Source organism: Callionymus lyra, chromosome 9, assembly GCF_982586985.1.
Source record: "Callionymus lyra chromosome 9, fCalLyr1.hap1.1, whole genome shotgun sequence".
Taxonomy (NCBI): Eukaryota; Metazoa; Chordata; class Actinopteri; order Syngnathiformes; family Callionymidae; genus Callionymus; species Callionymus lyra.
The window spans coordinates 15,193,634-15,481,991 of record NC_141826.1 but is presented as its reverse complement, the minus strand read 5'-3'; the positions used below and the strand labels follow the sequence as shown (position 1 = coordinate 15,481,991).

The following is a 288,358-nucleotide window of genomic DNA, read 5'->3' as shown; positions in this document are numbered from 1 at the left end:
CACACACACAAAGACAGACAATATGTTTTATTCAACAGTTATAGTTTATTTCACTCACTGCCAGCCGCCCTCGACTATTGTCAAAGTGTAACCAAATTCCCTGCCTGCCAATCACCCGACGCTCCTGTGTCAGCAGGTGAGAAGTAATCATTCTAATCAGTCACAATTATGCCTCGCACGTCGAGAAAGAGACTGATGCCGTGAGGGGAACGGGGTCAAAGGGCTAAAGGACTCGAGCACGTCCCCACCTCCTCAGAGACGCACCACATAAATAAATCCAATACTCAGCACCTATCGGTATGTTTGTGTATGATGAGTGAGACGACAAAACTCAGCCATGTGTCACTCACTCTGTTGGTCAAGATCAATAAACATCAACGATAGGTCAGAGTATCGATCGGGGCCCCCCCCGGGGAGATTCCAGCAGAGTAGTGGCCTTCAGAGATCTGACTACATTGATCTGAATGTTTTTGTTTACATGTTACAACACGTTTACCGACTCAAGGTCTGCCTTCATTCTGATATTACGGGTTAAAGGGTTCCAGGTTAAAGGGTTAAAGTGACGGACAGGCGGACAGATTCAATCACACAAGGGGCCAAAATCTGTAAGCACTCTTGACCATGGGCCTAAAAATTTGTATATTTATCAATGCATCTTTATAAGTAAGTAAGTAAGTAAGTCATTTTTATTTATATAGCGCTTTTCCAGACCAGGGTCACAAAGCGCTTAAACAATCAAAACAATATTCAATAAAGTATATACTTTAAAGGTCAAAATAAAACTGATAACACAACAGGAGTTGCAGAAAATCAAGGAAAAGCCTGAACAAATAAAAACGTCTTAAGATGTTTCTTGAAAGACTTAGCATCAAATTCCCATCAACCTCAGTTTTACTGTTTTTTAAAGTCTGTGTTATTGTTGAAATCCGTCATTTTTTCCTCCAAATTTGGCCAAATCACTGGCAAATGGGCCACACAAAGTGACTTGGCAGGCTAGATTTTTCTCCCCGGGCCTTGACAGTTTGACAGTTTGATGTAAGAATGTTATAAGAATGAAGGAATGATAATCTGCAATGTGTTAAGAATTCTGTCTTATTTGTATACTTCATGATCTGAAATCTGTTAAGATATTAACCCTTGTGTTATCTCATGGTCAAGCTGACAACACAAGGGATACCACAAATACTTTACCCAGATATAACACAAGGGTAAATCATCCTCACTAAGCAGAAAGATACAAAATGAAGCCAGTTTGTTTCAAACCAGATCAGAGAATTGATTGATTGATTGATTCAATTAAAATCTCACTGTGAATCATTTTTTGTTTCACTGTCAATATTTCTCAGATTCATTTCACTTCTTGCCGATGTGTCTCCGTGTTAAATGACCCCTACACGCTGTTTGGGCTCCTCCACTGACTCGCATCCTCCTACATCTGTGCAAATGGCATCAGATTGCTTTGCTGTGATCTGGATCAAATGGAGCCAGATGGCGTCGTGGTTGAGGGAGCCTGAGAGCTACGATGTGCTGTGAGTCGAAGACCGATGCATTTGAGAGGGTATCGTTTTTGTAAATTGAATATATAAGTAAGTAAGTAAGTAATATTTATTTATATAGCGCTTTTCGAGACCAGGGTCACAAAGCGCTTAAACAATCAAAACAATACTCAAAAAAGTACATACTTTAAAGATCAAGATAATACTGAGAACAACACAGGAGTTCGAGAAATTCAAGGAAAAGCCTTAACAAATAGAAACGTCTTAAGATGTTTCTTAAAGGAGTCAGTAGACTCCATCAAGCGCAAAGAGAGAGGAAGATCGTTCCAAAGCTTAGGAGCAACAGCCTGAAAAGATTTCTCTCCTCTGGTCCTGAGCCGTGTGCGTGGAACCATAAGTAGATTTTGATCCACAGACCTCAGAGCCCGAGCTGGGGTGTAAGGCTGGATCAGATCAGTGATGTAAGGAGGAGCCTGACCATGAATAGCTCTGAAAGTAAGAACCAGAATTTTAAAGTTGATCCTGAAAGAAACTGGAGGCCAGTGAAGAGTTTTAAGGACCGGAGAGATGTGAGTTCTTCTACTTGAGCGGGTCAGAATTCTCGCAGAGTTCTGTATCAACTGCAGGCGAGACAGATCCTTCTTGTTAAGACATGAAAACAAACTGTTGCAATAGTCCAGACGAGAAGAAACAAACGCATGGATTACAAGCTCCAGATCATGTTCCGACAACATTTTCCTAAGTTTAGAGGTTTTTCTCAGTTGAAGGAAACAGTTTCTGGTTAGTTTTCTGCAATGTCGAACAAGAGACATGTCTTTATCAAATACAACACCCAGGTTTCTCAGGCTCAGTTTGACAGACTGACCTAAGTCACCCAAGTACTGACTCAACCCTGGAATCTTATCATCAGCAGCAATCACCATATGTTGAATATATGACAGTTTTAAATTGACTGTCAGAATAATTGAAACATCTGATAAAGCTTGACAAGATTGTGTGCAACAGAGCTCATTTTAAGAAGGTTGTAGGTTTGAATCTAATTTGAGACATCACAATCACACAGGAGTTTGTAAGCGATTTTTTTTTGTCGATATATGTAGACCAGAGATCAGTTCAGGGTCTCCCTATGTTCCAAAACCCTTACTTGGTCAGACATCCAACCTTATGATCCGTCCTCTGATGAATGAAAGAACAGGAAACTTATTTTTTGAAGTGTCAGTGTGAATTTCAGTCATTTGGGATTGGGATTATTTTAGAGTAATCTGTTCTTTTTTGGAGTTCAGAATTGTATGTCCATATGCTAACATTTTTTAGTCCAAAATGAAACTTTTAAAAACATCCAAATACTTCTATACTGCTCATCTCTAATGCCCTTCTTGTATTTAAGCCCCAACACAAGAATTTCTTCAGAAAAAAAAGTAAACTAGGAGCTTGTGCGATTCTTTCCTGTCTGTGTAGCATGTTAGCCTTTTAGCTTCTGCTACAAACAAGCTTGAAATGTCGACTTGTTGAATTTTTTCCTGGACAATTTTTGTTGTTGAGGTGTCACTACAAGAGGGACCTTACAGACGGGCAGTATGGAGGTGTTTGGATGTTTTTAAGTGTCTTTTTCGACAATAATAAAAGTGAGTCTTGTACACAACCGTCATATAGACACTTTTGACTATAACTCCAAAAAAACACGGATTACTCTAAAAATCCTCCCAGCCTTCATTTTCTACTCACCCTCGTGTCGAATGAGTGAAATAAATTCTGGGTGAACTATCACTATAACTCACATATGCTCTTGTAAAATAAAGAAAAAAACCCTCTGGACTCTAAGTTATATATATTTTTTTATCCTTTACAGGAAACTCTCTCTCTTGTGCCATCGAAACTTTTAGCATCCTGGATCAGATTTTGGTTCCATTCGTGTCCTGGTGGCAGGTCTGCTCTTCACATCTGTCCATCCTCATAAAATCCAAAGTGCTGTTGGATCTCTCCTGGTGAGTCATGGAGCTGGTGCTGCAGTTACAATGACATTTATAGTGTTGCAGCCAGACAGAGGAATCTGGTTTGAGAGCGTCTTATCTCTGTATGACGTCCTCACGACGCTGGTAAAAAATATATCTCGAAAGATATTAGGCTCAATGTCGTGTATTTCACCTTTCATAAAAGCTTTTTTTTTTTTTTTACAATCTCTTCTCAACTCTGTTGTTTTGCTCTGTGCGTATGCCACTTTGCTGGCGGTGCAAAACACGTCACGAGCGTCCAGTAAATCAGAGTAATTCAACTGTCCAAGCCACTTAACACATGAGTCAACGGGTTGTGTCGTCATTGAGGGATGATAGAGGGGACGCTCGCAGTGACAGCTCCACATTCCTCTGACTCGGTGACGTTCATCATTACAATAATCACGGACAAACGTAACCATACTTTTATTCTGGGTCACATTTATTGTAGTGTTACGGTGGACAAACAATATCAGAGAACACTCCCTGTTGTATAGTTAATTCAGGTTATCAAAGTATATTGTTATTATTGTTATTATGCTTAATAACCTTAATTCAGGTTTCTAAATATATAAAAAAAGAAAACAGCATGACGTTGGGCATAAGGCATCACATCAGAAGGGTATGTAGGATCACTTCCCTCTTCTTCTATCTTCTTCTCTATACATTAGCTCCATCTTTACTATTAGCGCCTCTAGTGTTTAGGTGGAAACACCACATTCTATTCAAACAAAAGCTTTAACATTTAAAATGAAAAATATGTTCTTTCCTACACTTTCCCTTGTTGATAACATTTCAAACAGGGTATATAAATTATCTTTAATAAATAGCTTAAAGGTCAGCTAAAACCAAACTTTACTGACTCACTCACATGTTTCAAATTTTGAAGTCTTCCTCTCCAAGATGCAGTAAGTCTCTCATCATGACCATGTTTTGAAGCTTTACTTTATGAAGCTCTCCCTTGTCTGAAATCTCGGCGAACGAGAGGTTACGAGAGCGAAGTCCATTATGACGTAATAATGGCTTCACTCATCCACCAGCCAGCTTTAATCACGCCCCGCTTTGTTTATACAACGAGTCCCAAGGAGGTGGAGAATTCCATGATTGACGACACATGGGGACGAACCTTGAAGTTTAACCAATCACAGCAGAGTGGGTGTGGTTATTATAAACAAGATTTATTCTCCAGAAAAACGTTTTTCAGTAGGCGGGGCTTAATAACATTTTCTAATATTTCAATGAATATAGACTTTTGTACAAACAGACACATACTGATGAGTACAAAAGAGTCCAAGATCCATTTAAGACACACTTAAATCAACACATTAGTTGCCCGCTTGACCATCTTCATGTATCTAGGTGAGAACTCTCGTTACCGTCATAATAACAGTGGGAAGCTCTGGGTTGAACAATGAAAATGCTAGGCTGCTCACTATATGTCTTTTAGCATAAAAGCAATACCATGATGTGAACCCTAAAAGGAACCTTGATTTAGGCAGGTCAATAGGTGGAAATGCTTAGGCAAAGCGGTAACATGTGAGGCATCAGACTGCAATCCTTAACCTGACACAAAGAAAAGACAGTCCTGTGGGGCTGAAATTACATTTTTAACTGATCAAGATTAAGCCAGGAAACCTATATACACATATTGCCATGTTGCTCAGCTGTTGCACCTGAGACAATAATGTTATAAAAGTAACATTGGACCCCCGAAAAAAAAAACCCATTGAGGATCTTTGACATCATTCTCTGGAAACAGCTGGGTGCTGATTCAAGTCCAAATGGCTGCTACTTCAAGCGAAACAAACCATCATGTGTAATGAAGGTAGTCTAACGGTGGCTTTGCTCTTGTAGTGGCATCTGATAATAAGCAATCTGGAGGTCTAATGTGGGAAAGAGTCTTGCTCCTCTCAACTCTGTGGACAGAGCTGTCAATTACAACTGAGTTGTGAGGTTCTCTTAGATAGACACAGATTCTTGTTTCGGATCCGTCTTTTCTTTTGGTAAAAACTATGAGTCCACTCTGCATCTCTAATCCATATATTCTTGTTTTAACTTTTTTTTTAGCACCTTAGACACTTCTTCTCTAACTGAGAAAGGTCATCTACGCAGTTTTACTGGCTTGACATCTAGACATACAAATCTAGGGAATCCTAAATTGGACCCTTCAGTACATGCTACACAAGCTCTGGACTGTTGACCATTAACTGCAGTGACTTGACCTTCTCTCACTTGTATCTGTAAGGATATAAATCCATACCTAGGACTGCTGACCTGTTATTTACTATGAAAAACACAGAAGTAATACCTACAATAATCCCTCAGTTTAACTTTTGGTTCCATAAGAGAAGCCTCAGAGAAAAACTCATTGACCATTGTCTATGGACAGATGGATGCGGCTGAACTCGTGTGCAGCGTTAGCTCAATTAGCCTGACTCACTGACCTCTGACTACCGACCCGTTCACTGTACACATTGTACTGCTCGAGCTACCAGTGTTAACATTCAGAGAAGTACCTTCTGGGAAGGCTTCCACCAAGTGGCGGCTGGTAAAAAAAATGGCTAATATTTGTGCTAGTGCATTTATCTGAAATGGAAGAAACAATTGAAACTAGTCATCTAAACTTAGAAAATATATCATATATCATGTAGAAATCAACAGTTGGACAGCTCATTATGAATAATAATAAGTGTTTCTTATGCCTCTTTACATATTAATTATACTATGAAACACATCATACATAATAAAAAAACAACAACCTGTCATTTGTACCAGGACATCAGAGATACTTTGTAACCACTCATCACAAAAAGACCCAAAGACATTTAAAGTCAATAAAAACTCGTAGAACAAGCCTCGAAAAATTTTGCACGCTACCAAGTGAGCTAACTGAACTCTAGTGTGCATGTAATCGTGCACCGAGACGATGCTGATTGGTGCAAATTATGTTCTTTATTACATATAAGTAAATTAAACAGCAGGACGTTACATAACATGTAGCATCACTTCACTTTTCTTATTCTCTATTTCTTTCTTAATTATCTTGGTGCTGCTATGTTTGTCAATGTGTTGTCTTGGCTATTTCAAGTTTTTAAATTTGGATGTATTTTGAACTGTGTTTTTTTTTTTTAACGTACTTACTTGATACATCTGCTCCATCTTCTATACTACTGCCGCCTCCAGAGTTCAGACAAAAAAACACCAGAATAGTCTGGAAACAATTGAACCATTCTCGATATTTAAAAAGTGTTGCGCAATACAAAGTGAGCTAACGTAGATCTAGTCAACATGTGGTCGTGCATCTTCCTGACTTGCAAATATAAGGGGCGCCAGTTCCAGAACCTCCAAATCATAATCAGAGCCAACAATTATTGGGACAAACTATGTTCTTCGTTACATTTACCATTTCGACGATTGGCTAAGTTACAGAAATATGACGCACCGATGGGCTCTGCGAACAAGCGCCAGATTTATCCACTGTCGAATTGACACAAAGGTTATTATCAGAACGTGAATGCATCAATGGCAGTATAGTTTATCAGTGTGAAGAATTCCACGAACAAAATGACCACTGTTGATGATTATTTGCCACCTAAAAATAATAAGAAATATATGACATAAAAGCCTCTACGGGCCGGCCACCACTGCTTCCGACACACTTATAATTAGACTCTTTCTATATCACTTTTTCTTGCAAGCATTACAGTGTTTCTACTTAGCTGGAAATCCTTGGAAGTTATCAGTATGCTGAGTCGAACATCTGTTATGCTCCTTGATGAACAGCGTGTACAGCATTTTCTGTCGAACCTTTGGACAAAACTTTTGCCTCCAACATAGCAGTCTCAACGTATAGTCAAAACTTTAAAGGGGTGTGAGTGCTGACTTCAGCAGAGACGACTCCCTGCTGCCTCCTGAAGAAGTATTCTCAACCATTATTTCTTTAGGATCTCTTCTTCCATATTTGGTCTTTCAAAGCAGCAACAAACTGGTCTGTCAATTTGGACGTTGGCCCTGTTGCCTGATCCGGGTTAGTTCTGTGACCACATTCACCTTCGTGTGAAGAAGTTAGTCAGAGCCTCCAGTTCACAGCTGATGAAGACATTGGAGCGGCTGGTCCTTAAACATCTCAGAATACAAGTCTAGCACAGACAAAACCCTCTGCAGTTTGCCTGGCCTGGTCCCCTGGAATCTCGGACTACCATTATTGACCACTTATTGACCACAGTATGTCAGGCTGAAGGACATCACGTCTGAAACTGTGGTGTGCAGTACAGGAGCACCTCAGCAACACAACTCCGAGCCGAGTCACGTCCAGAAGTATGCTGAAGACACTGCTATTGTTGGATGCATCAGGGACAACAGCGAGGACAAGTACAGGAGTCTGATACGTGACTTTGTGGACTGGAGTGAGAGGAACCACTTGCAGCTGAACACCTCAAAGACTAAGGAGCTGGTCTTGGACTTTGGGAGGTCCAGGACGATGAGGTGGAGATAGTCGACAACTATAAGTACCTTGGTGTGTGACTGGTCCTGTAACACAGACCATGTATATAAGAAAGTTCAGAGTAGACTGTACTTTCTGAGGAGGCTCTCATCATTTAACATCTGCAGGAAACTCCTCTGTATGTTCTACCAGTCTGTGGTGGCCAGTGTCCTGTTTTATGCTGTGGTTTGTTGGGGTGGGAATGTGTCCAAGAGGAGTGTCAACAGGTTGGACAGGTTGATCAGAAGTGCTGGCTCTGTGGTTGGCATGAAGCTGGACTCACTGGTGACAGTTGCTGAGAGGAGATCATTGAACAAACTACTGTCCATCATGGAGGATGACAGTCATACTCTGAACATTGTCATCCGTGAGCAGAGAAGCTGATGGAGCATGAATGCTCCTTCCCAGATGCAGATACATTTCTCTTTTCTCATTTCTTGTTCTTGCTATTATAAATATAATATAAATATAACTGGAAACCTAATTTTCCCGAAGGAGATCTCCAGAAGGATTAATGAAGTCAATCTAAATCTAATTTACGTTATTATACAGTTTATTATTTGACATTATTTAGTTTAGTTTAAGTTGATCAATCAATTAGTTCTCTGTATGTTTTTTCAATAACTCAGCATCGTATTTTGTGAAAAAATGTTATTGGATCATGATTATTTTTTACATGTTATATATAAAGAATGAAATATAAAGAATACATTGATAAATTGTGTATTTTAATTTATGATTTGGTTTAAATAAGCACTTTATTTAGTTAATAAATGCTGTAAAATAAGGCTTGGAAGATCTCGCTTTTTTATCAGCGACCGTCTGTCGACACCAAGTGGAACGTTAACAAAACTGCAGCGTGCTCTATGATTGGCTAAATCTGCGATGTGCTGCTCACTGATTGGCTGTTGGAGCTGGATCCCTCTGAAAATAGGTTCCGTACAGAAACGATATTTCCTTGTTTAATATACTTTAATATTGACTTAAAGGGCACAATTCATCACCACAAAGTATTCTTAGTTTAAACTTAAACAAATATGCAAGTCTATGAAAATAAACGTTCAATTATGATGACGTATTATGACAATTTAAAATCGAAAAGTGCAGTTTCCACCCGGATGGAAGTAGCACAAGGACCTAGTCTATTCATGTAGTTTCGTGTGTCCAAAGAGTTTCTGTCTGGCGCTGTTTATTAATAATAAAATGGGTAATTTTAGATGTAATTTTGTCACGGGGATTTTCTGTTTGGTATTCGGTTTAGTTGTGAGAGGGGACATAACAGACGGAAACCCGGAACATCTCAAAAGAGAGCATTCGTTAATGAAACCATACCAAGGTAAGAATCCTGCAGAAAACTTGCGAAATATGTCAAATATGTCAAATTTACGGCGATTTAAGTCCAGCAGAAGAAACAAAAACGAGTAAAATTGTATAAAAAATGGCTAAACTGGTGTTATTTGTTTTGTTATTTTTGCGTCTGATGTCAGATGTTTGACGGGAGCAGCAGCATATCCTGTTTGTGTTTCCTTGTTCCTTTATGTGACAGAACACGGTGTTTTAAGTTATTTACTGTTTTATATTGCCGGATAATTACAACCAAAATATATTTTAAGTAGAAATATACCATGGAAATAACCGCCGACACATGTTCTTGTATTTGAATTATTTTTCATTAAATGTATTCCATTAATAAAAAGAATAGAATAGAATTACTGTGAAATACTCAATGGATCTTGAATTTCTTCAGCCTATATTAAAGGCAAATGGAGTTAATTTGGTTGATCTTGTTAAAAAGATAGTTAACAAAAGATGGTGGCAAAGTGTAATTGTTGATCTGAAAGTAAGTTTTCATATCCACAAAAACATTGCACAGCATCTTGCTGTCTTATACATGATGTCGAACCACTTTCTCCCCCAACAGGTGTCGGCAACAGCCCCTCCAGTCAATGGGACTTCTCCGGAAGCACGTTGGTGACGAGTTCCTATGTCAGACTGACGCCAGATGAGAGGAGCAAGCAAGGATCCATCTGGAACACCGTGGTGAGGAGGAGAAATTGTCTCAAAATTGTTATCAACATCCTCTTCATTTGGTGTTTATTTTAACCCGTTAAGTAAATGTGTGTTATCCAAAGCCTTGTTACCTGAAAGACTGGGAGATGCATGTGCAGTTCAAAGTTCATGGAGGGGGAAAGAAGAATCTGCATGGAGATGGGATTGCCATCTGGTACACAAAAGAAAGACTTCACCCTGGTAAAGTTGCATCGTTTCTCTCTGTCTGGCTGTTGGTGAACCCTGATAACTATTTTCATCCTCCACATGATTCTTAACAGAGCTGTTGATTGACTCTGAAGCTACGCGAGAACCTTTATTCCAAATTCACAATCAGTACACAGACTGCAACAGCAGCTTAACATAGTTAATGATCCAGTAGGGGGGTGTATTGGCAAGAATCGGGAGATACGATTCGTATCACTGTGCAGGGGCGACAGAACGAGTATTGTCGAGTACTTGACTCTGAATCCCGACAAAGTCGTAACTGCTCTCATTGGTTTTGAAACCAAAATATATTCCTAACATCAGATTTAAAAAGTTGCAGGAGTCGATTGTATCCACTTGTCATCGCCTGGATCCTGCAGAATTTAATCATAACATTGTAGATGGTCCAGTAGGGGGGTGTATGGCAAAAATCCGTTTAGCTACAGAGGAAATGGTCACTAGTGGAAAGTTAAATTGCAACACAAATATAAACAAACCCCTTAAATGCTTCATGTTAATTGTAAAAAAAATTTTTTTTTAATTATCATTTTATTTGATATCACAGTTTATTGAAATATAAACTATAATGAAAATAAAAGTTAGTTAATTCAATTTGAAAAAAACTAAAATTGATACAATGCTACTATTCTCATGCAGTTTTCTGAAAAAAAAAACCCATTGAAACATTTTGGTGGATCAATATGTTAAGTTTTCTCTTTTTATCTTACACTCTCTTCAAACCCCCAAACCTCTCATCTGTCAGTTACAATTCTTCCCTCATTTCTGAAGTCCCCATGATTTTTGACATCATAAAAATCAAAGTGACCATAAAACCAAAGTCTCAAGAAGACGATAAAAGCTATTATTATTAATTTTTTTTATTATTTATTTTAAAACTAAAGTAAAACAATATTTGTCTTGGTCTTTAAATCAAGCCCCAGTGAAGAAGTGAACATTATAAGTTTTGATCGTAGAGTTAAATTGAACAGGTGTTGCCGTTTTCTTATCAGATTTTTCTTTTTTTTTTTACTGACTAAGATTGAGACCCTCCCTCCTGATTGTTTAAGGTCACGTCACAGCTCACACTCACGGCTGCTGCTCCACTGTCTGTGTCTCATGTTCCCTCTGCCTCCACTCTAGGCCCAGTCTTTGGAAACCAGGACAATTTCCTGGGCCTGTCCATGTTTTTGGATACCTTCCGCAATGACCTCCATGGAATGGATGTAAGTTGACACGGAGTGACCGACTGACTTGTTTCCCTGCAGGACCTGTGTTTTCCAACAATGCGATCTTCCATGGCCTGGCAGTTTTTGTAGATACTTACTCTAACGATGATGCGACAGACGTGAGTGGTGGCTCCGGTTTTTCCGCCAGCATGTTTCCATCAAGCATCATTTATTTTAATTTTTTTCTGTTCCTGTAAATCAAAAGGCTTGTTGACGTTGTAAATCTGTTTAAAGTCAACATGCATGTTTATTTCGATGGCGTGATCATGGTCCGTGGAGTGATGTCGGTCTCTGTGCAAGCTTGTTCACGTTGTGGCACATCATCATCAGACCATTGATATACCGAGTCTCCATGACAACGCTGCAACGTGAACTCTCCATTCATCACATGATCATTTCAAGCTTAAACTCATGGGCGTATTTTTTATAATGGATTACACTTTTTCTCTCTCCAGCGCTCCTTCCCGTACATCTCGGCCATGGTCAACAACGGCTCGGTGAGTTACGACCACGGCAAAGATGGCCGCCTGTCAGAGCTGGGAGGCTGCTCCGCCGACATCAGGAACAGGGAACACGACACGTACCTCGCCATCCGCTACTCTAAAGGCAGACTCACGGTATGTCCGTTATACATTTTTCTTATCCAGTGTGAGATGTTACGACCATTTTAATGTGCATGAACGCCTCATGTAGGTTTTTAAAAAGTGAGTTGTAAGTGTGGCCTTCATGAGGTCCACTTTAAACTAAATGAAAAGCTCCTTACTTGTTCAAATTGGAGTATTTAAGAAGTTCAGCCGCTAGTGACTTCATTTACTAATTTTAAGTTTTGTTTCCACACATTTGTTTACTGTTCAAACCAGTTAAAATTAATTTATTTTCCTTCACTTATTTTTAACTTGTATACAATATATATATATATATATATATTGCCGTCCTTCATTTTTATTGATTTATGTGGTGGATTTTCATTCAACATTTTTTCAAAAAGGTATTTTGTTTGCGTTTCCACTTTGTTTGCTTCCTGTTTAAGTTTGTTTTTTTTCAAAATAAAACCGGGTCAAGGTGACCCGAAGGTCCGTAAAGCAAATGTGAAAAGCTTGAACCAGAGATAACAAGAGGGTTAAAAAAGGTTTAGTAGCGTCATATGGTCTGTGTTGTGTTCTGGGAGTTAAACCTGGTCAAAAGTCTGAGCAACTCCTATCTGGTGGATTCACTCAGAAGTTTTAAAATCAATATTCTCTAATACTCCTACTCCAATACTCTTCCTGTCATTAACTTGAAGGTGGCCATTTTGTCAGAGTCGTTCTCCCATAGTGGTGGAGTAGATTAATGAAAGGTTAAAGTGACTCCACACTGTTAAATCTGAATATAACAGTTCATGTAAACGGCAAATGCAATATTCTCAACTGGATCTTCCCTATAACTTTTCTTCCTGCAGGTGATGGTGGACGTGGACGACAAGAATGAGTGGAAGGAGTGCATCGATATCGGTGGCGTGCGTCTCCCAACTGGCTATTTCTTCGGCGCCTCGGCTGCCACAGGAGATCTCTCTGGTCAGTGCAAGTCGAATTAAACTGGATTAATTTTAAAGAAAAACATGCATTTTAAGAAGGAAACTTGTGCAGGTGATGGTGCTGACTACATGGCATAAGTGAAAATTACTTTTGTGTCGACTGCCTTCAGATAACCACGACATCATCTCAATGAAGCTCTACCAGCTGATGGTGGAACACACCGAAGACGAAGACAACCAGGACTGGACCAAGATCGAGCCCAGTGTCAGCCTGCTCAAGTCCCCTAAAGGTCAGACAAGAACCTTCAGACTCCAGCAGATTCTTGGTTCTCGGCATAATGTGTTCAAGTGTGTGTGTGCGCTATTGTCACTCTTGTGTTACAACTCTGAAGAGAAAAATGTGGCTCGTCAACTCGTGAGGAATGACAAAAGTTCCCCACAAGTTTTCACATGTGTGAGTGAGTTTGTTAGTGAGTGAGTGAGCGAGTTTTGCAGGAGGTTCAGTAGGTTTGTGCATGAGTGAGTTAGCATAAGTTAGTGAGTTAGTGCGTGAGTAAGTTAGTTGGTGTGTTAGTAAGTAAGTTAGTGCATGAGTGAGTTGGAACATGATTTGAGTTAGTGCGTGAGTAAGTTAGTTGGTGTGTTAGTAAGTGAGTTAGTGCATGCATGAATGAGTTGGAATATGATTTAAGTTAGTGAGTTAGTGCGTGAGTAAGTTAGTTGGTGTGTTAGTAAGTAAGTTAGTGCATGCATGAATGAGTTGGAACATGATTTAAGTTATTGAGTTAGTGCGTGAGTAAGTTAGTTGGTGTGTTAGTAAGTGAGTTAGTGCATGCATGAATGAGTTGGAACATGATTTAAGTTAGTGAGTTAGTGCGTGAGTAAGTTAGTTGGTGTGTTAGTAAGTGAGTTAGTGCATGCATGAATGAGTTGGAACATGATTTAAGTTAGTGAGTTAGTGCGTGAGTAAGTTAGTTGGTGTGTTAGTAAGTGAGTTAGTGCATGCATGAATGAGTTGGAATATGATTTAAGTTAGTGAGTTAGTGCGTGAGTAAGTTAGTTGGTGTGTTAGTAAGTGAGTTAGTGCATGCATGAATGAGTTGGAATATGATTTAAGTTAGTGAGTTAGTGCGTGAGTAAGTTAGTTGGTGTGTTAGTAAGTAAGTTAGTGCATGCATGAATGAGTTGGAATATGATTTAAGTTAGTGAGTTAGTGCGTGAGTAAGTTAGTTGGTGTATTAGTAAGTGAGTTAGTGCATGCATGAATGAGTTGGAACATGATTTAAGTTAGTGAGTTAGTGTGTGAGTAAGTTAGTTGGTGTGTTAGTGAGTTGGTGCATGCATGAATGAGTTGGAACATGATTTAAGTTAGTGCGTGAGTAAGTTAGTTGGTGTGTTAGTAAGTGAGTTAGTGCATGCATGAATGAGTTGGAACATGATTTAAGTTAGTGCGTGAGTAAGTTAGTTGGTGTGTTAGTAAGTGAGTTAGTGCATGCATGAATGAGTTGGAACATGATTTAAGTTAGTGAGTTAGTGTGTGAGTAAGTTAGTTGGTGTGTTAGTGAGTTAGTGCATGCATGAATGAGTTGGAACATGATTTAAGTTAGTGCGTGAGTAAGTTAGTTGGTGTGTTAGTAAGTGAGTTAGTGCATGCATGAATGAGTTGGAACATGATTTAAGTTAGTGCGTGAGTAAGTTAGTTGGTGTGTTAGTAAGTGAGTTAGTGCATGCATGAATGAGTTGGAACATGATTTAAGTTTGTGAGTTAGTGCGTGAGTAATCTAGTTGGTGTGTGAGTTACTGCATGGATGAGTTAGTTAGAGCGTGAGCTAGTAAGTGAGTTAGTGCATGCATGAGTAATCTAGTGCCTGAGTAATCTAGTTGGTGAATGAGTAAGCTATTAAGTGAGTTAGTGCATGCATGAGTTAGTTAGATTGTGAGCTAGTAAGTGAGTTAGTGTGTGAGTAATCTAGTTGGTGTGTGAGTAAGCTATTAAGTGAGTTAGTGCATGCATGAGCTAGTTAGTGAGTTAGTGTTAGTACGTTTGTAAATAAGTATGTGAGTTAGTGCGTGAGTAATCTAGTTGGTGTGTGAGTACTTGGCTATTAAGTGAGTTACTGCATACATGCATGAGTTAGAGCGTGAGTTAGTGCATGCATGAGTGAGTTAGAGCGTGAGCTAGTAAGTAAGTTAGCGTAAGTGAATTTGTGAGTTAGAGCGTGAGTAATCTAGTTGGTGTGTGAGTACTCAGCTATTAAGTGAGTTACTGGATGCATGAGTTAGTTAGAGCATGAGCTAATTAGTGAGTTAGCGTTAGTAGGTTTGAAAGTATGTGAGTTAGTGCTTGAGTAATGTATTTGGTGTGTGAGTACTCAGCTATTAAGTGAGTTACTGGATGCATGAGTTAGAACGTGAGCCAGTAAGTGAGTTAGTTCATGCATGAGTGAGTTAGTGAGTGAGCTGGTAAGTAATTGCTTACATAGGTGAGTTAGTTATTATGAGTAAGTAAGTGAGCTAGTAATTGGATGATTGATTAAATGTATGCATGAGTGAGTTAGAAGGTGAGTCAGTGATTGAGCTGGTAAGTAAGTATGTGCATAGGTGAGTCAGCTAGTAAGGGAGTGAGCTAGTACTTATGAGTTAGTAAGTGTGCTAGTAAGTGAGCGAGTTTCTTTTGAGTGTCCTAAACAAGACAAACTCACAAGTGGAAACTCAGGAACTTTTGTTGTTTCCAGACAACATCGACGATCCCACAGGAAACTTCCGGGGGACGCCTCTCACCGGCTGGAAGGTCTTCCTTCTGCTGCTGTGCGCTCTCCTGGGCATCGTGGTGTGCGCCGTGGTCGGAGCTGTGGTCTTCCAGAAGAGACAGGAGCGAAACAAGAGGTTCTACTGAGAAGACGCCGGAGCAGAGCCTCAAGTCATCACGGAATGAACTCTTTCCCGATGACCCAACGAGCACATTTAATGTGAATTTTTTTTTTCTTAAGTATTGTACAATGTTTGTATCCTTGAACCACTGGGGGTGACGCTCCCTAACCTTCGCCTTGGTGAGAAGATGCCGTCGATGATTAACGCCGTCTCATTCTTGGTCTATATTTTCTGGAAATCCACTTTATCTTGAATCTTAAAATCTTATCGCTCTTCATGAAATCGTGCTTCCACGTTTCATACGTGTGGATGTGATTATTTATTGCAAGAGGCGGCACAAGAACACTCGGATTCAACATGGTAGCAGCATCACAACCCTAATCGGCTTCCATGTCGTCAAACTCTTTGTTGTTGATTTGCGTGAGGTCAGGTGTGAACAAAAGTGCTTCTCAAGGTTTTTGACTTTATTTTTCTTGATGCCTCATTCAGACATTTGTGGCGTTGGTGGTTTTTCTCATCAGGTAAAATTCTCGGGACTTGTATGTAACGCTATGGTCGGGTCGAATGGACAATTATGTAAAGAAAATCAAAGTTAAAGCATCTCTTATATCTGCTCCTCCTATTATTTGTCATTGAACTTCTGATTCATCAGTACATTTGTTTGAAATACTGGAATCGTTGCCGCTGAATAATGTAGTTCTTCAAATGTATGCCTTGAAAGATGCATTTGTTCTAACTAAACTGTTTGGATTCTGGGTTTTGTTGAGGCCACATTAGGTTTTGTGGTGAGGAGAGAAATAAACTTGGAGTAAATAACTTCTTGAATGACGGTGTCTGTCAATCATTTCTTTAGACTATGTTCATGTAATGGATGAGTTAAAACTATTCATGTTTATCCTGAATGTACTGAATGTAATTTGTTTTTTTTTTGTTATTTCAGGTTACATACAGCTTAAAGATTAATGTAATGAATACGTCAATTAATAGAAAACGTGTAGTATACATATAATCAGTGACGTACGGTGAAGTTCATGGTGAGGAACTGACTCCTTTAGTGTCAGTTTTACAAGTACTGTATATAAACACTAATGGGTAACTTATTTAATTTGTTACACAGACAAGCGCACACACACGCACAAGCATGGTCTTGGGTAAAATAAAAATAAACGCTTTCTATGATTTCATTAGACTGATGTCCTCACCTCAGTTATAGCATAAATCTGACATCTTCGACAATATCATATGACTAGGATGGTTTTGAAAAATATGATTTAATTAATCATTTCTCCAAAAGTCTATATTGTATTGATATATCTTGTGGGATGTTAGTCTACATCCTCTAGATCTATGCCAGTGATCGATTGTGGATAAATATTGATTTATAGCATCATAAACCTGTCATCTTTGACATTGACATAAGAGTCATAGCTGAAATATTATGTTTTGATTATCAACTCATTTAAAATTCTATATTCAAAATCTTTAACCTCCCATATTTAATTATCTGAGACCTTTCAATTAGCTGAGAATCTATATTAGTTTTAAACAATCAATAGATATAGAAAAAATGAAATGATAAATAATAATAAAAAATATGAAAAAAAAGGATGAGCAAACAGTATAGTTTACGACCGTGATATTAAAGGATTACAAGGAAGACTAGTTGATATAATGCTGTTAATTTGAAAGCCGAACGTTTATTTCCTCCTACTGAGGGGAAGTTACCGTAAAGTTTAGAGAGAACTTTCCAGATTTAAATGAGGCTCTAGAGTGAAGAATCCCGAGCGATAGTTAGCTTGACAGCAGATCGATGTTTGTAATCGATTGCTCATTGAGAGGTGAAGTATTTATACATCATTTTGTCCAATATCTACAATATGTTCCTGCTCTCTACCAGCAGATAGCGCTACAGCATTGATAAATTTGTCTGTGTTGGATCTGTTAGAAATTCAACCCACGGAGATTCATTCATTTCCTATAGTTAAACTGGTTTATTTGTTGGCGATTCCATCCAGAAGGTACAGAAGTTTCACAAAAGAAAGAACAAAGTGCACATAAAAAGAACAAAATGCAAAAAAAAAAAAAGAAAGACAATTTTCATCAGTGTGGTATTACTTTGTTTCTGCTCTGGGACAAAAAAAATATGGATAATGGCTAATACAAGATCAATGTATTGTAACATGAAGAGGTTCAGGATCATCACAGTAAGAGAATCAAAATCCATCTATGGAAGTTCATCTTTCTTAAGTCTTTCTTTCTGGACCTCATGGTAGAAGCTGATTGGACGAGCTCAGAATCAGTACAATCGTCTCCAGCTGGTAGAACGACGGGTTAATCTCACCTGCAAACTACAAAAATGACATTTCAATTATTTTCATTTTACTCTTTTAATAATAGTTTGAGATAATATTAGTGATATTAAGGCTATTAGCAGAAATATGATAAATGTATTTTTTTTAATCGTTTTTATTTTTAAACTTAACTTTTTGTTTCTTATAAACTTCTATCAAAAGTAAAATTCACTTCTTTATAAATTATTTTTAACCAGTAGAAACTTGGACACAAGTTTATGGTTTTAATAAAAAAATACATTTTTAATGTTAAGGTGGCAAAGTAGCTTTTGGCAGTTAGACCCCATCACCAGAGTTCAATGAATGATAGAGGGTTACAGATGTGAGAATTTTAAATCTCCCCCTGAAAGTTTTTTCACATTATAACTACAGAAATAAAAATAGCATATCATATCCAACAATGCACATCCTCTTTGAGACATAAGTATTTTACAAAAAACATGACAAACAAACAATAATATTACTAATTAACATCAAATTATAAACGATATAATATATAACCATATTTAAATAAGTTATTTCTCATTAGACTTTTTGACAAAATAATCATTCAAGACAATCTAAAGTTAAAAAGTCCGAGCTGTAAATTAATTACATTTTTAAATCATTTCTCTTAAGTAACTAACTCGCAGGTTATATTGAATTAAATTCAGTTTTTTATTACAGTGGGACAGTTAGTCCCAAAGCCAGACCAGTTCGACCAGATGAACGATTCAGAGCCACTACTGCCATCTACTGGCTAAAATAATTTTAAAATACGATTTTATATATAGAGAAGAAACGTTATCTAAAACATTCTCTTTCACAATAAAACAAACAAATGTAACCTTCTGATCATGTCACTAAAAACTCTCCGGAGGTTAATCTGTGTCAGCACTTTTCAAAACACACTGTGGTGATTGTGTTACTGTTGTTGTTGCCTGTACGGTTGTCAAACTGTTGCCCTTTTGAATGTGTGTTGATGAAACAAAAAATCATGGTGGCCACACTCTCTGAGCTTGTATTTATATTTTCATGCAGATGAATCGGAGATGAATGAAAATCGTGAGAAACAAGAGTCACCTGTTCGTGTCAGGAGATGTTCTTTCGAAAAAGTGACGACAAACATCGGCAAATCTTTGTTTTCCGTTCATCTCCCTCTTGATTTGTTTAAACAGCAGCTGTTTAAAAATTTGTCTCATTGCAGTCATGTTTATTTTGTGAATTAGAAGTGCTGGAATTATTCCGTCCGTGTTGCTAGAAAGCAGCGGGCCAACAGATCCCGACAGCAAATCTGTCTGCGGCGCCGCTCCATCACGTCAGCGACGCCGACGCCGATGTGGCTTCAAATCCTCGGCCCGCTGTGTAATTTCCACGCGCACATGCTGCTCGCAGTCATTAAATCGACACCGTCAGGTGCATTGTCTTTACAGGAGGCTTCGCCGGCTCACGGCTCAGAGTGAGTTCTCCAGAATTCATTTTGTTGATTCATGGTGAGTGCAAAACAAACATTAGGAGTTACTTCTTAGGTGTAACAAAGTTTGTGTCTCGGCTGCTCTGCTTTAACATGTGGATGGAATATCTTTGGTCATTTAAGATGTGCGATTCTAAATGTCATGTCATCACTAGAGGGTTGAATGACCATTTAGTTTAATTTAAACCAACAATTACTAAATAAATCTCCTGGGGGCCACCTTTAATGACCTGGTGGCCCAAATATGGCCCTCAGACCTTGAGTGATTCAAGAGGACACAGGGTCTTGTTCTGATAAACACCTTCTGACTCATTTTATAACTCCATAAATACTTAATACTCCCGCCAAACTAGTTTTCAAACTTTTTGCCTCACTCCCTCTCAGTGAACTCATCAACACAGATGCGTGTGTTTAGCCCATATTTACCTCATAATGTCATTTCAGCTGTTTGTTTTATCTACTCACGTGTGACAATATGTTTTGGGTTGTGTAAGATGTGAAATGTCAAATCCTGTCCACCAAAGGATCATTATAAAAAAAGGGTTGATTGACACATGTCAGTTTATCTTGAAAACAACACATGAATGAAGCCTCTGCGGGCCACTTGAAATAACTTGGAGGGCCACATTTGGCCCACGGGCCTTGAGTGACACGAGGGAGGTGCAGGTTCCATATCGTGTGGCCACAATCGTAGATTCTAGTTAATTAATGTTGACTCACTTCTTTACTTGATAAAGACTTTACAACTCACTCCAAACTATTTGCCTCACTCCCTCTCAGTGAACTCATCAATGCAGCTGTGTTTTTATTTCGTAGCTACACTAGTGGATTTTTTTAGAGATATTGCAGGAATTACTCTGCTTTAAGATGGCGTTTGAGATGCTCGGGTCCCTTAAAGATGTTGAATGTCAAATCCTGCCCAGAGTAAAAGGATCATCAGTAGGGGGTTGAATGACCATTTCAGTTGAAATGCCACTTGAAATGACTTTAAGAGCCAAATTTGGCCCCCAGGTCTCCGATTAACTCGAGAGAATGCAGGTACTAGGGGTAGGTGATGCTGGGGACTTGTGCTGGAGATATTTTAAGAGATTTGTTTGAGAGCACAACATGGATCAGGAGCAAATATTATGATATGTACATCAAATACCTTGTATCGACAGTGTTGTGTCCACGATCAACCGTTAATGTATTGATATTGTTTGGCCACAATAGTAGATCCTAGTAAACCACTTTTCTAAAGACTTTACAACTGACTCCGAAATATATCAATGATCTCTCATCTCACCCCTACTCAGTGAACTCAAAAATGTGTGTTTTAGCAGTTTTTTATTAAACTGGCTTATTCACTGCCACTGTTGCTTAGTTTCCTTGTGTTGACGTTCCCTTAAATACCTTTTTAAATATTTTGTAACTTGCTTACGTTCATTCATTTTTATATCGCTTAATCCCTTATGGGGGTTGTGGAGGGGGCTGGAGCCTATCCCAAGTTCCTTTAGGCGAGAGGCGGGGGACACCCTGGAAAGTACACCAGTCTTTTTTGCAGGGCACACAAAAGACTGTTGTCACACGAAGACACTATTCACAACCAAACCTACAGATCAACTTCTGTAGGTTTGGGAGGACACTGTAAACACCCCATGAAACACTGGGGGAGAACATACAAAATCCAAATAAAAAGGTCACACATTGGATTCCTTCTAACCTGGAAGCAAACCGGCAAAAACACCTCTGAGATGAACACTCATGACCTTGTGACCCGTTCAAAATCCATCCTTATTCTGGCCACAATTGCAGAATAAGCCTGAAAAAAACCCAGATCCTGTTCCGAGTTAGAGATTTAAAAAAAAAAAAAACGTGTCTTCGTCAGACTCGCAGATGTTGGTTCATTATGAACGAGGATAATGCCTCCGTTTGTTCCTCCTGCTCAAGGACGTCCTCAGACAACCGTCTCCCGTTGTGTTGATTCCACCTTGAAGTATGTTTCACTTTTCCCGACAATGGCGCCTTTATCGGCTCTTATCCGACACTCATCGCGGCCTTGAGCTCCTACGCAAGCAGCGAGAAAATTAGAATCCGTTTTCTCCACCTGACGTTCAGATGGAAGGATGTGCCTTCTGAGGTCGGAAGACCGTCCGCCCGTTTCCCTTTTGTGCTCATCTCTATCACTGACTGGTGTCACTTGGCGTTGGTTTTACATACCGTTATCTTGACAAAAAAGATACGTCGTCAGTATGTTCTGCACGCGACACGTGTTTCTACTGCAGGTGTTTGCATCTGATTCGCCTCCCCCTGCATTTACGCCGCGAGACGGCGAAACTTAGCCCGAGGCGTTCCCGGAGCTTCAAGCGAGGACTCGTGGCTGTGTGCGATAATGAATCATCGTCGTTCCGGAACCACACAGCCGGTGCGCGACACGATATCACAATTTTGACATGTTTTCTTTGTGATAAGGGCTGCGCTCTGGAATACGTAACCTTTTTTTTTCCCCCCTCTACTTCTTCAACAATTGTTTTTTTTTTATTCATTTTATAGCAGAAACATGTGATAAAGTTAATCAAATAATTCAATCTTTATTCTCAATATTTCTGTAGCCGTGCACTCACTGGCTGGAGGTTTTTCTCGCAGATACGTGTGCAAACAAATTACGCGCTCAAAAGAAAAAGTATTGAGAGCAAAGGTTTGTTTGTTTTATTACAGTTTTTGTGGAGGGAAAAAGATTCTTATTTTCGCTTTAGTTACTCTGATTTTTAAGGAGCTTGACAAGTTGAACAAGAAATAAACTATCGGCAATTGGATAATCGTTAATGTTTACGCAGTTTTTAAAGTATCCGTAGAGCCCAGGTTACGACAGTTAACCTTGGGTTTATACCTCACTGTGCTCCGTCCGCTTACCTCTAACCTTCAGGTCGGTTAAAGGCAGTGATGTGTCGATGAAGCTTCATGAAGCAGTGTCATATTTTTTGACTGAAGGGGGCGCCCTCAGCTTAAAAAATGAAGGGAGGTGTCAATAGAATAGCTTTTCAAAGCAATAGATTATAGAGCAAAGGGTGACATCTAGTGGACTCAGGAAATAATGACGCTGTTTCATGAAGCTTAGTTAAAGGGCCTCACGCAATTCGTAGAACCTGCGTTTCGACAGGTTACATATTTAAATGTTTACATCAGTGATCGATATTTCATTTAAAGTTACTTCAGTCTTTCACATGACTCTGATTTCTGCTACAGTTACTGTCTGGTGACATCTTTTATGGTCTTAATAACAACATACAAATAAGAACAAATGTTTAATTTAATTCTGTAAATAAAATTTAAAAAAAATAAATCAATACAAAATTAAAGGAAATACTTACAACGATTCAATCAAAGGCAGAAGAAAAAAGAAAAGTAATAGGAATAAAAACAGATTATATTCAGGATCCATTCTCAATACTTACAATATTCCACTATCTTATAAATAGCTATTGAAAGTGAAATAATAGTAAAAATAACTCGATATAAAACATTGTTTTGTCTACTTACGACCAACTTTGGGGTAGTTCCCACCTCCAACTGTCAAAAATGATTTGACAAAATAAGTCAATTGGAGACGATCCAAAAGACTCCAAGGTGATGAATATATATCAACTTCTTTTCCAACATTTTCAGTCGAAGAAGGTCGTACATCTCAATGGAACCATCTATCAGGGCGAGACAATAATTGTTTGTTCTTCTGCTCAGGATTTGTATTTGACATTTTATCATTTAATTCTGATCAACTAAAAGTTTTTTTTTTTCATGTCTAAACTTTGAATGTCATTGTCTCCATATAGGAGACTTAGAAGTTTTTTTTAATATATGTATTAAGCATGTTTAATAAATATATTTTCTACAATCTTCAACAAGATATTGTTCACCTAATGCTATATTTAAATTCAACATAATATCAAAAATAATACTACTATTATACTATTTGAATTAAATGATACTAATGCTTTTTTTTATTGAGTCTATTTAAATAATAATAAATATAAATAAGTTTTAATAAAATCAGGCTATCATTTTAACCTATTTAAATGAAAACTAATTATTTGCGAAATGTTGTCTTGCAATGGAAAAAACTAGTGTTATAATTTAGCTGAATAGTTTGGAAATTCAACAAATAGTTCAGTTTAATCCTAATTAAGTTAAGATTTAAAAATAATTTGAATGGCTTTCAGTCATTTTTAAATATACGCTACTTGTTTGTTTATACAATGTACAACCGATAAAGAAGTTAGAATATTATTTTAGTTTTTTTATTGATTTCAAATGATATCATTTGACTTTGTCGATGAATATATATATGCAAGTTATTTCACTTCATGTGGAATAAAATGGCTTTTTACTGTGTTTCAAGATTTGCGATTTTCATTTCATTAAATGCTTGAATAAATATATTCAGCCTCATTCTCAAATATCTCCTGCTCGATCCTCAAGAACCAGCGAGGAATCTTCATACATCTCGATTCATAAATGGACAATTTTAACTGAACAAAATTTTTTATTTTAGTTTTTCTTGCCTTCATTCCTCTGGACACTTAAATATGCTTCCACAGAAATTGTGATTTGCAATCATCAGTCATGTCGGAGAGTGAAGATTTTTCCATTAAGTCAGTGAAAACGACTTTAATTTAATAAACTCCAGTGGGAAAAGTGTATGGATGAACATCCACTTTCAGTTAATTGTTATTAATCAGAGACAATTTAACTTTATTAACACTAGGTTCCAAAGCAGGGAAGAGTATTAAGATTTCAACTGTCAAAAAGCGTGGCCACCGTGAGCGAGGGAGAGACACGGACACGGGTTTGTCTTGTACACGAGTGAAGCAGAACCAGCGAGGCTGCTGGGAACTGTCGGCCGCTTCCTGGGACCCGCTGTGGCGAACACATGAGCAGGAATTTTGGGAGGTCTTGCACCTCCCGCCTCAACTCCATCTGTCTACATGATGGAAACAAACACACACACACTGTAGATGTCTTCATTCTAGCAGAAGAAACAATCCTTCCAGGTAATCGTGAGCCACAAACACCCGGAGGTGATGAGATTCCTGTGTGACGTCGAAAACATAGGGTGGTAGATGTATCGAAAATGACTCATTCTGTGTTCAATCCAAAAGCCACTTTCGACAACGTTACTTTGACGTAAGCAGTTTCCAGACGACTCTCAGTTAAGAAAGCAGGTCCATCAACTGGGGAACAGTCTTACGGGAGTGGGAAGTCAAGATTGTGCGTCGATGCTTCAGTATTGTGTTGAAATATTAGAAAGCAAAAGTACTTTTGGTGACGGGAACATGAGAGTATTCATCAGCGCTAGGATATTCATTTTAGATCGTCTATGTCTGGACTCTGATTTTGGTTCACATTTCTCAACTTAATCAAACAAAAATGGCCCCATCCAGACCTCCCATATTGTAGTTTAGCACTGCTACATGTAATGCTACAAAAACAAGTAGCTAATAGCTAGTGATGGATGGTGAAGCCTCATGAAACCGCTGATGCAGTATCATGAGACAGTTTGAAAGGAAGAACTCCCAGTGTCAGTTTCATTGATTTAGTAGATCAGATCCAAAGATTATAAAAGCAGAGAGTGACATCTAGTGGCCTTTTAAGACACTGTATCATGAAACAGCCGATGCTGTATCATGATACAGTTTGAAAGGCCACTAGGTGGCACTCCTGGTGGCAGGTTTCATTGATTTAGTAGATAAGATCCAAAGATTTTTGAAAAGCAGAGAGTGACATCTTGTGGCCTTTCAAAATAAAGACACTGTATCATGAAATCACTACTTGTAGTGTTTGATGTAAAAAGCCAGTTTAAAGACTTCCACATACAGTGTGTGATGAAGCTTCATGAAGCCTCAATTTTAGAGACAGTTTAAGTACTGATGGGTTGATGAAGCCTCATGAAACAGCTGATGCTATATCATGATACAGGTGAAAGGCCACTCTCAGGTTTCATTGAACTAGTAGATAAGAGCCAAAGATTTTAAAAGCAGAGAGTGACATCCAGTGGCCTTTTTAAGACACTGTATAATGAAACAGCCGATGCTGTATCATGAGGCCTCATCACTAGGTGTAAGTACCATTTTGGTCCAGGCACTTCCTACGTGATGATGTCACTCGCTGCGTTACATTATGAGGGAACAAAACTTTAAATGATTGGAGAGAACTTTGTACCACAAATAAAATGTATACAAACAAAAACATGCATTTCACTATCATGCCGAGGGAATGTTCCAGGTTATATCTGACACTGAACCATGTCCCATGTCAGCTTTTTAAAATGGTGCCAATGAAATTTGAAAAGCTATTAATTTGTCAACCCCTGTTGGTAGTGTACAGTTACAAGTGCATTCTTTTTTTTTCTGCGAAAGACATTTTTGCAGATCAGCGGCGTCTGTGAATGTAGCCCAAACATTCCGCTGAAAGTACGCCGTCAGAGCAGCAATTCAATCTTTTATATTCAGTAAAAAGTGCTCTTCAATCGTTCAAGTCTGGTTTACTCTTAAAAAGGTTTTGCGTTTGAAGTGTGCGATGTTATTTCGCAGGAATCGCATGGACCTCAATAGTCCTCACACCAGCATTTAACTCTACAATCAATACCTTCTAATACAATTAATTAAAACTTCAAGGACCTATCGAAAATGTAGACACTGTATCAAGAAGTGTATCAAGTACCGTCAGTACTTAAGTCATGTAAAAAAGTTGCTGCCACACATTGACCTCTTACTCAAAACCTCTCACTACTGTATTTTTGTGTTTATAGACTCCACCTGCTGCCGTTAATCTGTAGCAAAACAGACGTAAATGTCAAAAACATGAAGGTCTTGAGTTTTAAAACCCCGAACAAATTTACAGTTTTACACTGCTGACCTCCTCGGGAGGTGTTATTATAGCCAGCAATCAAATGTTACTCCCTGGAAGAGACTCTCAGAAGTGATGTTTGTTAAAGATAATGAAGACGTCGAAGGAAACGATATAAACGATTGTGCGTTTTTTTATGTTTACACTGTTGCAGGTTTGACTCGTTTATCTCAATAATGATGTTGCTGTAGCTTGACCGACCTCGTGAGAGTGAATTAGGTAGAGGTAAATAAAACTGTTCCACTCACTATATACATCAGCACCCAATTGTCTGCTGGCCCAAATTCAAACGCAAACACACACACACACAGACCCCCTTTGGGGACTATATACAACAACTTCTTGACAGTTTTATGGCCAGTCTTGTCTCTTCAGGATGTGGGCTGATGATTAAAACGAGTTTAAAGCTTAAATACCTGACAATGACTGTAAACAGGTCGGGTCTTGCAAACACGTCTAAATCGTGGAGATCGTTTTTTGTCTTGAAAAAGTGCTCTGGCAAATTAAAAGTTTGAATCTCAATGAGCGAGCGAGACAACTCTTCCTAGACTTAATTCTGCTCGGCCTTTAAAAGCTAATCTTTGGGAATCCCAAATTCCCTTTACGTGACAATATTGGGAGGCTCGGGGAACCGCCGATGCTCTCAGGTTTTACAGATATAATTCCTCCTCCTGGCTTGTTAAGTCCTCACACGTATCTTCCAGGCTCGTTTTCAATAAATTCCATTTAACAATGGGAAAACAGAAGTCGTTTTTTTAATACTTACTCCAAGCGGAGTCCAATAAAAGCTATAAATCAACAGGTGAAGATTCACAGAGCACTGCTCCGCAATCTTTGCTTTTTGAAGAACTGGGCACTGAAAATGGTACTGATGTGCTAATGAAGCTTCACGAAACAGATTCATGTTGTTTAGAGGTCAGTAGGTGGCGCCATCAGTTTAAAAATGATGTGATGTTTAATAAGAACAGTTGTTCAAAACAAAGGAAAATAATGCAGAGACCGCCATCAAGTGGACTCTGAAAATAATGAAACTGCTTCAAGAAGCTTCCTCAGACCATCACTAGAAAATGAGGCTTCATGAAGCGTCGCCAGCTTATATCTACAGGACTGAACTTGGATGAGGCGAGACAAGAGGAGGTGGAGTCTCTGATGCAAAAAAATGAGCTGTCGTTAGAGCCAAAGATTTAACCCATGTGTGGTCTCGGCGTCAAAGTGACCCGAAAGGCCCAAAAAACAACTGTGTATGTGATATCCCTTGTGTTGTCTCTGGGTCAAGGTATTCCTGGTTTCCAGAAATACATATGCATTAACGTTGGTCTTTCACCTTGACCCAGAGGGGGTGGATTTGGTCCTGGACTTTATGACTGTCTAGCAATAAATGTCAGAATCGCAGAAAGGGTGCAATGTTTCGCAAAAGGCTACTCATGAAACAAGAAAATAATGTTAACAACAACAAAAACCAGTGTTTCTGGAGCACTGGACTTTGAGTAGGCACGGAATTAAGAAATAACTTGAAAAAATACACCACGATGCCATCCTGCTGCATTGTGTATTTAAGTGGATCATCTACATCAACAGTCTCAGTTGGGCCATGAAAGTACTGCAGTTAGTACCCAGGTTAGGCCTAAAAGCTGGTGGGGCTGAAAACAATACTGATGGTGATTAGATGAGACGCTCTAATTTCTGGCTTTGGACAATTATTTAAGTGAACCATTTGTTAAACGATTCCTACTACTCAAAGAGGTATGTAAAATTGGGCTTCATGAAGCTTTTTCAGTCCAAAAATACCTGGAGTAGTAGTCTTTGAATTGACCCAATGGGTCCACAGTTGTGGCTCCTAACCATGGGCACCCTCATCAAGGGGGTCTACATTAAAATGTAACCGGTTCTGAATCAACTTCTGATGATGTTGACATTGATAAAGCTGCTTTAAAACAAATTAAAACAAATAGAGAAAAGAATAATCAAACACCATAAATACTATTTAAAAGTCACGTTTAGAAGACATTTTCAGTGTGATGCCTTGATAGGCTCTCAGTTTAGAATTTCATTCTGTTCACTTGAGTCTAATCCAGGCCCGACGTTTTGTTTAATTGTTAGATTCTTGTGCTGCGGGGGTTGATTCTTTCGTCCAACCACTGGAAAATGAATTAGCGCCGTCTTATGGAAATCCATATTAATCAAAAAGGATTAGCGCTCACTTGGCAAATCTCAATTAAGTGAATTTGGAAGGCGTTGCAGATAAGCCAATTATATTCTGAATCATTGACGTAGAAGGAAAATTGTTATAAATGAAGCGTTTTATTCATCGAAAGTCTCGACTCCGGACTCCAATTTGTTGGTGTTGGGATCTTGTTTTCCGCAGGAAGGAAGTCTCCTGAACGCCTCCTTAGTAAGAATGGGTATTAATACTACGAGTAATTTAATTTTTTTAATTCAACTTTATAAAGAAGTATCTTAAAAACAACAGTCAACATGATAATGTCTCAAAAATAAAAAAAAATTCAAATTAATGTTAAGGTAAAAGTTAAAGTACATTTTAGTGCTTTTATTTAAAGTAAAAGCATATTCTTTTACCTTTATCAGATAAAAATAAATGATACCCATCCCTAGTGGAGGCCCTGGGACAGACCCAGGACACACTCAAATTAGGAATACCTAGGATTCTCTGAAAAGCTTTGGGCCCCTTTACTCAGAAGATACGCTCATGAATGCAACAGAACTTCAGACTAAAGCTACAACTTCACAGTCCTCTTGTTGAATAATTCCGAGTTATTGATCCTCAGAGTGAAATCATTCTTAACACAGTAAACTCATATTAAACATCAATGAAGTGAAAAGTTTCATCTCATCCCTGTTGTTTTAATGGCTTGATAACACATTTAAAAAAAGGGGAAAAAAAAGAAGCGTAAAATAACTTTTATTCAGTTTGTTTTTTACTCTCCTGAACTTCGCAATACTAGGAATTTAATTTCTCTCAAACATAAACATGTTAAGGTCGATTGTCTTTGCACTCAAAGGGAGCGCTCTGACGGCTGTATTTGAGCAGAACAAGCACTTTTTTTTGTTAGTAAACATAAGTCGCTGATCACAAAACAAAACTTCTCCTGATGAAATGGAAAAAAAGAAAGAAATCATTTCACAAGTGTTTGAGAGCGAGTTTCCAGAGAAGAAATGCAAAGAAGCTCAGCCACAGATTATCGTTTAATCCCTTCAACTTTAATGCTTTAACGGTCTAATCCAAATAAAAACACAACATTCCGATATCCCGGAAAGTCGACTATTCATCATGCTTGTTGAACGCAATAACAACTTTGACAACACAACTGTCTAACGAGTGTGTCGGATTCAAACTTTAAGGATTAAACAGTTTGATCTTTTCGCTAAGTGGCGTTTTGATCCTCATTGCTTTTTCTTAAGAAGATGCGAACTTTAACATTCCATGTTAGGGCTTTCAAACTTGAGGCCTGTGGCCCGGGAGATGATATTATGTGGCCCTTCATTTGATGTCTCCGTTTTTTATAAGTACCAGCCAAGCAAGGGACGTCATTATACCATGTCAGTTGGAATTAGGGAGTTAAAATCCTTATTATTTGATTGTATTATGGAGTTACAATGGAACACAAAAACCAACATACGAGTACAGAAAAATGGCTCAACATAAAAATCAAAAAAACATTTAACGTTAAGTATTCGGTCATTCTATGTGCAATTTATGTCTATAACAACCTATGAGCTTTTAAAATATTAAAACATATAAATCTACATTCATTTATATTATTTAATATCTCCATAGTCCTAAATAAAATCATAACCTAAAATAATAATTGAAAAATGGTCCCTTTTTCAACCAACTTTATTAAAAAAAATACAATTCTTTTGATACTAAACTTTAAAATATATAAAACAGCAAATTATAATTTGTGACACAAAAAGTATAATTAAAATCTGTCCCATTTAATTACGTCTATGGTCATCCTCACATCCTGTAAGGTTTCTGTATACTAACCATTGCAATGGTAATGTTTCTTTATGTGACGCCAGACAGTGTATAGTGTCACTCAAACCCTAGCAGGGGCCAAGGTTGCAAGTCTTTTACAAAAAATTTGGCAGGATTTGTTTGATCTTAACAGTTTAACCAGTACGTAATGCATATTAAATTAAGTTTTTTTTATTTAGCTTTCATAATAACTTTTTAAAGATTTCAAACTATAAACGCTGTTCTTGCTAACTTCGATAGTCGCTAACAGTGCTAGCTTCCGTCATTTAATTGAGTGAAATGTACAGCTCTGTAGAGTAGCAAGGTGGTGAATTTAAGCATCACATTGTTAAATTGGATGATCGGAAAATAATCAAAGGATAAATCAAAAGATTGGTCGTCATCAAACGAAAAATGTAATGTTACCTTTAAACGTTGCCAACGTCTTCTGGTACGTAAACACCGCCACTGGCAGAAATCCACTTCGGAGGGAGTCACTGGAACCTGCCTGTGCAGGTCTTATTAAAATCTTCCTCAATCCCACCTATTTGCATTTTTTTAATAAATGGTTTAAAAATCAACAAAAGCTGGATCAGATCAGATCAACAGATCCCCCACAATTGCACCATGTTGCAGATTAAAAGCGGTAACGTGAGGCGTGGCGGCGAGGGAAGCTGCTAAATAAAATAAGCCGAGTGAAATTGTTTGGCTGAAATCCCAATTTACTGTTTAAACACGTGCAGACGGAGGTGAGTGTTGAAAAAAAATCTTCAAACAAAGTACCCGAGGTCTTCAGTTTTAATCCCAAATATGACATTAATCATGAATGTGTTCTTGTGATAATTATATGGAATGTTAGTGACAGGGTTTCTCAATGTTTTAGGGACTCATTGAAAAGACTGTCATTGTTGAAAGCTTCTGTCTGCAGAATACAAAATAAATAATTAGGCTTTTGTTCCAGCATGTCCTTTAAGGCAGGGGTTCACAACTTTTTTTTGCACCACGGACCAGTTAAATAGATAAGATTAGATATACTTTATAAATCCCTGCGGAGATCTCCTTTTGGGGAATTAGGTTTCCAGTACACAGCAGACGATAGAAGGTACAGCCAGTTTCATAAAAGCAAGAACAAAGTCCAAATAAAAAGAACAAATTGCAAAATGATAGGAGGAAAAACACAGAGATCTTAAACGGATACAAAGATTACTAACTAATAATAACTGCATTTTTTTAACAGACTGACCAACAGATAAAAATAAAATCCGAAACCTGCAAAAAACAAACGTTAAGAGCATACAAACATATCTCACCATAAAGGGCCCCAAGATGGTCCCATAAGAGTTTGTGTTTTACTCGTTTTTACTTCTTAGTTATTTTGCCTACAATTGGCATATCAATAGTCACATTCTTATGAATTAAAATGAGAAAATATGGCCTTTTTACAAATTGATATAAATTTCAGACATTAACAATCGACAGAGGATCAACAAAAATGTAATAATTTATTAGATTTTTCTCTCCGGCCCGGACCTGATGAACTGCATATTGGATTAAATCGGAAGAATTCCTAATGACACGTTTGTTGGACCAGCCCAGACTTTAGAAAAGTATGGTCCCAGGACCATATGTGGCCCTTCTACTGTAATCATCTGGTCAGAGTAAAACTTTTAAACTTTGTATTTAAAATTCATTTTGAAACCTGTTTATTTCAAAGAAAATATTATCATCACTTAATTTAGGCTAATGTTTGAGCAGAAAACTTGCCACCTCACTTTTCCTCGCAAGCACAGACTTCCTGTTCTAGCAAAAGCGGAATTTGGGTAGGCGAGGAATTTATTTGCCGATAACCAATTCCTTGAAGACATGAACTAACCAAACCTTCGTACCATCGTACAAACAGACACGAAGGTGAAACCCCAGATGGCGCAAGAAATTGTTTATCAGTTTTTTCCTGCATCATGGCGCACCTTATTTGCAAGCTTGGCAAGCTGGATTTTACGTAATCCTCCCGACAGACAGACGGATAAACAGGCTCCTATCGAACTCTCTGGCTGTGCCACCAAAACCAAACTTGCCTTCTTCACCTGAGAAGCTGACTTCCCAAAGATTTTTATGAGAAAAAAGCATGTTTAATTCTGTAGCACTGTCCCAGAAAAAAAAGAAGTAATGACACCACAAACATGAAGGAGCAAGAAACACTGGAAGGAGATTAAGGGAGCATGTGCTGAATCACTTTCTTTCATCGCGTCAAACAGACAGCTCCCATAACTTAGCAGGTTCGAACAAACCTGTCACGCCTGAATGAGCGGCGTTGCCAAAATACTTAGCGCCGATATTGTCTGTGAGCTGCGGGGATCAGAACCAACTTGTCAACAAGCTTTTCTCAACAGGCCGTGGACAAAGAACAATGAGGAACCAGTTTATTGGAGCAGCACCGCAGTCATCACGCACTAGAGCACTTTAAAAAAAAGTGACCCTGAATTGAAACGTGTAATAGCATGGAGACTCAAAGAGGTTTTTAATTTGGTGACATGACAGTAAAGGACTTTTCGTTTAAATGAATTCAGAGTAGCATCCAACAAAGATTTTTCATTGAAATTGAAATCCTGGGTGGTGATCGATCCTGTCTCGCATTCTGACTGCTAACTCTGTGCTTGGCATGAGTTTGCTGCAAAGTGGCCCCTGTACCCCCGGTTTCTCATAAGAGACCAGATCTTAGAATCTAATTAGGCTCCTGTGATTATTAGGGTGATCAAACCCCATATTACCCCTGACAAGATTTAAGGAATTCAAGGTACCAAACCGCTGAATTTATTGATTGATGATTTTTAAGAGTATCTTTTTAATTTAGCCTTTATTCCTTTATTCAACACAAACCGGATCCCTTACCGAACCCTCTCCCAAAATGTATTTCAAGTGGCCCCTGTGGCTGCAGTTTTTCATGGAAGACCTGACCTTACAATGTATTAATGTTCCTACAATCACTGAGGCGAACAAAATCCATTCAAGGTTACATGCGATTCAGGGATTTGTGGTAGGAAAAAAAAAACATGTTCAAGTTGATTCATGTAGAATTTCTCTAGGGTTATCATGAGCATTTTTATCTTGTTCTAACTGTTATTCCATCAAGCCTCATCCCCTAACCTTATCCTAACTGGAACATAAACATAACACACTTGACAAATAGCCACTGTGGCAGCAGTTTGTCATAGAAGACCCAACAATTTAATTTGGCTCCTACGACCCACGATCAAACCCCTTCCGACCTTAAAAGGTTTGATGGGATTCAGGAATTCAAGGTTAACAATTTCTCTTTCTTAATTGTATTTATATATTTTAGTCGTAATCAGTAGTTTAATCTTGATCGAACTAATATTAATTCACTCAACCATATTCCTAACCTAACCTGATCTAATCCTAGCGCTAACCTTGCTGGTTGGTTGGTGTAGCCTCATGAAACAGCTGATGCTGTATCATGATACAGCTTGAAAGGCCACTAAGTGGTACTCTTTGAGAAAATGATGCCAGGTTTTATTGAATAGTTAGATCAGAGCCAAATGCTTTACAGCAGAGAGTGCCACATTGTATCATGAAACAGCTGATGCTGTTTTTACATTACAAGCTAACCCTATCCATGACCTTACTTTACCTATAACCCTCAGTCTAATCCCATCATAAAATACCTCACCTTAAAGTGCAATTTGGTACCAACAATAATTTGGTGCTATCAAATCCCTCTATCCTTTTGAGGTACTATGGTACTATGGCTAGCCTGATAGATAGAACACAAACCCTATCACGAACCTAGGCAAACCCAACCCAACCTTACAGAAACTAATCTTTACCCTAACCCTAACTTAACCAAAACCCTAACCCTCACACTTTGAAAGTTGACCCTGTGGCAGCAGTTTGTCATAAAATCCCTCAAGTTGGAACATAATATGGTTCAATAATTTGAGGGCCATCAAACCTCTTCCAAGGTACAATGGGTTCAAGCTACCAAACATTAACCTCAAGTTCATTCATTCAGAATACTTTAGGGTTATTATGAAAGATCCAGTTTTTTTTTCTTCATTCAAAGGTTTTGGTGGTTTTTGCAGAGTTTTTTTTTCCATTGACAAAAATAAGGCATTTATGGCCTAAATTTGACATTTCATGGCATCTCGGCACTAATGTGTTGAATCCAAAAACCGATGCCATCCCACCTCTGTCATCATATTTGGTCACAAAATGTGTTGAATAAGAAAAGAGCGACATCATCCTTTATTTAGCCAGTTTGCAGACTCACTGTTTTGACAGTACTCTGATTTGTACACATTTGTTCCCGGGCAGCAGTGTTGACATTCCCATCAGGGACTCTGAGATTCCTCCATTTATCGACTCTAAAACAATCCAAACCCAAACTGAAAATCCATCCCCGGAGTTTTTACTGGCTCGACTCACTCCTCCGAAGCCGTCGCTCACAAGTGACGGCTCTACTTTGCCCTCTCGTGCCGAGGCGAAACTCATTCACGGCTTCTGTATTCATGGCTTCTGTCTGTGCGGAACCCAGAGTTAACGGCCACACGTGAGTGAGGTGGAGAGCTCTCATTCCATTTCAAAATCACTCAAAGAAATCAAACTTAAAAGGACTCGCGGGAGCCATTTGGAATTTGACAAAAGAGGTTTTGTTGTCTGCGGCTGGACTGTTAATCTGTTGGCCGGTGAAAATCACACGAAAGTTGTTGTTTTTTCGGTTGCGCCAGCACATCACCTTCAATCTCATCCTGGATAAATGGGCCTTTGTACATGCGGCTTCATCTGTCTGAATCCCTCAGTCTTAACATTAATCTTCATCAACATGGCTTTATTTACCTTGGGAGGACTTTCATTGTTAGAGACATTCACTTGATCGCTGCAGTTTAACTTCTCTCCCACTTTTTTCTCACAAACTTCTGTAAAGTCCCAAGAAAAGACGGATACTTTTACAGGCTTTTTTTTTCTCCGTGCTTGCAGCTGGGTTCGAAGAGGAATTTAAGTTTAACCTTTAATTAAAGTGAGAGCAACATGTCTATAAAAGTGACAACACTCAATTCAGCAGATGTTTAACGCCGACAGGGATATTAGGTATCAACGCAAAACATATCACAAACACGTTGAATAAGCTTCGGCAACCTTTGTTTTGACATCAATGTCAAAACAGGCGGAACATTAGCGATGTTCAGATATTGTTGCCAAAAGCTCTGCTTAAATTAGCAAAATTAAATATTATATATTTATAGTTCCCTTTTAAATTTTTTTTTAACCTTATCTCAGTTTTATTCAGGGTTAAACAATGTGAGATTTTTTTCAGAGTGAAACTTTTTGTTTTACGGACACACTTATGTTTGTGTGTAAAATGGTGAGTAACCATGAAAAACACTTGAAAATAGAAATCATTATCTTCTTTTAATTAAAAAACATCATAAAAAGTCATCAAGTCAATAACTAAAGAGACGATGAGTTTTTGTATTGAGTATTTCTTAAGTAGGTAGATAAGTAGTTTAAGGACAGGTCGTAAATAGAGGGAAAATTAAAAAAAATACAAACAAAACAAATGCTTTATTTCATGTGGATACGCTATAAAAAAAAACAACCTTCAAAAGACTTTTTTGAATTTGTGACTTCGTCCACCATCCGGGAACACTTGACCTATGTTGATCGTCCTATGTTCTCATCAGTTATTGGTCCTCTATGTGAGGTTAAAGGGCAACTAATGTGCTGATTTAAGAGTCTCTTAAATTGTTCTAGGATCTCTATTGTACTCATTAGTATGTTTCGTTTTGCACAAAACTCTCATTTAATAAAGATATTTACATTAGAACATACGCTTAAGCCCCGCCCACTTAAAATGCTCTGTTTTGGCTGAGACGAAATCTCGCCCTTGACCAATCAAAGCAGAATGGGTGTGGTTATATTAAACAAGACTTTATCTCCAGAAAAACAGTGTGTTTTCAGTGGGCGGGGCTTAAGATCATTTCCTAATGTTAATATTTCAATGAAGAGAGAGTTTTCTACAAACATATACTGATGGGTACAAAAGAGTCCAAGATCAACTTAAGACACACTCGCACATTTTTTGGCCTAATTTTACCCCATAGCAGCTTGCATGTCTTTTTCAGTCAGTCACGATCGGCAGAAAATGACGCAAACAAACAGATGCAAGCATGGTTAAGGGATAAAATATATAAAACTAAATTATATGTCGCCTTCTTCTTCAGCTAGATTCAAGCGTGGTAAATCAGTTTGACAGATTGTACTTCCTCTCCGCTCCGCGGCCGCTGCCGTTAGCATCTGTCGTCCGTCAATCATAGGATGGCATCCCGAGTCTCAATCTCCGTGAAAAGATGGAAAGAAGAATCATGGAACTTCTGTCGGAACTGTTTGCTGAAACAAAGACCCCGGCGACGTGCAAGTGTTTTGTGAAGAGCACGGTGTCGACGCCTTCATTGTGTTCTCCTGTAGAGTCAACACTCAGGCCTCACCGACCGTGATGACGAGCTGACGAACGCTTCATCTACGCCGTCGACCGTCACTTCAGATCGACCTAGAAGCTTGATTTCGGCTCCTCGGGGCACATTATGAGGCCGTCAAAGCCAATGTAGGATGATTTAAGCAAGATTTAAGGAGCGTAAGCTCTTCATTTCATGGGCAATACTCACCTATCTTCATGAACACTGCATATTGACTGAAAGATGGCAAATACAATCAGGATATATGAGTTTTCTTGAGCTCATGTTGAGGTGATTGCTTTCAGGGTTCCCCCAGGGTGTGTCTTAGAGTCGATTTCTCTCACTTGACCTGGGAACATCTCGGATTTCTCGGGGGGGAGGGAAGTCTAGACCTGTTGCTTTCCTCACGAACCGACCATAGCCATCGGAAAATGGATGTATAGAATATCTGTCTTCCGTCTTCTGCATCTCAAACATTCTTGACTCAACTTTCCATGTACCATCAATCCTCCCCGACTGTGTCACAAAACAACACACAAGGAAACCTAAGAAAACATTTGTATTTTCATCAATGTAAGAAGTAGCTTTGACGTGAGGCTGCAGGAACTCACCTCTGTGTATAGAAACCTGTGGACTTACAGCTTCCTCCTCTCAGTGACTCCTGATCCTTATCCATGCTGAGTGGGCTGAGGGCAACCGCTGTAAATCAAAGCTGCTCAATAGGGGCTCCTAAACAGATGAAGGTATCTGAGGTCGATGGGGGGGATTCCTTAACTACCAATCTTCACAGGGTTTTGTATAACAGCTGTACACACTTCCCGACTGAGGAAAGTGGGCGAAGAGGGTAATGAAAAGGGTCAGACTTGAGGTCATTTACAGCCCATTAAAATTAGATACATTGACCCCTCGTGCTGGTCAAGCACCTGACACTTTTCCTGCCTGTTGAAGCAATATATTTTTTTTTTTATTGTATTAAGATTTAAAAACTCCTTAACAAAATTCAATTGTTTTGTTTATCTCGATAACCACCATCATTTCATTAAATTACCAGACATGGCCATTAAAAAAACATCTGATTCTTAATTTCTAATTAAATGTCACTTATTGCAAATACATTGATGAGTTTAAGTATATATAGATATATGTATATGCATTATTTGTTATCGTTGGACATCTTTGTAAATTGCTATGTTTGTAAGACAAATTGAGTTGTGAATATACAATAAAAATTGACAATGATGTTTTTGGATTTCTAGAATTTTTAGTAGTATTTTTCCGAATATTTCCTCTTGTCATTGGAGTAATACGTCAAAAATCAAACAAGGGACTCTATAATGTTTCTGTTAAAGATAATTATATAAAATGATTCAAATGTTTTCATAGACATGACATTTATGTTCAGCTTTTCAGTAGTTTCAATTTTCATTTTTTCTATATCAAATATATACATATATTTTATTTTTATTTAATGGATTCAAATCTTTACGCTTAAAAACATGCATTTGATTAATCTGATTCATAGAATACCCCCATGGTTTATCTAATAATGGATTTTATTTACACCAGATGGAAATTATTATTTTTTATATTTTATAGTTTTATTTATGTATGGTCTACATGTGAATTCTAAAGAGGAATACAGTGAGTCGTGGTTAACATTTTTTCCAATGTCATTTGATTTTGGCAACAATTAAGAATGGGGAACACATATTAACTATGAATAAGCTACTTATTTATATATGTATTAACACACTTATTAACCATTATAAAGTACTAAGTACACTAATATAAAAATAATAACATGACAATGTTATGTTCACTGGAACTAACACTAATATTAATTACCAATTATTATCAGGAAAAAAGTCGTTTCAGAGAAGTAATTCACTATATATAACACTGTCTCTTTTAAAACAAAAAAAGCTAAACTTTACTAATATTTATAGCATCGAAGGATAGACTTCATGATGATTAATACCTGATATTTTCTACTTAAACAAATATTATTAATAGTTAATATGTTAAGCCCTATACAAAATGTGTAACTGAAATTTAAAACTGAAACGCTTTCATTCGGAGCCCAAACTAGTTCCGGTCTGTAGATTTTCAAACATCGCCATCAGTCCCAAGGCCTTAAAGACTAATTCAACTACCAATTTTAGTCCCACCTTTGACCCCTGGCCCTTGTCACGACCCAACATTTCTAAAATGCCGTTGACGGACGCGGTTACGGGAATGGTAATCGGGGGCCACCTCAGGACAAGCCCCCGGAGGCGTGATACATTACCACAACAGCTGAAGAAGAGGCTCTGCTACAACGTGCTTTCCTTTCACTATCCGTCCATCACCAGGTGACTGAGCTGAAGACTTCAACCAATAAGCTCGAGGCAGATCCTGCCCCCGTACCCCCCCCGACTGGAGGCCCTCGAAATGTGTCTGTCGACGAGCCAGTGCAGTTATAAGGCGATATAACTCATAGTCTCCTGTGAGTGTTGAGTTAACTACACTCGTCGTCAAGTGCCAGAGTTGCCTTTAAAAAGTACCACATATCAAATTAAATATATTAAAAGCCTGTCGCCATCCATTATTAAGAGTGTAGAGGTGGGACCTGTTAAATCATCAGTGACTGAAACATGGCTCGTTCATTCTCCGAGAACACTTTCCCCTCTGAACAGGAATTAAACCTGGATGTGTTAAAATCCATCACTTCTTTGGCACGAGCGCCAAGTTTTTGATGTACCTCCGTCCTCTGTGGATTACCTTGCATTGAGAAGATAAAATATATTTATGACAAAGTTATAAATCTAAGATTCTATATCTATACTTCGTACCTGACTATTTTTTGTAATGGTGCTGAAGTTTTTGGTGGGGCTGGAAAACTTCTAGATCAAGGGTCTCAAACTTGATATGTAGCTCAAAACAATTTAATTCAATTTAACTTTATTGAAAGTTATCTCAAGACACTTTAAAGTTTAAGTAAGACTGTATGGGAGAAAAGAAAAACAGATTCCAGCAACTCAACGATGAGTGAATCGCAGCGTCAAAACTTCCTTTTAGAAGGCAGAAACCTCGAGCAGAACGATCCTGGATCCAGCAGAAGCTCTGAAAGGTGGAGTCCTGGAGCTCCGAACAGGCGACTGCGGTGATGCACAACGTGTCCAAGAAAGCTCTGTCTTTGGTGAAATGTTTTTATGAACATAAAGTTAGCGGATCTAATAACAATCCTGGAGTTACTTCTGGATATTTGCTACTATAAAACCTGCAGCTTTTGCGCAAATTCTGACCTGCTCTAGTAGAAGAACTCACATTTCTCGGATCCTTAAATCTCTTCACTGGCTGCCAGTTTCCTTCAGGATCAATTTTAAAATTCTGGTTCTTACTTCCAGCCAGATCATCCTGTGTTTGTCTCTGTGGTGTCTTGACCTTTTAAGTATATATTTTATTGGGTATTGTCTTTATTGCTTAAACGCTTTGTGGCCCTGGTCTAGAAAAGCGCTCTATAAATATTACTTACTTACTTTTAGTATAGTATAGGTATAGCTGTATAGGTGCGCTTAATAGTATGGGAATTACGGTAGTTAAAAAACTGAACTGAACTATCTGACAACGTATAAAGAGGAATTCCGTTGCTCAGCCCCCATTTTACCAGATTTGGAGGGTCTCAAGAATATTATCAAGAGTCGCAAGTTTGAGACTTTTTCACACCGATATTTTTTCCCTTGAAGAGATTGAGATGGTTCAATGTGAAAAAAAAAAAAGGATCTCAATAAAAGATAAAAGTCTACAATTGCTCACATTGAAGAGACAAATATCATGAATATTAATAAAAGTATTGTAGCAGATTGTCTTTTAAAGATTCTACCCACAATATCAGCGTTCAAATATTTTATATTGATTCACTAAAGCGTAGATAACGTTTGTTATTAAAGCTCTATTTTGAAGATATCTGCGCTCACAGGATTTTAAAGATGCTGATCATGCAACACGTTTAAGTTTTGCTGCTCTTTTGAAAATGTTTTTTCAATGTTTTTTTCGTTGCTAATCTTTCTAAATTAAAACCTAAAACAAGACCGGGAAGAAGACCACACAAGTCAGCTGGATCAAAGATCTGGATCAAGTTGGAAGTAGCTTGAAGAATCTATATCTGGTCAGAGTGGGTCACGTTGACCAATGACCTTGACCCTGGCATCGTTTGGTTCTAGAGAATTAGAATTTTAGGACATATTTTGGATTCCAGAAGATGTTGACCCAGCAGAATGTATCAAAATAAAAACTGTTACATCCATTGACCCTGACGACTGGTGGAAAAAAAAGGATGTTTTGTTAGATATTATTTTATCTTTTCATACATTTATATTTGGAACAAGAACTTATTTTTTAGAAATGCGGAAATATTAATGCAAGTTCAGAGTGTTTTAGTTTGGCTACTTTGACGTCGATACAACTGTCTAAACCAACAACTGTTCCTTCGACTGAAAGGATTGAAGATCTGACACAGAACTTTGACAGACATCAAAACCCATCATCATATGAACCGAGCTTCAAAAGACAGCATCATGTACCTGCCCGTCATTAGACCACTAGACCGTAGGCACAGTGCTGAAAGTCACCATTGTTCTTGTGTGGTATTTTCAACTAGGTTGTGAGTCATAGATAAGTTTGTGTAGGAGTGTATGCACCTTCAGGTAAAGTTGTACTTCATCATTGGAAAGTCTACATGGAAGTACATGTGTGTTCTTGTCTCTCAAGATACCGTAGACTGAAGATAAGAAACATATCCTAAAGAATTTGTTAAGAGCACAGCGTTGTACTTACATTCCCTGTTCTGACAAGAAAAAAAAAGTCAGTGATGGACTGGAGGCAACGATTTATTCCTTCAAAGCTCAACTTTCCTTTTTAAAGCATCCATCAAACCTCAGCCTTGACTGTTTTCTTTGGGCCTCCAGATGCCTGCAGGTCTAGCAAAACACACTTGAACTTCAAACATGCAGATTTCTGAAATAACTAAAGTATGTTTGGACGATAAGCGCTTTCTGCATTTTTGACTCGTTCAAAAGATAAATCCCTGACACATCATCATCAGGAGAATTCACGCATGAAAGTTCTTTAGAAAATGTGTCGGATACAGTAAAGTTAATTCATTTCATTAAAATGGCGTTCAATGGTTATAAGCTAATGCCATGAAGCTACGAACCGCTAGTTAGACACGGACCGAAACCAGTGTTGTGCATGAACTAGTTCATTGAACGAAAGTTCATGAACTAGTTCATATTTTGGACATGAACTGAACGTTGTATATTTTGCCTGTTGAACGTCTCACTCTCTCCGTTCATCTTCGTCCAGTAGGTTGCCAGAACACATGAGACAAAGTATAAAAGATCAACATGTAAGTCGCCTAATTTATCGTATTTTATTTTATTTCTGTGTGAAATGTGAAATAGTTTCTGATACGACAATGAAATGAGATATTTTTAATCTTAAAACAGGTCATTTTGAGGAAGAACAGTTCGTAGCAACATGTAGAAACAAAGAACTATGAACTAGTTCATTCTTGAATCAGTGAACTATTGAACAAGTTGAATGAATGACTTTGAATTGAACTAGTTAAAAACTGGTGAACCGAACTTTTAGTAGTAGAAGTATTTGACATAGAAAGTGAACTTTCCCCCAACACTGCCGACGTCTTCCTCAGATATATTACAGAATCGTATCGTTACTCTGCCGACAGGACGAAGCAGGTTAGTCCGGAGAAGATCCATGAAACTGTCAGATTTTGTTGGAGGAACAATGTGGATCCTGTTCAGGTTGTGCAACAGTGTTACAAATATCCTGGTTTTAGATTATAACCTGTCAGTCTCTTCAACTACTAAAGGCGGTTTATGTGTCACCGTCGCTGGTAAGGATTGTGTAAAAATGATTGAGAGAATATTGATTTTGAAAGGGTTGAGATGTTGAAATGATAGAAAAAAATTTCAATAAAAGATAAAAGTCTGATTGTATGAACTATTCATAACAATTCTTATTTCCAACAGGTCACATCTTTTGCTCACCTTGAGGAGAGGAATATCATGAATATTAATGAAAGAATTAAAGTAAATTGTCTTTTAAAGATTCTACCCACAATATCAGAGCATTAAAATATGTTATATAGATTCACTGAAGCGTATATAATTTTTCTTATTAAAGGTCTACGTTGATGTTAAAACTTTCTGTGCTCACAGGATTTTAAAGATGCTGATCATGCAACACATCATTTAAGTTATGCTGCTTATTCAAAAACTGTTTTTCAATGTTGATTGTTTACCTGAAAACAACTGGATTTGAATTAAATCCACATAAAAACAAAAGCAGCATGTTTTTCTTTTTCCTACCGTCTCCACCGATAAACTCCAAACTTAATTTTAAGATTTAAAGATTGTTGTGTTTTCTGCCGACTTCTCTTTAATCTGATTTATGGACTTTAAGTCAACAAGAGCAGATAGTGTTGTGTTTTAGTAAATCCTTTCCCATCATTCATCTCTGGCTCTGCTTCAAGCTCTAATACCTCTGCCAAGGAGGTATGTGACGGACAGTTTATCTGGATCTATTCAGGAAATGTTGACGTCAAATCTTCACATATTACAAATCACAACCTTCCATTGTTTTAAGTGCGTACTGAGCAGGCAAGCTTTAATAAAGGTCATTTCATTTAGCGATATTTCAAATGAAAAATGAATTAAATCATATATAGTTGAATATAGATGAAGGACAATTTTTTTGGGGGGGAAAAATTCATGGTTTGTTGGAGGTGTGCACTCTCTAGCTAAGGGTCTCAAATCTTTTATCATTATTTTAGAAATAGTTTTAACACAATAAACTCATCAATCCATAAAGTTTGTTCTTTTTGTAAAAACGCAATGATTCTTTTCTGTTTCTGAATTCTTTGATCCAAATTTTATGTTTTTTTAGGATTTTCTAATTTTGTGTCATTGAGTTATTTAGTTCTAAATATTTTGTTCTCAATGTATGCTGTTTTCTTTTTTTCCATTATTATTTTAGTAATCCTTTTAATCCAATACATTTCTTAATATATATAGTTTATTATTTTATTAAAATCTATTATCTCTTCTTCTTATTATTATTATTAATTTCCCCCCCTCATAATTGAAGAGTGGGACACATGTTTGGGATTAATAACTTACAAATTGCAACTACAAATTTGAAGTTCTTTATTTTGATTTGGCGTTATTGTTTTCTTTTGTTTTCAATGTGTGTGTTTTTATATATATATTTTTTAGCAATCATTTTGATGCAATATATATTACTTAATCTGTTTAATATATTATTTTAATAACATTTATTTTTTGTCATCCTGAATTTTCCTTTTTATTCTCTAACTAACAAACTTTTTTTTCTGCATGTCTTTGGTACAAATACAATTAGGTGTTTTTTTTTTTTTTCATGTTATTTGTTTTGTTTTGAATGTATGCATTTGTTTTAAATACAATAGATTTTAGTAAAATCATGCTACGTTTCCCTTGTTTTTTTCTTTATTCCTCTGTTTTTTCAATATTTTTGATGCAATACATTTATCAATCCATATAGTTTCTTCTTTTACTAAAATCATAATTGTTGTTTTTTTGGAAAACACCATAAGTACAAACTGTATTTTTATTTTTATTTTTTTCAATGTCTTTGATACACTTTTTTTTTTTTGTCATTTCGTGTCATTGCATTGTTTTGTTTAAAATTAGTGCGTTGCTTAATCTTTATTTTAGATTATTTTTTATTACAATGCAAAAAAAAATCTAGAGACTCATAGATTTGTTTAAACTTTTTTTTAAATTTGTTTTTATTCTTTCATATTTGGAGACTGGGTCACATGTTGGGGAATCTGTTACTAACAATTCATGTTTTTTATTCTGCAAATATTTAATTAAAGAAAAATAAAATAAAATGATACTTGTTATTGATATTTGTGTCATGTCACTGTTTTGTTTTTGTTCTAATCTGTTGCATCATAACCAAGGGTTCCTGCACTCATATCAACTTTGACATCAAAATAGTCACTTTTCATGCACTTAAAAATCAAAGATATTGCTCAAAATCAAAGAAGTGAGAGCCTGTCAAGTTGTCCTTCCTCCCGAAAGAGTTGTATTGAATTTTTGGGCTGATGTCGACTAAAACCTGCGATATTCCTTTTTGTCTCCCACGCCGGAGCAAAAAATCTCCGCCTGACATTTGCACACTGACGTGGTCTAAAATTGCTGAGACGTTTGGTTCCGGTGGGTTCAGGTCCGCGGCGTGCAAAATGTAAATGTTGAGCAGGACGGAGCAAACAGCTTGAGACAGCAGCAGCGGGTTACATAAGGTGGATTTAGCTTTCATTTCCTCCAGGCGCTCGTGCTCTTTGCTCAGGTTCACCTGCTGCCAGTGGCTCCATGCCAACCTTCTGTTGGTGTTTATTTCCAGACCCGACCTCCTCCATCCCTCCTTCTCCCCCTTTTCTCTCTCCCACTGTATGTGTTCCGTTGCTCTTTTCCCGTTTGACCCTCATCTATCTTTCCGTGTCTTCTGCTCGCCCACTATCTCCGCAGCCCTTAACCTCCTGCGTTTTCCCTTTACTTTGTAACTTCCCCTCTTCTTATCCTTGGATTCCTCAATGTCACTTTGTCTTCCAACTTTTCTCCTCGCTCCAGACACATTTTTATCCCTTTGAATGTTTCGCATCAGGAATTTGTCTTCTGTCCGGATGGTCGATTACGAAAAAACTACTTAATTCTTGTCAGTTCATTGTTTTTTTATTTAGGAAACTGCCTTTCCTTATTTATGGATTAAGGCCTTGTTTACATATAATGTATGAATTAAATGTTTTAAACACATCAATAAGGTTTGGTTTTTACTAAATTTGATTTTTTTTTTTTTATTTCTGGGGGATTTAGACAAGTGCTGGACCAAGGACAGATGTAAAAACAACACAAAAATGGAAAGAATAAAAAGGGTTTAACAACAATAGTTCCGAAAAACAAAAACACAACAATCTTCAAGGTTCCATATCACAGTCCAAAGAAAAAAAAGAAAAAGAAAAATAAACACACATGCTAAATAAAAATGATAAAACGTAGGCTCAGGCACCTGGAGGACAAAAGTACTAAGAACAAGAGAAAATGTAATCCACAAAGAGAGAGTGAAAACAGGGAACGCACACATATCAGGGAGTGATGATTATAATCTGGCGCCTGTTGCTGCAGTTTCAAATGTTCACCCGCATTCCTTTCATTTCACTTACCTTATTCATATTTTAAATCTCTACATTTTGATGACAATTAAAAAAATAAAGTTTACTTTTAAAGTTTAGTTGGTCTGTATATAGCTTTAAACCCATTTTATAATGAGTGCATTTTTCCCAGCTTGTAATATATCCTATATTTTGTCTAATTGTGATAATAATTACTCTGACATTTCATTTAAATTGTGTTTGTTTAATGATGATTACATAGAGTGTTCTCTTCCACTAAATAATTACCCATTACTGCTCCAGAATGACTCTTAGTAAAAAAAACCTTTTAAAAATTATATTTGTCAGTGTGGGAGAAGTTGTTTTTCTCTACCTCCTTTGTCATGATCATAACATGATCATAGAGATTTGCATCTGAACTGAATTGAACCGTATGTAGATGAGACTCGCAATGAGAACCTGACTGAACCTGAATTTTGGCGAACTCTTCAAAACTAGTTTTGTAATCTACATAAATTATTGTTATGGGATAATAATTTATGTCAGGAAGAGACAACACAGTTTTTGAATGAAAAACTAACGTGAAAACCCAACTTTCCTGACTAATTCATATCTTTCAAATGTTGAAGTCTTGAAATATAGAGTGAAATATTGGTCTCAGAGTTAATTAGCATATAAATAAACAGACAAAATGAACATCTTCTCCGCTAAAATAACCAGGCAGCATACCTCGATATATGTGAAAGCTTAAAGCAGAGAAGGTTTGAACAAAATTCCACGTGACATTAAAGTGCAGTTTATGGCGGAGATTATAGCAGAGATTATAGCGGAAATAACAGACCCGTCACACAGACAACTTGAATCATATGATGAGAGATGAACAAATGAAATACATTTAAACATTCTAATATCATAAGTCTCTTAAAAATGATCGTCTACTGGTCATCATTATCCAGTGAAAGAATAAATATTCAGCGTCTCCGTTTCTGCTGGAGATAGAAGCTGACGGACCTTTTCACTTTTGGGGTTTTTGAATCATCTTTATTAACGAATCACAACTTCTCTTGACATCATTTATATAAATGAATATTTCATAATCGTGATGACGTTAAACCGATGTCAGATCCATCAGTGTGAAAACTCCAACGTGTATTTTTAGTTTCTGGAACATCAAAAGTTGATGTTTTCTGGTGCGTTCATGTTGTCACGATCGAGACATTTTGTCGAGCTCGGAGAACGTCTTCAGGAGTTTGCGGACGTTTAGAACAAGTAAAAATTCTACGTTTTACGTTTAAGTATTTATTAAAAGTTGTATTTTACAGTCCATCCGAACTTTAAATTCACTTTGAACATTGTTACAGATTGTTTTGCTGTGGATGCTGCCCCCTCGACCCCGACCTAATATCTGGAAGATGGATGGACTATTTTGAAATGAAACAACTCCAGTCCTAATAAAATGGAACATTTCCTTCCTTCCCTCTCTCCACAGGTCCATGTGTTCTCTCGCTCCCCTCCTGGCATCATTAGGTCAGCCCACCTCGGCCAGGAAACATTGGAGCCCGAGGCAAAGCTTCTGCTCACCTCCTGTTTTAGCTGAAGGAAGAAAAAAAAAAAAAGAGAAAAGGCCGGATTTTTTCTGAGAGGTTTATCTAACCCAGAGTCTGTGACTCAACGTTTAGACAATTACCGAAGGCCACTTTTAAGAAGGCTATGCACATACCTGACACATCCGATCGATACTTGATGATCCAGCAAAATAACTCTTCTCAGTGAAGTGTTTTTGGATATTAACAAAAGAGAGTGATCTCTTGAGCTTCTTTTCAGCAGCAACTCGGCGTCAGCCACTCGACAGCTGGCAGGCAGATAAAAGCTGAATTTAATGAGTTTGATTCGACGCCGTTTGTGTCTCTGATGAACACTTTTGCAGCTCACATGCTGGTTTTATAAAAGCGAGACCCCCGTCAGACTAGAGTCCGGCCCGAGCTGCTCCCCTGTTGTGATGAACATTAGTTAAGTGACGGTGCAGGAACAGGCTGTTGGGCGGAGAAGTTTGAAACTTGTTTTTTACTTTCTGATCTTTATCATCTTCACTTTTCTATTTCCTTAAGACCTTAAAGCAGCTCTGGGAAGTTTTGGGTACTTTAATATTTTTGTACTAAAATAACTTTTGATGACACATCAACTTAAAACTAGTTGAATGACTCATATACCTTGAGGGGGTTTTGTGTGATTCTTATTTTCACTGTAAAAGTTATTGGGGATGGTGTGAACATGCGCTGGTTCGACACTATTTTTATCAACTTAGTTTTCTTTTCTTTCCCCTCATTTCATTTAATATTTACTTTCTAAGAAGGCATTTAATTTAATTTATTTTTTATAATGGTGTTTTATATATATATATATATATATATACAAAGTATATAATAGATTCTAATATTTCTACAACCCAATTTTATTTATTTTTTAAATACAATTATAGTAAATATTTCTTCTTTTTTGGTGGATTATCTTTTGAAAGCATGTTTAGGTTTTTAATATTTTTTCCTCTGTGACTGCTTCACACTATCTGTTATAAACCGTATATATATTCATCTTTTATTATTATAGTACATTATAAAACATGTTTTAGTTTGATTATTTTTTAATGCATACATTTTCTTTGCATAATAAAGTCTTTATTTGAATTATTTATTTTATTTACATTTATTTTATTAAGTCACATCCTATATTTTTGACCTAAGATTTAATACTTAGGTTTTTTTCTCGCTGTAATTCTGGTCCAATCTTGAAAAACACTTGAATATAATTCTTTTTTTTTCACACATTCAAATCTTTTTATTTTTAATATATGCATGTTATTATATATTTTTTCAAGATATACAGAAATAAGGTATTTTTACTGGGTTTTGAGAAGACCTGTACTTGGTTTAATTTCAATCAGTTGTGTTCAAATCGTAATTAAAAAAAAAGAAGTGTAAATAAAGTTAAATGTTATTCGCAGCAGTGTAAGTCAATTGTCGGAAAACACAAAAGCTTTTTTAATGGGCAGTTAAAGTCATCGTTTACTGAGAGATCCTAAAACAATTAGACTCAATATTTATTCCAAAATAAAAACCTAAAGAAAAGTGTGAATGGATCCGAATCTTTTTGCCGTTGTGTCAACCATGTCATTCATCATTGGACCTTTGTTAACTAACTGACTCTCTAATTGTCTCCAACATTATCACGGGTGTGAGGGAGTCGTCCCTCTCCGTCTCTCTTTCAGATCTTGATAAAAACAGACTCACTTAATCCCTCTTTATTCGGCCACAACAGGCCTCATTATGAGCCTGTTCCGCCGCTGCCCGGGGCCAGAAGAGGGAGTCGTTCCAGTTTACACAACAGCCGCATGTTTTAACCACAGCAGCTCATGTCTGGAGTCGGGATGAAGAAGTTGTAGATAACTAAAGTGCTACAACGGGCTGATAAGAACGCTCGCTCCACTCCCTGAGCCTTTACATTTACAAATGAGCCGGACTTCACTCATCTATCTGATCCAGACCTTCAGTGAAAATGTTCTTATCAGACGCATAGTCCTCAAGAACTGGACCAAGATCTCCACCAGGTTACTTTAGCATTTCGTGAGAATTAGAACATGATCATTAAGAGTGACTTCAATTGTTCAAGTTGTAACTTATGTAAAAAAACTAATTACAAATGTAACAGTTATATTCTTTAAAATCTATTTTATATTTTCCAAACATGTTTACAATTTAAATGAATTTTAAATTTTTTTTGTTTTGTTTGTTTTAGTACCAAAAGCAATGGAACATTTTTGTGGTGGGAAATTGAATTGGATTTTATCAGAAAAAAAACCCCAAAATAATATATAAATAATAAAAATAAAAAAAAAACACAAAACTGCAGGGTATTGTTTTTAATTACATTTTTCGATGTATTTTTTTTCCACTTGTGTCCATTGACCTTTTTCTTCCATACTTTCTAAATTATTATTTTATTTTTTAAAGTAACAAAAAAACAATGGGATTTTTTTTGTGGTGGAAAATTGAGTTGGAATTGGCCAGAAACCCCCCCAAAATAATTTACAAATAAAAAGTAATTGACCTCAGGAATGCAATTTTAAATTGTGTTTGGAGATTCATAATCTGGTGATGTTGTTTTTAATTAAATATTTCAATGTATTTTTTCAACTTGTGTCCATTAACCAATTTTTTTTTTCAAATCACTTTTTATAGTTTAGGCATTTTCAGGGCTGAGAATGACAGAGAATCACAGCTAGTGATAGAAAACGAAGTACGAAATGAAAAAGAAAAGCAACAAAAGTAAGATGATGCTCAACAAGACACACAATAACTGAGTAAGGAATGAAACACCAGGCAAGGTTGCGGCTCAGAAAGAAGGTTTCTCAGGGCATGTGTGATGCCAGAGCTTTGAATGGAAGCAAGGCATTCTGGGAAGAAGTGAAAGCTTCTGAGTGGCTCCTCTTATGAAAGCAAGTGATCACTTGATCGTTCTCAGCTGTGATTGATCGGAGTCAAGGAATCTGGAGAATAAGAAAATAAGATAAAACTAAGAAAAAAATAGCAGCTTCAGGTTTTAAAATATAATTATTTTTTTTTAATAAATAACTTTATGTCAACAATACAAATATTCAACATGTATCTAAAAAATCAATTCATGATTAGGGGTATACCTTTTTTTTTATCCAATTGAATATAATAATGTTTATTTATATATTATATACTATTTTAATTTATATATATATATTTTATGGTTATTTTATTATAATGTGTGTAAAATACAATTATTATTATTTTTATTTACAATTTAAATCAAAACATCCACAGCTTTATTTGTTTAATTATTTTTTTTATTTTAGATGGCAGCAGTCATTATGTTCTACGCAGCGAAAGGAGCAATAAAATCCAACAAGATCCCGGCGATGACTGAGGACGAGAGGATACAGTCGACTCCAGCAGCTTTTAGAACTGATGTTTGAAAATATTGTGATACAATTAGAAGCAGTTAAAACTTCCTCAAGAGTCATGTGGTCTGTAATGCTGCAACACCAGAGTCAAGTACTACAAATATATCCTTGTTACTACAGTATCACAATATATCGTATTGTTTCCCCTGTGTCGTGTTACTGACAGAGAGCAACACAGAGTTTGTAGCAATTAACCAACTTTTTTCCTAACTTATAAAAAGTGTAATACAATAGAAACATAAGTTATTTGACACTATTCAACATTTAGAAAAACTTCTTTAATATAAGTATGTGCCACCATTGAAGTAAGAACCACCACAGAGACCTTGCCCTAACACTCCCTTACAAACAACAATGAATACAAATTTAAAAACTTTTCATACAGTTGCTTACAGAAACACGATCACATAAATTCCCCTCTCAGCAAAACACACATAAACTTCCCTCTCCTCCGAGTAAACTCACAGAAATCCCCTGAAATCACCACACATTGTAACGCAGACAATCATTCAGCGCCTGTTGCTCCAGCGAGTGTTTCTGGCAGCTGGCTGGTGTATGAGGGACTTCATCAAAATAAATTCATTAGTGGAAACGCTTATGAAGAGTGTGGCAGCAGTGAGACTCGCTAATGTGTTTTTAATAGAACTCTGCCGCCCAGGGATGATCCTGAAAACACTCGCACAGACATCGGTCAAAATGCAACGAGTCCATCGAGGGCGCTACAGTTTCCCGTCGAATGATAAAGAGTTCGGCTGCGAAATGGGAATATAAAGTAGAATTTGAACACTTTTGTGTCCTGCCGCGAGTTACTCGTCTATATTAAGGTTATAGTTACTTTTATATTTTACACTGCAGAGCTAAAACTCTTTTCTACACGTTTCTAGCCTCCTGAGGCTGGTTCTATGAAGGTTTCTGCCTTAAAGATGTAGCTACTCATCCACAGTTGCCGTAGATAGATACTTCTACTAACTAAATACTTTTATGGAAAATGCTCTTTAAACATCAAATAGATAATCCATGTTAGGACAGGTACAAAAAATAAACATCTGAAGTATCTTTCTACAGCAACTATGGATGAGTAGCTTTATCTATGAGGCAGAAACCTTATGAGAACCAGCCTGAGGAGGCTGAGAACATGAGATAATGTTTATCCGGATGTAGTATCCAACAGTCCTTCTTTGGACTAAGAATGTTAGCTCTGTGGTGTAAAAAATAAAAGTATTATGAATTTAATAAAAATAAGGAATATTGTGATTAATTATTTTCAATAATTAATTCATGCCACAATTTCCTGTTGTAGATAAGTAATATTATTTTATTTTTAAATTATTATTTTGTTTAACATCGTGACTCAAGTTCAAGAAAACCTATGTTATTTTTAAAAACATATAATACTGCCTTTGAAACTCCTATGGTAATACAGGTAGAAAAAAGTACATTCTACGATTTTTCTTTTCCTCAATAATCTCTGCATGCCACAGTTGTCATGGCAACTTGTTTTGAACCCATAGTTTAATTACTGTTTTTGTTTAACATTGTGACAACTCATTTTCAAGAAAATATATCAAAAAAACAAGATGACCACATGCATTTTTTGGTGTTTTTTTTGTTTGCATGTTTTTTGAAGATACATTTATACAACTGCGAGTGCAAATTCATCCACTTCTTTAAATTAAATGAAAGAATAAAAATCTAATTGGGAAATATATGTATATACATTCCCCTAAATACATTAAATACATACGAAAAAAATGGGGAAAGAAATGACTGTAATACAAATTCTGTACTACTGATTATAACCGTCTGAAAGGGTTTTGATTTTGGAGAAAAACATGGTTTTCTCTACATATCCTTACACTCGTTTCAATCAAGTTCAGTCCAAAAAAAGCATGTTAACTATTAATAATTATTTTTATTAAATGCTGACATTAAACTAGTGTTAAGAAAAGGGTTGGGGACCATGTTGTAAAATAATGTCCTTAAAAAGTAACATATGAAACTAAAATTACAGATATATCTTGAGAATCTCTCTGATGTCTCCAAGGTAAGAGGTGGTCAATTAAAAAAAAAGACAAAAAGCTGTGTGTAATTTTCAATGACATCCTACTAAAGCCTCAACTTGGCCAAAAACCCCAAAGGCCTGAACCTGCAGGACAGTTTTAGGAGGGGGGGGAGGTCAGCCCACGACAATCTGGGCACATGGAGTGTGTGAGTGGAGGAGGGACGGTGCGAGGAATGGGTGGAGATGGGACTCCTGAGGGAGTGTTGAGGTGTCTCCGGCTGCTCTTCGGTTCAGAGCCTTGGACGGCGACTGAAGTTGAAGTCTTGCGGCAGCGACAGGGAAAAACTCTGGAAACAAGTCTTTCCTTTTCTTTTTTTTCCCCTGTTCTTCTTTCATGGACCCTACAACGCTATGGGAGTACACCGGCTGTCGCTGAAGTTTCTCAAGCGTGAGAGGGCTGAGGAAACATTCCTGGAAGAGTGACCTGACCGGACCTCAGGTGAGTCTTCACGTCCTGTCAGCCCTGCTTGGCTGCACTTCATGCTGTTGTCAGTTATGGGCAATAACACCACTATTTAGCACCAAACACAGTGTCTGGCATGAAACCTCAGCAAGTCCATCTACTTTTTAAACGCACTCTAAGAATTTCCCTGCTGTAATTTTGACAAGTTTGATTCAAATATTCATCTGGTGACTAAAGAACAGCAACTTCAAGCATCAATCGTGGAATTAATGTCATGTTTTTCTGGAGTTTAAACAGTGTGTTGTTTCATTTTAAAAGGTGTCTTGACAGTTGTTGCTGCTAGCGTTACACAGGTGAGGAGTCACGCTGCAAGTCGCTACATGCAGGAGCTTGTGACGTTCGAAGCTTCTTTAACTTTTCACCCAGAGTCGCAGTTTCACACCGACAGGAGCGGAATTGCACAATCCTGTTTGTCCTCAGCAGTGATGATGCACATTACCGCGGCTCTATATTCACTTATTACATGATGATGACAGCAGAACAAAGCGTCGTGTTGGTCCAGACCTTCTGTTGTTGTTTTTTTTTAAAGTAGCAGAGGTTAAATCTCCACTGAAAATATTGATATACTTAGTTTTTAACATTTTATTTATTAATTATGTTGGCGAATTCCAAATCTTACTTTAATTTCGCACTTGTATTCGGTCCTTGAAGGTATCATTGCTCGAGCAGATCTGAGGTCTGCAGCCCGAGCAGCCTGGGGGGCCACATGTGGCTGTTTGACTGGATATATGCGGCCCTGTGTCATGTGATGAAACTGTCATTTAATTCCTAGAAGAGAACCCATTATAAATTCAACCTAAATTTAAACTGTTCAAGTTTGGGTTGGTTTAAGGACTTTTTCCATATGTTTCATTCTAATTATAATAAATACATTTAAATATACATGTTTATAAACAAAACCTAAATTAAATGCCTGATTTTATTGACCAAAACAGTTGTTCTATCATTGGTTTCAGGATTATTTAAAATAAAATAAAATAAAGCAACAGCTTTAGCTTTGTCTTATATTATTTTTTATACAGTTTTATGTTCATTCCCAAACATATTAAAACTTCTTTTTAAGACTCAAGTCTGTAATATCCCCTCAGACCCAGCCCCTGTGCCCCTTGAAAATCACTTTTTTTACCTTGACAAAAACAATTGATTTTCTTGATGCTCCTCCCATGATGCAACACTAATAGACCCAGGGACTCATTCGTTCCTTGTGCTATTAGACTTTATAACTCTGAGTTTAGGGGCAGGAGTGGAGTGAAAGGATGGTGTTTTCTATTTTTGGTCATCTTTGTATCATTTTCTTTGTGTTATTTCCTGTGATCTATGTTCTTTATCTTTGCACTTTGTCATTCCTTGCACTTTGTTCTTGTTTTTAAGAAACTATGATTTGCTGTGAACTGAAAAAACAGTTTCCAAGATCTCCAGAGGGATTAAAAAAGTCTATCTAATCTAATGTAAAAAAAAAAAAAATCAGCTTTATGTAGTACTCACCCCAAGCCTGTGGGTGGCGCTGTCTCTAAATAAAACAAAAAAAGGTTATCTCATCAAGAGGAGGTTTCTAGAGAATGGAGTCTACTAACTATGCCTTGTCAAAATTGATAATTAGTCAAATAACCATTATTTGCTAATAACTTTTTGCCTAATTCTACAAAGAAAATGTTTTTTCAACAAATTGTTACATTGATTTTTCTGTGGAAAAAAGTCACAAAACATTTTCATCTGAAGTTGTAAAAAAAGGTGACGGCACTTTTTTTTTTTTTGTTACACTTCCAGGTATCAGTGTCTGTTGTGCAACGAAGGGTTTCTGAGAAGTTCCTGTGTGTCTTGTGGTTGTCTGGCTTGGTTTGATTTAAAAAAAATAGTTGAACCAATGATTTTAAGAGCATTTTTTTATCTCTGTTTGAAGGTAAAATCTGAATTTACCGTCTAACCACTTAATGGTTAATTAAAGAAATATGTAAATGATCGTAAAACACTATCTTCACTGAAGAATATGCCTACGGTGAGGCGTGATTGGCTGTAATTAAACTTTTGAAATATGTTCTTCGTCGTCCAGAGAGCTGCTCAAACACCTACTGATGTTTCTTTTATGTTTGAAGTTCACCTCCAGAGCCGCCAGAGAAAGTTTGTGTCAAAGAAAGATCATTTGTCGAGATGAGCAGCTACAAGCCAAACCTTCCATTAGCTGAGAAAACCCTAGTTTTTCTCTCTACTTACGCGTCTTGAAAAGTTAATTCAAGTTTGAACTGGTTTTACAAAAAATACTGTGAACAAATCCATTCTCTAGTGAAATACATGTCGCAACAATTCGGTCACTCCAAATCCCTGGATTTCCTCCACGAACCAAATGAACGCGTACAAGAGTAAAAACCATTAAAGATGAGCCAAAAAGCAGACTCTCACATGAATCCAGACAAACCAGGCGAGTCTTATCTCTCGCCCTCGCCCTCTTCCAAACAAACCCAGAGACATGATGGACTTGCTAGCAGGGGATTCTGCTGAGGCATCTCTTGCCTCCCTGTAATTACGGTATTTAGCGGGAAGCCTTATTGACCCTTGTCAGTGTGTCAGGAGGCAATTTAAGGACGCGTCCCAACCCAATCCCCCGACCCTTCACCTTTCACCCTGACCTGCCTGGTACGACTGTGGGAGCGCTACAGTGTGTGAACACACAGCTATATTTTAAATGTATATAATTTTCATTATTTTACAGGTGCTTATTGGCTGATATAGCAAAGTTTATGTGACAGCACATGAGTCAAACAGGGGTGAATGGGGCCCTCAGAGTTATTTTAAGGAGCCCAAAAACTCAAGACTGACACAGGAAGGAATAGAATTCAATGAAAGATGAATGTTTAGTATTCATTAAAGAAGTGTTTTTTCTTTTTTAATGAGTCAGCACTAAATGACAGAGATGATAAAATTAGCCTTCGTTCCACATCCCCAAGGCTAGGACGGAATTGAAAGTTTTCAGTTTGAGTTTCTGAAAAGAGTCTTTTGTTTCCACCTTTATGTGTCGACCATCTTTTTCAAGTCACACCTGTTCTCTACTTTGTCTTTTACCCAAATCAAAACTCTGTGTCATCTCATGAATTCGTCTTCAAATCTTTAGATATTCGTCTCTTAAAATGATTTGAATACGAGATTGATTGCGTTTGTTACGAGATTAAATCCGTTAAAAAAAACGTATTTATTAAGAAATTAAAGTCGCGCGAAAATGCATTTGTTAACAGATTAAAGTCATACAAAAATGTATTTATTAAGAAATTAAAGACGTACCAAATGCATTAACTGAGAGATTAAAGTCATACAAAAAATAATTTATTAAAAAATTCAACTTGTACAAAATGCATTTATTAAGAAATTAAAGTTGTATAGAAATGCATTTATTAATAAGTAAAGTCGTACAAAATGCATTTATAATGGGATTAAAGTCGTACAAATCGCATTTATTAGAAAGTTAAAGTCGTACAAAAATGCATTTATTACGAGATAAAAGTTGTACAAAAATCAATTTATTCTGAGATTAAAGATGCACAAATATTAATTCATTATGAAGATAAATTAAATAACAATTTAAAAAAAATCTTAAATATCATTATATATGTATATTCAATAAATAAAGCTTCTATTTCTCTGTTGCAAAGAAGAATCTGTGACATAAAAATGATTCTTGTTGTCAATGTTTTTATTGAGAGTTTTATTAACATATTAGAATTTGGACTTTATTTTAATGTCATTGCACAGAAAACACAGCACTGAAACTGGCAACGAAATTTGGAGTATTATAGTATTATAATTATTGAGTTCAATAGTAAATATTTTAAAAGAAAGTCTCTGTCGTGAAGTGATCCATATCAATGACGTGGTTAAGTACCTGTGAAACATCCCAGTATAACCAAAACAGCTCCAGTGTCCTGCTTTATGTGTGCGAGAGGTCAAAGGTCGCAGCCTCTCTAACCCTTTGAGCTCTTCCAAGTGGAGGTCAGACTGCTGACCCGACCAGAAAAAGAAACCTGTCTGCCACGAAGTCGGAGATTTTGTCGGACTGATGATGTTCCACTTTAAATAATGAGACTTTTGCGATTCAGCAGCTGCTATAGACTCTAGATCTGTCCTTTTAATCTTTACATCATACAGTGACTGTTATGAGGGGCAAATTCAAGCTTAATATTTTTAAATTATTATTTTATTGTATTTTATGTAACCTTTGTTTTATTTAAGCCCTTTTTTTTCGTTTTTTTTCAAAAACATTGATTCAAATCTTTTCGAGAAACGATAAATACTATTTGAAAATGACAAAAGCAAAGGATAAAAAATAATACAAATAAATAAACATCTTCATAATGAAAAAATATTGAATTTTCCCTATTTTTTGAGACTTCAGAATATCACCTTTTTAACATTTGGGAAACATTTATATGTAATCACATGGTCCGCCTGATATTAAACTACGGTGTTTTCGACATTATTTCCCTTTTCCAGAGACTTTGATTTTTGGCAATTTTTTTAACTTTTCGTAATGAAAATATGTTAAATGTTTCCGTTTTTATGAGACTTAAGAAAATCACAATTCAAAATTTGTGCAACATTTATTTTTGTTCAGATAAACAGAAACTGTTTCCTTCAACTGAGAAAAATCTCTAAACTTAGGAAAATGTTGTCACAACATGATCTGGAGCTTGTAATCCATGCGTTTGTGTCTTCTCGCCTGGACTACTGCAAAAGCTTGTTTTCATGTCTTAACAAGAAGGATCTGTCTCACCTGCAGTTGATTCAGAACTCTGCAGCGTGGATTCTGACCCGCTCTAGTAGAAGAACTCACATTTCTCCGATCCTTAAAACTCTTCACTGGCTTCCAGTTTCTTTCAGGATCAACTTTAAAATTCTGGTTCTTACTTTCAGATCTATTCATGGTCAGGCTCCTCCTTACATCATTGATCTGATCCAGCCTTACACCCCAGCTCGGGCTCTGAGGTCTGTGGATCAGAATCTACTGATGGTTCCAGGGGTTCAGGACCAGAGGAGAGAAATCTTTCCAGACTGTTGCTCCTAAGCTTTGGAACGATCTTTCTCTCTCTTTACGCTTGATGGATCTACTGACTCCTTCAAGAAACATCTTAAGACATTTTTATTTGTTCAGGCTTTTCCTTGATTTTCTGGAACTCCTGTTGTGTTATCAGTTTTATCTTGACCTTTAAAGTATATACTTTATTGAATATTGTTTTGATTGTTTAAGCGCTTTGTGACCCTGGTCTGGAAAAGCGCTATACAAATAAAAAATACTTACTTACTTACATAATCCACCAGATATTGGAATTAGGTTTTATGGGGAATTTTTCTTATTTTAAAGTCGTGATTTTTAGCCATTATTTAAACTTTTTGTAGAGAAATTAAGTCGAATTTTACCATTTTTTTTTAACTTCACGAAACTTAAACATTGGTAACATTTATTTGTGTTCACATGGTCCGTCACATATTAAACTATGTTTTTAATATATTATTTCCAAATTTCAGAGACTTTTGGCTATTTCTTCTTTTGGTGGAATTTTCCCATTTAAATGAGCCTCAGAAAATCACAATTATTAACATTCTGGCAACATTAATTTCTGATAACGTGGTCCTTCAAATAAAATGAAAGTATTATTTTCTACGTGACCTTTGACCTCATGAGGGCCACATTCAGTCCACACAAGAGCCTCATGTGTCTATCATTAATCAGGTCTATTAAATAAATCACAAAAAAAAAGGAGTGAAAAGATTCTTTCTCAGTTCTCATCAAAAGTCCATAATATGACGAAGCTCAACACAATCTTCACCGTTAACCGGAGGCAGACGGCGAAGAAAGCGGAGGTCGGAGTCATGGAGGGCCGAGAAAAGTGGCACAGGAAAGGTGATAAACGGAGAGCAGGGCCGCGAGAAAGCTTTCATTAGGGGGAGTAAGTCAGCGAGAGGAAAAAGAGGGAGATGACGGTGGCTTGACCAGACTTACCCTTGGATCATAGTAGGCTCAAATCAAAGGAAAACTTGATTTAAAATGATATTCCCGTGCGTGCTCGGGCCACGAAACTCTACTTTCCTGCTGGTTCTACCGTTTTTTTCAAAAGTTGGGCTCAGTTTTCTTTCACTTCCTTCAATATGTCCTTCTTTTCTGGATCAAAACTCGGGCAAAAAAAAAACTTAATAATGGAGTGACACGGAGCAGAGCCGTGCCATCCATCACTGCCTGATGTCGCAGGTGCAGATTCATTACCTTGTTAGGCTTTAGCAAAGGTGCGCACCATAGATGGATAGGTGAGTCGGGGCGCCGTTATTATGCAAATGAGACGTCAGGGAGGAAAGTTTTGGTTTTTCCCGGCGAGACAAATGTGTTGTCGTTCTCTATATAAGATGATGTTTTAGCAGCGGCTCGTTGGCTTCAAAAAGTGTGTCCGGGGAAAGTCATTAGAAGGAGTTATTAACGCTGTGCTTTCTAACATTACGAACGCCTTTGGAATGTCGTGAGAATGGTATGAACATCACAAACGTCTGTGAAACACTGTAGCAGAACATACCTGGTTAAATTGTGGCCTCGGGGCCACATTTGGACATTTGAATATTATCGCAAGGTCTTTTTTTTTACAGTTAAACCACCCGTACAGTGTTATTTGTTTCCAACTATTTAAAAATCAGTTAAAATTGAGTTCATTTAGCATTTAGCTACAAACAGCGATGGCCCAGAAGTTCAAAACACATATTACAAACTAAAAAAAGTTATAAAATCTAAATCAAAATGACAATTTCCTGAAACAAATTTACAAACCCTGAAAACAATTTAAGAAACTTTGAATAATAAAAAAAAAAAAAAATTCCGGAGTTTTAGAAACTCTTAATCAAAATGACTAACTATGAATCAAAATTAATATTTCCTGGAATATATTTACAATTTAAAAGAAATACATTTTTAAGAGCTTTTCAATTTGTTTCAGGGGTTCATACAATTGTTTAAGGGTTTGTACATTTTTTTCAAAGTTTATATATTTGTAAATTTGTTTTTGGAAATTGATTAAAAAAAAAGAAAGAAAAAAAGATATAGTTTTAAATTGCTTTTGCATGGTAGAAAAAAGGATATTTAAACGTTTGTATTGTTCTTTTGTATTTAATTCCTCATCTCGCTTCACAAACCTTAAAAATCGGGGAAAAAATGTAAACATACCCCTTTAGAAAATACATTTTTAATTAGAAACATTTTTAACTCCTATTGACAACCTCAGTATCTTCATCTGTGACTTTTTAAACCTGACTGTCTTCACCCCTTCTACCCAGGCTGCACTCTATTCTTAACCACCTTCACTCTAAACCACGCCATAATTATTTATTTCTATGTTAATATATATATTTATATACTATCATTATCATCATATATATATATATATATATATATATATATATGCCATTAGTTGTTCAACAGGAAAATACAAACCACATCCTGAAGCAGACCAATTGGATTCTAAACAAATCTCCCCAAAGTTCACTCTTTTCTGTGGAAGAAAAGAGCCGTAATCTTGGTACAATAGCCAGGAAGCAAACCAGAGAGATAAATGCAGGCCAAGGGGCGACGGCGAGACGAACACATGTGTCGGGTAGAAAAGAGAGAATTTGTAATCCTTTAATTCTCCTAATAAATCCATCAACCTGTGGCTGTGTGGTGAACGAGGCAGATAAGTACTCGTCTGGATCTGGTACAACTCGGTGATTACCGAACTTAAAAAGTAAAAAAAACAACTTCCAACGGACTGCAAAGAGGAAGAGTAAAGGGAAAACTTGAAACACTTGAAACACTGACAACATTAGTGTCAGTTCAGTGAAAAAAGTTGCAGTTCTTTGCGCGTCCACTTGAGGCTGGTAACATTCAGACACGCCAAGATATTGAAAAACATATTTAAAGCCTAGTTCAAAAACACTAGTTGATCTATCGGCACAAACTTAATGCAGAAACATTTTTTCCCAATGTGTCCCTTTTGATTATTATAAAATTTAAATTGTGGAATAAGGGCAGGGTTGACTCAACTGAAAACTTATAGCGTATTAGCCAAAACTAAATTAACACGGTTTCCTCTGCCATTTGACCACAACCAAAACTGAATAAAAAAACATCCTGTAGTGAAAGTCTGCTATTAAAATATAACAATTAATTAAAGTTAATTATGTCTGTTTTGATATGTTATAAAGTAAAGTTTGTGTTATTACACATTCGCAAACTGAGAGTAATACAAAAGGGCTTTGTCTGTGGTATGCACATTCGCCTCAGAGCAAGAAGGTTGCCGGTTTGATTCCAGATTGGGATCTCCCTGTGTTGCGTGGGTTTACTCCCGGCACTCCAGTTTCCTCCAACAGTCCAAAAACATACAGAGGTTAATAAGGAACTTGGGGAAATTGCCCATAGGTATGAGTGTGTGTGTGTGAATGGTTTGTGTGTCTTTGTGTGGTGCCCTGCGACAGACTGGCGTCCTTTCCAGGGTGTCCCCCGACTCTCACCAAATGAAGCTTGGATAGGTTGAATGAACTTCTCCATATACATTTCCATATCACTGAGGATATCTTACCTGTGTCATAGGGGCGGTAATGGAAAGTAAAATCATAACAAAATGTATACGCGATGCAGGTATTGATTCATATGCCGGGGATTGAGCAATACATACTTCAGGCTGCAAACAAAAAAAAAGCCCAGAGGTGAAACTGCAATTATCATGTGTCTCAACGTGCAAATTGTAAAAATGTTAGAAAAAAAAACCCCTCGTGAATTATTCTCAGAAATTCTAAGAACGCGGCGAAAGTTCGAGCTCCCAGAAGGAACTGCAGGTACTGTTCCGTCTGCGCTGGGAGCTATAGGGGTTGATGGTGAAATGCGATCTGGGGAAGCGGGGGACTCGACTTGTGACAGCAGGTTGTAAACCCACCATGATATGGAGGTGTGTTTGTCGTTGAAGGTTCACGTGCAGGGGAGACCTGTGCGGGAGCGGAAACGACCCGAGGATTCCCCCCCTGTGGCCATCCATGTTTTTATAAAAAAATTTCTTCGGCTAAGTCAGCTGTCAGCAGAATAAAATAGAGGTTGTACATAATGCAATAAACAAGAAACAATTAGTTTAAATCTAATAAAATCTATTACCATAGAGTGAGAACACATTGTGGTGCTGAACACGTGACTTGGCCAGTAACACTGATTTGTAAGCTTCATTATAAATGTGGCAGGACTCATTAGAGTCACGTATTTACGATGGTCAGAGATTCATCCTCGTCTAACTTGTTGCTCAGCAGGGCTTTTTAATGACTTTCTTTTAAATTTTTAATAACGGACGAGCCTTTTAAGAGATACACTGAGTTAGTGGAATACCCAGTTGCTTGTGTTCCCTAGACCAACGATTTATCCATGCTATATATATCCAGAAGGGTTCTATCCATCCATCCATCCATCCATCCATCCATCCATCCATCCATCCATCCAAGACACTGCATCACGATAGATCACGATACAGCATCAAGCAGCTGATGCTGTATCGTGATGCCTCATCAACCGATCACATGGCCTAAAAGTTCTATGCAGGCAATCTCACAAGGTAGCGCTTTTTCAAAAGTCAACAGTCTAGTCTAGAACAGATTTCCCCCTTGTGTCTGATGGTAAAATAAGCTTTGGACTATGGGCATATCTGAAGTACCATTTAATGTTGGACTTTTGTTGGCTACATGGAGATCTGAGGTATTTGACCCATGAGCATTTGAACTACATTAATTAAAATGTTGTGTCCTCACACTCAAAAACACAAAATTGTACCTAGATGTGATGTTCTGACGGGAGATGAAAAGAAGATTTAGGCATGTTTTATCTCTGGGTCTTGGTGACCCGATGGCCCAGAACCAAACCTGAAAGGTGACGTAAACAACCTCTGTGGCTTCCAGAGATAAATATGCAGTCATGGAGGTTGTCACCTTGACCCAGAGACAAAACAAGGGGATACCACAAACACATTTGTTTTTCGGGCCTCCAGGTCACCTTGACCCAGATATGACACAAGGGTTAAACCTGCCTCGTGCTGCTGGTGTTGACTGTGTGGACCATAAACTCTCTCCCTCTGAGGTCCCGTCAACCAAAGTTGTGCCTCTGGGGGAGCTTTCATCCCTCCTATTTGAACCCCCCTCAGGGAGATCAATGAATCTAATCTTCCTCAGACTTTATCCTATGGCTCCTGCACTAGAAACCGGTGTTTGAGCTTCTGCGATGAAACTTTTCGGGGGCACTTTTTAAAACATGTGACTTGGTGATTTGAAAGTGCTAATTGTTGAGGCGATGGCGTTCGAGCTGAAAGTGCTAGCAAACAATGCTAGCATACAATGCAACTTTGAGTTAAGGTGATCCATGTTTTCATTGGTTCATTGATTGATCAATCGATAATGTGTTTCTCCATCGCTCGCACAAAACAATTCGAATCCACCCTCATCGATGGAGCAGAGACTGCGAAACTGGCGCGATTACAAGGTGCCTCAAATCTCCTCCAAAACCCAAACAGTGACCCTGACGGCGATAATCAGATTATCTGTCACCAAGTGGGCTGATGGGAGATAAAGAACCCCACATACCTGTCACCCTTCGCTGAAACCTGCAGCGCCAGTCGACCTGGCATCCTTGAGCGTTCCCTCGATAGTTACTCCCCTAGAAGGGCTGTTTCCTTAAGCCAATGTAAATGGTGACTTTGAATGTGACGCCACGACCGCCTTCAGGAATAATTTAAATCAAACAATTTCTATCACCCTTTAGTATAATTACACTCAAAGAAAAAAAAAACAAAGGATACAGATCCTTCCTTTGTGGAGAAGCGAATCTGCCCTCCGGAGTGTTTGGTGCGGATTGCTTTTAGCTCTGGATCGGTTGTCAGATAGGCAGTGAAGGGCAGAGCGTTCAGCCCTCCGGTTCTCCCTGCTGTCAGTTTTGGGGGTGAAATGTGAGTCGTGACGACGCATCTTCCAGGCATATCTTTTTGCCCATGGATTTCTTTGTCTTTAAGGTAACATTTAATATGGAGCTGGGAGGGCTCCCTATGCATAACTTGAATCGGTGCCACCAGATAAAATATCAATGATTCCTGTGACAAAGAGGCCTTGTTGAATCAATTGGATTTTTCTTTTAAATCGTGGTTCTATTCTGAGACCCTCACAAATGACATGACTTTGACTTTTGTCTGGACTATTGCAAACGTTTTTTTTTTCATGTCTTAACAAGAAGGATCTGTCTCGCCTGCAGTTGATACAGAACTCTACAGCGAGAATTCTGACCCGCTCTAGTAGAAGAACTCACATTTCTCCGATCCTTAAATCTCTTCACTGGCTGCCAGTTTCTTTTAGGATAAATTTTTTATTCTGGTCCTTACTTTCAGATCTACTCATGGTCAGGTTCCTCCTTACATCAGTGATCTGATCCAGCCTTACACCCCAGCTCTGGCTCTGAGGTCTGTGGATCAGAATCTACTGATGGTTCTTAGCACACGGTTCAGGACCAGAGGAGAGAAATCCTTCCAGACTGTTGCTCCTAAGCTTTGGAACGATCTTCCTCTCTCTCTGTGTTTGATGATCTACTGACTCTTTCAAGAAACATCTCAAGACATTTGTATTCATGCAGGCTTTTCCTTGATTTTCTGAGACTCTTGTGTTTGTCTCTGTGTTGTCTTGACCTTTTAACTATATATTTCCGAGTTTTTTTTCGATTGTTTGAGCGCTTTTTGACCCTGGTCTTGAAAAGTGCTCTGGCAAGGGTAGATTAACTGGCAAGAATGAAAGCTTTTGTCTTTTGGCTCAGCTCTTCCCCTCACCAGAGTTGACTACGAGACATACTGTAGCTGACTGTGAAGCCAGTTCATGTTGCTTCCTTATTTCATTCCTTTATTCTGTACTGACGCCACAAAAAAATCCGGTTGTGTTACAACACTGGCAATACAAGTTCCTGATCCTTTCAACAGACAAAATCATCACTGCATGAATCACAGGATTAGTCCACACAATCACACATCTTATCGACTCGGTAAAGATTTGTGCATCAAAGCTTGAGCACTGTATCCACAGAAGCATTAAAAGATATGTTTTCTCAAAAGGTTACAACAAACCCCGGAAGAATGGTAGTTTTATGCTCATTATAATGAAAGAGTGGAGCATGATCTTGTCTTCATGTTTACAATAAGAGCAACAGCTGTTGCAGAAAGACGATGTAGTCCAGGTGATGAGATAAGATCCTACAGCCTTCCCTATAAAGTTTCATCACGTCAAATCATTTATATAGCATTGATTATATCCTTGACCCAGAGAGACAACACAAGGGATACCTCAAACACATTTGTGTACAAGCCACCGGGTCATCTTGACCCAGAGACAACACAAGGGAAACAGCAAACACATTTGTTCACTAGCCACCGGGTCATCTTGACCCAGAGACAACAGGAGGGTTAAGATGGGAAAAGAAAATCATATACGATTCGAGGAACAATTTCACACAAATAACACAAAAAAAAAATCCTAATCCCTGTTATCTCAGGTTCAAGGTGACCTGGAGGCTCGAAAACAAATGTGTTTGAGGTATCCCTGAATGACCGACGGCTGCATATGTATATCTGGAAGACAGGGAAGTCGTTCATCTTGACCTAGATGCCTCACGTCAATGCAGAACATCTCGATCAGTCCAACATTTTGTTCAAAGTTCATTCGAGGACCTGATTTGGATCCATTGAATGGGATCTGATCCACGAGGTGTCCTGCCAGCACCTTTCCTAAGAGATATTTTCCACGGACCTGCATCGAGGTGGAATGAGGAAGGCGCTGCAAGGGAATGCTAAAGCACGAGGGGCACTAGATAGCATCGATGATCCCGCCTTATCCACGATATTGAAGTATGAACAACAACAGATAAGATATAGATGAAGTTCAAAGTCAGGTTGTTTCAGGTGCTGTCGGCCAATATTGTTTCGGTCCTGCGTCTATGACTTAATTAAACAGGATAAAAAGATGTTTTTTTTTCTATTGATGAAACCTGCTGGGTAGCGCAACTATATCAGTGGTGTCATTAAAAACAGATCAAAAGCCATCAAAACAAAGTAAATATGAACGATCCGATGAATAATTCATGAGCTTGTTCATTACACTGCAGAAAATCCCCCCGGTTTATCTCGGACAGCTTTTGAACTCAAAGACTTATTGGAAAAGAAAACTTGCATTTTAGCATCACAGGATGAGTCATCGAGCGTTGACTTTGCTTTGAGGACACGGTGGAGATTTAAGTTAATGTTTCAGTAGAAGAAAAAAGGAGTCTATCTCTGATATTTACTGTTTTCATGTGCTTGCATGGGTTTAAACAAACTGCTATCAGAGGTATAAAAAGAAGGGCAATATATGTGTTTCATGGCCTCAGAGAAGTGTCTCTCGTGACTTTCAGGAAGTTTTAAATATTTGTATAGTGGGAAAAAAAGGGACATCCTGTCCATCCACCTGCGTTTTCTTTTTTTTTTTTAATGTAGAACACTTACCTTTCAGTGAAGCTTTTAGGAGGGAGGGTCACATGATCAGTTTAATGGAAATGGCACACAATGAAAAATTCAAATACATCTAATTTTGATTCCATTTAAATTGATTTAATACTTCTTAAATATACATGATTTCCATAATTCTATCTAAATTTTAAGACCAAATCTAAAGCAGAACCTACACTCTTCTCTCTTTCCTATTTTTTTTCCCTTTTTGGGTTATTTTCAAATGTATTTGTTATATCATTCTTTTTCATATTTCTACCGACTTTTTTGATCCATCAATCGAGTTTGCTCAAAAACCAAACCTGTAAACTAGTGAAAATGAATGAAAATCAAACTCTAAATGTTTGATTTAATTTTAGCCATTTAAATTTGGTCATCTCTATTTAGATCATTTTATTTTATTTTTATTTATTAGAATAAATACTATAACATTGTAAAAAAGTATTTTTTTCCCCCACATCTTATATTGAGTTTAACATGAAATGCTTTAAAGGGAAGTGGTTGAAAAATATGAATACATTTTTAGTCTCTATTTCTTTACATATCTGACTTGTGTCAGGCTAAGTCATGACACAGAATTGTATTAAGTAACTTAAAACTTAATAAAACGTAACAAAATATGATGGTTTAAATAGAAGTCTATGAGCCAGTAGAAACAATAATGTAATTTAAAAAAAAAAGAGAATAAAATGGATATATAGTAGATTTATATTAAAATAGTCAAACGTTCTTAGATTTAAAGTTGTATAATAAATAATTTTAATAAAGTTTATTGAAAAAAATAAACCTGTAAACTAGTGAAAATGAATAATGAAAACAAACTCAAAGTGAATGATTTAATTCAACTTTTTTTGTTATCTCACTGCTATACAAATATATATATATATACATTTTTTTTTCCAAAACAAAGGGAGGGGAAGATGATAATGCAGGGTGGAATGGGTAAAGACATGTTTAATGAAGACAGTAAAGTAAAAATATCAATAAAAAGTCTTACAACAGCATTACATTCTTGATAAATCGTGTTAGTTTCCGTTTCCCAAACCACAATTTACGCAATAATATGATTTAACATTCATGACTTATTTGAAAACGGGTTGAAACACAGCATCACACATAGCATATGATTATCCACAGAGAATTATGATGGAATAATTTGCAACAACAAATTCCGAGTCAGAGATGCTTCGCAGAACGGAGCGTTCTATCATTTGATCAGTGGAATCAAAAGAAAAATTGAACTTCATTCTTTACTTCACGCCAATAGAACAGCAAACTTGCACTGATGAGTGTCAAGCAGCAATTAGTTTTTTACCTCTGGCGGCATCTTCTCTTCGACAAACTGAACCACACACCGTCAATCGCTCAAATTCCTCTGTGATACAAAAATGTAAGTCTTCAAGAGTTATTAAAGGGGGGTGATCATAGGCTGACACCTGCCCGCTTGGAGGCAACCAAGCAGCTCCTGAAACTGTGTTACATTTTTTTTTTGTTCCCTGCGAGTCGGAACAGGAGCGAGCCACTCCGCCACAGGCTGCTGCTTTGTTGTCAGGTCAGCTGCATAATCTCCTTTTTTATGGAGCTTGTGGCCGATGTAATTGGTCTATTTACATGAGAGCGATTGAGAAATTAAGTTTGTGGAAAGGTCATGGCTGTTAACTTCCATTAGAAGTTCTTGCTTTTTCATTTTATTGTTTCATACAAAACTGTATTTAAAAGTTATATATTCAAAACGTCATTCATTTATTCATACATTTGAAATGATTACATTGCATTGGTGGCAGTTATCAATTTAAAATGTTTAATTTTGTTTTTAAGTAACTTAAACTTTAATCCCTAATTGGTTCTCTCTCTTCTCAGGGTCTGAATGTTGCTACTCAAGATGGCAGCTCCACGGAAGATCGTCCTCGGGTTGACAGCTATCCTTCTCTGCGCAATCAGATGTCTCGGAGGACCAGACGACGGAAAAGCCGGCTCACCACTGACATTCACGCACCATCTCTACAACACGACCATCAACGAAAACTCAGCACCGCGGACATACGTCGAGGCCGCAGTGAAGATGGGTATCGAGATCACGGATGTTCTCTGGGAGATTGAATACAAGGTGGTGTCAGGCGACGACGACGGCATTTTCCAGGCGGAAGCGGTGAAAGTCGGTGACTTTGACTTCTTGAGGATAAAAACACGAAGCAGCGACTCGGCTCTCCTCAACAGAGAAGTCAGGGACTCTTATTCTTTAACAGTGGAGGCGACAGAGAGTACTTTCGACTACCAGACAAAGACAAAGGTGTTTGTTCAGGTACTTGACATGAATGATCTTAAACCGCTCTTCTATCCTGCATCCTACGACGTGGTCATCCGGGAGGACACTCCACTCCAGTCAAGTGTAGTCACAGTCAGTGCGACAGACGCCGACGTGGGCAGCAACGCCAAGTTTTATTACTCGTTCACGCTCCGAGCACATCCTTTCGTTGTGGACCCCTTCACGGGCACCGTCAGCCTCTACAGAAAGCTAAATCACACACGGGCGGGGCGCTACGACCTCACCGTTTTAGCGGAGGACAGAACCAAGAAAATATCCGGACATCAGAAATTCGGCAACGTCGCAAGGGTCACGGTGAACGTGCAGAAAACATCCTCCGGTGCTCCAGTTATCACAGCCGCCCCAAAACCCACATTTTCCGCCGATGGAAAAATAACTATCAATGTCCACATGGAGGCAAAAGTTAAGCCGGTGGAATCCCTTCATATTATTAAAGGGGATCCCCACAAGTGTTTTGAGATAATCCCTTTAGGCCCGCAAGGTACTGACTTCCAAGTTGTCTCCACAAAGAGGATTATCTGGCCTCAAACTCCCTTCGGACTGAATCTGTCTTTACAAGCACAAGACAGGAGTTTGCCGAGTTTGCTCTCCCCAGTTACACGGATCCACGTTCCTGCCTATGATTACATTCCTTTGTCCTTTCTGGAAGATACCTACATCGTCTCTCTGAGCGAGTATTCCCCAGTCAAAAGCCACGTTCTGAAGGTGTCCATCTCGTCGTACAAGCACAATGTTACCTTTAGTATCAAAAACAATCCGGACAGTGCTAAATTCATGATTAGTCCCAAAACAGGGATTATCATCACCACTGGGAAATTTGACTATGAGAGAAAGAGACGATATGAGTTTGATGTCGTGGCCAATCAGGCGGAAACTCATGTTGTAGTGGAGATTAAGGATGAAAACGACAATAGCCCACAGTTTGAACAAACCTCCTATGAGGCCTCTCTGGATGAAAACTCCCCTGTGGGCACAAGTGTTTTGAAAGTGATTGCCACCGACAGAGATAAGGGTAAAAATGGTTTTGTAACGTACGCTTTTGCGGACTCAGGTCCTTTACCGTTCACAATAGACCCTTTCAGTGGCATAATCTCCACCTCTGAGCACATGGACTATGAGCTGATGAAGCGCAGGTACCACTTGAGAGTTTGGGCGTCTGATAGCGGCACACCTTTCAGTCGCGTGAGCGAGTGTCCAGTGACTTTAACGATGATCAATATTAATGATAACATTCCCCTTTTTGAGACAGTAGACTGCAATGCCACAATATCTGTAGATACTCCAGCCGGGCACACGGTGGTTGAACTCTCTGCCATAGATTTAGATGAGCTACAGCAGATCAGGTATGTCATCGAATCAGGGAATGAGCTGCAACTGTTCACCATTGACTCCGATTCCGGAAGTGTCACTCTTAAGCATCCTATCCCTAAAACCGTAGGTTCGTTTACATTGAGAGTTGTAGCCAGTGACGGAAGGCACCGTTCGGAAGCTTCGATCGTCAGGATCACTGTTGTCAACAAGAACGATGAGGCCACCCATCGTTGTCATGAAACTGGAATTAATAAGCAGCTAATTGATAAGTTAATCAAGTTTAGCAAACAAGTTTTAAACACTGAAGAAGAAGATGCTTTTTCCGATATTCACATAACCAACAGGCACTCCCCTAAATTTGACAAAAGCAATCCGAAATCCATTAATGTTCCGGAGGATCACCCTATAGGTACCAAAATTCTTTCCATCACTGCAACAGATGAAGACACAGGATTCAATAGTATGCCTGTCTATGCCATCGCCAGTGGGAACGAGGATGGTTGTTTCAGAATTGATACGTTCTCGGGGCTCCTTCAACTAGTTTGTCTTCTAGACAGAGAGCTTAAGGAGTTTTACGTTCTGAATATCACTGTTAGTGACTTGGGAACCCCACAGAGATCTTCACGGGTGTTATTGGTGGTCAATGTGATCGACGTCAACGATAACCCCCCAACATTTGACCAGCCAAGGCATGTCATTCGCATCCCAGAGAACACTGAAATGGATTCTGTCATTTTTACCGCTCGTGCTATTGATGAAGACACGGGTGCGAGTGGAACTTTTCAGTATACACTGTTGACATCAAATGACTTGTTCAGGGTGGATGAGACGACCGGTGAGGTTGTAGTGACGGGACGTTTGGATCGTGAAACGACACCCAGACACGACCTCTTGATTCAGGCGAAAGAGAAACCTCATCAAGGTCCTCAGCTTTTCTCAACCCTTGAGCTCGTGGTGGTTTTACAAGACATTAATGACAACCCTCCGAAATTTGTGCCAAAGGTTTACAAAATAAAAGTCCCTGAAGACATACCTGTGGGAACTTTACTTCTCTGGTTGGAAAGTCTCGATCTAGATCTTGGCAGTGGTGGTCTTGTCACCTACAACTTGAAGAACACAGAGGGTGGTATCTTCCACCTGGACTCCTCCACAGGAGCCTTGATACTGGAGAAGGAGCTGGACTTTGAGAGGCGAGTGTCTTACAACCTCACAGTCCGAGCAGTAGACCATGGACTTCCTCGATCTCTCTCGTCGTCCTGCTTTGTGGAAATTGAGGTTTTAGACGTCAACGAGAACCTTTATCGGCCTGCCTTCTCCGAGTTTGTGTATGAAGCTGGGGTCATGGAGGACTCCGTGGTGGGAACCTCTGTGGTTACTTTAACTGCTTCAGACAAGGACCTGGGCCGAGATGGGGTTGTGAGGTACCACATCCACGAGGGATCTGGCTTGGGAGTGTTCACCATCGATGAGGAGACAGGTAATTACCCTTGTGTAATGTGATGAATCTATGTGGGTGGGCTGAGATATCTAACAGTATACCAGGGCAACAAATGCTCTTTTTGCCACAAATAAATGCTTATTAGTTTGAGGAAACTGAAAGCAAGGGGCTCTTTGTTGCTCCATGTTGATAAATGAATCCCAAAAAAAAGGGCCGAACCTCAATCAATCATGGGGTCACTCTTATCTACACTGAGCAACAGTGAGTCTTCTTCAAGTCCACTTAAACATGCCTGGACAGCATCTGTACTTTCTGTCAAGGACTTTAATACCATATCAATTTGGCTCTTCTGGATACACTGTACATTAGATACTACTCCTAATAAAATACCACATTCCTCTTCAGTGTAATACAAAAGCGTTTGTAGTTGTTGAAGTTGTACAACATGATATTTCCTTTGGGGTTCAAAAGGTGGCTAAGCTTATTTTTCCATTTACACATATAGCCTTTGAGCAGTGAATCCTTGTAACCTCCCCACAAATCACCAAACATTCCATTAGCCCGTTGCTGCACTTAAGCCTCCGATAAAATCAGGGCACAGGGAGTTTGCTGTCACACGCGAAGTCTGTTGAAATATATCTGCTGCTGTTTCATCTTTCCCACAACGCATCCAAACTTGGGGACGGACTGTCAAAAACTGTATTGTAGTGGGGAAGTTTGTCAGTTTGCCTTTTGTCAAATCTAGTCAATTGCACTCCTCTGGGAATCAATCCAGTATCTTTAAAATGCACCTTACTCATGATTAAAATCAGTCAGGATTACATCCTGCAGGGTGGTTCAAGTTATTAAATCTTAAAGTGATTATAGAAGTGATTGATGACGCCGTAGCATCTCAATCAGATACGTGCCTCTAATAAAAATCTCTGCGTCATTTCTCTCAGGTGTTATTCGGACCAAAGAGGCCTTGGATCGCGAGACCCGACCTCACTATTGGCTCTCTGTCTACGTCACTGACCTGGGCACTGAACCTCTGGTCTCCTGGACACATGTGTTCCTGGAAGTCCTGGATGTCAACGATAATGCACCACAACTTTCCCAGCCCATTTACTTCGCAGCGGTCCCCGAGAATGTGCCCCAGGTGAAGTCTGTCCTCCAAGTGTCTGCCACGGATTTGGACACGATATCGGAGAACAAGCTCTCCTTCCAGATGCTTCCCTCCCACCGGATGTACTTCAACATCGAAGCCAAAACAGGTGAATAATGCCTCACTGGAATCCAATCTGTAGATTTTTGTGTAGTATCGGTTAGGCTACGTGTACCAGATAAAACATATAAGCGGTGACGTGCGGTGAGGTTCATGGTTGGTGAGGCAGTGACTCCTTTAGTGTCAGATTTACAATCTTCAAGAAACTTATTAAATTGGCTACTGGTTATTTCATATCTCATAAGCATTCTTCACACAAAAGTTTAAAAAATATATGATTTAATGAATAATTTCTCAAAAAGTCTATATCGAATTGTTGGGATATTTTGTGGGATATTGGTCTACATCCTCTAGATCTTTGCCACTCATCGATTGTGGATAAATATTGATTTATAGCTTCATAAACCTGTCAACGTTGACGAATACATAAGAGTCATAGCTGAAATATGTTTTAATTATCAGTTATGTATTCAAAATCTTTGACCTGGCATATTTAATGATCTGAGACCTTTCAATTGGCTCAAAAAATAAATCAGTTTTAAGCAATCAATGGATATAGAAAAAGATGAATGAACTAATGAATAATTTAAAAAGGATTAGCAAACAGGGATTTAAACAGTATAGAATATGACCGTGATAATAAAGGATTACAAGGAAGATGCAACTGATTCAATACTCTTAATTTGGGGTTTATTTCCTCCTATTAAATGGCGTTTACACTGTATTTCCTTTAGTTTTAAAACACTCTCCACCTCAATTGAGATGTGACGTGGTTTGTGGAGGCTCAGTGGGATGTGCCTCCAACTTTGCCTTTTCACTGCGGTTAGCCAGACTGTGGAAAACCAAGGCAAAGATCAAAACTGTGAGCCCTATATTGGCGACATTCAGAGATACGGCATCCGGCCAGGTCAATTGCATGCATCAGCACAGTTTGTGATGGATTTTGCATTGAGAGGTGAGGCAGGCGACACATAATTGAATCACTAAAACTGGTAATTTTATGAGGCGTTTAGTCATTAAACTAGAAAAGGTTTCACGGTTCCTTGAGATTGATTTACATTTTGATGGTGAGGGCTCCTATTCTGCGTGATGCTGAGAAGTACGGCCACATCTGTAAACCTCTTACAGCATCATTACTCTCAGAGGCAGCGTTGAAGAGCAAGTGGGCATCTCAGGCTAGGAAACTTACAACTTTGTGAAATTAAAATCAAATTCTGCTGGTCGCTCACAAACTCACTCGACTGTGCTGTGAAATGGTTTACGATTGTTCGTCTAACACTCTCACTGGAGGCCCCACGAACGCCTTCAGGTACGAGGGTGTTTGACAGTTGCAGCTGCGTCGCCTGGTGAGACTTTGATGTGCAGCGAAAATGAGCTCTGACTCGGCAAGCCGCTACAAGTCCTGTCCTCTTCTAATCTCCACATAGCTCGGGTGTTTGTCCACACCCCGAGGTCGGTGTACCAGAGGATTATGGAAGGAGAGGGTGAGCTGTGGCAATGGAGGAGCCGGTGTTGAAACAGCTGGACAGTGTCGGACGGAGAACCTCTGACGTTTTGACTCGCGCCGGGTTAACAAAAGAGTCCAATAACGTTTTACTATTACAAACTCTTCTACTGTGCATTTCCGGATATTCTTTCGTAGACAAGTATCAACAATTTGTTCAGAAAACTGGTTTATTCGTCAGCAAATAATCGTTGCTTGTACAGATCGATCAACCAGAACCACTTTTGTCCTTAATTATCCGCCTTCGCAAGAACTCTTGTGTTCTGTAATTTAATCTGCATTATTGTTTCTACTTGCTCCTACACTTATTATTTAAAGCATCGTATTTGGTTACATTTTGATATTTTCAAGCTACTTTACTTGGAAAAATAGATACTACAAAATTATACAGAAATTATTAAGTACTTTTAAATGAAGCAGTTTATTTTTTTTACTCAATATAGGGAAAGGAAATAAATATTTATCGAGAAATTGGTGGAGAAATGTATTCTTAATTAAATAAATTGTAAAAAATGATTATTACATTTATTTAAATATTAGATATCGTTATATAATAATAGTATATTTATAGAACTAGTAACATATATGTAAAAATAAAACGTTTAATTTAATTTGATTTATTATGAATGTGTACATTAAAATTTAAAATCAAATAATTGAAAAATAATACGTCATAAACATTAAGAGAGAATTTGACCTAGTTTTTTTTTTTTTACAATCAATTCACCACAGCTTCTGTTCCAGACGAGCTCTGACTTATTTCAACACTCCAAAGCACCAATATTTCTCTTTAAATCATCACAGGATGCTTTTTATCTTCCATTACTTCCATTACTTTAGAGTCTGGTTCTTGTCACTTCCCCTCCTCCGTGAACTTTATCACACTGCAGACTAATCTGACCCCTAACTGCAGTTTCGGACCTCACCACTGAGGCTAAACAGAAACCAGAAGAGAGGATCCATTCGTGCGATAATGTTTAAAAGCGTTATCCTTCACCTCGGATAAGCACTCAAGAGTCCAAAATCAACTGAGAAAATCCATGTAGATTTGATTGATCCCCTGAAATGATCCAAACATGTTGGTCCAACACGCTGTTCTGATCCGCCTCATGTTTCAAGTCCAAACAGGACGAGAATGAGTCAGATTTAAACACAGGTTTCTTTTCTTCCCCGCATTCAATCTGCATTTTCATTCAGGGAGTTTTATCCGCCTTGATTCAGAAACCAAACAGAGCGGGTGAGCTGTGAAGCAAATCAAAAAAACAAACTGACAGAAATCCTGTCAAATCTTTAACTTTATTTGTAATTGATTCTCGCTGGTTGTCCCGGCACGTAAGTACAGGGAAAACGAGGTGCGCCAACATTTTCTGAAAAAAACCCCAGAATTTAAAGCTGGGGGACTTTTATGATCCATGTCTGGGGATGAATTGCTGACAAGGCCGGGCAGGTCCGGAATGTGGCATGGTTTTTATTTAAGTACGTCCTGACGTCATGAAACTGATACATGCTTATTAAAGATTGGCTTGCCAGTGAATTCAGTGTTGGTCTTTTGGTCATTGCTAAAGGGTACATAGGTTCTAGCACTGCCTTTTGGATCGACTCTTTCTTTGCAATGATGCAAGTGATGAGCAAAGACCTTTTGATTTTCCCCAGAGAGCTCCATTACTCAACCAATAAGGGCCAAAAGTCAAGTCCCTTGCTGTGAAATTAGCAGTGGACAAGTAGGTCTAACTGGACTGGACTTCTTCACTTTAGCACCTCCCTTAGATGATGGAGAAATCATAGGGATAAAGGGATGACAAGGTCATAGGTGTTGTTTGGTCAAAGGTCAAAAAGATGTAGGAAGAGGTAGGAAACCTTTCTTGTTAATCCTTAGATCTGGTACCAGCGCAAATTGCATTTTCTTCCACTAAAACGGGCCGATATAAATCACCTGCATAGCAAGAACCACCGACAGGCCCAATGGTCTGGTTTGTTAAATTGGAATCTAAACAGTTTGCCGGAGCAATTACTGAAGAATGAGGCCATTTATTGCGCTTTTCAGGGACTTGTTTACCCTCCTCACCCCAACCCCCTCATGCTGTAGAGACGACTCCTCTGCGTTGTTAATTCCACCAAGAGCACAAAAGACATTCCCTCTTCAAGTCGAGTGGATTTGGACTTGTGTCCTGCATTTATCACACGTTAGCGACGGAACCCAGACGCGCTGGCGACGATGTCTTTACTCACAATTTAAGTCGCCGCGGTCACCGACAAGAGAAAACACTTAAGCGGGAGAGTGGCAGTCACTTAGAAGTTGCCAAGAAAGCTCGTCTTCGGAGTGAAATCAGGTGAGGAGGGAGACTGATAAATGTGCCCCGCCTGCCCTAATGAAACATCCCAGCGGGGTTTGTTTACACTGCTGTTAAGGGGCTGAAACAAGTCTCAGCAGGGACCCTTCGTCGAACCCCCCACCTTTACTCTTTGGAAGACTTCCCCCCCGACTTCCCCCTAGTTTAGTTTTAGGGTGTCACTGATGGTGCCATGACACACCTTCACGCATTTGGGCAAGTGGACTTTAAGGACTTGATGAGTTGAGGGCTGGAAACAAAGAACCAGCTGGATGAATGAGGTTGATTGGTGCTGGCTTAAGGGTTTGAAGACTCCCAGCTGTGTCGACCTTTTGTTTGCGAAAGACCTCAAAGAGAATCAGTCCTCGGGCAGTAATTAACAGGGTGAGGAAGCCAATTTACCAGGAAAGTAGTATTTTCTCTTCCAGAGTCGAGGGCTTTTTTATGGAATTCCTTTTTTCCCTTTTGGAAACAACATTCTGGGTGTTCAACCTTGGAGCGTTCTCTTGTTTGCATGGGTTTACTCTGGTACTCCTCCTTCTGTCCAAAAAAAAACACTTAGAGGCTGATTGAAACCTTGAAATTCTCCTCAGGGCGCAAGCTTGTTTTTTAATAGTTGGCAAACAGTTGAGGGTGTCCCTCGCCTCTCACTCGAAGTAGCTGAGATAAGTTTTAAACTCTCCACGACCACAAACAAGGGAATCATATGTTGAAAATGAATGATTCATCCTTGAGGTTTGTGTGACTTTAATGCAGACTTCTCTTCAGTAGATATGGTTGGAAAGGGTTTTTATGATTCATGATGTGTTGGGATGAATCTTGATAGTTGATAGTAAGATATTTGGTTTGTTTAGATACATTCTTTTACATTTACCCTTCGTTTTTTCTTCTTCTCTTGAAAAGTACACCCCCTTAGCAACAAGGAATTACGCTTTTTAAACACTGTGGTGTTCATAATCATTGATGGAAGATCTTTTAAACCTTTTTGAATTAGCTTTGCATTTGATTTCAAGCCAACTACAGATATTAAGGCTCTTTCTGGGAAACTCCTCAGTATTTCTTAAGCCAGACTTGCGTTGAGTTTCAAGCATGTGTGTAAGGAGAAAAAAATTTTGATCACCCTAAAGTTAATTGCAAAAAATGTTGAGACAACGCAGTATTAAAAGTCCTAACATTGTTCTCAAAATTTTGAAAGAAATCTCCTAAAACACTAGAATAAAAACTAAAGATGATGGGCAAACCTGGTAAAAGTAAAAAAGTACAATAGTAGTTAATGAATTAACAACATTTAATAGAAATAGAGAAAACAGTGCAGATATTTAGAGTCTAAAGTAAGTTCTGTTGTCGCAATGAAGATAAAACATCTTTAAAGATTATATTTGCTGGAGCTGATTATAAAGTGAAAGCTCACAGTTTTGTTTACTAAAGCAAAGAAAAGCTCAACACCATTAAATGGTAGATAAAAAATGTTTTTGCAGAAAACCGTTAATACATTGTAAACAAGATTTTGAATAAATCTAAACAGCGTTTTAATAAAACATCGGACAAACCCGCCCATTTAAATTCCAACCACCGACCGAGCGAAAACTCCTAATGGTCTAACTTTTCCTCCTCATTTGTTCCCGAGAGGTTTTCAGATGCCGGAGTGTTGCACATCATTATTGGAGCACATTTTACTCTCCCTTATCCCTTCCTCGGTGATACAAGTTTCATTTCATTTGATTATTGCTAATTATCAAAGGTTGTCTCTTAATGTCTTTTTGTAATAGCTGTTGAGCGGAAGCTTCTCTGGAGTAAAACAAATGATGAACACAATCAAATAAAAGCGTTGTTGGAATCCTTGGGGAAGTGAAGTGCAAATTATTAGCATCATTAACAGAAAGAAAAATATACTTTGATGTACTTTATGAACTTATGCATTACTAGTACTATGGTGGAAAGCTACTGGCAACAAGTCCAGACTACAACTTTTGATTATTCATGTCAAAACTATGTTTAAATGTATTTAATTTATATTTGATGCATTTTGTTTTGACAGAATTGTAGTTAATACTATCCAAATATATATTAAAACAATTGAAATGACAATAGAATGTATTAGAAGTCAAGCCATGATAAAGAAAAATGTCCAGAAATGAGAAAAACTTGCACACAAAATAAAAATACAAAAAGAAGAAGTAGAAGGGAAGTTAAACGTATATCAAAAAACATTATGTAGTTTTTGCCCCAATGAAAGGAGGAGGTATGTCATTTTGGAGAGACTCAGTTAAGAACCACTGTCCCTCCGTAGAAAGACGAGGTTGTGGCCCCTCATTTGTTGAACTGGGAGGAGCCCCCAGGTCAAAACCAATAGACCGAGGAATGTCTTGTTTATCCTTCAGGCTGATGGGTAATGAAGAAGCAGGTAGAAACAAGAGCAGAGCTAAATTTATTTTAACTACCGAAATCCTAATGACCACTTTCCCCTCACTTTCAATTTTGGACGGTTCCCTCTCTGGTACTCCCAGAGCTCCCACCCCGAGGAAACCCCTCTTTTTTTTTACAACTACAAAAACAATGTCGTCCTCGGATACCGTCGTTTTAGTTGTCGTTAAACACACTCACAGCTAGGCTCAGAGCGCCGGTGAGCAAACACACACTTCCCCGCTCTCCGCACTCCTCACCTGTTATTACAGCGCCGGCATCATTAGCAGCCGACACACTCCGCCGTCCCCATCGCAGTTAATAGCCGCCTCACACACTTCATTTATCACCGTAAAAAAAGGTCAAAATATGCTGAGATCAGCTCGGCGCCGCCAAGAATACGCAGCCGAGGGAATTAGGCTAAAAGGTTAAGTGCTGTATCAAAAACATAAAAAGTATCAGCGTTCAACACTGTTGTTTCTTCGACGTTTATTGACTGTTTATTTGCTCACATAGACAATAATAAATCCTATTAGTGATTATGAGGTTTATCGAAGCACAGTCCAGAAACAAACATTTAATTAATGATGCATGAATATAAAATGTTTAAATATACTAACGAAAATTTTAAGTCACATTTGCAATTACATTTTTTTTTTTTTTTTTTTATTTGTTTGTTTATTTGTGCGATGAATAAATGAATGATTAAACGTTGCCTCCCATCCTTGGTAGCTGGGATACAAGTTTTAAGGAGGGATGTGTTTACTGGAAGAGAAATATTTTTGATTTGTGTGAAAACTTGTTGTCAAAAGTGTTGTTATTGGGCATGGGAGTACGTTTTGAAAGATTCAATTTATAGTAAACACTATTTTTTTCCCATTACTTTCTACTTCTTTAGTCTTTTTATCGTGGTCTTATAGAACTAGAAGGTTCGTTATTGTATTTGTTAAGCAATTTTCGGATGCAAGTACCAAAGATAATGAGCAAGACATCAAGTTTTTCAAATAAATAAATATATTGCAAGCAGTTTAAGTTCAAAGGGATGTGAACATGAAGCTTTGTGTCGCTCTCTGCTCTAAAGTCTGTTGCTAGGGACAACGATTTAGAGTAAATTGGCACTTTTAAAACGTGAAAGCGCCACCTTTCGAGTTGAAAAAAAAACAAAAAACGAGGCTTCATGAAGCTTCACTATTAGCATGTAGCATATGCTCCAAATTCTAGCCAAAGAAGCTGGTTTATGTTAATATTTAGGTTCCAGAAGCTTTAAAAAGAGGAAGGAAAATGTTTAATTTTGTGCTTTTCTTTATTTGCTCACATAGACAACAACAAATCAAATAAAAATGTTTAATTTTGTTAACAATTAAAAGATTTAAATGTAACAAATTTATGAATGAGCCTTTCCTACGTCACAACTTCTTCATAAATCAATCAGACTTTCTTGATAAAAGAAAAGAAAACACTAGTTCAGGGGGCGACATGTTTTAAAAGAAAGTTCGATTGATAGTAGGTGTGTTTGTTTAGCTGCAGTCGGCTCAGCCCCGTGACACCTGAGATAACAGAGTTCAGGTGTGATTTGCACTCTCACTCATGGTGTGTGTGTCTGTCGCTGTTCTTCTTCTTCTTATATATTATTATTGACCTACAAACAGCTCTCTGGTCAATGGAGTAATTATCGCTCTCACTTTCACGCACAACTGAGGTGTAACACACATTGATGTTCACACGTGGAGCTGAAGAACACACTGACACCCGTTCTCTGTTTGTGAGCAGGTGTTATCTCCACCGTCTCCGTGCTGGACCGGGAGGATAAACCCGAGCACAGCATCGAGGTGAGACCGTCTTTGTGAAGGAATATATTTATGTCAGACTTTATTTGATCTTTCTGAAAGTTGGTAAAGAGGACATTTTGATGTGCCTGATGAGTTTTAAACTTACATTTATCTTAATAAGTAGTATTTATTGTTGAAATACATGTTGCTTAATATATTTATTACCACTACAAATACCCTAAATCTCCAAGATCTAAAAAGAAAAACATGTGAGGAAATGGCAATACACTGAATAGATTTAAAAATGACTTATTTTTACAAATAAATGAAAAGTTTTTGCAAATAATTTCACTAGATTAGTTGAGTTTGATCAAATTAATTAAGGTAGGATTGTAATATTATTTGTAAAACTCAACTAATTTAATACAGAAATTTGCAAAAAATAGTTTTTATAACTTGCTTTTTTTTTTTTTTTACATTATTGGCTTTTCTGAGAGAAAAAAGGGTTGTTTTAATGAAGATGGAAAATACATCAAATAAATGCTTAAATATACAACAATAAATAAAATTAATTGGCCAAAAAAGTTTAATTCAGGGACACTAATAACATATGTTAACGTTCCAGGTAATAGTGTCTGACAACGGGTCTCCACCGCTCCGCTCGACCGCCACAGTGGTGATCAAAGTCCTGGACGCCAACGACAACGCTCCCAAGTTCACTGACAAACGCTTCCACGTTATGATGCCGGCGCCAAACCTCCAGCCGGGCCAACAAGAAGTCTGCAGGATGATAGCCGGGGATGCGGACGAGGGACCCAACGCCGCCGTGACCTACAAGATACACCAAGACCAGGACAGCATGTTCGAAATTGACCCGGTGACCGGTGTGGTGACATCTCAAGGCCGTTTCTTTCCCGGGAACTACAGCATTGTTACGGTAGGAATCTGCCTTGTCGTGTCAAGGCAGCCTCTCTTTTTCAAAGGTGTGCCCTGAAGACCCCTATACATGCTAAATTAGCTGTGCTTACATCCCAGAATGCTTGTTGTCATCGCTCACATTAACAAGCTTATCCGATTTTGAAAGGCTTTTTGTACGATTTCTTGAGAACATTTTTGAAAAGAAGACCCATTAGCACCGAGTCTATGTTTGGTGGTGACATTCTTTTAAAGGTGGATCATTCTTCAGAACCAGAGTCTTTGAAAAAATTCTTTTTCATGACCTTTTGTCGATAAAAAACGAAACTTTTAGGTCCAATGTTGAATAATTAGTAAACCTATTCACGAGGGGTGTGTATTAGCAAGAATCTGGCAATGATTTACAACGATAAAATAAATATTGTGATACTGTAGTAAGAAGGGTATATTTGTAGTATTGTCGAGTACTTGACTTGGTAATTTACAGACCACATAACTGCTTTCATTTGTTTTGAAACCACAATAAGTCCAAACATTAATTTTAAAGGCTGCTGGAGTCGACTGTATCCTCTTGTCCCCAGTCATCGCTCGGATTTCAATGTTCCTTTAGCTGCGGAGGCTGAAATGACTACTGCTATCTAGTGGCTATAAGTTTAATTGAACTTTATTGAAGTATAAAAGCATCGCACTGAAAATACTACGACCAGTTCAGAGATAACACAGTAATCTAATATCGGTACTTTCACGTTCAGATCAAGGCCACGGATCAAGGGAAACCACCGAAGTCGTCCACGGCCAGACTTGACATCGAGTGGATCGCCATCCCGCCGCCCTCCCACGAGCCAATCACCTTCGAGGAGCCACAGTTCACCTTAACCGTCATTGAAACGGAGGCTATCACCTACATGGTGGGCATCATAAGGACCGAGACTCATCGGCAGCAGTGGTTCGATATCGAGGGTGAGCGACACACACATCCCCCATTAGCTCGCAGAGTATTGATAGCAAAAGTGTTTGCTCTTCAGGTGTAGTGGGAAAAAAAAAACACAAACTTGTAGCTCTGATGAAAAACAAGAGTCGTACAAATGAGGGTAATGATCTCTAAAGGAAGAAAAACGACTGATAAAAAAAAAGCCATTAACATTTAATTCCAGGAGACACTTAGTTTTCGGAGAAATGAACAGAAGGAAACAGAAAACCGATTCCTGCAATCTCGCTTTAATGACTCCTCATATATCACAGCCGCTGGCTCAAATGTACAAAATATTTGGAGATGATAACTGACACTAGCCACGGCGCCACTTACAGCAAAAGTGCTGAGTTGTCGCACGCCGTCTGGAAGTGAAATGAAAAAAGTGTGCCATCTATCCTGATGCTGCGCTCATAATCAACTATAGTCGGGAAAAGGTCAGCAACAGTGAAGGATACAGTGTTAGCGAGACATGACGAAGCAAAGCGAACACATCATCAGTCTGGGCGACTTACGGGCTGGAGTGTCTCAGAGTCATTTTTTTTTCCAATCCTGCGAGTTGTAGTTTCACTTTGCGGCAAAACTTTGGTCATTTAAAGACGACAACTCAAAGCAATGCAATGTTTTACCTTGTTGCTGATATCAAGGGTAACAACTTTTGTCGATTTCTTGATTGTCCTGTATATTTTCACTTTGATTTGAGATTTTTCGTTTTGGACGAAGATGAAAACGATGATCAGATGCCTCCATACTGCTGGTATGTGACGACTTGTATCTTGTACACTTGGAGCTGGAACTAAAAACAAGCTTAGTATACAGACTTTAAAAAGTTATTTTCTAAACAATTCCTCAGGTCGAGCCTTCAATTTAACATGTACGTTATCGGAGTAGCTCTATGGAATTATTTGGATGTTTTTAAGTGTCTTTTTGGACAAAGACAACAAAGCTCCAGTCACTACTTTAAAATGGACATACATTTTGTTGCCTATAACTCACTTAACTGAATTTTTGGTTGAACGATCTCTTTAAGGGGCGTTTACATGTTGACCCTTTTTTAAAGATTTGTGAGATGGCAGGAAGGCAGTGGAAACCAAAAACCATTCAATTTGAAAAATCTCAACCAATGTCACCAAACTTTTCTGCTTGTTAGGAACCTGTGCTACAAATGGTGTTGGACATGGGATGTCCCGTCACTAGTGTAGCTTGGTCAGATGACACCGTAGGGTTAAAACTGTACATTAACAGCTCCTGCTTACTTAACCGAAGTGATGCGGTCCGAGTTTTTTTTTCTAATTTTTAAGAATATGTAGGATAATGCATCTATGAGGAAAGGGAACTCCGTTCTTCTCTTCCAACACTAATAAAAAAGTAAGAACTTCAAGTTGCCATGAATATTTATGGAAATAAAGACTTCTTATCCACAGTCAACCTGTCACTTTTAGAACTCAACTATTTTAACTGTATCTCAATTATCATGTCATGTATTTCGAAAAAATAACAATCAAACAAAATTGAAACAGGATACAATGAACAGTGTATAGCTTTACATTTAAATAAAACGGAAGCTCTACGGGTAGTCCGTCTATGCCAGCCACAGTCACGACTTTTATAAACAATCCTGACAAGTACCGACCACAAGTAATAGATCCGAATAAGCAGTTTTTCTCATCTTTAAAGACTCTGGAAACCTTGAAATCACTGGCCATAATGTTTTCCCCACTTAAATTAAAAGCATAAATAAAACTAACGCTTAAATTATAGTCTTTGACATTTGTTCCGGCGTCCTGTGGATTTTTCTCGCCGCGTGTCGGAGATTAAATTTGTCGTTCCGTGCTGCTTCTCTGTGGACTTGTGCTTTTTGAAATACATTTGCGGTTCTGTGATCGGGGACGTAAGAAACACAAATAAAAGATCAGTTCGGCAATAAGACTCTCGCAGAGACGGCAAGCTCCTGCCACGACGGATGAATAGATTAGAAGTAAACAGGGAGGATAATAAGAAGCAAAGTCTGTCCGAGCTGTCGTCGGGGGCTGTTTTTTGATAAATCCGCATCTCTTCCTCTCATCAGCAGCCAGATCACAACAGGGTGTTTATCTCCTCTGTTTCCACTCCAACTTTCCCGTGCCTGATAATTACTTCATGTAAAAGTTTCAAGTGGGAGTTCTTCGACATATTGCTCCTAAGATTTCCCCCCTTATGTTGGCGAGCGCCACGAAAGCAGTCGCCAATGTTTCCGTTCGATGATCCATTTTCCTTCTGTTCGGCGGTTCGTGCCAAATCTGGCCGAGCCAGAACACAGTGGAGACTCTCAGCGTGGAAGAGGAACACAGTCCACCGGTCTGGAGGGGACACTCCATCCTTCAGATGAAAACTCATCATCATATGTTTCTATTATCAAGTTCCTTATTATTATTACTTTTGTTGTTGTGACTCATCCGCCTACATGAACATCATACTTTTACATTATGTCGAATATTTTACGTTATGTTACATTACTAATTATAGTAGTAGTAAAGTAGTCATTTTAATCATTTTATTTTTAGTAATTCTTTTTTAGTAATTGTTGTATTAATTTCTTGTTACTTTTACGAAACTTCATACTTTTACGTCATGTTTTTAAGTAAAAAACATTTTTTTTGTAATTTGACGAGTGGATTTCAGATCTTTTCCTTTTTTATTTCAGTTTGTAATCTAAAATGGCCGCAGAGTAACGTCTGTGTCACATGGCTATAGTCAATACCACATTGATTGGCTACTAAGTGTATTGTTGTATGAATTTTATTTTGTAAGGAAACCAGTTGCTTATATTTAGCTCTACTTACTCTCCCGCTTGTGCGGGGCTGGCATGAATTTATGCGTTCAGGAATATTGCGTTTTAAACCTTTTATGAAGCAAATGAGTTACAATTCTGATCGGGAAATCATGATGGTAGATAAAGCCGAACTTATGAGTGAAAAAGTGGCCCGGTTTTCAACACATGACAGCAGGAATGGAATTAATAAAAGTTCAGCTCTTTGTTTTTTTCTTTGCTGGTTGGCTGAGAGATAAAGTTATAAAGGAGTCTCTACAAATGAACATGTTTGCCGATGAGATAGTAGTGTAATTGTGTGGTAAGTAGACAAGGAAGAAAAACAATCAGTTGACATGATAAGTATAACTAAGAGGAAGATGATTAATACATTTATAAAGAGGATGAACCAAAGGTTCATGAATTGGTCATCATTTACAACCACATCTTTTTCATGTTTGAGTGAGAACTGTAAATCTTGACGGGCAAAAAATGCTTTCGCTAGCGTTCATCACCTGCTCACACAGATCGGGGAATGTTGAGCCCTTTCCAAGATTTCCTGCGCCTTGAAGATTTAATCAAGAATTTATGGTCTCGCTTTAACCCCCCCTCCTCCTCCTGTGTACAACTACAGATAGCTATCAGTCCAGGAGATAAGACAGCCAGACAAAAGACAAATTCTCATCCTGACGGAGAAGCACCTTTTCTGACATCCACAGCGTGATATTGATAGAGTTCTTCTCCTTAAAGTGCACTCTGGTTTGGAGCAGGTGGGCGAGGTGTAGTTGAAATGAGGGTCAGCAAGTGCAGGTCCACGGTTGCGGCCTTGACGGGATTTAGAGGAGCTTTTCTTTCTTTTTTTTTTGGTCGCATGTGGCGGGAAGGTTAGCAGCAGCGCAACGTGCTGAAGTTCAGGTGCTGGAATGTGAACGAGGTACTTTGAAACCTTCTTCTTGTGAAGAAGTTTGAAGAAACTTGTCAAAAAACGTTCGGTGCACTTTGCTTTTGATTGACTGAACTGAGTCATAGACGTTCCCCCCAGGGATCAATAAATGCTCTGACGCACACGTTATCTTCCAAGAACTGACTTTGAAAAGTTCGGTCCAAACAGAGAGATAAAGTCGTACGAGTCATTTCGACAAAACGTTTGCTCAATTCTATGAGTCATAAACATAAAAATAAATGTGTTTCGATATATTTTAAATTGTTAAAGTATCTAAAATATTATTGAAAATTAAGAGAAAAAAACAAAATCTTTGAATATGAAATAATTATTCATACCCGTTATGCACTTTTATGTAAAACCCTATAACAAAATGAAGACATCAGGACTGAACCAGAAAACTCTATCAGGTCAAGGACTGCCCATTAGCAGAGCACTAAACAATCTTGGTCAGCAGGACTTGGACCACCCATGGCCGACTGTCTCGAGGGCAACAATTAAAGCTCAACTCAAGTGTTTGCGTCTAAAACCCAAATTATCGACCGCATTCTTGTTAAAACTTTACAAGTTCGGTCGATCCCCAAGGCACAACACAGCGTGTTGCTCCTTGAATTTGTTGACTTTCGTTGAGCTTTTCCCAGGTTCATTTATTGAAGACCTTCTGCCCAAGTTTGCTCCCACCCGAGTTGCTACTAAATGTTTCATGTGATCCATTGAATTCTCGATCAAAGAACGTAGATTCAGGAGCACCACGGATAGCTTGTGTGAGGCTGTTGTGGAGTCTTCAGCCGCTGAAACCTTGAGCCATTTGATGGTGCGTTCGGCTGCCAATGCTAATACCTGGGAATCCTGTAGGCGAGTGCGCGATCGTCTGTAGACTCTCCTTGAACTTGAAAAAAATCACTGTATTTTCATTTACTATCAAGCTGCCGGGCTTATTATTAGTAGCTAGTTTACAAACAGGTCATCTTTTACATTCAAAACAATATTAAGATGAATAGTTTATTTGCAAAAAATCTTAATGATAATCCTAAGCAACCAAGGGCCAATCAAAAAGGTGGGTTAATACCTCTGCCAAGGAGGCCATTTTGTGTTGTAGGGACTTGAATAGAAGGTTGAAGGTTCACTTCCAGCTTGAGGCAACTTGTGTGGAGTAAGTATCCACTCCCTGTGTCTGCATGGGTTAACTCATGGCACTCTGGTTTCTCCCTATAGTCCAAAGTAAAAACAGAAGTAGTTTGGGAACTAAAGGAAAAAAGTCTGCGTTAAGATGGTTGTGTGTCTATATGTGCCTTGAGACAGATGTACAGGGAGTCCCCTGCCTCATGCCCCGAAGAAGCTGGGATAGGCCCCACCCACCGCGACCACCACTAAGGGGAATCAGCAGCAGAAAATCAATGAGTGTTTGATTGGATTTTGGTGTCTTGCCGAGGAATTGATGACGTTCGATATACTTTTACGCTACTGAGTGTTACACTGCGCGTTTCATTTTATTTTCAGAGTTGATGGATTTGTGAAAGAGACAAAACTTCAAACCACAAATAGGAAAGACACAAAAGAAAATTCCGGAAACAAAACTATTGTAGTTCCAAAGAAAATGGTGAATATGTGGAAGAGATGAAGAGAGAAGTGTGAACTACCAGCACCTCGACATTATATTTGTCTGCAGCAGAAGCGCTGTGATAACGAGAGCCAGCGACTATTCCACGAGCACATGAACCTCTCAAGGCAACAGCGTACAGATTCTTTGTTGCTGTACTTCGCAACAGGGAACAGGTTCGGGAGGGGGGGCGGGGGTGTGTGTCGAAGGGAAACATTCGTCAATATTCAATTCCAGAGCTCAGCTTCACACTCGTCACCCCAGCAGAGAGGAGTTGGACCCGACGCAGCAGCTGTTTGTTCTCGGACTGACCTCCCTCCTGCGCTGCCGGGTCAGGGGACGCTGCCTCTGCTTGTGTGGCGGAGGCTACCTCGGGACACGTATTTAAAGTTATGGCGTTTTGTTAGAGGATCCGGGAAGGAAAGACCAACATCTGTTTAAGAAAATGACTGTTGAAGGAATGGCTTCGGGGGTTTCTGACCTGTGAGAGCTTAATTCGAGTCGTCTTCCTCTCCAAAAGTAAATAACTTGCAAACTGCATTACTTTGCAAATTACTGCTGATCTGCATAATTAAGGCCCTAAATTGAGTATTTATGGTTAAACTCGTTTACAACGAGTGGCGGATGATGGATGTACCAGCCTGTGATTGTAATGTATAAACCTGAGGGTGAGATTAGGGGGCAAACTAATGACAAATTGTTTGTCACAAGTTCTGTTGTGCTGCATTGCATTGCCCACTGTGATTCACTTGGTTTTGCACTCAGTGTTACACTCTGTGTTACACTCTGCGATGCACTGCGTTGTGTTGGACTGCTTTGTGTTAGTGCTATGCTGTACTGTGCTACGTCGCATTTGTGCTTCATTGCGTAGCTCTGTGTTTATTGAGTTGTGTTGCGCTGTGTTGCATTGAGCTGTGTGGCATGTGTTGTGTTGCATTCTGTGACGTTGCGCGTTCTTATCCTGCCTTGCATTGCACCGTGTTGCATGTGTTGTGTTGCATTCTGTGGCGTTGCGCTTTCTTATCCTGCCTTGCATTGCACCGTGTTGCATGTGTTGTGTTGCATTCTGTGGCGTTGCACGGTTTTATCCTGTGTTGCATTGCACCGTGTTGCATCTGTTGTGTTGCGCTGTGTTGTGTTGCACTGCATGGCATTGCGCGTTCTTATCCTGTGTTGCATTGCACTGTGTTGCAATAAACTGTGTTAAGATGTGTTGCGTTGCACTGTGTGGCGTTGCGCGTTCTTATCCTGTGTTGCGATGCACTGTGTTAAGATGTGTTGTGTTGCGCTGTGTGGCGTTGCTCGGTGTTATCCTGCGTTGCATTGTACTGTGTTGCATGTTGCATTGTGCTGTGTGGCATTGCGCTGTGTTGCGTTGCCCTGTGTTGTGTTGCGCTTTGTTGCGTTGCACTGTGTTGTGTTGCTCTGTGTTGTATTGCACTGCGTTGTGTTGTCTACGTTGTGTTGCATTGTGCTGCACTGTGTTTAGTTGCGTAGATTGTTTGCTAAATCCATATTTGATTAGTATAATGTGTAGTGATGTGGTTGCTTTGTGTTTGTGTTGTATGGTTTTGTGTTGCAGTAATTTCAAGATTCCATTAGTTTTTCTTTTGCTTTGCTTGGCATTTGTGTCATTATGTTTGCGTTTTTGTCTCTGCCTTACGATCGCCCGTTCAACTTACCATGATTCGAACATTGTTGTGGACAGTTGCGGTGAGTCCAGGATTGTGACACAAGAGAATGTGCGATCATGTGTCACCAACTGTCTGTTCTGAGAGCTGAAAAAAAATAAATAAAAAATATCTTCACTCTCAGGTGAGGAAAGATAATATTTTTGGAGATGAGAAGATAAGTTTCCCAAACACCTTTTCTGATATTCCTCCCATTCATGGAGTGTCAGGTACGACACGTTAAATGAGCGATGATGCAATGCGGAACCCTGACCTAGATAAACATCTGAGAGACGGATGAAGAGATGAACGGATAGAGAAAGTGGAAATTCCTGTGGATCATTTTTTTAACAACGTGACATCGCTGGGCTACTTTCCATGACAGTATGAATAAATAATAAATTGGCTTTCCTTTTTTTTTGTGCTTGGCCAGCTCCTTTGAGATTTCAACCTCTAACCTCGGCGGAGGTATTTTTTACTCTTTCAAGTAGAAGATCAGCAAAGAGAAGAATTGCTTGAACAGTAAGTGTTAGTGCTGACGGTTCTCCTCCTTCGATGGGCAGCATGGACTCCAGTGTCATCGAATCGTGCAGGGATCGTCTGATAGAGAAATATTTTTGGAAGCTTATTCCTGCCGTTACGCTTTTACTGAGGTGGCAACTAAAAGTAGAGCTCATGTGTCTTCACAGAACGATCCAGAGGGCAACATTAAGAAGCTTTAAATTGTAGATAAATAATCAAATCTTTGCTAAAACTGGACTTTTGCGGGTGAAAGACCATCTGTCGGAGCATGGAATTTTGCGTCTCTCTTGCGTCTCTCTCCCTCAGTCACGGTGCAGCAGCGACACAAAGAGCTGAATAAATAAATTTAAGAATCACAACAAAATAAATTATTGAGTGTTGCAGAAGCATCTTTTATTTTTCAATGACTTCAGTCGTCGAGCAAACAGAAAGTTGGAAACAATTGATCGATACGTACGTTAAATATACATCACTGTGGAAAGAAAACATTCGGAGACGTCTTGTTGTACACAAAACAAAAATAAGTTTTATACATATACATGTGGTTTGAGGGGAGTGTGGCTTATCTATTTTTTAAAGGTAACCCTATGGCTAATGGCTACATTAAAGAAAGGATCATAATTTATAGTTTCAGTGTTTCTCCAATGGCCTTAGCGAGGACCTCTGTCATCCGGGAGAGACTCAAATTAGACCCAGTTGACCAGGTGGCTGAGGCGTCCCTAGTAAGTTTTCCACCTAAGGAGATCTCGGGACAGACCCAAACACGTCCACATTCCTCCAAGACTAAAAGGTTTCTGGGGGATTCTGGACACTTGTCTCCTTTAGACCTCCATTTAAATGCAAATGTGACAACATAGCGGGTCTCTCAGGTCGTCTGAAAAGCAGATTCCTGAAGATCTGTGACAAGAAGGATCTCCACGCTCACAAAAGGAGAGAGTTTGACATTAGACTCTAGACATTGCATCTGACAGCCGGACGCGGCGGTTCCGCTTGTCCACCTCCGTGCAACATCTTCTTTATCTTCCCTCTCAGGTGGCGACGAGGACAAAGACTTTGACATTCATCGGAACACCGGAGCCATCTCCGTCGCCCGGCGGCTCGACGCGGCCCGACGTTCCAACTACAATCTGACAGTCCGAGTCACCGACGGACATCAGGCGGCCACGACACAGGTGACCTCTCCGATGGTCACGTGACATCAGCGTTTCTGATTCCTACTTCATTGATTCTTGAGTCTCTATCCTCTTTTACAAAACAGATTGACAAAAATGACTTAATCAAATATCTGAATTATAACATGTAAAGGTGCACATAACAACCACAACATTATGACCACAATATAAAAATTTGAGCTCCTATAATGAAAAAAGTATTGGGTTACAAAATCTCATGTTAAAATATTCTGAATATCCATTTTAAATGTTCTTTTAAAATTAATTAATATGTTATTTGTTAAAAAAAATGTGTATCCATTTCAAATCCATTAAGTAAGGTGCAGTTTATTTATTTTTGATTTTCCATTTATATCCTTTTTTTTTATAAACCTGAGATGTTTAAAATCAAATATATATAAAATAATTCATGTAATTATGAAGAAAAAAAAATTAACATTAATTTGAACAAACAAAATGTGTATTTAAACGGAACAAACATTTAAAACATAAAAGAATATATGTATTTTTTGTAAACATTTGATCTTTTTATTTTAAAACGAATATATATTTAAAAAAATAAATGAAAAGCTGTTTTTTGTTTGATCAAGTTTTGTATTTTTATGTAGTTAAAAAAAAATAATCAAGGTATGTTAAATAAATAAAAAATATATACTAAAAGAAAATGAATATTTCAAATTAAAATGAAAATGAACAAAAGCTGTTTAATACAATCTCGACAATAGATTATATCACCTCACATCTTCACATTTATTTTCATTATTTCTCATCAATTGCCTGAATCCTTGTTCGCAGGCCTACATAAGAGTGGTGGACATGAACGAGCATCGTCCGGTCTTCCTGAAGCAACAATACAAGGTGAGAGTTCATGGAGCATCTTCAGAGATATTGATGTGTGAAAACTCCTCAGTCTCGTGTCATTTGAAAAACCTCCATCCACTCCTTACTTTAAAATCCTCGATTTAGAAATAATCCACTTTTTTTTTTAATGGCCAATTAAATCAATCATCCTTATCATTTCTACAATCTGTTGACATTTACACTCATTAAGTTCATGTAAATTCACAGCAATCAGTCCATCAAACTTTTCTCATTACGACTGATTCAATCACTAAAAGGTCAACTTTAGTATCACTTAAAAAATCTTAATCAGGATTTGAAACCTGAGGTTTGTATATTTCCGTTGTAAGAAATGTCTCTGAACGTGTCTCAGGTGAGGGTTCCGGAGGACACGGCCCCGTGGAAGGACATTCTCCAGGTGGGCGCTCAGGACCAGGACGGCAGCGAGCCGCTGGTGTTCTCCATCCAGAGCAGCGTTCACCCCAACAGCACCAAGCTGTTCCATCTCGACCCGAAAAGCGGTGTTCTGGTGATGACGGAGGCGCTGGACTACGAGGCGATATCAGTGCACACCCTCATCGTCATGGTAACGAGTCAAACTTTTGTTTGTTGTGCACGGCTCACTGGAGATGAACAAGTTCAATATTATATATCTTTTATTTATTTATTTCTGTCAAATGTATCCCTTTATTAAATATTTTTAAACACAGTTGAATGACCAAGAAGAAGAATCTTTTTTATTATATTTTTTAACTCAACATGAGTTAATAAATTATTTAAATCTTGTGTAGTTTATTAATGCACATTAATTAAATACGATATTGGTACTCAGTGTTACGTTTTCTTTGTTCTTTAAAATCAAATAAAAACAATCCCACATTTTATTTTCAAAAATTTGAACGACCAGTATGTACAAATAAAGTATAATTACACTAATTTAATATTATAAATGTCGTTTTTTAAAATGAAATAAAAACAAGTGAGACACAATTATTTATTTTCAAGTTGTTATGTGAGGTATATTAACTACATTATTATTATTTATTATATATATACGTATATATATATATATTTTTTGTTATTTGTTTATTTGTTATTTGTTTTGTTTTTTTACATGTATTTATTGTTTTGATTGTTTAAGAGCTTTGTGACCCTGGTCTAGAAAAGCGCTCTATAAATTTAAACTTACTTACTTACTATTGCGAGAGTAAAGGGACACCCTGGAAAGGTATTCACAGACAACGACTCACACTCAAAACGTGTGTTTTTCCTCTCTGAGGCTGGATAGATCACTTCCTGTTTCTCTTCAGGTTCGTGAAGAGAATCTGCTCCCTGTGAAGAGGAACTTTGTGAAGGTGGTGATCCACGTGGAGGACTGCAACGACCACTCGCCCGCTTTCCTGCGTCCGAGGTACGAGGCCAACTTCTCCAACTTGGTCCCCGTGGGCGCCGAGGTCATCCGGGTCAAGGCCCTGGACATGGATACAGGAAGCAACGCCGACATCCGTTACTCGCTGCATTCCGGTGAGAACCCCTTTTTTTTACATTCCTTCCCATTTGGAAAACTAGGGACTGTCGACCACACCCCTAAAATTTAATTCACTTAATGGCTCCACCGGAGGGTTCAGGAACCCGGCGGCGACACCTGAGTGGAGCCTCCGTGTTTGCCGATCCTCCCATCGGACCTTCCCCGTCCAAGTAATTATCCTGTCTCCATTGTTCCTGTGTTTGTATTCCTGTGTACAAACGCACAACCTGCACCGTCGCCGATCATGTTTGCTGAAAGCCGTCTGGGGAACCTATATCAGGACACGGTATCTGACCTCGACGGCAGCGAGAGGAAACATTATGCCGACTCTGTCTATTTGATTCTGCGAAGACCATCCATCTTTAGGAGGATAATTGTTCCCACAGCTCTCTTCCTGTTTCCTAAATGAATTCCTTGCCTCACTAGGGGAGCGCCGGAGTGAAGCAGGGGGAAGAAGATGTCGTTTTATATTTGAGACATCTGTCTCTGCGATGGTTATGGATTTCAATATCTTCAAATTACAACCGTAATAATGTCATGAGCACAGTGGAGTATATCATAGGTATGATTACTGTCTTCCCAGTGGTCCAGCATCATGAGGGAAATTTCTCAGAAGAATCGACCTGTTGGACAAACTTTCTGTCCACAAGTAAAAGGCGCCTTCCTGTCGACCACTCTGAATTTCACTCATAAATCTATCAATCAGTCTCTACATGAGGCCACGGATCTTTTCTAAAGAAGTCTGTGGATTTTCGACTAAAACCGGTTGAACGCTAAAAACCAGAAAATGGTGCACGTACAAAAAATATAGATGTATAAATCTGCGCGTGCACACTTTTCCTTCGTACATCCCAATAAACATGGAATTAAGGCTTGTTTTTTCCCTTTTGCATGCCCTAATTTACATATATAGCAAATGAAAACATGAATTTTAACTGGATTAACAGTTTATATTCGTTAATTTAAACATTTCTGACATGGATCACATACTTTAATTTAAATTAGTGCAGACGAGCTCCTGTGTTAATGTTTATATTTTACATACAGTTATTAAGGCAAATGCCTTTTTTACAGAGACGATCAGGGGCTTATTTGAAACATCTTAAAATGGAGTTTAGCAAGAATAAAACTGTAAATCAGTAGCTTTAAGCGCTGAGTAGTGATGATGATGTGAAGATGGTCTGATCGTCTGAGCTGCATACGAATGGGTGGCAAGGCCGCGCAACAAACATATTGGGAAGTCCGAACTTTCTAACGCTCTTTTCCTTATTAATACATATGAACTTTGATGTGGAAAAGTATGTCCATGTGTTTTTTCTGTTAGACGACCCGTTTGTACATGAGGCCCCTGGTGAGTCTAGGTGACAATTAAGTGTCGGCAACAAAGCCCTAGACTGATCTAATGTGTCAGCCTGTGTTGCCTTGTGTGAACCTGAAGTATTTTGTGAAGTGCCTCAGAGGGTCGTAACATAGCTTTCTTGTTTTCTCTGCAGGCAACATTGACAACATGTTTTCCATCGATCCCCTGCTGGGCTCCATCAGTCCCTCCAAACCGTTGGATCTCCAGCCTCAGCAGCAGTTCCACTTAACTGTGAAAGCGACTGACCAGGGTTTCCCTCAGCGCAGCGACATCTGCTCCGTCCACCTGCTTATCCACACATCAGAACAAATGCCGCCCGCCTTTCCATCAGAGGACTATTTAACCGAAGTCAGCGAATCAAGTGTCATCGGTACATCCGTAGTCACCATCTCAGCTTCCAGCCCTGCTGCGGTGCATTATGGCATCGAGAATGGAAATCAGGGCGACATGTTTCACATCAACCCATTTACAGGCTTGATATCGGTTCAAAAACCCCTCGATTTTGAGAAGCAGGTTTCTTATGTGCTGAAAGTTACAGCATCCACGACAGCTGGGGCTCGCTCGAGGACCTCGGTGTACGTCTACGTGATTGATGAGAATGACAACGCTCCGCTGTTCGAGCAACAGGAATACCTGGGGGAGATCAGCGAGTCGTCTACCGTGAATACAATGGTCATGCGGGAGAAAAACATTCCTCTTGTCGTGAAGGCTTCGGATGTCGACAAAGATATTAACTCTCTGTTGGTGTACGAGATTCTCGATCCGGAGGCCTCAAAGATCTTCAAGATAGACCCAAGCATGGGGACCATCGCTTTGATTTCGCGGGTTGACTTCGAGACCAAGGCTGAGTATGAGTTCCTAGTGCAGGCGAAGGACTCAGGGCAGCCGCCACTGTACACAGCTGAGCCAGCCAAGGTCACCATTCGCGTCCTGGATCTCAATGACTGTCCGCCACATTTCACCAACTCCATTTATGATGCATCCATCATCTTTCCACCCGTCACCGACGCCGAGGTGGTGCACGTCACGGCCCATGACCCTGACTCGACAGTCACATACAGCATCGCCGAGGGGAATCTTCACGGGGCTTTTTCGATCCAGCCCGATAGTGGCGTTGTAACCGTGAGCAATACATCTGATTTCAGGCACGTCTACCAACTGGTTGTCAGAGCTTCTGACGGACTTTACAACACTTTGGCTATCGTCAATGTGAATGTGACTAACGTCACGACCAGCAGCCTTAGATTTGAGCACAAAGTCTACTCAGTGAGTGTGATGGAAAACAAGAAAAAAGTCAAAGTTCTGGCGGCACTTAAGCCAATCGGTTGTTTTTTAAATGAGCCCCTTTTGTTTTCCTTGGTCAATCCCATGGGAAGATTTTCTATTTCCGCGACGTCTGGTATTCTTGAGACCACGGGAATTCCTTTTGACAGGGAGGAGAGAGATGTGTACGACGTGATGGTAAAACTTCAAGACATGAGGACACCAGCAAGGACCGACATGGCTCTTGTCAAGGTTTCCATCGAAGATGCTAACGACAACCCGCCTCAGTTTCAAAACCTGCCTTTTTCAGTGATGATATCTGAAGACTTGGAACCAGGAGACGTGCTGTATCAAGCAACTGCGGTTGACAGAGATTTTGGAGAAAATGGTGCCGTTGTGTATTCACTTGAAGAAGACTATGAGCTGTTCCGAATCCATCCAGATGAAGGAGACATATCCCTTCAAAGACCAATAGATTTCGAAGCACTTAATAAGTACGTGTTAACCGTTTGGGCCGAAGATGAAGGAAACCCGAGTCATAAAACAAAGTCGGAGCTGAGCATTCAAGTGAGGAATCGAACCAATCCTGTTTTCCAGACGCTTGTGTATCCATTAAAAGTTAGTGAAAACGTTCCACCATTCACCACAATACTACATGTGCAGGCGAGAAATCCAGAAGGCTATCGACTCGTTTATAATCTGGAGGATGAAAATGCGACAAAACACTTTCATATGGATTTCAAGACCGGCGTACTCACAGTCACAAACCCTCTCGATTATGAAAGCCAGAGGAAGCACGTGCTGACAGTCCGAGCGTCTGATTCGGTTACCGGGGCATTTTCAGAAGCTTCTATTGAGATAGAAGTAGACGATGTTAATGACAATGCACCGGTGTTCTCAAAGCCAAGCTACTCTGTGAACATTGCTGAAGGGCTTCCAATCGACACTTCAGTCATACAGGTTTCGGCATCAGACTTGGACTCGGGCAGAAATAAAGACCTGACGTTCAAGTTAGTGGGAATGACAGATGTAGAAGCACAGTTATTCAAGATGGAACCTAAGAGTGGGCTTATCGTGACCAAGGGTGCGTTAGATCACGAGAGCAGGAAAACTTTTATTCTGAAGGTCAGGGTGACTGACAACGGGACAGTTTCTCTAAGCAGCGAAGTTACAGTCTTTGTTAATGTCACCGACGTCAACGATAATCCACCAGACTTCATCAGCTCACTTTACGAAGCCAATCTGGACGAAATGGCCAACTGTGGCCACATTGTCGTGAAAGTACAAGCCTCGGATCCTGACATCGCCGACGTGAACCACCTTAAATACAAAATCCTGTCTGGGAATGAAGACCGGTACTTTAACATCAACGAATCATCAGGAATTATATCATTTTCCAATGTGTGTAAGAGGAATCTGGATCCTTACTACAACCTTACGGTGGCAGTTTCCGATGGTGTGTTCCAGAAGAAAGCCCCTGTAAACATAGACATGATAAACACCAACAGACACAGTCCCTACTTTAAACAAAGCATCTATGAGGCAGAGTTGGCTGAAAACGCAGAGGCTGGAACTCGGGTCATCCGCTTGGCTGCCATAGATCCGGATGACGGGCAATACGGCAGCGTGGATTACACCATCATAAACAAACTCGCTGATGATAAATTTGACATTGATGATGACGGCCATATTATCACCAGACAACAATTAGACAGAGAAAATCCTGCTCAGAGAGTCATCGCCATTAAAGTGATGGCAAAAGATGGCGGCGGGAAAGTGGCCTTTTGCACGGTCAAGATCATTCTCACTGATGAAAATGACAACGAACCACAGTTCAAGGCGTCCGAGTATCAGGTGTCTATTCAGTCCACTGTCAATAAAGGCTCCCCTGTCATTCAAATCATGGCGTATGATGCAGATGATGGCAAAAATGCCGATGTCACCTACACCGTTGATGAAGCTGAAGAGGTAACGGAAGACATCATAGAGATAAACCCATTCTCTGGTGTCGTCAGTGTCAAAGAAAGTCTTGTTGGAATGGAAAATAAAATCTTTCACTTTAAAGTGAAAGCAAGGGATGGTAGCTTTCCTTTCCACAACTCCACCGTACCTGTTAAAGTTAAGGTGGTTCCTCCGGAGGTGCCTCTTCCGAAGTTCTCAGAGCCGCTATACTCATTCTCAGCCGCAGAGGATGTTCCTGTGGGAACAGAGATCGGGTCAATTAAAGCCAACTCCGACATGCCTCTCATCTACAGCCTGGTTGACGGCAACACAGTCGAAAGCAATCAAGGCCAGGTGTTTAGCATGGATCAAGAAAGTGGGACATTGGTGCTCCAGAAGACCATCGATCATGAGAAGACAAAATGGTACCAGATTGATGTGATTGCTCAGGGCAACCACAATGGGACAGATGTGGCCTCTCTGGTGTCGGTCAGCATTCAAGTTCAGGATGTGAATGACAACCAACCAATGTTTGACGCAAACCCATACAGAGCCTTCCTGGCTGAGAACATGCCGGCAGGAACTACAGTCATCCAGGTGAGACCCTTCTGGTGCTCAATGGAATCTCCTTAAAATCCAGCATATAGGTCTAATTATGTTTCTACTCCAGGTGACCGCCAACGACCCAGATACAGAAACCAACGGACTCGTGACGTATAGCCTGGAGCCGCTGCCCGGCGGCAGCGACGACATCATGGAAGTGTTCTCCATCGACGGCGACAGTGGCTGGATCACGACGATGCGCGAGACGGACTGCGAGCTCAACCGGGTCTACAAGTTTAATGTGCAGGCGACGGATCACGGCAGCGATGTCAAGTTGTCGTCCAGCGTCCTGGTGGAGGTCACCGTGACGGACGAAAACGACAACCCGCCAAAGTTCTCCAGCAAAGCCTACCAGGGGTCGGTGATGGAGAACAGCGGCCCAGGGGAAGTTATCATCTCCATGGCGACCACGGATGCGGACGTGTCACTGGAGAACCGCCTGGTGACGTGTTACATAACAGGTTGGTATGTTGTGATGGATTAAGAAAGAACTTTGGTAATTGCTAGTCATCAAATATCGGCACTTTACTTTGAGTGTCATATTTCCCAGACTGTGGTCTGTTTTCGAGGCATCAATGAGGTGAAATGCTAATCGCCCTCGACTGAGTCATGATATTGTGTTATTCAGCCTCAGATTAATCACAAAGCGGTGCAGGTTGACAAGCAGATGAGACGTGAATGCCAACCGCATCCCCTGCAGCTAACAACAACAACAAAGCGCTGAATTAATGCAAATCCCCCTTTTTTTCCTCCAGACAGCAGAACCCAGATCATTTAAACCGAGCTCTCTGTCACAACAGTGTTCTGGAGAAAGTGTGTGACTGGGGAATATTTGCATTGGAATTATTTATAAGAGTTTGGCTGATGCCTACACGGGCCTGTCAACAGCGCAGACGATGGTTTGATACGTAGTCAGCGTAAGCAGTCAAAGGACATGATTTGAATTATCTTTCTCATACGTGCGAAACATTTTACTTCTTCAACGAAGTTCTCGACTTGTTACCAAGTTATCGTGCGACGGGTTGCCGTTGTCTGGTGAGCAACAGTTGCGCTAGAGTATCCCAAGTGTTGCATAATTCATCAGAATGAAAATGAATTGAAAACAACGCTACTGAAGAATAAAATATTCTGAACTATTCTTGTTCTTTATCAGTACAAAACAAGGGGCTTACACATTAAAGTTTCACGGAGGGTAGTAAGGGCATACAAAAAAGGCAGGTGTGTGAAGGCAAATCAAAATTACTTTAGACAATCTCTAGCATTATAGACGAATAAGAACTGGATAATCGCCCGGGCTCTTTAACTTTGAGCAGGTCCTGGTTGGTCAAATGGTGGCCAATCAGGATTGTAGGGAACTGTTATATAAACCCATTTCAGGACAAGATTGTTTAAATTTGAGTCAGTATGTAATTGAGAGGCAAAGGTCAAGACATGGTAGAAATCTTCCAAAGCATATGAGTCCCCTATTGGTTGACCTACGCAGCAATGGAAATATATGTTACCAGAATAAATGCGACCCAGATAAGATAAAAAGAAAAACAATTATGTTCTATTTATTATTAATTCCTTAAATGTCTTTCATTTTGAGAAAGAAAACTTTTGCAACCTAATTCCATATTAATAATGCTTAATTAAATAATAATAATTCTTTATTTGATGGCGCCTTTTAAGACACCCAAGGACGTCTTACAAAGGATAAAAGCAGCACAATATAAACATTGAAAAAACAAAGTAAAATACATTATAAGTATTACAGAGAATAAGCTTAAACACAAACTAACACAGACTAACACATACAGAACACCATCATCGGCATAAAATCACAATACACAGATATTTTTCAATGCAGTTTTTTTTGCAGTCATATTATTGTATTTTTCTTTTTTTTCTATCTGAATGTCAGTCCGTACATATAATCCTGAAATTTAACCGGTCCAGTTTACAAAAAAAAGGTTGAGGTCCCCTGGTTGAGAAAACTTTAAATCCCACTTAAGAAGGCCAGCAATACCCAGCTGTAGCTGTTGTGTATCATAACGCACTCGCTACTTTCAGACGGAGACCCGCTCGGGCAGTTCGCCATCGTGCAGGAGGACGAGGGAAAGTGGGGTCTGATCGTCAAGGAGCCGCTGGATCGAGAGAATAAAGAAAAGTATTCCCTGAAGATCACGGCCACGGATGGGAAATTCGAGACGCCCGTCAGAGTGGAGGTCCGTGTGCGGGACGTCAACGACAACAGCCCGGTGTGCGACCAGGTACACCAGTTCATATCTTGTGTTTGGGGGTGAACACGGGAAGAGGTGTCACAGAGTCTTGACCTTGGTTAATGACAATTTCACGTTTCATGGTTTTAGCTCGACATGACCATTTTTCCATTGTCTTTTTCCAGCTGCTGTACAGAGACTCGGTGATGGAAAACTCTCCCCCCAACACGTTTGTGTCGAGGATCTCGGCCTCCGATGCAGACTTGGAGACTAACAGCCAGATCTCCTACAGTCTCCACGGGGCCCATTCCAACAAGTTCCGTCTTGACCGCAGCACAGGTATGATCAGTTAAGGGTACATATGTGGAACCTATAGACGTAAAGGCTTTCATGCCATAATATAGTTTGATTTATTATAGATGTTTTTTCTGGAATTTTTTTCAATGTTTCTCTTGAAGTTTTCTGTAACTACTTACCTTAATCAAGTAGTTACTACCATAATGGTAGTCATACAATTTCATAAATTCATCACTTCATGACTTAAGAAGTTTGTTAATTAAAAAAAACAAAAATCAATACATGTATCTATAAAACTTTCTGGGGTTTTAAAGTTCAATGGAATAGATTTAAAAATACATAAAGGTGAAAACAATAGGAAAAAAACATATGTTCAATAACTTAAAAGAAACAAAGAAACTGATAAAAAACACTATAAATATACAAAGATCATACATTTTGACCATAAAAATAGTATGCATTTTCTCTGGGTCAAGAAAATGTGTTTGAGGTATCCCTTGTGTTGTCTCTGGGTCAAGGTGAACGATTGTATTGTATTTTTCATGTATTTCTGTAAGCCATGGAGGTTGTTCGTCTCGACCCAGAGATAACACAAGAGATACTTAAAATATGCTTGTTTTCGGACCTACGGGTCACCTTGACCTAAAAAAAGGGTTAATAAACAAAAAAAAACAACTATTACTACTCTGGAATAAGGGAAAATATGAGCTTTAATAATGGATTTACTTTGAAATAAATAATATAAAATAAATAATTATTTAACTCGTGTTTCGTATATTTCTCTATTTTAAAATGAGGACAATGAGGTTTGCTGATGATATAGGGATTTGCAATGGCAGTCGGGACATTATGTCTAGAAAGGAATAGATCAAAAATGTCCGATATTCTCTCTCATTTAGGTAAACTGTCCACTGTGGTTATGTTGGACCGGGAGGACATCCTGGAATACAAGATGGTGGCCAAAGCCACGGACGGCGGCGGCCTATTCTGTCAGGTCAACATCCATCTGTTGGTCCAGGACGCCAACGACAACCCGCCGCACTTCTCGTCCAGCCGGTACCCGGTCACCATGTTCGACAACACCACAATTCGGACCCCCATCGCCGTCCTGTACGCCAAAGACCCCGACTCCGGTAAGCAACCGGTGTTTTATCCCTCGGTCTCCGCTTTCATTGCCTCAAACGTGAAACGCTTTGTTCTGAGATCTGGAGTCAATAAACACTGAATCTATTACTCCAGCAGTAACTTCAGCCGCTGTGTGAGGCAAGCAGGGCTCGGTCTCAGACTCTTTTCTTTTTTTTGTGACAAATCTATTCAGTCGTTCTCCTGTAATAGCTTTTCTGGCTGCTGAGAAAAGGTCACTCAGACTCTAAATCTCAACTTATGTGTGTTTCCTGTCATGTTTGAATATTTCATGTAATATTTTCAAAGCAGCGCCAGTGAAAGGTTGAGAGTAGCCCAAGGTTGTCACATACTTCTCTGACTCGTATAATGGCTTGTTTTTATTGGTCTTCAAGATTTAAACTGTGATCGTACGCAGCCTTTGCTGTAAATCTAAAGGGTGGAATTTATTGAATGTAAGTGTTTTTTAATAAACACAGTTATTTATTTTAGGAAGGCAGAAATTCCAAGTTGATAATTATCTTAATAAAAACAACTTTATTTATAAAATTAAAATAATTAAACATATTTATCAAGATATTATATTTAAACACAATATACATACTATGCATTTGAAACTTTATTAAAAACAAAAAGTTTTCTGACCAGAATTGAAATATTTATATAATTTAATGAAGGAAAAATTAAGGAAAAAGCACGTCAGTTTCATGTTCAAAATAATAAATATTAGACTCTAGCTTAACTGCTGCTCTTGTTAGCCCAGTAATATAATTCATCCAATTATCAAGAAGATTTTCAGGATTTACCTGAATGCCTCACAATTTAATTGTATTTTTCATGCATGATATTTTCTTTAAATTTATAACTGAATGTAGCTACCAGCTAACCAACGCTAACTACTTGTCTAAGCTGTTTTTTTGTTTTCAGTCACTAACCCAATATATTTAAAAAAAATGCTGAAATAGCATTTTTCTTACTCCTGTATCAATTAACACAAGAAAAAAATCGCTCTCATTGATTTGATGAGGACGCTTGAGCAACAACGACACCAATTAAATAGCATTTTAAGCTCTGCCGGTGAAAAAAAACAAGAATAAACCAGAGTTCTTAGGCTTCTGTGAGCAACTATTTAATGGTTACATACAAGAAAGAAATCCCAGGTTTGATATCTAATGACGACAGCATGTTCAACTCTTTTGGTCGCGAGAGAACCGCGGAAGCTAGAGCCTCAAGTCAACGTGCAAAACCAAACTGCCAAGGCTGCAAAATAATTGCTGACGAAGCAAATCAAAACGGAGCCAAACCCCCCTCTAGGGCAACCTATTACAAGACCACCTGGACACGGTTTATAAAGTGGGGGATTAGACATCCCTAGATGGAGTACGCCGACCTCAGCAGTTACCTCAGATTTACACTTTTTCCAATGGAGAACGTAAAAAAAAAAATAATCTTGTTAATTTATGATCCGGTGAATTGGTTACGCGACGGTGCCAAAAATGCCGTTTAAAATAAACCAGTAACAATGTAAAGCAAGAGGTTACAGTTGGACCTAGTTGGGGTTTTTTTCAGATTATTTTGAGAATAAAATATATCTTTTGAGAAATTGCAACATTTCCAAAAAAATTCTAATATTTGATAAAATATACTGTACATTCAAATAAATGTAGAAAAACATCTACATTTTGAATATAAATTTCACGAAAAAGATAATATTGAGAATTATGTGTCATTAAAGAAACAAAATATAATTGAACTACAGTGATGTAAAACCTTTTTTTATGTATTTATTGATTATAATAAAATAACTTTGATAATAGAACTAAATGAAAACATTGTATACTTAGAATATACTCAAGAAGTAATAAAACTGAGCCATATTCTGGTATATTGTATGAGGTAAAATACATTATAAATCTAAGTAAGTAACTAATTTGAATTTATACAGCGCTTTTCCAGACCAGGGTCACAAAGAACTTAAACAATAAAACAATACTCAATAAAAATATATACTTTAAAGACTTAAATGCATCCATAAGGGTAAAAAAAAGAATATATATATAATACTATTTAATCCCTTAGATGGTTTTCAACCCCCAGGCCTTATAGACGAGATAACAATTTATTCATTTAAATATTTAATTTAAAGCATGAACAGTTCGTCGCTTTCAAGATCTTACCTTATGTATTTATATTTCTGTTTAAAGATGTGTATTTATATTATGGATTTATGACTAGTTTAAAGTTTGATAGAAACTACTTGAAGTCATCACGTCCAGTACGTCTAAATACGTTATTAAAACTAAGCTAAATCAGTTTTAACATTGGATGTTTTTCCTTAAATTCGACAGTGAATCTTTCATTCTCGCTCAGTTCTTCGCTGAATTCTATTGTCGTTGTACAAAGAGCATCAGCGTGTCTGGAGGATTGTCCGCACAACAGGAGGTTGTGTTGTGTCATGCAGGATCCGCACTTTGTCACACAGTCTCGCCGCCAACGGTCATGGTTCCCACAACCACACAGGGGGGCGAAAGCAACGGTCCGCTGACTCACGGGGAAGCGAAGGAACAGACAAAACAGCAGCCACTCCTTCAGATGTGCAGCAGCTTGTTCCTCCTCTGACAGTGACTCATGGTCTCTTTATGCTGAAACCAAACTCATCGACGAGCTTTGAAGTCCTGGATAGTGATGCTTAAACACTTGCCTGGGGATGAGGATCAGCACCTCAGAGTTTAAGGTTTGACATTTGAGACGCCAGGCGAACAGAAAAGTGCATTTAAGGTGAAAATCAAAACACAAAATACACACAATTAATCTGAAAAAACACATTTAGCGTTTGAAACTTTATTAAGACAAATGAAGGTGCAAATTAGAAAGGAAGAGCTGAGCTAAAGGGCAGTAAAAAGTCTGATTTAAATTACTATAACCAAGTCTAAATTACCTGATGAAATGTCATATTCTTGTCGACACAGAAATTCAATCAATGTTACCATGACAACCCCAAACTTTCAAACTGAAAGTATACATGTGACTAAATATCGATTAAAAACTCCTGTAATTGAAAAATATAGATATATTTCAAAAATATTAACATAAATTTGTTTTGTTTTTTCATTATCCTCCCCTTTGCTTTCTTAATATGTTTACTTTTGTTCAGAAAATGTGAATAAAATGAGATAGTATTAAGTTTTCCTTTAATTAAATAAATATTTTTCCTGAGATTAACTAGTTATTTCTGTTGATAGATTGGAAATAAAATAAATAAATCATTAAATTAAATTAAAAAAGGTCTCTCAGAGTTTGTAGCCTCTATGTCTTGGGGGGACACCCTGGAAAGGTCTCCGATTAATCACAGAAAGTTATAGACAGACAAACTCAAGCTGGATCCTGAGACTCTCTGAAGCCAATTGTGACATTCCCCGTATATTGTTGTGATCCTGACCCCCTACTCCAGCGCCACCAACAGGCCAGAAATCAACACGTCGTTTTACATCGAAGTTTCCAGACCATCTGTGTCTGGAGACGCTTGAATCGTTCACCTTGCTGATTAAATTAGCATCAGAAGAGAAATAAATAAAATAAAAAGGATGTCACCACCAGCCAGAAATCAGCCGATCAGTTCCTGGCACCAGTTTAAAGCGTTGATGGATTTGATTGCAGACTCTTTTTCTTTCTTTTTTTTTTAAGCTTTTGTGGCTTCACTCGTGATTATTCATCCACCTAAGCAGGTGTGATTTCAAATAAGTGGCTTGTTTTTCCTGATCCAAGCTTCCAGGTGTGTGACAGCAGGACATCTGCCGCCCTGACGTTTAAGTGGAGCTGGCTCGCTGCTTTTATTGTGTCGTTACGCTTTTAACAGGAAGCACTGAGTGTGTGTTGTGTGTTTAAGTGTTTGTCAGTGTCTGATCTTTGAGTGGAGACAAATTAAAAAAAAGTGTTACTTCCACACAAAGTGTATGATGATAACTACAATCGATACATCTATAAAAATACAAATAAAAACGGGAATTCAATTGTAATAACTTTAAAATTGAAGACAATATAAAAATAACAATAAAAAGGAAATAAGAATTCAAAAATACAACATTTTTGAAAATGTGTTTGTATAGTGAAATAAAAAAATAAGTGTAGATTAAAAAACTTAATTTGCCGTGTCCTTATCACTGTCCAATGGAAACTAAAAGCTTAACACCGGTCGGGCGGAGAAATTAAAACACGAGGAGACTGAAAAAAACGAACTCAGCGTTGAGTAGAAAAATAAAAACAGGGTAAAATGACAAAAAGTAGTCTCATGCACAAGGACAAAAACACCAAAAACGAGAAAGAACAGTAACCCAAGAGGAGAGTGTAGAGAACAAACATACAAGGGAGTTAGAAGACAATTAGAATCTGGCGCCTGTTGCTGCCGAGGTGGTGATTGCATAACGATCTGCAGCTGCTGTCAGAGCAACAGGTGCCGTGGAACTCAGGAACATGACACTAATTCTATCATTTTTTAATTGTAATAACTTTCATTTCTTCAAAATTTTAGATATAAAATTACCAACGATGCATAGAGGAAAAAAAAAAAAAAACCCTACTCCCCTTTTTCTTCAAAAGTTACTCGTTCAGTTTTGAATTTTTTAAATATGCAGAATGATTTTAAGATTGGTAATTCATCTAAAATTAGGACGAATAAATAGTTTAGATGAAAATATAGGATTAGATAAACTTCTTCTTCCTACTAAAATGTAACAGTCTAATCAAAAAAGGGTTCAAGGGGAATCCTAGTGGCAGGAATTTTTTTATGGATTCTTTTTTTCTCTTTTGGAAAAGGCTATTCAAAAGTTGACCTTTTCCTCCTCAAATGTTTTTCACAATTGGAAAATGAAGAAGAGTTTATGAACGATGATGTGTTGTTGCATATAAACCTTTTAAGATATAAATTTAAAAATATTTTTTGTGTCTCCTGCAGGTATAAACTCCGAGGTTAAGTATTCAATCCTCACCGGCGATGGCGGCTACTTTTCCGTGGATGAGTTTTCCGGCGTGGTGCGTCTGGAGCGTCCGATCACCTCCGATACGCCGCCGACCTTTGAACTGAAGGTCAAAGCCACCGACCGGGGCTTTCCTCGGAACCTGTTTTCCATTGCCACGGTGACGGTGGACGTGGTGTCCTTGGACGACTACCAGCCCGTCTTCCTGAACTCGGAGCACACGGTGCAACTTCTGGAATCCCTGGAGGTCGGATCGGAGGTTTTGAGCGTTTCTGCGCTGACCAGGGATGGAGGAGGTCCGGAGCCGGTCAGGTACCGCATCATCGCGGGCAACGAGGATCAACGCTTCCACCTACACCAACGGACAGGTCAGTGCATCTCACAGTACTTGCTGCCTCTGACTTGTAACACAACTTAGGTCATCTTCTTTTACCTCATAGTATATTTGTTGATAACTCCTTACGCTTCTGACAAGGAATAGATCAAGGTGGTGTTCTTAAATACCATCTGGATCCACACATTTTCTTAAGAATTCTTAGATGGAGAAAAAAAACTTAAGGGCAAGCTACGTTTAATAGCCACAGATGGGTTCTGTATTACTTGTTTTTCCTGGCTGTCAAATTGTAATATTTTAAAGTATATAAAAGTTTTCAACTTCATTTTTTTTTTTTTTTTTATATTAAGAAGGGTTTAAATGGGGATATTTTATTATATTTTTAAATAACTAATTCATATTATAAAATTATTTCCTAGTCACTATTTCTATTTTCCCTTCCCACTTTTAGTTATCGTTTTTGGGTTTTTTTTACGGTCTAATTTACTTTAATTGAAATTTAAAAAGTATTTAAAAATAAAAGTTAACCCATTGAGAATATTTTAACTTGTATATAACATTCAAATAACTTGATTCCAGCTTGACGGTCCCTTATTTTCTTTATTTATTTGTTCTTCTTACATCCTTTTTACTTAATAATTCAGTTTTCTTTATAATCCAACTGTTTTTTCGCCCCCAACCTTCTATCTTTTAGTCCCTAAACAGTCACATTTTACGTTTTTTTTCTTCTTTTCTGTTTTTTTCCTTTCACCTCGTTGCCTCTGTATACTTGCCGCCTTTTACTGCCACCTGCTGGCCTATAAATCCTATTGTTACTGGGGATATTTCATGTGCTAAAAAAGGTCAAAACTAGTTAAAAAAGAACAAAAATCAAGGGGAATATCTCAATAAGGAGCGCCTATCATCACATAAGTGGCTCATACTTCCTTCTAGTATCTTGTTCTTTCAGTCACTATAATGCCCTTAAAAGCTTGAAGGTAAACACAGGGATTTATCTTATGGCTCAGCTCTTTCTTTCCCATGAAAGACAGACACAACAGAAGTTCCATCCTTTTCTCTTCATTCCTCTGATTAAGTACTATAATCCCCGGAGTAGATCCTCATCTCGGCTGCGTTGTTACCTTAAAAATCAAAGTCGAGATATGATCTTTGAAATCATGAACATTTTTACCTGTTTTCTGTGTTTTTATTTTTCATTTTTGCTTCACTTTAAGAGTAAAGTTTTAAGACACAAAATAAAAAATGCAGATTAAATAAAAGTTTTTGTTAATACAGTCAAAAAGTCAGTAAAAACAATGTATTAATAATAATTTCAGAGGAATCTTTTATAATTCAAAGGAAATACTTTATATTCCGAGGGCTTAAACATACCCTTGAAAGAGAAATCTGAATCAATTCTCCCCTGCTGTTCTATAACATGCAGCTATTGATAGCCTCCTGACACACAGAACACTCCGTCCCTTCCTTTCTTTCCGTCAGTAAATACTTAGTTACAAAGGATGTGCTCACACGTTTAAACATGCTTCCATTAGAGTTACATTTTCGAGCTCGGCTGCCAGATTTCCTTGAAGAAAAACAAGATGTTGAAGTGGAATTCATGTTTGTACTTGACGTGCATGAAATAACTTTGAATAAACTGATTCTCTAAAAAAAAAAGAAAAGGAAACTGTTTATGAAATATATCTTAAATATCTGCCCTAAATTATTATCTGAATTCAAACTCCTCATTAAAATGGCAGTGTTCTTATTTAAAAAAATATATATATTATTATTATTTTACGTTTATCACTAGTTAAGTTTGTATTTTCTTCATTCATTCATTTCGCTTAATCCCTTATGTGGGCCAAAGGGGGGCTGTAGCCTATCCCAGTGTTTTGGGTGAGGCGGGGGACACCCTGGACAGGACGCTAGAATGTTCCAGGACACACAGACAGACAAACATTTACACACAAACTCAAACCTATGGACAATTTCCCAAGTCTTGTCCGTCAAATTTACTAAAATTTTAAATTTTAAAAAAGTATTTTAAAATAATTAACAACTACCTTTTTTCATATTAATTTGACTTTGTTTCTTTGTAGTAATAAAGGTTGGAATGGTGGTGTTAAATTATATTTTTAAAGAACTACTGCAGATTTTATGTTTTTGTTATTTACTAGTTAAACTCCTAATTTCTGTTTTTTTCTCACATTTTTATTGATCCTTTTAGTTTTTCTTGTCAGTCAAATTTACTAAGACTTATAGTAACAATTATTAAACACCTATATTAGGAATATTTTAACTTGTATATACAATAAAATGATAATAATTTCCTTTAATTTCTAAAGCCCTATTTTGTACTAATTTGTGTTTGTTTACATTAAGGACGTCTTTTTAAATTTAGCTTGATGGTTCCCTAAAATTAAATCTTTTTTTATCCTTTTCATATGGCATTTTCTAATGTGACCTTGTTAACTTAGTTTTTTATTTACTTTAAATCCTTTTTATATGAACAAATATGAAATAAACGTATTCCCACCATTTTGTTTCCAACCTTCTATCCTTTGGCTCGACAGTCCCTTAGCAGCGACATTTTATCTTTCATTTTCTTTCAGTGAGCAACATTTATATTTATTTTTTTTCTCTTCAGTATTTTTCAGGGACTTTCATCCATTCAGACGAGAAGCATATACAAGTAAATAAAGTATATTATATAAGTGTATATAAAGTACAAATACAAGACTCCTGAAACATCTTTGAAGTAGTTTATCGAGTGACATTGAATGAGATGATTTATTATCAATAATTCAGGTCAAAGATCGCGTCTCGATCACGACCTTCAATGACCACACGTCATCGCTGAAGTGGTTCAAGAGACGGTAAAAAAAACAAAAAACTCCTTCAGCCCGTGGGATAATTTTTATGAATTCTCTTCCGAGAGCGAGAAGAAAGCAGGGTTTTGAAGGAGAATCTTTGACAAGAGAGTGATTCTGATTTACAGCTGAAAGTTAATCATCTTTTGAACACATCAACTCTCGCACGTCCACATTTCTTTCTGGTGATTGAAAAAAGTTCTTGCTGGTGGTTTTGAGGATCTTGACGGATAAACTAGAGGCGAAGAGAACATTTTGCTGAACTTCGAAAATGGATTCACAACCAGATTTCTCCAGTTTCTGCCCAATTTATATTGTTGAAAATGAAAATACTCAAAGAAAATTATGAATATTGTTTAAAAAACGGCTTCAAAAACTACTTTCCCAATATCTTTGAAAAGTATTTTATACAAATGATTTGAAAACATTTTATTAAAAAGAAAATATTTGTATAAAGCGGTTGTTTAGTCTTCAAATGTATGAATTAATCTATAATGTATTTGCTCAGAAACACACAACCACTCATCTTAAGATTCCCTTTAACTATTGTTGCCACATTAAAAAAAAAAACTTAATATTCAGCACAGATTGACTTTTCCTCTCAAGTGAATACAAATAGCAGGAACACAAACAGTTGTGAAAAGCCTCTCCTGGCTGGCTCCGTCTGAGACGCACAATTGAATCCTGCGATTGGTCGCACACGTGCATAATTACTCGCACAAACGCGTCCTGCTGCCGAGGCGCGACCAGCCTCTGGTGGTTTCTTCGCCGGCGTCGACGAGAAAAACCTGCTTCGCTGTGAGAATTAAAAACGCGGCGAGAGCATGCAGCTCTGGGAGTTGGAAGCCGATACTTCCCCCGTGCGTTTTATCCAGAAACGCAGAATATTTCCACTTCAAATTGATTACACGCCTCCCAAGGATTACGACGGAGCGTTCATTAGACACAACTGCGTGTTCGAAGCCGAGTGAGAAAAGTATTTGTTCAGCACGTTGAATTTTAAAGTGACTCCACGAGAGCAGCTTTTCTCATCGACCAAATTCTTTGATGATTTTAGCTTTTGATTATAATTCATAAGATGTTGGTTTAATTCCTCCTCTCTTATTGGTTGGTCACATTTTTTGCTCTGCAGTGGTCAGTACCCGGTTGTTACAAGACTCAAGTCCCATATTGCACCAACTCAGTTAAGAATGAAGGAGTATAATTATTAAATTATGTTTTCTTGTTTAGCCACCACTAAGATACCTCGGATTTAAAGATGTTTGATCAGCCTGCAAAATTTCCAAATGACAGTCAAGTATATAGAAGATAATTAATATATGTATACAAGTGATTCACAAAAATAATATTTGTCCTAGGCCGAAAACAACATAATTCTATTCATGTTTATTACTATAACATTTAAATGAATTGGCTATAATTATCTATAAATCAAGGCATTGCAATTGATTGAATTGCTTCAAAGAATAATAAAAAACAATATATATATTTTTTCATTAATTCACACTATATAAGGACATTCAAAACAAAATATTTGGTAGTGAAACTAAACTACACTTTTGACTAATGGACTGCATTTGTTAATTTGTGAATTGCTAAGCGTATTTTTCCAGTGTATTTTAACATTATTACAACGAAAAAGTGTTATAAGAAGGAATCAATCAGCTTCTTAACTGGAGGGTGTGTGAGGTTTAGACTAGGGCTGGACCTGAGTGCTGATAAAAACAACCAAACAGTAAAAAACGGAGAGAATCAAAAGGGTTTAATCACAATTGTTCATTAAAAAAAAAAAAAAGTTTCAATATTACAGTCCAAAAAATCAAGGGTACTAGAAAAAACAGAGAGCGGTGATTAGAAAGAAAAAAAACACACTAGCTGGGTAAACTGACAAAAAGTAGGCTCAGGCTCAATGCTTAGAACAAGATAAAATATAATCCACAGGGAGAGAATCGAAGACGTACATACCAGGGAGTGACGATTATAATCTGGCGCCTGTTGCTGCACGAGAGGTGGCTTTAAGCTCTGCTGCCGAGTTGGTGATTGCATGACGAGCTGCAGCTGCAGTCAGAGCAACAGGCGTCGTGGTACTCGGGGTGGACAAACAAAACAAGTTTCAAAATTAAAAAATCAGACATGACACCGTGTTCATTAACAAGAATACCATTTCTTGTTTTGCGTCGTCACAAAATTCTGTTTCGGCCTGTAACAGGGATAAAAGTGTTTTTGAGGAAATCCAAAAATTCCCTTTTGAACCAAATTTGCTGCATCTCTTATATGCTCATTTTAATTCTTTGTCAAGAACCTACATGCATTTTTCAATATGATGTGACGTTCTTCTTACGAACTCAATAATTACCGATAATATTGGCATCCCGAGGTTCGTGAAAATAGCCTCGAGCGTAGAAGAAAATAACTTACTCAAGTCATTTGCAAACCAACTACAAACATAGCAACAAATGTCAACAAAAATGTTGTTGTCCGTTGTCGGGCCATCAAGAATTCCTGAGAACTCCATTGAAACCAATTCATCCATGGATTGTCATTGTTACAACCAACATGGATAGATAGTATCTGAAAACATGCAAAAACTTGTTTCCTAACTTTCCTTAAGGAGTGCTTGGATGATCACATTTTTCCTCTTTTCTCTCTACTTCTTTGTTGTTTTTATTTAGTGGTTAGAAAAACCTTTGTATTTTAAATTTGATTTTAATTTGGGTTTGAGCAAAATACCTTCCTTTAAATAGTCCATAATGAAATGTACATAATTCTTTGTAAATCCATTTATTAAAACACAAAGACTTAACTCAAATCTTTAACTACTTCAACCTAAACCCTGTTTTAAAATCAACAGAGAACGCTGAAAGTGAAACATCAAGATAAAAACCAATGTCATCATGACCTGTTGGAACCTGCTCCTTTCATAAAGTCATAAAGCTTTTTTTGGCTTTCAGCCGCGGAGTTTATAAAGTTATTGACAGATTCTCATAAACCGTTTCAAGAACTTTTCCGACAGTCGCTGTTAGAGGGAGAAAACCTGTCTGATGTAAACTGTTCAAGCGAGTTGAGAGATTGATCGATGATGCCAAAGAACCATCACAAATAAACAGTAATAAAAAACTGTTTCTACATTATTAGACTTAGAAAAATAAACAATTAGCTGTTAAAAGGACTGTGTATAAACAGGTGGGAAAGAACGGGATGTTCAAACTGAAGATCAGCGACTCTTCAAAACAAAACAGGAAGTAACGAAAAACTTCTGCAAAATGCAACCAAAAAAATGACATCATAGAAAAGCCCGAAAATGGATGGAGCAGCCCTGGACAGGCCCGACTAATACATAACACACAATAAAGTGCTGTCCTGTGCAGAATTATGGGTATGAAACCTGGATAGTCGTCGCCGCAAACCAAATGAATAAACCAACATGCAGACCGCGGCTAGCTTCAAAAATCCTATTGAGCTCCGACAAATCAATAAACCCACGTCTTTGTTGTGCGTGCAAGGTGAAAGATAATTTACCCTGCTGGTGGTTTGTTTTTATATTTCTCGAACTATGTTTTTCTTAAAAGAGCCATCATTTTTATTTGACAATTTTGACTGAATTTAGTGAAACAAGATCAAGCTTAGATGGATCACACTCGATCAATCCCTGGGAAGTTTCTTTTTTAAATTTCCATTTCGCTTATTTCAAGTCAAATCATCCCCAAATATTATTTTTTGTGCTTTAGTTGCGTCAGGTAGGGAAAATCGCAGCCACCTGACTTGACTATTTTGGAACAACACAAAAAAAACGTATTTTTTCATTTTTTTAAGGACAAATCCTCTCCTTAAACCCCGATCTCCGAAGGCCAGTATTGGCCCTTACCTCTGGGCGAGAATTGAGCAGCACAAGAAAAGAGCATATTCTTCATTTTTCAGTCCTTTCCATCTTTTCTGTCAGCAAAGCCCCCTTGGGGGAAGACGCCCTATTAATTACTGCCTATGCACAACGGGCTTTTTTTGAAGGTGTAAGGAAAATGTAAGGAGGGATGTTGTTTAGGGACCATTGGAGGGTCGGCCATAGATACTAATCAAAGTCAACTATTACAAAAATAGAAACCAGACCTGTTTTTATTTATGTATGTTATATGGGTCACCTTGACCCAGAGATGACACAACGGTTAAAAAAAAACTAAAATAAATCTTCAGCATTTACCAATATATTCATGACGTTGATTTGCTGCACTGGAATCTAACATTGAAAATCGTCTGGCTAAATGCCTCATACATGTCGTATTACGTACACTAAATTTAGCCCCAAACGTATGCTGGCAGAGTTAAAGTCGGTCTGTTACATTTAGATAAATGTTGCATAAAAATACACACAGAAATCTATTTAATTGGTTATAAATTGTGCAAAAATCGCTGTGATTTAAGTTTTTGGCCTTGGAACAAGGTGTTTGCCTATAAATAAGAGGCTTTGTGTATGAGAAGAGTTCTTTAAATAGCTTGAGGTATTATTGTGGTTCATTATCTTGTCAGAATGTCACCACATGTTGGATAAATATATAGGGTTTTTTTCCCCAATAACACAGAAAACAAGAATAAACTTGTCTACTCGAAAAGTTTCAAAGTGCCTGATCAGACCTACATTGGAGAAAAATACCCATTTCATCTGATTGCTGATCACCTTTGATTGCTCTTTCTTAATTACACTAATTCCAAAAAATTGAAAATGAGAAAGTTTGAAAAAAAAAAAATTATAAATGGGAGTGAAAATGATTCAAGTCAGGTGATTGTAATTGAATACTTTGAACAAACTGCTCCTGAAATGTTAAAAAATAAGGTTGTTTACTCTCATCATTTCCATGAAGACACTGCGACTGATTCTTGGATGAGAGTCAGGAAGCGTTTGATTCATGAATGCCTGAGAGATTGGCGGCGTTTCAGACTCTTCAGAGTCAGCTTTTATTCCACCCACTGTAAGACAGAAAATAAGTTTCTTGATCCCTTTTTTTTTCCCCAAAAAAAACCCTCACCCTTTTCAACAAGGTTTTATTCCTGAAAAAAAAAAAAAACCTTTGACTTAGAAAGGCGGAGCCAGTGATGGGAAAAATAAATCTACAGATGTCAGTCAGGTTCACAACCGGCAGAGCAACTCTATTACAGCGAGGTGGCGAAAAAAAAAGAGAAAGTGAAACAGTTTATCTCTGGACAGACTTGGTTTTAATGGCGACAATAAATCGAAATTGCGCTACAAACGCGGGTGATAGATAACGGCGGAGGCAACGACAGCAGCCAGCTGTGGAGAAATTTATAGTTTGTGAAAGGTTAAAGTCAAAGCTTCAGCTAGCTGTCAGAAGTGGGAATCCACCATATATGTCACGCGATAAAACACATGGGAGTCTGTGTGTGGTTCGCTCATGGCGGCCATCATCGTCCACGGCGCCGCAATTGAACATTCATTTTCAAACAGAACATTACGTCCGTCACCCGTAATATATGTTCAGGATTTCCGATGTGCATCGGAGCGCGGCCGTTTACGTGAAAAGTGCGGAACACATATGCAATTACTGCCTGGTGGTAAATATGTTTGGAATCTCAAGTCGTCCGTCTGTCTGAGAGACGTCACCGTCAGAAGAGTCAACTTTCTTTTCACCTTTAAATAATGAATTTTCTAAATCGAAGGTTGTTATATTTCGACGCCCATTTCTTATTTATCTTTTTTTCAGCCCGAGGCAGCTATTAATTATCAAGTATTGATTCAGGAGAATCACCTTTTTCTTCTGTATCATCAAAAATGTGCATCTCATTGGGGGTCTCCGGTTTGTTAACCATAAATAAAAGATGTTTCTTTTTTATATCTAGAAGTAAAAAAGGTCATATATATAATAAATACATAACATTACAAATGAAAATACATGCTAAATAGTTTAACTCAATTCTTCTAGTCAACCTAACGTATTTTCCGGACTATAAGGCGCAATTAAAGCATTTAATTTGAAAAAAACTAACAATTTTAGTCACACGCCAATATATTAGCTTTGACTCTTGACTAGTGAAAATTAGTAAAACACAAACTTCAGAAAAGCTAAATTCTGTTTCAGAGCCCTCAATCCATATAAATACTGCTTAAACACAAACTCACACATTAGCACAAAGACTCTAAAATCTACGAGACACACACATACAGAACACCATCGTTGGCATAAAGTAGAAGTAGTAGTAGTAGCAGCAAATACACAAACATCTTGTTGAAACCAGTCCAGAACTCTTGCCGATTCAGCAAACGGTGAGATATTTTTATCATGGACTTAGTCGTAGTTTTTTTGCAGGTCATGCTATTGTACTTTTACTTTTTTCCTGACATTTAACTGGTCCGTGGTACAAAAGTATAATCAATAGGTTTTGGTGCGACTTTGGTAAACCAAACAGTTGCACAGCTCGCACCATCACGGCTACAATAGTCAGAAGCGTTGCAAAGTAATATATACTGTAATGTCGTTGAGTGAAGGACTCAAGGAGTAGACAAAGTTATTGGGGGGGGGACTGGCTTTAATTATCAACTCAGAGTTCATTCCTTCCGTGCTGATCAGCATCAAACTGGATCAGAAAGCTCAACTTTGACCCCGCTATCCTCGCGATATGAACTGTAACCATAAGAATGTGAACACAAATATGCTCGGCATCATCCCGGTTGGATTAACTAAAGTACTTCAGCCGCTAGATATTCGCATCAACAGGGTTAAACTTTTAAACTGGGACACTCAAGATGAAAAATTTGAGGGATTTTTGGACGAGTAAAGAACTAAAAAAAAGTGTATATTGTTGTATTTTACATGTTATAACTGGACAATTTTGAGATTCGTTTTGAATACACTAACGTTTAATTTAGCGGAATCAGCGTTTTCTTTAAGTGTTAAAGGTTGACATCTATTGTGAACGCGTTTAATTCGGTTTGACTGACCGACTTATCCGACTTATTCGTTTCGCTTAATTGCGCCCCATTATCTGGTGCACTTTATATATGAAAAGTTTAAAAATAGACCATTCATTGACAGCACGAAGATACTGCATTTGATTTGTCATTCAAAGTCAATTCTTTCTTCATGGTCCTCAGGCCTCCTGACTCTCAACGCTCCGCTGGACTTCGAAAATTCTCGGGAGTTCTACCTCTCCGTGGAGGGGAGTCGGGGCAAGTCCACCTCCAGCGACATCACCACGATCATCATCAACGTGAGGGACGTCAACGACAACACTCCCGTTTTCCAACGCGGCGACTACAGCGCTGAGATTTCAGAAGACATGGCCTCAGGAAGTCTGGTCATGAAGGTAGGAAACACAAAGAGCGTCTGCCAGTGCATGAATGACTCATTTTTAATTGATAAATTAAAGCTTCTTCTCAAGGGCACACATCGGCGTAGAGTTAAGAACATAGAATTCGCTGCTAATCTCTAATTAAATCCACTGCTAGATTGATGTTTTAAATTAAAAATGTATTTTCATTTAGCTGACGAAAAGATCACCAATTATCAGTTCCTCGAATTTCACTCACGTTAAAAAACAGCGGCCGAACACCTGCCATGATTGACTGACGCCTTTGGAGTATAATTAGTATAAACTAGACATTCTTTTAAATTAACAATTATCAAACCGTGTAAGGGAATGAGCATCAGGCGAATGAATACACGTAATAACTGATGGCGTTGAAACGCTTTTCTTCATTATTTGAATAAAAAAGGAAGACGAAGTTTTGCTTCTTAACACTTTTTTTCTTCTTAATTTACTCATTATATTATGTTGTTAACTTTTCCTATATTGGCGAAAGTATTTCGACAGGTACATTCTGGAGAAAGAATTGGAGGCAATCTAGCTTTAAAATATATATAAAAGTAAATCATACCCACTGAACTTAAGGGTTTTATGACACCCAGCAATTTCCATCGGACGCGTCTTTGTTGCAGAACCACTAATACGCGATTGCTCGAATTAAAGCGTCACACTCAGATCCGTCTCCCAGCGACCCCCTACTGAGGATACATAATGCTTCTGCTGGACTGCAAAAATTCAGCTCAGCGCCGCTCAAACTGGAGAGGAAGTAGAATTTGTTTAAAAGAATACAATAGCTTCCGATTTTCAGAAAGAAAAAAAAAAAAAAAAAAGGAATCAATGAAATTGGGTCAATTCAACGTATGGTATGTACTGTACATGGTGAGGTTTGTAAAAGCACAACTTGTTACAATGATTTGTTACATCCTTTAAAGCAGGGGTCACCAACCTTTTTGCACCTTGGACTGGTTAAATTTGGGCATTTTATTCACTGACTGATCAACATATAAAAACCCTTTACCACTAGTTTACAGGCGTCACACGCTCATGTTTTTTCAGAAAAAAATATAACCAGTAAGACAGTAATAATCAATAGAACAGAAATGATATACATTTTACAGTAACTAATGCCTCACGGAACAGTACCGTGGTTCGGTACCAGTACTTTAAAGGGCAACCAATGTGAAAACCTAAACTAACTCACTAACATGTTTCAAATGTTGAAGTCTTCCTCTCCAAGATGAAGTAAGTCCCTCATCATCAAAGTTATTTAATTAAAACCATGATTTAAAGAGTTCTTCCCCCGTCTGAAATCTCGGCGAATGAGAGGTTACAAGAGCGGAGTTCATTATGGCGTAATAATGGGATACACTTCCTTAAGCCAGCTGTAATCACGCCCCCGCTTTGTTTATAGAACAAGTCCCTTGGAGGTGGAGGCTTTCTGGGATGGATGACATTTGGTCATGGTTCCCAGAGAGACATAAACCAACCAATGACGCATTCCAGAGAGAGTCACGACACCACTGCTTTCTAGTCTTATTTCCTGTACTGTTAGCAACAATACATTAAAGAAAAATCTGGAATCTTTTAACGTATACCAACCCGTAACGATTCCAAAGGCAAACATTCATCCCATGAATAAACGAAACACTTTTCTGTAAGAACCGAATTCCTATATTATCTGTGTAAGATACAAATTCCTGTTCCTCTATACAGTCGCTGAGGAAACATGCCGACCTACATTCATGTCCACATGTACACAAAGGAATAGAAAACAATTCGCACAAAGAAAATCAATGAGCACAAAGGAGCTAGGGAATGATGATTTTCGAAAAAAAAAAGAAAAGAAAAAAAGTATCTCTCCCACCGTCAACATGTCAGCCGTCATCTGTCAGGCCTGCAGGAGAGATAACACAGCAATAACACAGCTCAGTGGCTCGCTGATGCTTCCACGCTGGATGGATGATGAGTCCCTAATCATATGGTTTCAGAGTTGATATTTTCTCCCCCACCCTTCTCTTCTTTTCCTAAAAACCCCCCCTTGCTCCCCTTTCTCAATTTTCACCATTACCATGCGTCCCGTCGCTGATTTGGCACAAATGGAATCAAGTGTCCTTCCGTCAGACGCGAAGATTACAGGATTCATTGTTGAACGTCCGTGACGTGGTGGAGGAGAAAAAAAAAACAAACATGAGAACAGACTCTTGTTCTCTGATGAGGAATCTCCATTAGTGTCCAAGTCCGTAATTGAGGAGCCACATTTGCTCTGACGTGATATGAATTACTTTTTTTTTTCTTCATCCATTGAAAAAGATAATAGGCTGCCACGTGTATGGAAGCGAGTCAAAGTCTAGGGCCTTGACAAAAGTTCACTTCTGTTTAGCAACCACTGTAGTTTTACTGAACAGTAGCTTCAAGAGCAACCAGTGTGTTGATTTAAGTTTGTCTTAAATATATCTATGACCTCTATTGTACTATATGTCTGTTGGTATAAAACTTTTTTTTCATTGAAATATTGACATTACAAAATGTGACGCCCCCTGTTGGCAGGGCGTAGCGAGTTTGGTTAGCAAGGGTGAAAGCAGGAGATAGTTTTGAAGATCAATTATTCAACAAAAATGTGCAACACAGGAAACAGAGAGGAATCGTTAGTGGCACCAAATAAAAGGCATAAGTCAAAACAAAAATTCTCCCCCAAATAACAGGTGCAAGAGCACCCCGAAATGGTGGTGCACACCACTAACCAAAGCTGTGTATCAAATCACATTATTCTCTTAGAATACTGGCGGTAAGTATGCATCACGCTAGTGTATGCACTAACTAGTACGCAAATTCAACAGATAGTATGTCTCAAATCAAACACTGCCGCTACGCACTAACCGGAAATGTCGCGACAGCTTCTTCTTCTACTACTAGTTAACAAAGTTTGGATCAAGATATGAGAAACAAAATATTAGATATATTTTACGCCGGTATCAGCACCAAAGAAGTGACATTCTCATACTGCTGGCTGAAAAAGCACCCCATTTGAGTGGTAGTGTAGTAACTTCTGTTTATATCGTCAACGTCAATAAGATGGCGGCCGTTAAGGGTAGAAAGTGTCCATCGATCCATTTTTAGTTTTGTAAGCGTTTTAGTACGCCAATTTAGTGTGCATGGCGCACTACATTTTCACATATAAGAATTGAGACGCACTTATGCACTAAAAATACTAAGTTTAAGTACGCAAGTATGCGATTCCAGACACAGCTCTAGTGTTTCTAGAAAGCAGGCTATGCGAGTGAAGTTGTAGACAAATGGGTGTCAAGTTGGTGTCTCCAACGTTGATATTGCAAGGTAAACAAACAGAAACGACAAAGAATCAATTCATCGGACTTTAACCAAGTACCAGCAGTTGGGCCAAACAAAACACTGAGCTCCAGCACTGAAGACCAGTCGTCTTTATGGAGGTGACCAGGTGACTTGATTGTGGGGGGCAAGGGGGTGAGATGATTAACTTCAGGTGTGCCACTGTGAACCTGTGGAGAAGACAGAGGCGAAAAACACCCCTTACAAAACAAAGGAGGGCCCAACCCCCTAGCAAGGACTTTAACAACTAAATAAACCCGTAATAACATGTAATAATGTGCTTAAGCTCAACCCACTGAAAACAAGGGAATCATTAAATAAACAATGCAGGGCGTGATTACAGTCCACTGGAGGGCGAGTGAAACAATTATTACGTCATAATGGTCTTCGCTCTTGAAACCTCTCGTCCGCTGAGATTTCAGACGGAGGAGAACTTTATAAAGTAATAAGTTCCAAACATGGTCATGATGCATCTTGGAGAGGAAGACGTCAACATTTGAAACATGTGAGCGAGTCACATAAAAACATGGTGAATCGAGACAAACCATTGCACACTAATTGTGAGCAGTTTAGCTAAAGCTATATTCGAAACAACCTTTTTCTCTTTTTAAAATAATTCACGTTCTTAAAGCTAGGTTAAGATGCTACACAGTCAATATTTTTGATGAAAAAAAGCCACATGAAGTGTGCTTTCAATTCCAGTTTCTCCTCCTCCCCTTTTCTTGTGATTCTCATGTTGACATTGAATGAGGAAAAACATCTTCTTTCAACACAAATGGGTCGCGTAGGTCAATGCCGTCGCTGCCTCCACGTCTGAAGATCCTCGCGACAAAACACTTTTTCCGTTTCCTGTGACTGACCCAGTTTCATGTTAATGTCAACAGCGATTCTTTTCATCCAAAGCCACCATTCAGATTGTTTCTCTGACCAACAGATGCATCTTCAAAGTGCCCCCGACTTTTGACTCTGCAGACATTTCTTCTTGAGCAAAGGCTTTTATCGATCTTTAATTATTTTTCAAACCTTCTCCTTCATTATCCGTAGGTCATAGCCACTGATAAAGACGGTCCGGTCAACAACTTGCTGCGATACTCCATCGTGAGTGGAGACCCTCTTCAGCAGTTCACCATCCACCCACGCAGCGGAGAAATCACCGTCTGTGCCCCACTGGACCGAGAAGAGGTCAGTATAAACCAAATATCTGGTCTCGGATAAGAATTTATAATGCTTTGAGAACCACTTTCCCTGGTCAGGCGAGGTAGTTTCCATTTTAAAACTACATAATGCAATACTGAAGAAGTCCAGGACGAGATCAATTTTATTCATCCGTTCCTTTTTGCTAGGATGATTTTAAAAAAAAGTCTGCTGGACAATGATGTTTGCGGATTATATAGGAATTTATATTTAGAGTATTGACCAATAAAGAGAGAAAAAGATCATTTAATACCAGACAATTTGTGTCTGTGTCTTGTGAATGCTGAATCTGTAAACTGTAATGCTTGAAAGTATTAGTACTCAAAGTAAAAATGTGTTTTTACAATTGTTTAAAAACCATTGAAAAGATGGCGTAAAGGAAAAAGACTGAAAATGTTGAAATAAAGTGAAAAAGGTTGAGAAGTAGAACTTGTAGTATAAATAGTAGTAGTGGGAGTAGTAGAATTTGTTGTAAAAGTAATAGTAGAAGTAGAAGTGGTAGTAGAAGAATTAGTACTAGAAGAAGTAGTGTTATAAATAGTATTAGAAGTAGAATAAGTAGACATAGTATATTTTTAAATAGTAGTAGAAGAAGTAATACAATTTGTAGTAGAAATAGTAGAGTTATAAGTAGTAGTAGAAGTAGAAGAAGTAGACATAGTATAAGAATAATTAGTAGTAAAAGTATTAGTAGAAGAAGTAATAGAATTCATAGTAAGAATAGGAGAGTGATAATTAGTTATAGAAGTAGAATATTTTGTGGTAGTAGAAGTAGTATTAGAAGTAAAAGTAATAGTAGAAGTGGTAGTAGAAGAAGAAGTAGTTAATGTAGTAGTAGTAGAAGTATAAGTCGTAGTAGTGGGAGTAAAAAAAGTAGTAGAATTAGTAGTAGAAGTAGAAGTAGAATTAGTAAACGCAGTAGTAGGAATAGTAGTAGAATTATTAGTTAAAGTATAAGTGGAATGAATAGTCAAATTAGAAGTGGTAGTGTTAGTAGTAGTAAATAGAAAAAAGTGTTTTTAAAGTTGAATGAAGTTTCTAGGTGTGAGTAGATGAATGTACCTGCAGGTCAAAGTGGTAGGAGTTGAAACATGAGTTAAAGATTTTGTAATTTATAAATTAAAGAACTTGTTGAAAAAATGTAAATGTAATTTTTTTAAATGCAACTTTTTAAAATTAGAAGAGAGAAAGAGATTTTTTCATTTGGTTATTTTAGTTTTGCTGTAACATGAACGGGTTTAAAAAATGTTCCTCTTTGCAGATCCCTCATTACTCTCTGACGGTGCAGGCAGCAGACGAAGGTGAACCTCCTCTGTCATCGGCCGTTCTCATCTCCATCACGGTGACCGACGCCAACGATAATCCCCCGGTCTTCTCTCAAGTCAACCACAGTCTTCTACTCCAGGTACTAAAAAAAAAAAAATGAAATGCGATGAGGAAAAATCAATAGTCTATGACTCGACCTCAGGAAAGTCAACATTCATACGATAAGATAACGTTGATATTCGCTCCACGATTCCAGACTGATTTCATTTCCCCCCCAAAGTCTCTCTGATTGGCAGGAGTGACAGAAAAAGAAAGCTGATCCCTCGACTGCTACTTTTATCGCGAGACATGTACAATATAAGCCGCAGGCATCAAATGATAAAACCCCGGTGTGGTCTGTGAACAGATTTACCATTTCAATATTTGCTGATCTCCTGCTTGTGCAGCTAAAAACACCTAAAATAATAAGCTAGTCATGCATGTACTGAATCGGAATCTGGAGGTCAAAACTGTGTTTGTCACTTTAGTTTGTCATTTGAAAAGTGTTTTTACTAAGATGTCTCCTTAAATGATCTATTTTTGAATAGTGAAAGGAAATTGAAGTTTCCGTAGAGAATCACCTTTCCAGGGGTTGAACCTTCTACAAGTTTGCATTAAGCCAAGTCAAAGAATACATGTTTCTGCATATTCTTTTTTCAAAATAAGTTATGCCTGAAGATTTTTCATATAGTTCCAAGTGGACAGTTTTTAGAAATTAACCTACACTGTCCAGGCGCTGTTTTTAGCGTTTTCGTTGAGTTAAACATGGTCAACAATCTGAGTGATTCATCCCTACTTTTCACCTTAAAGGGTAGACTTTAGGATGAATGCGCTCTAGAAGTGCCTACCCAGAGTACTTCCTGTCTGTATTACTTGTTATTCTTTAAACTTCTGGCTAAAAACAAGCAACCGGAACAATTTTTCATGTCACGGCTTCAATACAAAATGGAGGTTACAGAACGGAGGTATTTGGATGTTTTTAAGTGTCTTTTTGGATGAAGATGAAGACGAAGACAACTGAGCTTCAGTCGCTACGTTTAAAAGAACATACGTTTTTGTCTATAACACTATAAAGAAACAGATTACTCTGAAAATAATCCCAACCCTTAGTCAACATTAGCATGAGTAAGAAAGTGAGCGAAGTTAAAATGTTATCGCTATAATGTGCTCTCAACTGTGGATCACAAGCCAGGAAACACCAATGATTAAAAGACTCAAAAACAATTTTCTACTCTGCTAACGACACTCTACCGCAACTTTGAGTACGTCCTTGACACTGTCGAGTCCTGAGATTATATTTATGTCTTTATCTCGCTGTTCAGGTTGAAGGTAATGAGTCGTTGATGGTGTCAAACCGGGGTTCACTGAACACATCATGAATCTCTACTTAAATGTTTAGACCTTTTGGCGCCTTCACAAAGATTCTTGATGACCAGCAGACGTGCTTCTTCATAACGCCACGACCGGTGGTCATAACGGCGCGTCCGAACGATGTGTCATTTGAACTCCAGCGGCATCTCAACCTACGCTCGAAATGAATCACATCTTGCTGTAATTAAAACCTCCGAGAATCGTTTTGTTCCTGACAAACAACATTCATCGATGGAGATGTCGTACAAGAACTTGACCCCCCCACACCGAGAAGTGTCTCCAGGTCACTCTTTGTATAAGTGCGTTTTAAAAGCGATCCTCCCGCCCCCGGAAAAAAACAAACCTGGTGTAAAGCCGGACATGCGCCGGCGGCTCCCTAACTAGCTGATAATGAAGACAGATGAACCGGTGGCTGCAGATAATTAGAGAAGAATCACAAAAGATCACTCATCCTACACCAGTCTGTCTACCCGGCAGAGATATTCTGACCGCTAAGTGCGCCTCCGTCATAACGGCGACACCGCCAGCTCATTAAAAGTGAGAGTTCAGGAGTAGAACTCTTGGGGGAGATAAAGCAGAGCGATTAGAGAGACGGAGAGATCAGCAGTCGTGATCCGTTGTGGATCTGGGTCAGGTCCAACCTTTAACTTAAAGCCTCTAATGAGTTGAGCCACGGCTGTTAAATACACACATCAGGCTGCTTCTTTAGAAAAAAAATAACTTAAAGTTGGAATTTTAGAGTTAATCCAGGACTTGTGTGTTTTACAACTTAAGATGTATAGACAACAGGCAAGTGCTACATGCTTATCGACACTATCCATTTCTCCTACTTCTTCATGGTATGGTTAGCAAAGTCCATCACAGCTGTGTCTCAAATCGCATACTTGCGTACTAAAACTTAGTATTTTTAGTGCATAAGTAAGTCTCAACTCTTCTAAATCTAGTGCGCCATGCACACTAAATTGGTGTACTAAATGCCCACAAAACTGAGTAAGGAGCGATGGACACTTTCCAGTGACGTCACTACCACTCTAATTGAGTGCTTTTTCAGGTGCATTTTCAGCAGCAGGAGGATGACACGTCTTCATTGCTGATACCAGCATAAATATCTTGCGAATATTTAGTTTCTCATATTTCTTGATCCAAACTTGCAAAACTTGCTGCCAGCAGCTGTCTGCGATAGTGTTCCTACAGCTGGTTGAAATCATTGTTAAATAGCAGTAGCTGTCGCGTCATTTCCAGTTAGTGCGTAGCGGCAGTGTTTGATTTGAGACATACTATCTGTCGAGAATTTGCGTACTAGTTAGTATGTACACTATCCTGATGCATAATAAAAGAGAAGTATGCGATTTGAGACACAGCAGCAGGCTTTTCTCTACCCAATGAATAAGACACGACAGTCAGAGCTAGCCGTTTAGCATTCTTGCGGCGTGTCCCAAGTGCACTTGTGCACTTAGACTTAATATTTTAAGTACACAAGTGCTTCCCAATTGAGCATTGCGCACTTAATTGTCCAGAAAATTGAGTGTGGATCGATGGACACTTTCAACAGCAGCCATTTTAGTGACGAAGTTGACACTAAACAGAAGCTACTTCACTGATGACGCGTCTCTGGAGCAAATATCGACATAAATATCTTGAGAAAATACTGATTTTACCACAAAACAACACAACAACAATAATAATAACAAGATGAAACACACCTTAAAAACTTGTTTCAATTGGCGAAAATCGCTGCCAAGTTTCGGGCCATTTGTTTCTTATAGCTGGATGCAATCAGTGTTGGTCTGGGATGACACAAGAGTAAAATACCAAATATTTGAGACTTCAAAAGGAATAAAGTAAGTCCAGTAGATGTTGACCCAACAGTGTTTCTCAGGATCCATTAAGGTTAGTTTGTAGTTTTCGGAACAGTGAATTTCCTGGATACACAAATGCCACATGTTTCGTGACTCTTCTAAATACTAGTTATGCTTAGTTTTCTGTGTCCTTACAGGAAAACCTAAATATGTGCAGGAGACTCAAGCACTTTTTGTACAAGGTCTAAGAAAAAGGCGCTAATTTATGTTTTTTATTGTGGTATGCAGTCCTACAATATTAATGACATTTCATTTGAGTTCAATGGTTTAAATTAATTGCATATACAAGGGAGATACGACCACAGTTATGGAAGAAATTAAAGTCATTAGTCATGGTACCGCTGTAAACCAAAAAGAGACTAAAGGACCTCAACAAAATATTTATCCTCAAAATAGCTTGTTGACTAAATAAAGTTAAAAATTAAGGTGGAAAGTACCAACATCTCATAATGGTTCTTAAAGAGCTTGTGACACACAACAAGAAAAAACTTTTCAACAAAAACACACAAATACAAAGTAGATTGTTTCATGTCGGAGCCAAGTACTTGGCACTTTCTTTCTAAGTCGCTGCCAGGATTGTTAATACAAAGTTGTTTAATGTGCGGTTTATAGACGTCTTTAAACGCCAAAGCTTAAGGCTACAGCCACCCAATTCAAAACAACATGTCCTTGTTTGTGTGTTTTCCATTTTGTGTCAGTTGCGCAACTTCCAGCAGCTGTCACATCCTAGCTAACACTGTTGTTATTAGCTATTAACGGTATGGTGAAATGAAAGTAAGTCAGAATTGACTGATGATTAGAAATTCAGGTCACTTTTCTGAGCTCTGGCAACCATTTTATTGCCATTATTGTACAACATTAAACATGACATAACCTCTTACATACAGTATAATATTAACACAGTGCAGAATGAGAAATGAAAGTGTGTGTTACTATAATATAATATACTGTATAGACATAGGTGGTAAAGAAATTGTCAAAAAAGAAGTCCATGTTTGTTGTTGTTTTTTTCTTCTACAAACATTTAAAAAAAAACAGAAATACAAATATAGACGTTACAACTAAAAAAAATTATATATCAAATTATTAAAATTATTATTAATAATTGCTGTTGATATGTAATTTTATCTCGACTTAAAACATAACTTCTGGGACTCTTGTGCAGCCCTATGACATATTTCAGACCAGTGGTGGGCAAATGCATTTCCTCAGGGGCCACATTTTCTACAGTGGCTGTTTTGAGGGGCCAACAAGCCAAGATAAAGGAGCAGAACGTTTAGAAGTCAAGCAGAATATGCTAAGATAATATATATATGTATATATTATTTCATTGGGTTTTTTTAATAACTTTTTCACACTCACTTAAATCTTTGTGAAGGTCAGTAAATACTCAAGCAATTGCAAAAAGTCACTAAACTGTATAGTCATGTTTAGAGACTATTAATGTATAATAGAAATAAATACTAAATATTTAGTTTCACATGATCTTTGAATTCATGTGGCCAAGCTTAGACTGTACGAAAACAAACTTAACATAGTCATACTTTTGATTGGTTATATCTAAAAAGATATAAGTAAGTTATTTTGCAGATGCTTTGAGCCACCCCCCCCCCCACAAAAAAATAAATAAATGTATGCTGACAATACACACACATCTTTGGTGTAGTTGTTTGTAACAGTTTGCCTTAAATACAGCGGGAAGAAAAGTTAGTTGGAACAGAGTAAGTGGCATCCCTGGTTACACGGACCGCCCTAAGAAGCATTTCTTAACAGGGTCAGGTTGGACTTGACGTCTGTGTGGCATCGACTGCCCATCCAGGCACTTACGACTCCACTCCTGTGCCAACCTGCCGTCACCCCACCTGCTGCGTCGCTGCCAATTCGGAAATCTCCGCCCCGGCCCGGTATATAGTATAGCGGATTCACGAGCCAAACACTCCGTGTGGCTGATGAATCCACCTTCTTCCATATCAGCCCCATCTGTTAATGTCCCAACAGCCTGATGAAGATAATCTGATCGCATTACGCAGATGGATCAGAAGAAAGCATAGAACAAATGACCTCTCCTCCCTGTACACCATGATTCTCTCCCTTCCTTGATTCATTATTTTATCACCGCGGGATCAAGTGGAGTTCCGGTATTCCAGCAGGTGATTCAAACCACTGCCCTCCCGTGGAGCATCAGGGGTGATAAATCTTCCTGAATGAACACTATATCCACCAAATCCTGACTGAAACTTCTGCAGCTGAATGTTAAGCAGCATCACATGAATAATCCATGAGAATGACTCATATTTAATTGCATTAAAATGAGGCATTTGCATGTTTACCGGACCGGCTGACTGTGAAATGTGCAGCCAGGATTTATGGGATGAATGGAATGTGTGAACTGTGTTTATTTAATTCCTGCGTCTTACCGTCAATATTCAAACACTTTGACTATACATAGAATTCTCATGTCGCTAGTGTGAAGGTCGGTTCTGAGTCACAAAGATTATTTAGTCCATCTCTATTGTCCAGTAACATCTCATTGTTCCAGACCATACCAAGTAAAAATACCTTACTACTACTACTACTCCTAAAAAATATATATATTTTTAATGAATTGCTGTGATTGACAAAATTAATTTGTAAATGTCATTGTAAAAATAATTTTAATATACAAACAAATAATGATAAACATACATTTAATTAATACCAATTTATAAAATTAATTAATAAAATGTATCATTTTGATAATATATAAATATAAAACTAAAATATAAAAAGAGCATAATTAAAAGTGGCAAAAGAGGAAAAAGCTGCAGTTTATCAAGCGGCCACACGAGGCTGGCAAACAATTCTGACCACCTGCAGTGGTGCATTGAACAACTTAATATTGGTTCTAAACTGTTATAATTCGAACCATCGAGGCTTTTAAATAAGAATCTAAAACAGACAGCATAGGTATTTTAGTATGTAAATTATTTAAACTCTCATTCATTTCTTTAGCAAGAAATGTCTTCAGCAATCCTCCATCCATGGATTCAGTGAAAAGATCGATGTTGATTGAGATCTAATGGGTTAACTTTACGGGGGAAATGCGGGACCTTTCTTCCCGAGAAATACTATTAGATTTTGAATAATTGAATAATAACAGTTGTGACCAACCTTCCCCATTCTATAGGCTATACATATCTAACTGACAGGCTGTCTCTAAATGTGGGTGAGAACTCTTCATTTAATCTCACCTGGAGATATATGTGTGACTGAGAGAGGCAACAAAGATAGAGATTGGAATGGCCTCGTTGGGATCTACTTTTGATTTCCCTAGTCAGGGTTGAATGACCGAAGACAAACTTGGTCAAAGTTTTCAATAACGATTCTCCCTCACAAAGCTGAGCATAAATCAGTGACTTTAACCCTTTCTTTCTTCCTTCTTTGGTGACTCATGCTGTGATTTAATTGTAAAAGATGACTCCATAGTCGTCGCGTTTTACTTCATTAACTTCACATACTGTCACCGGCTCCCAAAAGTGTGTCGTGTTTTTTTTTTACTCTCAAGATTGATGAACCATTTTCAGGAGGCTGAGGGATCCTATTAAAGTCACTACAGTGTGAAAATAAACTTGTTTGTATCTTGTCAAACATGATTTATCGCAAAGAACCTATTCAAATAAATTTACTATGATTATTTATGTCGGTGTAATGTGAGTCTTTGCAAACGTTTTTTTCTGTAAACTTCTGCAGAGGGTTTAATTAAGTTTTTGAAGTATTTTAAGTGAGGAATAGTTTGTAATAATTCAACCTAATAAGGGAACATTATGTTGTAACAATGTGTCTCTCGCAGGAGGGCGAGTCAGTGGGCAGCAGCTTCCTCCAGTTGGTGGTCACGGACAAGGATACGCCCAAAAACGGAGCGCCCTTTTCGTTCCACATCATCAGCGGCAACGAGGACCGGCGTTTCCAGGTGGACCAGGGCGGCCTGCTGTCACTGTACGCTCCACTCAAGAAGAAGGTCAAGCCTCACCATCAGCTCAAGGTTCAGGTGAGATGCGGCTCTCATCCCGGATATCTCAATTTTTGTGTTGGTTTTTACTTTCCAGTATCTTCTATAATCATATCAAACATTCCCGGTATGACACAGTCTCTCTTCTCCAGATGTTCAAACAATCTGCTTCCTCTAAATTGTCTCATTATTTCCCTAAATGTACATTTGATGGAATCATTTCTGATATTGTTGTTTCTCCCAATGGACGAGAGTATCTTCATCTCAACCTATAAAGCTTTTCTTTGTTGTTGCAACTTGATATAGACATATCATCCGCCCTGCCTGCAATCTCTTCTTCGCCTACCATCAAATCAAACCATTACTTTGGACGACTGATGCCAAAAATATTAACCTTTTTAAAAATGTGTCAATCATTTAAAACTCATTAAAAGGTCAGAAATCATCCTAAAAAGATTTACCGATCCATATGGTAATCCACAAATTGCTTGAATATTTATTTTATATTTACTGATCATATGTTTTTTAGGTAAATAATTCACCTAATTCTGTTAAAATACACTTAAATGTTGTGGACACAAAGATTTCAGTTCCGTCCTCATTGGCATAACAGAATTCTGTTAGCATCTGAGGAAAAAAAAAAAAAAAAATAGCTTTATCTCATTACAAGGAAATCATGGACACACAGAGCCAACATATGGATTTTTGGTCCTGACAAAAATAATACATTCGATTTGCTGGCCTGAATTCCGGCCGAAAATAAACTCTAAATGCCCCCGATATGCCTGTCCACAACAGTCTTACAGAAGTAGCTTTTTAATAATGTTAGAGTGGGATGTTTTCCAAACTGATGAAAGAGTTGCTTTGTTTCAATTTCTTTCTTTCCGGCCAACTCGATACCCCTTTTATTGCTGATGAACAAGGTTTCCTGCCAACTCTGAGTCTTTTAATTCATCAACCTCTTCGGAGCTCCTGCACAGATCAGCCGTTTTCAACACCGTGTTAGAAAGTTTGAAAGAGAGATATTTCGTGTGTCGCCAGGTGACTGACAGCGGCCACCCTCCACTCTCGTCCATCTGCGTGATCGACATCGACGTCGTCGAGCAGAGTAAATATCCTCCCACCGTCGTTCCCCTGGAGGTCTTCATCACCACCGTGGGAGGGATGTTTGCGAACCGAGTCATTGGCAGACTCCACGCCTCCGACCAGGACCGGCAGGATATCCTGACCTACAAGCTGATGTCAGAAAACCCGGCGGGGGGTCACTTCTCCGTCGATCAGGCGGATGGCAAAATCTGGGCGGATGACAACCTGGAGGAGGGATCCTACTCGCTAAATGTCAGCGTGACAGACGGAAAGTTCATCGTGTGGACCGGGGTCAAGGTTCATGTGTGGGCAGCCACGCAGAAGGTGCTGGACTCCGGTGTGACGCTGCAGCTGGGGGGTATGACGCCAGAGGAGTTCCTGGGGGATCACTGGCGTGGGTTTCAGCGCAGCCTAGGACAAGACTTGGGTCTACCCAAGCAGGAGCTCCACCTGGCAAGTCTGCAGACGACTCCAAACACCAAAGTCCTTGAGGTCCTGCTGGTCTGGAGGCCACTAGATGGACCCCTCTTGGCTCTGCCAACTAGCAAACTTGCAGGTGATTCATCTATCGACATCTCGAGACTCAAACCTGAGATATTTCTAGGCAGTTCTTTGATTTTTTAACTCTCTTTGAAACAGGCAAAATCTCAGACATCGGTGAGTCCCTGGACCTGAACATCCTCAGGGTCTACCACAACGGCTGTCCAGGCTCCTGGTGTCCTCGGCGAGGATGCAGGAATGCCGTCCATCTGCACGGAGAGAGGCTGAGCCATTTCACCACGGCCAGGGCGGGCTACATCACGCCGCCACACACCTGGGAGAGCGTCTGTCCTTGCAATGGTACGTCTGTAAACATCACAATTGATAAAGATCGCTCAAAGCGAGGGCCGCCTTTTATCACCTTTAAGTGCAAATGCAAGTTGGACCTTCACGGTCACAGAGCAGAAACATTCTCTCTGGCCAACTCTCCGGAGTCCTTCATCATCAACATTTTGCTCACGTTCATCCTCCGCTGACATCCCATCCATCTGGGGTACGCTGCTGTACATCAGGAACCCTCTAGAAGGGTCCACCTTCTGCCGCTCTGCCATCAGATTGTTTTGGTCGATTATAAAGCTCATCCGATTTCATAAATCTCCCCCTGCTGTCTAAGAAAAAAAAAAAAGGATGAATACATTATCTTTATTTCGGCAGATGAAATTGTGTTAACTGATGGGAAGACGACAGCAGCTGTAAGAGGCGTGGCCGGTTCTACGTTTAATTGACAGCAACTTAAGGGTGTGACAGACGGAACATCTGTTTGTTTTTTTCTTTCCCCCTCTTCGTGAAACACTGATTTACTTTCAACATGAGCTTCTTGAAGTGGGATACCCTTTTTATTTTCCACGGTAATGTTACTGCACCATGAATAGCAATAATACATCATCCCAGAATGCATGAAACCTTTGCATTAACTACTTCTAATCTTGAAACCTTACTCTGTGATACAAAGGGGAAACAAATTTGAGTAAAGTCTGAGTCGAATCCGTAGAATTTAAGCATAAAGCACATCATTTGTTTACCACTTCCTGAAAATACATCTTTCATTGAAATCCATTCACACTTTTCCCGATTATTGTTTAATATTTTGGGTTGAAATGGTAAATGGCTCTTACTTATATAGTGCTTTTCTCTGCTTATTCAGCAGCCAAAGCACTTAACACTAAGTTACAAATTCACACACTCACACACTGACGGGAGTAGGCTGCGACGCAGCGTGCCAGCTCAACCATCAGCACTAATCAGGGTAAAGTGTCTTGCTCAGGGAACACAACGCTACAATCTCGTTCCGAAACTGGGATTGAACCCGCAACCTCTCAGACCACAAGCTAACCATTACACCATCTGAGCTATGACGCCCCTTGGTTTGTTTCAGGGTCAAGGTGACATAGTGAACCTCACTCGCTTCTATAAATACATATTCAGTGGCGGAGGTCGTTCAACACAACACAAGGGGTACCTCAAACTAATTTATTTTGGGGGGCTCCGGGTCACATTGACCCAGGGATAAGACAGGGGTTTTGAACATGCATTGAAATTTGAAATGGACCAAAAACTGGATCGGCTCCAAATAAACCTCATTGAGTGTAAATGTATTTAAGCCTTATCATTACGTTCAGACAGGTATGAATTTTAAACCTTTGTCAGTCCTTTGATCAAAGATAACTGGTATCAGAACATCTTGAACACCACCTTCTCTCCTGAGGAGTTGTCCTATCAGTATGCTACCGGGGATTTGCAATTTGCAGACAGATTAGGATGCGCATGTACGCTTAACTTGTTAAGCTCTTTTGTTTTTGGTCTTTCCAAGATCTTAACTCTGTTAACAAAATATTTAGACTTTTCCACACACTGCTTTGATTTTGAGTGACTGGATTTATGCTCAAAGGTGGAGACAATGCGGGTGTTGGTTTTTTTTTAAAGGCGTTTAAGGCGACAACAGGTTAATCTGTCTGTGAAATTTATCCTTTATCCTTCTTCTGCCTTATCTCGCATGCGAATCTTAAGAAGTCTTCATAAGGTTCTTAAAAGGGAGTTTAAGAGATGGTGTAAAGGTAAGACATTTTTAACAGATGTTTATCAATGAATCAGGGTCAGAAAATGTGGGATTTCTGTTGTCCAAGCTTCAGAATGTCTTGTAGAGATAGCATAGTATCAATGTTTAAGCCAGTAAAGACTCAATATATCACATTAGTGTTGCGGAATGAATCGCCAAAGATCCTAAAAAAATCAGAGTATGACGCACCCACAAAACTACACCTGGAGCGGTTCATGAGGTGCACAGCAGCGGGGAAGAAACTGTTCTTGAAGCAAGAGGTTTTGCTTTCCCTATTATGCTTTAGAGGATCAAAGACATCTTGAAAGTGGCAGCCTGTAGCAACGCTTCTCATTTTTGTTGTACCACAAACGCTATGAAATTAAAGAACGCACTTGTTGCGTCTTATTTAAAAAAAAAAAAAAAAAGCCTTCATCAACTCCCCGATAATGAATTTTATCTTTAACACTGGTTTTTGGTTAATAAAATACGAAATAGCCGAAGGGCCTTGTTCAATTTTTCATGGAATATGAGACCAAAGACGGACGAGTTTGTGAATGAACTCATGGTTCATTCAACGCTCTCCGACTGCTGACGCATTTCACTGACTCACTGACCAATTACTTTCAACTTCTTTTTTTTTTAATACTCCTTCAGAATTTGGTATCAAACACATCGAGAAAAGAAGCGCTCCTCTCTTCCTCACAGTAGTCTCTGTCAGATCTCAGATCACACATTACTTTCAGTTTGCAGGCCGTTTCATCTGCAGCCGTCATGTTTGGCAAAACCTGAGAAAAAGTCCACTGCGTCCGTCTGTGTTGATACAGCAGATATTTGTTTACTTCATACGTGTTATATTTGTCTCGTTCAGAGTCGGCAGTGGCGTTCGATGACACTTCATACCTGCGATACCTCCATCAAATGGACGAAGACAACCATCGTTTTACACTTTCACTTCGATTCAAGACTTTCCACGAAGATGGTCTCATCATGTTGGCCAACGGCACCGACTGGGGAATATTGCAGGTATTTATCTCTGACAGCGCCGTTCAAAACCCTAAGTGTCTTTCTCTGGCTGAGGGTGTCGTTCATGATTTGTTAACCATCTTGTTTTTGTGAAACAAACTTTTATATCAAGTTTCTTTCTTCTCAAGTTTGACTGATGGACCGGTTTCTTTAATCTAGTTAAAAGTATGATTAATATCAGAATCAGAAACTTTTATTGCCAGTGTTTTAAACACTAATATTTGGGGTTAAACACAGTAAAATAAATCAAAAACACAACACACAAAAAGAGGGGTAGAAAAACATGGCCTATTGTGTAGATTTTTACCCAACTTTGCTTAAAAGTTTGTGTTTTAGACCAAAGCCTTAGACAAATATATTGTTGGTTATGAGGTAAATGTTTTGTTCTTACCGTATTAGTTAAAGATATTTTAAGATTAACATATTATTTATTTAAGACAATTTGAAATAGTGTGAATGGATTTTATTTCCAAAAATGGTGTATATAAGTCGTCCATAAGAACCTCAGACTCCTGTGTGCTGATAAAAATGCAATTTTCCAGTTTATTGAGTGAGTTCTATAATCACATGTTGGCAGCAATCATCCTGTCGTTTGACGAACAAAACACACGTTTGCCACAGAAAAATCATGTTTTTGTCCACCATGTGAAAGCTGCTTGGCCTGAGCATGAACACAGGTGGCTTCTTCTATCACGTTGAGATAAAAAAAACGTCCTAATTTTGAGCTTATGTGGAAGTGTAATTTGTTTGATTCACAGGATAAAGATAAGTGAGTATTTTCCTCAGGAAAAGGCTGAATAGAGATCTACTATCTGAGACAAATGTTACTGTGTGTGTATCCATTGTACAGAGTCGTCGTAAATGTCAATACTGTGTGTAACTGACTGATTCCTTGTTATTTGGTGTCGATCCTGTGAGTAGACAATTCACACAATAGCCATTGAATCACAGCCCAGATAATGACTCTAATAATCATTAGACGTTACACATCTTCAGTTTTTGAGACAATACATGTTTGGATTGATGTTGGCATTATCTGATGAAATCAATTATGGGTTTTAGGCACCAAGTAGGGGGTAAGAGGGTAAAGAGATTCTGAATGGCGTCACTAGCAACTCTTTGAGTGAATGCGGTTCAATTTAAGAACTTCCAAGTCAAGATGTACAACAGAGAATACCTAAAATTAATTGGTACTGAAGAAGCGGTTTAATCATGATAAAAATGTAAGAAAACACCTCTTTCAGTTCTAATGGGTTTAGTGGCTTAAAAACAATCTTAAATGGTTTAGTTGTACAGAAGATGGTATTTGTTTGTACAGCAATAGAAGGCTCATAGAAAAATCCCATACTCAAGTATACTCGCGCCTGTGATTTGTGACTTGTTTGTTGTCATGCCAACGTCAAGTCTTTGACAGGATAATGGCTGTAGATGACAATCAATAATTGAAGCTTTCGTATACACGTTGAACAAAAGCAGCTCATCCTCTAGTGACTTCATTATGAAAGCTAACAAGGACTCACTGTGTTTAAGCCTTACCTTCCTTCATCCACAAGCGAAGCAATAGTTTCTTTAGCCCCTGAGTTTCCATAAGGGAGGTAAATAGTGCTTAAATTTGGGTGCTTCTGATTCCCCCTGAAAAGACCCAGTTTCTTATTAAACCTTAATCTCAATATTTTGATTTACTTTTTTTCAACAAGAAAATACTCTGGTCCTTGCTCCACATTCCTTAAGCACTTCTAGAGCATCGTTGTCTTGTCTGATGAATTATTTAAAATGGTGATTCAGATTTTCGCCATTTACGCTTTGCATGGAATCACATTGTCTGAAGCGGACCAGGAAAAAGTGATCCAATTGAGAGGCAAACTTGTGAATCATGGATTAGACAGGACACCAAAATCCCTTTTTGTGGTGTATTGTTTGAAACACTGCAAGTAAGAGGAATAGGCGGGAAATGAAGCAGTAACTGTTCCCTCAACTAGGACCTAAAAAGGTGGCGAAAGTGAGCAAAAACCCAGTGACTCACTCATTAAACCCCTCAATAATCAATCAGCATTGACCTTTTCCAGTATTACTTCTCTGCTACCGGCCTTTTTGAGTTCACTTTTCGAATGTTTCCAAATGACAAGACCTCAGTAACACAAGTCAAACACAGGAAGCGTTAAATTCTACCATTAATTAATTTTGAGGGCAAACACATCATCACCGAAGGTCAAAATTAGCAACTTTGCAGCCTGTACTCGAGCCGCTGGCAGTTATTAGCGAAGGTTGTCCGTTCCTGGACCACTTTCATAACCTCTATTGACATGAAACTCGCCGGGGATTTAAGAATTTTTTTTGGCATCGTATCATTTATTTCTACACAAATCCTGCCAACTATCACATGTTTAATCATATCAAGCGTGGCGCCTCTTTATCTCCGTAAAGCAGATTGCTCTCATGCTATGTATGCTAAACGGCTGATTGAATATCTGAGGCGGCGGTAAAGGCATGCCCTGCACACAATTTAAGGCTGCAGATTACCGAGCAGGTCTGTTTTTTGTATAGAATCTTTTTTTGAAGTATAATCACCTCATCCTTACCCTTTATGCTAGAATTTTGATAAGCCAATGTTGGCTGGCCAGAAACCTCCACGGAATAATTCAAAGAATTTTTTTTTTTGGAATTGAAGATGACACAGAAGAGGCATGTCAAGAATGGATGGAATAATGAATCATCGCGTTCTTAGAAGCGCATGAATAATTCCGATAGGTTCAAAATGTATGCCTTGGCCCCCTTGTGGGCTAGTCCCATTCATGCTACACGTAGGGTGCAGCCAAGAAGTATTTTCAAACACTTTAATTGTGAGAAACCTCATAGAGAGACTATCCCCTGGCTCTTCCTTGTGGGTTTAAGTTCTTGCAAGGATGTGTCCTGGCTCGTTAAAATGGCTTCAAAAGGAATGTGGTCATCCAAGCCCCCCCCTCCCCACCTCTATTGACTTCACAATCAAACACCTTCATTACCTCCATAACCGCAAGGGGTGCTTACCACCGAATCTCATCAGTACGCTCCAGCAAATTTCTTGACGGAAGAAAATACACATTGAATCGTATTCCCCGCCGTAGCAACTCGAGTCCTCCCATTTGAAATGGAAATGCCCGAATGAAAATGAGACATGACAAGCGAAGCAAGAGATGTAAAAGTGGCTTTTTTTTCACACAGTAGCTCCCACCTGACAGCCGACTCTGACAAAGATGTATCAACTGGACCGTGCGCACGTCTTGTAAGGCAAGCTGATTGACTTTCTAGATAATTCCCGCTTTTATCTTGTGACAAGTGAGAGCAGGAGGAGTTCAGGGACTTGTTCAAGGACTCTTGGAAAACAGATAGAGAATGAAAATAAGTTGTAGTCGCTGGAGCATTGCAGTTATTGAAGTCAATGTAATGACTATTTAATCATCTTTTTTAAGCTTGTGTACTTCTTACGAATGATTCTGTTTGAGTCAAACAAAGAATGACACCATTACAGCGTCAAAAGCTTTCCACCTTTTCAAGTATTTGAGTTAAATAATGTTCCTATTCTGCCTTAATGTATCACCCGGTTGCAAGTGCTGGCTGTAGATTTCAGAAGTTAATAGTTTATTCCATCTTGGCAGACAACCATGCAGGAGGCAGCGATGCCTTGTGCATTCATTGCTCGCCCGCGTTTGTGTACATATAAGCAGAATTCATGCAGTAGCGCTGTTGCATGCTGCACACAGCAGCATTATAGATCCCAGCAGAAAGCGAGGCATCCCAGTCAGCACGGCTGCTGATTTACGGTAGCCATGAAACGGCGATGCCGTCGAGCCTCCGTCCCTGCGGTGCGCGAGCTGGCACCGAGCCTGAGCTACATGGCCGGTGCTGATCCTGTAAATCCCCCCGAGCATCAACAGCACAATCCCGACAACTATCGGCCATAAATCACAGATAACACAGGAAGTCATGTAAAATGGATTTTAAAAAACAATTCTATGGAACCTTTGCAAAAACATGAACACAATTCTTAGGATCAGAACTATCTTTCCTTGTGAATGACACAAAGTTCATGCTTCAAGGTCATCGTTGTTTTCCACCGCTTATATGAAGTCAGGTCGCTGGGGCAGCAGCTTTAGCAAGAGCTCCCAGACTTTCCTCTCATTGACAAATTCGGTCCAGGTCTTCCGGGGGCTCTTTGGCGTGTCCTGGGTCTTTCCTTCGATCTCCAATCGTAGGGACATGCACTGAACACCTCAAAAGCGAGGCATCAGATGCCCAGCTCATCTAACACCTTTCAACACAGAATCAGTAGCAATTTCAAGCCTCTTAGAAATGGCAACCCTTCTCAGCTCTAAGCAAGAGCCTAGACACCCAGTTACAGTATATGTGGTAACCTTGAATCGTTAAGCCATCCCCTTCTTATCATGTGTACATGCATGTACGCAAGTTATGTCTACGATCCTCCATTAGCACTTTTAAGACTCACTTTTCTGTCCTGACCCACAAGTTGCCATTGCCGATTTTTAACTTCAAATCCAATGTGGAAAAAGTTTCGCTTTTCGTAGAAAGATCTTGCAGAGTTTGCCACATAAGTCACTGAACTCCCAAGCCTTTTGCTAGCAATACAAATTATCAATGATGCTTTTCTTTTCCCGTAGGAATCTGAGAAAAGCCAACAAACATTTCCCCCAAATGTGGCTGACAAACCAAACCCTTCTTTGGTGTAAGAAAAAGTGCAAAATATCCCAACGCTGACTGTCCTGCGGCAATTAACGAGTGCGGTCGAGCGCATCAATAATGCATTGCGCCCGCAACCGTCCGAGGGGGTGTTGCTTAGCAATTTGCAAGACACAGTCTCCATCTGTATTTTTAATGGGGAGACCATGAAGATCCTTTGGTACATGAGTAGATAAAAGGTGCGTGAGGAAAAAAAGCTGCTGGCTTGTTAGTTTGCAGTAGTGCTGAGTCCGCAGGAATGATAAGAGGCCCACGCTGATGTTGATGAATAAATGCGCCTGCCTCTATGAAGTGTCTTACAGGGGTAACATCAGCAACGAGGAGGGCTGACAGGCAACACACATTCTATTTGTTACTCTAAAGACTTGTCAACACAAACACAGGCATTAAGGTCATCTACCTGAGGCTTTGAATGCCACGCTGGAAAAATCCTTGAAAGCACCTTCTTCTTTTAAGAATTCATCGACTCTCTGTCTCAATATCGCTGTTAATGAATACTTATGTTGTTTTTTTTTATACTCAGCACTTCCACCGCACTGACCCAAACTTCCTTTCACACATTTATCGGCTAAGTGTTTCATCAGAGAGCAACTCAGAGGATCGGGACCTTGACATTTTAGCACAAAGAAAACAGAGTGGTGGATTCTTGTTATGCTATGATTCCTGAAAAGATGGTGAGCACGCCTTGTCTGGTAGTCTGTACACATGGACCCAGTTCCATTTGGATTTTGTTCAATAAGAAGCCCCAAAACAACAATGATACCCCGTAACCCTGATCTCGTAACAATTGGACGGAAAGTCTGGCGTTTTTCATCTCAACTTTTCTCTCATTTATTTCACACTAAACACAAATGGTCACCAAAACCACTTACCATCATGCTCCCATTTAAAAAAAGTAGGTCGATATACTGTAAATGTATTTGAAAGTCGGAATGACGAGTCATATTGTTAGTAGTTTAGCCATGGAACACATTAAAGATCCCAAAATGCGCTCCAAGTTTGTTGCAAAACCTCTACCTTAAACTAGTCGCTTCCTTATGACGGAGGCGAGTAGACAGACCACTGAGACAAAGATTGTCTGTGACGATGTGTTACTATTCTTTCATGAAATTGAAATTATTGGATTTTCTATCAAGCATTAAACAATTAGGTGAACTCTAAAAAAAGCATCTTGGTTTAGATAAGTCTAGGAAATCTTATCATCAAACTGGACTTCGATACGCAGCACTTTAATGACTCTGAGTCTTTTAAATATTTAAAGTCTGCTCTTCTTTCCACAGCTGCTTCGTGGAGCGCTGCACTTCAGCTACAAATGTGAAGGTGTCGCTTCAGGCGAGATCGCGGTCAGGTCCGCTTCTGTATCGGATGGTGGTTGGCACACCGTCCTTCTGGAAGTCAATTCCACCTCCGTAAGACTGACCCTGGACCAGCATCACCCGGCCTCCAGCGCTCTGTCCCAGCCGTGCAGGATGATGCGCTCCCACAGTGCCCTGCTCTTCGCCTCGGTCCCTCAGGAGGCCCCGGAAAAGGCCAAAAGTCATCCCCGTGGTTTTATTGGCTGCCTGGAGAAGCTGGAGCTCAACAGGGAGCCAATTAGAGTTGGAGATGTTGCGGAGTGGAGCGAGGCCGGATACAGAAGGACGTTTGGGGTCTACCAGTGCTGCAGCAGGGCGGGGGCTTGCGTCAGTAATCCCTGTCAGCATGGAGGCGTCTGTGAGGAGGACACCAGTGGAGGTATGTTCAAAACATGCCCCCGTTTCTTTGTATATTCAAGTTTTATTTCTGAATCCAAGCTCATGAAAGTGAAAACTCCACTGGTCATTCTCTTAACAAGATGCCCACAAGTGCGTACACATGTTCGTAACGCTCTGTCCCAACAAAGACAAAAAAGAAAGCAATAGGATTGAGATGTGTTCAAATTGAGTGAGTAAGAAAAAGACCTTCGTTGTTGTTGGTCCATTTCATAATTCAGGAATAGAATCCCCAAACGTTCTAATTGATTCTCCCTAAAGAAGATTTAGAAGGTGAAAGCCTGCTTGGTATTCTGAAAGCCCTCCTAATGGACGTTAAAACAGTACAAATGTTTTGCTATGGCAGTCTTTAAGGGGGTTGAATCCTTCAGGACGGATACAATTAAAGCTGAGGAATCACGGAATGACCTCGGAGCCGATTGATGGTAACTTTATGGTGAAAACAAAGATTAAATCATCTTTAGCTCATGAACAGTTTTGCTTGTTTTATTCCAGATGCTGATCTACAGATAATACCCTGTAATTCCACACACACTGACATGTGCATGTGTATAAAACCAAACATAAGCCTGTGTTTGATTCTGATCTTCATGGACAAACAAAACCTCAAGCTACAAAACCCTGTTTGTATTTCTGTATCAGTTGTTTACCTGTGAGGTCAACGCACCCGATGGTTTCTCCTTCGGTGTGGGAGGAATACAGGGCTTAAGGGGATGAATAGTTTACAACAACAAAAAAAAGTGAGAAACTAGAAGATCTTTTGAGGTCAAGAAATCAGAAATGCAGGGAGATTTTCTGCTTTCAGTTCAACAAGGAGGAGCAGTTATTCTTTTCCTGCCACTCGCGAGGTGAACATAAACAAATGTTTGATTTCTTGAGAGATCTATAATAGTTCCAGATGTATAAAAGATGAGCCGTTCTAAGAAAGATGTATAATCATCATTTTAAAGTAATTTCACCCATCTATCCATTTGCTTCACAAGCAAGGAGCTGAATCACCCTTTAAATAAATCCTTATTTTCTTCAGGTCAACCAAGTCCAGTGGGACCATAATTCACAGTAGGACTGTTGTGTTGTGTAAAGGAAATTAACAACAGGGTTATGGTGGGCAGCCATAAACATTTAAAGGGCAACTAATGTGTTGATTTAAGAGTCTCCCTCTGCTGTGATTGGTTAACCACCAAGATTTTTCACTGTGTGTCATCTATCCTGGAATTCTCCACCTCCAAGGGACTCATTGTATAAACAAAGCCGGGCACGATTACAGCTGTCTGGAGGAGGATTGAAGCCCATGATTACGTCACAATGGACTCTGCTCTTGTGACCTCTTGTTCATTCAGATGGGCTAGAACTTAATAAAATAATAACTTTAAAACATGGTCATAATGATGGACTTACTGCATCTTGGAGAGGAATATTTCAAGGTTTCAGTTTGACTTCATAAGGGGCGCATTCAAGTGTACACATAAATTAGAACCTTTACCTTGAATTTTAAATATAAATCAGTATATATAGTTATAATCTTTGCAAAAAGAGTTGCCACAATCAAAGGAACAAATTACTACCTTATTACAAGTCAAGACTCTCAGGGATGACTCATTCTCCCGCCAATATCTTTAACAGCATTTGTCCATAATTCAATAAGCCACGGATTCACTGAACGTCATTCATGCTACATTTTTTTTCTCACTTCAAAATGGCTGTGCAAGCATTAGAATGTGAGTCGTGTCTTACGGGGGAGGTGAAGAAATTCATTCAGCATTACTGCACATGTATTCAAGACCATTTCCTGCACATGCGGTTCTTTGTCTGCGCGTTTGTTCGCACCACTGCACTGTGAGAGATGACGCTCCAGGTATTAGCTCGGCGGGTGAGCAACGGATGTTAACCGCGGATGTAGTGGGAATCAGAATCCCAGTCACGTCCGTCATGGAGTTCGACAGCAGAGGAAAACAGTCGATATGCTGCATGTTGGAGACCTACCACACGGCTGAATTCAACATCCGTTTTTTCGTTGCAGAGCCGCGCTGCAGGTGTGCAGGACTCTTCCATGGCGCCCGCTGTGAGCTCCCCGAAAATCCATGCGCCTCCCATCCTTGCACCAATGGGAGGGTGTGTGTGCCCAAAGGTCAAGGTTACATATGCAACTGTGCGCCCGGCGACCCCGATGCTCGGTGAGAAGATGTGACAAGTTCTTCATTTTGTTCTTTCCAGGTCAAGTAATGCCGTAAATAGATAAACAGAAAATATACAAACAGATTCCCTGGAGAGAGCTGTTGCTAAAATAAAAAAAACTAACTTTTCTTCACCAGATATTTAAAGAAACTTTGCTCAAATTCTCACTTTATTTGTCGCCCATGTTCACAACGATGAGCTGTTAGCTGTTGCTACACCTCAAGAATGTTGTGCCTGAACAGGTTAATTGAACGATTGTTGACAGCTATAACACATATATACATATGAACATCAGGACCAAGAACGCGTAGCTGCTACTTTAGACTGAATAGACAGAACACCCCATTGTAAATCTTTTTTTTGGGGGGGGTTCGAAATCGGATGTCCAGATCTTAAATAACTCTTAAGTTATTTAAATGTTATATTCCCACTTTACTGTAGAAGCAACTTATGCTATTGTATTTTATTAATATTCCTATTATTATATATTGTAATGAAATGCCTGTAATGTTCAAAGAGATATAATAATTTCTGGTTTTGGTAATATATGGGCATTGGCAGTAATTTGAAAAAAAAAAAAATAGCTCGTAGAAACATATAGAAAGAAAGAACTATGAACTAGTTCATTTAGCCGTGCGCCCTGAGAAGTTTAAATTAAAACTTTTAAAAAACGTTTAAAACTGGTGAACTGAACTTCAAGTTCACAAGCAAATTGAACTTTCCCAACACTGCACCTCAACAATATAGTAGCCATATATTAGACCACTTCCCAGCCAGTACATTGTAGCAATTGCCTTCTTTTAAATGTGACAAAATTCCAGTATTACATTTGCAATATACATGTAAGACCCATTTTTCCTTGGACGGATTAAAAGACAGAAGAGGATTTCCCCTTTACTTTAACCCCCAAAAATAGAAATTACAAAACTTTTTCTGAAGGTTTAAAAGGCAATTGTTCAGAAACAAAAAAGGTGTAAAAATGACACGTAGCCTCCATATAACATATTAGCTCCATTGCTTTGCTTCAAGCTAACGTCACGGATCGAGTGTTGATATGCAGGGAGTAGAGAAGCGAACATAATTAGACACCGTGGGTGATGTAGAAACAAACATGACTCATTATGTGCTAAATTAAATGAACCTGCAAGGACTCACTTGTGTTTCAAAACATGTATGTGCTGGAATTAGCATATTTATTTGATCAGGAAGGGATAATTAAAGACAAACACCATTGAATCCTGGGGGTAGCGGGCCAGCAACAACTCTTCGCCCCATTTGCATGTTCTTGCTCTGTATAAGCTACCAAAGGAATTTTAGTCTTTTACCAGCAGCTCTCCTGGTCGATACCTGTTGAAGGACAGTATAAAGAGTGCCCCCTTTTGCGTATGACTCTTGGTGTGTCCCAAATCGCGCACTTCTGCACTCACGCTTTGAGTACACGAGTGTGCAGCAGTGTGTGAAAGTTAAGTGCGCACTCGAATGGGCAAAAATTGGTGTGGATCGATTGACACCTTCCACCCTTAATGGCCGTCATCTTAGTAAAGTGGATGACGGTATACTAAAGATACATCACTGAGTAAATATCTCAAACACAATTTTTACCTCAAAACAACAGTATCAACAAAATTAACAACTTAATAATCGGCGATAGTGTTCCAACGGCCGGTTGCAATCAGCGTTAAAAAGTAGTAAAAGAAAAAGCTGTCGAGTGATTTCCGGTAAGTGTGTAGCGATAGAGTTTCATAGTGCACAATTTCAGACAACATTTGACACTGCTTCCTGAAGCTTCGTCTGTGTTTATGTTGCAAATAAGCCACATAATTTGAGAATGCAAATCTACAATCACGAAACCAGACGCTTGCCCCAAAACCAATACTTTCCCAGATGTAGTTTTACGAGCTAAAATAAACCTTATGCCACAAAAATATCCCATTGAAACTCCGGTATCCGTTATCTGGCAAAACAGCCAAAGTTCTCGGCATCATCTCCAAACCAACGCGCTCAGGAAGGATATAATCAACAGCGCATTTTCCTGTGAGAGCGCCAGAATGTAGCTCAGCTGGGAAAGCTTGCGTGACAATGAGCAGCAGGCAGTTTTATGTAAATCAAAATGATAGGCCTTTTGTCAGCGACGAGCAATCAGTTATTCGCCAGCACGTCTTTCGGGAGCCGTCTTTCGAGGCCTGGTCCGGAAAGATGGGGTGAGTCGCTTCGGTATCACCAGCCAAAATTAACGCTCTCGGCCCGAGCTTTTGTCGATCTTTAATTGACGCTCGTCATTGGCAGTTGCTTTGAAAACACAATCACACAAATTGGTTTTGGACCAAGCTTGATGATTTCGCAGGGCAACGATGTCCACTGTCCGAGATGAGAGATAGTTTCAATTCCAGGCTTTTTTTTCTAATGTCTTAATTTTCTCCAGGTGCCACAATCAGTTGGTCTGCTTGCCCAATTCATGTCCCAGAGGATTCGAATGCCAAGCGACTCACGGATCCTTTTACTGCGACCCGTTGCCTCAGGTCAGTCACAAGTATTTTACCGAGGAGAAAAGCGTTTTATTCATGTATTTAACGTGCCATCAGGTGTCTCCCGGCTTTGGATACACGGAGATCCTGGGGATCGGGGGCAGTATACTTGGACTGCTGTTCATCGTCGCCATCTTTGTTTGCATCAGGAAACGATACGTTCAGCAGAGACACAAGAAACCAATTCGTGCTGAGGACACAAACGGGTGAGTGCGTTAGAAATTCAATTGGTTGTAAAAGACAAAAATGGTCCACAGGCTGATATCATACATTTAAATTAGAATTTTAGGCCATTAACAATGTTGAAACAAACATATAACCCAAAAGTCAAAATTGTTTTTTAATAAATGACATTTGGAAAGATAGACGATGGAAAGAGAATGCAATCTTTCATTTCGAACATGCCGAAATAATGCACTTTTGAGATTACATTAATAGGCCTGGTGGTTTTAGGCTTTTCTTCTGGTGGTCCCTACGTCGATGGAATTTATTTAAGACACGCAAACTGTACAATCTTATTCAGTTTTTGGTCCTTCAAATAGAGCTGTGTTTTCACATGGCACTCTACTAGCATCAAGATAACAGTTTTGTCAAACAATTTAAAACTGGTCAAGCATTTCATTGACTCTTATCTATTAAGAGGATTTATTCTTTTGTCAAATCAATTCCCTTAAAGCTTTTTTTCGGATCCTGTTAAAAGGCTAGTCTTAAAGTTCTACACTAGAGGCAGAAAAGGGTCCTAGCAAGGGGCTCTGTGGTTTAGCGGTTAGCAACCACAGAGCTAGAAAGTTACAAGTCCAGCTTGAGATATACTTTCTGTATGAAGAGTTTTGTACTTTCCCCTCCTAGTCCAAAAATACACAAAGACAAAATAGTTTATTTTGCCCCAATTAGCTTAAATAAGCTTTAGCATTCTGCAATTTTTCAAAAGGATAAAACAAAATCCAATAAATCAATATATTGCTATAAGAAAACTGATAAAACTGTACATTTCCCCAGTTGTTGTCATCAGTCTGAGACTTGGAGCAGAGCCGTCACTTCCTGCCTCAGATGTATAGGGTTTTTAGTGGCTCGAGATAGTCGTAGTAGCATATTGTATCACAATATAAACAACCAAAGAAAAAACTTTTATAAAGAAGCAGGGGATCAATGGAAAGAAAATACGCTTGTTTGGCCTCACCTAAGATCAACGTCAGCAGGAGAAAACAACGTCAGAAGGTTGATGTGCGTCACAATGACCTCAGTAGGACGTCATGTAAAGCACCTTCCGACGGCCCACATCACACTTGTCCATCCGGCTCAGTGTCCGGGTGTGAAAGTCCGGAACTTTCGCAAACTCTCTCTACGCAGGGATGGCGTGGGTGGGGACAAAAGAGCGAGTTGGTGGTAAAGAGAGATGGTGTCATGGGGTTTGGATAATGCAGGAAAGAGAGTAATGAAGCTACACTGATCTGTAAGATATGCTGGAAAGTGATTCAATTTTTTAAATATAAACACCATGAGCCATAAAACAAAAAAAAGGCAGCTCTGACGCTCGTTGAATATAAATGTGATAAAATGCAGATAGATTATTTTTAGCTTTTAGGAGACACAGGAAAACCCAGTCTATTGTCAATTTACCAGATATTGCAACACAAATAAACGGGCGAGGTTTTATCACAAATATTTAACAGATTGTTGCCTCATGTGATGTTTGCAGGTAGAATCTATGAAAGAATGTCAATTTGAATTCTTTAAACTAAACAAAAGGTTTCACTTTGTTTCCATATTTCCAAATCTAAAGAATCAAGTGTCAAGTGAGAGACCAAGAAGCCGAAATAGACAAAGTCAGTGTCATATCTGTGAAAACAGCCCGAAGAACATATTGTAAAATAAAGAAAATTACTTTTAATGAAATACCAGTCGACAAACTAAGACGGGCGTCGTCCAAAGTTCTATTGAAAGGGCAACTAAGGCCACACAACCGAGGCATTTTGTCGAAATCCTTTCGGGATTCACTTCACCCAAAGGTGTCTAAACCAGTAGAAGAAAACTTGCCGACCGGTCAAATGTCATTTCTCAAATGAGATGACCAGAGATCAGGCTCAGGAGTCTCAGGCTCAGTAGCTAACCACTAAAAACTGTTAAAGTTAATCAAATAAAAAGGGACTGAAACTGACATGTTTGCTGTCCATTCTTGAAAAATCAAATGCATTTTTAACGTGCGACAGGGAAAAGCCCCTTGTTCGTCCACTGGAAAGATTCAGCTGATCAGGAAGATGAAACAGGCTGAAAAGGAAAGCACTGTATTTGGGAAGTTCTTCAATTATACAAGTTGGAAGTTGAGCAGGGACTTCAGGAGGGTAACTCGAGTGAAAACTTCAGTCTGGAAACTTTCTTTCCGTCTTTTATGGACTCCTTTGAATCCCGGGTTTCCTCGTTATAGCGGCGCTCGTGGAATTCTGCCCACGAGAGGGTTCAACTTTTCTTCACAATGACGCTATATTAAATCCGACCACCATTCTTCACAGATATTTCCATTCCACCAAGAAAATGAAACCCGGCCAGCAGGAGGTCCATCCCATCGAGTTGACCTCCCTGATGGGGCCGGTAAACGACCTCGACCACACGCCCTTCAGGTCCCTGCGGCCCAGAAGCCAGATCGTGTCGTCCGGAGGGATGGTTTCGTCTCAGAAAAATGCGTGTCCCGTCGTTTGCAGCGTAGCTCCGAATCTCCCCAACAGGCCGCCGTCCAGCTCCGACAACGACTCCATCAGGAAGGGCCACTGGGACCAGGACTACGAAGGTGAGCGGGCTCATCAGATTTTTATGCTACAGTTTTATGAGGACACAGTAAAGCGTAGGTGTTTTTTCATCTTTTGCCGATGCAGAATTGTACTTTTTTCTGGAAACAAAAAATATTTTGAAGCTGCCGCCTCTGGGTCCATCACATACTCCATAATCCATCTGCTCCACGAGTTTCATTCTTCTTACTGGATACGCATCGTAGCTTTGTCCCCACCGACGAAAAGGTGTTGGATCCCCAAATCCCATATTGTATCACAAAATCGGACCTTGAATTTACATATAAACCAGTCGCGTTTTCCATGAATGCACCAATAGAATGAGCCAAAAGTAAAAGGTTCGTAGAGACTAAAAGTAGAGCCACAGGTCCTTCGTGAGAAGTTGAGGCGTCTCTGGAATTTTGGCCAGATTTTTCTGAAGGACTCCTTGCTTGTCATACGTTTTGAGTAACTGGGACCCAGGATACCCTGGAGGCACCTCTGGTAGTTCCAGCGAAGTGCTGACGGAGGTTTTAACGCTCGTTGATTAAGTCTGGACGTGACTTCTCAAGGTCAACTGTAGTCAACAGGTCGGAAGAAATCGATGCTAACTGAGTCAACACGCGACACAGATTTAACTAGATTGGATGAAATATTTTGAAGGTAGATCAAAAGGCAATAACATGTTGGCTGGATTTACTTTTTGAGTCCTTTGTTTGAATCTAGTCAATCGTAGATCTAAAATCAGTGAGACGTCACCAAAAACTCTCGACATCACATTTCTCATTCCGACATCTCCCTGCGACTTTAACAACCCTTTTCTTTTCTTTTGTCTGCGGCTTCTTTTCAATTTTTTTTTTCCCCCTCCTCGCCGGATCAATAGCAGCGAGCCGTGACTCATACATCTTTAGCTATGTTCTGGAGACGGATGAAGAGAGGCACATCAGGCGTCCGTCTTGCCATCATATCCCGGGCAACGGCGGTATGGCAGGTCATTCATCTGCTTGACCTTTTCCCCGAGCAGAGGACATTCATGCAGCCCCAGTTTGAGGGTCGAAGGGACGACTGCATGTTATAGTGCAAGCGTATCACTGGTATTGATCAGGTTTGGAATATAGACTGAAAATGCTTTTTTTTTCATTTGTATAATTTTTTAACCTCTTTTAAATTACTTTTTACTATAGAATATATTTTTGCATGTTTTCTTTAACTAGTCCTCTCTTTTGCAAAATATTTCCAAAAATGTTAAGCTTAAAAAAAATTATATTTTTCTTATTTAATGTACTTTAAAATATCCCATTTCAATCAAAAGATGATTCAAAAAAGCTTTTGATCCTCTTAAAGACATTTTACTATACAAAATATTCAAATGTTTTACCAAGTAGTCTTTTCTTTTGCAATATATAAAGGTCTTTAGCATTAAATTAAGAATTTATTTTTATATTATACAACATAAAATACTATTTTTTAATCGATAGATCACAAAAATGTGCTGTTTAAGTACTAAGTACTGATGGCCTGATGAGGCAGTGTCTAGTTGTTTAGTGGTCAGTTGGTTGCAGTGGTCAGTGGTCAGTTAAAAAAAAAAAAAAAACAGTAGTTCAAAACAAAGGTAAATAGTGCAGAGAACACCATCTAGTGAAAATAATGACACCGTTTCACGAAGCTTCATCAGTACTATGTGATTGGTTTGTCTCTTCAATGTAGCCATTAGCGCAAAGACATGGGAATGTTTCTCTAATTTACATTGAGGCTGAATAATGTGTTGATGATTCACCAACTTCGCCCGAGTCACATAGTTGAGTCAAAAACTCTCGAATCCCCCCAGATACAGATACACGTTATTAGATATCATAGCCCAAGTCCAGAACATTCCACGAGTCAACGATCTTCATCAAATCTCCAGTTTGAATTTTTCTCTTGTTGGGCAGCTTTAATAATCCACGAAAAGGTTGACCCGAGGCTCGCGGAAAGAGGCCGGGTAATTTAAATTCTGTCCGCCTGTAATATTCGGAGTTACCGAAGTCATACTTTTGACCTTGAGGTGCAGACACTCACCCAAGTCTGACGCTCGTAATTATCTTTTATTTCGTGCAACGTTGATTGTTTTAATGAGAGGCCGGCAGCCACAATATTCATGATCACAGACTAAATCTGTTTACTGTTAACATGTCTAGATGAATATGTTTGTTAAAATGCCTGGTCGGACACGAATGACCTCTGTTTCACCTCTGTGAAATATAGGCTACAGTTGAGATGAGACAGCAGTGACGCCAACTGCAAAGAAAGACGAGAAATATAAAAAAAATATGGGGAATATAATATCAGGTACTAGTGATTCCTATTATATATATATATATTTTTTTTTTTGTTCTAGAATAATATATTTGTCAATTTATTGTCTTGCACTGCAAAAATACTGTAATGTTCTTTTACAGCACATGATGTATTTAAATTTGAAAATGTTATACAATAATTATCCACATACTGAATAAGTCCCTTTAAAGTGTATTTCATCTTCTCAGTGTATTTGTTACAACAAAAATGAATCTATAAAAGTGTGTTAGGTTAAAAAACAGAAATCAACCATTGATGAAAAAAAGCTTTTGACCTATTCTTTTAAAATATATTTACTATAGAAAATGTATACTAATGTAGTATTTTCTTTTGCTTTTCCCAACATTTTTCTTCATGAAAATATTCATTTTCTTTCTACGTACTACAACTTAAAACATACAGAAATTATTGGACAATGGATACCTCACCACAGGATGAACACAATTCAATTATACCCTGTGATTAAAAAAAAATAAGAAAAAAAAGAATAAATAATCACTTCTTTTTTTTTAATCAAAAGCTATATTTATTATATTCAACATGAGAAAGGAAAAAGTTTCATTTCTCAATAACATGTGTTTTTGTCCGACTGTGAGAGGACAAAACCCGTTTGAGGAACATCTCCTGATCTTGTCAGGAACAGTCGGTAACGTGTTGCTAGAACGGACAAAGGTTTCGATTCCGCTCGCCGTTCCCTTCCGTGATCTCACGATCTTCCCGTCGTTCCGTCCTCAATCTCTCCGTCCTCGTCTCGCTGCCGGTCGGGAGTCTGCTTAGTATTCGTGGTAACTCTGGCGACAGCGGGAGTCTTTTATCATCGTCGTTTGGTTCGAACAAACTGTATAAAGCTTCTGTCGTGTCAGATTTCTGGAGGATGAAGGTGGAAATCCTCCGAAAATCCTCGTTCTCGCCGCGGGAGACGTTCAAGTCGGTTTATCAACTGCATTTCATCGTGGAGGCTTTAAGAGATACGCGTCTTTGTTTGGGGCCGGATTCTAAAAAAAAAGTTGATGGCTCCTCTCGCAGTGGACAGGGGTCATGAAACTGCGTGACTCCTCCCACATTCTAACCATTCAAAACCTGGTGACACAATAACCGTCGAGAGAATATAAGGCTGCATCGGTGGAAAAGATTCCGTGAAACAACGTTAACGGTGAATGACTTCAAGGCCGTCGCGAACATCTGAAGTGATTAAGTGTTAAAAGCTGGACCTTCAGCGCCGACCTTGAGCTGCTGGCAACACGTTGTTGTTATAGCTGTTGTTGTGTTTCATAAGAGCGACACGAGTTGAATTTCCTGCATCAGTGACAGCAGCAGCTACGAGAACGTGCTGCTACAGTTGTCGGAGATCAACGGGTTCATGTTGTCGCATATTTTTATACACACAAGAAATATAGTAAAGGAAAGCAACTTTATTCAACTTTGCTTCTTAATATAAAAAGTTCTAAAGTGCAACAAATGTGTTGATTTAAGTGTGTCTTAAGTAGATCTTGGACTCACATGACACTATTGTGTCATCCATGTGTACAAAACTCCTTTTTCATCAGAAAATACGCTTAAGCTCCGCCCACTGAAAATGCTTTTCTGGAGATGAAATCTTGTGATCGGTCTAGCGTAAAGTTTTGTGCATCATCAATCCAGGAAGTCTCCACCTCCAAGGGACTTGTTGTATAAACAAAGCGGGCGTAAGCCGGCTGGGGCAGGAGTGAAGCCATTATTATGTCATAATGGGCTTTGCTCTTGTAACCTCTCGTTCAAGAGATTTCAGACAAGGGAGAACTTTATAAAGTATTAATTTCATTTGAGGAACTTACTGCATCTTGGAGAGAAAAACTTCAAACATGTGAGTGAGTCAGGAGAGTTGGGTTTAACGTTAGAAATGTATTGACAAAATAATAAATCAAATAAATAAAAAAACATGTGCATAAGGGGGCACCATGGCTTCATGGCTCACTTCTTAGCAGCATTCATTTGAATTAAACGTTAATTAAAGCCCTCTTTAAAAGCTACGCTTACGCTATTTACATCAAGGCCAATACATTTTGTTTCCCACGTCTCAAGTGTATTAGTCTAGAATCCCGAGACAATGCGTTTTCTCTTTGAATATTTGTGCATCACAGATGTGCTTTGCAAAGATTGGGTGTAATAATTTTAGGGTTAAATGATCCCGAAGTTTAGGTTTTGGAGCAAATTACAACTGCAAGTAGCGCCGCCATATTTCCATACCGTACCACTAGACAGAGACACTATTATTTTAATTGTTTTTGTTGACTAAACGTTGCAGCGCCAGTCATACATTAGGTGTCCACCAGGGGGGTTCTGCATCACGATTTTTACTCAGTGGAAATTAAACATTGTACTAAAAGAATTAGACGAGTTATGACGAGCGAACTAACCGAAAACATCCCCTCTCTCTGCTTCCTCAGTTTACCCCGCTGACCCAGACTACTACGGCCGGCCGAGCGTCCAGGAGTTCCCTCAGTTCGACATCGTGGAAGACACCTACGCGTCCTCCACCACCGACTCCCGGAGAAACTCCCGCTTCGGCGGCTTCCCGTTCCCCCTGGACCGCTGCGACCGCCGCGCCCCGCTTCCGCCGTGCTACAGCAACCAGAACCTGGACGACTTCCTGGGACCCGACGGGCTCCCGCTCCCCAAAACCAAGTGTCCCAACGAGTACACGGCCATCAGCTACTACCCCACGCAGCATACGCGGAGCCTGGACAACGTCTCCGTGGGCCACAAGAGACTCAGCATGCGCCTGAGCGTCGCCATGCCGTCGTACGCCGAGCACCCGGACCCCCCTCCTCCGCCGCCGCCGCAGACGCAACAGAACACTGCTCAGCCTCAAACACGGCCGCCGTTGCAGAACCTGCGTAGCTACGACGGGTCCAGTATGGTGGAGAGCGACTACGGCAGCTGTGAGGAGGTGATGTTCTGATGCGCTCCTTGAAGATTTAGTGAATTATTAGACAAGTTTTGGTGTAAAAATATTTTCCACTACACAAGCTGAGAGTTTGTTTTTTTTCTTTCATTTCAAAGTATTAAAATACATTTAAAAAAAAATATTTATGTTAAAATGAAACATTTTATGCTAAATATTAAAATCGAATCCATTTATATCAAAATTTTATTTTTGAAAACTTTATTGATATTCACGTGTCTTTCACTTTCACTATTTTCAAAAAAAACACAATTTCAATGTATTTTTTGCACACGTTAAAGCAGAAAACATTTCCAAAAGAGCCTTACGACAAACACTTAAAAGATTGGTGGAATTGTTTGTCAAAAACACAAAAATTACAATAAAGTATTATATATTTTTTTTAAAGACGCAACAGGGGAAATAAAATATGAAGATTATAGTCAAGAAAAACTGTTCTTGTTCTAAAACAGCATGAAATCAAGGTGTAAACTGAACTTTAAACTCTAAAAGATCCTTTTAAATATGTCCATAAAAAGTGCTAGATCAAAATAATCTTAAAGTAACCCTGAAAGCAGCACTTTGCCCCATTTTGCAATAGTTATCTTTGCATGTCTTTTGCCTACATTCTATTTTATATTTTGGTCAAAAAAAAAAAAAAAGTTTGCAACTCAGAAATATTCCTGTCACACATTTGACTTCCCCACACCGCCGAGGTTATTTTAGATAGAACTTTATCGATCCCTTGGGAATGTATGAAATGTCATGAACCGAAATGAACAAAAAAGGTTTTTCCTTCATCCAAGAAGACGGGTCGAAGTCTTGCTGTGCGAGACTCACCCCGAAATCCACGTGGTTGAGATGTTCAGTATTATTACCGCCCCGGACCGGAATGTGTCGAATCAAAGTGGTGAAATATTAAATCAGCTTCTGAAAACCGCATTTCAGCGGATGACTGTAAACGTGACCGGACTGTCGGGGGGGGCGAACGTGCCCGTCGCCGTTGACGTGACATTCAGAAAATGCGACCGATTCGCAAAATGTCTCGCTGATGTAGGCCTGATAATAAAAAAAAAAGCTTCTGAGGAATGTGAATTGTGAAAGGTAAATCACCTGCGGGCTCTGTTGGCATCATGTCATGTCTGTGTGTCGCGTCACTCAAGGAGGCTGGATCCTCATCCGAAAATGTGATGTGTTTTCTTCTTTTTTTTTTAAATGCATCTTTGTGTTGTTGTACATTTGTAAATGTTAATTCTGTGGATATGAAATATTGTGACGACATTGTTTGTGGGTCAAGTGTTGTCACCGATATGAATCAAGATGTTGTAAAGTTTTATTTCGAGAACATTTATTTCCATATTTCGTGGTCAATAAAACATTTATGTCAACCGTAGACCTTTCAGTACTTTTACATTCATCGTCCAATCATTTTGCTTGTTGACGTGTTTTAAGAATCTTTAATTTGGGGATATTAACACTGAAATTCTTCTTTCATTTCAAGCCAACACACTTTATTCAGACTGATACACTTACATCCAAGCTGAGTGTTCATGAACTTGTTTCTAAAACCATTTGGTTCCGGCAGAAACATTTTATTCTCATACTAGTGCAAACTAAAAGGGGAATTATCAAATCCATGGATGGATAAACTCTGTGATAGTTGGGGAAACTATTGATTTTTTGTATTTTTACTGACCGTATACAACAACAAAGTACAGGATCTGAGACCACCATAGCAAAAAGTACAAATCAACAGCTTGACAGACGAGAACAGAACTAAAAGGTTGATGTGATTTTAGGTTGTGTAGAAGGATCAACATCATGGAGAGCAGCTGTGTTCATCATGAGATTCGATGCAGCTGTGTTCCGCCAAAATAAGACCACGCCCAATCTCCGCCAAGTAGAAGCAAAGCGGCACATTAGGAACCTTCAAAATAAAAGTTGCTGTAAAGTTTATCAGTGAAAATGCTGTGAGAGTGTGAGACACTGCTGAGGAGATACCAAATATTTTAATTTTCATGTCATAAGACAAGCGTATATCATCTTTGTTTGACAGGTACTAAATGCCAGATCCATATTAAGGACTTATGGCTCAGCTCAACTGTCCTTTGACAAATTGCAGAGCCCTTTACAAACTTTAGATAAGAACACAACAGCAGGAAGGAACTTATATTAAATGTGGGAAACGTTACATTAGATTGTAGAGATGTACGTTTTCCTAAATGGTGTCATTTTACAAGGAAGAACAAGAGTACCTACACCTCAATGTTCCGTCTAAGGTTAAGTTTATTTTGCCAATACAGGTTCAGCATTTTGATATTCACGGACCAACCTATAGATAATATTTATATATATATATATATATATATATATATATATATATATATAAAGTAAAATAAAATAGCATCTGGACTGGTTACAACAAGATGTGTTTGCATGTATATTTGACTATATGCCGACGATGGTGTTCTGTATGTGTGTGTCTCCCAACTTTTTAGAGACTTTATACCAACGTGTGAGTTTGTGTGTAAGCATTATTAACATGAAATGAATCAGTTTTGTCTCTAAAGAATTTCAATTTTAGTCAAGAGTAACATGCTAGTGTTTTTAAGAGAAAAATATGGTATTTTTGTTCTTAATTAAACACCTTTTATGCAGTAATAATCAATAGAAAGGTTATTTTTTCTCTTCTTTTCGGCACAGTAACAAAGGTCTCACGGACTGGTACCGGACTGGAGGTTGGGGACTACTTCTTCACTTTGAATATACGAAAATATTGTAGTTTTTTGACGTTTTTTAAATTACCATCAATGAAGGTCCAGGAACTATATTTCTAATGGCGAGCAAGTTTTTCAGGGATAAGTTTTAGACCATTTTATTTTGTGACTCAGACTTCGATCCTTTTATTGTTCAAAATGTCTCAGTGCTCAGTCAACAAATTGATCTCCTGGGCTCTAATGAACTTATAACTGAGTGTGTTTGTCGTCTTTTAGCCGACATGAAGGTCATTTGAGACACGCCAAGACGAGTGTGTGTATTTTGTATGTCATCATGCGTCGCCACATGCATTATGTATAAAGTGCTCAGTAAGCACGGTTCAAAAAACGACGCTTCAGCAGTCCCTGCCGCGGCACTCGGGCAGCAAATGTCAAATCTGATTTGTTCTCATCTTTCGTCGCTATAACAACAAACGCCGGCGATTGATTAGTCTGTCCAAACAATACACAACACGGTCATGTCATCTCTGGATTCCACAACAGCAGTCGGCTCATAGATCAAATATGAAAGACGCATCTGGTTTATCCGGCTATTTAGACAGTTTGTGAATCGGCAAACATGACTGAGTGTGTGTGTTGGGGTTGTGTGTTGGCAGCCACCTGCCAGTGAGTCAGATGATGGTAAAATTATTCAACTTTATTCAAACTAAAAGGTATTTCTAGGTATAAACAACAACATTTTTGACCTAAATTTGAGAGTCTTTTTGGCTCACGCACCTAACATATTTGTGGTTGGTTTACTAAAAAAAGAACAGATTGCACCATTGAAACTTTAGATAATTTTGGTACAGAAACTAAAATTGATCCACAAAAAGTTATTTTAAAAAGGCTATACTACTCTTTATAGCAGTGTTCAGCTCTAAAAATAAGGTTATGTCTAACAATAAAATCTCATTTTAATGTAGCGACTGGAGCTCAGTTGTTTTTGTCTTCATCTTTGTCCAAAATTGACACAACCGAAGACATCCAAATACCTCTTGTATTGAAGTCTAACAGGAAGTAGTCAGAGTAAATCATACTCTCCCACCTGCGTCACCTCGTGGACAACGTGATGGACCTTCTGCAGTTCGCGTACCTGCCTGGAATGGGAACCTGCCACCTCCAGATGTTCTCTGATGCCACAGCCATCGTTGGCTGTGTGTCCAAAGGGGAACGACCTGGAATACAGGGAGGTCATCGCCAACTTCGTCTGGGTTATTATATTGAAAAGGTGGAGTTGTACTTCACTGGTCCCACAACACCGATGCCCTGTACAAGAGGGGCTAAATTGTCTCCATCTATTGAGAAGATTGAGGTACTTCAGTGTGTGGAGGAAACTTTTAAAGACCTTTCATGACTCTGTTGTGGTTTCTGAAATCTTTTATGCTGCTGTCTGTTGGGGCTGTGGCTGCTCGGAGTGGGACAGGCAGGGACTAAATTAACTGGTCAGGAGAGCTGGCTCAGTCCTGGACTGTTCTCTGGACTTCATTGAGGTGGTGGGTGAGAGGAGGACGTTATCCAAGCTAACATCTATCATGAACATCTCCTCTCACCCCCTCCATACTACTGTGGGAGCATTGAGTCTTTCAGTCACAGACTCTTGAAAAGGAACACTTCTGCAGGTCATTCATTCCAACCGCAGTCAGAATTTACAATAACCCAGCTTAAACTCAAGTACTTCCTTTTCTTCTGGTTTAGCTATTCTGGGCAATAGTCCATTCCTGTGCACTTTTTCACTGTGAGCTTCGTACCACTTTAATTATCGTATTGTTGCTCAGTGTTTCAGTGATGTATGTACTTGATGGTATTCTTACTTTCACTCTTCTCTCATGTCTGTTTTTCTTTAGTGTTCTGTCTCCATTTCTGTCCCTGTTAAATGTTTTTTTCTACTGCACAAGTGAATTTCCCCGCTGTGGGATCAATAAAGACTAATCTAAATATCACAAGCTACCAGTAGACAGTAGTGTAGACAATGGAAGTGCTTTCGATATTACCCGGAGTACTTTTAGTTTGTGTAGCATAATATTGTTTAAACTTCTGCTTGTTTAAGTTTTTTTTTTCTGGAACAATTCCTCTTTTCGAGGCAAGATGGAAGTTACAGACGACTAGTAAGGAGGTATTTGGATGTTTTTTTTGTCTTTTTGGACGTGGAAGAAGACAACTGAGTTTCAGTCGCTACATTAAAATGAATATACATTTTTGCCTAACTTTAAAAATCAACAGATTACTCTGAAAATAATCCCAACCCTCAGTCAACGTTAGGGTGAGTGGAAAATGAGTGAGTTAAAGTAACTCAAGAAGAATTGCACCACTTTTGAGCAAAAAAAATAAGTCATTAAGCTGGTTCGAAGCATAGATGATAAGGAGAGTTAAACATGGTTAGCCGTCTGAGCAACTCATGTCTGCTCTGCATAGTTGATGACCAACCTCTTCCGGAAAAAAACGTTCTACTTGCACACAAACATACATTGAAACATTCAAAGCTATGATTTTGAATAACAAAAGTTGATTGATTCTTCAACGTTTTGGGGTAAAAGTTAACTGATTTATCAAAGATCTTGCAGGAATAACTTGTTCCAGTTTAATTCATTCATGAACCTTGTTTCCTCCGTCAATGAGAAGCACTGCGGGGGTAAGAGAAGGTCACCAGTCTGCTACAAACACAAATAAACACATTAGCCGAGGCGATTAAACCCACAGCGATCGTGCCGTTTTATCTTCCGTCCGTAGTTGAAAGCTTAATGACATTTGTGTTTTGTTGCCGCCTGAAAAGAGGCGGAAAAAAAGCAGAAAGCCTTCAGCAGGCAAGATTTGCCTTATCAGAGGAAATCATGTGTAATTTAAATTTGCTCATGCACGGCTCTGATTTAAGACGCCCGACAGTAATACGAGGTGGAGGATTAGTCAGCAGCTCTTTCATCCAGTCACGCGCCGCCACGACCGAACACGACGACTTGTTTAAAGTTCAGATTGTTATCTTGATTATTTGAAGGAAACATGACGAATCGGGAGTTTCGACAAAAGCAACGGGTTTTTTTTTTTTTTTTTCATCAGAGGCAGGAAACAAGACGGTCGGATTTGTAAATAAGATAAGATTGAACCGTCGTCAGGAAAACTGGAAGAGTCGATCAAACTGGATTTTCCGTCTTCACCTATGAGTCACTCGTCTGCAGTAACTTTGAGATACTTACAGTTTCCTCGACTCTTTTCTGTTTTTTTTTACTTTATATTCGGGAAGACAAGGGTGTCCACTAGAGGGCTCTCTTTAGCATTATCATGAATGTTAAAACATTGTTTGACTTACACTCTTGAGTCAAACACGACAAGAAACTAGTTGTTTCCTTCCGATATGTGTCAATAACTTAAAGGATAATAATTAAAAAACAAACACAAGAGAATGTCCAAAAGTCGCTGGGTCTCATTCATGAAGCCTGAGCAGAAGAAATATGTTTAAAACGTGAAGAGCGGTATATTTACAGCATTTTGGCATTCATCAATATTGGAGTAGCTCAGATCTTTCCAAAGCTAGACAAAAATAGTAGTTACAATTGGAAATTAAAAAATTATATTGGGCTTATTTATGTGAGCAATACGTGGATGCCTTTGAAAGACATGATCTGAACATTAAAAATAAATAAATAAGTCAAATTCAGTTGGGTTTCAAATCCAGACTATGTTCATAATTGTGATTTATCGATGTAAATCAACTCAATAGATACACATTATTTCTACATAGATAGATAGATAGATAGATACATGAATGTTTATAAAAATGATAAAACCAATAAGAATGTATGCTCAAATAATAATAAGTAATGTTAACAATCCTCAGGTATATTTCCTGACAATAATCTCCTCAATAATACGAGCGATGTTCTCGTCAGCAGGTGATATTTCCGACTGTGAGGTCACTCCTCCTGTGACCAAATGGTTTCTTTTGTGTGTTTATTTGCCTCTAATTTCATCTCAAATCATTTAAGTCGCATGTGTAATATGTTCCATGTTCTCCAGAGGCAGGATTAAGAGACCGCACTTAAGTTAGTTTGATATTGATTATTCCTTCCGGAACCAGCAGAAGTCTTCGTCCACTACTTTCTAAATTAGAATCACAGATCACAGACAGTCGGGCGAACTTCCAAAAGTCCCTTAAGCTACAGCGGTTCATCTGTTAGGGATTGGACTGGATCGTCTATATATTTATCGTCTGATAGGATAGTTATGTGAGAATTATTAACAACATCTGTCACATCTCTGTGGTATGACTGTCCTGGCACAAATCCACAACTAATAGTAATAAAAGAAAACGTTTTTCTGAACTCAACTGTTTCAATCTCTACTTAAAAGTTTGTTTCTCTCCGTCCTTATATGGTCATCATTGTCTATTCATTGGCTAAGATTTGTGCCAATTACTCATTACCAAGAGCTGTTCTCACTTTTGGGATTCATCAAATACTCACATCGGATCTGAGTGTTCCACGTCCTCCATGAATCGTTCTTTCATAGAGGATCCCTTTATGTACAAATGTAAGTTTCATGAATGAGAACCACTGTCTTTAATAAATAATATACAAAAACGTAAATCCAAAAAAGGTTCCAACTTGGACAAAACCAGAAAAAAAAATCTATGAACAAGGACACAGGAGACAGGGGCACGACTGTAATGGAACTCAGGGCGGAAAACTATTAAAAAAAAGAGTCTTAGGAATATACAAAAATTCAAGTTCAAGGAGCAATCAGAGTAGAGCCAAACCTGGCCGGGACATGCAATGCACTTGTAGTGTCTTCCTGCTTTAGAGCTCCTTTAGAAGGGGGCGAGACCACCACTTATCATCACTGTTGTGTGCACCTGCCTCCTGCTGACCTGGTAGGAAAAATAATAGGACGCAATCTAGAAAAATAAGAAAAAGATATACAAGAATCATGACAATTTAGTGCCAATATTAAAGACAATACACATGCTAACATTAGCACATACTGTATGCTCCTTTAACACTTGAATTCCAAGTTAAAACCTCCGACATGGCAAAATAACAAACTGATGTACAAATACATGCACAAACATTTGTAATATGACAAGCACAATTAAATAAAACATTTATAAAATATAGAGACCTACAAACAAATGTTGATACGTCTAAATCGCACACCTACAAGTACACAAAAGAACACTATAAATGGGTTGTCAATATGAAAACCTTTAGTCAGATTGAAGTGTATAGAGTGAGTCGCTCTGACTTTTAAGCAGGTTAGACTATCCCTCCAGGACTGATTTCAAATTATCTTAAAGTCATGAAGACATTCTTACTTGATTGACCAAATTAGATTAAAATCGTTCAAGACAAAAAAGTTTATCACAGTCGTCACGAACACACAGTCGTGCAGCAGCTGGAAACACCTGCAGAGAAATATAAAGAAACCAACAGATAAAAAAAAATCAAACATTTTCTCATTACAACAGTTTCAGACCTTGGTCTGACCAGGCAGCAACCTCCACGATAACAGTGTGTTCGTCGAGCAGCCATGACGAATATTAAACACAGCCTGTTGTCTAGACGCGTGCGATACATTAGTTTGCGACATTCTTCTGTTTGTTTCGGGTCAGAGCGCCCCTGCTACTATTGTCACGTCAGCTAAAAGTTTAATTTCCTGAGTCCCACAAACATTCCTTCTACACCTGCCCCAGCAGACGGGACCACGATCAGGAGGTTTCTGTCGACCAAACTCAGTCTCAGAGGAAGGTTTAAGACACTGAAATACTTGTTTAATTGATTTATGAAGATGATAAATTAGTATGTGGTTAAATTGTATTTAATATAACTTGTTAATATAATGTTTTTTGATGCTAATTTTTAAATAATTCTTCATCAGCATCTCTACTGTTAAAACATAAAATATGAAAATAAAACTTATCAAACAACAAAAGACACAAATTGTAAAACATACACAAATTGAACATATGCATGACTGGATAATACAACAAATACTTTGGATACATCAGAACCAACACTAATACACAAATACTCGTTTAAAGACACCATTTACCATTTTCCTTTCAAAACGGATTTTAAAGCACACGTTCATGGACATACACATGCAAACTAAAATACACAAACTCTAGAACCCCAGAAACCCTAGATCAACTTACTAAAATACCACACAAAATATTTTTGATGAACGCAAAAGTGTTCACTCACTTTTTGCATATACACAGAGACACAGAGACAATTTTTACTATAAACACAAAGACGGGCAAAGATGCGAGCCTTAAAGCAAACACTCCAATCATGCACACACAAACACAAGCACATGTTCACACATTTATAAACACACAAACTTGAACAAAAAGCAACTACGATATTATTTAATACTTATAAAGGAAAACACATGTCTGAAAACACTTAAATATAGATGCACTCACAGTACACAAAAAAAAACTGCCACACACTAGCAACACACATCTACGAATGCACATTTATATATACACATTAAAATAACATTGTTGAAAAACACATATGAACAAGTAAAATACACTTTTACTCACTTGAATATACACACTTTTGCACACAATAGCGTAACCAAATGCACTCAAAACATGAACAAACGCTTGATTTAAGTGATGGTTTGGTGATGCTGTATCATGATACAGTTTGAAAGGCCACTAGATGGCACTCTCAGTGTAAATAATGCCATCTACTGGCCTTTCAAAACAAAGACACTGTATCATGAAAGAGCTGATGCCTCATCAACCCATCACAGGTTCAGAACATATAAACATATGCACCGCAGAAAACAAACTACAACAACAAGAATAAAAATAAACAATTTCATCTAAAACACAAAATAAGACGAAAGCAAATAAGAAAACACTTGAAAATTGAAAAGAATACGACACTCAACAAATCCATCCACACAACCACACTCTCCAAACAACTCCACCGCTTAACAAAAAAAAGCACAAACACAAAAGAAACAAGTTAAAGAGAGTGAAGACTTTCACTCCTCTGCGCTTTCATCCCTCCGTCAATGACAGATGCCAAGGACCTCCACATCCTGTGACTCACCCGATGACATCACAGTTAATGCGTCTCATTCACAGATTAGACAGAGCAGGGTTAAATGCTGTGATTAACAAAGCAACCATGCGTTTCCAGGGCAGTTGTGGGCTGATAATTACCGCAAACAAACAAAGCGATGGATCAATTACCTGCTGAGCGACTTGGCCGCGAACTGCTGCGTCTCGTTAGTGACTCGCGGCGCAGATAAATCCACTTATTTCATAAATACAGGCGTTAGGTGGTGAAGTCACGCGTCCATTCTAAGCGGGAGCGATCAGGTTTTTTTTTTTTTAAGTTATAGTAAGAGCTAGTTGTCATTTGTTCTCAGGTGAAAGTCGGTCACCCATCCATCTATCTATAACGTAATCTCCAGCATTCCTTCACACTACCAATGACCAATTGTCGAAAAAAATATATATATACACACTGAAAACATAACAATTCTACATAAACACGTCAAAACATATGAAAAATAACACATTAAAAAACAAACAATCTATTGAAAGCCGACAACAACAGTCCAGTTGACTCGCTTTTGAACCTCTGGAAGTTGGCGGGATTTCAGAACCACCTCCGCTTCAGCCTAAGATTCAGAAAACAACAACTTGTTCCAAAAAGCCATCGGAAAGTCTCCACAGTAAAGGACACAGGGCAAACCTAATACTCTAAAAGGTACATAACCAATTCCTCAATGAAAGGATTAGACAGATCAACTTCACCAACGACGTTTAGAAGCAAAGTTGGACAACACTAAGGAGGCTCTGTCAGCTGTACTTCCGCCAAACAGGTCAACAACTTTGTGGAAAAGGCACAATTGTCTCAGCAGACCCAAGGCAAGGTAAGAAAAACTAACAAATTTGGTAGACTACTGGCCCAGCAGGCACCAAAACCTAAAACACTAGCATGGAGGAACAAGGATAGCCACCCAGAAAAAAACAAAAAAAGTAGGTGAAGAAACTTTCAGACGGGACTCCGAAACAATAAGTTGGCTGGACCTGAGGCTGAAAGACTTAGATTTAAGGTAACAACTTCCCTCTCCAATGCCAAAGCTCTTCCTTTCAACCGCACAAGTCAGGAAAGAAGGGCATTGCAGAAGGATAATGCCTGCAGACAAAGGAAGATGCACTGTGATGCTCAAGACAATGGACTACCAGGAAAAAGTAACAAGCCTCCTCAGCGACACTGCCACTTAAAAATGGGATCCCACCAACATCTACAAGAAGAAGGTCATAAACCAACTTCAACTGCTGGAGTGATTGACAGAACACAGTACTATAGGTTATACCCAGGAGAAGCAGTACCGTGTATCTAGGGGTAACCAAAAATACACAAGGAAGGCGCTCACCTGAGACCCATAGTTAGCAGCATAAACTCTGTCACATACAATGTGGCTAAACCTTTGGCTACCATCCTAGCCCCCCTCGTCGATAACTCCACCCACCATATTAGGGATTCCCAGGACTTCACCTAGAAAATCAAGGACATCACGCTGGACTCAGAAGAAACAATGGTCACTTCACTTTTTACTAGCATTCCCAGGACGGAAGCCGTCAAAGCAGTATGCAAATGATTAGTAAAGGAAAGCACTCCGCAGGATCGAACCAAGCTCTCCCCAGAGCACATCTGCACGTTACTGCATTTGTACCTTATTGCTACTTACTTCCAATTCAGAGAGCACCATTACAAACAGAAGCATGGATGTACCATGGGTTCGCCTGTCTCTACCATAATGGCTGACTTGTACATGGAGGAGGTAGAGAAATGCCTTAGCTTCCTTCAAGGGAACAGCACCCAGCCACTAAAACACGGTGGACCACAACATCAAGTTCACTCGTGAAGATGACAAGGACCACCTCTTAGCCTTGCTGGATTGCGCAGAACATGTGGAGACACATAAAGATCAATACTTATTCTTTGACCCGCACCACCCCTTACAGCACAAGATGGGTGTCATCATAACTCTCAACCACCTGGCTGAGAATGTCCCCACGAGAAGGGAAAGTAAGAAGGTAAGCCCTAACTACCTGTGGATACCCTTAGGGGGGCTTTTTAAAAAAAACAAGGAGGAAGGACACTGAACTTAAAAAAGAAGAGAAACGGAAAGACATTGTTATTCCTTACGTTGCTAAAAAAACTAAAGAGGATTTTCGGAAAACACCAGATCCCCGTTCACTTCAAGCATATGAACACCATAAGGCAGAAGCTAGTCCATCCTAAGGACAAAACACCCAAGCACAAACAGAGCAATGTGGTATATGCTGTACAGTGCAATAAGGAATGCCAGGTGCTGTACATTGGGGAAACAAAACAACCACTTTACAAGCATATGGCTCCTCAGGCTAGGACTCGGCTGTCCATCTGCACCTAAAGGACACAGGAGACTCCTTTGATGACAGCAACGTTCAGGTGCTGGCCAGAGAGGAGAGATGGTTTGAGAGACTAGTGAAAGAAGCCATCTTTACTAGGCTAGAAAACATTTCCCTCAACAGAAGTGGGGGCTTAAGGCATGACCTTTCAGCAACTTACAATGCAGGTCTTAGCGCTCTCCCTAGAAATGTTTCCAAATAACGATGATGATGGTCACACCATGCGGGACACTGAGGGTCAGGGACCCTCCGCAGTTAACTGTCACGTGTTTTGTATTGACGCAATGACGTGTGTGTTGAAGGATGTGTGCTAGACGGATGCAGGCTGACAGGGCTCACCTATGAATAAATAAATGTCTAAGCTAAAGATCCTCTTCGTGATTTTTATCCTGCACATACATGGTTTCAGAAGAAAGAATGTGCAGAAAGAATGGCGCAGTTTCAACTCCCACCGCATCTGAGTTTGCAGGGCAATCCTGCCGAAAACTAAAAGGAATTGGATCCAGCGCTTTGATGTGCAACGTTCCTTTATGTTGCGGGAGAAGAAGCCATAAAGGTATGGAACACCTTTGAGTTTGCGGAGGATGAGGCGGACAAAATTGACGCGCTGAATAGGAAGTTTCAACACTACTGCGAGCCAAGAAAAAACTGTAAGATACTTTTTTTTTTCCAAGAGAGCACAGAATCCATCAGAGACAATTGATGCTTACGTCACGGATTTAAACATTTTTTGATGTGAATCAACAGGCTACTTTGTCAGTGGACGCCAGCTCTGAAGGGATTGGAGCAGTGTTGCTGCAGGAAGGACAACCTATATCATCTGTTTCCAGATGGAAAAAGAGCTACTTGCGATTGTGTATGGATGTGAGAAGTTCCACCAGTGTGTGTATAGCAAATAAATTGTGGTTCACAGCAATCACAAGCCCTTGGAGAGCATTTTTTAGAAACCCCTACTCCAGGCTCCATTGAGACTACAACGAATGCTACTGAGGCTACAGAGGTACGATCTCAAGGTGACCTATAGGCCGGGAAAAGAGCTGCGTATACCCGACACCATAATCAGAGCGTTTATTAAAGAGCATGCGGAGGAAATGCTGGAGAAGGAACTAGAGGTGAGCAACATCACTTGTCAACTTCCTGTCTTAGAAGTAAAAAAGGAAATATTCAGAAGAAGACCCTGAACTAAGGGAACTGAAAGAGATTACCTGAAGTGGTTGACCCTCACCAGGCCTCAGCACACTAATGGGTTTTTACCAACCTACCAGGCTATTAACCCTAATGGGTTTCAGTCCATGCATTGTTCCAAACCCCCCCTTCTTGTTCTCCTACCAAGGAAAACAAAGTGTATTTTGTTTTTTTATTTGTAGTCATACTGTATGTAGCACTGCATATAAGTCATATAGTGGTTTTTGTGTAGTACTTCAGATTTAAGTTTTACTGATCTTTTAAATATGTTACAAACTATATGCATTTTAACTTTGCAACAATATTGAAAACAACACACACCAAGAACCAAAATATAAACAAAGACACAAACTGAAACACAAATACATATTAACACAAACTAAAACTTTAACTAAATAACAATTTCACACTCACTGTAAAACTTATAAACACCAAAGAAATTGCAATCACAATCAGCTCAATAAACACTAACATTAAATGAGACACTTTTCGAAATATGATCATTAATATACACACATTTAAAAACTACAATCATACTATAACACTCTTCTGTAAAAACAAAAATGACACAGCACACACATCATTCACACATTCACTCAAGAGCAAAACCACAATTATTTGTTAGTCATTAAAACATACACACTGAAACACACATAAACTCTGTTATTCTAACATACAGGTGATATATATACACACACACACACACTGAACATTCACACACTCTTTAATTATACACACAGATCAAACTGCGAAAACAACAATAATGTTTCAAAAGTTGTGAGTCTGTTGACTATGTACTTCTGAACTGCATGTCGACACAGTTACAGATGAGTCATGTTGTTGACTCATATCAGCGGAGCATGAATTTCGCTGCTGTGCCAGACGTGGAGACCAAAAAAAAACCCTCGGGCAGAAACACAACTGCTCGCGTCACTGACACAGAAAAAGAAGTCGCACAACTTTTAAGGCCAGAGATTCTTACGTAGCTTGTTGGACACAAACAGTTGAAATGAAAATGAAAAAACATGTTTAAACACATATGACCTTATATCCACATGAATGTGAGACACACTAAGTTACAACTGACACAATAACACTAAATAAACTTCCTCACAACACTAAACATACACAAGTGTGAACTCAGACACATGCCGACTCACCAACATACACTTGCTTATGGACAAAAACACACTGAGACACCCTCACTTATTGACACACATACACAACAGCACTAATTGATTTAATAAAAACCACAAGAACCATCAAGCACACTAAACACTGTCTCTTAGTGTACAAGTGGATTTATATAGTGTGAGTATTTGACTAACTCTTTCAAATACATACAACAAAATACACAACATGCACACTAAAAACTCAAATTCATTAGGATAGACAAAATGAAAAAAAAAATATATATATGTACACTAAGATACCCACTTCACAACAGAAACAAAGACATACTATTCAAAATACACACAATAAAACCCCATATGAACACTTATAAATACTAATGAATTAAAATATCTCCAAAAAAGCACATGCACAATAATGGACACCACAACATGAAATAAAAACAACAAAACCCCACATGCACACTAAAAGACACTATACCTATAAAATACACACATCTAAAACCTACTAACACACTAAAAACGGCAACACATTGAGATATGCACAATAAACTAACTATACGCACACTAAGAAACCACCTACACACAACTAAACACAATAAAGACCCACTTGTACACTTAAAGACAACAATCTAGAAAATTACTCCAAAATGAAACACACATACACACTGATGGACACTTATTCATTAAATAAAAACATCAAGAACCCAGTCACACTGATGGACACCTGAAACATCAAATACACACAATAAAAACACACTCTTTAGGATCGGCACACTAAATTACCCACTACCAACAAAAAACTATTAAAGAAAACGTACTAATTTAAATACACATTTGTGAACACGCAGAGATACTAAAGAAATAAACATATGTTAAAAGAAATTAACTTGTTTTATTTTACACACATTAACTCCCAAACACCATCAACACCATTAACACACACACAAGCATGAATGCACATAGAAACACACTCACTTCTGGGCAACAAGACACAATCCATTCCGTGAACATAAAACCAAACAAACGTACACACTAAAATAATCATCTATGATTCTCAAAAATGGACACTCAGGAACACACAAACACACTAAAATGTGCCACTGACCCACACTGAACAGCATGATGGAATAAACACAGTATGATGATGTGGGTCTGCAAGTGTGATTGTGTTACTGTTGCGGAGTGTGCGAATGCAATTTGAACATCAAACAGTCTCAATTATTTCGACACCCCAGGTGTTGTCGTCATTATCCATTTTCCGAAAAACCAGAGGGATTGTGTGCGGAAGATGAATGAGCAGTCGCGTCGTTGTGCGACTGAGTTCCACGAACCCACACAAGTGAGTTGTGATCGAGCGTCATTTCTTACGTTAAGCAGCGGAGGCCGAGCTTCCACACGGAGCAGGAAGTATCGGCGTGATGCCATTTACCAAAGGAAATTAGTCGCACTAATAACCTCAATCAGCCGGTTCTGTTTGAATGCCAGCCTTGTTTCGCTTTGTTTATTTTTTAATAGCAAACCAACTGGTGAAAATACCAATAGAGCGATATATCGCAATATTTTCATTGTTATTTATTTTTTATTTGTCATAGTTATTTTAGTTATTTCGTTTTATTTACAATTAATATGCAGATATTCACCGTATTTGTTACATTTTAAAGTTGTAATTCAATTTCAGCAGTCATTATGTCCTCCACAACTAAATCTTGGTGATGACTGAGGACGAGAGGATACAGTCGACTCCAGCAGCTGATGTTTGGACATGTTTTGGTTTCAAAACCATTGAAATCAGTTACAACTTCATCAAGAGACATGTGGTCTGTAAAATTGAATACTAAAAATATATCCTTGTTACTACAGTATTGCAATATATCACAATATGATGCAGTAAGTCCCTCATCATGACCATGGTTTGAACGTCTTGCTTTATAACGTTCTCCCCCATCTAAAATCTAGGCGAACGAGAGCTTACGAGAGCAGAGTCCATTATGATCTAATTATGCCTTCACTCCTCCTCCAGCCAGCTGTAATCACGCCCGCTTTGTTTATATATACAAAGTTAATAAAATGTTCTAATGTCACCGACACATACTGATGAGTATGATGGTCCAAACTTCAATTAAGATTTGTTTACGTTCTACATCTGAAGCTTCATGAAACAGTGTCGTCATTTTCAGAGCTCACTAGGTGGCACTGTTCACTCTCCAACCTTCGGTTTGGATTATACTCTGAACACTGTCATCAGTGAGCAGAGAAGTAGAATGAGTGCACGAATGCTCCTACCCAGGTGCAAAACAAATAGAATTGTACAATCTAATAGCCCGAGGAATGAATGAATCCTTGAGTCTGAGTTCGGGGGCAGGAGTGGAGTAAAAGTATAATGATTGTTCTGTTCTATGTTAGTCTTTGTATCCTTTGTTGTTTTTCTTTGATCTATGTTCTTTATCTTTATCTTTAGACTTAGATTGTATAATTGTGTTCTTTCTCTTTATTTCTCTTGTTATTTTATTTTTTTTATTTATTTTTTTTATAGAAAATTGCTGTATGTATTGGCTACTGGAAAAAAACAATTTATCAATAAAGTTTTACCTTACCTTACCTTACCTTACTGAAACCTCATTGAATTAATAAACTCTATCAACAATGAACCTCTAAAATATGGGGCTTGCTGATGCATCATCTGAACTTCTGCAGTTACTAAGATGTTGGAAGAACATTAGAATTCTAAGCACAGTTTCAAACAGACGTCCTTCCACATCCTCAGTTATTTTCCATCAGTCTGTGAATTTGGTGTCTGAAAACACACTTAATGTAAACCGGGGACCTCGACTCAGTGGCCTCTGGCTCCGGCATTTATCCGTCCCCAAACAAGTGTGCCAGTGTGTGTCCGCCGCACACGTGAGTCCGGAAATGAATCCGTTTTGAGGGAAAGCGGAGACTCATAATTCTGTTGTGACTGTGGGCAGTAATGAGCCGGGAGGACAGAGGGAAAGCTCAAGGGTCATGAAAAAGCTATTTTGTGTCCCCGCTACCACGGCACAGATTCCCCAGATATAAATCCGGAAGAAAACTACTCTTGTTGTTCTGGTTGTGTAGCGAAAGATTTATCTTTGTGAAATGACTCTAGCTCAGGACTTGGTTCTTGGTTAACATGGTTCCTGAAAGTGTCGTACATTATTTGCGACAAGAACATGTGTGTTGCGAGGTAGAAGGATTTATCGACGCGTCTTGATATTAATATTGACTGGAAATGTGTCCTCGTAACATCATGAGTGACTATGAATCCGTTTAATGACTCCATCACAGGACAGAAGCTTTTATCGCCATTAACGGAGTCGTGGAGGAGGAAACAAACATCCAGCGATAAATAAAAGGCTGAGAACATAAATAATTCAGCGGCGATAGTAGAAAAACCGTCCCTCGAGGCTGTTTCTGATCAAATTAAAATGTGATTTATTGATTTTTTCAAAATGTTGGAAATAACATGGAGAATAAATAAAGAAAGAAAACAATACAACTAAATGAAATAAAAACGCATACAAAAGAAAAAGTATTTTATGAAATATGTTGAGCTTGTTCTGTGTAGAAAAAAATAATCTTACAAGGTCTGTGTAAAAAGTCAATGCCGTGATCTACAATGTGATTTATTTTGAACGTGAAGTTTAAAAAATGCCTCTTTTTTGTTTGTTTTTAATTCTTAAATATTTTCTTTGCATGCATATTTTTCATCTCAATTTTCTACTTAATAAAAAAATATATATATTATTATTATTTTCTTGATTGTATAAACTTCAAAGAAATATTCATGATAATTTCTTCTTTTTTTTTTTTATAAATTAGGCTAAAATATTTGAACATATTAACCCATTAATGGAGTTAGCTTCAACTACTAAAAAGCTTTGTGATTTTAACATTTTGTTTCGATTTATGAAATAGTTTTTATATATATTAATGTTAGGCTTTTTATTTATTTTTAAACTATTTTACATAAATATTTTTGACCTCAATTGCTTTTTTGCTCCTTGGATTTATTTTATATTTTTATTTTTTATACCAAATTTATTCCTGCATTTTATCATATATTCAGTTTTTATGTTTGCAGATTTTACTAAACAAATAAGGAGAAAGAAAAAGTCAATAAAACAATCTTTGTTTACTTTTATTTATTATAAATATTTTATTGTAATCATTTTTAAATTTATTTTAATTCTCCTAAAAGCAAATGTTGACTCTGTTAAACCCGGTCAAACTTCTGAGCGTCTCCCATCTGTATTTGTTATTATTCTGTGAGTTAAACAGGATTTAAACGATTCATTCAGATATGATCGCAATTAACTTCCTGTTTAGCTTTCAACGAGTGGGACCCACTTCCTGTCGTCTCGAAACACGAGCAAGCTTAAGCGAGACTGTTGAAAAAACCAAATGTTCTCCACACAAAACCCTCCAAGCCGTAAACACAGCATTTTCCAATCCATTATTTACTCCCAGTGATGACAGAAGACCCAGAATTTCCTTCACGCTCGGCAGTCTTTGAAGCGTGCTGGCTGAGTTGTGAACGCTCCAGCTGAGGAACACGCCCACAGACGCACAGACACATTAACATACAGCGAGAGTGATCGTGCGGCAGAGATTTAAGGATTTCCAACGCCGACAAAGTGCATGTCAGATGAAGCGAGCTGGAGAGTGTTCTCCCCCCGTTTGGACCAGAGACTCGCAAACATTTCTTTTGATGTGGAAATGAATGGTTTCTCCGGGTCTTTCTTTCACGACGCACCAGCTCTCCAGCGCCTCGTTTCACCGAGTCTGACGCTCACACCAGCCGAGGGAAGAAATATTATTCACTTCTATTTGTGTGAAGTGAGAAGTTTTCACAGATAACGGATCACTGGTAACAACAGGTTATAATGGCTGAGATGTTCAAAACTAACCCACACTGAACAGCGCAAATCATTTAAACAAATTAAAATAATTATTTATCATATATCTTTCTTTTCCAGAAAATGTTTCTTTGGATTGATGGAAAAAAAAGGTGGCGTTTTTTTTCAAATGCAATGTAGAGCGAAGAGCATTAATAGCTTAGCTCGCGGCTAACAGGGCTACCTTTTGTCACTTTACGGTAAAATTTACAAGCAAAATGATGACTTGGATCAAAAGAAAAAAAGGTTTATATTTACTGTTGTGATATTCCAGTATCTTTTAAACATATACCGAAGGAAATATACAAACTAAATGAAATACATTTAAAAAAAAATGTTAAAAGGAATAAAAATATTGATAAAAAATAGTGAAGATATACCGAAAATAACATAGCGGTCAACACTATTACAACAGGGAAGATTACAACTGGGGGTTAAAAACAGTAGTTATAGTAGTAGTTGGACTCTCAGGAACACCCTGAGAAGAATTTAAAATATTTTAATATACCAAGCTGAAGGTCTAGACCAGTGGTTCTTAACCTGGGTTCGATTGAACCCTAGGGGTTCGGTGAGTCGGTCTCAGGGGTTCGGCAGAGCCTCCGCCGCTGAGGTCCGGACACACCCAAATGATCGCGTTAATTCATGATGACACGCCTCGATTGGCCATGACTGGCTTCATCATGCTACACTGTTTGGCCAATCAGTGCTGCGGGGAATTTAGTTCGCCCAGTAGTTAACGTGCGACTGTCGTAGTAGTACGTTGTGTGATTTCTTCGTTCATATATTTATCCATACTAACTATGTCGGTCAAGAGAAGAAAGTTGTTGGACGAATATGTACAACATGGATTCACATGTATCACGGAACGTTATGGGAGTGAGCGTCATATCTGCACGATTTGCAACGCCAAGTTAAGCACTGGCAAAACTGAAGGAACACTTCTTGTAGCTTCGTGGAGATGGTGAATACAAGAAATCATATTTTATTTTTCATTAAAGAGGGGTTTGGTGAATGCGCATATGAAACTGGTGGGGTTCGGTAATTCCAACAAGGTTAGGAACCACTGGTCTAGACACCACGTACTGGAACAAGGAAGCTGGAACATAGAGAGGGAGGGGCATGGAAGTAGGGCATAAAAAAATAACACAAACTAGACGTGACTTTTTTTGTGTTATAAAGTCTTTGGATTCCATTGAAAATATATACTCAGGTAAGATTCAAACATTTGAATGTTTGGACCTCGAAGTGGCGCCTGATCCGATGGAGTGAGTTCTGAGAATGGATTCCTCAGTGAGGAGTAAAAATGTTGAAAGGAGGAGAGAGTGAAGGGTGATTGGTTGAGCCGTTAAATGGAGAAAGGGGGCGTTTGAGAGAAGGTGGGAGAGAGGCAGAGGAGGATGAGGAGGAGGAGGATGGGAGGAGGAGGAGGAGGGATGCGAACGATGGTTGGACGCTATAAGGCGCGTAAAGCTGCTGCTGGAGACTCACACTTCTGCTCAGATGTTCTGAATGAAGCTGGAATAACGACGCGGATTTGTGAATGAATTATTCCTCCCATTCTTACTTTTCCTCTCACTGACATACTTTCCGCCTCCACTCACGGGCTTTTCCAAACATGTGCCACTGTTCCCCGCTCGAACGCCCGCTGGTGGCGGACCCCCGCGCCGGTGCCAAGCGCGCCCCCCGGTGCGCCTGACCCCCGTCTTGCGCGATGCTGCATGGACCGAACCACCTCCGCGACCACGACTCGATGCGACTCGTCGACCCCAGGCACCTCCCGCAACTGATGTCCCTGGAGGACCACGAGCCCACCCTGCTGGAGGGGACCCTGACGCCGCGCAACTCCTCGCCCGCAGGAGAGGAAGGGGCCCCGGGTCAGCAGCACCAGAGCTTCCCGTGGGCGGCCACCCTGCTGGCCGGCGTGCTGATCACGACCATCGTGGTGGATGTAATCGGGAACCTGCTGGTCATCGTGTCCGTGTTCAGGAACAGGAAACTCAGGAAAACAGGTATTTATTATTGTTATTGGAAAATAAACTTTTATTTAAACCCACTTAACATGTATTAGAAAATCCCAGGATGGTGAGAAAATAGTATTTTTGCCAGTTCAATTGACATTATTTGAAACGATATAAGCAGGGAAAAAAAATGAAATTGACTTTTATGTATTACATCCCAAATGTTACCAAAGCTCAAGTTTTATTCTTAATATTTGTGACGGTTGTTTTGGTCCAACTACAACTACTATTTTTTTATTTTTATTAAAATGGTTTGGTTTTTCCATAAAACACCCAAACAAGCCTTCAAGTTTTTTAGCAGCTGATCTTTTTCACAAAAGTTTAAAGATCAACTTTTTGTGATGCGAACAAATAGCAACATTTACGGTGAAACAATATCATATTTAAAAGTCATTTCTATACTTTTTTTTAGCAATAGATAGATAGAGATATGAGAAACCTTTTCTTTATAAGTGAATAACCTGGATGTCCCCATAAAAAGCATTATTATAGTTTAATGTTTCACTTGTTATAGACCATAAAACTCATAATAAAGAGATAAAAAAAACGTTTCCTTGCTGGTTATACTCACTTAAATTCACCTGTGAGAACCTCTCAACATCCTCTTCAAACCATTTAAACATCCTTTCAATACAGTAACCGTGTCGATTATCTCTCAATGCATGAATGAATGACGCAAACAGGAGTTGGAAAAAATCTCTAAAACAAAACAACCTTGAACATCTTCACGGGTAGTTTAAGAAGCTCTTTCTCGAGTCGTGTAAACGTGCAGTTAATAGTCTTGTATGGGTGTGTTCTTATACAGAGTCCAGGACATCCTGGTGCACATGGAGCATAAAGTCAACACAATAAATGTAGATACAATTATGTTTTACTACAGACGGAGGCAAAAACATCAGAAGGACTTTAGTAAAAGATTGGAGACAAAGTTCAGTGTTAGACTTCTAGTGATTTAGAGAATAAGAGATAACTATACGTTGATGCCTCTACTGATAGAGGGTAATAAAGACAAGTGAAGGTGAATTTTTCAACCATTTATTTTTTACATGGTATTCATGTAATGTTCAGAAATAACTGTGGGACTTTTGTTGTGTTAAACCATAAGGACTCAACTTACTTTGAAGTAAAACAAAAATGTAACTGGTTATCAGTAACTTCATGGTTGATGTGAGGGTGAATACTTAGTACTTAATACTTAGTTACATAGTTGCTATGTTTATAGCGACATCATTAAAACAGGAAAGATTATTCTTATTATAACTATTTATTTCTATACCTTGTTGAACAATAATGGAAAAGGGAAAACGTCTCTTTATAAGTGGATGTCCCCATAAGAAAAAACATTATTGTTTCACTTGTTATAGACCCTCCTTATCAAGAGAAAAAAAAACATATTAGTGGGTTTTAATCATTTAAATTCACCTGTGAGAAATTCTCATCATCCTGTTCAAACCATTTATACATCGTTTTAGTACAGTAACCGTTTCGATTATCTCTTAATGAATGAATCAAACTAGAGTGAGAATCATCAGCAAAAGACTTTTATAGCAGTTCCCAAATGAAAAGTTAAAACAATTCACAGCGATTCAATGTGCAAGGAACTCTGGAGTTTAACTATGCGTTACATTTTGACCAGTGGCTATAGCTGTAATTAAGATCATATTTAGGTTGTAATAAGACTTCTGTCTTTTCGCGAAAAACAACTTACAACGTAAAGAAAACATTTACCTATTAAGTATTTAGTTTCTGAAAACTCCAGAAAGAAAAGAGTTTTAAATACATTCATAAGTGAGAGCGTACGCTGATGATGTGTTTGTTTACACTGAAGTATCTTGAGCTTCAATTTAACTTTGTGTAAACTTTACAAGCTTGCACAGCGATTTATGTTCTCCGAGAAACAACGACTTCAAAAATAAAAAAGATTGATTGAAGTCCACCAGCTGATCATCCGTCTTTCACAAACCTCATCAGATGCTTGCTAAGGTGGGACAGGCTCTAGGTCTTGGTGAAGGACTTCCAGAACTTCAAGTAGTCGATGTAATTGATGTGTAAATCTGATAGCGGCCCCCTGACTGAGCTCCGATCCCTCAAGAGCATCGTCGTGCATTAATAACCAAAGTACTTTCAAACATACAGAGGGAGAGAGGGAAAGGAGGAAAATCAATCCTGGCTTATAATTGTTATCTCTGGCTCAGCGGCACGCTCCGCTGAAGACATCTGACCGAGTAAAGACCACATTAAAAGCAGTCAGAGGGCACGTATGACTTTCATCTGATCAAACGACAATATGTGAATCCTGGTCAGGTTTTTGATTGGCGAGAAGGGTGGACAGAAACTTCTTTTTGGAGGATAGAATGCATCGGCAAGAAAGGAAGGTTGCCAGTTTGACTCCTTGTCTCAGATCGAAACCTATGTGTGGAGTTTTTGTGTTCACCTGTTGTGGGTGTCTAACCAAGACATGGTAGACCTGTACAGGATGTCACTCAACTTTTCATCAAGTTGTTTGGTTCATATTTACCCCTTTGTAGAGAGATGGTATTAGGTTAAATTGATGGACTTGATAAAGGATTGTCCTATTACTTTATAGTTTGAACGGTTGGCGTGTTTCTAACTTGATTTAAAATAGCACACACATTAGAGGAAGCTCTAACGTCTTAAAAATATGACAAAAAATATGACTAAATACACCCAAGAGAAGAGCAACAAGAAATCTAATGATTACAACTGGCAATCTCTGTTATTTTTGCACTTAAAGTTCAACTAATGTGTTGATTTAAGTGTCTTAAATTGATCTTGGACTGTATTGTTTCATCAGTATGTGTCTGTTTGTACAAAACTCTTTTCATTGAAATATTTACATTAGAAAATGGATATAAGACACACCCACTGAAAACACCTAGTTTTTCTGGAGATTAAACCTTGTTTACCATAACCACACCCACTCTGTTGTGATTGGTCAAGCATTGAGGTTTGTAACGGCACGTCATCAATTCTGGGAGTCTCCACCTCCAAGGGACTCGTTGTATTAACAAAGGGGGTGTGATTGAAGAGTGAAGCCAGTATTACGTCATAATGGTCTCTGCTCTCATAACCTTTCGTTGATCGAGATTTCAGACGGGGGAGAACTTTATATAGTAATAACTTCAAAACATACTCATGATTAAACTTCAACATTTAAAACATGTGAGTTTGTCAGGAGAGTTCGAGTTTTACATTAGTTGCCTTTTAACGATGGATATTTGAACAGTTACCAGGCAAAAGTCTTCCCCTCAACATAAGCTTTTCCAATGGATTTAACACTTGACTTCTTCAGTAGATGAAAAATATATATTCAGTGCTATATATTAAATATATATTCTCAAAGTGTGAGTGAATGTTTCAACAGATAAGACAAACACAGGAGTCCCAGAAAATCAGGGGAAAGTCTGCACAAATGAGAATGTCTTAAGATGTTTCTTGAAGGAGTCAGTAGACTCATCAAACACAGAGGGAGATCATTCCAAAGCTTAGGAGCAACAGCCTGGAAGGATTTCTCTCCTCTGTTCCGGAATCGTGTTCAGGAACCATCTCGCTGCAGAATTTTGTATTAACTGCAGGCGAGACAGCTCCTTCTTGTTAAGACATGTAAACAAACTGTTGCAATAGTCCAGACGAGAAGACACAAACAACATATTCCTAAGTTTAGAGATTTTTCTCAGTTGAAGGAAACAGTTTCTGGTCAGTTTTCTACGGTGTTGAACAAGAGACATGTCTTTTTAAAATACAACACCCAGGTTTCTCAGGCTCAGTTTGACAGACTGACCTAAGTCACCCAAGAAATGACTCAACGCTGGAACCTTATCATCAGGAGCAATAACCAGAGTTTCAGTTTTGTCTACATTTAACTGCAAAGGGTTTTCACTCAGCCATTGTTTGATTTCTAGCAAACAATTGATTAAGCTGTTCAACCTCTGGGACTCAGTTGGATCAAAAGAGCAGTAGAGCTGGATGTCATCAGCAAAAATGTGGTAAGAAACATCAGGAAATCTCTGAATGATTTTACTGAGGGGAATCAAGTACAGCAAAAACAATGAAAGGACCCAGAACAGAACCTTGAGGGACTCCAACACAACAGATCCGCCTATTCAGACCTCACTTGATTGGCAGATACACTAAAACTGCGCCCAGAAAGGTGTCATGAGAACCATTGTTACACAGACAATTATTGTATTAACTGCAGGTGAGAGAGCTCCTTCTTGTTTCTCAAGGTCCCAAATTTCGTAAAATCTTGAGTTTTCTCAAGACACTTAAGAGTTTAAGTTCCAAATTTTTAGAATCCCTTATTAGTCCCGCGAGGGGAAATTCAACCATTCACACATACTGATGGTAGTAGGCTGCACACTTGCGCCAAGTTCACCATCAGGAGCAATCAGGGTGAAGTGTCTTGCTCAGGGACACAACGACACAAGCTTGTCTGGAGCTGGGATTGAACCTGCAACCTTTTGGACTGCAGGCAACCACTCTACCATCTGAGCTATGTCGCCCCCTAGAACTATAATGGAGAAAATAAAAGAAAGAAAATAAAAAACAGATCTCATCGAATGACAAAACAGGGGGCGCTTTGAAAAACACTGGGTCAAAGGACAATAGAAAAAGACAAAGATTTTTGGGCATTGTTTATGTTCAGTCGTCTTGCTCCGAAACTCACTCAGTTCTAATCTGTGAAGTAACACCACTGGGATCTGATCAATTCGCCCTCGTGGCGCCCTGTCCAACAGACAAGCCTCTGAGTTTTGGAGCTGTCACGCTGACGAATTAGCGTCGTCGGTAATCGATAGGTAAACATCCATACTCTGTCATGCCCCCTGCAGCCCCGTCAGAGAGGATCTGAGCGCTCTCTAAAAAGACGAGTCATTTATTTCCTGCTTCTCCATCAATCTCGGGGCTCGTGGAATCCCCGAGCCGGAATGTAATCATCAGCGGTGGAAGAGTGGATGAATTGTTCACCCATGTCATTTATTTAACACATCTGACTCGCAGCTTCTTCTTGGGTCCCATCTTCTCCCAGAGTTTCCACTTGTCTTCTCTCATGATGCCGTTTCTGATTCATCGCCCACTCGCCTCATGATCTGCTCTTGACTTCCATCAAATCATATTCTAACACTCCGAGAATCTTCTGTCAGGTTCCTCATCTCTCCGCGGTAGGACCTCTTCGCCTCCACCACCTTTATCTTCTTTTTGTCTTGTCCACTTTGTCTCTTTTTGGCCTTCCGATTGAATTCATGGGAATTTCCTGGGTGTGTCCCAGGGCCTCCTCAGAACTGGATTATGCACTTGACGAAGACACCTTAAGAGAAAACTCTTGTATTTTTGATCTAGAACTTCAGTAAGATCTTGGATTGGAGAAGAAAGAATTGGATAAAAAAACAAAAAACACTGTCACATACAAACAAAACATAAGGGTCTAAACCCTGGCTTCTTACACCAAACATCTCAAAGCTTGGCTATTGGAAGAACAACACTGTTGCCACAACCCTGACTTAAACCTGTTTATCTGTTTATACATTTGACTAATTTCTCTTTCAGTAATTGTCTAACTTGTCATGTTCTGTCTTACCTGTTAACCTGCCAAAAGGACTAAAGATGGACAGCAGCCGTTGGCTATAATCTTGCACATTTACATTCATGTCCATTAATACAATATTGTCCCTGTTCTATATAAATAAACCCTAAACTATAGAAACCTCCAGCTCAATGAAGATTTTGTCTTTTGGCTCAGCTCGTTTCTTTACTTTAAGTCCCTTTAACTCACTATACTGCACTTATACATTGGTTGGTCTCACCGTCCATCCTTTCCTGACTTGTTAAGGATGAACTTGGACAAGCTATTCCACCTTTTACCAAATGAGTTCTTTGTGGACAAATCTAAAAACTAAAAAAATCGAATCATCTTGGGGAAAATTACCCAATGGCTTTTTTTGTATATTATATAAAGAGTCCAAACTCTAACTGGAAATAAATCTAACATACGCCAAAGTTAAAACCTTTTTTCTTAGCACTTTTATGACACAGAACACTGTAGATAGGAAGCTCCTTCTGCACCATAGAGAGTGACGGATCTTCAAAAAGAAGTATCGGGTCCAGATTGTTATTCTTTACCTGTTCTTTGCGATCGATAGTCAAGCTTTCCAAACCTCATCCTCAAATCTGCGCTTTACTCCTCAAATTGATTTTTTTTTTTACTCATCAAACTAACGATAATTAGCCACTAAGGAGTTGTAACCGCTATCGGTTGATTGTACCTTCATGACCCCGGACTCGTTGTTCATTTAAGGATCTATATAGTTCAAACCAAGTGAATTGACACAAATCATTACAGCTTTCCTTACACTGGCTCGACATGCCTTCGTAACCTTCCTGCTCACGAGTGTCCTCCTCTGTTCCTACTTCAATCACTCTCATCTGAGTTTCTCTGTTTCCAATTTCCTCCTCTTCATCCCGACATGGTTTTTTATTCCCCCGGTGTTCCCCCGGAGTGGTCACCCCGTCCTCTTCCCACTTTATTCATCTCTCCGGCTGACCTGTGGGTGACACGTCACCTGATCACGACTGAGGTTCTATCTGCGGTTTATCGGCGAAAGCCCAAGAATTTACGTCAATCATTCGTAAGCGAGGGGTGGGATTCGGGGGGGCTCACAACCATCAGATCGATGCTCATCAGGAGAGTAAATCATCATAGGTGTGATTTATAGGAACTGTCAGAATTATTATCTGGGTTATTTTTGTGTTGGTGGCTGATTCACAAAACTCTGCCAAATTGATCGTTTGATTCCTACGGGAGGTGAAATCACGACATCAATATAATGAACGAACGAGGCTGAAGGTGTTCGTCGACCTCAGGGCAGTAAATCTACTTCCCAAAATGTCAAGTTGTGGAAGCCCATAATAATGACGCTGCTTTCATTAGCAACGGGAGGATTCTCAGTCCAGAGGGAGGGATTCAGGATTGAACTGGTTGAACAACATCAGAAGCTTTTGTGAATTGTGCAGAAAAAAAGATGGTCTGACTATAAAGTTGTTGTTTTTTACTTCTATCAGGTGCATTTTTCTTGCCTTTGAAATATAAAGTAGGGACAAAAGTACATTTTCCATAACGTTAGTGGCGCCACAGAATAGCTGCCTCGGTGCTTGGTTCTTAATGTTATTTCATTTTTTATTCTGTATTACAACCTCGGAAAATTGGCAATAAAAGTTTCTGATTCTCAATATATAATGCTTTACACCTCAATTTCAGACAGTTGACACAAAAATGAAACTTTTTTTATTTACCAAAAATTGTCAAAATTGGCGGAAAAAAGTATTTTGACTAACCTTTGTCGATATTCTTTCAAAATAAATAAGAATAAAACAACAACAACCTAACATTGGTGACATTTAAAACATTAAAAAAATGATATATCCGTATACAAGATAATTCACTTTGGGAAAAAGTATATAAAATGAAAAAAAAAAGTAGGAGCTTTTTCTTTTGCTTGTTTATAAAGGTGGATAATTATGAACTAGTTTTCTCTAGTAATTAAAAAAAATAAAAACAAAATGGACGATTTTAGAACGTCTTCAAGAGTGACAGATAAGTTGTGTGCATACGTTCCCGTAAATTTAGTTCGCACAGATTTAAGATCAATTTCTGAAGCTTCAGGGAACATTCAGAGGAAGTCAGACTTTTGAATAAGCTCACAACGTTTTTAAGTACATCTACCCCACATTCCCTGAAAAAGTTGGTTTCCATGTTAACTCTCTTCAAGCACTGACACGTCGCTGATGTCGCTTTGTTCTGAAATAATAATAAAAAAAACAACAGCAGGCAGATGGCTGGATCTCAACTCGATCGGTCTGCCAGCTGGAAATAAGCTGTGAACATTTCTTTGCTCCGAAAACATCAACCACTGACGGGATTTGCGAGTCTAATAAGCTTCTCTCCTGACCTTCACGTCTCCCGATCCATTCATGCCGAACCTGAGGGAGCGCCACATAATCAGAGCTATAATGATAATTGGTGAATTCAAATCTAATCATGAATTTGTCGTCGGGTTGTTGGTTGAAGCACGCGACCAAAAGACTAGATAGACGGACGGACGGACAGACGGATAAACTTTATTGATGGAGAAATTGACAAAATAAAAAGTGATTTAACACACTATTTCTTTCCTTTTTTACAGGTGACCATGTGAACAAAATGTGGGATTTGTACAATTGGAATTGTTGGACCCTCATTTTAGCATTAAGCACATCTGTGGTTCACCACTGACCTTGCCTCATAACACAAGAAAAACCTTTCTTTTAAAGATGAACGTTGCTTTATTTATTTTTATAAGCCTCATTTTTGTTGTTGGTTTATTCGTTTTTTTGTGTGTGTTTTTTTTTTAACAATTTGACTCACTTTATTGAAGAGAAAACGACCAGGTAAATGGTTGTAAATTGTTTTGGAGATATTAAGGTCTCAAATAGACTCAAACCTGAAAAGGCAGCAGACCTCTGCCAAGCAGCTCATTTCCACTTATATTGTGATTTAATGATACAAGTTGTTAGCAATATGCTAAATTAAACGACAAAATGCAGTAGCTGCCGGCAAGAAAGGGCGCCAGCTTCTTTCCTTTATCACCATTTTCTTTATAAAATGTCATTGATTTTTGCTAAAAGACAGTTAAACTCTTATGATACCATGTGACAGTCACACAATTTGACCCATTCTAACGCCACACTTGACATTTCTCACGCTTATATTTAGGTTTATGATGCATGATGATGACATCGATCTTATGAATCATTTTAAAAAACGCAAATTTCTTTGTTTCGCCAAATGCATCATGACACCCATATCTCACTCTTGTCATTTTCTGAAGCGTGGCAACCTTGTTACCTCCTTGGCAGCTTTAATAATGAGCTAAACCCTCTACCGGTCAGACAACTAATATCTGATCCCTGAAATCAACTCTCCGATGGGAACAGAAGCTTCATAAATCTTTAAAACTGGTCAGTATTGTGAGACTTGTGACCCTCTGTAGTTAACATCCTCCGACGCCTGACATCATGTCTGAACAGCGTGACCCCATGACTGACCTCGTCCAGCCGCCAGCAGCTAACATGGTGGACGATACAGAGTCACCTGATTTATTTAGTCTAATTTCCTTTTCAACTGCTGCTACTCTATCACTGGCTATTATTCAGTTGCTGCTCCTGGTCACTGGGGGCCCTCAAATTAGCTCAACTTTAACCTCATGCCCCAGATCCTGACACAGAGAATGTGATTTCATCTGCAGCCATCGTCTGATGGAGAAAATGTAGTTTTATTGCACACGTGACAGTTTACAAGTGGTTCATTCATTCAATTTCAAGGGTGAGAACTCGACATTGATTGGTGGATTTTAACTCTCAAGCATGACCTTGGTTTTGCAAAAAATTTTTTTTTTCTTTGTTTTGATTGATTCAACAGTCATCAGAAAATCACATTTTGGAAATTGGAGTAACATTTTGTTGTGATTGTCATGGACATGAACCTTGGTTTTAAAACATTTAAAAAAACAAATAAAATAAATATTATTGACTTGGAGTTTTAAAAATCTTCTAAACCTGAGACACAAAATCACACAACATTGTAACATTTCTTAATATTGCCATGGTCAGAAGAAGGAAGTTTTTCCATTTTTAGACACTTTTATATTTTGAAGTTGTTTATTTTCCCCAATTCAAATAAAGTCGTTTTTTCTGATTTCTAAGACTTCCAAAGATATTTGTGTAAACATGGTTGACTTTTGCATTGAAAGAAGTTTTTTTTTCTTTGGGGGTTTTTCTCGAAAGTCATATTTCTTGAAATTTGTGTTCATATGGTCCGCGAGGATATGAAGTTTGGTTTGGTCGTCCACACCTTAGGACCGCGGACTGGTTCTCAGCATGAAAATCAGGGATCGATAAGAACAGTAAAAAATGAATCACATACAATCTTTTTCAAAAGTAAACACCTTTCAAACTGTAATAATCAACACAGGAGAATTTATATAAAAGGTTTATTTCTTTTTGTCTCTTTTACAAATGCCACACGGATCGGTACCGGTCCCCGGAATGTCACTGGTCTAGATTACCGAGGATCTCAAAGCCAGACCGGGCAGCAAAGAGAAACGTGTATTCTGCTGCTGTCCGTCCATACAGATCTCCTGTGTGTTCGGATCAACAGCCGAAGAGCGAGTGGCCTTTTTCATCGAGTTATCCTCCATTGATCGGATGATTAAGGAAACTGCGTAACGGTTCGAATGTCAGACGGACACACCAGGTGTGGATAAAGTTATCCTCACTTCAATATTCACCTAAACGCTCTTGTCGGGTCCATCAATCAGGTGTAGAGAGATATCGACGAGAGCGCCCCCTCCTGTTAGGAGAAAATGCCTGTCATCGACTGTGTAGTTGTGCCACAGGGTTGGGTTTTAAAAAGTCCTGGCAGGAAACCTCCACCTCATCAGACCCTCCACGGTGTGCTTCGCCGGTTGTATTGTTTCCAATCGATGCTTCCGCCTGTGTGGAGGTTTTAATCAGAGCTCTTTGAGTTTCTCTCCCACACAAGTCACTGGAACTCCATGACAAAGACAGCAGTCGTTCACCGTGATAATTGTGAAGCCTTCAAGCCGCCGAAAACCCGACAGAGAAGCATGTCAGGCTTGAAAACGGTTCTCTGCGTGGTGCTTATTTTCGCACCTGACAGGACGTCCACCGCAGGTGCGTGTCGGACGGATTAGGATTTCGAGATTTAAGACCTTTGTGGACCACCAAAGGGGATCAATGAGAGTAAAAGATCCACAATTTTCAACTTGTTCTTTAGTCCGACTCAAAGAAAGTCAATGAGATTGGACTGATTTAAGAGCTTCCCCTGGTACTTATTTGAAGAGTGTTTTTGAAGGTGTTTTTTTTCTGCACTTAAAGTCATCGGTCAGCACAAATCTCTGAAAGTTCTTTTTTTTTCGATAGATAAGACCATTGCAATGTAAATTGAATCTCTCAGATCCACACATCTAATTGACTTTTTTGTTTCTGGTAGAAAAGAAGCAAGTCTGACTCATCGGTCTGAAGGTCTTTCAAGTGTTTTGAGTCTTTTTTTTAATATGCTGCTAGAAAAAAAACACTTATTAGAGTCCCACACACCCAAGTAATTTATCTTTTCTCAAGTTACTTGTGACCATGTGAGTCCTACACACCCAAGGGAGTGTTAGTTTCATTTAGCTACATGAAAAAAGATTTGTATACATGATGTCGGACAAGAATTGTATGACTCACAGAATCAAAAGGTCACAAAGATCTGAGTCTTTTCTTAGCCATTTAATAACTGAGTCCAACACATCCAAGCGAGTACAGTTTTCATACATTGCTTGGACATTATGACCCATGGTTTCTAAGAGTCATACAGATCTTGGAAGTAAGGTAAGGTAAAACTTTATTGATCCCTCAGGAGGTCTCCTTTGGGAAATTGTTTGGGAAAGTCCATGTGTTTCATGTAACAACATAAAAAGTTATTAAATAAACCTGAGTCCCACGGATGGATGGATGGATGGATGGATGGATGGATGGATGGATGGATGGATGGATGGATGGATGGATGGATGGATGGATGGATGGATGGATGGATGGATGGATGGATGGATGGATGGATGGATGGATGGATGGATGGATGGATGGATGGATGGATGGATGGATGGATGGATGGATGGATGGATGGATGGATGGATGGATGGATGGATGGATGGATGGATGGATGGATGGATGGATGGATGGATGGATGGATGGATGGATGGATGGATGGATGGATGGATGGATGGATGGATGGATGGATGGATGGATGGATGGATGGATGGATCAAAATGATACCGAGGTAAAGTCATGAAGCCCACATGCTTCACCTCTGGGTCTCATGAATAATATACTTAATTTGTTTCATTTGATTCTACAACAAAGTCCAGCGCTTCTCTTATAAGAGACACTTATACTTAAACTCTAAGAGATTAATTCATTAGCTTGCGGATTGGTGATCCTTGACCCCTCCTCGGATTCAGTAAATGAGTAAAACATCCCTTAAACTCAAGAGTCTGTAAACTCGCCGCCGTCGCGCCGTGACTCCCCACTTCCTGACGGAGCACCTTGTGACCACAACCCCCGATTCTGCTCGCGAGCGATAGTCTCGCTCCGACAGTTTTTTGTCTTGCATCCGAGCTCGTGCCTCCACCGCCGCCTCTGCCTCTTGATCATGTTGGCAGCTCGCCGCCACGTGAACCTCGTAACGGCAAACACAGCTGTCACACACAGACGGGTCGGCGTGGGATTTTTGGAGGGAACGGTTAATTCAGACACGAGACAGCTTTTCTAGCTAGACTTAACCTTTAGCTGTCTCGTCTGGATTAGAATCAGCAGATGACGGTCGGTATTAATAGTTTTTATTCCCACTGACAGGTTTTTATAAATCCCTAAATTCTAGTTAATTTAAAGTTGGCTTAACATGTCACTGGAAACAAAGTCTTGGATATCAGGCATTAAAACGTTCACCCAAATGGAGATAAAGTTATGAGATGTCCTTTATATGAGAGATCCATTGTCCCATTTTCAAACTGAGATTAAGGCGAAATAAAGATGTTTTTTTTGCCTTTAAGCAAGTTTGAATGACACAGATTTTCCAATGTAACCCAATCCCTTGGACATTTGTTCCTAAATCTAATATACGATCTTTTGACGCAACTTCAGTCTGAACGACAAGGTTTCTTAACTCAATGAACATACTGGGTTTTTCTCGTCTTGCAGAAATTACTTATAAACTCTCTGCAACAGACGTTTACGCAGTATGGACGTTTCTGCCGCTGCAAAAAACACAAAAGTGCATGAAACCACGGTCAAAAAACTTTCCTGAATGTGCCGATTCTGGCTGGACAGCAACTTCAATTATTTCCCGACACGCTCTACTACTAGCATCCATGTTCACTACCAAGAAAACTTAGCAACACTTACTAAATGTGAGGTCATCAAGACCTCCATTGCACATGCAGGACCCTTTTTGGGGAGTCTCAAGTTCCCAAAAGTCGCATTTGACAAACAAAATAAACTAATTTCTTTCAAGACTCCAACTTGTCAAGACACTGCTTTGTAAAATTAAGACACATAAACTGTAAGCTAAGATAAATCTATCTTAAGTGACTATATGGAGACTTTGTATATATATTTTTTAAATGTAGCCATAAGATCATTCTACAAAACCGAATGTTATGTTAGTGGTTGCAATTTGGGATTTGGGTATGGGTGGAACAAAGTCAGTCTAGATGGGAAAATCTGAATTTTATCTATTCAAATCGGAGTTAAAATCTAGAAATGAGGACGTATAAATATTCTGACATATATTTTCAATTGTATTTTGTGTTTTTTGTACATAAATAATAATAATAAATGGTTTGTTTTATTTTATTTGAAACTAAACTAATGAAATCATCCATATTCATTGGAATCATTTAGAAAACAATATCTAGATATTCACAGAATTCTTCTGGCTAGTGTGTCCCTCACATCACTCTCAGGGGTCTTCAGGGAAATATAAAATCCGGCTTCTGGTCTAGACCGCCTTGGCTCGGATGTGAAAGCTCATGTTTTTTTTTGAAGTTGGTGACCATTTAAAATATCACATATCGGACCGAGCGTCCCTAAAGTCGCTTAAGGCGCGTCACGTGATCCGTCCGTCTCCAGTTTCGCTGATCTCCGGGTGATGATGTTTAGAAATGTCACGCTGGGAAAAAAGATTTGTTAATATTAATAATTCATTGCTCAAAGGAACTACAGCCACCGCAGCACTTTCATTACAAAAAAAAAAACAGCTAACATGCGATATATTTTCTATGGCTCTTTGCTTCCTCTGCATGTCACTGAGGGACTCGCACGTCTGCGATCATCCCTCGCTGACTTCCAGTCGATAAGCATTAGTCTGAGGTTTCATCTTTATTACCGACCCTGCCCTTCGCCTGCAGTCCTGCAGGCAGTCGTCTTTCATGCAAAGTGAAGCTTCGCTTAACGGGATGTCTGGGTTTGATGAGAACGATTGGGTTGAGACGCCCGTTAGCATTTGTGCTCTTCCATCACCGTTTGATCTGAAGTTACCAAGTCACTCTTGAGGAAGCACGAGAAGTAACTTCAACAACTTGACAGCGTCACATTGAATTTGTCACAAAACCAGACACAACGAGGAACATGGAAACTCAACACAATTAATTAAAACAAGTAGAAAAACAAAACACCAGTCAAAACAAAGAACCAAGGAAATTACCAAGACGTTCTTAAACAGACTCCAAGGTTAAACCAGAACTCAAAGTAATGAAATAAATGATGAGAACTGCAAAATACGCAGCAGTCAACACACACCTACGACACAAAGAAAGATAAATTGATTCAAGCAACGTAACAAGGAACAGATTACTCTTAGTCGACATGAGAGTGAGTAGTAGTGGCAGCTGGTATCGATTGCTGATTGCCGGTTCCAGCTGCGTAACATTAACCTGTCGCACGATAGACAACAAAATACAAAATAAAAGCACAATACAACACATCACAGGACAGCGTTGACACTCTCTTTGGGTCAAAATCCCCCAAATTTAGATTAAAAAAATGGTCAAACCTTCCGCCTTGACTTGACCGCTAAGTTATCGAACATTATTTTGAGGAGTTTTGTAACATTGGGATGAAGTCTTGTTTAAAATTGTGCACCAGATGGACTGTAACCAATTTTTTGGGAGGGGTAACTTTAAGGAGAAAATTTGCTTGCTGTTATTTGAGTTACAAAAAATGTCCTGTTCATCATGGAGATAGAAAGGGATATTAGGGCAGTCGGGGAGACTTTAATTTCCCATAAAAATTCATGGGAAATATCCAGTCAAAATTTTGCATCTGATGCAATTAAAAATGTTGCTCTCTGCAGGATTCAAAAGACCGCCCGCTACAAAACAGAAACAGAACAAAAACAATTTGGGAAGTAACCGTGTGACCTTGACATATCTCTTCATTGTGATTTTCTTCTTATCACAAAACTTTTTGTTTTGTTTTGGGGATCATCATTAAAAAATCACCAACCTTGTGCCTTTTGACGACAAACGTTGACGTTTTGAAAACCACCACAACAAGATTTATTGTTCAGGAAAAATCAAATCAATAGCTCAAATGGTTTTGAATAATTTTTTCAATTTGAGGTCAGTTTTTAAGCCCAGATTTAAATTGTAAAATATCTGTTTTGTTTCTATGAGATTGAAGCTCTCCTCGGAAATAAGTGCGATCTGAAAGAAAACTATAAACACTTCCCTCACTTTAGCACAAGAAAGAAAAGAGAAATAGTGTAGAAAACACCCCAATAATAATGGCGACCATCAAGCAAATGACAAAGATTTCAGTGTCGGCTCATTCTCTGCAACTTTAGCAGCATCTGCTCCATTTAGCCTTCAAAGCATCATTTCTAGCAGTCGCCTGTTTCAGCTGCTCCCGTTCTCCTCCGCGGGAAAAAAAATTATCAGCGGAAGTCAAAGTGTCCGAATGCTGAAGACAGCATAACGCACACACTAAAAGTTTTAAATGGTGGAGCCACTGTTGTTCCCAAGAGTCAAGTAAACACTCGTTTGTATGCCGGACACATTGACAGCAGGATTATAGATGGTGTATTCCTGCTTTTCAGCTCAAACTTAGACGCCCGTTGAAAGTTCTTTGGCAGCCAATGCACTGTAAAGGTCTTGCCGAAGTTTGAAGTCCATTTAGCATTTACCTGAAGGAGCCGTTTAGCATCTTAAAGGCGTCTTTGAATCTGATTCATTTTTATTCCTGGTGCCGAGGAAAAAGTTCCTGCAAACTGACTTTTGTGTGTGGTCTCTCGCAGGAAATGCCTTCGTGGTGAGTCTCGCCTTCGCGGACCTGGTCGTCGCCATCTACCCCTACCCGCTGGTGCTGACGGCCATCTTCCACGATGGCTGGATCGCCGGGTACATCCACTGTCAGATCAGCGGCTTCCTCATGGGCCTCAGCGTCATCGGCTCCATCTTCAACATCACCGGCATCGCCATCAACCGCTACTGCTACATCTGCCACAGCCTCAAATACGACAAACTCTTCTCCACCAGCAACACCATGTGCTACGTGGTCCTGGTTTGGGCGCTCACGATCCTCGCCATCGTTCCCAACTGGTTCGTGGAGTCCCTTCAGTACGACCCCCGGGTGTACTCCTGTACTTTCGCCCAGTCGGTCAGCTCGCTGTACACCATCACGGTGGTGGTGGTCCACTTCATCCTGCCCATCGGCATCGTGACCTACTGCTACCTGCGTATCTGGATCCTGGTCATCCAGGTGAGGCGGAGGGTCAAACCGGACACGAGGCCGAAGATCAAGCCGCACGACCTCCGCAACTTCCTCACCATGTTCGTGGTGTTCGTGCTCTTCGCCGTCTGCTGGGCGCCGCTCAACCTGATCGGCCTGGCGGTGGCGCTGGACTCCAGGCTGACCCGGGCCATTCCCGAGTGGCTGTTCACGGCCAGCTACTTCATGGCGTACTTCAACAGTTGCCTCAACGCCGTCGTCTACGGCGTCCTGAACCACAACTTCCGAAAGGAGTACAAGAGGATCGTCCTGATCATCTTCAAATTTCATTGCTGAGACAAAAAACGCTCAAAAAAGGTACCGGGACCGCCTTTAGGTCGAGCTAATGTGAAGATAAATTTAAACTGAGGAAAAGAAGACAAATTAAAAAAGAGAATGGAGAACTCTTGTAGCTGAAGGGGGGGGAGAGGAAATAAATGATGCCACACTTGGACTCATCAGTGGTGCCTTCAGGGAAAAGTGGAAAATAACAAACATTTAAAAAGGCTTAAAAGTTTGGGAGCAATTCCTTCCTTAGTAAAGACCCATCGTCATGACGATGGGTCACAACTGCTGTTCAACAGACAGTAAAAAACATATTGTGCATCTACCGTCATCGCCTTCATACCTCATGCTGATGTTTGAATATATATATCGACCCATAGTGTCTGTTCTTTTACGAAGAAATTAAAAGTGACAAAAACTTGCTGTGACTGACGTTTACAAAAAACTGCATTTACTGAACTCAAAGTCGTGGTGCTTTTAAAGTTAAGGTGCGTTCATGCTTATCGAGGGGCTCTTAAGTTACTACAGCACATCTTCCAAAATCACTGCACAACTATTTTCTCATCCAAGATCAAGAAATAGAATTTTGACATCTAGATGTTCGCAAAAAGGTCCTTTAGAACATTTGGGAATAAGACCTTACCAGTTCAGGTGTGACTTTAATACTTAGTATATTTTGACTACCTACTCAAAATTTCATGTAAAATAATACAAAGTGTTAAAAAAAACATTTTCTAAACTTTGACAGAAAAACAGTCTAACTCGAGCCATCAAGTATCTGCTAAGATGTTGGCAGATGGTCATGTATGTTGAGTTTGTTCTTTAGAAACAAGAACCTCATGTGTTTGAAATTTCTTTGTCTTCCAGTTGTTTTATTTTGAAACATGTTCAGAGGATTATTTCTTTCATTATGGTTCTTCCATTCTTTTTTTTCAATATGTGGAAGGATATTGTTAACTTATTAATTTTTTTCATGCACCAAAGGAAGTTCATTGCCGGGACGAAAACATTGCAGGAATGTAAAGAAAAAAAAAAGTATTTTTGAGAGTTATTTTTGCAGAAGATTGACACACGGACTTGTCGCTGTATAGTTCAAGCTTGCCATCGTGTTCCAATGCTTTTTATCTTTTCAGTCATCGCTTCAACTGTGAAAAGGTTCTTCGTTTTCATTGATATTGATAAGAACTTTTGGAATTATGAGCCACTTATCATTGGCCAAATCAAGATGATGTAGTAGTTTCACCGCAGACTTCTGGACTTTCCTTTCCTCTCGTGACCGACCTTAGATGCTAATATTGTTAGCATTGTTGCAAGATGCCTACACCACCTCACTTGGAGTCAACCATCTTTACCGAGTATCCCTCAAAAGACTAAGATCCAATAATCATTTTAGCTTCTACAATAACTTGATGAGTTATAATGGTACTTCAGTTTTCAAGATAGTTGGGTAGGACTAGGTAGCCATTGGTTTCCTGGCTCGTTACTCGTAAACCAACCTGTTTTATTATCTTTCTTAAAATAGTTGGTTCGACTTCAGCCACCCTTTCAAGGCATACCCCACAAAAAGTAGTATTTTGACCCCTTTCCTTTCTTCAAATCCAGGGCACCCCACTCTGACAGTGCTATTGGGGTTCCCTCTATAGGTGGAGGTAAGGGATGACCAGGGATGGACTATACATTTCATTGTCAGGACAAATCATTTCCTTTAGAGGAAATGGCTCAATTATCCTTGTGAACTAAGGAAATATTGTACTTCCCTTAGCAATGTTTAGGGTTAAAGGTGCTAATCCCTTTTTTTTTACTCAAAGTATGGCTGGGTACAAATACCCTCTCAGGAGCGGTTCTAACGATAGTAAGCGTACCAAAAGGAAACACATCCTTAGGCTTTATTTCAGTTTCCTAAATGAAAAACATACAGACATATTCTAAATACAATATTCACAGTGGCCTGGTGATACAACCTTACACAGTGTATATTGCAAAATGACATGTTGGACAGACTTTGATAGATCAAGTTGTCTTGACGTGTTCTAGAAGCAGGAGACCCGACGTCATCATTTCTAGTTGAAGGACACATTCCTTTTTAATTTTTAACAACCATTTTACGCACAGATTTAAAAGCACCAGTTTGTTAGTATTATCATGTTTAAACTTAACATTAGAAGTGGGGCAGGGGCTTGAGCCTATCCCAGCTTTTTCGTGCAAGAGGCAGGGGACACCCTGGAGAGGACGGCAGTCTGTCGCTCAAAGACACAAAACCATTCACACTATGGACGATTTGAGTTCCCAATCCACCACCGTATGTTTTTGGACTGGGGTAGGAAACTGGAGGTTCACTTCCAGATTGGTAGGGAAGGAAGGTGTGACCCAAATCAACTATGTTCCACAAAAAAAGGGCGATGGGCAAAACCATTTTTTAGGATCTACTTGGTCATCTGGTCGGTTCTTGGAGTAGAACAAAAAGCTCCCGCGAAGTGGTGAAGGCATCTTGTTCGAGGCGAATGAGGGACGGGGTGGTCCGGGGGCGTCTGACCTCAGACCGCTACACTTTCAGCACAACGGATTCTTACGACAACTCAGATGGTTTTATTTCGATGTTGACCAACTATCTGTGAAATCACACACGAGGAAAAAAAAGGCCAAAGACTCTCTGTGCATTCATAAGGGGAAAAAAGAAGGGATGTAAACACATGAGGTGACTTTAGAAAAAAGGTCAAGGATGGAGACAGAATCGACAAAAGGACGGAGAAACCTTTTGTGTGCTACCTTAAGATTTCCGTCTCCGTACAACGAGAGACATCTACGTCAATCCCTGGAGGAACCGCCGCCGCCGCCTCCTCGCATCGCAAGCCCCGTCACAAGTTGAGCTCTCTGCCTGCTTCAGGATACAAGACGGACGAGCAATACCGCCTTCATTCACATCTCAAACTTCTGTCGGCACACCAAGACTGTGGGACTCCCAACAGTCGCATCAGGGTTCACTGACGAGTCTCGGCTCCCTCCCGTATTTGAACGTCAAAAAAAAAAGAGAAAAAGATGAAAATGGAAGTCGTTTTTTTCCGAAGCGTGTTCTGACCACATCACTGTGTTTCTCCTGGGATGATATGATATGTTGCATATGTATGAGGCAGTGGTCAGTGTCTGTGCTGCGGTTGCGCGTATTTTGTCCGTTGTTTTTTTCCCCATTTGTGGAATTATGAGCATTTGTTTTGAGTTTTTTTTAAGTCCTCTTAAAAGGTTCTGATGAGGATTCTGCTAAATGTAATGTCAGGTATAAGCGAAATTCAAAGACATATTTTTGAAGAGAAATAAGTTCAAATCTTAAATATATAATTACTGAAATGAATCAATTAAATTACATTTATTGTCTTTTTTGTTGTGGAATTCATTTTTAAAGTCTCATCGATCACTTGTGATACTTAATATTCAACTGTGGCCATTATTTCTAAAGACTTAAGGAAGTAGGACCTACGAGGAGAAAGATCGAGACGTGAGTCAACGAACTAACGTTTGTGTTACTCAGAAGTAAAAAGAAAAAAAGAAGAGATTTGAGAATGTATTTGTTTGACTTTCACTTGCCGTTTTGCACATCGCCGTGGAGAATGTTTACTGAATGTCTGTAACGCCAACGAGACTCGAAAACACACCCTGAAGACTAATAAAACAAAGGTTTCACTGTGTTAATGCCTACGTGTGTTTTTTTCCTCAAGCAAGGCGTCCAACAAAGATGTCGTGTTTCTCGCGCTTCTACAAAGAAAGAACAGTTGTTGTTCGAAGGACAAACCCAGAACAAACTAGACTTAAGTGCGTGTTGTGACTGGAGAAAAAGTGAACAAGGTTAAATTATGTAAAAACACCCAAGGAGGACCAAAAGGCGTCACAGGATCAGAATAAATGGACAATCTGACACCACGGACTGGAACCAGGAGGGTTAAGTAGTTGCAGCTGGTGTTAATTACTGATTGGTTCCACCAGGGGTTTTAGATTCATTTCACAATTTTCTTATATAATCAAGCATGTTTTCTTGAGCGCGACGGTTTGGAGAAGAACAATTAGGTTTATTAATGTGGTCTACGTGTGGTTTAATCTCAATTAAGAACGTAATTTGACATGTTTCTTTTTTTTTTTCAACAAAGAAAAAAGATTGGTTGTTCGAAGTAGGTTGAATGTCCCAAAATGAATTAAGTCTATTAATATTTTTCATTTTATTTTCTTTCAACGGAGAAAAACAAAAAAGTGTCAACGTATGGTGATAAATAAATTGGAAACAGATCCAGATCTGAGCCGTCAGCAGAACGAAACACCAGGAAATAGTATGTGGAAAAGATAAATGAAAAAAAAACAAAAAACCTAAGCGTCAACACATTCGTACGGCAGTAAAGAAACCAATAGAGCCAGAGGTTCGAAAAAATCACGCTCGCAATCTAGAGTCTAGCAAAGCTCAACGCCCCGGGGGGTTAAGAGCAGAACAGCTCGGACGATCTGACACCAAGGACTTGAATCTGGAGACATAGGTAGTTGCAGCTGCTGTCAATCATTGATTGGCTGCAGCCGAGTTTCATGATCTGTCAGGAGAAAAAACACGAATAAAATAAACAGAAATATAACATTTATAAATATAAATCACTAACAAGACATTAAAATTTACTTTTATTTTGATTTGAAATGACTTCAACTTATGACAAACGTATTTAAATATAATGAAGAAAAATGATATATTTGTCAAGATCTAAAGTTGTTAAAACTTGAAATCTTGTTGTTAAAAGCAGTTTAAAAAGAAATAAATCAAAAAATATATTTTCAATGCATTAACAAGAAAATAATCTTTTTTTTTAGATTTAAATGTCCAAAAAGTGTTTACCATTAAAATAAGTGCTGTTCAAATGAAACCACAAAAAACCTGAACATTTATTTAGTTTTTAAGATTTTACATTTGACATATATTAGTTTTTCTAAGATTTGATGATGTCATAAGTAATACTTACTTCCTGTCTGGCAACGTAAGTAACGTAACAGCAATTTTTAAACTCTACAAAAAATGCGTAGTCGTCAATCAAAGGGAGGAAATGTCTCTGGGTCAAGTTGACCCGGAGGCCCAATAAAAAATGTGTTTTTGGTATCCCTTGTGTTGTCTCTGGATCAAGGTGACCCGGACAGGTCTTGAGAACCTTCCTTATAAAATGGAAGTTTAAACCCTAGTGTTGTCTCAGGGTCAAAGGGCCCTGGAGACCAGGAAACAAATGTGTTTGTGGTATCCCTTGTGTTGTCTCTGGGTCAAGGTGCCCCTGAGGCTCAATAACAAATGTGTTGGTGGTATCCCTTGTGTGGTCTCTGGGTCAAGTTGAATGACTTCCACCACTGCATATGTATTTATGGAAGTCAGGGAGGTCGTTCATCTTGACCCAGAGAAAACACAAGGGATACCACAAACACATTTGTTTCCCAGCCACCGGGTCACCCTGACCCAGAGACAACACAAGTGACCTTTCCATGGTAGCGTTAGTTTGCTTTAGGCACTCTAGGTTTTGAGGTTGTCCTTCTTGCCCGTCTTTCCAGGGTGTCCCATGCCCTTTATAACCCGAGTCGCTTGGATCGACTTCCATGAACCTGAATGAACTTTCTAGATCATCGCCTCCAACTTTCACTTCTCTCTTTTCCCGGAGAGCAGGAACGAAAACCCTCGGAGCGGCACTTTAGAAAACGACCCTTGGCGAGCTCGCCGTGAACCGCGCTCTGCATTAAACATATCGCGGGTAATATTCCGCGCGTGACGCCGGCGGGCGTGAGCCTGAATCTCAATGCGGTCAAAGGTGAAGAACGGAGGGAGCGACGGGGCGACGAACTCCGGATGCATCGGGCGGCACGAGGTCCGCCGGGTCACGTCATTAATGGACCTGTTGGAGTCTGGAGACCCTCATCAATCAATTATTCCCCGCCATCGTGCCGGTAAGGAGTCTCCAAAGTCAGAGGGATTAAATGCGTCCCGATCTCGGGAGCTGGGCCTTGAATCATAAGCAAGCGCTCGGTGACGCCGCTGTAAATACCGGGCTCGGAGTGAAGGGGGTTTGTCGGGGGCCGACGAGGAGCTCATTAGACGCCATTGTGGAGGAGATTTAAAATACATTATTTGATGGGATAAACACGGCACTTGTCACATGTGATTACAAGCTGCCTGGTTATTCTCAGCGGCTACAGGGGCTCGAGTCTGAGGACACGCTTGACATGGTGGATACTTTCACAATATATCTTTATATCTGTCATTGTCTTGGAAACTTTAACGTGTCACTCTAGAGGTGATGAAACGCTTAATTTACTTGTCAGAGAAAAACTATAAAAAATCAACACGACTGATACATTCTCCATCTTTTATTCTCAGAGAAGAACTGAAGCAAAGATATCACAGAATGATAAAAAAAACTATTTTGTATATTTTATTTAATTTAGATAAGTTTATGAATCATAAACTAATTATGAACAAAAAAAAAGCATTTTTATCAATGTATTATAAGTGAGAATAAATATTTATTAAAGAAAAGAAAAAAAAAGATCTGGTACAAGTTCAATTTTGTATTGAACCAGAAAAAAATTAATAAATAATAAAATAATGTTGTACAGTTTGCCCCGATATCAGTATATGAGTAAAAAGTAATATTTATGTTGACCAAACAAACAATTAATAAATACAATAACAATAATAAATAAATGAAAAATAATAAATACATTCAAATAAGCACAATAATAAATAAAGTAACATTGAATAAATCAACGTCAATAAATAGTATGTATAATGTATCATCAGTACATATACTCAGAGTGGGAAAGTGTATAGTTGGTCATAATGTTATGTGTTTTAACTACTCAGAGTATTTTTTAATATTAGAAAGATAGTACTTTGATTCTAATTCTAATAACTCAAACCAGTTGCTGAGACCAATAAATAAATAAGGACTTTTTTTTTCTCCCTCTGATGAATTGCTGACCAGGCGGAATAATTAACTATTTTTTTTACTCGACCAACCGAGTCTAACCAACGCTTTAGGGCGTTCTACTTCATTTCATTTCCAAAAAACTCGTCATCCTCAGATCCCAGTGGGTGGTGGTGGGAATTAAAAAAAAAAAACAGCACGCAACAAAGTGATACACTTTTTAAAAACGTAATTGTCGCAAAAAAAAAGTCGCCTCAAACAAGCCTGGAGTAAAATGTTTTCTTGTTGTTCAATTACAGAGAGTGGTCAAAGTGCTGACAGCGGTCCGACGACAATTTTGCACACACACACACACACTCACACTCACACACACAAAAATCGTCTTCCCTTAACAGGAAATTCTTCCTGTCTCCGTCGGGCTCAGCTCCAGCGCTCCGAAAATGAGAAACAGAGATGAGGAATGAAGGTCCACGGGGGAAGACGGGCTTATCTCTGTGTTCAGGGAAAGAAGGTACAGCTGCATATTCCTGACAGATCCTGACGGCCAAAATAACTCGGCTCGGGCCGGAAATAACGGGCTGTTCGGTCTCGTGGCGACTGCAGGAGACACTTTTGAGACTTCTGAAGATTTGGTACGAGTTTCTTTTTCTTCAGATTCATTCATTCAAGAGTGTATCCCAGCTACATAGGGTGAGAGGGTAAAGAGAACTCAAGAACTTCTTCCTGTCTAATGAGTTCCGCGCATTCATTTGATCCAAGGAAGAGTAACATTTAAAATTAAAACAGTTAATTTATTAAACGTAAAGAATGATTACAAAAGTAGGCCTTACAAGACCTTAAATACGACAGTTAACAAAGAATGCAAATTATTCAGAAATACCAGAAGTTTGAGCGCTCGGTCCAGTCTCTGTCCGAAATCCTGGTTCACCCACCAGATCCTTCCAGAGAGTGGCTCAAAACCTCTTGGCATGTCCCTTCTTTTAAAGACCTTGAGTTTTGCAAAATCTGACTCCTTCATGAACAAAAGATGTTGTATTCATGCCTTGACCTAAACACTGACCTAAACAATGAATCTTCAGTCTTCCTTCACACTTGACCCAGAGACAACACAAGGGATACCAGAAACACATTTGTTTTTCGGCCCCGGGTCACCCTGACCCAGAGACAACACAAGTGATACCACAAACATATTGGTTACTGCCCTACGGGTCACCTTGACCCAGAGACAACACAAGTGATACCACAAACATATTGGTTACTGCCCTACAGGTCACCTTGACCCAGAGACAACCCAAGGGATACCACAAACATATTTGTTACTGCTCTAGGGGTCACCTTGACCCAGAGACAACACAAGGGATACCACAAACATATTGGTTACTGCTCTACGTGTCACCTTGACCCAGAGACAACACAAGTGATACCACACACATATTGGTTACTGCCCTACGGGTCACCTTGACCCAGAGACAACACAAGTGATACCACAAACATATTGGTTACTGCCCTACGGGTCACCTTGACCCAGAGACAACACAAGTGATACCACAAACATATTGGTTACTGCCCTACGGGTCACCTTGACCCAGAGACAACCCAAGGGATACCACAAACATATTGGTTACTGCCCTACAGGTCACCTTGACCCAGAGACAACCCAAGGGATACCACAAACATGTTTGTTCTTGGGTCTATGGGTCACTTTGACCCAGAGACAACACAAGGGATACCTTAAACATATTTGTTATTTTCCTCAAAGTGACGTACTGCACTGTTATTTTTGATCGTAATATTTTTTCTACAATCAGAGTCATAACATGGACAGTTTTGTGTTGCGCCCCAAAGAAACTTCTATGACCTATGCCGTATAATTTAGCTAATTATTTAAAATATTATGTTTCATACACAATAATTATCTGTTTACTTAAATGGATAGTTCACCCAAAATTCAAACCCATTTTCTATTCACCCTCATGGCGATTAAAGGTTGGGATTATTTTCAAAGTAATCTGTTTCTTTATAGCCAAAAATGTTTGTACATTTTAATGTAGCCACTGATGCTCAATTGTCTTCATCTTCGTCCAAAAAGACACATAAAAACATCCAAATACCTTCATACTGCTCGTCTGTAACGTCCATCATGAAACTAGAAAGATTGCATTTCCAGAAGAAAATGTAGTGTGAATGCTGACCCTGCTGTGCTGTGGAAGTAGTTGTGGAATTAGTACTAAAAGTAGAACATGTGGAATTAGTAAGTAAAGTAGAAGTAGTAGAAAAATAAAAGTAGTAGTAGAATTAGTAGTAGAAAAGTAAAAGTAGTAGTAGAATTAGTAGTAAAAGTAGAAGTAGTAGGTCAAAGTGGAAGGAGTTGAAAACATGAGTTGAAGACTTTCCCTGTTGAAATGAATGGGCTAGAAAAAGAGGAATAAAAGAAAGAGTGGAAGAGATAAAAGAAAGCTAGAACAGAGCCCGCATTTTGGAAACGAGCTGAATTGGTAAAAGTTTGAACAGTTCAAATCCCAGATAGAATTTGTGGGAGGAGAAGCGGCACAAAGTTTAGGTCAGAAGAAAACAGGATCTCAATGGTGTGAATGCTGGGAAGCAGTGTGTAGAGAGTAGACTGCAAGTGCTCGTGAGTACTTCTGGTCTGTGTAGCATGTTAGCCTTTTAGCTTTGTCTAAAAAAAGCTTAAAATCTAGACTAAACAATTCCTCTTGAAAAAGCTTCAATACAAGATGTACGTTACAGACGAGCAGTACGGAGGTATTTGGATGTTCTTAAGTTTGTATTTTCGGACAAAGACACCTGAGCATCTGTCGCTACTTAAAAATGCACATACATTTTTGTCTATAACTCTAAAATAATCTCAACCCCTTAGTCGACACAAGGGTGAGCAGAAAAATGAGCGAATTTTGGGTGAACTACCACTTTAATAAACATACTGCACAACGAATCCTGAACCGTATCTTTTGTTCGGGAGGACGAAGGGTTAAGGGACGACGAGCGGTCAACAAGCTAATCAATACATTCTCAGATTGAATTCTGTAATGAATAATTCTCCTCGGCTGGAGTTAATGTGCTCTGGAATGGAAACACTTACTCCTTGCGTTCTGCACCTTTTACACAAGAGAAACTCTTTCGCTCGAGTAAATGATGAACAAGGGGAAAATGGAAGAGGTGATCTAGGGGTGTGTGTGCGGAAAAACAAAACATGGATCCATGGAAAGACTCAAACGTGTCCCTCTAATAAGGTGTGTCGATCAAATTGAACCTGATCCAAACATCACACCACAGATGCAACCTCGACCGACAATTTCCCCCCCCGACACGCTAGGGGTCGACGCACGGATCTACATGGCTCGTCTGGCATATGTGCTCTAGCCTGGACGCATCCGTCTACATTAGAGACTCCCGTGCTGCCACTGGGGTTAATTAAATTCCATCTCCGGCTGACCGCGAGTGCAGCGCCGGAGCCTGGCGGAGGAAAAATAACCCCGGCAGACCAGCCTTTTTTTCTTTTCTTTTTTTTCTCCCCCTGCTCCCCAATCCAATCGGCCTCCTCCTCATTTGTATCAATTAGGCGGAGAAAAGGGATTACTCAGGCGGCTGTTGAGGGGAATGTTGAGAAGCGAAGAAGTGGCGAATATGAGGCGCTCAGAGATGACTGCACTGATCCAAAAGTTTAATTTTTTAGACTTTGGCGAAGTTAGACGTCCATGGGGCAACGAAGGTGAACAGCGAAGAAGGAGGGCCGGCAGCTTATGGGATCGGGGTCACTTCAAAGACAACTTCCAGGTCATTGAAAACCTCTGATCCTGAAAATCCTTTCCTTAAAATGAACTGTTGGCACCTCTGGCTTCCAGAACCTCAATCCCTTTAGGCTTCTACAAAAGTGATGGGCTGTGTCCCAAATTGCGCACTTCTCAGAGTGCACTGCTTTACAGTACACATTTTCGACAGGGTAGTACTGTCTCAAATACAACACTGCCGCTACACACTTACCGGAAATGACACGACAGCTTCTTCTTCTACTACTTTTTAACACTAATTGCAACCAACTGTAGGAACACTATCGCCGACACTTGACAGAGCTTTTCGACAATTGAAACAAGTTATAAAGTTGTGTTTCATTTTGTTATTATTGTTGTTGTGTTGTGGTAAAATGAGTTTCCTCGAGACATTAATGCCGGTGTCTGATCGGAAGACTCGTGTGGTCAGTGACTTGGCTTCCGTTGAGCGGCTGTTAAGAGTGGAAAGCGTCCATCGATCCACACTCAATTTTCTGGTCAATTGAGTGCTCATTGCACATTACTTTTTTCACACACTGCTCATTGGGACGCACTTGTGCACTCAAAATATTAAGTGTAAGTGCAGAAGTGTGCGATGTGGGACACATGCCCATATGCATTCACTATGATGACGGTTCTGAAGGACCCGGAGCAGAACCCCGACTTAATTTCTGATGTTTCCTACTACAATTGCGCCTCAGTGTTTTGACTCTCTGCTAACCTAAGACCGTTATTCTACCACCTGTAACAAGGTATCTTCTAAATGACCCAACTACTCCCATCCACCCTTGTCTTGTCACTGGGTCACCCAGAGACCTGAAAACAAATGTGTTTGAGGTATCCCTTGTGTTGTCTCAGGGTCAAGGTGAACAACCTCCATGGGTTCAAGATACACATGCAATAAGAAGACAATAAGAAGGTTGTTCAACTTCAACCAGAGGCAACACAAGGGATACCACACACACATTTGTAATTGTCTTTGTTTTCGGTCAAGGGTTAAGAACTGACCAGTTTTCTCAATTTTATAGAGTTGCATTTTAATCTTGAATCAGTGGAAGTTTTTTTTTTTTTCTCCATACTGTAGGTCTTTTATTATATAAAGTAAACTCAAACTGACAAATCTAAAGCACCACAAATGAGAAAAGTATAACCAGACCTCTAGCTCTATCATATTTCTTTAACCGTTTAATTATGGGTTTTTTTAATATATATATTTCAAATTAAAATGCAAATATTCACAGCGTTCGTTAATTTTTGTGTTGCAATTGAACCTCCACTAGATGGCAGCAGTCATTATTTGCTCCGTCGCTGAAGGAACAATGAAAACGATGACCGAGGACGAGAGGATACAGTCGACATTAGTGATGGGTTGATGAGGCCTCATGAGGCAGATGATGTTGTATCATGATACAGTTTAAAGGGCCACTAGATGGCACTCTGTAGTGAAACTGATGCCAAGTTTTATTGAATTAGTAGATTAAAGCCAATGATTTTAAAGCAGACAGCGCCATCTAGTGGCCTTTCAAAACTGTATGAGCCCTCAGCAACCCATCAATAGTGACCACTGACCCTGGAACCAAGAGAATGTATTCATGTTATCAAACATCATTTAAAAAAATATAGACTAAAAGAATGCAGACCTCCCCCAAGCAGCTCATTTGTTTCTCCCACATAAAAGTATTTTGCTACATTTATTTTCCTGAGTTTGAAAATCAATTGAAAGGTCGTTGCTGGCAATAACAAGAACAGGAGCTCGCTCAACCGCGAGTGTTTGCATCTTCAACTGATTCGTGGGTCCAGATGGTAATTTAGAACGTTAGAAAAATGTAATCATCCGTCTCTTGTCGCCAATGTTTCCTGGAATATTCAATAAAATCTCTTCTCCAATTTTTTTTTTTTTTAGTCGCTTTGCTAACCGAGTGAGAAGTCGGAAGCGCCATTCACACCAGAGAGTGAAACACAAACCTCCAGACTCCTGATTTGACTGGGAGCGATTTTCGACAGCGAGTTCCCGAATCTTGACGCTCCGCAACTCTCTGGCCGCAAATCAATTACTGGGGGGATGTGTCTCGTGCACAATAATTGAAAGTGGATTCCAGCTCATCTCTGACGACTCAGTCGGTTAACCCCCGAGACTGAAATCACTCCATGAGCCATTTTGGTAGAATTTCTTTCGACTTAAAGATGACGATCCGAGGTCGGGTCGCGGGGGTCAGCAGTCGAGGGTAAAGTAAGAGTCACAAAATAATGAGAAAAAGTGTTGCTTCATTTATTTTTTAAAAACTCTGTTAAGTACATACAAGGGTGATTGATTTGTCATGAAGTTATTGATCTACTTCCTTCTGGAAAAAACGTCTTCTTTGGATGGATACACATCATCATCATCATCATCATCATCATCACCGTGAGTCCAGTTTGAAGCCTGTGGCTCTATTGATTATAGGATGTTTGGACGTCGACAACAAACGCAGGACAATATACACGTGTTAGAGGAACAAAAAAAAACTCCCGACAGCACCGACGTGGAAGAGGATTTCTCGGCAACAGTAGCAGAAATTCTATTTTTATTTGCGGAAGCACGGCCGTCGGGAGGATGAATGATCGCAGCAAGACATGCAATGTCATTAAAAATGTAAACCTAAAAAAAAAAAAAAAAATTTATTAAAAAACTAATTATCAACAGTTTTTACATACGTTAAAACCAAGAAATAAAACAGAATACAAAAGAGCTAGAACACGGTATTTGTGCAAAATTTGATCAGGAGTTTGAATTAATTTTTTTGACATTCATAAAGTATTTTATTTATGTTTGAATTTTTGTCCGTCCTTAAAAAGGGACATGGCAGTAACTTAAAATAATAATTTCTTAATGCTTTTAAAATGTCCAAATAATAGCATAAATACAATATTTTTTATCTTGGTGTATTTTCCCCTGAAATGAAAATAAAAGGAGTGATTTTTTTTTTTTAACATGTACTTGCAACTGACTCACTGCTAGCATAAGCTAGAGGTCATCAGTCTTCTTTACTGCGTTTATTCTCTAGTGGAGAACGTGCTCGGTCACTGGGAATGAAAGGCGCCCTCTAGTGGCGTGGACGATGAACCGTAAACTACCCGAGAAAGAAATCACAAATATGCTCATTCATTGTTTTACAAACAACAACTGACGCAAATAAAAACGAGTTTAGTATTTCGCAAAAACACCATGATAGTGTCCTGGTACGGGTACTTTCGCGATCCAAATAGAAATGGTCCCAAAATACTTGGACCGCACCAATATAACATCTGCTACAAACATCCATTTTGGCAACGACTTAAATAACATCAGGCTTAACCGAAATAGGTTTTTCCTTTGATTCTTGTTAATAGCTTTATGTTTGTCGGAATAGACCGAAATGTCGTTTTTTCGTAATCTACCGTCACACAACCGTTTTTTTTAGTCCCGACGCTTCATCGAAAAAACTCCCAAAATGAATGAATCGGTCTATCAAAGTGACCGACTGCTCGATAAGGCATGGATTGAAGTGCGACAGCGTTCCTGGGAAGATAAAAGAAATAAAACAGTTCAAAGAATGAACACCACATCGTGAGGTAGTTTGATTCTTTGACTAGAATCACTGGGCGTATAAATAAAACTTCCAGATGTGTTGCACGTATTCAAAACACCAGAAGCGACAGGATGTTTTCTACCGAGACACATGAAGGAAAATCCTGATTCTCATCCAGTTTGTTTTTCTTCTTCACTGCACCATGAAGGCGCTGGGTTTCTCGTCGTGCTCCAGGGCGTTGCGGGCGACGATCTCCACGATGGCCATGTAGGTGCCGGTGAGGAAGCCGATCAGACCCACCAGGCTGATGACGCCGTTCTTGACGTAGACCAGCGGCGACAGGTGCTCGGTGTGGAACGTCATGAGCTGCAGGAGCGGCGGGAAGATGAGCGCCAGGAAGCTGCTGCTGACCGAGCCCACCAGGGAGATGACCAGGTCCAGCTCCGGGATCAGGATGGCGAGGGCGCCTGGGAGGAGAGCGGAGGGGAAAGGAGTGAGTCGGTGTTACCATACAAGGGTCACACCAGTTAACGGTTCGTTTGTTGGTTCATTTCATGAGCACTCGGAATATGAGTCAAACTATATCTAGTTAAGATAAATACTGTGCATTAAAGTGTCATTAATTGGGTCATTACGAACACAGAGATACACTTTTAAGTCATGTCCAGAAACTAAAAAAAAGAACCAAACAAGGCTCAAATATTTCATCTTTACTGACATTTTCACAATTTAAATGAAAGAGACTATCCGTCCTGCAGTTTTAAACACCCTGTAACACTTTTTTCTAGCTATAACAAAGACACTCAAAGGAGCCAAGGTTTCAAGCAAGCAAGTATGCACAGCTAGTTTGGGTCCATTAGGCTCAACTTTAATACCGATCAAAAAATGACAACGTCATGTTAAATGATTAAAAAATTATGGTTATCATTCGAGTGTACAGTAAAAGACATGGTTTGCCCCAAATACCTGTTTTTGTCAGTGCAATGGCACCGTTTTTTATGTAAGAACTCTTGAATAAAGACAAGAATCAGGGGGTGGGTTACCTCAGATATCCTATTTTCTAGCACAAACTTTCAGTTTTATATTTATTTCATTATATCTTCTGTTTGAAAACTGTGTATTAAAGTGTAATTGACTGTGTCATTATGAACATAAAGCTACACTTTTATAGTCATTTTTTACCAATTTCACCATGTCCAGATATTTAGATAAAAACCTATCAAAGGTCAAATATTTTACATTTTTAATGACATTTTCACAATTAAAATGATTAAATATTTTATTAAAAATGTCTTCGTCAAAAATGGCTAATGTTAATCCTGCAATTTTGCCAATTACCACCCTGTACCTTTTCTAGCAATTACAAAGAAGTAAGTAAGTAAAGGTTATTTCTAGACCAGGGTCACAAAGCGCTTTTACAATCATAAACAATACAGTTAAAACTATATACTACAGAAGGTGAAGACACATAAGACCAACACAGGAGTCCCAGAAAAATAGGAAAAACCTGCTCAAATAAGAATGTCTTAAGATGTTTCTTGAAGGAGTCAGTAGATCATCAAACACAGAGCAAGACTGTTCCAAAAATTAGGAGCAACAGCCTGGAAGGATTTCTCTCCTCTGGTCCTGAACGGTGATCCGGAACCATCAGTAGATTCTGATCCACAGACCTAAGAGCCCGAGCTGGGGTGTAAGGCTAAGCCATGAATAGTTCTGAAAGTAAGAACCATCCTTTTAAAATGTATCCTGAAAGAAACTGGCAACCATTGAAGCCTTTTAAGGATCGGGGAAATGTGAGTTCTTCTACTAGAGCAGCTCAGAATTCTCAGAAGAATGGCATCACTCAAATCATATCAGGAGCCAAGGTCCAAAGCAGGCAAGTATCCACAGTTAGTTGGGGTCCAATAAGCTCAACTTCAATACCCATTAAACATGAAAAAAGTCATGTCATTATAATTGGAAAACTATGGTCAGCATTCACGTATGTATGTAATGTGACTAACAGACAGAAAAACAGTAACATGGAATAAAATCCCAGTTTTTGTCAGTAAAGTGGCATCGTTTTTAATGTCAGAACTCTTGAATTAAAGACAGGGAGCAGGTGGGGTTACCCTCACTTTCATCTCGAGAGAAAGATGGCTACTTTGAAGAAACGAGAAGAAAAGTTTCCACTTATTTCACCCTTTTCTTTGTGAAGTACATGTGTTCTTCCATAGTTTTGATAATCTATTACGTAAATAAATCCAGATTCTTGGCCTGTACAGTATTTTTATTTAATTATATCTTCTGTTTGAACAAAAAGCTAATTCCCTGAGGAGTTACTTGGCGAATAAAGCTGTTTCTGACTCTGTACCACTTCTTAAAACTACATATACATACATACATACATACATATACATACACTTGTTCGGGGGCAGGAGTGGAGTGAGAGTATCTGGATGTTCTGTTATATGTTAGTCTTTGTATCCTGTCTTTGTTATTTTTCTTTGACCTATGTTCTTTGTCTTTATCTTTAGACTTAGATTTTCTCATCTTTTTCTTTTTCTCTTTATGTTCTTCTTATTATTTTATTTTTATTTATTATTTTGTATTCTTTATGGAAAATTGCTGGCTGTTGGAAAAAACAATTTCAATAATCAATAAAGTTTTACCTTACCTTACCTTACCTTATATAAATGAGAAAGATGATGTAAAAAAAAAAGAGACTTAGAGACGACTCATGAGTTTGAGGTTTGTTTAAATCAGAGGATTTGTTGTTTAGAAGTGGCCCAGTAGGACGGACGAGGGTAGGAAAAAGTTTTAAAAAAAACAACCTCGCCATCGTTGTCACAACAGCGGGTCTATTTCTGTCCCCCGTCTGAGCCAAGACCTGGCAGCTCTGCTCCACACATGGCCACGTCAGGTCTGCCGTTCCCCCTCTCCTCGGTCATCCATTACCAGCAGCTGATAAAAGAGTCTTTTGAACCGTAATCAATTGCGTGCTGCTGCATGTTCACAAAGTCTGTCAAATTAACCTACCGGGGCGTTTTCGGCAAGGTCGATCTTTCATGTGACAAGCGACGGTGCGAAGCCCGAGCTCTCGGGGAGCCAAACTGTCACTTCACACAAAAGCCCCCCTTTCGCCGCCGAGGAGAGCTCTTCAAACCACTTTTATCCAAAAAATGTCTGCCGCATCGAAACAAGGCGGGCGACGAAAAAAAGGAGAAGACGGCGAGGTGTTCAGGAGAGAGAGGGTTGGGATGTTTCGGGGCGAGCCCGAGGAGAGCGCTGAGCTTTGGCAGAGAATCCACCGCTAAAAAGACTCGCTGGCGTCTCTCTGAGGAGAAGCCGCTCGCGGATCATCAGGCGGCTTCAAAAGGCTCGAGGAGGCAACACGGCTCGCACATTAATTTGGACGTACAACCTTCGATCTCGGAGAAACAAAGAGAAAAAAAAACACTTCTCGTAAAAGCCTGAAGGGGCCTCGGCGCTACACCTCGGCGTCTCCCTTCAGAGGACGACGGGCGAACGAGATGACGGCTATTTGAAGTATCGTCGACGCCCCTCTGATGGTTTGACCTGATCGATGTGCGTTCGACTCGCAGACGTAATCAAATGAGCTAGCGTATATCTGAGCGCTATGCTAATAAGTGCTTTTCAAGTTTGATTAGGGGCTCGTCTGCGAATGAAGGCGCACGAATTCATTATCTGTGCAACTATCTTCGTCCGCCTTATAGAACCCTTCTTGCAAAGTTGATCCAAGACGTCACATAGATGTACGTCCCGATGGTTATCAATAGAAACACGATCCAAAAAGTGGAAAAACTTGAGAACGAAAAAAAAAGTGAAGATGAAGATATTAACCACTGGGGTGCTAGGATATAGCGATATATCGCAAAATACTTTTTCCATGATACTGTATCAATATTCGACAACTCATTCATTTTTGTGATGCAATTGAACTTCCACCTCTAGATGGCAGCAGTCATTACGTCCTCTTCAGCTAAATGAACATTGAAAGTCCGGCAGGAACACGACAATGACTGAGGACGAGAGGATACAGTAGACTCCATCCACTTTTAAAAGCTGATGTTTGGACATATTTTTGTTTAAAAGCAAATGAAAGCAGTTACGACTTCGTCAAGAGTCATGTGGTCTGTAAGTTCTGCAACACCAGAGTCAAGTACTCGACAATACTACAAATATATCCTTGTTCCTTCTATATCGTATTGTTGCTTCAACAGATTATTGCCAATACACACTCCTATTAACCATAGACTTGAAAGTATTTCAAAAAACTGAAACTGCTCTTTGGTTTATCATATCTAGAAAATTCAACCAACATGAAATAAAAGAGAATCAAGCACTTGTGTTCATGTACAGTAATTAAAACTAAGTTCAAGATGGAGTGAGACTAAAAGAGAGCTGTTATTATTGACTTGGAAAGTGAATTTCGAAAGTGTTTTTATGTTAGACGAGTTGTTCAATTGTTTGAGTGTCACTCAAAACCAACATGAAGGAACTTTTTGTTTAGTCTTAATGTTCCGAATCCCACTAAACCAGCTCAAACTGCCTCAAAGCACAAATAAATCAAATAATATGCCCACAACAAGACCAATGACACTGTTTGAATGTTATTTGTGAAACTTTAGGACAAGAAAAAGAAAGAGCGACTCCTCGGAGACACCAGCGTTGTGTCCAGCGTTTGTCCTCAAAGTGTCTCCGCTGAAATAACTAATGATACGCCACCACAGCGTGGCACCTTTGGGCATTTGAACAATAGAATCATAGACCTGCAGCGATACAGCAATATCCTGAGTCACCTTCGAGGAGTTAAAAAAAAGTCTCAAACTCTGGCAAATGAGGTCACGGTCATTAGCTGGAGAGTTAGTTAGCCACTCAGACAACAAATGAAACACGAGTCGGACGATGACGAAAACTTCTTTATCTTCACTCTGGGCCACTTATTTGTGAAGATAAAAGGATTGAGTCAGATGAAAGGATTAGACTAATCCACTGACAGAGATGATCCGATGTATCATCAGAGTAGTAACTTGTTTGCTTTTTGAAAATTCGTCCTCCTGCCTCAGCGTTTTAACCTTCCCACCAGCACCAGCAGAACTTCCATCACCGTCTCAGGCCCAGAGATACTCCATCCTCTTGTTAAAAAGAAGTGGGAAAAAGGTCGACATTCCCTATAGACCCCGAGGTTCATTTCCGACAGGAATCTTTCTTCCCAGAGTCCAGACCTTCCCTCTTTTACAAGTTCAACTGGCAGTTTGATTGAAAGAAGATCTCCTCCGGCGGAATAGGCCACTGCTGTGACGCTGTGGCATCATCTTGAATGACAGACTGTTGTATATCGCAGTAGCTTCTTCTCTTTCTTCAGTCGCACTTTTGTCCTCAACAATGGGCTGAATGTAAATGGAGGTAAGAATAGATGAATAGAAAGATGTGACTAAAGAGTGAATTAAATATGGTCGTTTCACTAAATTGGTTTCAGACCTGCAGCGAGTAAGTTGTGTTTAAGAAGGGAAAAATGACATAAAAAAGGCATTAAAAAAGGGTATGAATAGTGGCTAGGAAGTGCAAAAATCAGGAAATACATTTACAAAAATAGGGAAATACATTTACAAACTTTCTTTCACTACTTTTTACATTCGTTCTAAAGGTCTGTACATTTTCTCATCAATTCTGTAGATACGTTGAGTCTTTATTTGTTTCAAAGTTTGTTCATTTGCCTCATGAGTTTGTACATTTGTCTCGATAATGCTACATCTCTTTTGGCCATTCCCAGCCACCGTAGTAGCCCTTTTTTCGGACTCAGTGGACAAAATTACAAAAAACTAAGTGGAGACCGGAGAGATTTCGAAATCTTGAGATGAAGGAAACCTTTGTGATGTCTCTGGGTCAAGTTGACCCTGAGGCCGGAATTGGTATCCCTTGTGTTTTCTCTGGGTCAAGGTGAACCAGAGAAAACACAAGGGTTAAACTGTGAGAACATTATCTGGATATTGTTTGATTAAAAAAAACAAATCAGAGATAATATATGTGCATCGAAATTATTTTCTTGGCAACAACATCGGGGTCTGCAACATCAAGAGTAACATTGATCATCTTCCCTCATAACCACGTCGGCGTCATTAGCCGAAAACAATATTCCATTGATCCCAATTACACTCCAGAAACCTCAGAACTGTGGAGACCAACCCGTCAAAACACTTTGGGGGGGGAACCAGTCCGTCAATCATCGGCATGGAAATAAAAGAGGCTTAAGTACGACTGACATTGGAGTTGAAAGGAATGTTGGAAGGGTTATCCTGAAACGTGCTAGGAGTCGAGGTCAAAGTAGAGGTCAACATCTGAACTGTTTCTGAACTGATATAATACATTAATTATTCCTTTTCCGTGTTCGGTGCCGACATCGACATAGCCTTAAAGATCGAAATATTTAACATAAAATCTACATGTCTAAAGGATTTTACAAAGCTGGGTAGAAATAAAGACATGGTAAAAATAAATTGAATTAGAAAGCCACAAATAACTTAAAATTATTGTTTGGTTACTAGCGTGGATATCTAAATTGTTAGTGTACATCACCCCTTGCATTCGGCATTTTAACTTTTACAATTCTATTATATTTATGGACATTTATGCTGGTTACAAGATGTAATGTCGCTTGTTGTGTTTTGTTTCATTAATATGATTCAGATTTTATGGCTTTGTATCGTGCCTTGTGCATCCTAACATGGTTTTAATAGCCACTGTGAGCCCATCGGAACACGTTTATTGCCAGTGTTTGAAAGCAACACAGGATATTTTTTATATGCTACAGTGCAGGATAAATAGGATGAATGAAATGAGATTCATGAAATACAATTAAATTAAATAAGAGATATGCCTTTACGAAATAAATAAATAAGCTTGGAGAGCGCTGGTGCAAAAATAGTAGAAATAACATCGTCGAGGGCTGGGTGAGAACCAGCAAACTTCTAGGACTAAGAATAATGTACCAACGACTACCAACTGAGCTACCCAGGTTTTTGACAATAAAGTAGATTGTAATGAATAAATTAAATAAATTAAAGTATTTCATGGCCAAACAATAGTATGTTGTGGCCAAGATTATGTATTGGTTTTTTACCATTTCAAGTCCTGCTGCCACAACAGATCTCTCTCATGCTTGACATTCACTTTTTACTTTTTGTTGGAAACTTTTGAATTATTTATTCATGTCTATTTATATATTTCGTATGTATTTATTGTATTTATGTATTTATTTGATTTTATACATGTATTTATGGATGCATTATTGCTGCAGGACAAAAGATTTCTCCTCGGGGACCAATAATCTATCTATCCATCCAGCCATCCATCAATCTCACTGTCCATCCATCCATCTAACTATGCATCTATCCATCCATCCATCCATCCATCCCACTATCCACCCATTCATCCATCCATCTATCCAACTATCCATCAATTAATCCATCTCACTATCCATCCATCCATCGTCCAACTATCTATAGTCCATTTATCCATCATCCATCTATCCATCCATCTATCCATAGTCCATCTATCATCCATCTTTTTATCAATTGTCATATCCACCTATCATCCATTAATCAACCAATCCATCATCCATCCATCCACCAATTCATCTATCCATCTACCCATCCATTTATCAATCCATCTATCCATCTATCCATCCATCCATCCATCCATTTATCAATCCATCTATCCATCTATCCATCCATCCATCCATCATCCATCCATCCATCTATCCGTCTAGCTCCGTAGGATTCAATTTTATTTTGTCCTGGATATAACCATCAGTGTTCATTCTTGGGTTGATACATGTAACTAAATATAAGTTCACTTATTTATGAAGTCTGTGGAAGTTCTATAATAATTAAAACAATACAATTACAAAGTCTAAATCATTCCTAAAATCTACGAGCCACAATCATTTTATTTCAAGTGTGTACTTTAATTACATTTTTTTTTTAGAGACTCTTCCATTGTTTGATCCCTATTATTTTTCTTAAAAAAACAACTTGTGTTTTCACCACTGAAGACCAAAATAAACCATGTTGGTCCACCACGGAATCGTCGTTCTCCGACGCATCTGCTCTTAACCCCCGTAACCCTCGCGGAACTCAACGTATCACTGCGTTAAGACACGTTTGACACCTTTCAACCTGATTATGCACGAGTGGAGCCAATCACTCAAGACACAAATAGCCTTAGAAATGAACAGTTGTTGCAAATTCATTCCGGGGAGATACATCAACAACAAGTTGACACTCAAGGTCTGAATATGCTAATAGCATTTACTCAAAGCAAGGCGGCGAGATTAAACTCGGCTTTTGAATATTCAACAGAGGCCTTGGAGATGGTTTAATCAAAAGACAGTACACTCAAGAGTTCACCTTGTCAAGCTGCTGACAAATGCAACGCAAAGGTGGACGTCCACAATCAACCGGTTTAGATATTTGATCTTGGAAAAAAAAAAAAAAAAGTACTTTCCATGAACCCAGATGTCGCTACGGCGCATGAAGCCTTTGACGCGTGAAGGCTTTGATGCGCCAATATCGACGTCCTCTGAAACTTCGCTCGTTTTCCGACAATTATATTCCTATAAGCCTTGGGCGGGATTTCCACGCTCGTGTAATCAGAAGCTTTTTTTTACGTGATCGAGGCGAACGTACAAATCTGTGGATGTTTGAAATGAAAACACGTTACTTGATGTGCATCTCGAAGTCCAACACACCAGGAGTACCAATATTACTCATCGGTTTAGAAACAAAGGGCGAAGGGATTACAGAATATATGTATATTTTTGTTGCCGTTTTCTCTCAACAAGCCGTTAAGTAGGTTAACCCTGGGTCAAACCACAACGTTGTCCAACCATCGTATGCACGTCATACATGAGAGCGTTGCTTTTAACTCCACCTACATGTGCTTCAAGGATTCAGTGCTTGTGTTTGAGCCTCATGTATTAATTTGACACATGCCGACGGCTTTTATCCCGCACAGAAAAGACAAGCTTATTCACGCTCCGAATTCCCGCCTCTTCCTTCATGAATTTGATTTATTCGGGTTTCTTTTTAGCTGACGTGGCGCAGACTTGAAACCGTGAACTGAAACTAATATTGCTTTATGTATGGTTTTGAGCAGGAATCACTCTCAAATATGTGTGGTTGCCAAAAAAACGCAGGAATGTGAGAAGGAATGATGAGACTCGCCAGATTAGGGTGAGATGCTTTTTTGTCGAAAATACTTCAAAACATGGTCGCCTTAGCGACTCAGCGAAAATATTTGGAGAACATCCATCATCTTCTGCTGCTTAACCCGAGTTTGGGACGCTGGGGTAGGAGATGGAACAAAGAGATCTTGACTTTCCTCTCCCGGGAGACCTCTTGGAGCTCATGGGAGAAAAGTCCTGTCTCCAACTTGTTCTGGGGAGGCTTTCGGGATTCAGCCCAAAAAAATCCAGAATCACTTCAACTGGCTTCTCTCGATCTGCCCTACACTTCGAGTCTATCAAGGAATGACTCCCCTCATCGTGACACCTTGTAGATCACTTCTGCTGCTTTGATTTGCGATCTTATTCTTTCAGGGACAATGTTTTTTGAGAGAAGAAACATTGATATAGTTAATATCCCTCTTAGAGCTTTGATGAGAAAAAAGATAATTCCGGAAAAAAAAAAATCAAACGTCTATATTTCAAACTTGTTTTTAGCAGAAGTTTAAAGAATAACACCAGATGTTCTCCGGGTAAATTTTTCGAGCGCCAGTCTAGACAGCTTCGTTTTTTTACTCCCCGGAACAATTCCTCTCTTTGAGGCTTCAATACAAGATGGATGTTACAGACGAGCAATATGGAGGTATTTGGATGTTTTTAAGGAAAATAATCCCAACCCTTAGTCGACATGAGGGCGAGCGAAAAGTGAGTACATTTTGGGCGAAGTATCGCTTAAAAGATACATTATAAGGTGAGAAATTAAAAGGCAAAAAACGACATTGAAAATAAACATCTAGGAGAACCAATAGCATTTCACTCGAAAATTTAAATTGCTCGATCAATTTAATAAAAACAGTAAAAACCATCTGTGTTCAATTAATTGTCACGAAGAGAAAAACAGTCTGTGATTCTGTCAGTAAGTAATTTATATTTGTAAAGCGCATTTCGCAGACCATGGTCACAAAGCACTTAAACAACAGAACAATACACGGTGAACAGTAACATGAATAATAAAAAAAACAAAAAAAACAATTGCAAGTGTTGATCTAAAATAACATAAATTCAGCCTTCGACTCTGCCGCGGTTTTAACAACAAGGAACATAATTAAGTGTCAGAAAGTGAGAGCGTGGTGTGTTAGGTGAATGTGAAAGTGAAAAAAAGCACATTAAGTCTCGGTGGTGAATTCACAATGAACGCTGAACACTGTTTACCTTATGTTGCAACGTCCGGAAATTGCAGAAAATGATTGCTCCAAATTGTATGGTTGAAGGGAAACCGTATGATAAACAAGGATGTGCAGCGCTTGTTTAGAGTTCTGTTTCATGAATAAATCCATACCAATTTTTCCTGAAAGTATGAATTTGAAATAATTGACGTACAAGCTGGATAAAATGGAAAGCAGGACGCGATGCAAGTCATCATGATTTCAGGATAAGATGGAGGGAAAAGTTCATGGTAGCTCAGGAGGACGAGCTGGTCGTGGAGGATTAAATGTACATTTTCACTTTACATCGGGGGACAGAAAATCTAAGCAAGGTTAACCTATGCAAAACTGCTTTTTTTCATCCAGGAATAATCTCTCGGTGGACCATTGACCTTCAATTAGATTCGATGAAACTGGCCGTTGATGACCCACGGACAGATAAAGATGGGAAGCACAATGTGCCTGGTGTGCCTCTGTTGTGCGTCTGACAGACGTGATGGATGGAGAGGAAGGCTAGAAAGGGCACGTGCAGTCAAATGAGTCAGGGGCCCCAAAAAGAAAAAACCCAACTCACAACTGATAGGTTGGCGGCAAATGTTGTGAAACACAAATCTCCAATTGATTCTGGGGAATAATGAGCTGCCAAGTCTTCCATTGTGTCGTATTGTACAACAACAAAATGTCATCAAGAAAACTGTCTGGGCTGCCAAGCCGTTTGTTGGAAACGTAACATTTCGGTGTGTCAGAGACGAAGTCACACAAAGGTGAACGGAAGAAGTCGCCCGCAATCTTCACTGGAAAAGAAAAGGCCTTTTTTACAAAACCTTGAGGAAGTACTTTTAGAGTTCAATCCCTTCCCTTTTTTTTTAACCACTTTGTCCGTTACAATGGCTTTTCAGAAGTACAAAATGGCACGCTAGTGAAAATACTGTAGGACCTTGATCAACAAACTTTTTTTCTATTACAATCCGTGTTAACCTTGACTGACATCAATCTCAGCGACAATTCCAGTTCACCAGGGGTAAATATTTTACACAAGCCACTTGCATGTCTTATGTCAACACTCCCAGCATGACTTTGATACTTAGGGAATTATTAAAATTACAATCTAATCCTTCAATGCAAAATCTCCTCTTTGGTTGACCAGTGAAATCATGAAACATATTCCACAACAAAACAACTCGTCACCAAATACTGCCGTTATACATTCATGGAGTGACTGCAAAACATGTCGTCCATTTCTATAGACCGGTCGGCCCTACCATCGAAATCCATTCTGCTTATGCAACTTTTAACCAAGGGAGAAGCCAAGTTCTTGACAAATGATCGCTTGCTGAAAGTATCTTAATAAAAAACAAATTGATTCACCGTCAAATTATGGTCCGGGGGTTATTGGAGAGTGATGACAGAGGTGTGCTTTAGAAAAGAAAGGATAATGGCCTACTGGTCCATATGAATGGTTGACTAGTATAACGAAAACGGAGCAATTTAGTGGACTCATAACGGCCCCATCAGCTGTCAAAACAATCTTAAAATGAATTAATTTCATACTGTCGATTAAGGGTAGGGGAATTATCGAGTTATCGGATACTTTTTAGAGTCATAGGCAAAAATTCATATTTATTTTAATGTTTTTTTGTCGTCTTCATCTTCGTCCAAAATGACCAACTTTAAAATATCCAGATACCTCCCTACTGTTCAACTGTAACGTCCATCTTGTAGTGAAGCCTTGACATGAGAATTGTAACTTTAAATATTAACTTTTTTTTTTAATGTTTAAAAAACAAATGCATTAGGCTGAAAATAATCCCGACCCTTGGTCGACATAAGGGTGAGAAAGAAAAAATGGATAAACCTTATTATAATGGATTACGTTACTTGTTTATTTTGCGAAACAAACAAACTTGTCATCATTGATTTGGCCTCTGGAACAAATGAGATTGCTGTATATCACTGCGGAATGTGGAGTTGTGTTTGTGTCGGTATCTAATTACATTTCTTGCCATTGTTCTAAAGAGAGGACAGTTAAGATTTGTGCAACAATGTTATCTCTCTGGGCTCGTCCAGTTTTGGTAGTGAAGACGAAGATGTTTTTAAAAACGTAAGAGCGTACAGTGTGTCAGACCACTGACCTTTTAATCGAGTCTTCGTGTTATTTTAAAGTTCATAGGCTGCGTTTCAAGAGACCCCTTTCTGTGAATGAGCCAGGGCAGACACGTGATACAGTTGATAAAAATGATTTCTTACTTAAAATATAAGCTTAGCCAGCATTCCAGTTCTTAAATTATTCATGTGTGAAATCAGGGAGATTGGAAATTGTTGGAAGGAGAGGAAGTTCTTTCAACACCTTCAGATTAATCCGTTAAGCAGTGTTTGTTGTGAATGATGAAGAAGTCCGGAATCTTGCTTAACAAACACAACCCAGAGTCTAATGCACTCAAGGTTGACTTTCATTTACCCAAAAATCGAAACAAAGCCCTAAGGGATCCATTAGAATTTCATCGATCCTGCCACAGATCAACGACAAAAAGAATGTTTCACTACAGGTCAGTCAACTTTTGAAAGTGCAATAAACCAAAAAAAACATTGCAATAACATCCCCTCATTTAATTATTTGCGATCATCCTTTCAAAAAGAATATATAAAAAATGAGGCTCATTAAAATCAATTGAGTGCTGCTACTTGAGTTGAAAAATGTTTTCAAATTCTTCTACTAGAAAAACGAATGCCAGACAACGATGATGGAGGTAGATATTCTCAATTGATGACCATTAACTTTCAAAAGTATTTTTGAACCCATGGGGTGAAATTAACCACATTTCCAGTGTTGCTTTCTTATTCAAGTTCAACCAATACTATCTTTTCTCATTAGAAAGAAATACAATGTGATCATAAGATCATAAGGGGACCTCATCAATTTCAGGCCAGGAAATGGAGACATGGGTTGGCAATAAATTAAAAAATGAGTCACATTACATACTGTAACTAGACTAAAGAAGGCTGAAGGAGAAACATCAATAAGATACAGTCAATTTATAAAAACCTGAAAATAAAACACATTACACGAAAAGGACATAAACTCCGGATTCATGAGGGCCACATAAATACACCTTTCTAGAACCTACAAGAAAATGGAGCAAAAGAGAAATGTGTTGTCGGATCCGTCTATTGACTGATTGGAATCAGAAAATATGGATTATAGATTAACATAATAATGGATTAAATCATGAGATTCCGTCTGTGCGTTTTTGCCGGATGCTAATGCTGTTACGGTCCTTATAGTCGACCACCTAATATCCCTCCCACACTTTTTTCAACATAGATCTGTGGTTTTCCAGTATATCCAGGAAACCATCTGCTTAGACCTACTACGTATTCCCAGGACCTTAGAGGTGACGGTATGATAACCTCACGATTCTGAAAAAGGATAAAAAACACGACAGCAGTTGAGGAAAACAATGTGTGGACAACCCCCGCTCGACCCACCACTACCTTTGCACCGCGTAAAAAAAAAAAGAAATAATAATATAAAGTGAAGAGGAGACCCACGCATCATCTTCACGTCCTCTCTGGTTTCCATCAACAGCTTAACAACAAACGCTCACTGCTCAGATGAGCCTCTGGCAAAGTGACTCAGACAACAAAGACCTCTCAATGCAAAAAAAAGAAAAGAAAAGAAAAACAAGAAATGAAAAAGAGATGGCTAGTGCTGGTAATTTAGCTGTAGTACAAGCGGGAACAAAAGAGTGAAGCTAAATTCACATTTGGAAGGCTGTTAGAGTGTCTGAATGTGCAGTTAAAAAAACAACAACATGTTGTCGTTTGAAATTTTACACAACGTCTAAGAAGGGATCATAAAAGAAAATGCCAAAATCTCCAGACAAGTTCTGGGATCAGACAAAGTCCTCTGCAGAGAAGCCACTTTCTTTTACTTCCAAACACTTTGTTTACTTAACTTAGTAGTTTTACAGTAAGTAAATAAGTCAGTCATTATTATTTGTAAAGCGCTTTTCTCAGACCACATTCACAAAGCGCTTAAACAATCAAAAACAATACACAGTTAAAATACATACTTTAAAAGGCCAAGAAAATATAGAGACAAACACAGCAGCCCCAAGAAATCTAAGAGTAGCAGAGTAACGTGTCATATTGTAAATTAGGAATTATTTCAAAACTACACATTATAATTTCAGTATCCCATTCTATCTCTTAGCCATTTTTATTTCCCTAGTTATATAAGGGAGGTCCTCATCTTCCAGATGGACTTCCACCATCTGTTTAAAGAGAACACGGATCTCTAACTTAATCCTTATCATTACCGTTTCAAATCAAACGGACTAGAAGCTAAGAAGTTCTGTCCATAAAACTCATGGGTGAAGAAAAGGTGATCCAGGGATTGCTCAAGAGTCATTAGCTTTGGAAAATACATTTTCTCTACGTCTAGACTTGCCACCGAACTCAAAGTTGTACCAAAGACACCTTGTCTCAGTGCTTCCCATGTGAGATTTTTTAATGAGGGGGAAGGCAGACGAGACTTTAACTCTCTGGTGACATGGAAAAAAAAACTCCAGAAGAGCTGAAGGAAGTTTCTGTGTGAAGAATTACCCTCTGATAAAGGGACAGAAACTAATGAAAGATCTGCTCGAAAGTGATCAAACGGAATTTCTTTTGTTATGTTTTTCCATGATATTGTCAAATATTATTCATAAAAATCCCCAATGGTTTTGACCACGTGCAGAAATTGTAAGCAGGCTGAAAAATCTGACCAGATCTAACAGCAACGGGATAAAATGGAGCAGACCTATCAATCAGAAAGCAAGACAAGTTGTACAAGAAGCTCAAGAAAAAGTGGCAATTCCAGTGTCAAGTCAGGTAAAAGGACATTATGAAGACATTTTTTTTTACCATTTAAAGCAGCATAAATCAGTGTCCTTGCATGAAAAAGCCAGTATATTCTTTTGAGTCTGAGCACAGGAAGTGTCGTCCAGCAAGACGCACATTGAATTGTACCCATTAACTCAGTAATTGACCCAATTACACAACATTTCTTCCGAATAAATGCAACTACGTATGGGTCCTTGTGTTGTCTGTGACCTGAAATGAAACACAATATGTGTCTCAACCTCTGGACAATGAAGGCTGTCTGGATCATTACGCCCACAGAGGAACGAGGCAGGAAGCAGCAAACATTTACCATTTCAATACAAATGTTGCACTGATGGCTATGCATACAATATTGTGTGTCACAATAAGCCATTATGAGTTCCTGGGTAACAGGAACAGCTTTACTCTTACTTTTAAAATGTTCATTTTTAGAATATAATCAAACGTGATGTCAAACATAAACAACGGAACAAAAGTAGATCCAACTTCTGGACCATTTGCTATGTTGCCATTGTTTTGTTTTATCCAGTCATCCATGAGACCAAAAACGATCAGAGAAGCAACGCTTCTGTCTGTTTCTTGTGTCATTTAGGGTTTGTTTTCAAAATAGAGCGCGTCGTTCTCTTCACACTTGAATAAACCGGCCACATCACGCAAGAGATTCAAACTTCATTTGCGTGGCGGCAGAGGCGAAACTAAAAGACAGACACGTCTTCCTGCCGAGCCTGGAACCCGCAGTCGAATCGCAACAAAGAAATTCCCAGCAGTGCCTTTCCCTTAAAACATATGTATGCAGAAGACAACGAAGCTTTTTCGTTTCATCTTGTATTCTGATTCTACACGCAGCGTCCATGTGCAGATACGCCTGTAGAAAAGTGCATCCCACTGGAAGTCGCTCCTTTCTTGTCGCTCCATCACGCATTCAATACGATGCCTGCTAATGAAACCACGGGGCTGCCTCGCAGATGACCCGCCGACGTGAAATGGCGCCGTGCACATGTCTGCATTTATTCCCTTTTATTAGCCTATCAACATGCATGTGCTGAAACCTGTACAGCGAGGCCAATAGCATCTGCATAACTCTCCACGGGCACCAATCACGGCTAATAAAGGAGATGAAGATCCTGGGAGCGGCAGGAAGGTTCTGTAACTCAATATCGCTGCCGTGACTTGAGGTTTCATCCAGTGTGAAGTGCGGCGAGGAAAGAATTGCAATTAACCGAGGGTGGACTTTTCTTGGTTCAAGTGTTTCTGATCACAGCCATCTATCAGCTCAAGTCGACTTGTCTTCGTCCTTTCGCCGTGCATCGGAGGATCGAATGGAAATCGCGAAATCCTTTTCTCATGTGCAGATGAGATTCACTCATGCTTGGAATATACTCTCCTTTTTTCCGCAGGATTCTGTTCCGTGAAACAGGGAGTTAGAACGCTCTGATGTGGAATTAGAACCTGCATCTCACTTATCTTCAATGTGAACTCAATGGCAGCCTTCATCATCAAACACTTTGAAGTACAACTAGCTCAAGTAAAGAGTACACGATCACAAGATGACACGTTCTCGAGACTCTATTAAGGATAAGAAAAAGGTCGACCATCCGTGAGAGGCTCAAAGAAGATCCCTCATTTAACTGGAAGGACACCCCAAAAACACACTAGAAAGACAAGGTCTCGCTGTTGACCAGGAAACTCGGGAGGAAAATGAAAGGATGTTCCTTGTATTACAAGGAAATTTATTCATGAATCTGAACACATTCAAGCAAAAGCAAAAAAATATATATATATTCACATTCTTATGCTCAAAAATGAAGACTATCACCTCAGGGATTTTCCGACCGCTGTAATAATGTGTCACTACATCATTCATGAATGTAGGACTTTGAGCAAAGACACGTTTAATGCATTCAAGGCAGGTTAATCAAAATTCTCTCTATGACTCGACCAATAGTTTGGACTCGATGCTCTGGAAAACTTTTTTCATGCATTTTCGATGAAGCCAAGTTATGCATTTGTCAAGAGCGATAGACCGTGATGGTGTCCGATCGACTTTCAGGAAGTAATAATGAGGAGACGGATATCATAGGTTTTATGAAAAAGGGTTGTTGCAACCGCATTATAAAATAAGATCATTAGCATTTTCCATTTTATAAACTAGTCTAAAGGTCTTAAGGGTAGCTATGATTAACTCAAATGAGGTGTTCTCTTCATTTCTACCAAGTATCATTATTGGGAGTGACTAGAGTACTTCCGGACTATAAGTCGCAGTTTTTTTTCATAGTTTGGCCGGGGGTGCGACTTATTCTCTGGAGCGACTTATGTGTGAAATTATTAACACATTATTACCGGTATATCATTTCACATGTTATTTTCCCATAAAACGGAAGAGGGCGCTCTAGGCCTGTGTTGATAATTTCGACGTAGAAGAGGAAGCGCCGCATCTTCTACCTCCGGAGTAAGCAGAGTTGTTTAAAAGTGACACCGAAGGATGAAGATTTCATTGGATTTTAGCTATTTGGATTTACACGGATGGTTTGGTAAACTTCTTAGCATGTTATTTATGCTATAGTTATCTGAATAACTCTTAATGTTATGTTAACATACCAGGCACGTTCTCAGTTGTGTCGTGTAACGTAAGCATACCGTACAATTATTCAGCCTGTTGTTGCCTCTATTTTTATTTTAAATTGCCTTTCAAGATGACATGTCTGTTCTTGGTGTTGGATTTTATCAAATCAATTTCCCCCAAAAATGCGACTTAAACTTTAGTGCGACTTATATATGTTTTTTCCTTCTTTATTACGCATTGTATGGCTGGTGCGACTTGTACTCCGGAGCGACTTATAGTCCGGAAAATACGGTAAGTAAGTAAAGGGACAAGTTTAGGTCAAAGTCAAATACATCAGAGGGCCAAAAAAACAAAGGGTCAGACTGGTTCAATATTTATTAAAACATATTTAAATGATTGCACATAACCTATAGAACCTCAGATAAAACACAGTGTACCGTATATTATTTAATGATTAAATTAATAATCCAATATTTTCTATGAATAATGAAGCCGAGGCCCGCTTGCCGCTCTAGAGTTGTGTTGTATGGCAAATTGGTGCGTGCAAATACTTGCAAATATCATCCCGGGGGCCATAAATAATTCAGATCTTTTCAACGTGAAGCATTAAGACAGTGTATTTCACGGTGTGTCGTAAGTAAGTAAGTAAGCTTTGTTTGTAAATCAGTGGGTATAGGAGAACTTGCGTACAAGTAACGACAAATATAGAAGAGAACAATTGTCATGAAGTCGCCCATGGAGTTCTCTTCAAGGTTAATTATACCAAGGCAGGTTCGTTCTTCTGAATCAGGGAGCAGTGGATCAACCCCTCAAACACCCGATCCACGTGCCGGATGACGCGAGACAAAGACGAGCTCCCGACTGTCATAAGTACACGGAGTACAGCAAAGCAGTGTCTAACCAGCATCTCACGTGCACCTGCGGAGAAAGATTATATTATGACGTTGAGAGCTTCCGACTCACTCGCTCGCTCGACATCCTTGTTTTGTTTTTTTTTGTTCTAAATCCATTTGTGTTCTGACGTCTTTCTCAGCGGCTCTGAATCAGTATCTCTCTGCACAGGACATCAACCTAATCAGAAATCCATCGTCAATAACTTCTTTCAGCACTCATTTCAAATAGCAAAAGTCTTAACAAAGTCAAAATTAGTAGATTTTTCCTCCATATTCATCCTTGTCTAATGTCTCGACTCAAAGCCATTTACTGGTTCACCTCATCCACCCATCCATTTAATTCCACTAATCTAAGGTCGGATCCCGGGAGCAGCAGTTGAGGCAAGGAGTTCATTCATTGATTAATTTTCTACCGCTTTCCTTATCTAGGTCGCAGGGGGGCTGGAGACTATACCGGCCTGCATGGGGCGTCAAGGGGCAAACTGAGAAAAACAACCATTCACATATCACACCTATGTACAATTGAGAGTACTCAATCGACCTACTTTGCAGTGAGACGGTAGCGGTAACCACTACCAAAACTCGCACTCGCCGAGAAAACATAAAAAAAAGGGTCCTCCTAGTGACTCAACTGGAATCAGCCTTAGATATGGGAATTTGACCAACAATGAAATTTAGTTAAACATGGATTTTCGCAGATATAGTGTCAGTATTGTACTGGACAGCAAACATACAATTTATCTGATATAAGTTACATGATTTATGCTACAAATATGAGACCGTTTGGACAATTTTGTACATAAAAGTGTGTCGTAGGAAATGCCACGGTGAAAAAAGGACTTAAGAAAAGGGTAATCCTCGCCTTGTTACGTCACTGGACGTCAAGGATCCCGGTCTGGTTCACAGGGATTTTCGTTTGACCATAACTACATAATGCAGACGGCTTCTTCCCTCTGGAATCGCGTAGGTGGATATCCGGCCTTTATCTACCTTTAAATGTCACGGTGGACGCGAGAAGAAAAAGTTTGCAAGAGAGCAGAGGAAAGCCAAGCGTCTTCTGGAACTTCAACCCAGCTTCGGTCGTGAATTACAATGTCCAAACCTGACCAGGTATCAACCAAGATTGTTGCATGTGTCGAGATTGATCATTCGACTATAATTACAATCACGGCGGTGGTTCCTGAGGTGATTTTTATTAAGATCTTCAGAGGCTTATTTAGGCGATACCAGACAAAAATCCTTCCCAGGGTGAGACTGATGTTGGCACATACTGATGTAGACTTTTAACCAAAGTTCATATGACCTCTACGAAGATCAGTTTCAACAATTCTTTTTCATAAGAAAAAAAAAAAGCTAAGGTCAGAGCTGCTCAAAGGATAACACTGCTGTGGAACATTAATACTTTTCTTCACCACCTTCTCAGGAAGACAAATCTCTATTATCCCCCGAGCTGGTTGGAGACATTTTCCGGGGAAAGTCAGATAACTGAACTTTCTGAAGGTCTAAACTCTTTTCCCCCCTTTTTTTTTGACTTCATTTGAAATCTCAGAGAGAAAGTTTTTACTGTAAATAAAATATTTAAAAGTTCTCCACTCTGAAAAATGTATGCTTCCTCCTCATTAAATATTGAGAATGAAAAAAAAAAAAAGAATACCTTAAAAGAGTGAGGAAAGAAAAGTCTGAGGCGAAGTTGAATATGGGCCCTATGGATTCATTACACCTCGAGACGAGACACTTTGATGAGACGGGTCACGCTGCAATCGCAGGATGGATTACGGATGACAAAGAGGATGATTTTGTGGACTGAATCGGGACAAAAAAAACCTTAAGCTCAATACCAAGATGCTGGTCTTGGACTATGGGGCGGTCCAAACCAGGCCCTGATTGTCCACTGAAAACACTTTTATCTGGAAATGAATTCTTGTTTACCACACTGCTGTGAAACATATATGCTCGTCAAACAGCATTATCAATCCAGGAAGCCTCCAGCTCCAAGGGGCTTGTTGTATAAACAAAGCGGGGAGTGATTACAGCTGGCTGGACGAGGAGTGAAGCCATTATTACGTCATAACGGACTACGCCCTCGTAACCTCTCGTTTGCCAAGACATTGGCAGACAGGAGAGTTGGGTTTTCACATTAATTGCCCTTTTGTGACACTATGTCCCTATAAATAATATGAATCTACTTTGTATTTGAGTCAACCATCCTGCGCCACATACAGTTGCTCGACTTGAATTTTGATTCATCTTGCTTTATAGGGTCAGGATTTACTTTAATTTGTGTCGTCTAATGTTTCAATAATGTTTTAAAAGCTATGAAGCTACGCAACAAGAACACTGAAAAAAAGAAAAAATTCAATTAAATGTATTATGGTAAAACTTTGCAAATAATTATAACAGGTAAGTGCAATTAATATAGATAGTTTGCAATAGTTATTTTATACATTAACTGACCTTAAACAACAACTTGCAAAAATGTAATGAATTCAATTATAATATTGTTTCAGTGTAGAGACAGCATTGTCATTGATGGTGAAACACTAGGATAAAGAGAAGGTTGGACAGCGGCACGTGACGACGAAAACAAACCTCAAGGATCAGCGAGATTTTCTCAATGGAATTCATATCAATTGCTAAATGGCTCTTACTTGAAAATCTCTTCTCGTTCACATTCACACACACACACACACCATTCAGCTCACTCATGGATACAAACAGGTCTGGAGCAGGAATCGAACCTCGGACCTTCCAGTCACAGCTCTGCCCCTTCTTTGAGGCATTTTGCTGCTATTAATAGCAGAGCTTTTACAAAGAAGTGTGTGATGCTGCTTGAAAACAAGGGAGGACGTGCGTAAGAGCTGACAGGACACGTGGCTGTTCAGTTACTGGTATTCACGTGAGGCCATAATACAAACGTACTAGAAGGAAGAAGCAGAAAAACACACCAAAGGAAGGAGATGGTAACACGTTCATGGACACTAAAATACTAGGGCTGTGTCTTAGCAAGAATCTGGCGATATGATACGTATCCTGATACATGTGTGACATTACGATATATTTCTATACTGTAGTAACAACAATATGTTGTTTCTTTTAAAGATACAACACTTTTTCTGGCTTTTACAGCAAATAAATGAGCAAATACTCTCTCTAATCAAACGTGAAAGAACTTGTAGGAAAGTGTTTCTCATAAAATTTACAAAAAATGAACAACAGTCTCAAACAACCTGGAGCAACATGCAATATCCAGGATTTAAACTGTTTTAAAGGCGAAATGAGTCCAAACTTCAGTTTTAAAAGCTGATGTTAAATATATATTTAACCTTTGAAATAACATTTTACTTTATTTCAGTTATTTTTTGTAAAGAAATTAATGATAATTTGATTTGACACGATTTAAAAGTAAGTTAGTAAAGCTTTGAACGGTGTTATGACTAAACTAAACTTGTTAAATGTATTTTTGTGTCATCATTGTTCGTCCTTAAGTTTGTGGAATTTAAATGTAGCGCTCACATCACAAACACCAAACTAAGTGCTTAGTTAGCCTTTTTTTTTTCCAACCGGTTATAAAACACAAACACTCTATTTATTGGATCGAGGCATATTCCAATGATGAAGTCAACATTAAAACTAACAAGAGCATTTGTTATCGTTGACGTTCATGCGTCTACAGAAAGTTTATCATGTCTCTAAAGAACAGCAAAGCTAACTGCTTTGTTTTGTTTTGTCTTTATCGTTTCTTCCATCTGCTCATATTCTTTTGTCGTGATGCGTCCTTAGATGTTTAATAATTTTAGTGCCGTTGAATCTTGTAGCGTGATTTCTCCTCCTACACACTTCCGCTCACTGCTGTGAGCCACTGCTTCACAGATGCCGGCATGTGACGTCAACGCAAAAATATATATATTTTTTTAAATATCGATACAGTGTGATCTAATATTAATACAGTAATGGAATAAAAACATTGTGATACATCGTTGTATCGATATATTCTTGCATATACTACTTAAATGTTACAAGGTGAGCCAACTAACCCGAGTATCTCCAAATAAAAGCCTCAAGGCTTTAATTCAAAGAGCGGCTCATGACTCTGAGGTTTCCAGGAAAGAGGTGTGAAGAAAGTGCTCTTCCTGGATTATGAGCCCTAAACAGGATATGCATTGATCTCAGGGATGTTGGCGAACTCGGTCAGATCGAAACACCGGCCTCAGGCCTGTCAGATTCAGATGCAGCTTATTAGAGGCGAGTTGTATGGGAATCATGTCTCTTTCATCCGAACGATACCGTTAGAAAATAAACAACGACGACTGTTAGAAGCCGAAGATGATTCATGTGTCCTTTGAGCTTTGCGTCGCTCACTTCTCCGTCATTGTAAGTAAGTAAGTAAGTAATTAATATTTATTTATATAGCGCTTTTCGAGACCAGGGTCACAAAGCGCTTAAACAATCAAAACAATACTCAAAAAAGTACATACTTTAAAGATCAAGAGAATACTGAGAACAACACAGGAGTTCGAGAAATTCAAGGAAAAGCCTGAACAAATAGAAACGTCTTAAGATGTTTCTTAAAGGAGTCAGTAGACTCCATCAAGCGCAAAGAGAGAGGAAGATTGTTCCAAAGCTTAGGAGCAACAGCCTGAAAAGATTTCTCTCCTCTGGTCCTGAACCGTGAGACCTCAGAGCCCGAGCTGGGGTGTAAGGCTGGATCAGATCAGTGATGTAAGGAGGAGCCTGACCATGAATAGCTCTGAAAGTAAGAACCAGAATTTTAAAGTTGATCCTGAAAGAAACTGGAAGCCAGTGAAGAGTTTTAAAGACCGGAGAGATGTGAGTTCTTCTACTTGAGCGGGTCAGAATTCTCGCTGCAGAGTTCTGAATCAACTGCAGACGAGACAGCTCCTTCTTGTTCAGACATGAAAACAAACTGTTACAATAGTCCAGACGAGAAGAAACAAACGCATGGATTACAAGCTCCAGATCATGTTCCGACAACATTTTCCTAAGTTTGTACCAAACGTTGTCAGCTTCCTCCGACTTGTTTTTTTTATAACGGTGACCCAGTTTAAGTTCTGCAACGGCAAACAAGAAGTTCTCCGACTTACAGGTGAAGATGACCAGCAAGGTGCGCATCAACAGGTCCACGGGAGTCTTCCACCTGTCCGACACGCGAGCCACGACCGATGGGATGAGGATCTGTGCTGGTACGTAGAACTGCAGCGCGAACGTGATGAAGACTCCGAAGCAGTAGAGCAGCATCACGGATTGGTAGGTCCTGGGAGGGGAAAAATCCCGAATGAAAACTTTGCTATAATTAACTCAACAATGTAAAATGTACCAGCAGTTGGGGAGATTAAGCGTGATGCTGCGCGCGATGCTGGCCCCGAAACACATGTATCCGATGGTGCCCAGGCTGATGTACAGGAGGGTGACGATGCCCATACCCATGTATAACACAGTGGGGAAACTCTGGGGCTTCTGCATCTTGTTTTCCAATGGAAGAATCTGTCAAAAGCGAGAAAAGGATTCTTAAAATGTATGTTCTGTTCGGGCATTTGTTCGAGAATATGATATTTTGAATGATCTTCACTCCTGTCACTGAACCAGATATTATTATTTATTTATGCAACTACCTGAAATAACCAGCATTTCTAAGGCACGTAATTAGGGGGGGTTCGAAAATATTGACACAGCTATATTTATCAATTTTCTTTTTACACAATACTGTATTGATACACGACAGCAGTGTATCTTTTTTTCATATTCCCTATTACCATGTCTTGCATGGTTTAAAGTTTAATACAGTGCATCTTAAATTAAATAACTTGATTTTTAAATTCACAATTAACATGCAGATAATCACAGCGTTTGTTCACTGTTGGGTTGCAACTAAACTTCTGGCCACTAGATAGCAGGAGTCGTTACATCATTTGCAGCTAAAGGAATAATGTAATCCTGGGAGATCCCGGCGATGACTGAGGACAGGAGGATACAGTCGTCTCCAGCCACTTTTAGAGCAGATGTTTGTACATATTTTGGTTTAAAAAAAAATGTGGTCTGTAAATTCTGAAACACCAGAATCAAGTACTCGACAATAATACAAATATATATACAGTATATTCTGTATATATTCAGTTTCACTATATATTGTATCGTTGCCCCTGTGTTGTGATTGTATCATAAGATTATTGCCAATACACACCTCTAGTCCGAATAAAAAATAGTATACATTACCTGGATAGAAATTTCAAAATGTATTCTTGTAAATGAAAAAGACTTTATGAAAATAAAACACTTGAATGGGGAACTTATGTTAAATATTAATAAGCTACTTATTTACATCTGTATTCACTGGAAATTAGCCACTTATAAACCATTATAAAGTACTTACTAACACCTTGTCTTAATATCAACATAATAAGGAGTTGAAGCTGAACAAAACCTTAATTACTGGATATTAACAGTAAATAAATACTTTATTAAAGATTAATTTTGGTGAAAACTCACTTCTCCCTATTTACCCTTTATTATGTGTGAGAACAATGGAAGTTGTAACTCACTATTGATAATCTTTTTAAAGTAAAAAGTAAATAAAATAAAAAATAGTATCAGTAGAATCCATAAAAAATGTACTAAAAATATTTTAAACTGTGAATATTTATCCTGTAAATACTTGTAAATGAGTGTTTTTCCCCCAGTAGAAAAAAGACTGTTAAGTGTAACGTTTTTGATTCGAATACTTGTGAATTAAGTATGAATTTTCTGCCAATTTAGAATAGGGCACATATTCACAATTACTAATACTTTACTTTGAGTAATTAGGATGCTATTAATACTTTTATAGTTATAATTCTTTTTACTTTAAAAGTCATTAGTATTACAAGTAAAGAGTATATACATACGGTTTTGAAGTCTTCTAAATGAGATATTTCTTTTTTTATTTCCAGCAGGTCCTCTGACTCCTTGTTACTTATATTCCCATAAACAATTACTGCAAGGTTATATATAATACCACAGCTTCAGGAACATCTGTATAAGCACCCAAATCCAAAAAGAAATAACCTCAATTGCGGCTTAGTACGTCATTAAGTTGAAAAATATTTCCTCTCTTTAAACTGTTGTTACTCAGACAAAAGCTCCTAGTAATGCGGAGACACAAGAGCCCAAAAAAACAGCAAAAGAAAATGCTCCGTTTAGTTCCTTCCCTTTTAAAATGTCATTTTCTATCAGGCTGTCAAGCTTGATTTGTGCTTATGGATGTAATAATGAGCGCTAAATTTGTGATGACCTTTTTGTGGAGCAGAGTAACGAGACTCGCTGACACGAAACATGCCATGTTGGAGACAGAATTGTTTTACCCCGGTACGGCGAGCACTTCCGTGAATACAAATGAGTGGATTTTTGAGTTGGCGAAAGATGTGTGGCGTGCGTCACGAGGAAGCGACTTCAAAAAGGAAAATATGGCAGCGGCGGGGTCAGACAATTTGTGCTTGAAAAGAAAGCAATTCCCTTCTGGAATTGCAAAGAAAGAGATAATGAAAAGATGTGATAATGAAGCAGACGAGCAGATTGTGCGAGTCATATTTCGGAGTAAATTAAAGATTTTTCATTTGTTTAGCGACTGTTAAAATGCAAAATGGAGTGGCAAAGAAATTAAGTGTTTAATTTTTCAACAAGAAGCATAGAAATGATGCACACTCTCATAAAGAGAACAGCAAGAACATTAGATCTTTAGTGAATGTGGAAAAGCAGCGAAATACACGACCACTTTTACAACGTGTGTCTTGTTTAATTGCTTTTTTTTTTTTTTAAGAGTTGGGGAAAGTTAATATAGTTTGGGAAAAATATCTTTACACTGTCAAACTGATAAAGCTTTTCATTTGACTCGCAGACTAGTATTGAAAAATCAATGATGAAATTGAGGTTCTTACGAGCATCACGTTTCTAGGGATACAGACTTAAAAGTTGTGTTTCCAGCTTCTTCTCAACAAGTTCAGTTCAAACTATAGCTTCATTGCGTTGTATTGATTTTGTATTCTGTTGGGCAGCTTTTGTTCATTTTTGGGATAGAAAACTATATTATTTAGATCTTGAAAGTGAAGTACCTTTGCAGTCCTTGGTCTCAACTACTCTTCTCATGCCATTTAGAAACATATATTTTTTGTTTCTGACATGTAAACTACATTATCAGAAAATTCCAACATGCTTTTAAATAAGAATCTGTGATCGAAAAAAGGGTTTCTGTCAGAACAAAGGCCCAGAATGCATAGAATTATATGCATTTCCCACTTGTGTAAAAGAAGGCTGGAGCTCTTACAGTTTATTTTCTGCAGCAATAGTTGCTTCCAAGTAACACGTATTACTTCCCAGGGGGTCAAACTCTTTTTTAAAGTAAAACATATACAAGCACAGAGGGAGCAAAACTGAGCGTATGCGTGCGAGTAAGATTGTAGGTGTTTAGAAAATCAAGCCTGCACAAGCTTATATACAAGTCAAAACAACATTGCATTTCCTTGTAATGCTTCGGTTATTTGCTGCGTTCAAAGACACCTCCTCAAGTGGGAGGATCGTTGTTGATCTCATTTCTTTTATGTGACAATTTTGTATTTCAAGGAACAGTTTTTGGGACATTTTAATTTTATCAAACTCACAACCACTGCCTTAAACACTGTTCCTACATATTAACCCTTGCGTTATCTCAGGGTCAAGGTGACCCAGAGGCCCAAAAAACTAATTTTGTTGTCAAAGTGAATGACCTCCACCACTGCATATGTATATCTGAAGTCAGGGAGGTCATTAACCTTGACCTAGAGACAACACAAGGGTTATGGCAAGTTAAATTAAACTAAGAAAAAACAACACATCAGTAACATTAATAAATAATTCGACTTTTTAGTCCATTAAAAAATGTCCTCGACTCCTACGATTAGGAAACATTTTCTGCACAAAATTCCCTTTACCTAAAACTTGTTTTATAGTAATTATTTTATGGATTCTATTAATACTAGAACATCTTTTTTCTTTAAGAGACAATATTATCAATAGTGAGTTACAACTTTCATTGTTATTACACATAATAAGGGGTAAATAGGGAGAAGTGAGTTTTCACTAAAATGTATCTTTAATAACGTATTTATTTCCTGTTAATAACCAGTGAATAATGGTTTATAAGTGGCTAATTTCAAGTGAATACAGAGAATTCGTAACAGTTGTATTTGTTTTAAAACAAAATATGTCCAGACATTTGCTCTAAAAGTTGCTGGAGTTGACTGTATCCTCTCGTCCTCAGTCATCGCTGGGATCTCACTTGATTACATTATTCCTTCAGCTGCAGAGGACGTAACGACTGCTGCCATCTAGTGGCCAGAAATTGAGTTGCAAACCAAGAGTGAACACAATTCCCTTTATCTCTTACACATTCTCCAGTAGGACTTACAGCTATAAATAATAATGTTGTATGGAACAGCTAATTCTTATGTATACCCATTTATTCTGATATATATTCTGATCTTTTGAAACTTAATTTAAGACATTTAAATGCCAATTAGGGCCTCATATTTAGATTCATGAATTTTCATTTTCAACTTTTTTTTATCCACAATTAAGATACAGATATTCAGGAAAGTTACCTACTCTGCTGCTAAATGTACAATGACTATGAATAACGGATGACTGAGGATGAGAGGATACAGTGGAATCCAGCAGCTTTTAAAGCTGATGTTTGGACATATTTTCTTTTCTAAACAAATTAAAGTAGTTATAACTTCGTCAAGAGTCATGTGGTCTGTAAATTCTGCAACACCAGAGTCAAGTACTCGGACAATACTACATGTATACCTTTGTTCCTACAGTATCACTATATATCATATCGTTGCCCCTGTATTGCGATACAAGTCTATACAAGTCATATACAGTCATATACAAGTAATTTAAATTTGATTTGAAGACATTTTAATGCTAATCAATGCCTTATTTTAAGAGTTCATGTATTTACTGCCTTATAAGACATTTTATGGATCGGCAGGAACCATGTTTAAAGAACACTGGAATGTTTCCAAGTCAGATCTGAAATTTAATTTACCTACAAATAATTTGTACGTTGCATATGATCAAGTCCATTTTTGAGGTTTGTAACATACCACGCCAATTCCTTCAAAGGCAAAGATGGCCATCCCGAAGAAGACGGGGTAATCTTGTAGTCTTCCCACAGCTGGCAGATCGATTGGTAAATGGATGTGCTGAAGGAAAAAAGAGAAAAAGAAAATAAAATAAAACACACTTCTCACCGACTCCATCACCAACAGTGTCTCCGCTCTGTGATATTTTGCATCTCTTGAAATGAATTAATAAGAGCTGGAGCCATCTCTCCTCTGTGCTTTTGAGCTCACAGGTTGGCCTGACCTTGCAAATAAACTCCTTCTTTAATTAGTAGGTCCTTCATTATGAAGAGCAAGAATAGGGCGAGTAATGGAAAAGGTGCCGTCATGCATCTCAATTCATTTATTAGATAAAAGCATGTCTGCCTTGGATCCTTTTTAGATAATTAAACAAAAGGTTTTTTTGTTCAGGTTGAGTTGAGGTTGGAGTTAAGAAACTGAAGGCACACATCTGTTACCCTATGAGAATCATGCGACTTGAGGGATTATCCATCTCGTCACGGTAATAGTCTGCGGTAGTAAATCGTAAAACTCGAGTCTCGGATCAGAAGTGCAGAAGTCGACTCCGCTCAGAAGCGGGTTCTCCACAAACTAAGTTGCACCTTCAATCCCTTGCCTGGGTGATTCATCAGCACCTGACGGGCTACTTTCACTACAACTCTTGTTGAGAATCCCTGCACGGTTTCCTGGTGCAAGAAATTGCTTTGCTGGCTGGCGAGGCCGTTTTTTTTTTTTTTTCCTCGCACCCAAAGTGGCTTGGCGCGTCTCGAGAACACGCCGTGATGAAATACTCCGCCGGTAGAAAAGCATGTAATCTGCAGACTCTGTCACTAGCAGTCGTTCCGTTATCCATAACGGCGGCGGCGGTCGCTCGGACGCAGCGGAGACGGATTGCTACGGAAACTTGAGTTACAGTTCGCAACCTTAATGAGGAGCAAATATAAGGGGAGTGATTACACATGTTAAGAAACTCAGATTTGTTACCGCTAGAACTTTTATTAAATCAAAACTATTAAAGTAATTTAAGATTCTGGTGGATAAATCGTATCGTAGGGGGAATAGGAATATTTCCTTCATCTCATTTCAAGACCTTTAAACCAGATTAAAGCTCTGTAGCTCAAATATTTAGCAAGTTACAGCATTTTAAAAGTCGTAAGTCCTTCAAGGTTTTTTGACCTTCTTTTAGCCCTTAGCGGCTTCCTGGTGATTTTTTTCGAAATCTGTCGCGATCGATTGAAAATTTACGCTAGTACCAGTTTAAAATAATGCAATAAAGTTGCAAAGGTGCGTTTAAATGTATTATATTTTTAAAAACCTTACGTGAGAAACCTGAGCATTGTTTCACTTCAACGTTAAAGTAACATACTGAAAACACACTTTGAATATTTCACTGTTGTCTGCAGTCATTTATTTGTTATTATACTAATAATATTGTATTTTTAAGTATTTTCCTAGTGTTGTTAAATTGTATTGTTTTTACTTAATATGTTTTTGTGGTCAATATTAAAAAAAAAAAATTATGTTTTGTATGCGTATTGGCCACACATTTTTACATCTGTGAACCCCTAATATATTTTTTATTTTATTTCATTTATTGTTCTAATCTTTTGTCTGAATTCATTTATTAGAGCATCCAAACTTGACCCAAACACTCTTGCCTTTATCCCTCCCATACATAAAAGTTGAGAGTAACTAGTTACTTTTAAAGTAACGAGTAACTTGAAGTAACTCAGTGTTTTTTTTTAAAAGAAGTAACTAGTAATGTAGTTACTATTTTAAATGTCCTTACCAAACACTGATCAGGGCATATATATATATATATATATATATATATATATATATATATATATATATATCTAAAAAACACAATCAAATTAATTACATTCCCAAAATGTATTTTGTTGGTTTGTTTGGTTTTACGTATATAAATTAGTATATAAATGCTTATATATTAATTACTTTTTTGCACTGCCTTAGCTTGAAATGTTGTCAAAAATAGAACTTTTTTTTATACTTAATGGTCCAGATTTACAGGATAAACATTGACCTGGAATTTTATTTTAAAATAAATCAATTTAAAGAAGTCAAACATTCAAGATTCCTGTGTTTACCGCGAAGCAGTAGAAGTAGATGAGGATGAGAGAGGCGGTCATGACCAGGTTGGCGATCAGGGACAGCGGGGCCAGGTACTTCAGGTTGGGCGTGAAGACCAGGAGGATGAAGGCGGGCAGGAAGAAGAGCATGTAGATCCTAGAGTCGAAGCTCGGCACCAAAATGTCCGTCTGGTTCGTGTGGTTGATGTGGCAGTTGAAGGTGGTGGAGTTGGCTTTTTCGACGACCTGGAGAAGGAAGGACAAATGTATCAACTCGTCATCACTTCCTTGATGAATTTTAGACATTTTTAAACCACTTTTTCTGGAGGATTTTGTTTAATTGTTCATTCCTTTTGACTAGGAATGGAGTAAATTCGAAGATGTTGATATAACAGTATAACAAACAAAATATTCCAAAAATATATATAAACAATGATAAAGAATCCAATTGAAGGCGATACAATATATTTGACAAATTTATTTAAAAAAAAATAAAACGTCTTCTGTCCAGATTAAACACGCGTTTATCCACAAACATTAGCAAACAGACACCGCCATCTACTGGTGAATACCTGTATTACTTATTAATTGGTTACAATTGAAAAAACATGTTTCGTTAATAAATACAAAGACATAAATAGTTTGATGCCTTTACAGTGATTTTATTTTTTAATTACTACTTTTTTTTATTTGTGATGTAAAGTTGTACATTTAAAATTCTAAATAAAGGTAAGAATATCAAACAATTTATTCTCTATTCTCCTTTTAAATCCCCTAAACATATTATTTAATCATCTGAAAACTGGTGATTTTATCCGCAAATTGTAGAATAAGTGTAAAAAATGGTTTTAAAACAAATGCTAACTGTTGTTGCTAAGTTGTACTTTAGTAAATCAGACTTGAAAATGTTTTATAGTAGTTGAAAACTATACGACTGTATGTATCTGATGAATATCAATCAAATTTTAAGTAATACAATTAACTACAGATAAAAATTATTGTATGTTCGATTGTAGTTGAAAGTTGTATGATGTACAAAAAACAAAAATATTGTGTAAAACTGTGAAAACATACAACTTAAAACTGATGTAAAGGACAAGACGAGATGAGTAATGTAAATCCTGTTTAACATGTAGTGCTGCCAGATAATATTTACATAATGTTTGTTCATGACTCTGAGTTCAACTTTGCACCCGTAAGTACACAATCGCTGTGGTTGTGAATCTAAAGTCGAGGTTTACAAGCACCTGGCGCTCTTTTCAAAACTGTTTTCACGTGAGTGGCAGCTCCGACGGTTTAGTCATAAACAGGTTTTGCCTTAAATTGACAGAAACTGAAAAAAACGATTCTAGAACATAATGGGTTCAACTTTTAGTTTAGTTTATTTACATTAAAATCATAAATTACCTGCTTGATGTTGTCACTGAGAAACACGATGTAGACGCAGCAGAATCCCAACTGAGTGATGATGAGAAACAGATTGACTGTACGTCTGGAAGATACACAAAAGTGTGTCGTCAACAGCCTCACAGAGTGACAGAATAAAACAAAAACACAGCAACTGTTTATTGTTCTTACTTTCCCCAATGAGAGTGCCGCCTCAGCCATGACACGTTTTCCATCCCATACTGGACCGCCTCGCCGTATGTCAGCGACGGTCTGCTGATCCTGCAGAGGGTAGATATTTAAGAGTCTTAAAACTAGATGAATTAACTAAAACTACTCATTTCACTCTATTGTTATGGGACAAAAAGTCACTTAATAGCAGCATGTTAACAATTAACTTCCTTAATCTTTATTGTGATTTTTAAAAAATGTCAATAACAATAGTCAGTAAGTAAGTAAAGGTTATTTGTAAATAACTTTAACAATCAAAAACAATATACCGCTAAAATACATGCTTTAAAAGGTGAAGACCCACAAGACAAACAGTTAAAGACAAAGTCGAGTGTCAGCAACAGTGATAAAACTCCATGAAGACCAGTGAAGGTTAAAGTACACACGGTTGTCAAAACAACTTTTGTAAAAAAAAAAAGGACAGCTTTGAACGAGCAAACAAACCTCGATGACGTACTTAAGTGAAATCCTGGAACCTCCACCGACTGATCATGTTACAGATAAAGCTCCACTTTAAATACGGTAAAACTCACTTTACACTCAGGTGGTGTGAGCATTCCACAAGAATCCTCATACAGTGGACGGCGATGATTCCCATACAGAATAGACTGACAGGTCCGACCTGGAGAGAAAAATGGAAAATATAATTAGTCTGTTACTTGAAATCTTACGTGGAATAATATAATTTAACTTTTGCTAGTTTTAATACAATTAGTTTAATTACAACACAAATTTTGCGATTTTGTAATTATCATTAATAATCAATATATTTATTACTATATTATTATTATTATTACTATATATACTTAATACATTTGAGATATATGAATCTAGAATTATTATTATTATTATCTATTGTATTATTTTATTGGATCATTTTATTCTATTAATGTAATCTACTAAAGTACATCTTAAAAACAAACAGTTTTAATTTGTGTTCAAACATTTCTTACTTTATTTAATTAATTTTCAGCTAATTAGTTTACAGTCGATCTCGAAAGAAGATTATAGGCGTATGCTCACCGCCAAACAGACACTTAAATTCAGGTGTTTCAGATACAACACAACGCAGCAAAGCAACACACATGAAAATATCTGTTACACACACGTAACCCGATTGTTTATATGCCGCCTTCGAAGCTCCGTAGAATACATTTCTGGTTTAGAAACGCAACTCTCTTAGATATTATGACAACTTTTTTGCCCTCAAACAGTTATAATTTTATCTAAAATAGAATAAGCTTCAGGAAATTGCCCTGTCATTTAGTACGGTTTTATTAATCGAATACAAAATTACATTATTATAACGACAACGTTAAAAAATGGATACAAAACATTTAACAGGATAATTATATACAGTAAATATCAACCAAAAAAAAACTAGATCATGACTTTCTTGTTTCAGAAAAAGCATCATTTGTACAAGAAGTCAACGTTAAATCATGAGCAGAGCAGTTTAATTCAATTTGAATTTAACAGCCGTGCAACAGACAGATATGATCTCCTGTTACTCACCACCAGGCCTGCATTCTTCACAGCCAGAGGGAGAACCAGAAGCCCGGAGCCGATGTTTCCCTTCAACAAGTGGATCAAGGTCTGAAAGAAACTGTTGACATATTCCAAGTTATTTATAAATAAAAATCAACACTGGAAAAAAAAAAGATGTCTCAGATAACTTTAACCAAGAGATACAGAAAGTTTAACTTTTTGTATAAAATATTATAATATTAAATATATACATTTTTTACACGTTTAAAGAAGCTAAAATTGCATCCTTCATTTCATTTTGATTTGTTATACGTACGAGGTCCCCGTCCGTCCTCCTTCTAGCCGCTCATAGTCACGCTGTTGTCTGGTCGGTCCTGGTGATGGGCACAGGGCGTCCATCTCTGAAGGATTGTTATCCGAGAAAAGAGACGCTGCAGGCACAAGAAAAAGTCATTAATTCTACGATCCTGCTTAGCAAACTTTCTTTAATTGCAGCCCTTCTATAACCCTTCAATCCCTTCATGCCACAAAGTCAACTAAGGGCTTTATGTACTTGACATCAACTCCATGTTAGCATAAGACAATAAGCTCACTTCTTAAAAGTGATACAGTACATTTAATCTTGAACCTCCTTAACCCTTTCATGTTCATATTAATGGCTCTTGTTTTTCCTTTAGTTTAGATCTTATTCAAGTCAAATATAGTTAGATACCGATATATGCCAGTCAATGTAATAATAATAATAAATAAATCGACATTTTACAAGTGTTTAACATTTAAATCTCTTCCTGATTCAACTTCTATGTCAGAAACTTCACTGTTGGCTCTTAATGATTCTGCCTTGGTGCTTGGTTCTTGCTTTATTTTGTGTATTATCTCATTTCCTTCTTTTATTATGTACCGACACCACAAACTAAGTCCTATGTTGTATTCACAACAATGTAAAAAAGTTTCTGATTCTAATTCTGAAAGTTAAGCGAGGTTTAATAAGTTAAAAACCTTTTTTTAAAACTACAAAGCGTAAAAAAAGCCACTTTAAAAAGGTTTTAATCACATTCAGTGTGTACATTTTACGGTCAATTAACAATGACTCCAACAGATTGAGAGATAAAATCAAATATGACAAGATGTTAATCTTGTTAATTCAAAATGTCAATTCAAAACAATACTTTTTTAGAACAGGCCTGCTGGCTTTTTCAACAGTCAGAGAACATGTTATGGGGAAATATGTACTTCAGGCAATCGGCTGCAGGTGTTAAACAATGGAATGTGTTAGAAGAGGTATCCAAACAATCTGCAACACTAAGTGTCTTCAAAAAGATAAAAGGAAACTCAACCATAGACCGGTACAAAATGGGACATGATTTATGATAAAGGTCAGACATGGTGTTGAGACGACATGGGAGTATAACAGAAGACATTCTGAACTCAAACAATGAGTTAAACTAGAGAAACCTGTGTCAGTTTGCACGCGGCAGGATGTTACATAATGTGCTTCAACAAGGTTAAGATAAACTGGAGGACTATAAACTGAAACTATTGTGAGAAATGCAAATAATTCAGCCAAGCTGTTAATCGACACACTACGGGTAAACTATTGGTCCACGATAGAGTTACTAAGTTGGTCACTTGGGTTTTGCTGAACCTACATGCCCGGACTGGACCTTCATGTCCGGCTACAACCACTGGATGTTGTATTCTCGATCATGAGGATCGGAATGATCGCCCTGGGATTTGGGATCTTCATGCAATATTGGGAAAAAAACTAAGAAAGTCGCCACTGAGCTGCCCGGCGCGATGGAGGACAACGCAACTACGCTGTGGTCGGGATGCAAGATGACCTAACCCAAGCCTTGGAGCGTAAGGCAAAGTTAAGCGCGAAGGAAGCTGCAGAAGATTTGGATTCAGATGAATAATAGAATACGGGATAAAAGGGCTCTCACAACCATCCCAACAGATAATAAAAGTACACTGGACTTTTTTTGCTCGCTGCCAATTGGATCACCTGGTGACATGTCAGGCTACACGATGAGACTGATGTCGCCTACGGTTGTAACATGTTATGTCAAATAAATCATATTTTGTATGACAAAATGTAACAAGCGAAAGAAAAGATTTCATTCCGTGAGAAATGGGGGCGGGACTAGATACGCTTTTCGCTTCTCCATTTATCCCTTTCGGACATGTATTATGTGAACAAAGATGAAATGATGTTTTTAACTGACTTGCCCAAAATTAACAAATAAATAAATCCACTGCATTATCTAGACACCATTATAGAGCTATTGGCTACATTGCAGAATCCCCCTCAAATGAACATGAGAACTAAAATTAAAGTTCATTAGCAGCCGCACTAAGGATCCTGAGGTTAATGTGACGCCACAGATGCAGCGTCTGAACTTACACTTCTGCCTTTTATATTTCACGTTTGCTGATAAACCTTCAGCTTAAAAACGGAAGATGTTCCTGCTGGACTTCCTCATTTGATACTTTGGTTGGCTGACGTGGACACTTTTTTTTTTTTTTAAATATGTTTAATAGCCAACATGACGTTTGTCTTAGGTGTGGGTTTACAACCAGCGACACTAAAATAATGTTTGGTGTCAGCATGTTTAAATATGCTACGCTTAAACACGCACACGAGACCGTTCGAGCGGTACGATGCAAGTCGAGCTCAAATAAAACCTACATTATTGGATGTTGGTTTAAAAACCGCAGATGGCACACAGGGTTGAAAGAAACTCCACAGAATAAATGTTGGCTCGCTGATGTCGCACGAAACACGGTTGCTTCACTGAGCGATAGGTTACTTGCACTACCTCTTTCTACGAACTACTGGGGTTATCACACGGTTACCCAAGGTTTTTCGTCACTGGATGGAATCTGTCGTCAAGGCGTGAAATACAAACCGACCGATCGCAGAGAAAATCTTTGTATATATTAAAATAATCTTGAAGAAAATTCTTCAAGTTATAAAAACTGATGTTGAAGAGAGTCTGTGGAACCGAATAGAAACAAATACGTTTTGACTCACATGTAAACAAGGATCATCAATCCAATTCCAAACAGATGAAAAAGCAACTTCTGGCTTCTTTTAATCCTTGGCAAACCCTCCAGACAATCGTCTGACGAATATGAGCTGCTCGATAGAACCAACGTCTTATGACCACTGTTATGGCAAGCAAACACTGGGAGCTTTTTATTGACCCACAAGATTAGCAAGTTTGAATTTGTCTTTCTTGTTCCGTAGATAGCATGGCTTGAATATTGGAAGGAACGTTGATACATGGGTTTTTACAGAGAAAGGGTTTTTATCTTGACAAAGTCTCCAGACACGTCCATGCATGTCGAAATGTTGCCGATAATAAAGTCTTCTTATTCATCTATTATTGTCTTGTTATATTAATCCACCGCTAAAGCTAATTCAATTCATACTTGTTCTAAGACTTTTTTTTCCACATACTTTTTAATATTATCAATAATTTCGTTATTTATTCTTCCTAATATTCATCTTTATTAAAGAACATATTTTTTGTTAATTGTATGCAACATGTTCCAGGATGTATCACCAAGAAAAAACAAACATATATATATATATATATATAGTAAACACAAACATCAGTTATATTAAAGAAGATGTTTTTTTAGTTAGATCCAAAGTTTCCTGGTAAAGAAGAAACATTAATAAAGAATTAATAAAGATATAGTTATGTTCGCCAGAAAAGAGTACAAACATATTTTTAAAGATGAAATGTCAATAACTTTTCCATGACTTGTTGCCGAGAGAAACCCAATTATTAAACTTCAAACTCAACTTAGTGAATACAAGGTATTTATAGTAAATTACATCTATCTTTACTTAGATAAAAATGATCTTGTTTGTTTTAGAATTAAAACAAAACATGCTCGTTTTCTGCTTTAAACCGTACATCGAGAGAGTAAAGTCACCCTTCCTGCACTCTCTTCTTCACCTCATGAAAAACCACCCACAATTTTAAGGTGGATCTTGGAAGAAGACTGACATTTTCAGGGGAAAGCAAAACAAATATAGTATGTTTTTGTGAAAGGTATTCTTGACCGTGTATGAAACAACTTCAAGTACACAGTTCTGACCTTTACATCTTCAAAATGTAAAATATTGACCCAACTCCTCTTCATCAATACACCTTCCGCAAAGTCCCATTTAAGTAGTTAGTACATTTGTTACGCAACGATTTAAGGTGACCTCCCATCAAACAAACATCCATGCAAGCTGCTTTGACAGTGTCTACAGTGGGATTATATCAATCCGTGTCTTTGACCTGGTTTCACGATATAATCAAACAAAGACGGTCTGTACCTTCGCCGCGAACATCGACGTCTTGACTTGAACTCATCATCTTGGTGGTTTTGTGGAAAAGTCGTCTTCCAGGGCAGCAGTAACTAGTGACGAGTGGAGAAGTCCAACATCGAACGTTTCCTGGTGAGGAAGAAGAAACATTCATTGAGATTAAATAAAGACCTCTAATGTTTGGCAGAAAATAAATACATATTTTCAAAGATAAAATGTCAATAACTTTTCCTGGAAAAACACAACTATTCAACTTTCTGTTTGAGTGACGTGGAAAATGTTTGTTTTTTTAATCACTTTATTTTTATTTACTTATTATTCATGTAATGTACGACAATATCATTTTCTTGACAGACAAATTATATTTCTATTCATTAATTTAAATCGATTTTTATTTTGCTACTGCTTTGAAAAGTCTTGAAAAACAAAATTAAAATCAATCAATCTCTACTTTTTTAATTATGTTTTGATCGTTTGGAAAGAGGCCCCTGGAAGAAATCTGTCTAATTCCTAATTAAAATTATTTTAAATCAAAATAATTTTTCCAACTAAACATGACTCACATAATAAACAAGTCTATGACTTCACTTATTCTAGGAGTCCATTTTCAAATTGTTCTGGTTACATAAGACTCTAAGGATATTTTCCACAAAATAATACATGTACAACAATATTTAAGTACTTACTTTAATGCAGTATAAACACGTCATTAATGCCTGTTATTTAGTAGTAGCTGAACCAAAGGGCAAATAAAAGCGAAGGCATTAAGTGAACAAAAACAAATATTTATTCAATTTGGAGGACTAAAGATAAGATAATATCATCCAAGAAACATCTCATTTGACAAGACAATAGTTGAATTGTTCAATAAAATAATAGATAAGATAAAGAAAGGAATCCTGTAGCAGATTGTCTGCTCACAAGGCAACAACACTGACTGTGGAGTAGGAAGTTGTGGGTTCAATTTCTCAGTGCCACATGCTGATCTATTGTAAATTGTGATAGAAGAGTCAACGAAATGTTGAACAGACCTGGAAGGAAAAGCCTTGATCAGCATTTGGTTTAGTGAACAAGCAAAAACTGAATGTGGACTTGACACGTCTTACTTTAAAGGTATGTGGAGGCCAAAGTGTCGTAATTCTGAGCGACTCAGCAAGTTTCACAGTGCAGTGTTGAACTCAAGCAGAGTCGCATGGAACACACTACCCAGTGTGGTTTCTATTTCATCCATGTACAGTATCTATGTATTTGCACCTTTGTACTGCAGACTGATTGCATGTCGGGATTATACTCACAGATTGACCTTCAGAGTGAAAGAAAGTAAAATTGAAGTTGTATGAACTAAAAAAACAACAAACTAAGTGCATTAAAAAAGCAGAATCAACAAGAGCTCTGGACTGGTTCCAACAAGACGTTTGTGTGTTTGCATCTACGTATATTTTCCTGTATGCAGATGATGACGTCCTTTATGTGTGCGACGCCTACTTTAAAAGAACATTTTTTAATTAATCATGTTGGTTTTTTATGTAAATACAATTATTATTATTATTATTATAGTTGCTGTTGTTGTTGTGATCATTAACCTTCACTTTTTATGATTATAAATTGACGTTTTTATCAACCAAACACTTTGGTTTGTATATCATTTATGTACTGTAAGTATCATTGTACCGAGGACCGGTTTAATGTCAGCATTATATAGACAGACCCATTTTCAGAGTTGAAAAAAAAAGGAAAATTTTAATGGCGAGACCAGTAAAAAAAAAAACGGAATCAAGTGTACAAAAAAAAAACCTGCTGAATCAGCGACTGGTTACAACACTGGTCTAGAAAGGCGCTTTACAAATAACCGTTACTTACTGACTCACTTACAACAAGATCTTTGCGTATTTGCATCCATGTTTATTTGACTCTATGCCGACAATTATGCGTGTGTCCTTGCTGTTACAGACTATATGCCAATGTAAATAAGTAAGTAATTTGTATTTACGTAGCGCTTTTCCAGACCTGGCTCACAAAGCGCTTAAACAATCAAAACCATACTTAATGAAATATAAACTTAAAAGGTCAAGATAACATCGAGAAACAACACAGTAGTTCCAGAAAAATCAAGGAAAAGCCTGCACAAATAAAAATGTCTTAAGATGTTTCTTGAAGGAGTGAGAACGTTTGTGTGAAAACAGGGGATATTTTGAAACAAAAAGACTATTTGTTTTACTAGTTAACAGGTTTATTCTTTGGGGTCAACTTGATAAAAAAAAACAAGCGTGTTGGACTAGTTCTTTGAATATACTGTATATGTTTGAGTGTGTGTGCATATAAATGTATACTTTCATTTTTACAGCGGCAAAAACGTTATTTCCCTTCTTCTGATGGACATTTTCTTCTTTCATAATTATGCCATTTTATATCATGTTTTTCAATGTAAAACAATGTATGACTCCTAATGTCAAAGGTGCTATATCAATACAATAGTAAGTATCATCATTTGCCTTCACTTATTGATCATAAAACGAGGTTTTTTGTCAAGCAACTCATGAGGAAGATGAACAGTATTTCTCAGGTGTCATCATCATCATCATCATCATCATCCAGGAGTTGGACTTTGACAGTGAAGCTCATGACGCACATATATATATTTATATATACAGACTCTGAGATAACACATAATCCAATTATTTTTAAACCAATGTTTACTCAGTCTGGGGTGTGTGTGTGTGTGTGTTTCTCACACACTTCAATGTCAGGGATGAGACGAGCAGAACCGATGTGATCGGAACCATGGAGTAATAAGGTTGTTTAGCGGTTAGCTTTCTAGAAACACACACGTCTGCGACTGAAATAGCACGAAAAAGGCCAGCGCTCAAAATAACAGTTAGGGGATTAAAAACCGGTCGAAAAGATAAACACACACGAGTTTAAACCACCTGCGTGTGTGACGTTAACACATTTTAAATCGAGTTAAAAAGTGTGAAATCTACGAATCGTGTTAGCAAGTGTTAGCCGCCAATGACCGGATGCGGATCGGAACGTACCTCCGGGACGACAAGGGGAAAATAGAAAACCTGCGGATCCGTTCCAGGGTTTTTAAGGGCTTCTGAGAAGGACTAACATCGCCGTAGACGTCGTGTTTTCCATGGCGTCCTCGTCGTCGTTGCAGTGGGATGACAACAACAGCACCGCCCGAGCGCCGGAGCAGGATCGGTTCGGCTGGCTTCGTGTCTCTGCCGAGCTCGCCAGCGGTGAGGTCACGTGACACTTGACGGAGGGAGCGAGTCCGGAACGTCGTTTGATTTGTTGTCATAGTGACAGATGATAGTCGTAAAATATGTGGGATATTACTTACGATATTTATTATTTATTTTTAAACGCGTTGATGGTATTTCTTTACTCGCAATTTAGTTTGAATTAAATCATGTATAGAGGGTTCAATATAATAATAAATAAAACTCTTTCCACATGTTAAACTAGATTACAATGCGCATTTTAATTCATCACCATTCAGTATTTATTCTATTTATTTATTTTTGTTATTTTTCATTTCCGTGTTGTTGTCGTTTTTGTAAACTTTATTTTGAAATGAAACGGAAACTTGTCCATGTGCGGAGCTTATTTTTTCTTGTCACAGGTCATAAAGATCTCTAAATACATTTCTTAAAACGTGTAATTGTATTTAAAATTCATTTAATTTACCTATTTTACCATAAAATCCATTCAATATGAAGATTGTTGACTTGATTTTAAATAACAATAATACTATTTATGACGCTTTTATTGTTTTTAAACTATTTAATGTGTTTATTTTACCATATAACTGCAGTCTGTGTTTTTTTATTCTATAAATTCAATTGTTTATCCATTAAAACATATTTTGTATCGCTTGCTCTAACCGGAAATTATCTAACTCCTGGTATCTTTACATCCGTGGCCAACCGGTTCGGCTAGTCCCTTTTTTACGCCATTTGCATCATTTTAATTGAATTGCAGTTCAGAGTCCATTGCTTGTGATTTATTATTCGCACAAAACCTTCTGGAACATGGCGGTGAGTTGCAAAAACCTGCGCTTTCTATATGTATTTGTGTGTTTCCTGAGCACGCAGTTTAGTTTAGCTAATGTTATCGTCAAGTTGCTAGCCTGTTAAAAAGAGTTAGCATTGTTTATAGGTTGTTGGTTCAAATCCTCTTTAGTTTTGAGTACGTCGTGCTTTTGGGGCGTTTATTTTGAGCTTTGATTTGTTGGTAGATCGATATTGTTTAAAAAAATATTTAAAAAAAAAGAGTGTAAAAATCAAAGCAATACATTTAATCGTGATTTAAAAAGTTTGATGTATTTTTAAAGTGTTGTTTTTCCTGTTAAAAGAAACACGAATTTTGGGTCGCGATGACGTGTGAAGGCTGTTCAGGAGCAGTCACGAGAGTCCTGAACAAACTGGGAGGTGAGTAGGTTCTTGTAACATACTTGAAACTCAGACCTGTTCACGTATGTATCTGGTGTGTTGTGTGACGTCACCTCGGGGTTTAGGGTCTGCCATGCAACGTGGTCACTTCCTCATCCAAAGATCCATCTTGAGAACATTCCTCTCAGCTCGGAAATCTTTAAACCTAAATCCAAGATGTATTAACTAAAATATCTAATGCTTTAATTCCTCAAACAAATCCATATGATGTTGTTAAGCTAGTTTAATATTACAGGGTTTAGAAATGACCTTTTGCTCAAGCTTCCATATGACCTGGAACATTCCTACCCTCTGAACATTCCATTGTTCTTCCTTGCTAGTCTAGCTCTAGCTGTTTCTTAACTCAATAGTTCGTCTGGCCACAAAGAAAGTGAAGATAGTGTGATCACATGACGGATAAATCACAGTCGTCCACTTGCTCACCTGATAAAGTTAATCCTCTCCACGAGATTTCACTGGTTAAATAGTCACAATTGTCTCAGTAGAAGAAAGTGCATCTGCATCTGAAGGTGAAACTGCATCAGTTCATCAGATTGTATACAAACGTTCGCTTTAGAATTTAACTGCAGCCACAAACAAACTGTGAGGGAATTTCCTGAGTAAAGTTCTCGTACTCAGATGTGAAGTTCGAGATCGACCTTCCCAATAAACTGGTGTGGATCGAGTCCGACAGAAGTTCGGACGAGCTCATGGAGACGCTCAAGAAGTGTGGAAAGGAGGTCAAGTACAACGGAACCAAGTGAAGGGAGAGAAGAAGCGAAAGCTGATGTGTAGGTTTGTATCTTATTATGTTTTAAATAACAGTTTGTGATGACATTTGGACGTCAGAATCTGAAACTTTTATTGCCAACTAAATACTTTTCATGGTGATGACTTAGGCGGTATAAGATACAGGGCTAACGATAAATTATATTGCAATACTACAGGAACAAGAATATATTTGTTCTTTTGTCTGAGTACTTGACTATAGTCTTGAATAATTTACAGACCACATGACTCTTAAGTTGTAACTGCTTTAATTTGTTTTGAAACCAAAATTTGTCCAAACATCGGCTTTAAAAGCTGCTGGAGTCGACTGTATCCTCTCGTCCTTAGTCATGGCCGGGATTAGTTGCATAGGACAGGCCGAAAGTTACATTAGAACAATGAACAGCGTTAATATTTGCATCTATATCTATATCATAAAAAAAAAGAAAAAAAGTCAAATATAAATGCAGTATGATTGAAAATTATATTGTGATATATCTATATTTTCCAACCCTCCTAGTGATTATGGTTTGGAATAAAAATAATGAATGAAATAAATATCACAATTTGCAATAAAATGTTGGAATACTGACATTCAAGCAAAAAATATTGTAAAACGACACTTTTACTGGGACGTTAAAAAGGGGTTGACAGTTTTATCTCTTTCTTTATCATCTAATTAAATGTGTCTCATAGTGGGCGATTGAGTATATTTGAATGTTTGTTATTTTTCTTCCAGAATAACCACCACCTGCTGCTGTGTCAAATGAAGAATCATTGTAGGAAATTAAAAACCACACCTGCCTGGAACAGACTCGACCGCTGATAAACGCTCACACGCACATGTTAAAATCGACAATTATCTGGGCACCATGTCTATCCTGAGTCATTGCTCACGTTCTTCTGCCATTGCTCTTCTCCTATACCTAATGCAAGTAATCTCAAGTTTCTTATTCAATCTATTGATTGTTGCCATACATTCCCCTTTAATCAGGTGAAAAGATGTTCAGTAACTATCTACTGATTATTAACTATCTAAACCCCCGTCCCTCGTCCCCCTCTTCTCTGGGACCATCAGCCATACTTCTTAATTGGTATGTCCATAGCTGTCTTTGACTAATCATAAAATGTATGGATAGATATGGAGTTTACTGTCAGTGTTGCCACTTAATAAACACTTCTTCCATTGAAATTTGTTGTTTTTTTTCTTCTACAAAACGTAATTGAAAGTAGGAACGATGAAGAAACCTGACCTGGATGTGAAATGGAAAAGGATCATGTCATTTGTTGCTCATTAACAATATATATATATATATATATATATATATAACTCTGTACTTTGTTCTTATTTTTATTTTTTATTAATTATCGTCTGGATTGCTGTGTATTGCTATTGGATAAACAATTTCCTGAAGGAGACCTCCTGACAGATCAATAAAGTTCTATCCATCTATATATTTATATATATATATTTTTTTATGTTATTCTGGTCATTATTCGTTTTTTATTTCAAATGGTTCTTACTGATAAATACGTGTTTAACGCAGCTACAAAGGCATTACTTCATCAATTATCTTTTTTTTATTTAAATAATGCAACTGCCGCTAGAGGTCGCTCTTTGATTCGTTTTTGTTTTTTGTACCCTGTCCAGGGAAGAACCTTCTAGAATCTATAATACAAATAATTGAAGGCTTCAAAACATCCGAATTAGTCAACTTTTTCATACTTTTTACTCAAATGATGGTTGACTAGTTACCAAATAAATACATTATATCATATTAATGCAACTTGAAATTCCACTTGGGAGTTTTATTTGTATAACTGAATTATATTTGAGGTCATAGAGAATAACAAAAAGGCTAATGGCTACATTCTTAAAAGAGATTTCTTTAAACAATCGACTCAGGAAAAGCAGTGGTTCTAATCCCAGACGACTGAGCTTCTATCTATGAGAAGCCAGATTCAATACACAAAACCATATTTCTTGGATGATGTGATTGTCCTTTAGCTCAGCTCTTTCTTCCCTGTGTCCTGATGAGTCAAGGATGCCTCACATACTTCCCTCACTTTTGAGCAAGATCTAAAAGTCTGGAACATTTTACTGAGGACTTCTGGTAAAATGGAAATGTTGTACAGTAGGGTTGTGTATTGGCAAAAATCTGGAAACACGATATATCTCACGATACAGGGGCAAAGATGCAATATATTGGCATTTATTTTGATACTGTAGGAACAAGTATACATTTGTAGTATTGTCGAGTACTTGACTCTGGTGTTGCAGAATCTACAGACCACATGACTCATGAAGTTGTAACTGCTTTCATTTGTTTTAAAACCAAAATGTGTCAAAACATCAGTTTTAAAAGCTCCACTGTATCCTCTCGTCCTTAGTCATGTGCCAAAATCTTACAGGATTTAATAAGTTCCTTTAGCTGCCAAGGAATTGGCAACTATTTAACAAAAAACCAAACACGTATAACAAGATGTTTAACAATAAAATAGGATTTCAAGCCAAAAAAATAAACCATTTTTTCCCCAAATTTTCTTTTAGAAAAGAACATGTTCTGATATCGATACCGTATCTTAAATATCATAATATATCACCGTATCAATGTTATCTAACATCTAGGATATAGTTTTTTCTGAAAAAAAAAATACTTGTGATTGTTAAGCACGCATTTCCCTATATGATGTGTTAATACTAATAAACAATATACATTTCTAACAGTTGATGTGTAAATGTTTGAAGCAGGACGTGCCAGACGGAGAAGATTCAACTGACCCTCGCTTCGGCCCCTTCAGGCCTCACTAGCGTCTGAGTCGAACAGAGGCTCTTTGTGCTGAACCTGCAGCGATAACACAGAAAACTGGACTGGACCTCTTTTCCCTTACCGTGATCCAAACGTTGTCAGTATATATATATATATATATATATATATATCTAACGTCTTCGAGAATCAGATCAGCATTTCCGTCTCTCAGTGCCGACGAACAGCTGCTGTCAAACACAGTCTCGTGCTCCAAAACAAATACTTCAAGGAGGAAAAAGCAAGTGGTTAAAAGAGTGAAAATTACACTTCACTGGTGTATTGTGTTTGTCTGATCTGTCATTTAGTTCTGGCTTTTATATTCAACAAAGCCATAATTCTTATTGTTAAAGTGTTCCGGCAGCAGTCGGGTCAACCACAAGGATTGTTTTAGGTTTTTTTTTTCGTTGTTGTTGGTTGGTGATCATCAAGTCTTTTTCTTCCGCTACATGAGATTTCATGTTATAATCTTGACCAGATTAGGCAGGAATGAGAGAAACTTCCCAGAGATAATAGGAATAAACAGTGCGTGGATGCCTGAGATGTTTCTACGGCTTTTCTTCTGCGGTTTACGCACTAGTGCCAGACCAGGCTTCTGAAGATCATCAGAAACATTATTTTATTTGTCTTTTAAAGCGGCAATATTTTGACATTTTCATGTTATCTCTCATGATTGTTTGGGCAGTCAAGACTGTGAAGTTGGTTTCTCTATTTAAGGAAGCTCTTAACTATTCAACTATTCTTTGGCATCCACGTTACCACCGAACTGCTTTAAAGCAGTGGGTCAGATACCATTGTTATGTATTGCTGAGGGTACTTTTTGGGGTTACCAGGAAAGTAAATCGACCCTACAAGAACCCTTTTCTCGATATACAAGAATACAAGATGGTATGTGGCAACGGCACAACAGAGATTCCAAGACATAAAAGACTATCAAAAACTCTATATACTTCCTGCAACCATTAAATGTACTTATAAAGTCACCTTTTTAACCGAAAACAAAGATTATCTATTGAAGTTTGAATCCGGCCCAGAGTCCACCCGACAACAACCTAATGTGAACCCTTTTTTTTTTCTTTTTTTTTCTTGGAAGTTCATGTCTGGACTGTAGATCGTGACATTTAACAGTTGGCTGACATTTTGGAGCATTGCTCAAGACGAGTCAAGAATCCAGGTTTGCCTCCGAGCGGCTTCAGGGAGAAGAATTGTTGACACGGCAGCATCAGAGCGTGTGGAGACAGGTCTCAACCCTGAGCAGAAATGTCTCCTTGGAACGCTCTTTTACCAAACCCCATTTAAAAAAAAGATTTAAGAAATAGTTTGATTTGAATGAAATATTTATAATCCTGGGCCCCCTTTTCATATGTCTTTATGAAGGAAACATCAAGGGTTATTAACACATCCTCACTTTCTGATGATATCATATGTCCCTATAAATACAGTATTTAATTGAAAATAATTTTAGGTTACTCTGTTTTAAGTCTCTTTACACCTTCAAATTATAATGATCGTGCTGTGTAGCTGCCACTGAACCGCCTCTGGTCGTCCTTCTGAAGTTCCTCACGTTTGCGTGCAGCCAAAAATAATCAAAAACAGCGTGTGTGAGAGTTTATTGACAGTACAGTATGTACACTCCGCTTCCACTGCTGACCTCTGCAGCTTCATTTTCCTTTCATCTCCTTCATCCGTTTTCGTTCTAACTTTTATTGGAAGGGAAAATGCGATATTAAAGTCTGCCGGCCAGGAACACAGGAAAGAAAGATATGTTCTCAATTCCTGTGATATTACAAGGTAATACCTGATAAAACATTCTTAAGGTTTTTTTTACACAAAGAGTAAAACTCATATTTTGTTGGAAAAGTCTTTCGTATCAGGGAGTAGCATGACTTTATGTACACATGGATGGATGGATGGATGGATGGATGGATGGATGGATGGATGGATAGGATGGATGGATGGATGGATGGAATGGAATGGAATGGAATGGAATGGAATGGATGGATGGATGGATGGATGGAAAGGATGGATGGATGCATGGATGCATGGATGGAATGGAATGGAATGGAATGGAATGGAATGGAATGGATGGATGGATGGATGGAAGGGATGGATGGATGGATGGATGGATGCAGAGATGGATGGATGGATGGATGGATGGATGGATGGATGGATGGATGGATGGATGGATGGATGGATGGATGGATGGATGGATGGATGGATGGATGGATGGATGGATGGATGGATGGATGGATGGATGGATGGATGGATGGATGGATGGATGTGTTTGGGTTTATAAACATTTAAATGCTGGTTAAACCAGGTCAAAAACCTGAGCGACTCGGGTCTACTTTATGCAACAGTGAGGTCACATTCCATGAGTCCAACTCACTTCCTGTTTTTTGAGTTGGCTTATCCCTTGTGTTAGCTCTGGGTCAAGGTGACCCAGAGGCCTGAAAACAAATGTATTTTAAGGGTATCCCTTGTGTTGTCTTTGGTTCAAGGAGAACGACCTCAACCACTGCATATGTATTTCTGGAAGCCAGGGAGGTCGCTCATCTTGACCCAGATACAACACAAGGGATACCTCAAACACATTTGTTTTCGGGTGTTTTCCCTGAGATAATAAAAGGGTTAAAAAGGGTTCGACAACCGCCTCAATCCAGATTGTTTTGCTAGTATTCTAGAAGCTAAACCACTAAAGCCAAGTGTCCAGACTCTCTTGACGTCCAAGTAAAGGAAATCTCGCCAGCGTGGAGACAGATTCTGGACTGGATTCCCAGCGGTGGGTTTCTCTTCGGTACGTTTCGGCGTAATTACAGCATCTACCCCGTCATTACGCTTGTGTGGCGGCTCAGAGCACCACGTTAAATAATAGACTCGACTCACACAAGGATCTTCATTGTGCTCTGGCAGAGGATTTGGACTCTGAGATGACGTGTTGAAATTGGAAGAGTTTATTTTCGCGTTTTAGTAAATTGTATTATAATAGTTGGTTTGGTTCTGCGTCAAGGTCAGTTTAGCTTATTTTATATATCTATTTTATTAATATTTAAAGCTACTTTTTGTGCTTCTTTCTATTACAATTGTTTGTCAAATGACACTAAAGATAAAACAGGTTTCTCTTGGATGGCTTTTGCAATATATTATTTATATTTATCACTTAATATTAATTGAATTAATGTCATTTTTGTTTATAGGTTATTCTGTATTTTTAACTTTTAATACAATACAATTTAAATGTATTGGGCTACCAAATGTTTTTCCTGATTTTTAAAATATTTTTCTTTTATTATTTATTTTATCCACAGAGTTGAATTTCACCTCTGTTTTTCTCCTCTAAATATAATTTTTCAACTGAGTTATGTAATTTCCTATCAACCCTTATTTAGACGTTTTTCCCTTCGTCAGTATTTTCGGAGAGTTTGTTTGTCCAGGAGAGAAGGGAGAAGACGAGAAGGAGGCGTGCGACCGAAGGCTCAACATCTCCGGCATAAAGGGTTCAGTGTGTCTCGTGGTCGGCAGCAATAATTCGGGAGCTGTGGCGACTTTACAGAGGAAACGGTGGTTAAAAAGAAGCTTTTGATGTTCCGACACCGAGGGTCGACCTCCGTCTGGCTCAGTTCTGCTGAGGTGGACTTGCTCTACAGGTGGGACTGAAGTGACTGCAGTGAAACATTATGACCACCAGTGCTTGTAAACAATCTATGAAGCCTTCAGTTACCATTGGGTCTTTGTTTCTTACTTACATTTTTACATTGTTTGTTTTCCTTTCTATCCTTCTTCTCTCCTTAACCTCTCTTATTTCTTTAAATCCTTCTGCCAATTCATTAATGTGTTCCTTCCATATTCCCTTTCTCCTTTGCAACAATTGCATTCCTTCTTTCTTACTTAACCTTCTCACTCGTAAATCCATCAATCCTTTCTGGCTCTCTCACCTTCTACCCTTTCTTTTTTAATATGCATTTGTGTCTTCTCGCCTGGACGATTGCAACAGTTTGTTTTCTTGTCTTCACAAGAAGGAGCTGTCTTGCCTGCAGATACAGAACTCTGCAGCGGGAATTCTGACCTGCTCTAGTAGAAGAACTCACATTTCTCCGATCCTTAAATCTCTTCACTGGCTGCCAGTTTCTTTCAGGATCAACTTTAAAATTCTGGTTCTTACTTTCAGATCTATTCATGGTCAGGCTCCTCCTTACATCACTGATCTGATCCAGCCTTACACCCCAGCTTGGGCTCTGAGGTCTGTGGATCAGAATCTGCTGATGGTTCCTCGCACACGGTTCAGGACCAGAGGAGAGAAATTCCAGGCTGTTGCTCCTAAGCTTTGGAACGACCTTCTCTGTGTTTGATGGATCTACTGACTCCTTCGGTGTTGCCTTGACCTTTAAAGTATATATTTTATTGAGTATTGTTTTGATTGTTTAAGCGCTTTGTGACCTTGTTCTGGAAAAGCGCTCTATAAATCTAAATTACTTACTTACTTACTTACTATTCTTCCCAATTTCCTTATTGTACCTTTCCAACATTCTGATACTTGTCTTCGTTATCCTGCTTCCCCGATAGCAGTCTGCTGTATCACTTTTCTTGTATCTTTGCTTCATTCCACGATTCTTCCTTTCTTCTTAGCGTTTATGTTTTCTGCCTTCTTTTGTCCTTCACTTTGCTTCCTACTTTTTTGAATCCATTTCCTTTTCACCCTTATCTAGAAAAAGTACACATTCTTGCCTTGATAAAAACTTGGTAATGGTGGATAAAAAGACTGAATTGGCAAACGAAAAATGGATAGAAGTAAGGAGTGAGTCTGTGAAAGGAAGATCCAGCGAGAAGAAGAAGAAAATACCAAAAAACAAATGAAAAGAACAGAAGAGCAACTGAATGAATGGGAAAAAAAACGAAGGAATCAAGAACCAGAGGAAGAAATCAATGAACGAAGCAAATTATCAAGAAGGAAGGAAGATGTGAAGGGAAAAAAAATAGTATAGTATGGAAGAAGAATAGAATGAAGAAACAAACAATGGAGGACAAAAATAAAAGATGACCAAAAGGAATAAGTGAAAGAAAGAAATAACACATAAAGGAAGGAGATAACAAAGGAATAAAATACTTTCAGAAAACAGAAGATAAACAGAATAAACCAAAAAATAAAAGACATATTTATTTTTCATATTTTATTTGATAGAATAAAGGGATAGAGAGGAAGGAGTGGATAATAATACAAATGAACAAAGATAACAAGCCAACAAAGGAAGCCCATTTTTTTACACCAGAATATAAATGATCTCCCCAAAACTACAGTATTCTATGTCATCCATCTTGGATCCTTGTAGAACGTGAAGAACATTTTAACCTTCCAAATCATCATCCTCATCATCATCTTTCCCATTATATCAAAGCGAGCTCAAACCTGCAGAACCCAAGACAATCATTTAGAACCACCTGGGCTATAATCCCTGATGTGGGTGAGGTCCTGTTGCCACGTCTGCATGGAGAGAGAAGCGTGAGGAGCAGAAGGTGTGGCAGGAGAGATGGTGACGACAGGTGAGGTGGTGAAACAGAAGTAAGGTTGAAGAGAAGACGAGAAAAAAGGAAGTTAAAGTTGAATGTTTGATGACACATGGCAGGAGAAAAAGCTGGCGAGAAAAAATACATTTAGGAGATAAATTATAGGAAGGAGGTGAAAAAATAATCATAGTCATCATCTGTGGGAGTCCAAAGTGGGAAAATGCCACGTGTCGTTTTCATCCCTCTTTCCTCCCCTGCGATGATCCAGCTGCTCCTCACATCAGCCTCCACTGACGGACAATCGTTTTTTCCCAGAAAGATGCTGTGAAATGTTTGTGACTAAGTGGATGATAATGCAGCTGAATCTCCACAGGGAGTCAGTTTCCACACGAGTCACTTTTACCGATCCATCCTTTATTTCTACTCCTCCATCACCCTCTTTCCCTTCTTATTACCTTTATTTTTCCACCATTCTACAACTTTTAAACATCCTCCTTCCCTTCCTTGTCTGAACTCTTGTTTCAGCTACAGAAAATCCCCCCCATTTTTAATCTTTATTTTTGTTCAACTTTTTTTTTTCGTTTACTCACATTTTTCATATTTAAAAAACATCTTCCTCCCAAACTGATGTGGTGGGACACAGCAGAGCCACAGCTGGCCCGGCCCACCTCAAGCTCGGGGCCGGTGGGAGGGTGTAATGGAAGGGTTGAGAAGAAAAAAAAAAGGAAAGAAGGAGGGGGTGCGAGGGTCCTGGAGTGGGTTGAGTGGGACGTCCCAGAGCAAACTTTTCTGGTGTGTGAAGTGGCAAAGCTGTTTAGATCGTCCCCCGGCGCCGCACACAGCTGACTTCTCTCCTGGTTTCCCTGCTCTGCAAAGCTAAAGGTAAGAGTTCCTCCATCATCTGCTCCTATCCCTGGACTCTAAGTCCTGATCCAACTATTGTAGTCTTGACGTTTTTTTTGCAGCTACGTCTGTTCTTCAATCGCACGATTTTGCTTATAAGTTAGACAAAAAAAAACAGTTATTAGGATGTTTATAAATGCTGATTTAAAAGGTAAATAAAGAGATGGACATCTGTGCAAGTCTCAGATCATTCTCTGTCATTAAGTTAAACACCTGTGTTTGGAAAATGGATCCTCACGCTGTGATTATGAGGTTCTATTCTTTGAGGGTGGTGGGGGGGATTGTGTGCCACATAGGCAGGGAAAGGGGGGGATGAGGGGGGAGGAAGGGAGGGTGAGGTTGTCACTCAGCTCCGGTTGCATCAATAATGAACAATAACTTTATATTTTCATGAGTTGAGCAAACTTCTCCCTGAACCTTCCTCACCCCTCCTCTCCTCCTCCACTCCCTCTCTAATTACCACGAAGGAATGCGGTGTCGCCATGGTAACCGGGTAGCTGCCGCTCGAGATGAGATTCCTTCAATTTATTTATTTATTTTCAATTAGGCCACGTACCACTTTTACAGTCCACTTTTTGACAAGAACCAAATCATTTCCCTGTTCTTTCCCTTCTTCTCTTTTATCACTCATCTCTCCTCTTTCAAAATCCCTTTATTCCTTCCTCCCTTTTTTATTCATCATCTCCTTCTTTTTTTCCTCGACCTTATCCTTTTATCTTCCCGCAGTCTTTTTTCCTTCACTTCCTTAAATCCTCAATTTCTCCTCCATTCCCCCTCTCCATGTTGCATATTTTTTATCCTTTCTATTTTCTTTCCAACTATCTTTATCTCCAAATTCTCCTACTTGTTTTTATCTTCTCCAACCTTTTTTCCATCACTTTTTCACTCCCACCTTCAGACTTTTGTTCCCACACTTCTTCCTTTTTTTTCCGTCCTAGTCTGGATAACAAGTTTCCCTTCAGTGCCACGATCCGAGACAATACCTCTGATTCTGCTGCGCTCTGTTTGGACCCAATAATCCGGCCGTGGCCTGAAGGAAAACAAACTAGAAAACAAATCCCCAATTGTGCTTTCAGCTGTGACGTCTTTTTCTTGTGGCACCAGCTGTAGAGAGACGTGGGAGAAGACTTTACAATCTCTTGTAAATTTTTTACATTTTTTACTCTTTACTGTTGCTTTAAATATTGAAATAAATGACAACTTTTTAATAAATATATTGTCTGTTCAGATGTCTTTAACTTACAGAGTTGATTACAAGTGAATTTTACGGTATTTTTTACTCATATAGACTAGAAAGAGAAAGAAAAATGGGTCAGATTCTCATAGTTGTTCCAATGGTTAAAGAAGTATTTATCGTTAATACTAATGTCATTATTAGAATGCCTTCCCTGTGGAGTTGTAGATAAAAGTTTTCCAAATCATAGCTCAGCTGGTGCAAAGCTCTCGCCTCACATCTTTGTTATTTATTTAAAATAAGGCCACTTAAATCCCCTGAGTTTTGTCGGCGAGACTAAAGGAAAGCATGTCTCCACCGCTGACGTGGACAGACACTCACACTGGCTGGTGAATTGTTGAGGTGGCAAAAATTGGGGGAGGGAGGAGAAGGAGGAGGAGTGTTTGTGGCATAGCGTGATGGGAAAAACAGAGCCAGCCTGGCAAGTGCCTCGGGAGCTTTAATCCACCGACAGGAAGGCGGTACTGTGCTGCTGTCTGACCAGGAGAAGACAATCTGTAATAAAACAATAATGGTTTCTATGATGAACTACAGTTTGATGTATCTTAGGATGAATCATGTCTTTGCCCTGATGTAGCTTAGATAGCTAAACACTGACCCCAGAAAGGAGACTAAGTCAGAGATATAGACATGTTTTGAAAAGGCTTGTATTCTGTGGATCACTAGTCTGCATCATGTCCCTTTTAAATCCATAGTAACTTTTTCCAGTAATGAACAGCCCCCCAAAATTAAGGTCTACGTATCAACCAAGGCATGACTCATAGTGGAATCTCATACATCCTGATGGTTTCAATGAAGGAATTAACATGAAAAAAGATCTGTTACTTCAATGACTCATCTCCAGCAAAGGCACATGAAAGTCCATTTGGATATTACGTCTTTTTTTTAACAACCTCCAATGTTCTGTCCGTGCTTGAAAATAAATTGGATAATTGACACACCTGTAGATGTGAGGGTTGAGTGGTTAGGTGTAATGGGGGGGGGGATTCCTGTTGGCTTTCATATCGAAGGCAGAAACGGTCTTTTGTGATGGTAAACATCAGATTTTTGTTTCCTGGCGTTTCACACTTGATCTGGTTGTTGGCCAGGTGATTTACAGCTGTGATGGCCGAGTGGTTAAGGCGTTAGACTCGAAATCTAATGGGGTTTCCCCGCGCAGGTTCAAATCCTGCTCACAGCGATGATGGACAACCTCTTTTTTGGTTCTAGTAGACCCTGTAGAAAAGCTAGGACCTTATAAGTAAACATGTGATATTCTCCTGGCAAGCTGACTTTCACTCCTCGGATATGAAAGACAGATTCAATTGATAGACACCTTTTAAGAGTCGGTATTTAAGTCTTCTTGAAATCTCAGGTTCTAATGGATTGATAGTGTCCCAGACAGAAGGGGAAGTTGTGATGGACCTTGACTGATTGTTAGCCAGTAGGGCCATTGGCTTCATACAGCTGTGATGGCCGAGTGGTTAAGGCGTTAGACTTGAAATCTAATGGGGACTCAGGTTCAAATCCTGCTCACAGCAAGTTTGAAACTGTGTTTTATCTTTGAAACCCAAAAAAGACATTCCTATCCAGTCAAACCCCTAAAGAAGCACCGACCCCCGTCTACCAAAACTTGTCGCATCCACTACTTACGCTAAAAAGTAGAAGCAATAGATAGACTTTACTTGTAAATCTTATATTTTAAGAGCAAGATAACTCACTATAGGCTTTGTATTTACCAAATAAGCTTTAATATCAAAGACAGATTAAAGTGTCTTCCGTTATGGTAGACATCCTTTAAGAGTAGACCTTTTGTTCCCGGTATCAGTTGAACCACGCCTTGGATTTGATAAGCTAGTTGTATACAGCCAGTAAAATCAGCACATTACAGCTGTGATGGCCGAGTGGTTAAGGCGTTAGACTCGAAATCTAATGGGGTTTCCCCGCGCAGGTTCAAATCCTGCTCACAGCGAAAAAAAATCCGATTTGTCTCTTTTGGTTATGGGAAACTCACCAATATTCTGATGTAGCTGAACCCCGAGAGAAATCCCTGCCCTGACACAGTTCTTTGAAGAAGACTTGCCAATGTTTAATGCCTCGGCTCTCGGGAGATCACAGATTGGCAGTAAATCGCAGCCCAGCACTTTGTGGTTAGTGAGAGAAAACACAGCTGTAAAAGGTTTGTATCAATAAATCCCTGACGGTTGATGGTCAATCTCGGAGGATAACTTGGCCGCGTATGTGCTGCTGCTGATAAATTATAAATGTGTGAATAAACTTATGTGGTAAAGTCGACAGTTTCCACACGGTTTCAGCCAAATATGTGTTTACGAAATGGCAGATGAAGCATCTATGAAGTCAACTTTGCCTCTCAACTGTATAAAAAAGATCAACTATTTCCTTTCCTACTTTTCCCATTTGTGCATTTAGATACACCATAATTCCTCATGGTGTGTTTAAATAAATGGGGCAAGGTTTTAAATTTGGTAAAACTTCAAGGTCCAGGTAAGAGGTAACAATCATTACCTTGCACTGTAATGTTTGTTGAGATTTGTGTATCTCAGAAACCTAGAGTTTTGGCTGTGATGGCCACAGTTTTTAAGGCGTGAGGCGATTAATTAAAAGTTGATGTCCATGTACCTTATCTCTACATCTTACAAGGTTGTCTATGACCATCTTGCACTGTATGCCTATTCAATACAGGTTTTCCTTTCACTCAAATAATTTATTAGTACTTTGCACTTTCATGACTCAACTAACTGAACATTATTTGTACAGACTCCTACCTACTTAAACAAAAGGTGTTCTCATGTGTTCCTTGACGTCCTGCCTGATTGGCCGGTGGGGTTGGGCAAGTTGAAAGCGCCCATTGTCCCCAATGTCATCCTGCCCACACTGAGGCTTGAACTGGTTATAATGGAAAAGCCACCAAGAATAAAATGAGTGGTGCTAGAACTTGTTACTGAAAAAGTACTGTTGAATCATTTGTGGTACAGTCTTTATCTTCAGACTATGCATCTAAACCGAGACCCAAATCTTCACGTGCGGACAAACTAAGACTCATTGATAATTCCAAGCAGACAGCAAGAGAATGAGTGGAAACAAAAAGGAAAGTAAAGACCTGTGTAACCCGAGTTCCTTGACACTTGAGCTGCTTTTCCCTTCCCCCGACCTTTTGATTTGGACAAGAACAGCTACCGTTTGTTTGTGCAATGTTAGGTAACTTGATATAAAAAAGGTATTTTTTTCTGGACAATTTAAGAAAAAAAAACACGCTTAAAGTGGTTATACTATTCTAGAACTGGTTCTTCATCTAGTGATGAACCAGTGTTGAAACTTTCGAAGTCCAGTTCATTTTGGTCATTTTATTCTATTTTTTGGGCCCGGATATGAATTTTGATCATATAATAAATCATATAATTTCTCCAAAGGCCTTGTGAGGTCCTCGATTAATTGAATTGAGTAAAACTCTAAGCTAGTCCATTCGGGAACTTCATTTCAGACCAAGAGCTCAAATCTCATTGCTGTGATGGCCGAGTGGTTAAGGCGTTAGACTCGAAATCTAATGGGGTCTCCCCTCGCAGGTTCAAATCCTGCTCACAGCGATCTAAATTTATATATTCAAAAAAAGTCAATTCCAATAGATACTACACAATTAAATTAAAGTATAATTGATATGAAAACCCTATACAAAGTAACAAATGGCACAAGTTCTCTCCCTCGTTGTTTGCGTGTAGTCTTTGTTCTGACCCTCGTTTTTTATTTGCGATGCTAATGTCAAAAGATTGCATCTTGTTTCTCAAAAGAATTCACTGAATCAGGGTTAAGAGGCACCAACACCGATGGCTTTTATGGCTGAATGGTTAAAGCTTAGCCTTGAAATCTAGTGGTATAGTTTCAAACCCAATGCCTGGTTGCCAAATCCGGCATTTCAAATCATTTTCAAAAGATTAAAAAAGATGTAGTTCGGTTTGCAAGATTGGCATCGCTATTACAAAGGCTTGTTCCCAAAGAAAATATGTTGAATGACCAAAAACCCTCAATCATTGGCAACTTTTGTCACATTCTGTGCGATTTCTGGGAGAATTCCTGCCGCTGCCCCTCTTCTACATCTGTTAGATGGAGTTGTTGAAAGATTCTGTCTTGTGTGAACACGACTGCGTTTGTAGAATGATTTTGTATCTGTGATTCACTGTTGCGTGATATAAGACTCAGTGTCAAAAGTTCTCTAATGTGTATCCAGTACCAACAAGATCCGATAACCCATTTCAAAGAAAACCTTTGTTATCTTCCAAATTCTTCAACCTTTTTGCGTGTCAGTGTTGTTTGTTTGCCGTGTTTGCAAGCACACAAACCACTTATTATTGCAGGCTTTCAGACATGTCTGCTCCATCACCAAGGAGAAGCAGAAGGAATTCCTCTAGATCGGTGCAAGCACTGGAGGCGAAAGAGAATAATTAAGGAGAAAGTCAGGCAGGTATCCGTCCTGACTCCAGGTTGTTTTCGTCCACAGCGAGTTTGCACTTGCCGAGCTGAGTCACCGACCAGATTAGATGCGTTTGAGGGTAAAAGAGCTTCTTTATGAGCCTGAAGTTTCCCCTTCTCGCCTCGGCCCTGTTTGATTATGAGAGCCACTTTCCAAATAAAATAATTTGTTTTGCTGTTACGTCAGGCCTGCGCCAAATGACTCCCTGACCAAGCAGGTATAAGTAGGAGTGGACGGGAACACCCTGTCCATCTCACTGAAACACTGACCCCTTGCTTCTCCACGACATTATTTATTTCCATTCGTATTTAGCTTCCCTGCATCAGACATTACAGTGTTTCAATGGAGTTTACCGTCAGCATAACAGCAATGGTGTACTTTTCCACGTCTTAGCCTCACACAGTGGCCACTGTTTCTCGGTTTACTACTATGACCCGAGGCTGTCAGGTCATAGAAGGACTCGAAAGGTTGGATTTAGCCACCAGACAATGAGTTTGAAGGAGGCAAAGCTACATATAGAAAGTAGGTAGAAAATAATTTCTTACAAACACAACCTTCAAAAGGAATTATGGCGTTGTGATGGCAACTAATGTGTTGATTTAAGTGTGTCTTAGAACTGATCATAGACCGCTATTATACTCATCAGTATGTGTCTGTTGTACAAAACTCGTTGAAATATTTACATTATAAAATGTGTGTAAGCCCCGCCCACAGAAAACATGTTTTCTGGAGATTCACTCTTGTTTACAGAACCACACCCACTCTGCTGTGATTGTTCGGGCATCATCTGTCCAAGAAGTCTCCACCTTCAAGAGACTCTATGTATAAACAAAGCAGGCGTGATTATAGCTGGCTGGAGCCATTATTACGTCTTAATGGACTCCCCTCTCGTAACTCGTTCCCCAAGATTTCAGACGGGGGAGAGTTTTATTAACTAATAAGTTCGAAACATGGTCACAATGAGGGACTTACTGGAGAGGAAGACTTCAACATTTGAACCGGTCAGTGAGTCAAGAAAGTTTTCTTTTAACAATAGTTTCCTTTTAATCACAATTTTATTTTTGATTTGAATCAAAACTTTAAGTGTAATATTCAAATGTAGCCATTAGCGCCATGGTGCTTCCAAGCTGAAGTCAGTTCCTACATAATAGTTGCTGAAGTGACCATCAACAGTATTCTTATAAATTCTGTGGTCTTTTGTGTCTCTAGAGTGTTCAACAAACTTCACAATGTAAACACTCGTTACCTTTTTTACTACTTCTGTTCAAACATGCCCTTCTTTTGAGACCCTTAGGGTCAAGAGCCCGGATTGCATTTGTCCCTCGGAGCAACCTGTTATTCAACCATTCCTAAATATGTCAGGTTTAATAACCCAGACGAAGTGTTTGAAATGCCATATCTTGTGGAGTTGTGGACGGTAGTGACAGATTCTCAAGCTCTTGTCAGGATTATTTAAAATCCTGGGGGGCAGGAATTCCAACAATTGTGGCTCCCATTATGTGTCCCGATGGCTTGCTGTGATTCAGGGTGTGCTCAAAACACTTCGGCTCATCTCATGGAATTTCTTCACGGCAACGTGTGATAGTGAACTTTTTTTTTTTGGACTTGTTGAGGCAAACCTTGAGTCGTCACTCCGGATCTGAGATTATTCTTCGTGTCGGGATTATCTTGATGTCTGCATGTGGAGATGAAACAGTTGTGCAGACGTCAAGCTCCATTACCAACAAAAGATCCCTTATTTAGTCTTCCAGCAGCGAGATGGAGGCAATCTTTCCAGAGCCTGCGACAATGGAAGCTCAGTTAACCCTGGAATGGTGGCAATCATGTGGGCAGACTTGGTCAAAAGAATAAAAAACTCACAAGTCAAACTGATCTTAGATGGTCAGCATTGATGTATCAGATTAATTCATATCTGATGATTAATTATTTGATGTAAAGGATATTCAGTTTCATTACCATAACCAGAGGACATATTTTAGCAAAAATCCTTTCCTTGAGAGCAGTTGGATCTTTAGATGAGTATATAAAAGGATAGATTGATGGTGGATGTATTGATAGATGGATGGATAGATTGATGATATGTGATTTCATGTGAGGGTCAATGGATAAATGGAAGGAGGATGGGTGATTGGTGGGTGTATGGGTGGGTCATTGAATGAATGGATAGGTAAATAGATGGATGGATAGTTGGATGAACAGATTGGTTGATGTATTAAAGGTTGGATGAACAGATGGATTGATGATAGGTTTTCATGGGAGAGTCATTGGATAAATTAATGGGTCACTGGGGGATGGATGGTTGCTGGTAGATAAATGAATCGATGGGGCAATAGGAGGTTGGATGAATGGATGGATAGATGGATTGATGGGTCGATTATGAGTTGTGAGGGATGGATAAATGGATGGATTATCGAAGGGATGGTTGATGGTTCAATGAATGGACGGATTTGTGGGTCCGTGGGTTGATGGATGGATGGATTGGTGGAGTGATGCATGGATGGATGGATGGTTGTGTTGGTGGCATGGTCAGTGGTTGGGTGGATGAATAGTTCAAGGATGGGTCTTTAAGGCAAGGATAAATGGATGCATGGTTGGCCGGATGGATGACGTTTCAACAAATCTATGAAGGGGTGTTTTGTGGGACAATCGATTGATAGATTGAAATGGTTTGGATTGGTTGGATAGACGAATGGATGGATGAACGGATAAATTGAAATAAGGAAGATCGCGGGGATCAGTTGGTGGATCTATAAATTCATTGATAGATAGCTTCCGTATCATCTGCAAAACACCCCAAACAAAGCAGTAAACCTGAGGCTCAGGGTCGGTATATAATCATATTTGTGTAAGAGCAAGGGTTACTGAGAGGTTTTCACCTCATCTCAGCGTATAGAGAGCAAAGAAAACTTCCACATAACGGTGTGAAAACCCGAGAGTTGGCTCGAGTTGTACGATCCTGATGGTGAACTCATCCGTTCCATGGTTATGTAAGTGTCTCGGATGGAAAAGGGACCACTAATCCCGGCTGTGTGGACTCTGGTTTAACAGATATGTGTTTACCGTAAAGGGCACAGAGACTATGTATGAATGGTGGAAATATTTGCCTCCAAATTTGGAAAAAAAAACATTAAATTTATCCACGGCGGTTCTTTCCAGAGGGCCTGAGGAGAAACTGTCACAGGTGGAGCTTCATTCAGAGAACAACTTCTGCACCATAACACCCTCGGTTAGATGCGAACCTTCTTAGAGATATTCACAGAAACTTCTTCTATATTCAATAGTTTATACTTACCTTTTATTATTTGTTTATTTATCATATACTTAATTAAATATTTAATGTAATTGATCGTGTTTGTTTGAACAAAACCGATTTTTTTTTTTTAATTAATTTAAAATGAGTTACTGTGAGTTTGGTTCTACTTGAGGTTTCTGCCGTCTAAAAGGACTTTTTTCCCCCCCGAGTCACTCATTGTTGATCCGCTGGGATCTTTATTTCTTTTCTCCAATATAGTCTTACTTAAACTGTAAAGTGTCCAGAGATAACTTTGTTGTGATGTGAAACTTTAAATAAAATGGAATGGAATTACATACAGTACATACTTTTATTTTATTGTAATAAATCAGATTAACTTCATCTTTTTTTCCTCAAGGTAGTTCTTAGTAATATAGATAAATTGTCTTCCAAAACTTAATTATTGTTATCTTCAAATATGTCCAACCAATATTTATATTTTTTGGTATTTAAATATATTCTCATAAACCTTTCTTCTTTGTTTCCACAGACTTTGAAGATGAGGGTTTGGATCCTGTTCGTTCTGTGCCTGGCTGGCCACGCCATGGCTGCTCCTGTAAGTATCTTATTACTCTTTCGCTTCCTCTGTCCTGCACTCGTCTAGCCACAACAACAAAATGGTGACGTCCAGAAACGTGGAATCCTAAACTTCCAAAAGCACTTACAGCCACAGTGTACTCTTGTTTAAAGAGTCTACTATTGTCCGGTACTTTACGGGTTGTGTTCCTCTCTTTGTGTTTCCAAGCGGGCGTCTCCTCCTCTTTCATTTCCTGCCTGATCTCTTCCTCAAGTTTCCAGCTGCTGCGAGGCGTATTCCGTCTTCAAACTGTCCTTCCTCTGAACATTTGTGTTTATGTGTTTCAGACCGAGGAGGAGGTCATCGTGGAAGAGCCAGTAGCCGAGGAGCTTGTTGTTGAGGTCAGTCCAGATGTTTAAAGAGAAAAAAAAAACATCCAGAAATTGCACCTTCTAAATAGGCAGTTGGGTTTGTTGGAAAACCCGGTGACGCCTCATATATATACTGTATCAAGCTGCGTTTCAAACCCATATCAACCGGCTCTGAATCTTCAACATTTTGCCTCTTTATTATAAAGAGCAAACAAAAAACAACATATATTATACTTTTCAAAATGATAATATATCACATTTAAATGGTATTTTAATATTATTTAAGTACCAATTGTACTCATAAAAAGTCGAAATAAAAATAAGTCATTTGATCATGGGTGTCCAATAATCATTTGCTTTTACTGACAAAAAAACAGTAAATAACTAGGTGTTTCAAATGCTTGCTTTCTGATTAAAATGATTTATCGGGGTGCCTGAGTTTGACACAAATGCATAAAATAAATAAAATCAAAATTAATTTAATATGAATTATCTGTTTTCACATTTCCCCCAAAAAACAGAGCGAATTTCAAAGATGAACAACCCAAATGTAGCTCGACAGTCATAGGTTGGAGACTAAATAAATATTACAAGAAGAAAAAATAACTTTAATGATCATTTGTGTTCATAAAAATCTCTTTAAACATTAGCAACAATTTCCACTTGTTTTTTTTACAAGGATTCCGATCCCAGATTCTTCTTCTCTCGTCTGACTTGAGAACAGCTGCTTCGACAAATGACCCGCGAAGAAGTTTTCATGGCTGAAGTCACACAGCTGGAAGCCAACACAACAGAGAGAGAAAAGAAACAGTGAAGATTTGTCAAATAAAAACATATAAATACTATAAAAGGGAATAAACTTAAGAATGTTTATGATGATATAAGTGTGAGAGACATGGTTAAAATGTTAAGGCTGTAAAATCATTATCTTTTAGAGATTATGAATCATGTTCCAGTTATGTATTCGTCACACAAGCATCCATGCAAAGGTTTTATCGTTTCCTGCTCCGGCGGTCCAGCGGGACCAGCGATCCCACAGCTGTTAATTTTAGCCGTGGTTCTGCGACTTTAAGAATCTATTAGCTTTTCTCTCTTCCTCATGGCTTCACCACATGTGGATGCAGCTGCTTGTTGTTGTTGGCGGTCCGATGCTGCGGCGCTCCCAGGCTTCTTCGGCGGTGACGTTTTTAGAGTCGGTTTTAGTGGCAGACGAGAGGCTGAGATCATCACGTTTTGTGGACACTGTGATGTGACTTCTTTTAGTCCCAGTGCTGAAGTTTGTCACTTCTTCTGTCTTCAGGAGGTCGAGGGGGCAAACCCTGTGCAGGTCGACGTCGGGGAGTTTGACGAGGCCATCGAGCTGGAGGAAGAGGAGGAGGAAGTCATTGCTGAGAGTCAGTACACACACATAAAACACACATGCAACTACCAAGACACAAAAACATTAATTAATGTATACACACAAGTGTTTAGACCCACAACCTTCTATACACCTATAAGCGATATACAGATAAAACACACACCATTACCAAGACACAAATAATATAGTGACACAACACACACATTCTCTAATAAAAGTATACACACAATTGTTTAGACCGACAAACATACAACTTTCAATGGACTTAAAGAGCGACTCAGAGATAAAACACACACACAACTATCAAGAAACAAAAACATTTACGAACATATACACATAAACGTTTAAAATTGCAACACAAAACTTTCTATAGACATAGAAGGCAACTTGGAGATAAAACAAACACACAATGACCAAGAGAAAAAAAAAAGTATACAGCGACACAATACACAAATACGCTAATAAAAGTATAAACACAACTGTTTAGACCCACAAACACAACTTTCCATATACCTTAAAGGTGAATGAGAGATAAAACACACACACACAACTATCAAGACACACAATCATTTATGAATATGTACACACAAACGTTTAGACCCACAAATATATATATAAATGAATCTATTGACTGCCAAACAGAGGTGAAAGTAGAAACACACAACTTTGTGTGGATTTAAAAGGAGAGTTAGAGATAAAACACACACATATTTACTAAGAAAACTAAATCCTAACTACATATTACAGTTACACACAATGAAAGGTACGCGCACACATACACTTAAACTTCCATTTAGACCAACAAACAGATGTTAAGATACACACACTTTTGTCAGACATAAAAAGAGAGCTAAAGACCACACACACACATACAATCACCAAGATAGAAAAACACAGTAACAAAGAGATACACAAGTGAACCAAAGTGTAGACACAGAGTTAAGAATATAAAATCATACCTGGACGTTTGAGATAAAAAGTCTTACACACAAACACACACTGGGTTCATAGACACACAAAGAGGTCTAGATGACACAAACAGATAGGCTTTAGTTTACACACACACACAACCTGTATAGATACAGAAGTGCATACCACCAGATGTAAAGATGTCTAGAAGCACTCAAGCTGGTAGACATAAACAGATACACAAACACACACACACTGGGTTCATAGACAGGTGTACAGACACGCACAGAAGTCCACAAAGATGATCATAGAGACACAACTAAGTATGTACTTTTTTGAGTATTGTTTTGATTGTTTAAGCGCTTTGTGACCCTGGTCTCGAAAAGCGCTATATAAATAAATATTACTTACTTACTTACTTACAACTAATGTGTAGACTAAAATGTATTAATACACAGACACACACAGAGTGGTCGCACAAAAAGTGACACACAAAACCTCCACAAATTAGATAAACTGCTGCAGTGCAGTTTGTGCGTCTGTGGTTTTTTATAATGTAGACATGAGCTCAGGGAGGAACCGGATCCGTTTACCCGCCGTAATGACAGAGCGTCGTCCCGGTGGAGAGCGTCCGTAATTACACCCTCATCTCGTGAAAGCAGCTCAGCCCAGAAACCCCAGCAGGCCACAGTTCTGACCCCGAAGCCAGGATCTCACCGCTGGTCTTGTCTGTCTCACCTCCGTCCTCAGGCCCCTGCCTCAACCACCACTGCAAGAAGGGCAAGGTGTGCGAGCTGGACGAGGACAACACCCCCATGTGTGTGTGCCAGGACCCCACGACCTGCCCCCCCGTCGAGGGAGACTTCGAGCATGTGAGTTAGAAAAAGAGATTTTGAAGATTTGTTTTGAGATGTTTGAGGTCCTTCGTTCTTCCTGCAGGTCTGTGGCACCGACAACAAGACCTACGAGACCTCCTGCCACTTCCAGGCCACCAAGTGCGCCCTGGAGGGAACCAAGAAGGGACACAAGCTGCACCTCGACTACATCGGACCCTGCAAACGTGAGTTCTCACGCTCCCCGTCCAAACATCTGGAGCCGAGTCTGCCAGAATCCAAACATGTTTCTCATGCAGTAGCTACAGATGATAAGGTTCTTCAAGATGTTAGCAACGTTTAGCTCGGATCCTCTCGTGCCTCTCGAGTTCTGATTCCTCAGGAAGGAAAGTCTTTATTGTGCGTTCGTGCCTCTGTGACTGTTAAGCTCCGTCCAGACTTGTCGACTACATGTCTTTGACACACAATCACACTCGGGCCATAGAAGCGTCTGGGTGGAAGGGTTCAAGTGGAGATCAAGGTGCTATGAATACTACGAATCTGAGAAGAATTTAAGTCCCATTCGTTGATAAGTTTATTAAGCTCACAGAAAAATAAAACTATATATATATTTATATATATTTAAATACCATTTGATCCAAAATGCTCTGTATATTAAATGGTAAATAATTCAGATGCATTAAGAAAATCATTTTAATTTGTGTTTTACAGTCATAATGTTTGTGGGTAAAACTGTGCTCAATATGTGGGATTCATCTTTCTGAAAGATAAAATAAATTACAAAAATAAAATAACTTTAAAACGACTCATTTTAATCAAATTAGTTTGTAGAAGAACCATTGCATTATTATATTATTTTTTTTTTACATTAGCTTTTAAAGTCAAATTTCCCGATTTAATTAGTTAATGGTGCCTTCAAAGACACATCGTAAATATTAGGGGTTTGAGAAAATAGAGATACACTAATATATCGCTTTATATTTTATTTTATTGTGTCTTTTTTATTTTTATAATCGTTTTTTATTGTTTATATTTCAATATAAACATATAATTTTTTCATTTTTACTTCCAAATATTCACACATTTTGTTAATTTTTGTGCTGCAATTCAACTTCCGGCAGTCCTCCCTGGAGATGACTGAGGACGAGAGGATACATTCGACTCCAGCAGCTTTTAAAGCTGATGTTTGGACTGATTATTTAGTTTTCAAACGAAAGCAGTTACAACTTCGTCAAGAGTCATGTGGTCTGTAAATTCTGCAACACCAGAGTCAAGTACTCGACAATACTATACAAATATATATACGTATCTAATAATCGTGATACGATCACAAGATTCCTGCCAGTAAACCGCCCAACGCATCTTCATGTTCACCGTTTCTGCGCAGAGATCGAGCCCTGCATGGACACCGAGCTGAGCGAGTTCCCTTTGCGCATGAGAGACTGGCTGAAGAACGTCATGGTGACTCTGTACGAGCGCGACGAGGATAACAACATGCTGAACGAGAAGCAGAAGATCAGAGTGAGTCCATCCAAACACTCTCTGGAGTTGCCCTTTTTTGGGCATAAACGTTTCTGTAAAACTGTCTAAATGTCCGTGCTTTGAAGTGTGTGAGCACTGGAGGTTCTTGAGTCCAAATAAAGGTTTTTATGGTCCTTTTATCGGCACCGAGCTGCTGAAATTAATTAAACTTAACACTGTAAAGTGTCTGAGATACAATATAAAAGTCTGGCGTCATGACGACCACCCGGCAGCACGATAGATAGATTCTCAGACTTTTTTTTCCTTCACCTCAGGTCCAGAAGATCTACGAGAACGAGAAGCGTCTTCAGGCCGGCGAGCACTCTCTGGACCTGCTGGCCCGCGACTTCCAGAAGAACTACAACATGTACATCTACCCCGTCCACTGGCAGTTCGGCCAGCTGGACCAGCACCCCGTCGACGGGTAACCATCCCCCCTCCCCACGATCGACCCCAGTCGAAGTTGAAAGTTGAACTCCATTGTTTCTGACCTGAAGGTACCTGACCCACTCCGAGCTGTCTCCCCTGCGCGCCCCCCTCATCCCCATGGAGCACTGCACCACTCGCTTCTTCGAGGAGTGCGACGCCGACAGCGACAAGTACATCGCCCTGGAGGAGTGGGCCAACTGCTTCGGCATCAAAGAGCGTGAGTCGCGGGACCAGAGACCAGAGCAGAGTCCAGGGCTGGGACACTTTGTTCAGGCTTTTTCCTTGATTTTCTGGAACTCCTGTTCTCAGTTTTATCTTGACCTTTAAAGTATATACTTTATTGAATATTGTTTTGATTGTTTAAGCGCTTTCTGACCCTGGTCTGGAAAAGCGCTATATAAATAAAAATTACTACTTACTACTTACTACTTCCATTGGACAGAAATGCTGACAATGCACAAAATAAAGTACATTTCGAGACATACAAATTTCCACAAATAAAACAAAACAACTTACAATAAATAACCAAATATTACAAAAAATATTAATTAACAATATTTGTGATTGTATTGGAAATTTGGATTTTTCTATTTTCTAACTATTAGAATTATTATTTAAATACAATTACTATATTAAAATGTCTTATCATTATAAAATTCAATTTTTACTTAAATGTTTATTCATTTCATTAAGTGTTAAGATGAGACAAGATTCATTAAATGCATTAAAATAAAATATTTCTTTTTTTACTTAATATTATAAGCTATGTTTTGCAGAATTAAAATATTTAATACATTTAATTTAAATACTTTAAATGTTGTATATTAAATAGAAGCAATATTTTTTAGTTAGAACTATGTAAAATATATATATATATATTTATGATTAAATTACTTAATTATATTGACTTTAAAAATATAATGTTTATCATTATAATATATATATTTTTTAATTATTCTTAGATGAATAATTTCTGGTCTAAATGTGGATTATTTTTATTGTATTATAACGTTATTAAAATTAATTATATGTGATACAGTATTTTATGGTTCATATAAAGAATATAGTAATTATTCGTATGTGCATTTTTTGGATTATTTTACATTTTTAATTGTTTTTCCATCTTCTTATGTTGGGATGATGTCATAATATTCTGATGTCAAAGTGCAGTTAATGAACTGAATAACATTTTCCTGATGAAGGATTTCAAACCAACGTTTTCTTGTTTTCACAGAGGACGTGGACAAAGACCTCATCGTCTAAAAGCTCTTATGACGTCAGCAGAAAGGAAAAGGTTCTGATGCTTTTATTAAAGAAGAAAAAAAAAAGAACAGTTACGGTGCTAATCGCAATGTTGTTTTTAAATTTATTTTATATACCACTAAATTTAAACGAGTGCTCCTTCTCTACTAACCAGCATCTGTCCATCAAACCAAACTTCTGATGTAAATGTATTTTTTTTTTTGGACGATTATTTTTTTCAGGGCTTTTTTTTCGATCCGAAATTGTAAAGTGGAAAAATAAAGTTTCTAAATAAACGTTCCCGCTGCTTGCTTTTCTAAATCAAAAACACTGACGCGTCGGTGGTGGATTCACTTTTTGTTGGAATAGTTTGTGGTTTTATTGTTTCTGTTCACTCGGACGAGGACTCGTGTTCTGATGTTTGACCGTTTCTATGTAGACCGGGAGACAAAATCTCGCCGGCTGAGATTCAAATGTTTCTACTGATATTAAAAGCACAAGGAAAATGCTTTAATTGAATAAAAAGGCTGATTGAAAGTGTTGAGAGTTCATCCATTCATCATCACGACAAATGATCCAAGAGTTGTTTTTTTTATGTTTAAAATCCACAAAACTAACTTCCATTAACTTTTCTTGACTTGGTTGAACTGGTTAAAACTTGTTTTGTTTTTTTATGTAATAAATCCTTTTTTAATTTTTTTTCCTTAGCTTTACAATTCGAATTTAAATTCACTACCTCTATAATATAAATAATGTAGTCGTATCCATGTTTTGTTATAGAAATATATTATAAACTAAAACCATTCAGGCAATAAATTTAACAAATAAACATGTATATGTAAAAGTTCAAGACATGTTTTTTCAAAAACAGATTTTAAAAGTATACATTTAATATATAACGTTTAATAATCAAAAACTTTGATTTCAGGTTTGTATAAAAATAAACATTAAAACACACAAACTTGAAATAAAGACGTTTTATTTAGCGACCCTGGATGCATAAATAAATACATTATACATGGAATAAATTGATATAAGTACACATTTTAAATACTGGAAATTTTAATTGAAAAAATAAATAAAGTCACCATCTTAAATGGTATAAATTAGGTTAAAATTACGTTTGTTTTTCCTTAGTATTTATTTTTTAACCAACAACGATTAAAATAAATGAGAAACTATTTAAGTAAAGCCACTTCATTCATTTATTTTCAAAATATATCCAGTAAAAATAATTCCATAATGAATAAATCAATATTAATAAAACATATATATTAATTTTATGTCAAAAGTAGACTTTAAATATGATCCTCATGCTACACAAGTCAGCACTTTTTGTGTGGTTAGACACCTGGGTTAGACATGAGAAAACAAACAGTTTCTGTGCAGCTCTCAAATCTCGTTACCCTGTTACCATCAGCGCCCGCTCCTCCAGACTGAAGAATGTGCGACAGCTGAGTCTCGTCCACGAGAGTTAAGTTCCACCTCTGAGTCTGAACAGGAGAGAACAAATCTTCAGTTCGTCCTCAGAGACGGGAGGAGTCGTTTTTAGTTGTGCTCCAGTGACGTCACACAAGAATAAACTTTGTCTCCTCGTTTGACTCTGAAACCTCAATTTGTTTTGAACGATGTGTCAGTATTTCAACAGGGATGTTTTAAAAAATATATATAAATTAAAGTGACATTTTTACATTATATAGGATGATACACACCAGAGCGCCCCCGTCTGTTTATTCACAATAATGCAAACACAACAAAGGAAATGTTTGTTGTGATAACAGTATAGTATAAAATAAATTAAATTAAATGATAAAATACAATAAAAAGTGATATTACATTAATGTGGCATATAAAGTAAAGTTAAAAATGAAATAACTTTCATGATCGATATATACTGCAATTCTATGGTGTGTAGTTCCTTCTCTGTTTTTTATAGTTAATAGTGTGAAATCAAATGTTATGGTCAGACAAACGTTTTCTTTGTCTATTCCAATATATCTTTGTTTCTATTTATTTTACAAGTTTTCATTTGTAATTTTATCTTTTATGTCCCACATGCAGCCATTTTTACTGTATTTATGTGGCCCTCAAGAGAAACTAACAATTTCACTTCGTATTTATTTATATTATTTATTACTTGTCTCTAAATATGATCACAGGGTTTTGGTTTTAGGACTTGCTTTTGTCATTTATTTTAAGGGAATATAGAAATAATATTTTGGGAAAAGAGTAAATTAAAAAATATTTTAAAGTTTATATTTAATAGAATTAAATAATAATTTGTGCTTATTAAGCTTTATTTTATTACTTGATTATATACCTTTCGCCATCCATCCATCCATCCATCCATCCATCCATCCATCCATCCATCCATCCATCCATCCATCCATCCATCCATCCATCCATCCATCCATCCATCCATCCATCCATCCATCCATCTTTACTATGGTAAGAAAATATGTCAAATACTGTTCAATTCAGATTTGAAAGAGGGAACTGGATGAGCCAGTTGTATTGTCTTAACTTATTCCTAAGAACTTTCCAAAGCAGAATACTAAACACTGCCACTTTGAGATTGACCACAAGGACCACATTTTATACTGTGACTGTTGTGAGGGGCCATCGAGCCAAAGAGAAACCAGGAGCCAACATCTGATGGAAAAACGTGTTTTTTTTTAAAAAGTTTGCCTTTGCAAGTATTGCGAAAAAATATTGTTAAAAAAATCAAGATAAAACACAAAATATATATATATATATATATATATATATATATATATATATATATATATATATATATTGAGGGCAATAGATGTTAAAAAAAAGACAAATAATGTCCTAAACAAAGAACTTGATCCAAAACAAGAAAGAGCAAGTTGTATTAAGAGTTCATAAAGTAATAAATACAAAGTACAATTTTTACTGTCAGAAACATTTTCTACATATTCTATGCGCATCAGTTCTAACCTGACGTGATGAGGGCCACATAAATATAGTTGAAGGGCCCCCGGGTCACACTGGGGTTATTATTTAATGCGCCCCTAAAAATATTTTCATATTAAAAAAGTTTTATCTAATTTTTTTAATTTTATGAAAAGGTTTAAAGCTTTTTTCCCCCCCATCACATGTTAGCTTTTCACTCAACAATTCGTTTTTATAATTCGATTTATTTTGATGAAATCATCTCCAACCAACTGTCGCCCTCATGCGTCACTTCCAAAGCAGCGCAACTCACTCCCTGGCGCTCGAAAAAAAAAAAAAAAGACGTCTACAAACGACCTCCTCTTCCACCGAGCTCCCATTGGTCGACGCCGCGACAACATCCTCTCCCCATTGGCCACCCGTCTATTTGCCCGAACCCGATTGGTCGAGCTGCTGGCGAGGGGCGGATCTGTCTTTTTCGGCTGCGCAGCTGAACCCGGCATCGGCGAGCACTCCAGCACGTTGTGAAGCCGCTGGCGAACGACGAGGTGATTCAAAGAAATCACTTTAAAGCTCCACATTTTTTTGATAACTGACTCACTGGTAAGTGCCCGCGACTGGAATAACCACCGATGATGTCTGTTGAGCGTGTATTTACGAAGGGAAACGTCTGTTAACCGGGTACCGACAGTAGTAGCATTTAGCATGAGCTAACGCGTTAGCATGCTTGCTAGGCCGTGCTTCACAATGATACTACTACTACTACAGACGTTTTCCATGCGTTTGTTTTTGATCCACGTTTTTTCAAATCGATCGCATTTTCATTTCGAATGGAAACCGAAACCACCTCCATTGTTATCTATTTCCTTTCCATGAGCGAGTCGCCGCCCCGGTGTGTATGTGTGTTTTACTCCGTGACTCTGTCCTTCTTTGCCGCCATGATTTCTACTTTTATTTTCCGCCTTTGACGTGACGCAAAAAAAACAAACACCAAAGCTTCTGGATTCACTCCATATCTAGATTCGGTTTGTAGTGTAAAACCGGTGGTGGTTTTTCTAGCGCAACCCCGAGACACGTGTTGACTCGCCGGGCGTGATCGACCTCGCGAATGGTGCGTTCAAGTACCATCTTATTCTACACATGGATCCTTTATAGTAGTAGCAGTTTAACGTGTGTTTACGTGTGTGAGAGTCCGAACCAAACACCCTCCCGGCGCGGCCTTTGTCTGCTCGGCCATGCCTGGATCTCGTCCACTCACAGACCACCACCACCAGCAACCCCCCCACACACCCCCTCTTTTCAATGATCACCTGTGATCATGTATTCCACTTGATAAGACAATGAGCCCCGACCCAAGCCTTCTGGGTTCGGCACCAACTGCTGTTTGCATGAGCAGATGGTTGTGGGTTCTGTGGACAGGTGTGGCAGACGGCCCATTAAGACAACCCCTCAACTCACCCTGCCAAGTGTGGACTCCTTAATAGCCCCCATTTTTTTGTCTACTATTATTATTCTAGATCTGTGTAATAACAGTATAGTACACATTAACATGGACTTCAAAATAATCAGACTAAATACGTGGTAGTTTACAAGATATCTTATATAATTTACAGTAATATACAGAAAGATGAGGTCAATTTTTACTCTCCTACATGTAGACTAAGTGTCGGGATTATTTTCAGAGTAATCCGTTACTTTTTAGAGCTATAAGCAAAAATGTAAGTCAATTTTTAACATGGGCGACTGTAACTCATCTTTCAATTTCATCAACTTCATCTTCAATATGATGCACTACAAAAAGGTCCAATACCTTCACGGCCTCATGGGAAAAACTTCATATTTCAAGTCCATTTCTTTAAGCTTGATTGTAGCATAAGTTTAAAAATAACATGCTACACTAAACAGGAAGTACCCTAACAGGGTAAACGTCTCGAGCGCTTCCATTAGACGGAAGTATCTAGCCCTGGAAGCGCCAGATATGTAGCAGTTGTGGAAGTCGAATGTCATTGCCAGGCACAGTTGCACGGATTTTAAAACTTTTTTTTTAGCCACAAGATAGTTGGTGGCTTTATTTAGGCCATGGTTGTAGTGATCAGGATGATCTCTTATTATACTATATTTATCTATATATCTATATATAGATATATATCTATATATATAGCATAATCTTGGTCAGTTGCTGTCATGTTTTTGGCAGTGATCTATCCCATTTGTTGACCCCTTTGTGTCCCACATGTTAAATTAAAATAGCCACTATATCACATATTTGCAGATTTATGTTATTAACAATGAACGGATGAATTGAACAGGACAGTGGTTAAAAATTATCTTTTGCCTTTGGCAGCATCTCGGTACCTTTTGACAAATGTCTGGGCCAGTGGCACGGGTCCAACAAAATCTTTTTTTTTTTCACAACGCATTGCAAGAGGCTTCAGTCGAAGGTGTTTGTGGGGTTTCCGTGTGTGCGAACGTCAGATAGAGAATGTATATTTTTCACTTTCATTTCTGGTATGAGTCACAGGAAAGATTGTTAGAACCAGCTGCTGCGTGATTCGTATTATAAGACAAGAGCTATGCACTTTAACATGTCTGTGCAAGAAGTCGTCTCGTGGTACAAGAAGAAAAACAAAACTCGTAAACTACATCTTAATTAAGCATCTGCTATATCTGTTTTCTGAGTATGTACCTTACACCCCTTTAAGAAGTCTGAAAATATATTTCATTGAATCCGAGTCTTGCAACATGTTGTGAAATACGACGGTTCAGAAAGACAGGTGCGCGTTTGTAAATCAGGCTTTTAATCCCAAGTGTTTTGTCAGATTTCACTCCTAGAGAGACGGGATTAGTTTTACATTTTTCCAGTTGTGCTTGTGAGAATTGATGATATCACTTGGCTCTTCTCGTACAAGTCTTCCGAGCGGACTGATTGTCTGAGGCACATCCAGGTCACCAATCGAGCCTCGACTGCATACCAACGTTTCCCGGCCTCTCGAGACATCTTATCAGCTCTGACTTGAACCTTGTCTAAAAATACAACAAATAGTCGACCAGGGCTGCCCTGCCACTCATCATGGTTTAGTTGTTTTAACACGCGTGTGTATGTTTTAGCAGGTGTCAGGATGGTGATCTTGAAGCTGGTGTGTTGATATCCGTAGTATGTTTGGCTTTTGTCATCAAATATAGCGAAAAAGTGATTTTGTGATTGCAATTATTTTACATTAATGTTGGATTTTCTACCAACAAGTTTAACATGCTCGTATGACACTCTATTCAAAACTGAGGCCATGTTGGAGTTGTTTGTTTACTATTGTTAGTCTGATAACTTCCCACCTCCCCTGTGGCATTAGCTGCCTCCTTTTCATATGCTAACCACCCGCCCTTTGTCCCCGGCAGACATTTCCAGTTGACCAAAGAAATGGTGATGGAGAAGCCAAGTGCCCAGCTGGTCGGGCGAGAGTTTGTCCGACAGTACTACACACTCCTGAACCAGGCCCCCGACTACCTTCACAGGTTTGTTCTTCACTTTCTTTGAGTTTTGCCCTGTAGCCATTCATTGCCCAAAAATTACATTAGCATAAAAGCTGTTTTACAACATGGGTGTGAACTCTCATGCAAATGTTTCAGGTTCTATGGAAAGAACTCGTCCTACGTGCACGGCGGTCTGGACGGCAACGGCAAACCAGTCGAGGCTGTTTACGGACAATCTGTGAGTCAAATTATTTCTCCAGTCCAGACTTGATGTAGTTAGGTGTGTGTTTTTTTTGTTTGTTTTTTAACGCCACTTCCACCTCCTCCAGGAGATCCACAAGCGGGTGATGGCCCTGAGTTTCCGGGATTGTCACACCAAGATCCGGCACGTCGACGCACACGCCACCCTGAACGAGGGCGTGGTGGTGCAGGTGATGGGCGAGCTGTCCAACAACATGCAGCCCATGAGGAAGTTCATGCAGACCTTTGTGTTGGCGCCTGAGGTTCGTGTGATCCTTCTCCACCTTTAAAAAAAAAAAAAAATCCATTCTGCCACCAAATGGATCTAAACCGTTGTGTTCTGGTCCTCACAGGGAACTGTCGCAAACAAGTTCTACGTCCACAACGATGTGTTCCGCTACCAGGACGAGGTTTTCGGTGACTCTGACTCTGAGCCTCCAGAGGGTGAGATTATACATTAACCCCTTCTTTAAAATAATGATATGGCAGGCAGGATTTGATATTTGCATTTACATTTTTTAATTTACACATCTGAAGGCAGAGAAACCAGACTTTAATTTCTTTTCGGTAACTCCCAGCACTTCTTCCGCTTTATATGCACATATGTCAGGCTAACGGGTTCTTGAACTTCTCTTGTTTTTCTGAAAGTAGATAATAAGAGGTGTGTGGTATCAACATGGTAGTGGTGGGTTGATAAGGCCTCATTATACATCAGCAGCTGCTTGGTGATGTATCATGAAGCAGTGTGAGAGGCCACTAGATGGCGCTCTCGGTTTGAAAATGATGCCAGGTTTCTTTGAGTTGGTAGATCACAGCCATATTTTATATTGAGAGAATTCCATCTTTTGGCCTTTTTTAAAATGAGGACACGGTATCATGATACAACATCACAGATCTTATGTAGTATCCTCATCAACCCACTACTACATGGTCAGGACCCTCTTTTTTAAAATGCAAGTTTAGATCAAAACCAGTTTGTCAGTAGAAGTTTCAAGTTTCGGAGACTTGAAAGATTCTACCGCAGAGGTGCCCAACCTCTCTTTGTCCCACGGACGGGTTTAATGTTGGCATTATTTTTCACTGACCGGCCTGCAGATAAAAAACGACTAAAATAAAGTGCATCTCCCCATAGTGCTGAAACAGCAGGAGCACCAACCTGGTTTCTCTGCAACAAGATGATCCATATAGAGTTTGTGGTGAATTCAAGTTCACCCCTGTACTTTACAAGTTGTTTTTTTATTATTCGTAAACTTAAATAACGTCTTGACATGTCAAGAGTCGCATGCTTCACATGAATTTGGAGTATTTAAAAAAAATAAAAAAGTTTCTTCCTGTGCAACCGACTATGTCTGGTTAGGGACCACAGTTCTGTGTATCTGAGTAGTGACATGGATCGTCTGTCTTGTGGTTATTATTCTCCAAAATTGTGCCGCTGTGTTGAAGTGCTTGGTTGCATTTTCTGCTTCACAAAAGGATTAGTTCTGCTGAAACTGCTCAATTAGACTTGATTGCTAACATTCTTGACATTGTTTTTTCAGAGTCTGAGGACGAGGTGGAGGAGCTCGAGGAGCGGGTTCCTTCTCCTGATGTCACACCAGAAGAGTCTACTCCCTACTACGACCCAACACCTTGGTAGGAAATGCTTACATTCCCTGTTGTTTGACATCATTTTAATGTTTTTATTTTTCTCCCCCCGTTTCAGCTCTGAGCCCGTTCCTCCCGGCAACGACGAAGATGCCGCGGCGGCGAGTCCTGAGCCCGAGCCCGATGTGGAGAAAGAACCCGAAGCCCCGGTGGACCTGAAGCCGGAGACAATGCTGGAAACGCAAACCGACTCACACACAGCCGACGAACAGACAGAGAACAGCCTCGCCCCACCCACCACAGAACCCGCCGCCGTGCCCGAGCCTGCGCCCGCCGCCCCAGAGGAGAACAGGGTAGGTTCCGCCAAGACATGCTGAGGCTTTTTGTGATTCATTTTAATCCAAAAGATTGTTTGAGGGATTTAAAATCATGTCTCTTTCCATCTTCAGCCATTCTCTTGGGCGTCCGTAACGAGTAAGAACCTCCCCCCTGGTGGAGTCGTCCCAGCTTCAGGGTTCCCGCCACACGTTGTTAAAGCTCCTCCCACAGCAGCTGTAAGTCTTTATTGTCGGTATTTGTGTTAGACTTTTAGATCCTGTTTTTTATTATTCGATTATAAAGTATTTTACAAATTATTAGTTCCCTTAAACCTGAATTGAACATTTACAGAAGCAAAGATGAAATTTTAAATTCTGACACTAGGTGTCACTGTTGCTCCATGTTGTATTTGTACATCGTGACTTTTTTTTCATTTCAAATACATTTGTCTCAATGCTGCTGTTGCTCATGTTTCAGCCCAGAGTTGAGGTGAAGTCAGAGTCCCAGACTGCAGCACAGCGACCACAGAGAGACCAGCGACCGAGGGAACAGAGGCCCGGGGGTCCCCCACAGGTCCACAGACCAGGACCTCGACCAGGTATGTCCACCAGTACAGTCATTCTTTTTTTTTGTTTAAGGTTATGTGGCAGACAAGACAGTGTTATTGTACTATTGATTAAACAAATCATGTCACTATCTGAGCAGCTTAAAGATGTCTTTGTTTTGATGCTAATAAATCTCTTTCGTGTAGTTCGTGAAGGTGAACAGGGCGAGTCCGAGGGCCGACGGGTGATCCGCTACCCCGACGCCCACCAGCTGTTTGTGGGAAACGTTCCTCACGACGTGGACAAGACGGAACTCAAAGAATTCTTTGAACGTAAGCAATAATAAAATTAGGAATTCTTAGAAATCTTTTTTTTTTTTTTTTTTCAGTCTTAACAAACACGATTCACTTCTGTCTCTCCAGAGTACGGTACAGTTCTGGAGCTGAGAATCAACAGTGGAGGAAAGCTGCCCAACTTTGGCTTTGTGGTGTTTGACGACTCTGAGCCCGTGCAGAAGATCCTCAGCAACAGGGTGAGAATCTGATTATTTTTATAGAAAGATCGTTTTATTATTGGTTAAAACCTGTAGCTCACTGATGTGACACTTGTTACTCCTTCAGCCCATCAAGTTCAGAGGCGACGTCCGCCTGAACGTGGAAGAGAAGAAAACCCGGTCGGCCAGGGAGGGCGACAGGCGGGACGTGAGGCCTCGAGGTCCAGGGGGACCCGGCGGCCCCAGAGAGCGGATAGGAGGAGGAGGAGGAGGAGGCGGCGGTGGCGGAGGAGGAGGAGGACCACGAGGACCTCCCACCCGTGGAGTAATGGCACAGAAGCCCAGCTTCGGATCCGGGCGGGGTGCCGGGCCCAACGAGGGGCGCTACTCTGCCCAGCGCCAGTGAGGCTCTGAGCTCCAAACCTGAGTTAGTTAACCGTGTTGTTCTAGTTTTCCCGCAGCAGGGACAAACTTGTTTTCTCTAAAAAAGAAAAAAAAAATCCCCTCAGTACTTTGCACACCAGGAGGAAAAGATAATGAATCTGTATTTAGGGCTTAAACTCATGATGGACTGACAAAACCCGTCCAGGGTCTTCACCGCCTCTGTCAGCTGGGATTGGCTCCAGCAAGCCTGAGTTTTTCTCCCCTCCAACCCTTCCCTCGATGCAAGAGGAAAACAAATTTAAGGCATGGTACTCACCTAGACTGCCACTACTCCTCCACGTGTTACCATTTCCATGGTCAAGTCTGTCGTAGGGATTCATGTCGGTAACTGACACAGGTTTGGACGTCGTTGTCGAGTCTCGCCAGCTCCTGCTGAAATTAACAGCCGGTTCCGAAAAAAACGGTGAAGAACGGCTGTCTCTCCCCCCTCTTTCTCCCCCGCCCTCCCACCCGCTACTTTTCGTTTTCCTACTTCAGGGAATCCAGAATGTCGCTCCTCATCATCTCGCTTTCCCTCCATTTGTCTCCATTTTTTTCTATCCACCAACACATGTATTATCTGGACTTTTGTTTTGTTTTTTTCTTTTTGTTTTTCATGCAGAACTTGAATTTATTAAGAAGCTAAACACAAACACATGAAAAAAGGGGTAAATACTACTTGAATTTGGGATTTAAAAAACCCAGAATTTAGGTTTTTTTTCGCGTTCTCTCTCCCTGTTTCTTAAAGGAACGTGTACTTTACTGCTTGGGCAATCCTGTGTATTGCTGCCACCGTTGTACCTAGCGATGGATCTGTCTTATCTTTTTATTCTACCAGACCATGAGCTGAACTGTAGTGGTTTTGTTTTGACTAATGTTGCCGTGTAATATTTCCCCGATGCATCCGAACGGAACATGTATCAAATCATGTAAGGCTTCTTCTGATGCAACTCATTTTTTGTCACCCTAAAAAGAGCTCACCTCCCGACGAGAGAACTAAATTAAAAAAAGTAACTGTTTTAAACTGTGCGTTTTTTGTCTCTTTACATTCTTTGACAAGCTGAGCATGCCTGTGTCCTAGACCCTCATTATGATTGTAATTTACCTCTTCTTTTCAGACAGTTCGGCTTCTGTTGTCACACGAATAAAAATATTTGCACTTCATTCAGCAGTTCTTTAGTAGAATTGTTTCAACTTTAAGTTTTTTTTTTGTTCTGTATTGCAATAGTCATTGATAGTGCAGCCTTTTGCTGAACGACTTACTATAATAGATGGATAAACTT

The 288,358-nt window shown here is 38.8% G+C and overlaps 7 protein-coding genes, 4 non-coding genes and 1 pseudogene across 13 annotated transcripts; 11 read left to right on the top strand and 1 right to left on the bottom strand.

Moving 5' to 3' along the window:
* The first annotated feature begins 9,099 nt into the window (after positions 1-9,099).
* Positions 9,100-16,661, top strand: lman2 (lectin, mannose-binding 2). Of its 2 annotated transcripts, none has more exons than XM_087799298.1 (8): positions 9,100-9,306; positions 9,892-10,010; positions 10,103-10,220; positions 11,492-11,571; positions 11,908-12,069; positions 12,891-13,005; positions 13,136-13,255; positions 15,701-16,661. In XM_087799298.1, the coding sequence occupies exons 1-8, from the start codon at positions 9,174-9,176 to the stop codon at positions 15,859-15,861; spliced, it is 1,008 nt and encodes a 335-aa protein (XP_087655424.1). In that variant the 5' UTR covers positions 9,100-9,173; the 3' UTR covers positions 15,862-16,661. The 2 variants fall into 2 exon arrangements, with proteins under 2 accessions (XP_087655424.1, XP_087655423.1); XM_087799297.1 differs by lacking the exon at positions 11,492-11,571 and adding an exon at positions 11,367-11,449 and having other exon boundaries at positions 9,103-9,306.
* A 36,825-nt stretch (positions 16,662-53,486) lies between these two features.
* fat2 (FAT atypical cadherin 2) lies at positions 53,487-157,080 on the top strand. The gene is made up of 29 exons (XM_087798908.1): positions 53,487-53,676; positions 69,102-72,355; positions 73,258-73,569; positions 81,528-81,586; positions 82,152-82,463; positions 83,194-83,401; positions 91,967-92,106; positions 92,902-92,964; positions 93,320-93,532; positions 94,257-94,470; positions 95,968-99,635; positions 99,709-100,102; positions 101,694-101,893; positions 102,028-102,181; positions 103,039-103,272; positions 108,213-108,602; positions 118,520-118,731; positions 123,121-123,258; positions 124,532-124,675; positions 131,635-131,832; positions 132,835-133,435; positions 133,519-133,719; positions 136,326-136,480; positions 142,495-142,948; positions 144,986-145,139; positions 147,563-147,659; positions 147,723-147,871; positions 150,176-150,450; positions 155,191-157,080. Exons 2-29 carry the CDS (start codon positions 69,109-69,111, stop codon positions 155,703-155,705), a joined length of 13,101 nt encoding a protein of 4,366 aa, XP_087655034.1. The 5' UTR covers positions 53,487-53,676; positions 69,102-69,108; the 3' UTR covers positions 155,706-157,080.
* Positions 157,081-159,515: 2,435 nt separating this feature from the next.
* LOC148071989 (uncharacterized) lies at positions 159,516-168,066 on the top strand (annotated as a pseudogene).
* An 8,541-nt stretch (positions 168,067-176,607) lies between these two features.
* Positions 176,608-197,461, top strand: mtnr1al (melatonin receptor type 1A like). Its single transcript, XM_087798719.1, has 2 exons — positions 176,608-177,107; positions 193,024-197,461. Exons 1-2 carry the CDS (start codon positions 176,810-176,812, stop codon positions 193,791-193,793), a joined length of 1,068 nt encoding a protein of 355 aa, XP_087654845.1. The 5' UTR covers positions 176,608-176,809; the 3' UTR covers positions 193,794-197,461.
* A 9,279-nt stretch (positions 197,462-206,740) lies between these two features.
* Positions 206,741-249,732, bottom strand: slc36a1 (solute carrier family 36 member 1). The gene is made up of 12 exons (XM_087799702.1): positions 249,532-249,732; positions 246,506-246,625; positions 242,483-242,597; positions 242,194-242,284; positions 241,212-241,300; positions 240,640-240,729; positions 240,469-240,553; positions 239,080-239,307; positions 236,951-237,049; positions 232,150-232,316; positions 231,917-232,086; positions 206,741-208,510 (listed from the first exon to the last, which is right to left on the bottom strand). Exons 2-12 carry the CDS (start codon positions 246,543-246,545, stop codon positions 208,236-208,238), a joined length of 1,449 nt encoding a protein of 482 aa, XP_087655828.1. The 5' UTR covers positions 246,546-246,625; positions 249,532-249,732; the 3' UTR covers positions 206,741-208,235.
* A 679-nt stretch (positions 249,733-250,411) lies between these two features.
* atox1 (antioxidant 1 copper chaperone) lies at positions 250,412-252,892 on the top strand. 2 transcript variants are annotated; one of them, XM_087799707.1, is made up of 4 exons: positions 250,412-250,539; positions 250,857-250,932; positions 251,572-251,723; positions 252,440-252,892. In XM_087799707.1, the coding sequence occupies exons 1-3, from the start codon at positions 250,534-250,536 to the stop codon at positions 251,694-251,696; spliced, it is 207 nt and encodes a 68-aa protein (XP_087655833.1). In that variant the 5' UTR covers positions 250,412-250,533; the 3' UTR covers positions 251,697-251,723; positions 252,440-252,892. The 2 variants fall into 2 exon arrangements, with proteins under 2 accessions (XP_087655833.1, XP_087655832.1); XM_087799706.1 differs by having other exon boundaries at positions 251,572-251,727.
* A 7,859-nt stretch (positions 252,893-260,751) lies between these two features.
* On the top strand, positions 260,752-277,385 carry sparc (secreted protein, acidic, cysteine-rich (osteonectin)). The gene is made up of 10 exons (XM_087798995.1): positions 260,752-260,891; positions 270,394-270,459; positions 270,768-270,821; positions 272,092-272,185; positions 273,811-273,932; positions 274,000-274,120; positions 275,281-275,414; positions 275,690-275,838; positions 275,912-276,060; positions 277,078-277,385. Exons 2-10 carry the CDS (start codon positions 270,403-270,405, stop codon positions 277,104-277,106), a joined length of 909 nt encoding a protein of 302 aa, XP_087655121.1. The 5' UTR covers positions 260,752-260,891; positions 270,394-270,402; the 3' UTR covers positions 277,107-277,385.
* trnas-cga (transfer RNA serine (anticodon CGA)) lies at positions 263,245-263,326 on the top strand. The gene has a single exon. It is a non-coding gene; the product is annotated as a tRNA-Ser (tRNA).
* Positions 263,592-263,666, top strand: trnas-uga (transfer RNA serine (anticodon UGA)). Its single transcript has one exon. It is a non-coding gene; the product is annotated as a tRNA-Ser (tRNA).
* Positions 264,016-264,097, top strand: trnas-cga (transfer RNA serine (anticodon CGA)). Its single transcript has one exon. It is a non-coding gene; the product is annotated as a tRNA-Ser (tRNA).
* Positions 265,649-265,730, top strand: trnas-cga (transfer RNA serine (anticodon CGA)). The gene has a single exon. It is a non-coding gene; the product is annotated as a tRNA-Ser (tRNA).
* Positions 277,386-280,481: 3,096 nt separating the features above from the next.
* Positions 280,482-288,099, top strand: g3bp1 (GTPase activating protein (SH3 domain) binding protein 1). Its single transcript, XM_087799042.1, has 12 exons — positions 280,482-280,607; positions 283,398-283,514; positions 283,629-283,710; positions 283,802-283,975; positions 284,066-284,156; positions 285,251-285,344; positions 285,415-285,649; positions 285,746-285,850; positions 286,092-286,212; positions 286,366-286,491; positions 286,582-286,691; positions 286,780-288,099. The coding sequence occupies exons 2-12, from the start codon at positions 283,420-283,422 to the stop codon at positions 287,056-287,058; spliced, it is 1,512 nt and encodes a 503-aa protein (XP_087655168.1). The 5' UTR covers positions 280,482-280,607; positions 283,398-283,419; the 3' UTR covers positions 287,059-288,099.
* Positions 288,100-288,358: the final 259 nt, after the last annotated feature.

Coding starts and splice junctions, on each gene's coding strand:
- lman2 (XM_087799297.1), top strand. CDS start 9,174: ATGGGTAATTTTAGATGTAATTTTGTCACGGGGATTTTCTGTTTGGTA. Junction 9,307..9,891: donor GTTAATGAAACCATACCAAG/GTAAGAATCCTG, acceptor CTCCCCCAACAG/GTGTCGGCAACAGCCCCTCC. Junction 11,450..11,907: donor ATGACCTCCATGGAATGGAT/GTAAGTTGACAC, acceptor TTCTCTCTCCAG/CGCTCCTTCCCGTACATCTC.
- fat2 (XM_087798908.1), top strand. CDS start 69,109: ATGTTGCTACTCAAGATGGCAGCTCCACGGAAGATCGTCCTCGGGTTG. Junction 82,464..83,193: donor GGAACTACAGCATTGTTACG/GTAGGAATCTGC, acceptor TTTCACGTTCAG/ATCAAGGCCACGGATCAAGG. Junction 92,107..92,901: donor ATCAGGCGGCCACGACACAG/GTGACCTCTCCG, acceptor CCTTGTTCGCAG/GCCTACATAAGAGTGGTGGA.
- mtnr1al (XM_087798719.1), top strand. CDS start 176,810: ATGCTGCATGGACCGAACCACCTCCGCGACCACGACTCGATGCGACTC. Junction 177,108..193,023: donor CAGGAAACTCAGGAAAACAG/GTATTTATTATT, acceptor GGTCTCTCGCAG/GAAATGCCTTCGTGGTGAGT.
- slc36a1 (XM_087799702.1), bottom strand. CDS start 246,545: ATGATGAGTTCAAGTCAAGACGTCGATGTTCGCGGCGAAG. Junction 242,285..242,482: donor GGAGGACGGACGGGGACCTC/GTACGTATAACA, acceptor ATATGTCAACAG/TTTCTTTCAGACCTTGATCC. Junction 239,308..240,468: donor TCAGTGACAACATCAAGCAG/GTAATTTATGAT, acceptor TTCCTTCTCCAG/GTCGTCGAAAAAGCCAACTC.
- atox1 (XM_087799707.1), top strand. Junction 250,933..251,571: donor AGTCCTGAACAAACTGGGAG/GTGAGTAGGTTC, acceptor TCTCGTACTCAG/ATGTGAAGTTCGAGATCGAC.
- sparc (XM_087798995.1), top strand. CDS start 270,403: ATGAGGGTTTGGATCCTGTTCGTTCTGTGCCTGGCTGGCCACGCCATG. Junction 270,822..272,091: donor CCGAGGAGCTTGTTGTTGAG/GTCAGTCCAGAT, acceptor TTCTGTCTTCAG/GAGGTCGAGGGGGCAAACCC. Junction 272,186..273,810: donor GGAGGAAGTCATTGCTGAGA/GTCAGTACACAC, acceptor CTCCGTCCTCAG/GCCCCTGCCTCAACCACCAC.
- g3bp1 (XM_087799042.1), top strand. CDS start 283,420: ATGGTGATGGAGAAGCCAAGTGCCCAGCTGGTCGGGCGAGAGTTTGTC. Junction 286,213..286,365: donor CAGACCAGGACCTCGACCAG/GTATGTCCACCA, acceptor TCTTTCGTGTAG/TTCGTGAAGGTGAACAGGGC. Junction 286,492..286,581: donor ACTCAAAGAATTCTTTGAAC/GTAAGCAATAAT, acceptor CTGTCTCTCCAG/AGTACGGTACAGTTCTGGAG.